The following is a 288,358-nucleotide window of genomic DNA, read 5'->3' on the forward strand; positions in this document are numbered from 1 at the left end:
TTAGTCTCGGTGAACGCACGGTCCCGCTCTGCTGTCCAGTCGACCGCCTGGTTGGGGGACATGCCTTTCAGCGCCTCGTACAGTGGCCGGATGATAAAGGCGGCTCGGGGAATGAAGCGGTGGTAGAATGTCACCATCCCGATGAACTCCCTGAGCGCACGAGCTGTTTGGGGGCGCGGAAAGGCCGCCACCGCTTCCACCTTTGAGGGCAGGGGGACTGCCCCGTCCCCAGTGATGCGATGCCCGAGGAAATCAATGGCTGTCAGCCCGAACCGGCACTTCGCCGGGTTGACGATCAGCCCATGCTGGCTGAGGCGTGTGAAGAGGGCATGAAGATGGGACAGGTGTTCTTCCTTGGAGGCGCTGGCGATGAGTATGTCGTCCAAATAGACGAAGAGGAAAGGAAGGCCACGGAGCACTGAATCCATCAGCCGCTGAAAGGACTGGGCCGCGTTTTTGAGTCCAAATGGCATTCGTAGGAATTCAAATAGGCCGAATGGGGTAGTCACCGCTGTCTTGGGGATGTCTGAGGGGTGCACGGGAACTTGATGATAACCACGGACCAGGTCGACTTTTGAGAAGACGCATTTGCCAGACAGGTTTGCAGAAAAGTCCTGGATATGCGGGACAGGATAGCGGTCGGGCGTGGTGGCGTCATTTAGTCGGCGGTAGTCCCCGCATGGGCGCCAACCTCCATCAGGCTTAGCGACGATGTGGAGTGGGGACGCCCACGGGCTGTCAGAGCGGCGGATGATCCCCATGCGTTCCAGGTGCTCGAACTCAGACTTGGCAATGGCGAGTTTGGCGGGGTCGAGACGCCTGGCTCTGGCGTAGACCGGGGGCCCCTTCGTAGCAATGTGATGCTCCACCCCATGCTTAGCGGTGGGTGCAGAGAAGGTAGGCTGGGTGAGGTCAGGGAACTCAGCGAGGAGGCGGGTGAACTTGTCTGCCTCTGAGAGAGAGTTGGCTAGACCTGCATAGGCCGCTTCCCTCCGCGTACATGCGAAGGAGGAGAAGGTTAAGGCATCGACCAGACGGCTGTTCTGAATGTCCACTAGCAAACCGTAAGCGCACAAAAAATCAGCTCCGAGGAGGGGAAGCGTTACATTGGCCATGACGAACTCCCACGTGAAACGTTGTCCACCAAAACACAGTTCTACAGACCGCACGCCGTAGGTGTGGATAGGGCTGCCGTCAGCCGTCGCCAACTGGGGGCCCCGCTCCCCGCCCATGATGTCGACGTCAGTAGCAGGGAGCACGCTTCTCTGTGCGCCCGTGTCACAAAGAAATCGCCGACCGGAGATGGTGTCGAGGATGAAGAGTAGCCTGCTCGTATCGCCAACACTCATGGCCACTACTGAGTGTTGGCCCTCTCGTTTCCCGTCGGCCTGTAGTTGCAGGGGGAACGGCACCGTTTAGCTTTCGCACCAAATCGAGCGTGGTACATACAGAGTCCAGAGGGCTTGTAGCGGTCTGATGCTGTGGCGCCACCGTCGGGCCACGCCCGCGATGTCGGCGGGGGGCCAGTGAAGGTAGGAGCCAGCACCCCGGCATGGGAGGAACGTTGTGTAGCGACGAAGAATCGGTCAGCCTCCTTTGCCAGCTCACGGGGATCAGTGATGGTGGAGTTAGCGAGCGCAGTCTGGACGTGGGGCGGCATGTTGCGCAGAAACAGCTCCATAAACAGGAAACATGGCTTTTCTTGACCCAGTAGGTTTAACATCCTGCTCATTAGCTCCGATGGTTTGCCATCTCCCAAGCCCTGAATTGCGAAGAGGCGACGTGCTCTCTCCGTTGTTGACAGTTCAAAAGTTTCAAGGAGGAGATGTTTAAGTGCGGCGTATTTACCATCGGCCGGTGGGTTGGTTATGAAACCGCTTATCCTGGAAGCCGTAGCGCACCCCAGCGCTGCCAATACGTAGTAGTACCTGGTCTCGTCTGCTGTTATGTCTCTGAGCGCGAACTGTGCCTCAGCCTGCGCGAACCATGTAGCCGCGGAAGACTCCCAAAACTCCGGCAGTTTAATTGCAACGGCGTTCGTAGCCATAATGTGTGTGGTTTCAGAAAACTTATCCGAAAACCGACGTCGGGGTCACCAGTGTAGAGCCCAAGGAACGGAGAAGACCGTAGGTTCACACTTTAGCCGTGTAGGCAACTTTCTTTAATCCACGGTAAATCAGAGAGCAACCAAACCACAGCTCGACTGAGCGGAGGTGGCAAGAATAATCAGAAAACTGGCTGGACAACCATAACTTAACCCTGCGTTAACCTGCCAGGGCAACCATGACTTAACCCTTAGTTCCTGGGTTGAATTCTGTCCCCAATACGTGTCCACCACACTTACACACTTTCACCGGTAGCCATATTCCCCGTTAGGCTATCTCTGTTCGCAAAGCATTCTGGGACTTTTCTTCTACTACTCCGTTTGGAGTGTGCATCTGAAAACGCTGTTTGGGGGGCCATTTGGAGGGCAAGATGACCGCTACCCCCTCTGCTCGATCCCTAAAAGAAACGGGGCCGTGCGCAAAACGGAGGGGTAGGAAGGGGGGCGGAGGAGAGGTTGGGACTATACTCTCAGTTGACAAGAAAATGGGTAAGGCTGGATTCAGACAGAATCAGGCAATGGTCAAAAGTGCAAGTCATCCCATTCATTTTGACAGCCGAAAGCAGTACTAGTAGGTCGTGCGTTTACGCTGCTTGTCGCAGGGGGTTCCGCAAATAAGAAGAAGGGGGGGGGGAACAAATAATCAAACAAACAAAACGCAGCGGCATCCAGCAAGCAAGTTGAGCCAGATTCAATTTATCCCGCAACGCAACTTGACATCACGCTGCGGTGGCCAATCGCGTAAACCGGCGACCAGACGAAGATGCGCACGTGGTCCATGATGGCCAACCACTGCTACGGCCAGGCACCGAATTGTCTTATTTTATGTGAGTCCAGTCTGGGTAACGATAGAGCGGAGAAGGGTTCGGGTTTTTCAGATTTCCATCTGTGAAGAGTAAACATGCATTTTTCACGATATTATCGCACGTAGACAGATGTGATGTAGTTAGATGAGATGTCGATTTGGTTTATCAAAGACACTAGCAAAGCATAAAATAAGTACAGCAGAAACGTCAGATAGGTCGTACCACCGTGTTTAACTATATCTTTAAACGTTACAGTTACGGTTTAAAATGACAACAGAAATAAACAACTTTGCCGAGTTCAATTATCTCCGCATTTCAAATCAACCGCCAGGTGGCTACCCGGAAGTGACTGTTGTTAGCGCGACGTCACGGTGATTCGGTCTATCGTTGTTACGCAACTGTGTTTCTTAAGGTTATGTAAATTACGCCGATTCACGTTTCAACAACGACACAATGTTACTGTGGAACCCAGTGTCGAGACAGACTTGAGAGGAAACTCACAAGGTTAGCAGCAGGTCTATGACTTAAATGAATCCGCGTTTTAGCAGACGGTTTTGAGACTCACGTTAGCCACAAGCTGGAATGCAGTAATACTTGACGCCTACAACATGCCTGTCGTCTGACTTTCAGTTGTGCACGATTCTGTTGTGTGTTAAGTGTGGGCGACGAGACACAGTGTGTCATTTCGTGTTTGTTTGTGTTTTTGTTTCTACAGCACATCTAGTTTACCTTCCCGTCTCTTACTGTTTTGCCACTTCAAATTTCTTCTTTTTTTGTCTGTCAGCCTCTCTCGTTGGCTCCTCACCTTTCTTTTTCTATCTCTGCCCCCTCTTTTTTTTTCTTAAAACCTCCCCCTTCCCTGTAACGTTTTGATGTTTGTTGTTGGGTCATACTGATTTTCTCTCTTCCCTCCCTGTTGGTCTGTTTCGCTCTCTCTCTCCAAGTCTGTCATCATGAGTCCGTGACACCGATCCGCTCATATCAGTCATCCACTCGTATCAGTCATCGTGATGAGCGGTGCTGCGTTGGCCGTGGTGATCATAACGGTCTTCTTCTTGGCCCTCTACCTCCTCCACCGCTATGGAGATTTCCAGAAGCAGCAGCGAATGGTGCTGTTAGGAACCCTGCTGTCCTGGTATCTCTGCTTCCTCATCGTCCTTATCCTGCCGCTTGATGTTAGCACGGTATGGAAAGTTATTGCAACACTGGAACTATTTGTGTGTGTGTGTGTGTGTGTGTGTGTGTGTGTGTGTGTGTGTGTGTGTGTGTGTGTGTGTGTGTGTGTGTGTGTGTGAAAGAGCGAGCATGCAGCACCCACAAGGATATGTGCATATACTATGTGTGCCTCTGTACACTTGAGGTGTACAGAGGCACACATATGGGGGGGATTTGTGTGTCTGTGAGATGGTCTGTCTTGACATCTCTTTTTGCCACTTGTGCATGTGTGTACATGGACCTCTATAGACTTACCTGTATAATCTTGATGTGACAAACACATGCTTGATCTTTTATTTCACTCAGAGTGTGTGTGTGTGTGTGTGTGTGTGTGTGTGTGTGTGTGTGTGTGTGTGTGTGTGTGTGTGTGTGTGTGTGTGTGTGTGTCTTCTAGACTATTTACAACCAGTGTAAGCTTGATAATCTAGAGCATCCTATTCCAGTGACTCAAGCAAGGCCCACAAATCAGACATGGTCCAGTTTATCTATTCATCCAACCGTGAGGTAAAAGGGACACATTTTTCCATTGTTGTCATGTGAACGGCATCTTCCAGAGAATTCCTGCTGCCAGGATGTTGTCTCTAATGTGTCTAATGTTGTCTCTAACATGGTTGATAAACATTGTAGCATTTTTAGCCAAAAAATGCACGAAACTGAATATCTATATTACAAAATAAACGTAGCACAATGATCTATGTGTTATGAACAAACACAGTTACATATAAGTACACCTTCAAACTAGCTGTGTCCCCTGTGGGATAAAGTTTTTGGTGTCTAAAGACTGACTGATGATAATTTCTAGATATATTTCAATGCTTGGAATCTCACAATCTGCAGCTTTCTTGATATAACAGTAAAATACTTTACTAATACAGGTAATTTCTTTGGAAACCAATGTTTGAATACTTTCTTTACATAATACAGGACTGAGCCAGAGCAAGAAAATCTTTGTGAAGAGTGACGTTTTGTCTGTCTTATCTGATAAAAGGACCTCTGACACACTTTTCTTTTTGTTGTCTATCTCTCCCGTTGGTACTTTACAGCTTCATGTAAAATATCTTGTGCTGCTGGTGACAATAACAAATATATCACCTAACCAGTTTGATTTTAAACTCATGCATTTAGTACCAGGGTTCTTGAAGGGAGTCTGCCTTAAACAGGAGCTTGAGATATAACTGTTCCCCCATTTTCATTCTACAGACAAAATGTTGTGTTTTGAAGTTGTTTTTGCATGATGTTGGGTTAGATTATCAAGTAAAATTGATTTGGGCTGAAACCAACAGGTCTGCATTATTTTAGGGAACTTACCATAAACTGTAACTACATCAGAAGTCTATGGAGTTGTTGGTAGCTTTGGAATTCAATTTCTTAAGGAGTGATTTGACATCTTCATAATGCTCTTCAATGATATCAATGGGACAGTAAGCCCAACTTAACTTGTAAATCAACAGCTATAGGTTTGCCAGGTGAATAATGCATGCATTGTATGCACATAAAGGACGTATCTTCTATTTATTTTTTTATTTTCTGTCTGCAAATGTACCTTTATTTTCATATTTATCTTTACCTTATAATTTTAACCTTTGCAATGCTTTGAGCAGAGGGTGGCACGGTGGCGCAGTGCGGTCGCCTCACAGCAAGAAGGTCCTGGGTTTGAACCCCAGGGTTGTCCAACCTTGGGGGTTGTTCCGGGTTGTCCTTTGTGTGGAGTTTGCATGTTCTCCCCATGTCTGTGTGGGTTTTCTCTCCAGGTGCTCCGGTTTCCTCCCACAGTCCAAAGACATATAGGTCAGGTGAATCAGCCATACTAAATTGTCCCTAGGTGTGAGTGTCTGTGTGTGTCGGCCCTGTGATGGCCTGGCGGCCTGTCCAGGGTGTCTCCCTGCCTGCTGCCCAATGACTGCTGGGATAGGCTCCAGCATCCCACAACCCCGATTGGGATAAGCGGCTTGGATAATGGATGGATGGATGCTTTGATCAGTCTCCCTTTTTCGTCATTGTCAAGAGAAGAGCATGAATTGCGTCTTGCTGAAAGCATTCATTGTACTGCTACACCCAATGTGACTTGTCCTAAATTGGGTTTTACAGCCAGCTAAACTCTCCCTTGCATCATATCCTCCAAGGAACAGACCAGTGTTGTATATCGACGGGATTTAATAACATGGAAGTGGGAAAAGATATTGCCACTCAAAGGGGTAGAAACTAGGTGATGGCTAATGATGGAGCATGAATATTGCTGTGTTGTCACTCCATTTCTTGTTTTCACAGGAAAAGGAAGTAGCTGAAACTGCGGTACTTATCTATGCCACTAGAGGGCAAAAGACTCAAGATAATGGAACTATGCCCCTAGTGGCAGGGCGGCTCTAAAAATAAAGGAAACTGTTTCATTACATTAATTGTAGTGGCTGCTCTGTGTACCTACTGCAAATGAAGTGTAAACTCGAAACTTGAGTTTACTTCTACGTTCTAACAGTGTGTTAATCCATCTTTTTTACCTCTATAGACTGTCCAAATTGTGTCTTTGCTCTGTGTTTACTGTGTCACCTTCACAACTGTCAGTAAAACTTTGCAGTACGTCATTTAATGTAATAAGGCCTGCTTGTTTGCTTCACTTGATAAAAACATATGTATAGACCAAAGTACATGCTGTATGCTTGCACACATATGAACACATTTATCTCTATGTCCTCATGTGTATGTGTGTGTATTTCAGTGTACCTGAGGTGTGTAAGGAGCCATGGAGTTACATCCCAAACGGCATCCTACCAGTTTTCTGGAGGGTGGTCTATTGGACCTCCCAGTTTCTTACCTGGTAAGATTCTCTCTGCCTTTGTCTATGTCCTCTCCTACCCTCTCTCTCTCTCTCTCTCTCTCTCTCTCTCTCTCTCTCTCTCTCTCTCTCTCTCTCTCTCTCTCTCTCTCTCTCTCTCTCTCTCTCTCTCTCTCTCTCTCTCTTTTACTCACACTCTGGCACTCTCTCTCTTTCATTACTTTCTCTCTAACTTTTTCTCTAACTCAGTGAGCTATCACACAAATACCTCTGGTCAAGAGGTATTTTTATCACCGTCTATAATCTCGTGTGTGTGTGTGTGTGTGTGTGTGTGTGTGTGTGTGTGTGTGTGTGTGTGTGTGTGTGTGTTTGCATGACTACAGGCTGATGCTGCCCTTCATGCAGTCCTATGCACGGTCTGGGGCTTTTTCCAGAGTTGGGAAGATAAAAACAGCTCTGATCGAAAATGCCATCTACTATGGCACCTACCTCCTCATCTTCATCTTTCTGCTCATTTATGTGGCTGCTCACCCACAGTGGCATCTTAAGTGGTCAGTAAAGTATACTATTGTCATCATAGGAACTATAAGTAATCATTGTGGAATTCTCCATATTTGCATTTATACTACATTCACAAAGCATGGTTTTCCAAATAGTTCTTCTTAAGGTTTGAAAAAATGTAACAATGCGACAACAGTACTGTAAGCGAATCAAAACAGTGATACCAATGGTGGCTCTATAGCTGCTCAAGATAAGGTATGCACTCTTGACTGTTGCTGCTGCTTGGCTCAGATTTGACGTTTTTGCGCTCACTAGATTCTCAAAACATTTTGTTCTGCTTTCTGTTTATATTAGAGCGATGATTTCATCCTTCATTTCATCCTAAGATGTATACTGTAGATTTACAGTTTATTTATTCAGTTGACACTAATCCACTGTGACGTACAATGAATTATTATGTGGATGTTCTGTGTCTGTGTGGGTTTCCTCCGGATGCTCTGGTTTCCTCCCACAGTCCAAAGACATGTAGGTCAGGTGAATTGGCCATACTAAGTTGTCCCTAGGTGTGAATGTGTAGGCCCTGTGATGGACTGGTGGCCTGTCCAGGATGTCTCCCCGCCTGCCACCCAATGACTGCTGGGATAGGCTCTAGCATCCCGCGACCCTAATTCGGATAAGCGGCTTGGATAATGGATGGTGGATTTCATCCTTATTGCCTGTTGCTTATCCTGGCAAAAGTCATCAAAGGCAATAAGGATGAAATTGTCACACAGACAGGCTTTTGTAAATTCAAAAATGCCCTGAATTGATCTGTCTGGTTTAACTAATCAGTGTTGATTTTCTTTGCACATATAAAACAAAGTGGCAAAAACACAACAACAACAAGAGAAATTAAGCAAGATGTGCAGATCAGATTTAAAAAAAAAACAAAAACAACCCTAGGGGCTTATGTTATGTCCAGAAGCCTTTTCTAACCTGGTGACATCAAACTCAAGAGTCTCATTTCCTGTCTCAGTATACATTCTGGGACATGTGTCTCTGTAGCCAAGATGCTGCTGTTATCAGAAAGGATGGCTGCACACTGAGCTGCAACTTAAATCATTTGCCAAATATTGTCCTCTAAAAGAGCTGTTTTGGCTCTAACAGGTCCAGAATGTTTTGAGAAGTGCCTGAAAACACCTTCCGTTACAAAAACACAATCCCAGTACAGTTAGTCAGCACAGTAATAGACCTTTTTTGCATTTTCTTTTTTTGCACTTTTGACCAACACTCACACTTCCACCCTCGTCTTCCTGCAGCAACTCACTCCTTGCTGGACTACACAGCAAGACTTCTGCTCCAGCTTAGAAATGGATGGATATCTAAATAATCCTGTGATTGATATCACAGCTAAGGCTCTTATTGACTCTCCTCAAAACATTCTGAGCCTGTTGGTGCCAAAAAGAGCTCTTTAAGTTGACATTGTTTGGCAAGCGCTATTGGTCCAAAGGATTACAGCACAGCTTGGTGTGTGGCGGGCTTGCTCAATAATGAATCAGTTTCACAGATTCTGCTGCCCACCAGTTGCTTTGACTATTAACGATAGGAAAATAGGGCTTAGATTGGGAAATACTAGAGTTTTCCTTTATCAGCAAATAAATGGAACAGAAAGGAAAAAATAATACAGCTAATAAGTTTACCTGAACGAGACGATCCAGAGCAAAACTTGCTACCTACGGTTTGAGATATAGTAGTGTTTTTCTCCACCACCTCCCTCCACGGGGCATTAATATGTTTGCACCTTGTAAAACTTGATCAGGATGGACCTCCAGACTATTGGCATTACAAGTGCCAACACATGGGGCCTCTTCTTACTTGTGCTTCTGCTGGGTTACGGTCTGGTGGAAATCCCACGCTCCTTTTGGCTCTCGTCCTCTCATGGCTACCTGCTTGCCAAGGCCTACTTCAAAGTTGCTAAAATGGCCACAGAGAAGATAGAGGCAGAAGAGAACTTAGCAGACGTTATGGAGGTAAGAGGACTGAAAAAAAAAGTTTTCAGTCATACCCTCACAAGAGTATGTTTATATCAGTGGCTGATGATTGTGGTATTTCTAGATGGTTCTCCATCCTGTATCCTTCCTGCATTGGTGTTGTAAAGTTTTTTTCAAGGGCTTACTCTTGGTGGGATAAAAGTGCACCGATGCTTCTTTAAGAAGGTAAAAACTGAGGTTTCAGTGAGAAAGAGCACAATGAAGTCATGATTTGATACAACTATAAATAAACGGCATTAGTATTAATATTAAACCATGGTTATCTTAACTATAAAAATGATCTATAACTTAAAAATATTGTGAAATCGTTTTTTTCTCTCTCAGGAGGTGGCAAGTGCCCATGAATCGGTCAGTTGCTATAATAATCTAAGGAAGTGTGTGGATACCATTTTGAAAAAGGTGAGAAACTTTAAAAAAAAACTGCTTTAACTTTGTTCCATGTTCGTACATACTTTGATAAAACACAGCGGTTATTAAATTGTGGAAAAACTGTGGAAAAATACAGTAATGACAATCTACACAAAGAGCACATTGAGATGAAAATCTGCAATTTGTGATTCATGCAAATGAATCAAATAAACAGGACATGTATAAATGTCTCAGTACAAACGTACAAACATGAATGAGAATTCAAAATGATGAACTATCGCACAACTGTATTGTATAGCAGAATCCAGATGCCTACAGAGACAATAAAGTGACAAATGTTAGAGCAGCATTAAGGTCCATAGAAAGTTGTTCTAGCTATATCTTTTTCAACGTGTCATTTTATTGCACTTTCCTGAGGGGTTTTACTCAGTGTATCATCTCATTTTAGTGTCCCACTGAGTACCAAGAAAGGCTGGAGAGAGATGTGGAGAGCAATGGTGATGATGTTGACAACCAACAGAATGACCCACCAACCAAGAGGAGTCTAGTGAAGCTTCATAAACAAGTAACCATCATCCATAGTAAAAAAAAAAAAAGTAGTCTGATTTAAGGAAAACAACACAAATTACAAATAAAAGCAAATGTGGCAGCGCATGCTCTTTTAATAATTGTGTGTGTGTGTGTGTCAGGTGATCACTGCAGTGCAGCGGCAGAATCAGATTCAGGTCCAGTGGTCCATCTTGCTTGACCAGGCCTTCCATCTAGAAGACGTTGCCAAGTGCCAGAGCAGCCCAACACACCAGTTTATGCACAGCTTCCCCTCAACACTGCACCACAGCTGGCTCCGCAGGTTTATTTACACTCGGACTGCAGGTTAGCTCGGATCAGTACTGGATGATGATGAAAATATTATCATGCTAATCATTGGGATTTTTTACTTGATATCAATATACACCGAGGAGCCAAAACATTATGACCACTCACAGGTGAACTGAATAACGTTGCTCATCTCCAAACAAGGGCACATGTCTAGATTAGATGGTAAACGAACAATCAGTTCTTTTAGTCAATGTATTGGATTTAGGAGAAATGGGAAGGAGTTAAGACCTGAGCAACTTTGACAAGGGCCAAATTGTTATGGCCAGACAACTGGGTCAGAGCATCTCTGAAACGGCAAGGTTTGTGGGGTGCTCCCAGTCAGCAGTGGTGAATACCTACCGACAGTGGTCCAAGGAGGGACAAACCACAAACCGTGACAGGGTGCTGGGCACCCAAGGCTCATCAATGCGCAAGGGCAATGAAGGCTATCCCATCTGGTCCAAACCGACAGAAGGTCTACTGTGGCACAAGTCACAGAATATTTTTCTGGTGGTTAATGGGAGGAATGTGTCACGACACACATTGCATCGCATCCTGCATATGGGGCTGTGTAGCCACAGACCAGTCAGAGTGCCCATGATGACCCCTGTCAGCTGTTGAAAGCACCTGCAATGGGCATGCGAGTCTCAGAACTGGACCTTGGAGCAGTGGAAGAAGGTGGCCTGGTCCGATGAGTCCCATTTTCTTTCAGGTCACATGGATGGCTGTGTACATGTACGCCGTTTACCTGGGGAAGTGATGGAACCAGAATGCACTCTGGGAGGACGACAAGCTGTGGAGGGAGTGTGATGCTCTGGGCAGTCTTCTGCTGGGAAACCCTGGGTCTGGCCATTCATATGGATGTCAATTTGAAACGTAACACCTACCTAAACATTGTTGCAGACCAGGTAAACCCCTTCATGGCAATGGTATTCCCTGATGGCAATGGCCTCTTTCAGCAGGATAATGCATCCTGCCACACTGCACACATGGTTCGGGAATAGTTTAAGGAACATGATGAAATGTTCAAGGTGTTGCGCTGGCCTCCAAATTCTCCAGATCTCAATCCAATTGAGCATCTGTGGGATGTGCTGGACTGACAAGTCCGATCCACAGAAGCTCCACTTCGCAATTTACAGGACTTGAAGGATCTACTGCTAATGTTTTGGTGCCAGATACCGCAGGACACCTTCAGGGGTCTTGTAGAGTCCATGCCTCTGCGGGTCGGTGCTGTTTTGGTGGCACACAGAGGACCAACAGCATGTTAGGCAGCATATTGGGTCACAATGTTTTGGCTCATCAGTGTACATCAAGATTACCTGTGGAAAAATACCGTGCTTTAGAAGCCAACTGAGATTCATCGCATTGAACTGTTGGGCAATCCAAAGGAGTTGAATCAAGTGCAACTGGACTTGGTATATATCTTGGTATATATCACGGATATATATCAAGTCCAGTTGCACTTGATTCAACTCCTTTGGATAACCATGACCTGGATGAATGAGAACATTCACAGACATGTTGGGCAATGTAAAACGTTATATTAAACCAAATGTAGTTTTGAATAATACTACCTTGAATATGTCACCTCATTTTGCGAGAAATTTTTGGCAATAGATTCTCATAAACATTGATTTAGATGGCTAAATTGTGTATCACTATATATATGGCAATATCTGAATTTCATCCTGATGAAATACCATTAAAAGACTATATATGATAATATTGAATTATTGCTCAATCCTAGTTAAGATACCACCTTAATATCAAAAATGCTGTTTTACACCAAGGACATGATGTCCTTTTTTATCAATCAGTCACAGCAGTGGGTCAAATCAGAATTTTACAAGGTAAGGAAAGTAGTCTTGGAGAAATGACAAATTCAGCACAAGTTATCTACCTACAAGAGTGGTTAGTCAGTTTGTCTAACCTGTAAGCTACCATTTACAACCATTTGACTTACAGTTAAATATTAATTTAAATCCCTGCTTGCTTTCCAAACAACTACATTTCGCATCAGATAGTATCAAAATACACCTATGTAGCAACCTAACTTTAATGAGTTTTCCACTCTTGTCTAATTACTAATTTTGTTCTACTGGTACATTGAAATGTTCATGAAGCCATCACGTGTAGAATGGACACTTCCCGGTGCTTCAGTTTGTGCACCAATATATGCACATGTGTATGTGAGAGTTAATAGTGGAGAACACTATGGAAAAAGAGTAATATTTCAGTGGTGGTGTAAATGAGTCTCACAACTGAAGTTGTGCAGCAGCAGAACAATTCTCCACAGCTGCCTCTGCCTCTTTCTTTTCAAAGGGGTACATATTTGTTGTTGTCTCTCCCTAATGTGTGTGTGTGTGTGTGTGTGTGTGTGTGTGTGTGTGTGTGTTTGCCCTCTCCAGAATGGTACTGGGAGTGCGTATTGAGACAGGGTTTCTACAGGATACTAGCTGTGCTCCTGGGTCTGCTCTCTGCAGCAGTGGTCTGGTCAGAATGTACTTTCTTCAGCACACAACCCGTCCTTTCCCTCTTTGCCATCTTCGTTCAGATGGCTGAGAAGCAGTACAACTACATTTGCATTGAGGTAGGTGTGCACACATTGACAAACAAACATGCTACCTAGCTACAAGACATGCACAAATCAACACGTTCAGACACTTGCTGCGTGTAAGCGGTCATTGCCGTTTTGTTTACCGGGCTTTATCCAAGGCGATATATATTAAAAAAAAAAAAAAAAAAAACAAGAAACGCAGCATTTGATTTTGCTGGGGCTTTAGCACACCGTTTTGGTGATTACAGTTGGTAAAAAATCTAGATACACAACCTGATCCCTCGTGTCTGCATGAGTGAAAACAAAACAACAAAAAACTTTGATTAGAGACCTTTTCAAAGTCAAATGTGAAAAGACAATTTTTTATTACCAGCCCAAATTACCCTGTTAAAACACCCATGTCTTGAATGATTTGAATTAATCTGGCTAACCTGTCCCATCCACGTATATGTTGTGTCCTAACCTGTTGTGTTGTCTCTTTCCCACCAGATGGCGTGTTTTGTCAGTATATTCTTCCTCTGCGTGTGCGTCTACTCCACAGTGTTCAGGATACGTGTGTTCAACTACTATTACCTGGTGCCACACCACCAAACTGATGCTTACAGCCTACAGTTCAGTGGCATGTACGTTGGGAAGTCTATCCACAATTGTTTCATTTTATGATGTTTTTACTACGTGATTTATTTCACATTTTGGGTGTAACAGTGCCAAGTCTTGGTAACATGACTATGAGTCATTCAGTCATGGGATCAACTTGTGACAAAACTTATTCAAAGTACATAAAAATGAAATACTCTGAAATATACAGAAAAACACATAGTGGCACATGTTCATTACTATTTCTAGCCTGAGACGTTCAAGCTGTGCAGAGTCCTTAGGAAGCAGGCCTCTTCTGTAGCAGCGGCCTTCCAGTGACCAGTTTGACAAATGAAAGGGAAATGGTGTTATAGCACACAATTAGTGGGAAAGTACTATCTAGATATGGTGTGTTTTTAGCCCTTTTTAGGAATATGCAGAACTCAGGCCAGGGTCACCTACCAGGGGCATGACAAACTGGTTTAAACCTGATTTTATATGTTCAGGTTGTTTTGTCGCCTGACTCCCCCTCTTTGCCTCAACTTCCTGGGTCTGATTCACATGGACTCTGCCATCTCACACCAAGACAAAATCCAGACCTCCTATACTTCAGTGGGTTCCACAAATACATGCATGCATACATACATTCATATTATCACAGAAAGTTGAATCAGTTCATCTGGACACAACGTTTATTGAGAGAAACGTTTCATCACTCATCTAAGTGACCTCTTCAGTCTCAACTGACTGCAGGTATCTCCACCCTTATAAACAATACAGTGGTGTAACGACCAAAACCAACGATCGGTTTCATATGCAAATTGACTTGACCATTAACTAGCGTTACAATGGCAATTTGTACTGTTCACAGAGGATTGGGGAATAGTTGCAATCACATCGTTGTAAGATGGTGACAGATGTATTCTTAGACACCCCCCCCCCCCCATCGGTTCAGGGACGGTCGTTCCCTCTTCCCATAGTTGGCCTCTTTGACTCCCTGTTCAATCCAGCGTTCCTCCCTATCAAAGATGTGCATATCCTCATCCTTGTAAGAATTTGTCTATAAGGGTGGGGATACCTGCAGTCAGTTGAGACTGAAGAGGTCACTTATGCCCCTTTTCGACTACATGGTACAGGCTCAACTCGACTCGCAGAGTGTCGTTTTCCATTACCGTAACAGTACCCCCCTCAGTGTAGCTGGTCTGTATTGATTTTGGTACCCGCTACAGTTTTTTTGGAACCTCAGCAAAGGTGGTACCAGAAAAGTGGTAACAGTTACCAAAATGCCGGTACTTTCCAGTAATGGAAAACGAAAAAGCCGAGTCGAGTTGAGCCGGTACCATGTAGTGGAAAAGGGGCATTAGATGAGTGATGAAATGTTTCTCTCAATAAACATTGTGTCCAGATGAAGTGATTCAATATTCTGTGCTTTCCTTACCTGGATTATTGAGCATGCATAAATACATTCAAATTGGATATTTCTGTAGATCTAAATGGTACACCTCCCTTCCCCTTTTTCTCCTGCCAGATCATGGGCTCTTTGCGCCTGCTGTCCTTCATATCTGATGGTTTCTACATCTACTACCCCATGCTGATATTGTTGCTGTGCTTTGCCACTTATTTCAAGTATGTATTTCAAGATATCTGGAATTCAATGCAGATGTTACATTTTAGCATACCATCAATTATCAAACAGAACATTATCATTAATTTCCTAGTGAAAATAATTAGATTATTATAATAATGTGATTGGCTCTATGTTTGTGGTCAGACTTATGCAAGCAATACTATCATATATTGTGTGTTTGTCAATTAGCAACAAGTGGTGAACAGTCAGTTTTGTTTCTCTTGAGTATGTACAAATGATAACACTAGAAAACTTGATTAGTTGAGTTACATGGTTTAACCCTGTTTCTGTCTTCCCAGACTTTATCTTTGCACTGTTATACATGAACATTTAAGTTTAAAATTCTTTTAATGAACCACAGTTTTGTTTGTTTGTGTTCTCAGTCTGGGTTCTCGCTGTTTGAACCTGCTGGGTTTCCAGCAGTACATTACAGATGATGACTTGGCCTCTGACCTGGTAGATGAGGGCAGGGAGCTCATCAGAAGAGGTAATATCACGCGCTACTGAAATCATTCACTTTTAGTTACTACGGTTCAAAAGTACGATGATAAGTTGGTTCGCTTACTCTTATTCATTGTTTTGTTGAGCTTTCTCAGTTTTTTGACTGTAGTTAATTGTAAGAAGTGATACAAAGTAGGTTCTTTGTGCCGCTAACAAATTCATACTCATGCATTGCAATGACATCGCAACTCAAGTTCTGCCCAGTTGGTTTGTTAATTACTGTGTCACTGGAATCTCATACAGGTTGAATAACTTTAATTTTTTTCCCTCCTTCCTGTGTAGAGAGAAGAAAACAACAGCGGGTAGAGGATAGTGAGAATCGCAAACGGGTTAGCATCAGAAATTGTTCTTTTTCATCCTGGGCATTTTTTCATAAAGTATGACCTTTTGTTTAACCTGTTGTCTTTGGTTGTGTGTGTGTGTGTGTCTCAGGGCTGGAGGGAGCGGTACGGGGACCAGCGGGCTGTACGGTTGGCCAGGAATGGTTACACAGACTTGAAAAACGATGACAGCTGGTCAGCAGCAGAGAACAAGGAAAACGGTAATGTTAAAAAAGAAAAATCATCTATCAAAAGTACAATTTTGAAAATGTACATGCAAACAAATGTCATTTTTGATTCTTTCTATTCTTAACCTATCTAAAACAATAGCTAATCCATGAATATTGAAATCATAAAATTGCTAATTTTAATGGTTACTGTCTGTTGTGTTGCTGTAAAGCCCACTGAGGCAAATTTGTAATTTGTGATATTGGGCTTTACAAATAAAATTGACTTGACTTGACTTGATACACCTGGCCCAGACAAGAATGATGGGCTGCGTGGCATTTAACATCTTCCCTATAGTAGCCAAATGTGGAAGAATAAAGCAGGAAGCTAACGTTTTGTGGCTATCGAGCAGATATGCCAAACTATGCCGACCAAGCTTGTAGAAGACCTTTACCAACAGATACTGCAGTGTCAGTAGCTACAGGTCAGTCACTGTCACCATATGTCAGTAAGTTAAACAAAACAATTTTTAGGGTTGTAGCTTTAAACAAATGAATTAATTTAATTTGTATTTCAAATATATCACATTTGTAGGAGATGGTTAGCTTTTAGTGTTTTGTTGAAGCTGCACATCAGTGGTCCTTTGGTATAATCTAGTGAAACCCAGTGTGAGTCATACTCAGCACCACTGTGTTATTTTGTGTTATGCAAGTTAGGCTGATGGACAGCTTGAATATCACACTATACACCTACAAAAGTTTTAGGAGTCTTTAGAGAAATGGCAGATTTGAACAACTGATTTTAAAAAATACCCCAGAGAGCAGAATTAGTTTAACTGATTAGACTGCATCATTTATGGGGCAACACAAACATCAGCTAGTCAGCCAGCTGTAAAACCTAAATGTCTACAGAGGATTTTAAGGGTAACGGTTTTTCAGGTTGGATTGCTTTGACACATTCATCACCCTTTGATACTCTGCCTTGTTACAGACTAATTTCTAAACCAGCTCTCCCTATATTGGTAATCAAACATCTGCTTGACATGAATGGTGTCCTTCCTGACTAAAATAGATATTTACTATTCCACTCTGCTATAGTGGACACTCATCTTAATGTGTGGGCGGCATGGTCGCCCAGTGGTTAGTACTGTTGCCTCAAAGAAAGAAGGTCCTAAGTTCGAACCCCAGGCCATCCCAGGTCCTTTCTGTGTGGCGTTTGCATGTTCTCCCTGTGTCTGTGTGGGTTTCCTCCGGGTGCTGCAGTTTCCTCCAACGATCAAAAAGACATGCATGTTAGGGTTAGTACTCCTGTCGGTGCCCCTGACCAAGACAATGGAAAGAAGAACTGCAGTTGGTCCTAGGGTGCTGCAGCTGCCCACTGCTCCTATACAATAGGATGGGTTAAATGCAGAGAACAAGTGCATTGTAACCTGTACAATGACAAAATAAAGTGGCTTTCTTCTTCACTCTATGTATACTGTGGCTTTGAGCACTGTGAATAAAATAAACTATGAAGTAACTACAATAAAGAATGTATTACAAAGTATTTGTGATTAAGCAAGACTCCAGGCCCTCTCCTAATTCAAACAGCCAAAGATCACAGTGTGTGTGTGTGTGGGGGGGGTGTGCGCGTGCGTGGGCACTTGTGTTTACACTGTTATCTACTTGTCTTGACAGCCCAGTTCTCTTGGAGAGACAGTGAGAAGAGAGAACAGCTGACCAGTCTACTGAAGGACCATCAGTCACTTGACTACAGTGAAGAGGACTTGACAAGCTCACCTACTAAAAGGTACGGTTTCACTTCACTCGTTCATTATCTCTGTCCAGTTAAATGAAACAAATGCTTTCTAGGAAGATGTCAAAATGTCATCCATAGAATGACACACTGGAGAGTGGTGGTCTGGTAATTGCAAAGTTTGCTGGTGTTATTCGTTGTAGTTACTAGACCATATTTAAGGCCTGTAGAGCTCCATTGATTAAATATGGAGGATTTTCCTCAGTCTTTAACATTACATTTGTCTGTCTCTGTAGGTACACAGGAGGGCGTTACCTGTCCCTGTCGCCTTCTTCTACAGGCATCTTTGATGATGTCTGACAGAAGATGCACATAAGATATTTGATTTCCCAGAGGAAGCTGGGAAATTAAGAAAAAGAACAGAGGTCATATCTCTGATAGAAGTTCAGATGAATAAGGGATAGTTATTCAGGAAACAAAAAAGAGGACTCTATATCTTAGAAATATGCCAAAAAAAAAAGAGTGGGAAAGACAAACAGGAAATGATGGAAGTTCAAAAATCCCTCAAGGATTAGACTTACATTGTGAGTTACTGCTCGTACTACAGAGTAGAAGCATATCCAAAGAGTTCAGTAATTGTAACGGGATTACAATTTTATCCAGAGTTTTGTCTTGCCTCGTTTGTTCTTGGCCAACTCCTCAAAGAGCATTTTGTAGCATTTTCACAAAAAAACGTTTAGCGTTCACATGTATTGGTGAACTGGAAGAGAGAGGATGGCATTTGCTCCATGCTGCATTGTGAAGAAAATGTGCAGACTATAACTATGATGATGTATGAGATCAGTCGTTACCGCCTGGTGGAAAGAAAATAAAAGCAGTAAACTTTTTGAAAAATAAACTTTTCACCCTAGAATCATATACAGTTCCTAATTTACCAACAAATTTGCCCCAAAGGGAAAATGTTCAATTCAGTCTTATTTGTCTTTGTTTCACATTTACTGCACATCATTTGTTTGCCGTTAGAGTACAAGACCATTGCTTATATCTAATGTATGCCACGGGCCACAACCACATTTTTCTGTATGACATTCTGCACAGAAAATGAAGTAATAATAACACACCAAGTTCTCTGTAGGATTAGTATATATTTTCTTAGATTATGCATTGGTAAAAGTTCAGTTGTAACGAGACAGGGTTTTCAGACAAGCAACTATGCTGACAGCCTATTAGGTTGATGAACATTTAAGTCGATGAACCTTTAGTCTTTTACAATATTTTTACTGTCTCAAAGAATGCACAACATGTAAGGAAACATGTCTCGAACAGCAAGACATGAAAGGAATTTTTTTTGTTTGAACTTGCAATGAAAAGGGATCAAGTTATTTTTATTTTTTGTGTGATTATAGTTGGCCTATGAGGTTAATTTATTCTTAGTTCAATTTTTAATCCAAACTTCTGGTGACAAAAAGGTGCTGGGCTCAGTCAACGGAAAAAATGAAAAAGACTGAAACTTGACGTCCTTTAGGACAGTGTTTCCCACCCAGTCGTGTCCTGTGTAGGTAGGCCTGCCTGTAGTTACTCACTCACTCAAATTTAATCAAAATAACCATACAACAAATTAATAACAACATATCAAAATCTCACTCTAGTTACAAGTATGCTGTGTTATAACATATTTTTAATATTTTTATGTCCTTGTCCCTTTTAAGTCCTTTAAAATTCTAAGAGTGCAACGCCGTATAGCGCACAAGCTCACCCAATGGGAAGGGTAGGCTCAGCGTTTTTCAGGAGTGCCTTTAACGTTATGAATCTCGTGGTTTGCGCATGTGTATTGCGTAGTTTAAGGCGAAATCAACGGACGAGAAAAGGCACTGCTTATGGCGGGAGTGCGAGCCGAAGGTGCTAAATTGCTACTAATGTCATAGATATTTGTGCTATCAATAAAGCAAGCTAGCTCATTTGAATTTGAGCAGCTTAGCAACACTTCAGAGTGAAATCAGTAATGTCGACCGTTGTATGTCTTTAGAGTTTTAATGAACTGGATTACCAGCAAAAATTACTTGCCAGCAAGCAACGCAGGCCTACACCAGCTCCCCCTGACCTCCATTAGCGTAAAGGGCAGAAAATCATCCGATCATTCCCGCCGGAGTAGCACATAAGGAAGGAGTGGCTATGCGGCTCCGATGCTACCACCAGCAGGCTGTACTGCTTGCCTTGTTAGCTTTTTGCAGAGAGCGGGACAGTGTATGGGTGGGTGCTGTGACCTGATCAACCTGCCGGCAGCGCTAGTCAAGCACGAACGGTCGAGTTCACACATTCAACGTCAAACGGCATTGAACACCTTTGGAAACTGCACTCCAACTTGCGACGTGCTAGGCTAGGCTACGTGCTACTTAGGGAACTGAATTGTTCATTATTTTACTTTATTTTTTACAAATCTATACAAATGTCGAGTTCACGAAGATATGCAACTTTGTGTAGTTGAACTGAAGTGTTTAGTAATGGATTTTACAAATCTATACAACATTTGAATTGATATTTATTGTTCCCTTTTAGACCTCTAGTTTGCATTGATATTTATTGTTCGTTTTTACAAACCTATATAAATGTAGAATCCACAAAAGTATGCCACTGTTCTTACATTCATGCGCTTTTGCAATTGTGTAGGTGAACTCAAGTGTTTAGCTGCAGGGGACGCTTGCATGCATGCTTTGCAGCCAGTGTAATTTATTATGCTTTTGTCACTGTTTTCTAAGATACTGGCTAAATGTGAAATTGAGTACTGTGAATGACGTGTACATGGGTCGTATGACTTTCCAAGTCACACTTTTTTTTTTTACTTGTAGTTTTGCCGTGTTTTTTTCAGGCTGGCTCAAGGCATCATTATTGTATTTAGAAATCACGTCAGGACACAGCGCTGTCGCTCGACACAACCTCTCCGTGGCATTCTTTATTTAGACTGACACAGCATCAAAGGCAGACCCGATCAAACAACCCAGAGCCCGCAGGCATCACCAATCGATCCCAGCACAATAGAACAGCACCAAATCAAATGCAGCACTGTCGATGTGTGCATACATAACATTTCCCCCCCCCCCCCCCGGCAGGATTTCAAACATGAAAGGTTGACACAAAGTCCTCTAGGTGGCCAGGGCGTAAACGTGTGCGAACAGGTCGCGGGGCGGCCTGAGGCTGGTCAGGCCGAGGTGGGGAGGGAGATGGCAGGGGAAGCTGAGGCCCAGAAATGTCTGGGGCCCGTGTAGGAGCTGCATGAAGCCCCGGGGCGTCTCGCCATGCTGAGGGAATGGCTATGGTTGTGTCACCAGCTGTGTGTGGCGGAGCTGACACCTTCCGTAGACGACTGGAGTGCCACCGAGTGCCATCGCTGAGGAGGTAAGTGGCTGGGCCCAGCTGACGGGTGACTTGGAGAGGAGAGGACCAGTATGAAGCCATTTTATTGTCCCTGTGGGGCCTGCGGACCCTGACCCAGTCTGACACATTGATGTCTGGCACCCTGGTTCGTTTTGACTGGTCAAACCGTTGCTTCATCCGCGTCTGCTGACGAGTGACTGAGGCTCTGACCCCAGAGGGAGGTGCCTGAGGTGTGGAGGGGCGGAGCCTGTCAAGGGGCATGCACAGTTCCCGGCCTAGCATGAGAGAGGCTGGGGAGACGCCTGTGGTCGAGTGCTGTGTGGCCCGATAGTGCAGCAGAGTGTGACGGATGGCCTGCGTGAAAGAGCACCCTTGGGCCATGTGTGCTCTGAGGCCGTTCTTCAGTGACTGGTGAAAACGTTCAACGCCGCCATTGGCCTGGGGGTGGTAGTACGCAGTGCGTATATGACTGATGCCCTTGCTGTCGAGATAAGCAGTGAACTCAGCAGAGACCAGCTGAGGGCCGTTGTCAGTGGTGATGGCCTTTGGGAGGCCCCAGCGAGAGAAAAGAGAGTCCAGGAAGTCGATGATGATCTGTGAGGTCACAGTGCCGGAAGTGGTGAGTTCAGGCCATTTTGAGTGTAGATCGTAGGCGACCACCATGAAGCGTTGGTGGTGGGGAACTCCATGGATCTCACCACAAATGTCCAACTGCAGGTGTTCCCAGGGCTGAGAGGGCCAGGCGAGAGGTTGCAGGGGTGGGGGAGCCTGGTGGCCAGTCTTGCCACTCACAAGGCAGGCAGAACAGTCCTTCACCAGAGCCTCAATATCTCTGTCTATCCCCGGCCACCACACCAGGTCTCGGCAGCGCTGTTTCAGTTTCACAATGCCCAGGTGGCCTTCATGCGCCGTATTCAAAACACGTGCACGGAGAGCAGCTGGGACCACTGTGCAAAACCCACGTGCCACGCAGGTGTCGTTCCAGCAGGAGAGCTCCTGTCTGACTCGGGCGAACGCAGCCAGCTCCTCTGGGACCTTGTGAGGCCAGCCGTTCTGGATGTAGGTGCGGAGCTGGGAGAGGACAGGGTCCTGTTCGGAGGCTGCCCTCAGCTCCTGCAGAGAGACAGTGGCCTGGAGGGGTGTGTGTAGCATTTGGACAATGTCCTTTTCCACACAGTCAGTGTCCGTCTGTGGAGCTGGGGTGGAGACAGAGCGAGAGAGCAGGTCGGCGACAACATTGTCTCTGCCTGGGGTGAACTGCAGGCTGAAGTTGTACTGGCGGAGGCGGTCAGACCAGCGGTGCAGCCTCAGGGGTTTGTGGCCTGTCCCAGATGTGGACAGCAGCGCTGTCAGGGCCTGGTGATCTGTCCTGAGGGTGAAGGAGCGGCCATAGAGGTAGAGGTGCCACCTTTCACAAGCCCAGATACAGGCTAATGCCTCACGCTCACCCACGGAGTACCGCTGCTCGGTCAGGTTGAGGGCACGGGAGGCGAAGGCAATGGGCTTCTCCACACCGTTCTGGGTTTGAGACAGCACGGCCCCTATCGCTGTGGCTGATGCGTCACAGGTCACAAAGGTGGAGCTGGAGATGTCGAAGTGAGCCAACACTGGTGAAGTCAGTTGAGTCTTAAGATCACGCACAGCGTCACTGCATGCCTTTGACCACACCCATGGCTCGTCCTTACGCAGCAGCTGGCGCAGGGGGGCTGTGGTCGCAGAGTACTGGGGAAGAAACCTCAGGTAGTAACTTGTCATACCCAGGAAGGAGGCGACCTGGGCGGCCGAGCTGGGCTCAGGGATGGCCTGAATGGCGTCCACGTTGGATTGTAGTGGAGTTACACCGCTCGCTGACAGCCGGAACCCAACGAAGTCGATGGCTGGTACAGAGAGGACACATTTCTCAGCACTGAGAGTTAGCTTGTGCTTGGACAGGGCTGCGAAGACCATGTTAAGGCGCTTGTCGTGGATTTCACTGGTGGGCCCGTGTACCACTATATCGTCCAGATAAATGGCCACGCCCAGTATGCCAGCCAGCACGGAGACCATGATTTTCTGGAAGCAGCTAGGGGCGGAGCTGAGACCGAAAGGCATCCTGGTGTAGCGAAACACTCCTGCATGTGTCACAAAGGCTGTGAGGTTTCGGCTGCTGGGGTGGAGGGGCACCTGTAAGTACCCCTGTCTGAGGTCGAGCTTGGAGAACACCTCAGAGCCATAGAACTGAGCAGTGAGTTCTTCTGAGGTGGGCAGTGGATACTTATCAGGGACCACTGCCTTATTTACTGCACGTAGATCGACGCAGACACGCAGGCCCCCCGACTTCTTCTTAGCCACCACGAGGTTTGAGACCCAAGGTGACGCATCCACCGGTTCAATGATGCCAGCTTCCAGTAGTTGTTGCAGCTCGGCGGAGACCCCATCACGGAGAGCCAACGGGATGCGGCGCAGTGGTTGGATGACAGATTTCACAGCAGGGTTGAGGAGAGGTTGATGGGTGAAGGCAGAGAGGCAGCCCAGCCCCATAAACAGCGATGGCCACTTCTGCTGCCAAGGTGTGGCGACAGTCAGGATTGCTGCCCCCCTTGTGTCTAAGAGGGAAAACCCCAGAGCGGAGAACAGGTCCAGGCCCATCAGGTTGGCCCCACGGCGTGCCACATGAAAAACTGCATTGGGCACCAGCTTGGTTCCATAGCGGACAGTCAGTTGGAGAGAGCCAACCAGATCGATTTTGGAGTCACCATACCCACAGAGGACAGCTGAGGGTGCGGACAGTGGCAGTGAACCGAAAAATTGACTGTAGGTATCAACATTCAGGAGAGACACACTTGCACCGGTGTCCAACAGCAGGGGGATGCACACATCATTAATGTTGACTGTGCATGATTTGAATGACACTGGCCCAGAGCTCACCTTGTGAATGACGGCGGTTGAAGACTGGGGGGTGTGGCCCTCTGACCCAGCCGGGGAAGATCGACAGACGTTGGCAAAGTGATTGTGCTTACGGCAGCTACGGCATGTCTGGCCACGGGCAGGGCAGTTCTGAGCCCTTGAAACATGAGACCGAGACCCACAGTTACCACAGGACTGTTGAGGGCGGGGCCGAGAACGCCGTCGTTGCAGTTGCAAGACGTCCCCAGGGCGGGGCCGAGAACGCCGTCGTTGCAGTTGCAAGACGTCCCCAGTGGAGTCGGCGCCCGCCTCGCTCTGGCTGGGTTGCGTCCCGAGGGGCAGCCGTGAGTAGAGGGAGGAGTCGTTGGCAGCTTGACTGGAGGTAGCCACTTGCTGTGTATTTAGCATAGCAGCATACTCAGCTGCTCCCTCAACCTGTAGTGCGATGGTAATTGCTCTGGACAGCAGCAGATCATCTTTTTCCAGCAGGAGAGTCTCACGCACCTTTGCGTTGTTGGTGTGTTCGATTAGCTGGCCCCATTTTCTTTTCATTGACTGACCATGCATCTCCCACTAATACATCAAAAACAGCCCTGAAAGTTGTCAACCATTTTGAAGTTTACAGATTTGTGCAAGTCATACCAGTTTGTCTTCCATTTCTACAAATCAGTGCAATTAATCATAAATAATATTTACTGTTCACTTTCACGATACAATTCTTGTGATTAAGTTTATTCACTTTTTAAAATGTTTACAAGTTGCTTTGTAGTTGAACTGGACTGGGATCTAACTGCACAGGAGAAGCATCAATGATGGGATACATGCTATTATATGTTTACCTTCTCACCTTTTGTTAACTAATATGCTGATGTCACTTTGTATCGTATAAGTTTGCTTCTAAATTGTTTTGCGTAAAAGCATTCCCTAGGTGACTAACTGCTATTTGCACATTTATTGCCCAAAAATTAGTGTTTTAATTGATCTATAGGTGATCTCAATACATATGATCTCAATGTTCTGTCATCTCAGCACCCGGTTTATTTGCATGAATTTACTCTCAGGTTCTGCTATCAGTCATTTTATTATACAACATAATACTGGACATCAATCAATGAAATGGTACGTAATTTAAATGTATTGTATATTTTATTAATATTAATCTACTTTTTATATATCACAAATGTTTCTTTGTGTTGGGTTTGTTCTTTTCAGGTAATGTTTCAACGGTATTTACAAATAGTATCTCATAACTGCTGTTTGCAGTGGCTGCAATGAAATCCACAATGGTTTGGGAGCTCTAAGAAAAGGCAATTGTGTTACTTAGTCATTTATTTCAAAGCTATAAAAACCATATAAAACAAGAAGAAAGTACTTCATTTATTCTTTGGCAATATTGTTGTTTAGGTTTTCATTTGGAATGTAGTTCAACCAAGGGAGCACAATATTCTAGAAGTCTGTGGCAGTTGGAAGAATGAAGGATCAGATTGTTATAAAACATTGGAGAGCACAAAAGGATGTAATTTGGATTTGTGAATGCCTACTGCCTACCCAGCCACTGACCTCACCACACGTCACTGCAGTGGACAAAGGAGAGAGGAAACTGTTGACTAGGTTAAGGTTGGGGCACTGTGCACTTAAAAAAAGAACCCAAAACACCGAAAACGGTAGGGAAACACTAGATAGGCTTGTGTTAGGGATGTCAAGAATATGAGTCAGTGGAGCACGTAGTTCTGAGTTTGTAAGAGGTATGGGACAGAGAGATGAATAATCTGAGGGAATCGGGTGCAGGAATTCCCATTAAAAGGTTTACTGAGCATGGGTGAGAGCACAGGTCTGGATACTTTTAGCTTTCTTAAAGGAAACAGTTTTTTTTAATAGGATGGGATGGATAAGCAGGGATAGGGTGCTAGGGTGGCTGACACGGGTAGGGGTTTTATAGTAGGACTAGGTTGTAAAGCATGGAGGATAAAATGTAGTGTGTGTGTGTGTGTGTGCGTGCGTGTGCGTGTGTTTAGGTTTTTTTGGAAGGGGTTTAGAATTGTAAATCTATGATCCACCCTCCGGAGCAGAAGGCGGCGGTAATACACCAATAAACTGGATGCCAACCGCCGAAAAACATCAGGCAGAAGAATGAGAAGAAGCCCGTAAGGCTTTATTACGACAATGGACACAAGGTAATCACCCGACTTGTCCGGTTAATGATTGTTGGAGAAACGCGGCAAGATCGTCAGTTGTCATCATACCATCGACTCGACGACATCCGGCTGCTGCTTCCATTATCAGCCGGTAAGTGTTGTGACTGGCATACCATTGCTTGTAGGGGACGGAGACGCCGATGTTAAGCCAGCGCGGTTAGCCTGTTAGCTGAGTCCGAGGCTCGACTCGGGTCGAGAAAGAGGAGGATGAGGGTCGACTGGTGGTGTTCAGATGGTTATAAGGTCAAATGCCTTTGGGTGTTCTGCGATGTAAATATGCACTCCCTCGTCAATTTTCTTTTTTGTTCGTTTGTTTGTTTGTTTGTTTGTGTTGTGAGTGAATGACGTGATTGTCTTACCTTTTTTTCCAGCCGAGGGCATCGTTAAGATTCCGCGGATAGTGCTTCCTGATGTTGGGTGCAAACTTTTGCCCACAGCTGCCGTAGCAACCGACGCAGTGATTGATACTCACCTTAAACATTTCTTATACATTTTTTAAGTAAAAGATACCAGATCTTGGGTTGTTTTGCATGCTAGCTAGTGTAATGGGGGCGTGAACGCTGACAGGGAAGGAAGGGATATGTTTCACTTGGTTTCACATCTAACGGGCATCAACCACTTCTTTATATGTACGCAAAATAACACGATTCAAATTATTTACCTTCTTAAAGGGTAGTTGATTCATAGCCGTGGTTTTTTTTACCTGTGCACCCAACTTCACTTGCATGTCATGGGAATTTAATACGATGCTGCTTACAAACAGTCGAAGCAATGTGTTTCCCGCAGGGGTTTTCCCTTGCTTCTGTCGTGTGCCGATTGGAAATAAGAGAAGGTTGGGCAGTTAAATAGCCACTACCATGCTGCTTGAAATATGGCAAAACTTGTGTTAAGATTTGGCAGTAGAAACATTAACTGCTACTGCAGATATCTTAAAGTCTAAAAGGTCTTTTATTTTGGTGTTTGGTGTTGTCCCCGCTAGGGAAAATTTGTTTGGTGCAGCCTGTTGTACACAAAACACAGTAACATGCAAACAAATAACACAATAAATAATAACACTCCAGTGAACTAAATGTGGAGTAAGGTCTATAAGTAATTGATAATATTGATAGGCTAGATAAACTTGGTAAACACAATAAAACGAATAGGTTAAAAAAAACTACGGAGAATTTCGTAGGCGAATTGCAGAGGGAACAAATGATTTAGAATAATGGCAACAGAGAAAATTCCTTGCAAGAAAATGTCCAGAAGAAGCCAAAATACGTGCTGCGTTCTAGAGGATTTGTTGTTTGCAGAAATAATTCAGATGTTTGTTTCACTCCGTTGATCTTACAACAGATTTTATCAATGTTGTTCAGACTGTGTTTGTCTTTTACTGTGAGGCTGTGAAACCAGCATATAAAGAAAAACTCAAAATACTCAAAGATTGATAAAAGCGACCGGATGATGGGACTGACAGAAAAGTAATTTAGTTTGCGGAGAAGGTGAATTCTCTGTTGCTCCCGCTTCACAATAGCCTCAGTGTTCACATCAAATTTAAAGTGATCATCATAATAATAATAATAGTACCCAAATATTTGTATGATGTAACCATTTCCACACTTTCATTATGTATGATAAACTCTTTGGCTGCATCTCTGTTACATGTTAATAATCAGTTTGTGGTTATAGAAACATTTAAGTCCAAGAAGTTATCACACAAAGAAATAAAATCAGTGAGAGCATGCTCATGGACTGATTCTGAACCTTGGAGAAGGGTCGGCAACACGGTGTCATTAGAAAATTTGACCGAATAGCTGCCCTCCTGAGTGCTCCTGTACCCATCAGTGTACATAATAAACAGTAAGAGCAAAAGGAGGCATCATTGTGCTGAGCCTGTGGACATAGCTACAGAGTTTGAGAGATGGCCATTTACAGACACCCTCTGCTCTGTCAGTCAAGAAGTCCACAATCCATAATACAAACTGGTGAGGCAAATTAAAATCACACGTGGCTGCATCGTATTGAATGCCGATGAAAAGTCAGCAAACACAAAAGCCTGGCATGGGCTTGTGACTTTTCTAAGTGCTTATTAAGTATAAAAAACTGTGCATCGTCCATACTTCTCCCTGCCATGGTAAGCAACTTGTATTGGATCAAGTTTTCCTTCCACAGTTAACAAAACAAGCCATTTAACAAATTTTTCAAACTACTACTACTTTTGGCTGCTCCTGTTAGGGGTCACCACAATGGATCATCCGTTTCCATTTCTTCCTGTCCTCTGCATCTTTCTGTGTCACACCAGCCACCTGCATGTCCTCTCTCACCACATCCATAAACCTCCTCTTTGGCCTTGCTCTTTTCCTCTTCGCTGGCAGCTCCATATTCAGCATCCTTCTCCCAATATACCCAGCATACAAATTTCTCAAATATTTTCATTATTAATGATATTAGCCCGACTGGTCTAAAATCATAAAGTTGCCTAGGATAGCAGGGATTTGGTTACAGTCAAGTGACATCTGGAAGATATAGCAGAGGACACTGCTGAGCTGGTTGGCACAGTATTGCAATGTGCGTCCACAAATGGGATCTGGACCACGGGCCTTCCTGATGTTTACTCGTTTTAAAAGATCTCAAACATATTCCTGACTGATGACAATATCAGTCAGAAGAGAGAGAGACTAAGGAGAGAGATATCTTCAGAAGTCGTGTTTTTCAAAGCGGGAATAAAAGTTGTTAAAAATATTTGGGAGATTGGTATCATTTCGCGGGGATGCTGGAGCCTATTCCAGCAGTCATTGGGTGGCAGGCGGGGAGACAACCTGGACAGGCCGCCAGGCCATCACAGCCCCCCCCTCCCAACACACACCCCGCGACCCTGAGAGCAGGATAAGCAGTTCAGATAATGGATGGATGGAAGATTGGTATAATTTTTTCCCCTCAATTTGAGAAGTTTCCTGTCACTGTTTCTTTGAGTGATTGAGGACATAGATTTAATTTTGCTCCAAGCTGTCCACAGATCACTGCTGCTGTACTTATATTCCATCCTATCCTTATACATTCTTTTAGCTTTTCTTATCACATTCCTTACTTTGGTAATTTTCTTCTTTTCCTGGCTATTCCCTGTATAAAAAATGCGTTAAATAGCATATGCTAGACCGGCAGGGGCAGTGGGACTGGGAAGCAGTAGGTAGAGATTGACAGGTGGCAAAAAAAGAGAGAAAATGGGTAAATGTAAATTCAATCGGAATTGGTTGGAGGACGACAAATATCGTGGGCGGCTTGAACAATCCAGCAATTCTTACGAGGCACGATATGAACTTTGTCACAAACATTCAAACTGGTGACAATAGGTTTTAAAGCACTAGATTCTAATATGAAATCCGTAAAGCGCAAGTGTTTTGCTAGCGCTCAATAAAGCACTGTGGCCATCAAGTCATATGTTGTGCCCGTTGCTAGCTTGGCTGCTTGTGGTAATGTTAAAGCTAATTTGTCTGCTGCTTATGCGTCTGCCTGAGCTACAGGCTTCATAACTACCACTGCTGAGCTGAGTAGTCAACAGACAGCATTCACCTGTTTTTCGCCGACAGCCATGTTGAAGGCAGAAATACTGTGGGTACTGAATCTCCAAAAGAAAGCAGACAGCTTCACAGGACTATTAGAGAATACTGCAGGGACAAAAATGTCATGCTGATAACAAAATTCAACACACTGAGGAGACGAGCAAAGGAAATGAGAGAGCAGTTGCTAGTGCTAGATTGTGAAATTGATTAGACGGCTGATGAGCTGCGACACATGTCATGAGAAACATGGCGTCTATTCACAAACGGGGTCAAAGAAACTTCAGATAGTTTGTGCCCGACAGGGTCTGAAAAGGAAATAGACTTAAACGTTTGGTTGAGATTAACTTTTGACCCACTTCATAGTGCCCTCTTGTGTATTTGATACTAGTGTCTGCCTTGACTGGATCTACCTCCATAGCTTTATTTTGATTAACAAGAAGGCTGTTGTCAGCTAATCTTACTCATATTCAATAAAACAAAATAGCAATGTATACAGTCTAGTTTGTTGATATTTTTTTCCATGTTAATGGGTTTTTTTTCATTTAGAGGTATTAAAAAGGTCTTAAAAGTTATAAAATCTGTACTTTGAAAGTGTGCAGATATCCTGAAAATGCCAAACATCCCCAACAGTGGTTTTAGGCAACAAGCACTTTATTTGATGGTGGAAGAATGTAATAAATGGGCAAATATAGTTGTGAGGAGGCACAAGCCAGTGCATTCTTAGTGCCGGTCCCAAGCCCAGACAAATGGGGAGGGTTGCATCAGGAAGGGCATCCGGTGTAAAATCTTTGCCAAATCAAATATACGGATCATAAATAAGATTTCCATACCTGATCGGTCGAGGCCCAGGTTACCAACGACCACCACCGGTACTGTTAACCAGCAGGGTGCCGGTGGAAACTATGCTACTGTTGGGAGAAGGAGAGGGGGAAGGCTTGTCCAGAGGCAGCTAGAGAGGAGGAAGGTAAGGAATGTGGAGGTGAGAGTCAGAACTTTGAATGTTGGCACTATGACTGGTAAAGGGAGAGAGCTGGCTGATATGATCGGAAGAAGAAAGGTAGACATACTGTGTGTGCAAGAGACCAAATGGAATGGGAGTAAGGCCAGGAGTATCGGAGGTGGGTTCAAACTCTTCTACCATGGTGCGAATGGGAGGAGAAATGGGGTAGGGGTAATTCTGAAGGAAGAGTATGTCAAGATTGTGCTGGAGGTGAAGAGAGTGGAGTGGCAGACAGAGTGATGAGTATGAAGCTGGAAATCAGAGGTGTATTGCTGATGTTATCAGCGCATATGCCCCGCAAGTTGGGTGTGTGATGGAAGAGAAAGAAGAATTCTGGAGTGAGTTGGATGACTTGGTGGAGAGGGTACCTAAGGAGGAGAGAGTGGTGATTGGAGCGGACTTCAATGGACATGTTGGTGAAGGGAACAGAGGTGATGAGGAGGTGATGGGTCAGTATGGTGTCAAGGAGAGAAATGTGGAAGGACAGATGGTGGGGGATTTTGCGAAAAGGAAGGAAATGGCTGTGGTGAATACATATTTCAAGAAGAGGGAGGAACACAGGGTGACGTACAAGAGTGGAGGAAAGTGCACACAGGTGGACTATATCGTATTTAGAAGGTGCAAACTAAAAGGGATTGGAGACTGCAAGGTGGTGACAGGGGAGAATGTAGCTAGGCAGCATCAGATGGTGGTCTGTAGAATGACTTTGGAGACCAAGAAGAGGAAGCGAGTGAAGGCAGAGCCGAAGATCAAATGGTGGAAGTTGAAGAAGGAAGATTGTTGTGTGGAGTTCAGGCAGGAGTTAAGACAGGCACTGGGTGGTAGTGAAGATTTGCCGGATGGCTGGGCAAGCACTACAGAAATAGTGAGGGAGACAGCTAGGAAGGTACTTGGTGTGTCATCAGGACAGAGGAAGGAAGACAAGGAGACTTGGTGGTGGAATGAGGAAGTACAGCAAATTATACAGAGGAAGAGGTTGGCAAAGAAGTGGGATAGTCAGAGATGAAGAAAGTAGAAAGGAGTACAAGGACACACAGCGTAAAGCGAAGAGAGAGGTGGCAAAGGAAAAGGTGTATGGTGAGTTGTATGACAGGTTAGACACTAAGGAAGGAGAAAAGGACTTGTAATGATTGGTTAGACATAGGGACCGAGCTGCGAAGGATGTGCAGCAAGTTAGGGTGATCAAGGATAGAGATGGAAATATGTTGACAAGCGAGGAGAGTGTACTGAGAAGGTGGAAGGAGGAGGAGTTGACAGCTTCCAGAGCCTTTTTCCAGAAAGCATCTGAAAAAGTGGTCTGCAGTTCTTTTTCCCAACACTCTAATCTTATTAATGACCGACTCATCCGCTGGGGATAAAAGGTCGTAGAAATAGGAGACATGGCCCTTGGATAAGGTTCCCACCTTGAGTAATAAGTCTATGCCAATAGGAGGGAGGATTTGAGGGAAGAGGGGGGAGTGAGTGCTACCTAAATTTCGTAGCTGAAGGTATCTGAAGAAATCAGAAGTTAAAGGCCGCACGCAGTTGATCGAAACTGGCAAATAGACCATCTATATACATTACATTACAGTCATTTAGCCGACGCTTTTATCCAAAGTGACTTACAGTAAGTGCATTTAATGTAGGAAATCAGGAGAACTACTAGTCATAAGTGCATCTTCTCTCTAAACAAGCATCTAAGAGCCAAACCAGTGCTAAAGTAAAAGCGCAAGAAAGATATTTTTGTTTTGTTTTTTTAAATGAGTGAATACAATAAGTGCTAAGAGCAAGTAACAGGGTAGTAGTTCTTGAAGAGGTGAGTTTTCAACCTGCGCTGAAAGATGGGCAGCGACTCCGCTGCCCTGACATCAGTGAGGAGTTCATTCCACCACTGTGGGGCCAGGACAGAAAAGAGCCGTGACCAGGTCGATCGGCAGAAGGGGCCTCTGAGCGATGGGCCAACCAGGCGTCCCGAGGCAGCAGAGCGAAGTAGTCGGACAGGGGTGTAGGGCTTGACCATGGCCTGGAGATAGGAAGGAGCTGTTCCTTTCACTGCCCTGTAGGCTAGCACCACAGTCTCAAACTGGATGCGAGCAGCTACTGGGAGCCAGTGTAGGGACATGAGAAGGGGAGTTGTGTGGGAGAACTTAGGGCGGTTGAACACCAGACAAGCTGCAGCTTTCTGAACAAGCACCAGAGGTCTGATGGCCGACGCTGGGGTGCCAGCAAGAAGGGAGTTGCCGTAATCCAGCCGGGAGATGACCAGAGCCTGGATGACCACCTGTGTTGTATTGTCGGCGAGGAATGGGCAAATCCTCCTGATGTTATAGAGGAGAAATCTGCAGGAGTGAGCAACCGATGCAACGTTTGCAGCAAACGACAGTTGTTCGCCCATATGCAAATCGTATATGGATGACCAACTGTCAACATATGCAAATCGTATATTTGTTGTATATACAAATCGCCCAGGCAGCGGAGACCTCTCCTTTCTAGCAAAGAATACTGAGGCGCATTCACAGGCCACGGCCTCACTCCGTTTTGTGGCTTAGCGACATGTGTCCTGTGTGCTCAGTCCAGTTCCGGTGGTGACGAAAGAATCTGTTTGCCCAGTAGTTCAACCAGGAGTTGTGAGAAGAATTCAGTGGGTCTTGGCCCCTCAATGGACTTAAGGAGGCCAATGATTCTGATGTTTCTGTGGCTTTGTCCATCCAAAGCCACTGTTTTAGCCATTAGCCTAGCATTGCTTGTGGCTAGAGCCTCACATCGTTCCTCTAGTTTACTGATGCGCTGGTCCTGGAGGTTGGCGTTTGATTCCAAAGACTCAATGTGTTGACCGTGTTCCGTCACCGCAGGCTATTTTATCCAATTTTGCCTCCAGGACCGCGAAGCTCATCTTAATCTCTGCCCCGAGGTCTGGTAGTATGCTAACGATTGCTGCCTCGGAGGAGCCATTATTTGCAGGAATGTCATCTGGTTCGTCTTGTTTTGATAATTTATGATGTTTTTGCATCGTGCTGGAGTGTTATAAGACAGCCGTTCACGACTCTACTTCAAAACTATATGGGATGGTGAAAAAAGGAAGAATTGAAAGAAATTAGTGGGAGAGCCTGAGGTTATGCTTCCTCTCACATTTCCCCAAACCGGAAGTCAACATGGGGATTCTAACCGTCATCCCCATGTTGGTAGGCAACGGGCGCTACGCTACTTGAGAGCCTCTGGGGAAATTTTTTTTTTTAGAAAGGCTTGTGAAAATAACATTTTAATCCTAAAACATACATACTTTGGCCAAAATTAGAATTTTTCGGATTTGAATACATAGGGAACAATACTGGGAAGCCACAGAATGATATAAAAACTGCAAAAACACAAAACATGGACCCCCCCCCCTTTTTTTTAAAATGGAGAGTGATGATGGTGGCTCACAGGCTAAGAAAACCATTCAAAATCTGAAAGGCTATTGAGTGATTGACATGAAAGTGAAACATGAATTAACCCTGACCTTGGTGTTTGTTCTTAGTCTGTAGGCGGCCATGGTTGGGCTGGGCAATAGCCGCCGTAGTGGGAGGTCTCCTCCTCTGATGATTGGTGCCCTGATTGCTTGTATCCTGGTGTTAGGATTTAACTACTGGGTATCAAGCTCCCGCAACCTGGAGCTACAGGTAGGTAACTGTGTGTGTGTGTGTGTGTGTGTGTGTGTGTGTGTGTGTGTGTGTGTGTGTGTGTGTGTGTGTGTGTGCAGAAGTATACTAATAAGAAAGGAACAGTTCATACACAGGTTACTGCTCCCACATCGACGACTCTTGAGAGAAATGCGTTTTCAGTTGTTGTCCTGTATGTTGAAAAATGTAAATTTCTCTTGTGGGATTCTGTCAAAGACTGGGAGAGAACTTGAGTCAGTCTGTCAATTATTTTCTTTGAGAAATGTTTCTGTTTCAATTTTGTTTACTGTGTACCTCCTTCCTTCATTTCTGTGTGTGTGTGTGTGTGTGTGCGCACGCGCGCATGCGTGTGTGTGTGTGTTCATCTGCCCAGACAAAGCTTTATGAGTTAGAGGGCCAGGTGCGGCGGGGGGCAGTGGAGCGAGGAGCTGCAGAGATGAAGAAGAATGAATTCCAGGAGGAGATCCAGAGACAGAAGGAGCAGATCAGCCGCATAGAAAACCTGTACAAGAGACAGCTGGAAGGAACCCAGAACACCTGCAGCCAGGACAAAGTATACATATAACCTTTGGAGGATTAGCTGAATATGTAGTCCCTGGAAACTGAATTTTAGGAAATGTAGTGTCAGGTGTTGGGTGTTGGCATTTGGGTTTCCCACCGATTGTTGAGATTGGTTTAATCAAACCACCTGCTGGATTCACACAACCAGGCTGTTATGTATACATGCACTAACTTGGCATGCAGAAACTGAACCAGGGACTGATCAGTTGCTACAGGGACAACTGGAGGGTGCACTCACATTTATACACAGTCACTTATTTTGCCTTTTTGATATTGACACAGTAAAAAAAAAACCCAATAGCAACCAATTAGGTAGAAATGGACAAATGTAAGCTCTAGCTCTGAAGATGTCTGTTTTGATTCTGGCGTCTTTAAGATCATTGCTAATCCATGACTATCCAAGTCATGAATCCTTTTGTAGTTGCCTTTTTTTCCCCTCTTTTTTTTTTGGTAGTTTTTTTATACCTTTAATTAGACAGTGATAGTGGAGACTGACAGGAAATGGGGTGGTGGTGGTAAGATATGCAACAAAGGTCGCCAGCTGGATTCGAACCAGCGGCTGTTGCGACCATGTGGCCATTTGGTATGCACTTAAACCATTCGGCTACGGAGGTGCCTTGTAGTTGCTTGTTTTAATTGTTGCTATTTGCTAGGACTTTCACGGGAAAATTGATTTGCTATGTAGTGTTTTACATCCTCACCAAAGCAACCAAATATGGAAGAGGAAGACTGGTAGCAGCAAGTTTGAAGAAGCGAATTTGTTGTGCTTAAAAAGCAGATGTGGCAGATTTAGCATGTGAAGATATTTATCAACAGATACATCAATGGCTAAAACACAGTTCTAATAATGCTGCTGTGCTAGATTGGTGGTGGGGAAAATGCTGACACAACAGTACTAGCCACTGTTTTTCATTACAAATGGATCTCTGATTTGGAAAGGTCAAACACCTCTGCTGATATCAGGATCACAATAGCTGGGTATGTCCAACAAAAATTACTGTCTTCAGGATTGCATCTTTAAAGTGGCAGTAGACAACTTTTCAACTTTCCCCCCTAGCTTTTCCAAGTGGGATTATTGTTTGTGCCGCTGTTGCAAAGCTTTCCGTTTCCGTTTCGCTTTCCGTTTATTAGCAGCCGGGCTACTGTCCAAAGCAAGAAAGAACCATAAGAATCCCAATTTGAATTAGAAACCCTGATCTCAGTGCTATGATAAAGGCAGATTAGAACATCTGGTAGTATTTATAAGTAGGCAGGTTGTGTTACTTACTGATCCAGTAGAAAGAATGCCAACTGAATGTCGGTTTGGAACCCTCTCAAGTCCCGGTGTTGTATCCAACCCAGAGTTGGATACAACACCGGGAGGTTCGATTAACCTTTGCCTAACCCTAACCTATCCCTAAGCTTAACATAACGCTTACCTTAACCTAATTATAACTGATAGCTAACCTGTTTTCGTGCGAACACTTTTGTCTGGCTAGGGGGAAACGGATCTCGACGAGGAAACAGAGTTTGATACAACACCGGAGCTCTCTCCATCGATTGACTACCCATCTGAGGTTCACTCTTGTTTTACTTCTGTTTCTATCACTTGGTCTTCGCCTTCTTTGCCTCCTCCGTCAACGGGGTTATTTTCTCTTGCTTGGTAGAGTTTCTGCTGTCACTTTGGTTGTTCCACCATCCACCATTTCTGCTACTGGGGATAGCTCCGGGGAAAATAAAAGCGCTGTCCTCTTCCTATTTTTGTTGCACAATGGTTGAAGCACTTCCTTTGTGCCGTAACTTGAGCCTTCATTTTCCAGCGAGATCATATATGGTGGCAGACAGAATTGCATATTGAAAGCGAGGCTTATAGGGAACCAATCTAAATGCTGATGGTGTCATTATTCTATAGCCATTACACTGTGCAGTCAACATTTACTTAATGATAAGTTAAAGCAAAAAAAGTTGTCTACTGCCCCTTTAAGGATATTTTTCTCTCAAGTTCTAAAAGGGAGTGTAGTCTGTAGCCATATCGATATATTTACATTTCGGCAAACCAGTTCAAAAGATGAAGATGCATTTTTAATCGTAGCTTCTCATGGGGGAGCGAGTGACAAATCCACATTAGGAGGGGCAAGATCATAGCTGCAGGCACAATTGAGAAGGAAATTGCCTTCTGTTGAGTCCACTGTGTAACAGAAAACATACAAGCATACTGACAAATGTTTATTTGCTCTTAGGGGACACTGCAGCTGAACATTTCCTCCAATACCAAAACCATTCAGGAACTCAGAGGTAACAATCAATCTATTGTCACTTCTTATAAATTGAGGGAATGTGATTTTCAAACATTATTATGTTTTTACATCAGTTGTTAGAATAATCTCATTCAGACCCACGCGATAGAAAAAAGGAAATGGTAGAACCATTTTGTGTGTGTGTGTGTGTGTGTGTGTGTGTGTGTGTGTGTGTGTGTGTGTGTGTGTGTGTGTGTGTGTGTGTGTGTGTGTGTGTGTGTGTGTGTGTGTGTGTGTTAATATCATATGGGTGCATGCCTGCGAATGTTTTTTGTGTCCATTAATACTTGTGTGTTTTATTTGCATGTCCAGATCAACTGAACCAGCTGAAGGACGACTTGGGGAAGCTTCAGAAAGAGCTGCAGAGTTGCCAAGGAAACCTTAATACCCTCAACAAGAAACTCACTTATGACATGTATGAATCTACAATACATTTCTGTTACAAAACCCCAGCTGTTCCATTTAACAAAGGATTCCCCCACTAATTTGAAAATGTTTTAAAGTTTGGGCCGGTATGTTTAAAACTTGTAAGAAATACTCATGAGAATGGTTGTAAACTTTGTCTTACGAGTTAAGAATTTCTTACCAAAGAGTAGAACCTAAACACTAGATAGAAAGATGCTAAAAGCAACTTTCAACAAAGATTAATGTGATTCCTAGCTGCTGATTTAAAAAAAAAAAAAAAAAAAAAACCCTACAATGATGGCATCCCAAAATGCTCTCCATCAGGAACTAAATCAACCATGAGAGGCAAGTATAGGCGGGCATCAGTAGCTTTGCATCACGACTATGTTACATTACACATAATTTATATATTTACATATTGTTTTATTTAGATTATAACCTCACACAAAGTCAGGATTTATCCTCCTTTATATAGACCACTATTTGCTAAATTTTTTAGGTTAACCTACATATGCTGTATTCAAAATGACTGACTTGGAAATTCAGTAAATAATGATTAAATTAAGACTCATTAAGATTTCCAGAATGTCTGCCACACCAGCCCAAATCGACTAAGCTGTGTAAATCCAAAGGCTTAGGATCCAACATTGAGAATGAACTCGACACATAAAGCCCAAATGATCCAAAAAAGAAACTGCTTAAAATAAAATAATACAAGATATACTCCAAGGTGAGTCTCCCTTCCATATAATCTAAAAAGCCTTTACTTGAAAGTGCTTGCATAATGGTTGAAAAGGCACAGTGCTGATACATGTTGGTGCATATTTTAACTCATTTAACTATTTTTACTTATGTAGATGTAGCCCTTTTAACAAAGGCATTTCACATTTATCTAAAAGAGTCACCTCAGAATTTTTTTTTTTTTTGCATTGTGAGCTGACTGCTTTTTCACTCCTCCCTCCAAAGAGCACCTCTTCTCCTTATGTTAGTCAAAACCAGCATTCCTTAATTTTTTGGGATTGAGAAACTGTTTCTTGACACTTAAGCCTGTATCTTTTTATTGATGTGTAACCACTGTGCAGGTGCATTGTCTCTGCTTCTAAGCTCCTAATGCAGCTATCTGCTGGCAACTCCTAATGAGTCAAGATGCCTCCCGAGCTCTGACATCACTCAGGAGCTGAGACAAATTCTTAGCACGTATCAATATGCATCACATTTAGTCTTAATTCTAAGAATAAAAGGAAGTTTGTGTCATTCTTAGAATTTTTGTGCACTCCAGACCAAAATTTTACTCTGAGTGGCTTTACACATACTGGCCCAGGCCATTTCAAACTCTTAAAGTTTGGGTATTGCTCAAATATGCCTTGGGAAAAAGAAAGGGGGAAAATTTGTTATGTGTGTAGAAAGAGACTATATTGTCCCGCATAATGGTCTTTTTGGTGTTGTAGTCAGTAATTTATTAATTTCTTTAAAATTATTTTTTTTCTGAACTAATTTTTATTTAGTTTAAACAATATTACAATATATTTTTGTACAACGACACTTTTCCTTTTCCAGCTGTATCTATACATTCTTCACATTGACTTCAAATATTAAGTAGACAAACAACGAAAAAGATCCACTCCAAAGTGAAGTAATAGCCAAATAAACAAGGGATATGTTATAAACCAGAGAAACAACAAATGAAAGTGGAAAGTGAGAGAAGAGAATAAAGAAGAAAAGGAAAAAAAACACTCACTTTATTAGTAACTCCATGACATGGCCCCACCGCTTAGTAAATATACATTGGAGCCTTAATAAATATATTATTTGCTCCATATGGTAGACATCCCAACCTTTTGGATCCATAAGTTATATGTGGGGGGAGGGGGGGCGTCTGGTTTTGTCCATTTAATCATAATACATTGAAATTCTCTTTTTTATTGAGTTGTACCAAGGTCCATACCAACATTGTAAATAATTTTCATAGGACAAAAGACTTATCTATCCCAGTCCTCTGTAAAACACAGTTGTAACAGAAGGTAACTTAACTGAGTGAAAATAGATAAAACAGAAGCAAATAAGGACCAGTAAAGTAAGTAGAATACATGTATAAATATAGAAAATTAAATGCAAAATAGAAAATCAAACTTCATAAATAGAACCAGCTGGGATATACCTTCATGATACTCAAATCACTTTACAAAACAGGGTAAGAAAAAAAAAAGACAAAGAAATTCACCTCAAACAAATGATGGTGTAAAGTACACAATCCAACTTTCCCATCTTTCAAAATCTTGTCCAGTTGCAGTCTAACAGAGAAAGACGTTGCTTAACCCAATTTAATTGATTTCAGAGTTCATTTCCTCGTTTATCAGTTTAGGCTGAGTTATGTGTGCATTTGAGGAATCAAGTTTAGGATTTAATCTAATGTTAAAGTCCCCACTGCAAATCAGGACCCCCTGAGTTTCTGCTATTATCAGTTCAAATAGTTGAAAAAAAGTTCCATTCAGAGTGAGAAGGAGCATAAACGTTTAGTAAAGTTATCAATGAACCTCCCAAATTTCCTCTTATCAAAACTGGCCCCCCCATATGTATCTTTCTTTATTTCAAATATGAGTTCAAACCTACTTTTAGTAATCCTTTTCATTGGAGTGATGAGCCAACTGATGAAAATGATTACCCCAGCTATTATTAACATGCTTCCTGTTGACCAAAATTGATCCAAATGTTCAAATCCAGTCAAGAAAATAAGGTCTAGAAAATGTATGTGCAAAACGTGTAGGAAACTTACACTGAAATGTCTGTCTAAAGAGGAATGAATGTCTAAAAATGATCATTTTAAGAAATTGGTGCTTATTTGCCTCCACAAAGGGTTAAATATTAGAATTTCTGAGTAAAAAGAAAAGGTAATGATTACATTGCAAAATTAAAGTGGGTGAAAAGCACTTTTTTTACTTGATCATTATGCCCCTTGTTAAATTTCCACAAATGTGACTGCATGGAAAAAACTTGACACATGTCATTTCTCAAACCTACTACTATGTATGAACATGTCAGAGCTGCTCCAGCTCTGGTGAGATGCCATTAGGCAAAAAAAAGCAAACTTTACTATTACATCAGTTGTGTAGTATTTCACTAGTTGCCCTTCAGTTAAAGGCAGCTCCTGTGAATTGCACTTGGTCACACTGCAGGAACTGTTATTGTACCAAAAGCTGGTCCTTTTCTGCCTTAGGCAGCTAGATGTGTGTCTGCTGTTCTGAGTTGCATCATATTGGCTCATGTGACTTTGTGTCTGTAGGACACAGTGTAACACCCAGATCCTGTCCCAGAAGGAGTTGTGTGATGAGAGGGTGGCAGCCATAAAAATAGAAGTTAAGAAGAAGATGGAGAAACTCATACCTGCTGAAGTTGTCTCTTCACAGGTGAGTTGACCTGTTCCTTTCACAATGACCCACTGGGACTACATTCATATCCACTGTGATAGTACATTTTTAATTGACAAATGTGCCATTATCTAAAAGAAGAGACTGTGGTATGCTTTTGTAGGCAGCCTTTCATAGTATTTCTATGATGCTACATGCTTTTCACTTTAACACTGCATTGTCATCATGGCTGGATGATTATAGTAAAAATGACTATTCCCTTTGGCTGTTTAGAAAATTTCTCCAAATCCTGCCTCCCTTAGTTGCTATGGCTATGCTCAATAAACTTTCAAGATGAACTCTGCTGTTAACAGCTTCGATGTCACATCAACACAGTAATGAACTAAGATGACTGTAACTAGCTTTGAGCAAATGTATGTGTATGTTGGTGGCTTATTTATTAAGTTGAAGCTGTTGTCTTAAAGTTGAATCCATAGAACATGCTTATGAAGGTCTGTTTTGAGTTTGAGGAAAGGAGTAAAAAATGCATTGCCCTGTGGTCGCTCAGAACAACAGTTATTTGACAATTTCTCCAACAACACCTTTTCACCATTCCCCTGTGCCTTTTAATCTATCTTGCATTGTCTATCAGACATTGCAGTTAAGCTGAATAGTATGAGTTTCACTTGAACCAGTTTTTGAATCTGTAATTGTCGGTGTTAATTTACAGCCCTTGATAGGTTTGGTTAGTGGGACACTGCTGTTAGTGCAGTCGACTTGTTTTACCCTGTCGGGTTTTGTTCATGCTGTTTGTCTCGTGCTGCGGTAGTGCAGTATAGTTAGGGTGTTATGTGCACCACATGTGTTTATACATTTTGTTCTTATTTCTATTTCTTATTTTATCTTTTATTTCTATTTGTTTCTGTTTTTCTTGTTTCTATTTGTTTCTGTTTTTCTTGTTATCTTGTATCTTGTTAGTTTTTAGTTTTTCTGTACTAGAGCGTGAGTGTCTGTAATAGGACCCAATTTCCTCTCAGGGATGAATAAAGTATTCTGATTGATTCTGATTGTATCTCTTCAAGATGTGTGTGTGGTAATGTCACATAGTACTGTGAATATACTAATGTTGACTCCTTGGCAGGTGAATGCAGTTCCCACGCAGAAGTTAGAGGGGCCAGTAAAAAAGGAGGAGTTGGAGAAGACGGGGGTTGATGAGACCAAGATGACCCCTGTTCTAAGCCACAAGCCTGACCTAACCCACCCCAAAGCAAATGAGCCACCTGAACTACTGACCAATGAGATCATAGAAAAAGGTAAAAAATGTGCTGTTGTCATCATCTGCTGACAATATGCTGTATCTGAAGGACCACAATGACACCAAGAATTGAGTTTGTAATAGTACACTGGCAGTATGTCACATTTTGAAGGAAGTGTTTTGACTGGTGGATTTAAAAAGTTGACCTGAGCAACTTCAACGTTTCCCATTGAATCTGTCGGGCACTGCTAGTCTCAGGTTTGCATTATTGAAATCATCTGGTAAAGAAAACTTGCACAACAATTCAAAAATCAGGGTGTCTATTTGCATTGTGACCGCTGGGGTTTATTGTCAAGCTCAGTCCATTTATCACCCTCTTCTTCTCTCCTAAAATACTACTACCTCTCTTTAAAGGGGAAAAAAAAAAACAAATCATGAAAATCTCATCATTTCTCAGGTCAGGATGAACCAGTAGCTCCACTCTCCAAAGATCTTTTCAAGCATGAACCTCAGTCTGTTCCCTCGGCTGCTGCTGTGAAAGAAGAAACCCTGTTGCCACCAGAGGAAATAAAGACAGAGGGAGGGGCTGTAGTGGTTGATAAACTGCTCAAGAACCAGACGGAGGGTAAAGAGGTGGAAGTTATTGATGCTCATGGTAAAGGCACCCAGATAGAAGGTAAGAAAGACCTTGCCACTTTTAAACGCATTTATATATACATTTCAGTTGCCAAATGGAGGGAATTATGTATTACGTCATAACCCAAACATGGTGAACATATTAACACTTCTTGGTCTCACCGAAAAATGCATGTAGTTATTCGGTGTCTAATTTTTGAGGTAAATGACAGGGTAAACTATCCTCTCAAAGTGCAAAATTCATGGAGATGCACCAGTGTTCCTCAAGTTATTTTTGTGGAGGAAAACTCAAAAAAAAATATTTAAACTATAAATGCAAATGAATACCATTTAAACCAATAGCACACATTTCTTTTGACAGCATAGCATCCCATTAAGGTCCACTTGAGTCACTGAACTTTATGTTGAACTTTGCAGACATGTCTATTAAAGAAAAATTGGGACAATTTTCACACACAAATTATTAATTTCCAAACCTGTTTGTGTTTCCAGCAGCAGACCCTGGGGTGGAAGACATGCTGATTGACCAGGGGAAAACGGATGAAAGTCCTGTTGGTCACAAAGCTGAGGATCCAGAGGATTATGATGGAGATGAACAAATAGTGGGCGAGGCTGACTCTGAAAAAACAGAGAATCAGATGGCAGAAAATATAGGTGGGCATAGTTATGTTACAATTGAATTTTTATGTTTGTATATGAAAAGAGGTACGCAAGAGAGATGGCTCTTATTTTTCTCTGTCCTCAGCAGATGCTTGGTTTAAGAGTACAGGTTAACATTTTGTTTGCTATATCTAGTATTTATCCAAACCATCTACTTTCTAATTGGTTCTTAATTTGGAAAGGCATTGGTTTCAGTGCCCAGGATTATGATGTGTTGGGTATTAAATAAGTTAGTAAAGATAGTAAAGATACATGATATTGAACATTTCCATTGTCATTTTGGCTGAGGATATTTTCTTGTTTCACTGCAAGACCACCATGTATCTTCGTTTCCACCCATGGAGGGTACTTATTGATATTATTATTTATCATTATACCGTAACTGTGGTGCTTGGTGCCGATGCATACATCTAAAAACAAAACTGTTTTGTTACCTGTCCTGATTTATTGCTAAACACCACACTGTTTTCCATGTCTCCATTCATTGTAGGAGATGAACACAAATTATTTCAACTTAAATGGAGAAAACCTGTAACATTTATTTTGACATAATGTTTTCAAACTCTTGCATTTGTTCTACAACAACTTGATCCTTGGAAGCTTCCCTGTAAAATGCCGATCATTGTTGCTGCAAGTGAAAACAATTTTATATCAACATTAAAATGGGGAAATCTGCTCCCTTCAATCATCAAAATAAGTTCTTAGAAATGCACATAAAGTTAGATATTAACTTTATTTGTTAAAGAAAGGCTAGTAATTAATTGTCCCACTAAAACAGAAATAGGACAATAGGAAATATAATAGTAATAATAATATAATAATAATAATAATAATAATGGGAAATAAGACTGCAGACTCTTTGTTGGCTGTAGTGCAACCTTTATGGCCATCAACACTTGTCATTGATGGACGTTGGCACATGCATCATCATATTGATGCAACTTAGCGGGCATAATTTTGGAATTTGTCCTGATGCCGATAACACATTTTAAGCAATTATTGGCTAATAGGATAAACTGAATGATAGATAGTTTAAGGATGAATGTTCATCTGAATCCTCAGTTACCCAGTAATGCCAATGAGTGAGTATTTTTTTAACAACCAAGTTCTACCCTGTTGAGTAAAAAAGTGTTTGTACGTTGGTACTGTAAATGGGTAATATTAATATCTGTATGGCACTGTATGAAAAATAAGATGGTGTTTGTGAGATGCGGTAAACAGCCACAATAACTACAATGTGGTGCTTGACAGACAAAGCCATGGAGGAGGAGCTGGCTGACTACAACGGAGATGACGATAATGAAGGGGAGTATGAAGCAGACAAACAGGCAGAGCTTGCTCAAAACTAAGGTACATGCATGAATTTTGCTAACAAAAAATTCCCAACTTTTCCCCTCAAAAATCTCTTAGTCTCTATCTATTAGCTTAATACTTTATTTTATGTGACACTAATGCAATATTTCATTTGCCATGTAGGACGTTTAAAGAGCTGGAGATGGGCCCCATAATCCACATTCACAAAGGCATACTGATGCTGAACCAGGAAACTTGTAGACTTCAGCACAACAAAACAGAACTTAAGACAGCCATAAACATAATAGATGACAACACATATGAATGCAGAGTTTCATCTTTGGAACAATTCTGGCATTAAGTAGCGTGGGTCAGTTTCAAAGGGATTCACTTCTTGCAGCCCTTCGTTTTATCCCTTTTTTTTCTTCTTTTTTTTTTAGTAAACTGTTCTGTGCCGTCAGTGTTTGTAACGTATACATAAATTCTACAAAGAAAGATCTCGTGTCCTGTCCACAGTTTCCAAAATAAACCCAGTTATAAGCTTAAGTATACACTTAACACATATACACGATGGGCCTCTTCCAAGAACAGTCTCATAACTTTCTCCTTAAAGTTCTCTTAGCTTTGTCCTTAGGAAAATTGCTAAAGAGAATTCGATGTGGGATTCACGAAACAGTCTTACACTCGTGCGTCGATTGCCAGTAATTGAATCCATGTACCAGTGAACGTTTAATTCCTGTAGTTCATGCCTTAAAAAGACCATGTAAGGATGGTTAGTTTTGAGCATTAATGGCAAAAAAGAAGAAAAAATAAGATTCAGAGGCTGAGCAGCCGATCAGGTGCTGTCTTTACGTCAAGATTTGCTGTAAAAAAAGAAGTTCTAAATAGAAAAGAGAACATTACATGTTCAGAAATCAAAGTGCTACCGTCAGAACTGACATTAAGGAATAATACCGAAATGTTAAATATGTTTCACCAGTTCCAGTTAATTGAGAGCACAGTGTGCAGGAGTTTCATCTTAGATGGGTTTGCTTTTCACTTAATCCTTTCCGTTTTTCCTGCACTAATGATTAAACGTACATAAAAGGCTATATTTATTTCAAAATGCAGTATATCCTAAAATACGCTAAACCTTATGACTTTCTTTAAAGACGTCTGTGTCATGAGACGAAGACGTATTAAAATCAGTAGTATCCTCACCAGTTCTTGTAATACATTTTTGTGTTCATTCTCACACCTCTACTTAATTTTAATATTGGCTGGCTGTTTTGGAATTGTCTTTCTTGGGAGAGAGAGATCCCTCTTCTGCTGCTCTCCCTGAGGTTTCTTCCTATTTTTTCTCCCTGTTAAAGGATTTTTTTTTAGGGAGTTTTTCCTTGTCCAATGAGAGAGTCTAAGGACAGGATGTTGTGTTGTTGTTAAACCCACTGAGGCAAATTTGTGATTTTGGGCTATACAAATAAAATTGATTTGATTTGAGCAGGATATCAAGAAATGCATCGCCACCCCGCTCCACCCAAAGAAAACAAAAATTTGACCTTGGATATGTTGCCCAGAAAGACTTCTCTGTAGATTAAGGGACATTGGTGGTTTTAATGACTGTATTTTTCCATGATGTGACTCTGTGACACCAGCCTCGTGTGCTCCAACGGTACAACAGCATCTCACAGTTTGCCTTAAGCTAATAGCCACAGCAAAGACAGTGATCTTAGGTCGGTCAGTGGCTAGGCCTTTTATTTTATTTTTGGTCATGAAGACCCTTATTCACCATCATTGTATGATGGTGAATAAGGGTCTTGGATATACTCGCACCAAGTGAAATGCATGTGTGGAGTAACTCTTGACATTTCTTAACTGATTCACTGGGTGGAATTACATATGTGCATATATTATATGCATTGTCCCCTTGTTACTACAGCCACCTTTATTGATGCTAAAAGATGGTTTAGCTAAATATATACAATATAAGACAAGTCACTTAACTTGGTCAGTGATTAAAGCAAAGAGTATTTTTGCTGTCAAAAAGGAAAATGTTATAATCATTTTCTAGTCAATTCTAAGATGCTATTTCCTCAATGTTTAAGCTTATTTTTTGCAGCATGAAACTGATGACTGCATTTGATGTGTGACACAGTATATTTCAGAGTAGACAGTGTTGAAGGTTGATTATGTGCATGTGTGAAACATCACATCTCAGCTTTTTCCCCAAAAACAATGGGGCCCATTCATTGATCATTCGTGCGTACAATTTTGTTCTTAAACATGCATGGAATTTTGTAGCCCTGAACTTTGTCTCAGAGACCAGTGTAGAACCTGGATAACCCCTGAATTTAGACACTAGTTGGTAAATACTGATGTCTTTGCAAGCCTGAGTGATGGCTTGTTGCAAGAAGTAGAAAATAGATGTTAGGGGGAAGGAATTGCAAATAATCATCAGGCTTTGCTTTTGACCTTCGGACAATTTTGAGAACCAAAAAATCCCATGCATGGGTGTGTACGAACATATTTGTACATATGAACGATTGATGAATGAGGCCCATTGAATTTACGTCTCTACTCCTAATTTAAAGAATTGATGTTGATCCAGAATTGGTAATATAATTTGAAATTATGTCCGATATGTTTGTATTTACAAATAGAATAAGATGCTTTTGAAACAGGTGTTTCTTGTAATGCAGATGTTGGATACAGACTGTAGGGATCTGGTTGGTTATCGTCAATCAGTTCTCCCACTCAGAGGTTTGGGAATTCATTTTGTGAATACTGTCCCCAGTCTGCTGAGTTGAATACACTGTATAGTAAATCGAGAAACTGCTTGGCAAAGGGACTGGGGTTTCTGAGAACTGCTGTAACATTATGGAAAAAGGACACTTTTGCACCGGTAGGAGACTCGTAAACTCGAGGCACCTGCAAATCAGTTGAACGATCGATTAGCTGTACTTTTTTTCACTTTTATTTTATTTTGTCTCTTCCAAATGGTGAGCCCGCATACACCGAAGGTCACTTGGCATAAAGACAATTGCAAACCATGTGTACAAATATTCATGTCAGACAACAGAAATGTTAGCTTTAGATTTTGTGGCGGGATCCTAAATGTTTCGTTGCCTTGTGTTTTTTACACTTGCCTAACAACTCTTGTTTCTGGATACTGTTATTTAGTTAGAAATGTCTGGTCTATCTAAGTGTACTCACTCACTTCTCTACACCATTATGTCTGTCACATCATCCCATTGATTTGAAGTCCTAACAACTGCTAGATTAGCACTCTTTTTTTCTTTTATTAATTTATTTTTTTCAAGTACAGAATCTTGTAATTTTACCTACAGTGCTGTGTGAAATGACCTGTAGCCTATTAATCTAACACACACACACACAAAATATCATAAAAGAGGGCGTTTAATGATTTTGAAATCATTTTTGGGAACCGTTCATCATTCTGAATCAAATCTTGGTTACTTTACTGTTGAATAATATTGGGTCTGTTTTTGTTTATGCCTCGAGTTAAATTGAAAGAACAGGATGAATGGTTGTGAATTACTGGTCAGTTCACAAGGTCATGTCAGTCTTACCATGATTTAGGATCCATGATACAATGGGGACTTCTAATCACAGAGGGCATGGATGGGTGAGATTGCTTTAAGTTTCAGTGGTGATTGCTGCACATTGGGTAAAATCAGTGCCAGAGTAGGATTATATGAACAAAATGTATCTGGGAAATAGTAACCTCAGTCATAAATGTCAGCAGAAGTGCCTGATGATTTTGCATCCAAAATGTGGTTCATGTCTGATGTAGTAAATCATCACTCCCTGATTCACGTAGAAGGCTCGTTTAGGTTGATAAAAAGTGACATGTCTTCCTCTTTGGTCTACCTCTTGGTAAAGCCCAAAGGAAAATTCCACATTTGTAAAATTTCGTTAATATTTTCTGGCATACTTTTCAAGGTGTGATGTGTACTTGTGTCATCCTGTAGATGATGATATTCTTTCGGCTTATTCACCGTGGCGTCTCAAAGCTTGTCTTGTCAGAAAATGATTTTTTTTTTTTTGAGGTGTTTTATAAACGATATCCATCCTCTCAGCTGGAATTTGTACCTGGAGAGAACATTTCTCATGATTTTTGTACTTTCGATTCACTTTGTTGTTTTAATTTGTAAAATGTTTTTGCTGTACTCTGAAGCATCAATGAAAGTAAATTGTCATGTCTGAATGATCATAGGATGTAATGAGGACATGAGTGACTGAATGACAACAGAATAATAAAAAAGTTAACACTGTCGGCGCAAGTTTTGTTTTGTAACTTATATTTATTGGATTTTGCATTTTACAAATCACAGAATCAACATGAAATAAATCCAGTATAATTCCCATCTCTTCCCTGCTCCCTAACATGTCTCCAACCCCCTCCCCCCACCATCCTCTGAAATGACATCAAGTACAAATAAACGTATGACAGATATACAATGACCTCATTCACATACACAGACAGAGAAAAAAAATTAATAATAAAAAACTCATTTTTATCTTTTTAAACTAATTCTTAGACTGCTACAGTTCTGTTCCAACCAAGAAATGATTAGGGTTATGAACTATCCCAGTCTGTTATTTGGGTTAGGTTATCATAGTAGGTAAGAAAAGGCCTCCAGAATCTTTCAAATGTATTTGCATTCCCCTTCCATGTAAATTTGATTTTTTTTCAGGCTTCAGGTAAAACATAATCCCTATAAGCCATCTTGTATGGGATGGTGGCACTGCTCTCTTCCAATTGAGGATGAGACGTCGAGCTAACTGAGTAGTAAAGGCAACCACATTGCACATTTCAGTTGACCACACTGCATCCTCTGGCCTAAATCCAAACAGGGCAATAATGGGCTGAGGTACAGTAGTCATATTATACATGTCACTAAGGGATTCAAAGACCTTTTCCCAAAAAGTCTGAAGGCTTAAGCAAGACCAAAACGTGCAACCAGTTTGCAGTGGTAGTCTTACATCGATCATAGGTGGGATCAATGTTTGGGTATATCCTTGCCAGTTTCTCCTTAGTGAGATGAAGACGATGAACTATCTTGAATTGTATTAGACTGTGTCTAGCACAAGGAGATGAGTATACTAGGTCAAGAATTGGAGTCCACTGGTCCTCTGCAAAAAACAGGCCTCAAATTGTTCTTAGGTTGTTTAGAGATTGTGGCTTAATAGTGTTAATTACATCATATATCCAGGAGATGGCCCCTTTGAGACTAGTATTAAATCCTAAAAGAGCATTTAAGGGGGGTGCTTGGAGGTTGGTCTGGGAAAGGTTGATAGCCTTTTTGTACAAAGTGCCTAGCCTGAAGGTATTGCAAAAATGGGAGTGTGGCAGGGCATACTTTGCTGACATTTGTTCAAATGATGCAAATACTCCATTTATATATAAATCTTTAACAACTCTGCCATTCCCATGCCAGGCCAAAAAAGCCAGGTCTGACATGTAGATGGGGTGAAAAGATGATTTGCAAAAATAGGAGCCCGAAGTGAAGCGTTTTGCAACCCAAAATGTTTGAGAAACTGTACCCAGATCTTTAATGTATGGGTAACTAACAGGATTTTCAAAAGAGCCAGCACTAATTGGTAAAGGGGCTGAGATTAAGGATGGGAGTTCCAATTTAAAAGATTCCAATTTTACCCAAACTGGAGCTTCTGCACCATCCCTGACCCACATTATAATGTTTTTGGTATTTCTAGCCCAATAATAGTAAAGAAAGTGAGGCATGGCCATACCTCCTAATCTTTCGGCCTTTGTAGAAATGACTTACAAATACTTGCGGTTTTGCTATCCCATATAAATCCAGTAAGGATTTGGTCGTGATAAAAAACGTTTTTTTTTTTTAGCAATAAAACTACTCTTGATAATACCTTTAAAATTAATTGGATATAGCAATTTCTAAACAACCCTACATCTACTTGGAACTTTATACCTAATTATATTTTTTTCTAAGATTGGAGGCCTTGGAATTTGTACTTTTGTGTGATTATAAGATAGATAAACTTCCCTTAAATGTATCTAAATTCCACAGACAAGTGCTTCTAGCATGGTCTTTAATTTACAAACAACTTCTCCCCCCATAATTGTTTCATTTGGAATATTCGGCGTATTATGTTCAAAAATATATCCCTATTCTATCAAAACTGGTTTGACAGTAATATAATTCTAGTAACCCAATTAATTAATGTTAATGGACTGCCATTGAACTACTCTGAATTCCTTAATACCTTTGGCATTCCTGTTACCCCAAAGGAGTTTACCACAGTCATGGATGCTATTCCCTCTGGAATTCTAATTCTCCTAAAAGGGGCAGAAAGACCAGTTTGCTTACCAACACTTGACCCTAAGGTAACTCCAGTGGGTAGTGTGTGCCTGACTACTACTGTAAGAAATAATTGCAACATATGGTCATTATTTCAAAAAGATATTACTAGTACCCCTTCCGTTGTACCCTATTGGTCTAGATTTGTTGATAACTTGAACTGGAAAAGTATCGAATCTTCCATGCAAATATCTCCTTACCAGTAAAATAAGGGAAGTTTCTTTCAAAGTCATACATAGGTATTATCCCACAAGTCATTATCTTCTTAAGTTTAAGAAAGACATTTGTGTTGACTGTTCATTGTGTGAAATGTACCCAGAAACAATGCGGCACCTGTTCTGGCAATGTCCCTACACTAACAGATTTTGGAAAGCCGTATCAATGGTATATTGTTGATAACATTGACTCTGACTGTTCTCTTTATTAGGAAAATGTGCTGTTGGGTTTCCATAATCACAATGGTAATAAACTTAAAAAATTCTATGGAATCAATTTGATGATTATTTTAGCAAAGTATTATATTCATAAATCAAAATTTAGCCATTCTAAACCGTTATTTATAGTATTTGAGAATGAAACCAAACAGTACATTAAAACCGTGGTTAACTCTAAAAATAAGGAAGCTGCAAAAACTGTCTATTTATGTTCTTTGTTTAATGTTTTCACTTAAAAGATTCCCCCTGGCTCTGATGCTTTGTCTGTATTAATAACTTGTTTGTATGTAAATTTTATTGTCAATAAAGATGTAAAAAAAAAAACAACCTGTAATATAGATGATATAGACTTCCCATAGATTTGCACTGAATTGATCCTCAAAAATGCAAAATAAAGCGTGTTCAATACGCAACATGTCTTTTAGTTTCCAATTACGGGATAATTACATAATAATAATAATAATAATGAGTTTTTTTGGGGGGGATTGCAGCTGCAGATAGTGGTGCTATCAGCGGCTGCAATCCATTCTGTGTGAATTCGCCTGTCAATACAGAGTGAGTCTTAAAAAATGAGAGACATCCGCAGATAGAAAAAGATGGAAGAGGAGAGGGAGTTAACAAATAGAATAGTACTTTCAATTAAATTAAGTTCTCTTTCAAGTCAAACATCCCAAGATGGAAAGTATTGTTCTTGCAACTGCATTTATAACCTTTTATTAACTTGAATTTAGCTTAACCATGTCATGTGATAGTCTACTTCAGTACACTTTAACGACAACTATTACTGAGACCACGACAGAAAATTGCAGATGAGTATTCAATATCCAAAAATTCACATTGTCGACACTACCACTGACTATCCCTCTAACAAACTGGCCACAATTTGGAACAATGACCACACACGGTCCAGCCATAGATTATGATCTAGTCTTGTTTACAAATCTGAGATATTTGACTCAGGAAAACTATCCAGTCGAATAGGAAATGACAAAAGGAAGTAATCTCATCCGGTTTTTAAGCATTCCTACTGAAAATATGGTGTAGCTGCTGCAGAGTGTACAAAAAATTACCACAAGAGTACAACTAAAACTTAACCAAAACTTTATACAGTTATGGAAACCATGATTTAAATTCAGTTCATTTGAATCACCAATTTCTGTGCAGGTGTGCATTTGTTTGACTTTTTCTGTACCTTCTGGTTATATCTTGGTCCAATTTAACCAATTTACAATTTTTTTCATTCATAAATTTGGCTTCTTTCATCTAATTACCATAAGACTTTGTGACATTCTCCACAGTTGGCATCAGAACAGAAAATTAAGGATCACAATTTTAATTTTGCTGCATCTCTGGTCAAACATGACCACTGGAAAGTAATGGATGAAATTATAATAAAGAGGAAAGACTATTAATATGAAAATTGAGTTTTGAATTAGGGTGGCAGTTATAACACACACACACACACACACACACACACACACACACACACACAAAGAGGAGAGTAGTGGTGGAGCACAAGCTACTGAAATAGTCCTGTTCATATCTTTTAACCTGTTTGGAGTTTAATTCAGTAAAATTATATCCCTTTTCTCATTTAGCACACTTATCAAAAACAACCTACAAGAGACTCAGAAACGAGCAACCATATATGTGTCAACCTAAAAGCATTTTAGAGCAGTGAATTGTAATCAGTTAATTTAATTGCAATCACTTAAAGCGTGTAATAAATAAATCACTGATGGTGATGCAAATAAAAAAGAATTCAAATGACCAATTATTAGTTGGACAATGCTACAAGTCTGTATCAGACATATGGCCAACAGCGCATGTCGTGTCAAGTTAAACCAGTGTAAGTGCGCAGAAGATAGATCACCAATAGAGGTCTTTGTTTTAAAAAAAAATCTACCATCATCCCGGTCCCTAAGTCAGCCAAAACAACATGCCTCAATGACTTCAAACCAGTTGCCCACACTTCAGTGGCTATGAAAGTGTTTGAACACTTAGTCCTTTCCTACCATGAGTCCTGTATATCCCCACTGATGTATGTATCCATATCAGTCATATCAGTTTACTTGTTGGGCTAATAGATCCATTGAGGATGCGATAAACCTGGTTCTTCACTTCATTCAGCAATACCTGGAATCAACCAACACCTATGCACGCATCCTGTTTATAGACTTCAGCCCAGCTTTCAACACCATTAATTCTCTCACACTCTTCACCAGGCTTAAAGACATGAACATCAAACCAGTTCTGTATTACTGGATACTGAACTTTCGTAGAAACAGAATTAAATTTGTCAAGGTCAACAACACTACATCACACCCTCTGACCCTCAGTACTGGTGCACCAAAAGGCTGTGCGTTATCTCCTCTGCTTTTCTCCATCTCCACCAATGAGTTTACATCTCACCACAGCTCGGTCAAAATATTCAAGTATGTGGACGACACTACTATCATTGGACTTATCAATAACAATGACGAGACTCAGTACTGCCAAGGGGTGAATTGGGCTGTACATTGGTGCAGCAACAAACAACTTCTTACTCAATACCTCAAAAACAACGGAAATAGCTGTAGACCCCAGGAAAAGGAAAAACATCAAGGCCCCGGTTCATATCTCTGACCAACCCATCCCTGATAGACTCCTTCAAATTCGCCGCCATCTACATCAGTAACACTCTGAAAAGAAACATCAACACCAACCACATCATCAAAAAGGCTAAGCAAAGACTGTACTTAATCAGGCAACTGAAGAAGTATCCTGTCAAAAAACACCTGTGGGTCCACTTCTATAAAGCCATCTGAGAGCATCCTCACATCATCTCTGGTATGGGAGCTCAGACTGTCAACACCAAGAGGAAACTGGAGCGGATTGTCACTAAAGCCTGCAACATAATTGGTTGTGACCATCCCCCAGTCAGCTCACTGTAAATAAAGTACACCTTCAACTGAGCAGCTAAAATAACCAGTGACCCCTCCTACCACCTTTTCCAGCTTCCCCCCTCTGGGAGGCGCTACAAGTTCATGTTAACCAAAACCACTCGCTTCATCTATCCATCCATTAGTCAAACTGCTTATCCTGTTCTTAGGGTTGTGGGAGGCAGGTGGGGAGACACCCTGAACAGGCTGCCAGGCCATCACAGGGCCCACACACACACACATTTACACCTAGGGACAATTTAGTATGGCCGATTTACCTGACCTACATGTCTTTGGACTGTGGGAAGAAACCGGAGTACCCGGAGGAAACCCACATAGACCCGGGGAGAACATGCAGTCTCCCACAAAGGACCCGGAATGACCCCCAAGGTTGGACTACCCCAGGGCTCGAACCCAGGACATTCTTTCTGTGAGGCGACCATGCTCACTCAATTAAAAAACAGCTTATTTCCTATAGCAGTCAGAACAATTAACATCCCTTGCTAGCCTCGTGTCAGGAATGGGGCCTCGAACCTCCTGACCTATTTGAGCTCCAGCACTGTTTGTTGACTGTGTGTGTTTTTTGTTGTTGCTTTGTTCTCTCCGTTTTTGGAGGTGTCATTTTCTTTTGGATGTGTGTTTTTTGTCTTTTGTGTTATACTGCTGTGGGCTGGGAGAGAAGAAATTTCATCTCTTTTGTGTATTAAAGTACATGACTGAGATGACAATAAATTGTTTCTGACTTCTGATAGCCTCCCTTGCTACAAGATCCCATATACATATGCACTAGACTCAGCTCAGACTGGACTTGCTTGCACTGGTACATCAATTATTGTACTCTCTGCCTGTTGGGCTACTTGATATACTGGGGAACTGAACTGTACATATACATGTTCACTGTACATATTCTCACATTCATATGTTTCCTTTTTGCGTGTGTTGTAATGGTTTATGGTGCTGCTTGTTTTTCTCTCTTTTTGCACTGGAACTGAGCTACCATGCTGCACCAAAACAATTACCACCAACACTGTTGCGTGGCAATAAAGTATCTATCTATTTATTAATGTTAGTAGGGGGATTCAAATTACAAAGCAGCTGGATAGTTCCACAAATGGGTTTATGCATCATTCTTAGAGACCCTCTATGGAATAAGGTAGACCTGGAAAACGAGTTTTAGGGCTTTCTTAAATGACGTGAGTCTGCAGCTCTTAAGTTATCCCTTTATTTAGGTGCCGAATGACAAAAAACTTAAAATATCGCAGTCAAGGCAAGTAGTTATTTTGTCCAGGAGATATGAGGGTAGTTGTTTTTCAGTCCTTTGAGGTTGCTGGCTTTAGAAGTTGTGTGCAGATGCTCATCCTAAAGATAGCGTGTGCCTGACCTGGGCAGAGAAACCTCTAACACTGCTGTTGGATGCAACTCTGAAATGTCATTTGAGGAATGAGGAAAAGGCCTTATTTTCAATATAAGGCCAAACACAGGTGAATAAAAAATGCAAAATGAAGACTTAATTGGCCCATGGACAAGCGCTTTAGGAAAGGAATATGTTTTTCAGACTATATTCCAATCCAGGGCATAAACATGTACATACAAAAGGGTAATATGTGTTATCTATTTACACGCATTATACTGTCCCTTAGATAATCTAAAACTACAACACAGGTGTATCACTTAAGAGTAGTTTTGGACATACTTGACAACATCTTCCTCTGACCAGTTCATTACACTTCCTTCTTGCACAACAGGCCATTCGCTGGAATCTTTAATTTACCTTTGCATGCGTACAGACACACAAACGCACTTTTACAAATGTAGATGTAAATATTGTCACAAAGGTTAGGTCCAGTTTTCAGGTTCTCTTGTCTGGGTTCATATGCCACACTTTTATTCTGGCAAGGAAGGGGTGTTTTAATACCTCCTTTGGCTGATGCTTGAGTCCAGCACATCACACCTTTGTTGGAACGAGGATAAGATCAAGGACATCACATTTTTTCTCAGGTGAGGGAAGGGCAGCTTTTTACAGTTATTGGGTATTTAATAGCCAAGTCAGCCTGCGATGTACCACAGAATCAGATGATTTTGACCACAGGGAAGTATTTGTGAGCCGAGAAGTCGAACTCTGGGAGTACCTATGGAAGGAGAAAGTTTTTTTTGAAGGACACAATTCACTTTTTGTGCCATACATAATAACATTTACAGAAGTAAGACATTGATGCTAAAATAAACCCATCAAATGCAGTAGATAGTTTATTTATTGTCTTCAATGCAAAGGTACAGCAGTTCAATAAAAAAAATATCTGCAACAAAAACACATAATGACTGGCCACAAGGCAGAAAGAATGTCATCTTTGTTTGGAACCTCTGGAAAACCAACAACGGAGACCACCTCACCAAAAAAAACCAACTCAACATTTAAAGAGATAAGCACTCCTATGAACCCACACATCAAAATATATATACACTACCGTTCAAAAGTTTGGGATCACCCAAACAATTTCGTGTTTTCCATGAAAAGTCACACTTATTCACCACCATATGTTGTGAAATGAATAGAAAATAGAGTCAAGACATTGACAAGGTTAGAAATAATGATTTGTATTTGAAATAAGATTTTTTTTACATCAAACTTTGCTTTCGTCAAAGAATCCTCCATTTGCAGCAATTACAGCATTGCAGACCTTTGGCATTCTAGCTGTTAATTTGTTGAGGTAATCTGGAGAAATTGCACCCCACGCTTCCAGAAGCAGCTCCCACAAGTTGGATTGGTTGGATGGGCACTTCTTTGAGCAGATTGAGTTTCTGGAGCATCACATTTGTGGGGTCAATTAAACGCTCAAAATGGCCAGAAAAAGAGAACTTTCATCTGAAACTCGACAGTCTATTCTTGTTCTTAGAAATGAAGGCTATTCCATGCGAGAAATTGCTAAGAAATTGAAGATTTCCGACACCGGTGTGTACTACTCCCTTCAGAGGACAGCACAAACAGGCTCTAACAGGTACTATTTAATGAAGATGCCAGTTGGGGACCTGTGAGGCGTCTGTTTCTCAAACTAGAGACTCTAATGTACTTATCTCCTTGCTCAGTTGTGCAACGCGGCCTCCCACTTCTTTTTCTACTCTGGTTAGAGCCTGTTTTTGCTGTCCTCTGAAGGGAGTAGTACACACCGGTATAGGAAATCTTCAATTTCTTAGCAATTTCTCGCATGGAATAGCCTTCATTTCTAAGAACAAGAATAGACTGTCGAGTTTCAGATGAAAGTTCTCTTTTTCTGGCCATTTTGAGCGTTTAATTGACCCCACAAATGTGATGCTCCAGAAACTCAATCTGCTCAAAGAAGTGCCCATCCAACCAATCCAACTTGTGGGAGCTGCTTCTGGAAGCGTGGGGTGCAATTTCTCCAGATTACCTCAACAAATTAACAGCTAGAATGCCAAAGGTCTGCAATGCTGTAATTGCTGCAAATGGAGGATTCTTTGACGAAAGCAAAGTTTGATGTAAAAAAAATCTTATTTCAAATACAAATCATTATTTCTAACCTTGTCAATGTCTTGACTCTATTTTCTATTCATTTCACAACATATGGTGGTGAATAAGTGTGACTTTTCATGGAAAACACAAAATTGTTTGGGTGATCCCAAACTTTTGAACGGTAGTGTAAATTTTTTGGGATTAAGAATTGGGAGTCTGGTAGCCCCCTGTTGAGGTACTGGCAACTCACTAGTTTTGTCTACATTTCATTACAAGTTCTTTGTTGCTGTTGATACAATAACTTGTGTGAAATTTCAAGTCAACGGCTTGTTCACATCTGAACAAGCTGTAAACATGGAAAATTGAATACATCACAATGTCGCTAATAAGAACTAGCAATACGGAAAATGGTGGCTTAGTGGTTAGCACTGTTGCCTTTACAACCCCAGCCCATCTGTGTGGGCTTTGCATGTTCTCTTTGTGTCCACATGGGTTTCCTCTGGCTACTCTGGTTGTTCTCCTGCAGTCCAAAGCCATGGAATGCATGTTGTGAATTGTAAACTTTCAGTTGCTCATAGGTGTAATCAGTGTGTGAGTGACTGTGTGTGTGTGTGATCCCTCCAATGGGGCCATAGACCCCAGCCCCCTCCAACCCTGAACTGATTTAAGTGTGTACATGTGGATGGATTATAATAATTGGGCATCTATGAAAAGTGTAAACTATGTAAAGTGTGTTACCTTAGTGTCCTTTTTGTGTCCTCCAGCCAGTAGTTTCATCACAACAATATTGGGCTTGGCTACTTTCAGGATCCGATTCACCTGTTACCACCCAACATGAAGAAGTGCGATAAATGAGAAATTTCTTGTCAGCCATAAACCCAGTAAAACCAATTAATTAGATTGACATAAAAACAGCTGTGGTATATCAAGAACATCGTCAAATATCCACACTGCTATTCATAGTCCCAAGAATTGGTGTAATACAATTATAAAGTAACATGGACCGCAGAACCGGTAGGGCCGGGGCCCTACCTACTTTTGAACATCAAACATGTAAAAAAATTGGAATCCACCTGTAGCCACATATGTCATACACTGCTTCCCTGTGTGCCCCCACACAGCTTATCAGAAAGCAATACATTCTGTTATCTAAAAAATGTACTGGCCCAACCAATTCAAAATGCGTTCTGCAGTCCATGTATACACTATATTGTGTATATAATAATATAGTTTTTTCACAATATAATCAAGACCAAAAGGTGATTCTATAAGTATGGGCAGATTCCCCAAGCTTTCCCACATATATTATCATACCATAACAATTTTAATCAACCTAATTTAACAACCTAAATTCTGTGGCGAGTTTTAACAGATATATCTTGTAACAAGTGTATGACTATAGTACATGTTCACCCTGATTCATGGCTATTACCAAAGAGCTTACAGTATTATTATGTTAACCTCATACTCAATGATTTTGGCAAGTTAATATTTGCTGACCTCGGGGTCTGGGCTGGGCACATTCTCCAAGATGAGCTTCGCCTGCTGAAAATGTTTGCTGGCTGCTAGGTAGAGGTCTGCAGAGCCTGGTGGGGGATTGTACTTCTTCAGGTCTGACATCTCCTGGATGAGTTTGCAAAAGATGGAGGGAGAGGTAGAGGTAGAGAGGGAGGTGGAGAGAGAAAGAAAGAGAGGGAGCGAGAGAGAGATTGAGAGTATACAGAATAAAAGGAGATGGAAGGCAATACAGAGCGAGGGAGATGAGAGACGGAAACGAAGTAGGGCTTAAGGGAGAAGGGAGAAAGAGAATGGGAGGAATAGGTAAAGGAAGAGGGAACAGGAACAGAAAGAGTGACTGAAGGGTATCTGACTGGATGTAGTAAAACTTATGATAGAATCAGGTGATACAATACACACACACACACACACACACTACCTTGAATTGGATGTAGTGTACAGGCGGAGGAGTGACCACACTGTTGAAGGGGGCGAAGCGATGCTCATAACGAACTTGCTCGCTGTCCAACTCAAACTGAGGCTTACGCACCTTTCCATCCATATCTAATGCTACCATTGTCTGAGGAGAGATGAGTGAAAGATACTACAGGTATAGAAAGAGACAAAAAGGTAGCTGTGTAACAAGTAGAGAATGAGAAGGGATCAAAGTGTCCAGGTGCAGTGTGTGTTCATGTTTGTTTGTGTATTTATTTTTATATGTATATTCTACCTTGTACATGCCAGCGCACATGTTCTGGTAGGCTTGACTCATGGTTATCTCCTTGCTAAGAGGGCGGACTGCCAAGGAAATTCAGACATGAAATTAATATCCAAGTGAAGCCCCTGCAGCTACAGCACAATCTTCACACATAACGGTGGAGCGCCTCCCTGTGGACTTCGGCTAGTATAGTGTAGTGACACAGAGAATCTAAAAATAAGCACGGTACCTAAGCAAGGTACAAAAAAGGTGTACCTTTCTTCTTCTTCTTGGTCTTCTTGCTGCTGCGTCCTTTTAGCAGCTCCTCCAGAATCCTCTCCTCTGCTATCTGTGAGGAGTCTGCTCTGCTCAGGGTGGACATAAGCCATGCATACAGGAACTCTGACAGATACCTGAAAAGACAAATGACAACACATAGGTGCATGCAAAATTACAAGATACAAAGCAGATATTGCATTGAGACATTCAGAGAGCGTGTGTGAGTATCTATGTATGTATGTGTGTGTGTGTGTGTGTGTGTGTGTGTGTGTGTGTGTGTGTGTGTGTGTGTGTGTGTGTGTGTGTGTGCGCGCGCACAAATAGGTGACTGAGCACCTTAGTCAAAGCGTCTACTGTTTACCATACAAAATTTAAATGTTTGACGTGATTTGAAAAATAAAGAATGAGTACAGGTCAATGTTTTTTTTTCATCTGTTTTTTAGGGGCTGGGAAGGCAGACATGGCAAAGACAATAAAGCCCCAACAACTCATGTCCTCCTTAGCTGTTCATGGCAGGATGGTGCTAGCTGGTTCTTTCTGGTTCAGCTAGCTAGCCTTGTTATCACTCTTGATGATGTAAAAACGCTTAAAATACAGTTGTAAGATGGCCCCACACACACACACAAAATTGGACAATTGGAGATCATTTCAAGTGGATGCCAGTGTGTGTGTGTGTGTGTGTGTGTGTGTACATATTTACCAGTAGATGTAGTAGTACTCATGCATGCTGTACAACTCAAGTTCAAAGCCACTTAGCAGGTACTGGATCATGATCCTTAAGTTGTGGTAGAGGATCCAGGTGCCCAGGCAGGCCAGATGTTGTCTCTGAGGTTCCAGCTTCATCAGCAGGCTGTGCAGTGCCGCATCCACCTTCTCTGCCTGCAGAGGGTGCAAAGAGAGAGAGAAAGCATTTTGTTTAGTAATTCTGTAGAGGTTGACTAATGCATTTAGCAAGGGAGCAAAACTAAGCCAAAAGCTATACTGAATTCGTGATATGAAGTCTTTGCTTCATGTTCTGCAGTTTTTTGCATTTTCATATGCATTTAAACTGTGTGATTGTAATTCTCAGCATGAGTTTTTTTCTTTTTCCATCTTCCTTTCTTTGACATTCACCAATCACCGAACAGGTTGTTTTGGGCTTGGAAATAATTTGATTAGATGTAGGGAAAGCCTACTGCTCTCACTTTGTCTTTTATTTTTCCTGTTTCCTGTTCCATTACATTTCAATTTTATCTAAACCCAGTCCATGTTAACCCATCTCTTACTCTGGCTGTGTGGTTTCTGGTTCATCAAAAGAAAGTATGGAGACCCATCTGTCCTCAGTGCCAACAGAATTGATTTGAGTTAGATTCACAATAGAAATAATGCTTTACGAGTTACTGGGAATGGTAGGTGAGAAACACTTAAAGTTTTGAATTGCTACCTCAATTGACCTTCAACAGTTCTCCAACAGCTCACATAAAGCTGAGTGCAAGCTTTCTTGTACATGCACACACACAAATACCTGTTCAATTGCATTGGGTAAGATGTTATAAATTCAGACTGCTTTTGACACAAAAAGAGAAGGAAATAAGTGATGACAAAAGAGACAACAGAATTATGTTAAAGCAGACCTCATCCTGAAGAGTAGCAAACTCCTCAAGGATGTGTCCCAGCTTGTCTCTCTGCCGCGCTCGGTTGTGTCCATGGATCTGGATCAGACTGCAGAATGGCTAAAGGTTGAAAGAACACAAAACACACAATCACACACATGGACATGCACAATCATAGAAGAGATGTCAAGTGATGCAATATCATAGCATCCCAAAGTGGCAGTTTCCCAGCTATTCTTAGCTTTCACTTCATGTCACATATGATCTTGGTTGCTCTCCCATTGTGCAGTTTCATTTAAATAAGGATTCAAATTAGCACTAAAGTAAAAGCCAAAATATCATAAACTATACATCCATCTCTACAGGGCTGTAATTTTGTACAATATGATGCAATTGGTCAATATCTACCCTTGAACAGTGCGTGACAAAGGAGTCAATGTAGTCCTTGGCTTGGTGGTTGTTGGACAGGCAGCACCTAGAGAACAACATGCAGTTACAAACACAAATACAGACCTTAAAATTACTGATCAAGAAAGAACTTGCACCTTAAACCGCTCACTTATACACAGACAAACAAACCCTTGGAGATTCCAATGACTGACTTACTTGAAGGAGAGGACAGGTGGGCTGACGAAGTATCTGAGAGCATCTTTAATCATGTCCTGCATCAGGTGCGTCCCAAACACCTTTTTATTATCGATCAGAAAGGTTGTCTTGACGGTATGGAAAAAAAGATATTCAATAATCATGAGTAGTGTACACTTTAATTATCAACTGAGGAGGAACCCTTAATGTTAACACCAATCAGATTAGGTCAACGAAGGTTGAATCAGTTCATTTGGATACGGTTATTGACAGATACGTTTCATCACTCATGTAAGTGACCTCTTCAGTCTAAACTGAAAGGTGGGGATACTGCAGTCATTTTTTTTTTGTCATTTAAATTTTTATTGAATTTTTCAAAAAGAACAGTAACAGGAAGGCTAGTGGTACACTGTTTCAACAAACTTCACCCCTTCAGGGTCCTGACTTCATTAGACATGGCATAAAAAAGAAGTAAAATATAAAATAAGTAAAATCAAGTATGCATATGGAAGTAAGAAACTCAGTCTGTAATGAGAAGCAAAGTGAGCATGCCACAGTCACTGAGGGTTCTTGGTTATTAAGATCTAAGCAAGACCTCCATCAGGCTTTATATGAGTCCAAAAAAGATTCCAAGGGGTAGTTCCATCTTCCATGTTGCCTTTTAACCTGTTGAGCATAGACTCGTAGGATGCAGTCTCAATCATTGCATTTACCCAATCTTTCAGATCTGGAGATTTAGCTATTTTCCAATGTCTCAAGATAATTCTGGAAGCTGTGACCAAACCCACCATAATAATAGAAAAAACACCTTTTCATACATATGGTGTTTGAGATCTGTCTCCCAATTGACATAAAGCAGGAGTCAGGGGGATTACAGAGCCAGACCAGCTACTCAGAATCTCCACCACTTTAACCCAGAATGGCTTCACTAATGTACATTCCCATATACAGTATAGGAAAGTTCCTACCTCCGTTTTACATTTCCAACACAGACTGTCCATCAGTTTCATTCTAGTCTTGTTGGAGTGTGGTAATATCTATGTATTATCTTATATTGTGTAAACTTCCCTCTTGCTTCCTTTACATATTTTCCACAATCTGCCAAAAAAAATATTGAGCCAATTCCCTTGTTCTAAGACTATATTCAGGTCCCTCTGCCATACCAGCTTCACATTTGATGATTCACCATTGACAAAATTGTTTGTTAGTTTATAAAAATGTGAAACTGTGTGGCATTTCTGTGGCATATTCATATAATCCAAAATGTGATTTTCTGTACCCCCACTGAATCTAGCTAATACTACTACTACTACTACTACTACTTTCGGCTGCTCCCGTTAGGGGTCGCCACAGCGGATCATCCGTTTCCATTTCTTCCTGTCTTCTGCGTCTTCCTCTGTCACACCAGCCACCTGCATGTCTTCCCTCACCACATCCATAAACCTCCTCTTTGGCCTTCCTCTTCTCCTCTTCCCTGGCAGCTCCATATTCAGCATCCTTCTCCCAATATACTCAGCATCTCTCCTCCACACATGTCCAAGCCATCTCAATCTTGCCTCTCTTGCTTTGTCTCCAAACCGTCCAACCTGAGCGGTCCCTCTAATATAATCGTTCCTAATCCTGTCCTTCTTCGTTACTCCCAGTGAAAATCTTAGCATCTTCAACTCTGCCACCTCCAGCTCCGCCTCCTGTCTTTTCGTCAGTGCCAATGTCTCCAAACCATATAACATAGCTGGTCTCACAACCATCTTGTAAACTTTCCCTTTAACTCTTGCTGGTACCCTTCTGTCGCAAATCACTCCTGACACTCTTCTCCACCCACTCCAACCTGCCTGCACTCTCTTTTTCACCTCTCTACTGCACTCCCCGTTACTTTGGACAGTTGACCCCAAGTATTTAAACTCAGATGTCTTTGTCACCTCCACTCCTTGCATCCTGACCATTCCACTGTCCTCTCTCTCATTCACGCATAGGTATTCCGTCTTGCTCCTACTGACTTTCATTCCTCTTCTCTCCAGTGCATACCTCCACCTCTCCAGGCTCTCCTCAACCTGCACCCTACTCTCACTACAGATCACAATGTCATCCGCGAACATCATCGTCCATGGAGACTCCTGCCTGATCTTGTCCGTCAACCTGTCCATCACCATTGCAAACAAGAAAGGGCTAAGAGCCGATCCTTGATGTAATCCCACCTCCACCTTGAACCCATCCGTCATTCCAACCGCACACCTCACCATTGTCACACTTCCCTCATACGTATCCTGCACCACTCCTACATACTTCTCTGCAACTCCTGACTTCCTCATACAATACCACACCTCCTCTCTCGGTACTCTGTCATAAGCTTTCTCTAAATCTACAAAGACACAGTGCAACTCTTTCTGGCCTTCTCTATACTTCTCAATCAACATTCTCAAAGCAAACATCGCATCTGTGGTGCTCTTTCGTGGCATGAAACCATACTGCTACTCGCTGATCGTCACCTCTCCTCTTAACCTAGCTTCTATTACTCTTTCCCAAATCTTCATGCTGTGGCTGATCAACTTTATACCTCTGTAGTTGTTACAGTTCTGCACATCGCCCTTGTTCTTGAAAATCGGTACCAGTATGCTTCTTCTCCACTCCTCAGGCATCCTCTCACTTTCCAGGATTGTGTTAAACAATCTAGTTAGAAACTCCACTGCCATCTCTCCTAAACATCTCCATGCCTCCACAGGTATGTCATCAGGACCAACTGCCTTTCCATTCTTCATCCTCTTCATAGCTGCCCTCACTTCCTCCTTGCTAATCCGCTGAACTTCCTGATTCACTATCCCTACATCATCCAACCTTCTCTCTCTCTCATTTTCTTCATTCATCAGCCCCTCAAAGTATTCCTTCCACCTTCTTAGCACACTCTCCTCGCTTGTCAGCACATTTCCATCTCTATCCTTGATCGCCCTAACTTGCTGCACATCCTTTGCAGCTTGGTCCCTCTGTCTAGCCAATCGGTACAAGTCCTTTTCTCCTTCCTTAGTGTCTAATCTGTCATACAACTCACCATACGCCTTTTCCTTTGCCTTTGCCACCTCTCTCTTTGCTTTACGCTGCATCTCCTTGTACTCCTGTCTACTTTCTTCATCTCTCTGACTATCCCACTTCTTCTTTGCCAACCTTTTCCTCTGTATAATTTGCTGTACTTCCTCATTCCACCACCAAGTCTCCTTGTCTTCCTTCCTCTGTCCTGATGACACACCAAGTACCTTCCTAGCTGTCTCCCTCACTATTTCTGCAGTGGTTTTCCAGCCATCTGGCAACTCTTCACTACCACCCAGTGCCTGTCTTAACTCCTGCCTGAACTCCACACAACAGTCTTCCTTCTTCAACTTCCACCATTTGATCTTCGGCTGTGTCTTCACTCGCTTCCTCTTCTTGGTCTCCAAAGTCATCCTACAGACCACCATCCGATGCTGCCTGGCTACGCTCTCCCCTGTCACCACCTTGCAGTCTCCAATCCCTTTTAGATGGTGCCTTCTACATAAGATATAGTCCACCTGTGTGCACTTTCCTCCACTCTTGTACGTCACCCTGTGTTCCTCCCTCTTCTTGAAATATGTATTCACCACAGCCATTTCCATCCTTTTCGCAAAATCGACCACCATCTGTCCTTCCACATTTCTCTTCTTGACTCCATACTTTCCCATCACCTCCTCATCACCTCTGTTCCCTTCACCAACATGTCCATTGAAGTCCGCTCCAATCACCACTCTCTCCTCCTTGGGTACCCTCTCCACCATGTCGTCCAACTCATTCCAGAATTCTTCTTTTTCATCCATCTCACACCCAACTTGCGGGGCATATGCGCTGATAACATTCAGCAATAAACCTTCAATTTCCAGCTTCATACTCATCACTCTGTCTGACACTCTCTTCACCTCCAGCACGCTCTTGACATACTCTTCCTTCAGAATTACCCCTACCCCATTTCTCCTCCCATTCACACCATGGTAGAAGAGTTTGAACCCACCTCCGATACTCCTGGCCTTACTCCCCTTCCACCTGGTCTCTTGCACACACAGTATGCCTACCTTTCTTCTTTCCATCATGTCAGCCAGCTCTCTCCCTTTACCAGTCATAGTGCCAACATTCAAAGTTCCAACTCTCACCTCCACATGCCTACCCTTCCTCCTCTCTAGCTGCCTCTGGACATGTGAATCTAGCTAATACACAGTTCCTAATTTGTAAGTATTTCCAAAAAATTTGTTTGCCTTTAAGATTAAAGTGGCAAGTTAACTCCCCATAAGACATACATTTACCATCTTTATATAGATCTCCTAGTGTGTATGCCATTTAAATGCCACTGCTTCCAATATATAGATGTTTTTCCGATACAGATAGCAGGATTGTGCCACAGTGAAGCATATTTCTGTACATAGTGTGGCAGCTAATACATTTGGTGTACTTTGATCTTGTTCCCTAGAGTGAACAAGAATTGGATTTGTTGTGTTGCCTTGCTGAGACAATCTCTATTTCGGATTAAATAGTGGGCATAACTTTGTCTCAATGTCTATCCAGTCTACTCTATTTTCTGTCATTTTTCAAATATTTGGCTAATTTAGCAATTTCAAATGATAGACCATGTAGTCTCGGGTCTAGTAGACCCAATCCTCCCTTCTCCTTAGGGGCACATAGTTTTGCTTAATTTAATCCTGGCTTTCTTTCCATCCCATAGAAACTGTTTAACTATATCATCATACCTCTTAAAGATAGCAGGTGGTATCATGATTGGCAACATCATAACTATGTAATTGAATTGAGGGGCTATTATCATTTTTATAGTATTAACTTTTCCCCACAGTGGAAGTTTAATCTTCTCCCACTTCTCTAAATTTGTATTAATTTTTTGTAATACTGGGTTAGATTCAGTACAGGCAGCTCTCCCAAATCTTGACAGAGCCTGATTTCAAGATATTTCATGCCTTTAGGAACCCACTTAAATTTGAAAATTTCCACCATACAGTGCATCCAGAAAGTATTCACACCCCTTCACTTTTCCCACATTTTGTTATGTTACAGCCTTATTCCAAAATTGATTAAATTTCTTTTTTCTCTCTCATCAATCTACACACAATACCCCATAATGACAAAGTGAAAAAAGTTTTGTAGAAAATTTTGCAAATTTATTAAAAATAAAAAACTGAAATATTGCATGTAAAGCGATCCAGAGTGTCTTCACACCTTAAGGGGCTTACCACTGACATCGCCTTTCTTCAACAGACTCATCTGCATGTAAGTGATCATAACAGAATGCGTAAACCCTGGATTGAGCAAATATTCCATTCAGCTCTTATCAGCAAATCCAGGGGCGCTGCTATTTTGATTAACAAACGTGTCCAGTTCTCCCCACACAGATTATTTCTGACCCCGGAGGGCGTTATGTCATAGTAAGTGGTACATTATATCAGACTTCAGTGGTGTTGGTCAGCGTTTGCATGAATTTAGTGATAGATCTCAAATTTGACCACTCACCCTAGAACACTCGCACCCTCCACCATGTCAAACACTGTCATCCCTCATGAGTCAGTTGGGCTGCATAGATCCCTGGCGCTTTTTTCACCCGGTCACAAAGGAATTCTCCCATTTCTCAAAGGTACACCTAGCTTATTCTCATATTGACTGTTTTTATGTAGACAGGGCTCTTCTCTCTGCTGTGAAATCTACTGAGTATTCTGCTATTATTTCCGATCATGCTCCACTTATTTTGGATTTAGCCTTGCGCCCAACTCTAAGAGCCAATGGAGATTCGATACAGGACTACTAGCTAATGAGGAGTTCTGTGATTTTATCGCAAAAAGAATCAGTGCCTTCCTTGAGATTAACAAGATTGAGGGGAGAAATTATCTCGTACAGCACACACCTAGCCAGGAAAAACAAACAAAAACATCAGGAGCTAATTGATGCAATTCTCAGCATAGATAAGAGTATTCCAACTCTCCCAGCCCAGACCTGTATATCAAAAGGGTTAAACTACAGTCTGAATTTGATTTGCTCTCTACAAGCAAAGCAGAGTACCTCTTGAGATGTACTAAAGGGACATATTATGAATATGGCGACAAGGCTAGCTGCCTTTTAGCTCTCTAACTTAAACGTCAGTCAGCCTCCCACTTCATATCTCAAGTCTATGACTCCTCCCATTCCCTAACTGCCAATCCACCTGAAATAAAATCTGTCTTCACTTCTTTTTACTCCAGTCTCTATAAATCAGAACCCCCTTTAAACAAGACTATAATGGATAATTTTTTAAATAGTTTAGATAGCCCTACTATAGATGCCAATAATAAGAGGGATCTGGGCAATCCTATACAGCTAGAGGAAATAGTCACTTGTCTTAGATTAATGCAAAATAACAAAGCACCAGGTCCAGACAGATTTCCAACTGACTTTTACAAGAAGTTTCCCCACCTTATTGCCCCTTTACTATTAGACATGTTCAATGATTTGATGGAAAGAGGATCCTTCCCCCTACCTTAAACCAAGCTTCAATTTAGCTTATTCTTAAGAAAGACAAGAACCCTGAAGAATGTAGCAGCTGGAGACCAACAAGTTTGTTAACTTCAGATGTAAAGCTTCTAGCCAAGGTCTTGGCATATGCCGGTTGGATCCTTGCTTGGCAAGTCACAATTTCTGAAAACCAAACAGGGTTTGTTAGAGGTCGGTGACTTTCTTCTAACATTAGAAGACTTTTAAATATTGTGCTTTCGCCTGGTGCTTCTCAAGCTGCTGAAATGGTTATATCATTGGACGCGGAGAAGGCCTTTGATCGGGTTGAGTGAGTGGGCTTACTTGTTTTCTGTTCTGGGGAAATTTGATTTTGGGTCTAAATTTATTTCTTGGATATGACTTTTATACTCTGCCCCTACTGCTTACGTGATGACTAACTCTCAAAGGTCTGACTACTTCCCTCTAACAAGAGGTACGCGTCAAGGTTGCCCAATCTCTTCCCGCAGTAGCTATAGAACCTCTCCATTGCTCTCAAATCCTCCCCACTCTTTACTGCTATTTGCAGGGCTGGACTGGAACATCGCATTTCTCGCTATGCTGATGACCTTTTGCTCTATGTCACAGAACCGGATAACTGTATGGATGATATTTTACAAATCTTGATGATCCATGGATCATTTTCGGGCTACAAGTTAAACATTAGCAAAAGCGAGTATTTCCCTATTAATGAGGGAGCGAAGCAAATCTCACCAGGTACCCTACAATTCTGACTGGCCCACACCAGTTTCCGTTATCTGGGTGTCAACATTGCTCACTCCTTCCCCTCTCTCCATAAACATAACTTCATGAAGTTGGTTATGGAAATTAAAGCTGATTTGAAGTATTCTCCCAGTTTTCCCCCCACCTTCATAAAAGTTGGTTTTTAATCTATACAAAGCAAATTCCACTTTTTTTTATTATAGATTTCAATGAAACTGAAATTTGAGCCTACAAAGTTCCTGATATTGTGATTCAGAAAAATATTCAGATAATTCATTTTCCTTTAATTTAATTCCCCTCTCTAAGTTTTTGATCTTGTTTAGGCTTTTCCTTTTCTTTTGAACAGCATGTGCTATCAGTTTCCCCCTTATGTTTGCTTTAGAAGCATCCCAACCTGTTGTGATTTCCTCCATGCTGCCAATGTTTAATTCAAAAATGTATTTCAAATCTTCACCTAATGATGTTCTGAAGAATTTATCCTGTAATAATGAATTATTCAGTCTCCATCTAGTCCTCCAGCCCATATCCATTTCTGCATTTATACATAGTTACACTACTGCATGGTCTGTTAAAGCAACAGTTCTTATATTGCAGCTAATTACACTATTTATTAAGGGGTTTGCAAATAAAAAGAAGTCAATTCTAGAATGGGATTTGTGACAGTGGGAGAAAAACTTATATTCCCTCTCATGTGGGTTAGTGAGTCTCCATATATGTGTAAGACCCACATCTTAACATAAGAATTGCTTCCCAGTCTTAGATTGTCAACGGACCCTTAGGTCTGCTTTTGTCTAGAATGGGACCTACCACTTGGTTAAAATCACCTGCCAGTTTTATTTGCCCATCCATAACTCCTAGAACTTTATTTATCTCATGGAAGAAGTGTGGGTCCCCCTTGGTAGGTGCATAAATGTTACATAGTATTACCTGTAGTCCTTCTATTAATACTTGTACACATACCATCTGTCTTTCTGCATCTTTAACCTCTTTTAAAAACACAAAATGTATGATGCAGGGCCCAAAGCTACAAAGTCTCTATTGATGCGGGGGCCCTAAGCTACAGTCTCTACTGAGGCAAGACCACAAGCTACAAAGTCTCTGTTGATGCTGTGAGCTGCTATTCTCATCTCTGTTTGTTTTGTGATTCAAAATTGTGTTGTACTTTGTCGTCACCATCTGAATCCCATGCAGATTGGCATAGCGTCGACTACCATGTTAGGTATTTGCATTAGTTTTACATTTAACAATGTTTAGTATTGTTTGCGTAGCCTAGCTGACGGGGCGGGGGTTGGGGGGGCAATGGACGTGCATGCCCCGGGGACCCCTGGTGGGTTAATCGGACCATGCATTCGTGCCAAACGTCTCTTTGAGGCCTATCAGTCTCACATTATTCCTTTTACTATGATTTTCTAGAGCTTGAATGCGGTCCCACATCGCTTCCATTTGTTTTCCTTTCTTGCCTTCATCAATGTGTAGCTGCTCCGAGGTCTCTTCGAGGTGGACAATGCGTGTTTCAGTTTCCGTCGATCTCTCTTGCGTGGCCGCCACTGTTGTTTTCAACTCGGTTGTCGTCTCTTTGATAGTAGAAACATCTGTCGCAATGCTGTGTAATGTGGTGTTCATTTGAATAATTTCTGCAAATAAACCTTCAAAAGAAAATGTGTTGCTGAAGGCATCATCCTCTTCATGTGGAGGTCTTCTCCGTGTGGACAAGTGGTCTGTACTTTTGAAATATTTGGATGTCGACATCTGGATTTTAATTGTCTCAAAACGACAATGACCTACTCAACAAAACGGATATACCTTAACATAGATCATAACATTACATGTCGGAGAGTAAAGATTCCCTAACAAGCTGCCATCTTGTTTGTCGTACCCACGTGACTCTACCTGCAGTCATTTTATACTGAAGAGGTCACTTAGATGAGTGATGAAACGTATCTGTCAATAAACGTTACATCCAGATGAACTGATCCAACCTTCTCTGATTTTCTTACCTGGATTATTGAGCATGCATGAAGACAATCAGATTAGGGTACATCCAGAAAAGCTTTTACGTACCTGTAGCAGAGATCTGGAGAGGACACAGGGAGACTGCTCACTGAACTCACAGAAGAAGTCCTAAAAAGCCATGAACACAATATTCACATCCTTTTGTAAGCTGTTTAATTATATCATAAGCAATGCACATGCATACACTCTTGGCTTTGATATGATTATTTAGCGCTCTATGATGCCTGTTGGTAACATTCAAATTTATCTGCTAATTGCTGTCTCTCTTATAAGTTGCTTTGAATAAAAACATCTGCTAAATGAATAAATGCAAGTGTAAATGTCTAATTTTTTTAAATTTATTTTCTAATTTTTGTATGTGACATAAAGGGGAAAATCCTGGAAACCTTGACATTTTTTAGATAAGAATGAAAACTATGTACTGTTTATTACCAAAATAAAAAATATGATTGCAAACACAATTTTATGTTAAATAATTCTAAAAATTCTACAGCAAAGCTTGAGGTGTTTTTCCATCTCCAGGTTGAGAACCAAGGACTAAATAACAAATACTTTGGCATTGACTATTTCTAGCATTTGTGCAGATGGTGTTCATTTTACCCCACTGAAGTACCACTTTTTTTTATGGGAACAAATTTCCAGCAATTTGTTTACTTTATTTATTTATTTATTACAGCTGTTTCATGGGTTTTGCCATTTTTTTTAACATAACACAAACAAACAATCAATCATATGCACCCCCCCTTTCCTCCCTCCTGCCCCCAGAGCAGAGAGAAACAGGAAAAAAGAAGGGGGGGTGTTGGCATTAAAAGAGCATCAAGTACAGAATAGGTAGTGGGAAAGGTCAGAATACAAAGCAAAACAAACAAAAATGTAGCTGCAAGCACCAATACACAGAATCCATATATGTTGTATGTAGCACAGGTGACAATCAGATCAAAGACAAAATTACCATTATGTGAAGATGATGTCTAGCATCATGTGTAAATCCCCAAGGCATACCATTATAATAACAATAGGATTCCTGCAGTACATACATGGACCCCTAAAGAAAAAAAAACTGTGCATGTGTGTGTATGTATGCAGAACATTTTATCTAACCTTCTGTGGCTTTAGCTATCCTCATCCTCTGGATTAACTGTTAAGGTTTTTACATGGTCCAGAAAAGGTGACCATGTATTTTCAAAGTTTCCCAGTAATCTTTCAGGGAAAATCTAATCTTCTCTAACTTGATGTAGTCTAACACAACTTTGATCCATCTACAGTAGGTAGGTGGTGATACATGTTTCAATTTAAGAAGTATTAAACGTCTAGCTAAAAGAGAGGTAAAAGACCTAATTCTATTAAGATACAGGGGAGTGTTAGTCCTGAGGAGAATGCCAAACAGAGTGAATGAGGCATTCTTGTGGCAACTGGGTTTATAGAAAAAAGTTCGCTATTCTGAATATTCAGTTTATACCCTGAAAATCTGTCAAACTGCTCCCGTACAGACATAATAATAGGAATGGATGGATAGATGGAAAAGGCTGGATTAGATACATACAAAAGTAAGTAATCCGCATACAAGGACACTTTGTGGGTGATCCCACCTCCTGTAATACCCTCAAACCCCGCTTCACTTTGAAGCCAAATAGCTAAGGGTTCAACGGCAATCACAAATAGCAGTGGGGATAGATGAATGGCAATCTTATTTCATGCCACGTTTGAGAGGAAAGAAAGGTGAGTGTAAGTCATTGGTGATGACTGAAGCTACAGGGGCTGAATATAAAAGTTTAATCCACAAAATAAAATCTTCACAAAACCCAATTTTTCCCAGAAAAAAAAAAAAAAAAAAAAAGTAAGTCTATTCCACCCTATCGAAGGCCTTTTTTTTCGTCCAATGAAAGGACAAATTTGGGGGATTCTGAGCTTGGTGTATGAATTACGTCAAGCAATTGCCTTGTGTTAAAGAAAGAATGCCTTCCCTGGATAAAGCCTGTTTGGTCAGTCGATATCAGGCCTGGGACCACTTTTCAGAGATAGTTATAAAGGACTTCGGCTAAAATCTTTTGGTCTACATTCGGAAGTGAGACTGGTCTCCTGCTGCTACAAAGAAGCGGGTCCTTATCCTTCTTAAGCAACAAGGAAATAGAAGCTTGATCTCGTGTTTCTGGCAGCCAACCATTCAAAAATGATTAATCATACATTCTTTGTAATTCAGGGCAGATAAGGTGAGAAAATGCTTTATAAAATTCCACTGCGTATACATCAAGCCCAGAGAATTTGCCATTTTGCATGGATTTTATGACTTCTTGGATCCCAAGAAGTGAAATTGGTCTGCCAAGGCTGCTGGAAAGCTTTTTATCTATACAGGGTAATATATACTGTCGTGGTCCCAAATATCTGGGGACATTCAGAAGAGTAAAGATTGGAATTGAAGTTTAAAAAGGTTTTGTTTATGTCTCTTGTGTCCGAAAGAACAACATCAGTGGGTGATTTTATTTTAGTGATTAGCCTAGAAGCTGCAGCTGAACGAGCTTGGTAAGCAAGAAATTTACTCGCTTTGTCCCCCGACTCAAAAATATGTTGTCTAGATTTAAGAAGACGTAATTCAATGGCTGGCAAGCCATTTACAGAGGGACAGTTTTTGAGAGACTGCACGCTGCAGGTAGCGAATATCGTTTGCACGGAGAAGGCATCTTTATTCGGAAACGTCAATCTCAGCCCAAATACAATAGCAGAATGGATCAGCAAGTTGTCAGGTGTCATTTACAGACAGTTTTGCATTAAAGCAAACGATTTCACGCATTGAAACCATTCACGCATTTTTCAGGCTACACTATGTACATAGTTACCTATTCATGTGAAAACTCTGAAAAAATGTGATATAACAATAAAAAACGATGTGAAGTTGTACAGTCGAACAGTTTTTTCCTCATCCCTATTGCACCGGCCATCCTCCATAAGACCACCTGTCAAGTCGCCCCCAGGTAATTTGAGTTTGAGACCCCTGGTTTACATCATTGTGATTATAAAATTGATGTGATCATAAATAAATAATTTGTTTTCCAATGATTCATATGTATCATTGCATTACTGCACTGTTAAATCTAAATATAACCAGAAAGTGCAACACTGGGGGGCCACAGTTAAGGATTGAGTTGGATTTAATTTACAAAGGGCGGGGCGGTGTACAAGCAACGAACCTTATGTTCTTGCGGAACTGATACAGAACTTTCCCCTGCTCCAGGCTTCAAGAAAGGCCCTGCATCCCTATTAGCTCCAAGGGCATTATTCTGTTGCTGAGCCTGCACCCTGACCTCCTGAGGACCTCACAGAATTAGTTTCCTGTATAGTTGTGAGGGTTTTAACGTTGGGTGTTAGGGAATAAGTAGAGGTCAACAGCATGTGTGTGGTTCACGTGTCTAGGTCTGTGTTTATGGCCTCACCAGTATGCCATGTAGATTAGTGGTGTTGATGACATCACAGACGGTCTTGATACGTTCGATGAGCTTGCTAAAGTAGGCCACCATATCTTCCCGCTTGATGATCTTGGCGTAGCGAGGGAAGGTTGGGGGCAGTAGTCTCTGGTTAACCAGGGGCTCAAAGCCCATCATGATGGGGTGGTCTGCATGATACAGAGGTAAAAACATGGAAAAGGGTTGATTATGCAAACAAATTCTGGCCAGATTCTGTTTCGATTTGTTTTAGAAATCAGAGTGAGGTGAAAACTGTGTCTCAGTTTTTTTTCTTTAGCTCTATAGAAAACAGTTTCAGAAGTTAAAACTTTTAATTTATCTCTGTATGTTTTCTTCATTGTGCTGAGCAAAAAAAGCTCGGCAGCACATATCCTGCCCTTCAGCAGGATATGTGCTGCCGAGCTATCCAGCTGATGTATTCAATTCAATTCTATTCAATTCAATTTTATTGTCATTAAAAACAATGTGCAGGCACATGTTAAAAATGAAATGAGGGCTGTGGCTTCACCAAACAGTGCAAGACAGACACAGACAAACACAGCAAACACAATATAAGATATACACACATGAAGACCAATGGATGAAATGCAAGCGTGTGTGTTGTAGTTTGTGTGTATGATAGCTATTTTGGTGGAGATGTTCCGTGACTGAATGTCTGGCTGTGTTGAATACCTAACTGGATCATCAATAATAATAATAATAAATTAAACTTATATAGCGCTTTTCTAACATTCAATGTCGCTTTACAATAAACGGGGTGAAACAAGACAACAGATAAACATAACACAGACATCCAATAGGCAATTGTGTGTGTGTGTGTGTGTGTTTATATACATGTTACCTCCTTTACTGGTGTCATTCTGAGACTGGATGCCGTAATGAATACTGGAGTGGATGGCTGATAACAGGTCAGCTGCCTGAGCCATCAGCTTTTGGGCTTCACCGACTGAGCTGGTCTGACAGGGATACACAAATGTGGGCGTTTGTACGCATCTACGCCCTCATGGAGTGATTTTTATAATTTTTCGAGTAAAGTGACTCAATCCATAAAGGACCATCTCCATATTTGTGTATTCTGTGATGCTTTTACTCAGAGCTCTGTGTTTATAAGGCAGCATAGGCAATGCAAGACTTTACTTGTGAATGTTACAGTATACATTTCTAAGTGTGTGTTTGTATTACCTCTTTCTTTGTGAAGGCAATCAGTGCGGTCAGTAGAAGGCGTGTGAACTTGATTCTGTTGAAAAGTGCCAAACACTGCTGGTGCTGGTGAAACAAAGCATATGAAGGAGTTGCTTAAGCAAACACTCACAAGTTATACCATACTAAAAGGATGTTGCCAGCAAGCCTCTGATGTTCTACGAGATGCCCTGAATTAAAAATAGGACTTTTTGTTTGTGTTTAGACCACCCAGGCAAAGACTTTATTTATGGACAAGCAATTTTTCCATTATTATTTTTATCACTATCACCATAGTTAAACAGCTGGGAATTTAAGCCTGCTTAAAAGCCATGTCAGTCCCAAACTTTGTTTCTCTTTCCAAGTATGAACATATACAAGCACAAGCACATATACGTGCACACACATACTTGTTACCAGACACAACTGCCCCACGTTTTCATCTTTATTTTCCCAGTCAGTTTATGGAACTTGTTACTCTGCTGTTTCCCTCATATAATTTTGTCAGTGAAAGTCAGTTATCCTGCTGTGTATTTGCTTTTCATCATCTGGATTTTCAGTGGTGTTGTTGTTATTGTAGTAAGGTTTTTTTTGTTTTGTTTCCATTTTGAGATATTTTCACAAGCCTCTTGGGTTTGTCTTATCATCTGTATCACTTCCATTTCAATGTCAAAGTATTTTATTAGCTTGTAAAAAATCATATCACAAATCTAAAGTGATAGTGAGGCAGAAGGGTATAGATGAAGACAAAGGCCAAGGTAGAAGAATAGTGCGATTTGTCCTGTTTCATATCATGTAGGTTCATACACCGAGAATATGCAGCTGTGTGCATCTGTACAACACTCTGTACCTGCCAAAACTGCCATCAAACCTATATTTACACAAAACAATACACTTGTTTGCATTAGTGATATTTCATAAACTAAAGCTTGATGTAAAAATACAAGATCTTTCAGATGATCAGATGAACTGATTGATTTTTTTTTTGACCACCCCCCTTTTTTTTCTCCCCAATTTTACCTGGCCAATCACGCCACTCTTCTGAGCAGCCCTGTACTGGTCATTGCGCCATCTCCTCTGCCGAGCTGGGGAGTGCTGCAGACTACCACATGCTTCCTCCGATACATGTGGAGTCACCAGCCACTTCTTTTCACATGACAGTGAGGAGTTTCGCCAGGGGGACGTAGCACGTGGGAGGATCACACTATTCCCCTGAGTTCCCCATCGCCCCTAACAGGCGTCCTGACCGACCAGAGGAGGTGGTAGTGCAGTGACCAGGACACATACCCACAGCTGGCTTCCCACCCGCAGACACGGCCAACTGTGTCTGCCGGGACACCCAACCAAGCTGGAGGTAACGCGGGGATTCGAACTGGCGATCCCCGTGTTGGTAGGCAATGGAATAAACTACTACGTTACCCGGACGCCCATCAAACTGGTTGATTTCTAGCTGTTACCAGCCATTACTGTAAATAAACAGGAAAAAAAAATCTACAAACACAAAATTCACAAACCTTACACAGGTGTTATTTACCATAAAACTGAATGGACATGTTGATTGTAATTCAATTTGTAATGGTTTTGATAGAAGTTTTGATTCCTGGTGGTCCCGATCCTGTTAGAAATGGAGGCCTTTTTCTTTCAACAAATCAATGAAAAACTGCTCCAGATGCTGCAATACATGGCTCAGTGGACCGACTTACCTCGAACTCTACCTCTGGGTTGCGTTGCTCACCCTGTCGACTACGCGTGCTCTGAAGGAGACATGGAGGATGAGAGACGGTCAAAAATAAGAACACATGCAGGGGCAAGGTTTGCTTCACAAACTATCAGATGGAAAATGAAACTAAGGGGAGCTTTTCTTATGAAATCTTATGAAGTATTCAAGAGCACTTACCTTCACTTTCCTCTGCAGCTCATCCTCTACATCCTTCAGCATACCTAATAGAACAGAGACAGGCATGAGCCCACCGATAAACATGAGCTAGACATTATTGTTTTCATGGTGTCAGGAAAGTGTTTGCAGGTTGCAAGTTGAAAAAATACTTCATCTTTCTATCTTTGCTGATTTCAGTGTTCAGAGTATGTACAAAGCTGAATACGAGTCCATCAAAATAAAGTACCTGTAACGCGCAGGTCTGTAACATTGTTTGCCATTTTGAAGCCATACGTCATGGCCTGAAAGTCCTCCTACAGATGGGTTTAAGAGAATTATTCAGATTTTATCAAAACTCTCCTTAAAGAAACGGATTACTGACTACATGGGGAAACACAAGTCATAAAACAGCAAAGTAATCTGCTCTATAAGAAATACAAAGGCCTGATAGTGAGCAAATAAAATCCAGACAAAAAGAGGTTTGACTACTGATGCTTTTAAAAAAGGCAACTCTCTCAAAATGACTGAAAATGTATTTTCTAATTCAAATTTAGAAATACTTATTAATTCTTATTCTCTATATTCAGAGACTGAGGCGAACCCGCAACACTGACAGCAGGATAAGTGGTTCAGATTATGGATGGATGATAATTTCTTTTTCCATTTTCTCAAAACAAGAGAGAACTAGCAATTGGGAGAAACCAAGTAGCTTACCTCTTCAAACACAGCAGCTTTGTTGACCTTCTCACGGGCGATATCGCACACCTTGAGGATGCCCAGGGCAAAGGCTTTCAGGGCTGGATCTTCAATGAGGTCTGGGTTGTGGACGTAAAGACAAGTGAACACCGTCTGGGCCAGGGAGTGACCTTCCAACCATGTGATCTACAAACACAATTGTGCACGCACACATGCACAAAAAGAAAGACACAAACAAGTACGCGAGGTCACACGGACACATACTTGCACGCAAACATACACTGACCCATTTGAACCCACACTAAGAAATAAGGGAACCTCCAGAACAACAATTTACAATTGATTCAGTGGCCATGCCGTGTGTGTATCCACAAACATTTTTGAATTCACGCTGTTTTGTCTATTAATTTTTAGGGTTGGAAAATTTTCATTGTTCAAGCAAGCAAAGGTACCAAGCAGCAGAAACAGGTGTCGATGATCCCTATCAGTTCTGGGAGACTCAGGTCCTTCACCTTAATGGCACCATCCTATAACACAGAGACAAAAAGAGAGCTGCAAAGGCAGAGAACCAGATATAGAATAACAAAGTTCAGTGAAGTTTTGTTGATATTAGTGTTGTGCTGAAATGAAATAAGCTGTCCTGAATGTTAGTTTGATAGTTTAATTTGCACTTGAGCTGGCCAAAAGAGAACACTAAGTCCAAACACTGGTGTTACAGATGTCAAACCTCCAAGTTGTTGCCAATAAAACTTGAATTCTGTGGCATCAAATTATTGTCTTGACTTAGTTAACACATGCTCTTAGTAGAGAAAATAAGTTTGAAGTATTCTTTTTGTCAAATTGCCAATTTTCAAATCTTAATAGAACAGAGTCCTTACCAAAATAAAGTGATGCATGTAGTCTTTGGGGTTTCACAATACCATGACAACACATCACATCATAGTGTGGAAGTTAGTAGTAAATCATACTGCACCTTGACAGCCTGTTCAAAGTTGAGCACCTTCCTGTTGACCTGGTTCCCAATCATTCCAGCATCCATTTTCGGATCCATCATCTCAATGGCTGACATGGCCTCAAACAGACCAAATCTGATGACCCCGAAAAAACTTTAGCGGGTGCATGGTAAAATTTACATTACATTTAAATATAAGACATTTAGAGTGAGTTATGCAGAAGTAAGTAATTTATCAGGGTTAACATTATGACCACAGGAAAAAAGTTATACAATTTATCCTCAACAAGTATGGTGATTAGTGTTTATGTGTGATTGCAGTAAACAATCTACAATGTCTAATCTTTGTGGTAAACACAGAAACTTCATTAAAATCTCTCATGATATGTCCATACAGAGTAAGCTTGAACACAAATATTTGGTCATACTTACAGTTTGTCATGAAGCAACTCCCCAAGGTTCAGCTCTGTATAAATTAGGGACAATGACAAATGAGTTAATACTCATAAAATCACACTTCCTTTCCAAAATTTTTTGTCTCTTTTTCCACCAACTTTGGTCTCTTTCACAAACAGACTGACACACATGCATTCCATACCTCTGCAAGCCCCTTTGAAATCAGCTGTAATATCAACCCAGTTGGCATTATTCTTCATCTTCTCTGGGATGCCTAGTCCCCAACCAGCCTCATCATCATCAACTGATGACTTTAGCACCATGGTGTCAGCTGTAAGCATACAAAGATTACCAGAACAGATTATTTAAAATTTTACAAAATACATACACTGGCGTTGTACTAAGAATTCTAAACAATTTTAGCCATGGAGCCAAAACTGAATAAATTAAGCCCCAGTATGGGGATAGGGCTGCCGCAAAAACATAACAGAACTCATGTCATTAGGGTTTCCACCAGACAATTCAGCAACTTACTTTGCATGTAAGTAAGTACATACAATTTTATTTAGATAGCACTTTTAAAAACATGGTTACAAAGTGCTTTACACTCAATACAGAAAATACGAACAAATACGTAAAACAAATGAATGAATATAAAACATGGCATAGGGAGTAACAAACCAAGCTAAAAATGAACCGAAACAGAAGGCAGGGATCGGGATCTATAAAAACGCTTGCCTGAAAAGATGGGTTTTTAGAAGCCACTTAAAACAGTCCAAAGATTCAGCAAATCTAATGGATTGGGGAGGATTATTCCAGAGGCTTGGGGCTAAAACTGCAAAGTCATGGTCACCTTTTGTTTTGTAGTTGGAGTGAGGGATGGATAAAACACCAAGGTTTGAGGATCGGAGTGGTCAGGAAGTTGAATGAGGAATGAGAAGATCAGAAATGTAACTGGGGGCAAGATCATGCAGTGCTTTAAATGTAATCAATAAGATCTTATAGATTATTCTGAATTTTATGGGAAGCCAATGGAGGGATGCAAGAATAGGGGTAATATGGGACCTATGGCTAGTTCTAGTTAGTAGTCTAGCAGCTGCATTCTGAACCAGCTACAGATGATTTAAAGTAGCTTGGCTGAGGCCAGAGTAAAGGGAGTTACACTAATCTAGATGGGAAAAAAATGAAAGTGTGAATTAATATTTTGATATCCTTAAAAGACAAAATATTTCTGATTTTTGCAATATTTCTTAGCTGAAGAAAACAGGATTGGACAAGCTTAGTAACATGGTGATCAAAAGACATATTCCGGTCAAAGATGATACCAAGATTTTTAGCAGCAGGTTTGATGTTTAAATGAAGTGGACCAATAAACTGATCAATTGCAATAGCAAAATTCTCAGGGCAAATTAAGAGAACTTCAGTTTTGTCTGGGTTTAGAAGGAGGAAATTAAGGGACATCCAGTCTTTGGTGGCAGCTAAGCAATCGTGGAGGGAGGACCGTTGCTTCAGGTTATTGGGTTTGGCAGAGAAATAGAACCGAGTATCATCAGCATAAAAGTGGTATGACATGTCTTGAAAGTGACTAAACAAATGACCCAGAGGAAACATGTATAAAGAGAAGATGATTGGCCCAAGGACAGATCCCTGAGGGACTCCACGGGAGCTGAAAAGGATACAAGATTGTTAATGTTGACATTGAATTGAGCTCAGAGTCTGGGAGCCGTTCTGTAAAGTCTTTTTAGTGTGATCTTATTTAGGCTATTCGTTGTCTCGACAAGGAAAAATCTCTGCATAAAGATGTGTTTTGGAGTGAAAAGTCACCTGTGAAGACTTCCGGTTGGGTCAATGGAGGAGAAGGCATAATTCAGGAGCGCTGCGCTAAATTTAATCATTTTGCACCTCTAACTTCACCTAAGACAGCCAAGGTAACCTTCCTTAACAAAAATAAACACTACACCAACTTCTGAACCAGCATCACGCCTAATACCAAGCAAAGTGATAAACTCCGAGACAAATCTACAACATACAGCACTACAGAGGAGGATGAGGCTAGCTCTGCTAACAATGCTAGTAGCAGCCCATGGAGTTAACGAAGGGACAAACATGGACTCCCAACGTAACAACTTTACTCTGGCCGACATCGAAGCCCTACTAAAAAGGCCTGGAAGAACATATCACCTCCAAATTATTTGGGCAGATTGCTGAAATAATGCCACCATTCATGAACATGACCAGAATAGCCTTGAAACCTTCCTCACTGACGTGCATGAGAAGCTAGCCTCTGGAAAAAAATGTGTACTATGCTCTCCACAAAAAACTCCTTCATAAAAGTGAAATTAGATGACTTAGAGAACACGTCAAGGAGGAATAATATATGCATCATAGGGGTAGCAGAAGGCTCAGAAGGTGGACACGCAATAGATTTTGTATTTACTGCACCGGTAGAAATTTTTGGGGCTGAATCGGTTCATCTGGATACAACGTTTATTGAAAGAAAAAAAAAAGAGGAACAATTCATGAATTTGTGTGTCATCCTTGCGCAGGGGCCATGCTTATCTTCTCTGTATTGTTGCAATTTTTAGTATATGTATTTTCATAACAAAGTCCCTTCTCTTTAATTTTTTTCTCCCATTATTAGAAGAATGCAAAGTAGATCTAGCACACTGGTCTACTCTTCCCTTGTTGTTGGCAGGTCGCATTAACTTAGTCAAAATAGTTGTCATGCTCAAATTGCTCTACCTTTTCCAAAATATTCCAGTTTTCATTAAGAAAACCTTTTTCACCACATTTGACGAGAACATAACAGCCTTTCTTTGGGGCAACAAAGCACAACAAATTAAGAAATCATTCCTTCAACTTCCTAAAATATCAAGTGGCATGGCCCTTCCAAACTTCCAGTAATAATCAAAAATTAACGATATAATATACATAATAATATATAATATAATTAACAATATAACCCAAGAGGACTTGCCGGTATGGGCTCATTTGGAGATCTCTCTTCCCCCTTATCCTTGAATTCCTTGATCTGCTCTCAACTTCCACTCAGTCAAAATGTTAGTCCAATTCATACTGTCACTCATACACTAAAAATTTGGCCCCAATTTAGAAAACATTATGGCTCGCATAAATCCTCTACCCCATTGCTTGTCGCTCATAATCATCGATTCGCTCCATCGTGTACCAATCCCACTTTTGAGGCATGGTCCAATAAAGGAATCCAATCTCAAAGAGACCTCAATTCAGATGGATTTTTTTTTCTTTTTCAGATATGTCAAGGAAATTTGATTTACCTAAATCCCACCTCTTTTGTTATTTTCATATTTGTCACTTCGTACAGAATCAGTTTCCACAATTTCCAAACTGTCCCCCTAATTCACACATTGATTTAATTTTTGGAATTGATCCTAAGGTCAAAAGCTTGATTTCAGTATTATATGAGAAGATTGGATGCATTAATCCTGAATCCCTCATTAATCCAAAGACTGAATGAGAACAAGAACTGGGAATAGACATTTCTGAGGAGCAATGGGAAATCACTTTCAAACAGGTTCATTCATCTTCCATCTGCACACGCCATGGTCTGCAGCAATTCAAGACAATACACTGTGCTTACTAAACAAGCGCTAGCTAGACTTGCAAAAATGTTCTCAGAGCAATGCTTGCAATATGTGCAGACAGTCCCCTTCTGTCATGACCCACATGTTTTGGCCAAACTGCATGACTATTGGACTAATATATTTAAATCATTTGAGGTACTAGCTGGCACACAGATTGCTCCCAACCCACTTACAGCTCCATTTGGCATTCCCCCAATGCTAATTTACCTACTTCACTCCAAAGAATGATAAGTTTCACAACACTCCTAGCTAAATGTCTTATACTCCTCAAATGGAAACATTTCTCCCCCAACCTATAACAAATGGATCAAAGAAGTCTTGAGTAATATCAAATTAGAAAAAAATCCGATTCTCATTGAAGGATTCTTTAAAAACCTTGGAAAAAACCTGAAGACCATTTATTGACCACACAAAGACCCTCTCCATTGTACCAGACGTTGATGACAATTAGGATTAGCCATAATATGACACACACACACACACATAATTCCACCATACCTTTATCTATAAATTTGTTTATTCTTTTTCCCTTTTTTATTATTATCATTATTATTATTATATATCATTTTAGATTATATATAATTTTTATATTATATATCATTATATATATATATATATATATATATATATATAATAATATACACTCACCGGCCACTTTATTAGGCACACCTGTCCAACTGCTCGTTAACGCAAATTTCTAATCAGCCAATCACATGGCAGCAACTCAATGCATTTAGGCATGTAGACATGGTCAAGACGATCTGCTGCAGTTCAAACCGAGCATCAGAATGGGGAAGAAAGGTGATTTAAGTGACTTTGAACGTGGCATGGTTGTTGGTGCCAGACGGGCTGGTCTGACTATTTCAGAAACTGCTGATCTACTGGGATTTTCACGCACAACCATCTCTAGGGTTTACAGAGAATGGTCCGAAAAAGAGAAAATATCCAGTGAGCGGCAGTTCTGTGGGCGAAAACGCCTTGTTGATGCCAGAGGTCAGAGGAGAATGGCCAGACTGGTTCGAGCTGATAGAAAGGCAACAGTAACTCAAATAACTACTCATTACAACCGAGGTATGCAGAAGAGCATCTCTGAACGCACAACACGTCGAACCTTGAGGCAGATGGGCTACAGCAGCAGAAGACCACACCGGGTGCCACTCCTGTCAGCTAAGAAGAGGAAACTGAGGCTACAATTCGCACAGGCTCACCAAAATTGGACAATAGAAGATTGGAAAAACGTTGCCTGGTCTGATGAGTCTCGATTTCTGCTGCGACATTCAGATGGTAGGGTCAGAATTTGGCGTCAACAACATGAAAGCATGGATCCATCCTGCCTTGTATCAACGGTTCAGGCTGGTGGTGGTGGTGTAATGGTGTGGGGGATATTTTCTTGGCACACTTTGGGCCCCTTAGTACCAATTGAGCATCGTGTCAACGCCACAGCCTACCTGAGTATTGTTGCTGACCATGTCCATCCCTTTATGACCACAGTGTTCCCATCTTCTGATGGCTACTTCCAGCAGGATGATGTGCCATGTCATAAAGCTCGAATCATCTCAGACTGGTTTCTTGAACATGACAATGAGTTCACTGTACTCAAATGGCCTCCACAGTCACCAGATCTCAATCCAATAGAGCACCTTTGGGATGTGGTGGACCAGGAGATTCGCATCATGGATGTGCAGCCGACAAATCTGCAGCAACTGCGTGATGCTATCATGTCAATATGGACCAAACTCTCTTGAGGAATGTCTCCAGTACCTTGTTGAATCTATGCCACGAAGGATTAAGGCAGTTCTGAAGGCAAAAGGGGGTCCAACCCGGTACTAGCAAGGTGTACCTAATAAAGTGGCCAGTGAGTGTATGTTATATATATTATTATATATAATTTTTATTATTATTATTTTATTGTTTGTTCTTTCCTCAGGATCGGGGGTTGGAAGGGGAGACTTGTATCAGGAGGGTCTGCTGGGGGATTGAGGGGCTGGGTTAAGAATAATTATATACATACATGATGTCAACATTTGCAATTCTATATAACTGAAAACTCGAATGAATTATATATATATAAAAAAGGGCGCAATATGGCAACAACCACTACCAGGATCAGGTTATTGATTTTTCTGCTCAATTTAAGCAAATCTTTGTTTGTCTGAATGGTTCAAGTGGTAAAGTCGATTACAAATCATGCTAGGAAGCATCAGAGTCAAAAAGATTACAATGGCTGTATTAATGTGTGTGTGTGTGTGTGTGTGTGTGTGTGTGTGTGTGTGTGTGTGTGTGTGAGAAAGAGAGAGAACCTTCAGCCTGTGTGGACTACATAAGCCACTGGATGGCTTCTTTACATGTAGCAATAGAAAACAATCATTTTATAGTATTAATGTTTAAAAGCTTTTTAGTTTTGAAGCTAGAGTTTATGGATGCCAAAGATTTATTCATATATAATGGTGTTCCTGAAAAGTGTTTTTTTCCATTTTTGAAAAGAAGGCTTTATTATTTGTTTAGATGACAAATAAAATATCTTTACCAAAAAAAAAGAAAAAAAAAAAGATGTGTTTTGAGAGCCCAGTACAGAAACTTGGTAGATGTCAATATGCTCATAATCATGCTCTTGGTATGAGGCTACATATAGACATTGCATGCGACACCAACCTATGTTTCTACCTTGGAGCCCTTTGTTAGGTCTTACCAAATGAATTTGCTCTCACACTTTAGAACTGCTGCTATTAGAAAACTTCCAGTATGGCACAGGAGCAAACGGCAGCATAAAACGGAGGCTCCTGGACGATCTTACTCCCCCCATAAAAAGGCACTGGATAATCAAGTAGAAAAGTTGATATTATAGCATTAAAGGGGGAAACAAAAGACATTACATTCTATGGTCTTTCCTTGTTTCCCCAAGTTTAATCATCAGTTGATCTCTGTAATTTTATACTTTGCTTCCCCAAGTTTAACTGTTTGTAATCAATAGCGTCGGTGTTGAGATGTGTTTTGATTAGGGGTGGGAATCACAGAGTAACTCGCGATACGATACTATCACGATATGTTGCCCACGATAATGATATTATCACGATACAGCGAGTTTGTGATAAATCACAATATCTGTGTAACTGAAGAAGATACCCCTAAAAAGGCAAAAAGTAGGAATTATATATTTCTTCACTGCATTGTGGTGTCAGCTTCACAGAATTTGACAACTGAAATGAAACAATGTACAACAAAGTGCATAGTCTTAGCTTAGTGTCTCTTTAACACACACACACACACACACACACACACACACACACACACACACACACACACACACACACACACACACACACACACACACACACACATCTATACTTGTGGGGCCCCCTCATTGACTACATTCATTTCCTAGCCCTTAACCCTAACCTTGACCACGCAAACTACATGCCTAACCCTAACCTTAACCCAACCCTAATTCTAACCTTAATCCTACAACCAAGTCCTAACCCTAAAATAGACCTTTTTCCTTGTGGGGCCCCATAAAATGGCCCCACAAGGTAAGTGGTTTCTGCTTTTTCTATTTTAATGGGGTCATTTGGGCCCCATTGGGTAAGAAAAACGAGTATACACACACACACACACACACACACACACACACAAAGACTGCAATTTGGCCATGTCCACGTGTACCATCATTCCAATGTAAAATAGCCATAAGCTGGTAAAAGGCCTAACTGCCAGAAAGCAGAGCAGTTCTGGGGTTAAAATGTTTAAAGGAAGGACTCAACTATGCCTCACTATTTTCTTTTTTTTTCTGGAGATTTTTCACTATTTTTCTCCCCAATTGTACTTGGCCAATTACCCCACTCTTCTTCTGAGCTGTCCCGGTCGCTGCTCAACCCCCTCTGCTGATCTGGGGGGGGGGGGGGGGCGGCGGCTGTAGACTACCACATGTCTCCTCTAATACATGTGGAGTCGCCAGCCGCTTCTTTTCACCTGACAGTGAGGAGTTTCGCCAGGGGGACGTAGTGCGTGGGAGGATCATGCTATTCCCCTCAGTTCCCCCTCCCCCCCAAAACAGGCACTCCGACTGACCAGAGGAGGCACTAATGCAGCGACCAGGACACATACCCACATCCGGCTTCCCAACCGCAGACACGGCCAATTGTGTCTGTAGATACGCCCAACCAAGCCAGAGGTAACACAGAGATTCGAGCCGGGGATCCCCGTGTTGGTAGGCAACGGAATAGACCACTATGCCACCCGGATGCCCAACTCACTATTTTCAATCTTTGTAAATTAACTTTACAGGAAAAAAAAGCGCAAAATACACATTTCTCTCTCAAAAAAATAATAAACACATACTGAAAAATATACACTTCAGTCCTTAACAAGCATAACTTGTTTTATGTAAACCTGGACACATTTCAGAGCTTATGCTGCTTAACAAGCATAACTAACTTGTCTTGTGTAAAACTAGGACAATTTCAGTGCTTTCCAACTTGATTTATACAAACCTGGACACATTTCAGTGCTTACTAATACCAACTTGTTTTATGTAAACCTGGGCACATTTCAATTCTCAAATATGCATGTTTTTCTTCAGGAAAAGCAACTGATCAGCATGCTCAGAGGTGAGTGCACTCCTCTGAGCAGTGATTATATCACCAGCAGTCGAAATAATTCTTTCTGAAGATACACTAGTCCCCGGGAAACACAGATACACTATATGGACAAATGTATTGGGACACCTGGCCATTACACCTACAGGAGCTTTTATGACATCCCATTCTAAATCCACAGGCATTAATATGGAGCTATAACAGCTTCCACTCTTCTGGGAAGGCTTTCCACAAGATTTTGGAATGTGTCTGTGGGAATTTTTGCCCATTCATCCAGAAGAGCATTTGTGAGGTCAGGCACTGATACTGATGTTGGACGAGAAGACCTGGCTTGCAATCTCCATTCTAGTTCATTCCAAAGGTGTTCGATGGGGTTGAGGTCAGGGCTCTGTGCGTGCTAGTCAAGTTCTTCCACATCAAACTCACCCAACCATGTCTTAATGGACCTTACTTTGTGCACTGGGGCAGTCATACTGGAAAAGAAAAGGGCCCTCCCCAAACTGTTCCCACAAAGTTGGAAGCATAGAATTGTCCAACATGTCTTGGTATGCTGAAGCATTAAGATTTCCCTTCACTGGAACTAGGGGCCTAGCCCAACCCCTGAAAAACACTCCCATACCATCATCCCTCCTCCACCAAACTTTGTAGTTGGCACAATGCAGTCAGGCAGGTAAGTTCTCCTGGTATCTGCCAAACCCAGACTCATCCATCAGACTGCCAGACAGAGAACCGTGATTCGTCACTCCACAGAACACGTTTCCACTGCTCCAGAGTCCAGTGGCAGCCTGCTTTACACCACTCCATCCGATGCTTGGCATTGTGCTTGGTGATGTAAAGCTTGCATGCAGCTGCTCGGCTATGGGGACCCATTCCATGAAGCTCCCGGTGCACAGTTTTTGTGCTGATGTTAATGCCAGAGGAAGTTTGGAACTCTGCAGTTATTGAGTCAGCAGCGCGTTGGCGACTTTTACGCACTTTGCACCTCAGCACTTGTTGACCCCGCTGTGTGACTTTACGTGGTCTGCCACTTCATGGCTGAGTTGCTGTTGTTCCTAAATGTTTCCACTTTTCAATAATATCACTTACAGTTGACCGTAGAATATCTAGCAGGGAAGAAATTTCATGAACTGACTTATTGCAAAGGTGGCATCCTATGACAGTACCACGCTTGGATTCACTGAGCTCTTCAGAACGACCCATTCTTTCACAAATGCTTGTAAATGCAGACTGTATGGCTAGCTGCTTGATTTTATACACCTGTAGCAATGGGTCTGAATGAAACACCTGAATTCAATGATTAAGAGGTGTGTCCCAATACTTTTGTCCATATAGTGTACCTTTGTGCCAGCTTGGCAAGGAGTGGGTACCCTTGTGCCTGAGATTTCCACCAATCCAATGGGTCCATGGTGTCTGTAGGGATGCCCGACGAAGCCGCAGGTAGCACAGGGATTTGAACGGTGATCCCCGTGTTGGGAGGCAATGGAATAGACTGCTACACTACCTGGATGCCCATCCATTTCCATCTCTTCCTGTCCTCTGCATCTTCATCTGTCACGCCAGCCACCTGCATGTCCTCCCTCACCACATACATAAATCTCCTCTTTGTCCTTCCTCTTTTCCTCTTGCCTGGGAGCTCCATTTTCAGCATCCTTCTCCCAATATACCCAGCATCTCTCCTCCACAAAAACCATCTCAATCTTGCCTCTCTTGCTTTGTCTCTAAACCATCCAACCTGAGCTGTCCCTCTAATATACTCATTCCTAATGCTGTCTTTCTTCATCACTCCCAATGAAAATCTTAGTATCTAGCCACCTCCAGCTCTGCCTCCTGTCTTTTTGTCAGTGCCACTGTCTACAAACCATACAACATAGCTGTTCTCACTACCATCTTGTAAAGCTTCCTTTTCACTTGCTGGTACCCTTCTGTCGCGAATCACTCCTGACACCCTTCTCCAACCACTCCACCCTGCCTGCACTGTCTTCTTCACCTCTCTTCTACACTCCACGTTTCTTTGAACAGTTGAACCCAAGTATTTAAACTTATCCACCTTCGTCACCTCTACTCTTTGAATCCCGACCATTCCACTGTCCTCGCTCTCATTCAGGCATATCTATTTCCTCTTGCTCCTACTGACTTTCATTTCTCTTCTTCCCAGTGCATACCTCCATCTCTCCTCAACCTGCTCCCTACTCTCACTACAGATCACAATGTCATCTGCGAACATCATAGTCCATGGAGATTCCTGCCTGATCTCGTCCGTCAACCTGTCTATCACCATTGCAAACAAGAAAGGGCTCAAAGCCGATCCTTGATGTAATCCCACCTCCACCTTGAACTCATCCGTCATTTCTACCGCACACCTCACCACTGTCTCACTGCCCTCACACATATCCTGCACCACTCTTACATACTTCTCTGCCACTCCTGACTTCCTCATACAAAACCACACTTCCTCTCTTGGCAGCCTGTCATATGCTTTCGCTAAATCCACAGACACAACGTAACTCCTTCCGACCTTCTCTATACTTCTCCATCAACATTCTGAGCAAACATTGTACCTGTAGTGCTCTTTTGTGGCATGAAACCATACTGCTGCTTGTTAATCATCACCTCGTCTCTTAACCTAGCTTACACTATTATTTCCCATGTCTTCATGCTGTGGCTGATCAACTTTATACCTCTGTAGTTACTACAGTTCTGCACATCACAGGCTTTATGGCACATAGATTCTAAACTGAAAAATATAACATTTGAAAAATGGAATATATCCTAAAGACCTTAATTTTTCTTCTGGACAATACAAATTATATTTGACCAACTTTCTCTTGGCAGATCAAACTCTGATCATATAACACGAATGGCATAATCAGGACAAAGCCCTAGCTTAATCTATAACTCCATATCTGAAAATGAAGTGAATGAAAATGAAGGCCACTTTATTCGACATTGTATTCTTAATATGAGTTGTATTCTTACAACAAATTTGTTCTTGGGCTATACAAATAAAACTGACTTGACTCTGCATTTAACCCATCCTATTGTGTAGGAGCAGTGGGCAGCTGCAGCCTCCGGGGACCAACTCCAGTTCTTCTTTCTATTGCTTTGGTCAGGGGCACAGACAATATTAACCCCAACATGCATGTCTTTTTGATGGTGGGAGGAAACCGGAACACCCAGAGGAAATCCACGCAGGCATGAGGAGAACATGCAAACTCCACACAGAAAAGACCTGGGATGGCCTGGAGTTCGAACCCAGGACCTTCTTGCTATGAGGTAACAGTGCTAACCACTGGGCCACTCAGCTGCTCCTAATCTGAACAACAACTATAGAGCAGCCTTGGATATTATAATAGTTACCAACAGCATGAAAGTCCAGTCACACCATTCCTCTCAGGAACAAGAAATCGATGTGAATTATTTGATGCCATGCATAGTGAGGATTTTCCCTGCATTATAACTGTTTAAATACTAAACCTGTTTGTTCCAAATGATCTAAACGCTAATTAGGAATGTTAAATACAACACGTGCAATGCAACTTTTTTTCGTTGTTGCTTGTATTACCTAGGACTAGGGCTGGGCGATATGGCCTTTTACTAATATCCCGATATTTTTAGGCCATGTCACGATACACGATATATATCTAGACATTTTGCCTTAGCCTTGAATTAACACTTTGATGCACACAATCATGCCAGTATGATGATTCCATGTGTCTACAATAAAACATTCTTGTTCATACTCCAATAATATATGCTGATTTTAAACATTCATTACTTACAACGTTACTGCGGACGTTATCTCCTTCTGTGTTTGACTATTTTTGTCGTATGGTGTTGTTCTGGAAAAAGAAGACGCCAGACTCAATTGCGTCGGTGCTGGTTACTTCGGCACTTTCTTCGATATGGCACCGGCCGGAGATGCGCTCGTACGGAGTTTCAAGCACTCTGTTTTCTAGCGGGTGGGTTCTCAAATGGTGATATAAATTCGTTGTACTACCACCTTTTGTGGCGACGCTTTTGCGACATACTTTACATATTACGTTTATTTGTTCAACGTCCTCCCTCTTGTACCCAAACCACCGCAAGACGATGGATCCTGCGTTGTTTTTCTTGGGAATTAATTCTCCCTCCTCCATTTGTCATAGCACGTGCTGCTGCCGCTACCTGAGATCTCTGCTGCTACATGCTGCCGGGCGTATGACGTTGCACGCACGACAGAATGTGACGTACGTAACTAGGTGCGCTTGCTTTATCTCTCTGTGCGGAGAGATGAGAAAGAGTGAGAAAAACCTGTAGTTCAATGCCCGCGACTAAAAGCAACTGCGTGACAATTGAACGTATACTCGAATATTCGCGATATAATCATTTTCTACATCCCACAGAGAACAATCCACGATACATCGAGTATATTCGATATATCGCCCAGCCCTACCGAGGACTACAAATGAGTTATTTGAATAGTATTCATGTATAGTGCTTCAAGATGGATACCAATTTCTCCTCAGGCTTCCCCACCCCCCCCCCCCAAAAAAAAGAAAAGAAAAGTAAGAAGTAAAAAGCAGGAAAAACAACAATGTTTGAGGTACTCGTTCAAAAGCCAGGGAGACTCCAGAATAGCTATATAAGCACATTTGGGATCTATGTTTTCACAAGAAAAAAAAGTTAATCCTGAGGTCAGCTAGAACAATAGTAAAGGATTACCCATCAGACTGTGGAGTGGCTTCAGGAGCTCAAGATGAAGCCTAAAAAGGTGTTAATTGCAGGCCTGGCTGCACTGGAAATTCGCTGAGACAGCAGCCCTGGAGTTCAGGTTAACACGCAGATTTGAAACGAATGTGATTCCTAGTCATACTTTACCATACTGTTTAACTGCCTGACTGAAGAAAAAACAGCAGTGTTGATACATTTTATATCCACAGTTGGCAATGAATAACGGTTGTAAACATCGACGCATTTCAGTTTGATGTTGACCCTTATGATGAACCCACACATATCTGAGCAACAGCCTATATAATGATAATTAGGTAAGATTAATGACAATACGTCAAATCAAATGCTGAAAATCCCATTGGAAACGAGTAAGCCACTTTCTCTGAAATTTACAAATAAGCGTAGCAATTACTAGCAGGTATTACTAGGTAGTACTTTTTATGTAAAATAAGTATTCAGTGTGAGGTTATAAAGATATACTCTTTAACATAGTATAATCTAATAATGCTGACGAGTCTTAAGCAATACTGTTAGAACAATAAGGCATAACGTCAACAATTTTGCTAATAATCATAGCAACTAAAACTATATGGTATGCTAACAAGCTAATGTTGACCATTTCGGACAATATTGGCATGTGAGCCAAACCCGAGTTTCATTGTTTGAATATATCACTCAGCTGGAGAGGTCAATGAAACCTCTAATGCATGTATGGTGCTATTACAATGTAAAAATTTCCTTATGAACAGAGGACATACCTTGACGCTTTTTTTTGCACCGTATTGTAAATAAAAATCCCTCGAAGGCTAGGTAGTCAAAGACGCTTGAATATGACGTCATCCGTCAATAGCGACATAGGATATGTAGTCTTCTATGAGAACACTTTGTGCCCTCACTGGAGAGCCGTCATGCTATTTCGAAACTTTTACCCGAACACCTGGCTCACTTAGAACATTATAAGTGATTTTGATGAACGTTATAGTTTTGTAGACTGTACCAAGGTTTTCCCAATGCGTAACCTGTTTCCAAAAAAACTACCATCCGCAGCTGGAGGAATTCTCGCGAGGTTTGCTGGTCTGCTTGACAGCGCCTCCAGACGGTACTAAAAAAAAAAGAAAAGAAAAAAAAGCGAAACGGGTAAGGGGCACCGGGGCGTTTCAGGCAACACCCACCAGGCACAGCTGTGCCTTACTGTGGGAATTGGTTCGCCCTAAATGGGACAACAATTCCTTTCGATATAGGTTCGTAAATCATAGTTGCCGAAGTATTTTACTGTCCTCTCGTTCGGAGTAATGTAACTCGACGTTCTATTATTTCGCATTAGCTGTCTGCCGTTAACAAGTACATTAGAGCTAGCTAGTTAGCTAGCACAGGGATACTGGTGGGTAGGTTAATTGAGTGACTACTTGGGCAGGTGTTACGGTGTCACGCCAGAAGTTTAGCAAGTCATCTTGTGAAACATCGTTGTTAAAAAAAGGCCGTTTCGATAATGGCCTAGTGTTAGTGACTGACCCAATTTTCCTGGTCATCCTGGCGTATTGATTAGATGCAACGCTACGGTGGATAATAAGCTGACTGAATACCCTTGCCTGCGGAACAGGACAGTTTTAAGTATACCGAATCAGGTTAGATAATCCAGCATTTATTTCTCATGTGTAGATGCTATTGTTTGTTCGTTCATTACCATGTAGTAACTAGTTACTGCTGGTGGCGGAGGGCATCAGCTGTATGCTTGCATATATTGATAAACGGGCTGTGTCACCAGGCAGTCGTCTTCGCCTTGTTTCATGCTAGGTAGTTAATGTTACGACGGTTTTTATGACTCATCTCGTTTTATCTCACCCAGTTTGTGTATCGTTGTCCGTTCTATAATTTATGCGAATTGGATGTGTAACCATGCAGAAACGGTAGATTGCCGCTATTTTTGCTTAATTAAACGAATGTACTAAATACTAATAACTCATTCATGACTCGCAGTGGATTTAGCTGTCCACCATGCAACACTTCACACATGCATAAACATGCACGGACACACCCGACGACCTCTGGTGTTTTCATTACTGTGTCAACAGCTCTTTTCTTTTCAGACATCCGAGACCTGCAGTGGGCACTGTAACCCAACTTTAATTTAAACTATATCTTGGGAAAGTCTGCTGGCAGGTCTGGCCTGTCAGTGCAGATGCAGTCCATTTAAGGGCCCTCCCCCATTTGATTTTGGTATCTGTTGGCATCACGTGATTACAAGAGAGGGATTAGATTTTGATTTCTTTAGGGCACAGTAAGAATTCATTCTCTAAAAGGTTACTGGTTGTTTTCAAACTCAAATTTTTTTTTTATAGGGGAGCTGTCCTGCAAGTAAGTAAATTCTACTATTTTTAATCCATGCTTCTTTTTTTTCTTTATTTTGCAGGTGGTATGACATGTTGATGCAGTGAAAATGAATAAACCCAGAATGACTACTGAGAAAGGGTGAGTAGCCCTGTTACTGTGAGACACTTTCTGATTTTTTTTATTTAATTGTGTGTATTGTATATGAGAGATCTGCTGTCATGACCATCTGGCGAAGTGTTGTCTCTCTTTGTGTTTTACTGGCTACTGACCACCATTATTTCTGCTCTGGTATTTCTTAACCCTTCCAACTTCTTTGCACTACTGTTTGTTCTTTTGATACCAGCAGAGTAAAAAGCTAATTAAGGATGGTTGCCCTACTGGTAAGATTCAGTCTGGTGATGTCATCTTCATATCCAAGCTTGATACAACCTCAGGCACCAGTCAGTTGTCTGGGATATTTTTTGACCTGCATTTCCTCTTGTTCCAAATTAGTTTATTTCATTCATTTCATCTCATCAGCACATTTGTTTCCATGTAATTTAAGATCCCTATAAGATGAAAACCTTATATGTTTGTGTTTGTGGCCTTGCAGCTGAGTAAGTTTACATCTTGCAAAAATTTGCTTGGACCAGCCATCGTTATTTATTATAATAACAGGACTTGGCCTATCATAAGCCTGTGACCATATTTGACCTATAAGTTGTGGATAGCATTTAGTTAGCCTGTGTATATGATCGTATGGCTCTAGCAATGAGTCTCACTATATTTTGGGGCTGTTGTTATTTATATCCCTGTTTTCCATCTTTCTGCCCACTTCTTTTTGGTCTAGCACCCTCTACTTTCCTTTTCTCTCTCACTCTGTCTTTGTCTTTATAAGGACATTGAGAGAACCTGCTCTGCTGGGTTGAATTTTAGAGTTTTGATTTGGTCTCCCACGGTAGTTGTTGCCATGCCAACAGCTGATCTTTCACCTTGCTACTTACTCCACATGAACTTATTTATCCATAGAAAGAGAAATCATGAGACTGTGTTTGTAATCTTATGCCTGGTTGATTCAGCATGCAGATATTTTTTCAATGTATCTTTTCATTTCACACAGTGTGTTTTTGCTGCTGCAGGATCTTTTTATATTGGATTTCAACTTCAGCAACCACCCACAGAAAGTTGTGCTATACAAGGACTTTATGCATACAATGATTGATAAATAAGGATCAGTGAGTTCTATATTCACTGAATATCTAAGAGGCTTTGGTGCACACATTGTTAAGCTGTGAACTGATTGAATATTTTATCACAGCCAATAAAATGAGGGGGCGGTGTGTCTCTATCTATATAGTATTTCACATTTTTGGAATATTTAATGTTTAAGAATTTTTTCTATGATCTGAACTGGGTACACTCCTCACCTTTTGGGAACATCAGAATTGCATCTCTGCTCTTCGCAGATGATGTGGTTTTGTTGGGTTCATCAGAACGTGACCTTCGGTGCACACTGGGGCTGTTTGCAGCTGAGTGGGAAATGGCTGGGATGAGAGTCAGCCCCTCCAAGTCTGAGGCCATGGTTCTCTACTGGAAAATGGTGGATTGCTCCCTCCAGGTTGGGGATGAGATGTTGCCTCAAGTGAAGGAGTTCAAGTATCTCGGGGTCTTGTTCACGAGTGAGGGTAGGATGGAGCGGGAGATTGACAGGTGGATTGGTGCAGCATCAGCAGTAATGCGGACGTTGTACTGGACCGTTGTGGCGAAGAAGGAGCTGAGCCAGAAGGCAAAACTCTCAATTTACCAGTCAATCTTCATTCCAATCCTCACCTATGGTCATGAGCTTTGGGTAGTGACCGAACAGGTGAGATCGTGGATACAAGCGGCTGAAATGAGTTTCCTCCGTAGGGTGTCTGGGCTCAGCCTTAGAGATAGGGTGAGGAGCTCGGACATCCGGAGGGAGCTTGGAGTAGAGCCGCTGCTCCTTCGCATCAAAAGGAGACAGTTGAGATGGTTCGGGCATCTGATTAGGATGCCTCCTGGGTGACTTCCTTTGGAGGTTTACCGGGCATGGCCAACTGGAAGGAGACCCTGGGGTAGACCCAGAACTCGCTGGAGGGACTACATGTCCAATCTGGCCTGGGAATGCCTTGAGATCCCCCAGGAGGAGCTGGAGGGCATTGCTGGGGAGAGGGACGTCTGGAGTTCCCTACTTAGCTTGCTGCCACCGCTACGTGACCCAACCCTGGAAAAACAGCTGAATATGAGATGAGATGGGATGAGATCTGAATTGGAATCTACGACTATGGAAAAAAAATCAGCGTTGTGGTATTTTTTATGACATGTATTGCAATATTAAAGACTATAAAGGGATTGAATAATTACTAGATACAGTGCCTTGCAAAAGTATTCAACTCCATTGACTGTCATCACTAATTTCTGGATTATAAAAGATACTCACAGATCTGTTTCTGAACAAGTGTGTGACATTCTTGTGTAAGAAGTGGGGTTGTTGTGAAGCGTCTTGTGTGTTGGTGTAGTATTCTGTGCCTGTCACGTCTTACTCTCAACCTTCACCGCTGGCTAGCCGAAATGCGAACAGGAGAGCAGAGCATGCAAGTCTCTCTCTGCCAGTACATAACCTTTCCAACAGCAAGCCCTATGTAGTGCCTCCTTGTGGTGACACACAGTAACTGGGTACACCATGAACTCTGGCTGAACTACAAGGGACTCGGAGGAGGTCTGGCCCCTAGACATGCGGTATGCAGGCCCACCGGTGTGTGAATATTCCCTGATGCCCACGAACCAACCCCCAGCTATGGGTTAAATAGTGCCACTACCTAGTGGATACCTCGGGAGAGGAATAGGCTACGGGAGTAAACCCCTACAGAAAATTAACGTCTACAGTGCGGTTGTTTTTTGTTTTTCTTGCCTTTTTGTATCTGTTTTAAGTCAGAGAGTACTGCTGGTATCCTGTTCTGGCTCCCGCTTCTCCCTCTTGTAGCCCCCACTTTCCCATCCACCTCTGTGTGTCTGTGTTATGTGTATCTGTTGTCTTGTTTTACCGCTGTTTATTGTAAAGCAACTTTGAGTGTTAGAAAAGCACTATATAAGTTTGATTTATTATTATTATTATCATTACTTTTGTGAACCCGTAAACTTTAACAGCATGTTCCCAAAGCCAAAATAAGTTATGTTTCGCTGACTTTTTATTAATGAATTAAAACTAAAATGTAGTCTACTACTACTACAGCTATTACCTTGATTGACTAAAACTGCATGAATCAACAATAGCAATTGATTACTTTTACTCTTGTGGGCCCACTACTACTACTACTGCTATTATATTCAGCTGCTCCCGTTAGGGGTCGCCACAGCGGATCATCCATTTCCATTTCTTCCTGTTTTCTGCATCTTCCTCTGTCACACCAGCCACCTGCATGTCTTCCCTCACCACATCCATAAACCTCCTCTTTGGCCTTCTTCTTTCCCTCTTCCCTGGCAGCTCCATATTCAGCATCCTTCTCCCAATATACCCAGCATCTCTCCTCCACACATGTCCAAGCCATCTCAATCTTGCCTCTCTTGCTTTGTCTCCAAACCGTCCAACTTGTGCGGTCCCTCTAATATAATCATTCCTAATCCTGTCCTTCTTCGTCACTCCCAGTGATAATATTAGCATCTTCAACTCTGCCACCTCCAGCTCCGCCTCCTGTCTTTTCGTCAGTGCCACTGTCTCCAAACCATATAACATAGCTGGTCTCACAACCATCTTGTAAACCTTCCCTTTAACTCTTGCTGGTACCCTTCTGTCGCAAATCACTCCTGACACTCTTCTCTACCCACTCCACTCTGCCTGCACTCTCTTCTTCACCTCTTTAAACTAAAATATAGTGCTTGCATAAAAGTATTCAACCCCTTGTGCTCTGAAAAGTCCAAATTTACACAAATGACAAATAATTCCTAAAATAAACTGAGGTAAACACAATTGGATATAATTAGTGTGCACGTGTTAGATATTAATGTAATGGTCTCGTTTATGGGTATAAAAAGCACTCTGTGTAAAGTTCATTAGCCAGGTGTGAACTCCATCAGAAAATGAAGAAAAGGAGCATAATACTGAAGTAAGAGACACAGTGATTAAAGTACAGAAGGCGGGAAAGGGATACAAAACAATATCCAAGTATTTGGATGTCCCATGGAACACTGTTGTATCCATTGTCAGAAAGTGGAATCTGTATCACACCACCCAGACACTTTGGAGAGCTGGCCGTCCCTCAAAGCTAAGTGTCTGTGCAAAACATGGGCTGGTGAGGAAAGCCACAGATGATCCTGGAATCGCTTTGAAGGAGCTCCAGAGGTCAGTGACTGAAACTGCAGTAAATGTGCATGAGTCAACGATATCATGGGCTCTCCATAAATCTAGCCTATATGGGAGGGTGGCAAGAAAGAAGCCGTTGCTCAAAACTAGTTAACTTATTTTGGCTTTGGGAACATGCTGTTAGAGGTTATGGGTTCACAAAAATAATATTGTTCAGGAACAGATAGTATGTGAGTATATTTTATAATCCAGAAATTAGTGATGACTGTCAACGGGGTTGAATACTTGTGCAAGGCACTGTACATATACAGCTTTTAACTTTCAAAGCTCCATTTGCAAAGATTTTAACACTATCAATGATTAGGGTGATTTTTTTTTTAGACAAGGAAATATGCTGTCATAAATGTTATGTTATGTCCAAGAAGTTCAATCATACTAAATTATATTATTTGTCCGATGCACTAAAATATTTTCTTCAAGATCAGTCGTAATCATTGCTAGATTTCATTTTCTGTCAAGCAAGAAGCCCAAGAGTTTTAGCCTAACTTGACTGATGGGTCCAATTTGCCCTATATTGCATCCTTTGCAATGTAACTATTGCACATGCTTATATTATATGAAACAATAGATTGTTCAGCCTAATCTGAATTGTGTGTGTTTCCAGTGTTCCCAGTAACTCCAGGGTGCTGATGCTCCTGGGCCAGCTGGAGAGAATGAATGGGGAGTCCATGATGACAGAGGCTGAAATTGCACGACAGCTGACTGCAAAGATCCTGCATCTCATACAGACACAGGGTGAGGGCACACACATCCACACATACATGTGTACACACAGTGAAAATCATATGTTAAGAAACACACACATGGTATGTATTCGTGTATTCAAGTGATGTTCCCCTCACCACAAATGCATGTCTGTCAGACACATATATTACATCACCATTGCATTACCTTTGTGTTATCATTGCAATGCATCTGTGTGATATTTTTATTTAGTAATATTAACTCTGTGGCAGGAAGTAGCAAGATGACATGAATGGATTTTAGGACAGTTTTGGAGAAGAGGGAATACTGCTTCATTTGTCAAGAGAAAAAGAAATGTTTAAAGAAGTATTCTTAATTCCAATCTACAATTTATGTACAGCATCTGCCACCAGAAGCAGATGTGTTCCAGCATTTTCTTTTGATTCTCTCTGGGAAGAGGAGTTATCTGCATATTAAATCAGAATTCCCATTTAGTGTGACAACATTAGCAATGGGCAGTGAGAATGCTGCTTCCTCTGTAGTTGCCAACTATACTGATAGATTTGCCCTGTAACTTCGGTTGGACAAAAGAACATCTGCAATTTTAAGTAATTTTTTAGTGTCTCGTATTTATGTTATCAATGTTTATTAATTACTAAAAGATGAATACACTGAATATGATTGCTTATAATGTCAGTGATAGCAACAGACATATGGATTAAGTGTAAAGAAATCAGCTATCAACATGTTTTTTCGTCACACATGGAGTATTCTTTTTGAGAGGATAGATTTAGGCGAGTAATCATCAGTGAGAATCATCACTGTTGCATTATGAAAATAAAATTATTGCCAGTGCCATAGAATTGGTACAACTCTGGTGTCACTGAGTGTTCAAGGTCAGGGTGGAGGCTGTGACGCATTTGACCACGTCAGGAGACGCAGATTTCACTTATAAGAACTGGAGTTGCAGCATTATTTATGAAGATAACAAGGCACTGGGTGGATGTTTGGGCTAGTTGTTCCAAGATAGTATATCTACTGTGGCGGAACAAGTTCAGTGGCAAAAGTAAATATATTTTACTAACTGACGTACATTCATATTCATTCATTGACATTCAGATGCATTGACATATACTACTGCCAACATACAGAAACAGAACTCAGCTTTTTTTTTCTCAGTGGCAGACCTACTGATAAGATTCAGTCCGGTGATATCATGTTCAGACCCAAGCTTGATACAACTTCGGGCACTCAGTCAGTTGTCAGCTATATCTTCTGACCTGTTTACATGCATTCTATTTATTTATTTTTCTTTCTTTTTTGGACCCCCCCCCCTTTTCTCCCCAATTGTACTTGGCCAATTACCCAATTTTCCGAGCCTTCCCGGTCACTGCTCCACCCCCTTCTGCCGATCTGGGGAGGGCTGCAGACTACCACATGCCTCCTCCGATCCATGTGGAGTCACCAGCTGCTTCTTTTCACCTGACGGTGAGGAGTCTTGCCAGGGGGACGTAGCACATGGGAGGATCACGCTATTCCACCGTGTCCCCCCCCCCCCCAAACAGGTGCCCCGACTGACCAGAGGAGTCGCTAGTGCAGCAACCAGGGCAGTGTTGTAGTACTCGAGTCCAGGACTCAGACTCGAGTCCCGGTTTTCAGGACTTGTGACTCGACTTGGACTTGAGCACTGATGACTCGGACTTGGACTCGAGCATTGACTGCGTTCGGACTTGGAAGTTGGAGATGTGGACTTGGGCTTGTTAATCGATAAATACTTTTTTGTTTTTGTTATTTTTTTTTGTTTGGCTATTGTGTCACAAAGTAAATAAACTCCCCTTGAAATGGTGACAGCTGTGTCATTTTTGTTTAATGCAGACCTTTTTTATTTGTATGTCAGTTTTTTTACGGTGCCAGAGTGGAGCACTGGAGCCCATCTTGGAACTCAACTCAGACTCAACCTTGATGACTTGGACTCGGACTCAGGTAATGGGGACTTGACTTGGACTCGACGTGGACTCTTCTTTGGGGACTCAGACTCAAACACTGGGGACTCGAGACTTGACTCGGACTAGAGGTTTAGTGACTCGACTACAACACTGAACCAGGGCACATACCCACATTTAGCTTCCCACCCACAGTCACGGCCAACTGTGTCTGTAGGGACACCTGACCAAGCCGGAGGTAACATGGGGATTTGAACCGGCAATCCCCATGTTGGTAGGGAACGAAATAGACCACTTCACTACCTGGACCATGCATTCTATTTATCTGTAGTAAGAAGTGATTCACTCCTCCAAATGAGTTTACGTCATTCCTTTCATCGCATCAGAGCCTTATTTAAAGGTTTGCCCACCCCACACGACAAGATAATTCAGCCGATTTTGGGCCCAGTCCCCCCCCCCCCAACTATTTCCAATATGTTTGATGGTTCTAAAGATTATCTTGCCAGATTCTGCTGTGGTGGGAGGCATGTTAAGAGTGTATTTTACTTCCCCCCCGATCTGCTCAGAAGCTCAACATGGCTGCACCGATTTCAAGTAGCAAATATTAAACATGTTAAATATTTCCGATCTGATGTCCTGCATTTTAATTTTTTCTTATCATGGATAAATTATAGATTTACATAAATGCTCATTATAGTAGGCTCTGAATCTGAGCTGGCCCCTGAGAAAGTGCTGTGAAACAAAAGTGCAGAAAAAGCATACTAGCACCGACAAAATTAAGATTTGAGATTTATATTTATAAGATTTATATTTATTTATAATTTCTTGATTGTCGTTTCTCAGTACTCCCATACGTTGAAATTAAATTTGTCCTCCGCCCCCTACCCTAGGAGCAGTGGGCGAGACCAACCCCAGTTCCACATTCCGTCAGCTATTAACCTAAGTCTATAACATTTTCAACCTGAACCCAACAAAAATCAAATGGATACAAAACACATTTATTTCTGTTATAACAACAATACGTTTAATGAGATAGCCGTAACGGTAGGCTTAGCAGTGTATTACTCCGACATTTATCTGACGATGAACAAACTGTAATAAGTAGAACAAGGTAGCGCAATTGCAATAACAGCAGCACACATTTAAATAAACAATTTAAATGAATAAAATAAAATGAACTGTAATAAACAGAACAAGATAGGTAGCGCAATTATTGCAGTTATAATGACAGCAGCACACATTTTAGTAAACAATTCTTTCCAAACATTCAAATATAAATAGATAAATAAACAAACAAACAGCTACTTGCTTAAAATTTGGAATGGTGACAGCGTCCGCCGCTTCTCCAAGCTGTTGTGCAATGTTGACTCCCGTATGGCACACAACTATTACTTTGGTTTCCAATACAAAGGCAGAGTTCCCACTCCTGAGTTATAAAGTGACAGGTGACAACCATGTATGCCTCCATACTCACCGAGGTCCTAAATGTCCGTTTGTGAAACTTAAGGCAGTTGAGTTTTCAACAAGAGTTTAAGGTCCTTGGTTTGAGCCCCGGAGTAGTGCAACCTTGGTGGGTCGTCCCGGGTCGTCCTCTGTGTGGAGTTTGCATGTGCTACTGACATGTAAGTCAGTTGAATTGGCCATACTAAATTGTGTGAGTGTGTGTGTGTGTGTGTGTGAGAGAGAGAGAGAGAGAGAGAGAGAGAGAGAGAGAGAGAGAGAGAGAGAGAGAGAGAGAGAGAGAGAGAGAGAGAGAGAGAGAGAGAGAGAGAGAGAGAGAGAGAGAGAGAGAGAGAGAGAGAGAGAGAGAGAGAGAGAGAGAGAGAGAGAGAGAGAGAGAGAGAGAGAGAGAGAGAGAGAGAGAGAGAGAGAGAGAGAGAGAGAGAGAGCATGCGAGAGTGCGACTCCAGCATCCCCGCCACCCTCAGAGCAGGATAAGCAGTTCAGCTAATGGATGGATGGATATTGCTGTACTTCAGAGACAGGTCGTGTGAAATACTGGCGCATTTGGGTACAGAGTAGTTGGTCAATTTAGTGTCGCCATGCAACTGAGGTCTTCGGCATTTTGTCTTCCCTTTAATGGCCAAGGTGAACTGAAGCGTGATGTCACTGCTGTGAGTGAGAGGGATGCCAGGTGCTGCAGCTGAGACAGTATATATTTCCACATTTTAACAGTGCAATTAAAAAGTGTAAATATAGTACAAGAATAGGTTGACAAATGTATTTTGCATTTCACCTTCATTGATAGCCTACATTTAGCAAAAAGAAAAAAAACACGACTATCCGAATCCCAAAATTGAAACTGAATACCTAACCAACAAATGAATAGTTGGATATTTGGGTTCAGCCTACTGTTCAGTCAGGTTGTCAAACCACACCAGTATGCTTCCACTAAGGATGTTCTGTATGTTAATGTGATAGAAATTGACCAGGGTTTTTATGGACATTCTGAAAATTTTCAAGACATCTCAGATAGAATAGTCTCTGTTGTATCTTCTTAATGACACAAGTGGTGTTTAGAGACCAGGAGAAAGGGAGTCAGAGAGCTGAATACCTAAGAATGTGAAGTTCTTCACCATTTCAACAGGGACATCATTGTTGTAAACTGGTGTCTGAACTGTTTTGGACTCCCTAAAATCAACAATTATCTCCTACATTTTCTCAACATTTATGGAGAGGTTGTTATCTTGACACCATATGGATAGGTCCCTCACCTCCTTGCTGTAAGCATCTTCATTTTTGTCATTTATCAGTCCATTTACTGAGGTGTCACCTGCGCACTGGCCCATGTAGTTTATGGCTTGATGTTAAAGCTAAATCCAGCTTTACTACTCATTTGGGGTTTGTATTGCTGGTGGCTCAACATTGTCTCTGAGTACAGGTGATTTCACTTTTAGCCAGTAGAGGACAGTCCAATATCTAGACGGGTTTGTAGTGTAGCTGGTGGCTGCCCTAAAAAGTTGATGTGGTCTCAGCTTAGGCAGTTCTTGTCCAGTTTATAAGACTTGTGAAGTAGGGGAAGCCAAACACTTGGTTGTGTCCCAGAGCGACTTCAACTCTACGTAGAGAGTAAGATGTAAAATTGACTATTTGCTGAAAATGTCGTCACTGCAGTGGTTGTGTAACCAGAGATGACACGAGTAGACCAGTAGTCAATGTAGATGGAGGGATGAAATGTTTCCTGGTGTGGTTTCTTTGATATCTTCTCTTTTGCTCATCTTTCAAAAGGGTAATAACAGCAAGAGGAATAGCAGGGGGGCACTTTGCTCTGCAGAGTTGGCTAAAATATGTGTCTCTTTCAGGGGGAAATCTCTGCTTACTGGCTCGTGGTCTGGGAAGAATATTAATTTCTGCTGTCAGCCACATAACCAGATATCAAAGTCTATTCAGTCTTTCTTTCTTACTGGGAAGACACATGAGTAGTGGACCCAGTATTGTCAGTTGGGCACTGAGAAGTGGGGTGACACATCTGTAGTTTTGCCCATTGTTAGTATAAAAAAGAACAACTACCTTTCAAGAATTTTTCACTTGGGATTTTTCATTCAAGTATTGTGGTTGAGTTGTGATTTCGTTACATTTAACTTCAATGCTGGGGTGGGTGGAGAATAGCAACAGTCATCATAAGCTAAATTGAGAAAGATTTTGGCCTCAGCTGTTAGGTTGATCTACTTGCTTAGTCTTTTTGAAAAAAAAATTTATGATGCCACTTGCTTTTGCTAAAACGGTAAGGTTTTCGTTCTTTCTTAGACTGTTTCCATTCTCTCAATTTAAAAGCGTAAATGGGATCTATGATTTAGGTACATTATGGGGAAGAGCATACTATAGATTTATGACATGGCACTAAATATCAACCATACTGGCTAATTGACAAGTTATCCAAAGGAGTTGAATCAAGTGCAACTGGACTTGGTATATATCCGTGAAGACGTTTTGCCTCTCATCCAAGAGGCTTCCTCAGTTCGTGCCTTTCTGACTAGACGAAGCTAGTCTGACTGGTTGGTGATGAAACTCAGAATTTATCCTCTTGGAGTTGTTGTCAGAGCTATAGATGTCCATGGCTCTTTGTGTCCCGATGTTTACCAATGGCTGTCGCTAACAGAGCCATAGATATGAGTGGCTCTTTTGTGTACCGATGTTTGGCCGCACCCATCGTTATTGGAGCTATTGATATGCATGGGTCTCCTGTGCTCCAATGTCCAGCCGCGCCCGTCGCCATCGGAGCTATTGATTTGCATTTGTTTAGCAGCGACGGTCTTTGGGGGTGTTAGTTTCGACTTCATTATTCAGTGGTCATGAGAGTTGTTGGAGCCGTTAGTGACCGACTGTTGTTCTTGGAGGCTAGGCTTCTTGAGTCTCCTGGGTAGAGATGAAAGGACGGCATTGTAAGTGGGAGATTGGTGGTGTCGCAGACCTCTTCTTCTGTTGAGGGATGGTTTTTCAAGTTTCGCATAGATGGCTTCCTTCACCCCTCTTTCAAACCATCTATCTTCTCTGTCCAAAATGTGTACGTTGCTGTCCTCGAAGGAGTGTGTCTTCTCCTTTAGGTGTAGATAGACTCCTGAGTCTTGTCCTGAGGAGTTTGGCCTTCTGTGTTGGGCCATCCGTTTGTGTAGTGGTTGTTTGGTTTCTCCTATGTATAGGTCAGTGCAATCCTCATTGCATTGTACAGCATACACCAGATTGCTTTTTTGGGTGTGTGGTACACGGTCTTTGGGATGAACCAGTCTTTGTCAGAGTGTGTTGCTGGGTTTGAAGTATACCGGGATGCGGTGTTTGTTGAAAATTCTCCTGAGTTTCTCGGAGACCCTAGAAACATACAGGATGACTGTGCTATTCCTTTTCTCCTCGTCGCTGACCTGGTTGGTCTTTTTGGAACATGTTGCAGTTTTCACAAAGGTCCAACTGGGATAGCCGCAGGTTTTTTAAAGCTCCCCTCGGGTGTTTGTGTTCTTCTCGTTGGGCCTGAGTGCTGCTCGGCACATATTCAGCTCTGTGTTGCAAAGTTCTGATGACGCTCAGTTTATGTTCCAGAGGGTGGTGTGAGTCGAAAAGTAGATACTGGTCTGTGTGTGTAGGTTTCCTGTAAACCCCAATGTGGAGGCTCCTGTCTTCCCCAATGGACGTCACAGTCCAAGAAGGGCAAACTGTTGTTCTTTACGTCTTCCCTTGTGAACTTAATGTTGTTGTCCACTGAGTTGATGTGTTTGGTAAACGCTTGCACCTCTTGTGTTTGGATTTTGACCCATGTGTCGTCCACATATCTGAACCAGTGGCTCGGAGGTGTTCCTCTGAACAGTGTTGTAGTACTCGAGTCCAGGACTCGGACTCGAGTCTGACTCGAGTCCTGATTTTCATGACTCGTGACTCGACTTGGACTTGAGCACTGATGACTCGGACTTGGACTTGGACTCGCGAATTTACTGCATTCGGACTCGGAAGTTGGAGACCCGGACTCTGACTTTTTAATTGATAAAGACTGTTTTTGTTAGATTTAAAAAAAAATAATAGGCCCTATTAAAATATATTGATAGCTATATTAATACTGTAACATTATTCAATTTCGTGTAAGGGCAGGCACGTGTGTTCCACCTACATGCGGATTGACGTGGCATGCATACCGTCATGTTCAGTAGCGCGAAGATGCCTAAAGAGACGCCCCGAATTGTGCGCTTTGCTTACACAGATTTTACAACAAATTCCAGCAAGATCACTGCTAGATGTTCGATATGTAAACGAACTATTGAGGAGAAGACCGGGACAACTTCAAACTTCAACAGACATCTGTCAAGGATGCACCCAGAAAAGTAAGTGATATGCAGTCAGTTGATGATATGGTTGGTGATCAGTTAACGTTAGCTAGCTAGCTATCTAGCTACGGTAACAATAGCCTCTGAAGTAACTCAACCACTGGTCCAAGATGTTCGGTTAGGTCGTGTGGGTATATCATATCACTAGAACCAAGTGAAATTGTATAGGTAAGTTAAGTAACGTTACTGTTAGAATGCTAATGCAGCATTGCACAGAAAAGTCACAGTACGGTTCGCTTTCAGTACGAGCGTGCCATCGATCTCACTAATGAATTGGTAAGTAACACGCAGCGTCTTCGTGTTATAGGGAGATTAAAACTGATTTTTCTTATTTATCATTTAGCTAATTACCAAGTAGCATACACTTAACGGAAAAAACACACCACTCTGAACTACCGTGTTAGCATTAATCTTAACTAGCAATAACAAATCCGCACATTGCAGATCTCCGCCATGAATATTCTCCAAGTGCGGAGAAGGAAGAAGTCTAGCCTATATGCATCCACAAATAATGTTGATAAAATGTGCACAACTTTACAATGCAAATAAAAATAATTGTAGGCTATTACTCGCTAAATGGACTAATTGAACAAAGCTAATGTGGATGCCGCCACTGGTTTTCTTGAGAGCTGGAGACGGTACGAGATTTGACGGATGTGGCATTTCCCCCCCGATGTACCGAAAACTACCGAACTGTATCGTGATTCGTGACACCGCATAGGCTACTGTAAATATGTGGATATTTTTCTTTGCATATATGCAGCATTGGGTGTGCCAAATTCTAAAAATAGACACGCGCGACGTAGCTTTTGAACAGTACTATGAACTGGCTCTGTCTTCTAACAAAATCACACCCTCCCTGACCCATACAGAATAAACATACAGACTCACGGAGGATAGAGAGTTAAAGCTCAGCTAGGTTGCATTTAACATACTTAAATCAATAATTAAATGACGGGGTTTTGCTAATTAATCCCTGTCCTGTTAGTCTCATAAATTATGTATCTTTTCTCATACTTTTCATTTATCCAGCTAGCTTACATTAGTTAATCTACTAATATGGTAATGTTAGTTATATAGATAACTAAATATGTAACTTAACTGGTTATGGTTCAAAGAACTATGTGTATAATGTGTAACATGTGTATTGTTATTGCATATTGTTATAGCTATAACGTTACACATTTTTTTGCTGTGAGAAAGATTACTTGAAACAGTTTGGCATCAGCAAGCTAAAGTGTGTATCCTATCTTCCCCTAGGTTCCAAGAATACCGTGCCTCCACTGTTTCAGATGTAATGCCAGCTGCTTCAGGTCAGAAGACTATCACATCATTTTTAAATGATGGACAGCAAAGGATGTACGACCTCAAACATCCACGTCAGAAGGCTATAAGTGATGCCCTTGTAAAATATCTTAATCATTAAGTGCTGCTTGCCACTCTCCATCGTTGACAACGAGGACTTCAAGCACTTCCTGCATGTCCTGGACCCTCAGTACCGGCCCATAGCAAGATCCACAATTTCCTCTGTGACCATTCCAGGAACGGTGGAAGTCAAGAAAGAACAGATAAAGAGCCAGCTGGCAGAAGCATCGAGTGTTGCTGTTACCACAGACATTTGGAGTGATCGAAAGATGCGGTCATTCCTTGGAGTGACAGCACACACAGTGGCAATGGATGAAAAAAAAAAAAAACAGGAACTCAGCCTTCAGTCATATCTTCTTTCCTGCAAAAGAGTGCATGGGAAACACTCAGGAGAGAAGATTGCAATGATGTTTGAATGCTGTGCTGAAGAATACCTGATTAAGGACAAGATCAACTTTGTCATAACTGACAATGCATCCAACATGAGAAAAGCTTTCCAGGCCAGCTTTCCCCTAGAGGATCCTTGTGATGCTGAAGCTCATGATCCCAGCACATTTGAGGAGGATGATGAAATATGGCAAGACCTGATGCCAGAAGATCAACAGACAGTCAATGACACTTTGGCTGAGAACTGCAAGATGCAGAGACTATCATGCTTCACACATTCACTGCAGTTGGTCATAAAAGACGGTCTGAAAGACACCAGTGGGCTGTCAAGCACCCTAGCAAAGCTATCCTGTGCAGCCAACCTCCTCCACAGTGGCACCTCGTTTAAAGACTGCTTTGAAGCGTGTTTTGGTGATGCAACAATTCCAACAGCGAATGCCACACGATGGAATTCCACTCTGAAGCAGGTGAAGGCTTATGTGCATTTAGACATGCAAAAGCTGTCCAGTGTGTTGGAATCAGAGGGGCACAAAAGCCTTATCTTATCCCCGCGAGAGTATGCTCAGCTTAAAGAACTGATCGAAGTTCTTGATCCGTTCTTATGCTACGTTCAGACCAAAGGTGGCGCGAATGCATGCAAAGTCAATGGGAGGAGGCGAATGGGCGGAATAATTCGCGGCGAAATTACGGGCGGCGCGAATTGGGCGAATCGAGCGACGAACGCGCCTTCGCGGGAGTTCAAAAATGTCCAACTCGGGCGAATATTTCGCCAGGCGATAACCAATCACCTTCAAGTAGGGTTAGAACCCGCTTTCGTGTTGGGAAAGAATACACGCCCCCTACCCAGAATTCTTTTCGGACGCCATCCAAACGCAACTCCTGAACGAGCCGGTGAAATTCGCCAAGCTGGGCACGTCTCCGGTTTATGCTATGAACCCAAACAGAACGCTGACGCCAGTTTCGGCGGTGCAAGTTGATATAAAGCAGAGCCACCGCAACTGATCTCTGTCGCTCATCCATGATGATCACAAGTAAACACAAACTGCTCGTGTGTGGTATTTGTTGTGTGCGGTCTAGCAAACTTGCTAGCAGCGTTGGTGTAACTAGGCTGCTTGTTGTGATGTCAACACAGCGAATTCGCGTTCTGTTCGAACACACCTGGCGGAGCTGGTGGCCAAACACGGGCGAACAAAGTGGCGCGAACTCTCTCGCCGCCTTTGGTCTGAACGTAGCATTAGAGGCAACCAACCTAACTCAGGGTGAAACTACTGTCACCGTCAGTGTGATTGTGCCCTGTGTCCTCACTCTGCGCTGTCACCTGCAGGAAATAAGAGGAAAAGCCAGATACTGTGGGCCTCTGGTGAGAGCTCTGGAGAGCTCCTTGAAAACAAGGTTTGTAGAGGTTTTTAGTGCAGTCAAGATACCAGGATGTGAGCCAGCTGAAGGAAGAGGCCCCACCAAATTTCCTTTCACCAATGCCTACTTCATAGCATCTGTGTTGGACCCAGCATTTGGCTTCCAGTGGCTAGAACATGATGTGCAGCTGGACAGTCGACATCAAAGATGTGCTGAAGACTGAGATCAAAGGTGAGAAATGTTTTGATTAACGTTAGTTAAGTGATTAACTATTTGATTGTTGTGACGTTTATATCATTGAAGGTGTTACAATAAAGCACATAGGCATGTCATTTGTCATGTAGGCCTAGTCAATAACATATTTGTAATGAGTCCCCCATGCCCCCTCTCATTTCAGAGTATATAAAGGCAGAGGGTGACAAGCAAGCGGTATCAACAGCAGATGCAGCGGAAGCAACAGGACCAGGGGAAGGTGAACTTTCAGAGTCTCCTCCTGAGAAGCAGTTGAGAATGTTCTCCCACTATAGGAGGACTCCCTCCTCCACCGAGAAGAAGCCGTCTGGCCAGGCTCAGTTGACTGCATACCTCGACTTGATCGCTGAGCAGGACTCTGACTCAGTCCCGTGCCTCAGGTTTTGGCAGCAAAACAAATCCAAATTCCCTACCCTCTATCAGATTGCCACACAGGTATTCTCTATCCCTGCCTCCAGTGCGCTCATTGAAAGGGTATTTAGTCATGGAGGCATTTTGATGAGGCCTCACCGTGCAAGGTTGAGTAGTTCCATGTTGTCAGATCTTATGTTTTTGAAATGCAACGTGTATGCTTAAAACTAGTGCCACCAGCCTTTTGTTCCTAACTATTCCTGAGAGACAATGTCTTTTGACTAGTTTTTATGAATGTATTGTATGCTGTGGAACTTACTTCTGTATACTGTTTCCACCATTTGCTAATATCATGCTATTCACAGCTATCAATGTGTTTTGAAGCACATCCAATGTTCAGAATGTCAAAGAAATTCAGACTGTTCTAAAAATGTGTGTGTGCGTGCATGCTTGCGCGTGCATGTGTGTGGGTGTGCATTTGTTTGGCTATCGTGTCACAAAGTAAATAAACTCCCTTTGAAATGTTGACAGCTGTGTCATTTTTGTTTAATGTAGACCTTTTTTATTTGTATGTCAGATCTTTGACTGTGCCTGAGTGGATCACTGGAGCCATCTTGGAACTCGACTCAGACTCAACCTTGATGACTCGGACTCGGACTAGGGCAATAGGGACTCGACTCGACTTTTCTTTGGTGACTCGGACTTGGACTCGAACACTGGGGACTCGAGACTCGACTCGGACTCGAGGTTTAGTGACTCGACTACAACACTGCCTCTGAAGGAGTTCAGGGCCCTGTGTTCTACCTCTTCCATAAGTTGGCCACAATGGGCGATACTGGTGAGCCCATTGCACAGCCGTGTTTCTGTCTGTAAAACTGGCCCCTGAATTGGAAATATGTAGTGTTCAGGCAAAGGTCCAGTAGTTGGCAAATCTGGTCTGGGCTGAGGTTGGTCCTATTGTGGAGGGTGTCGTCCTGTAGCAAACGTTGCCTCACAATTTCCAAAGCCTCCATGGTTGGGATGCAGGTGAATAACGAGGTCACGTCGTAGGATACCATGGTTTCATCCGGTTCCAGTTTTACACCTTGGACCTTGTACATGAAATCAATGGAGTTTTGGATATGGTGAGGTGTTTCGCCCACTAAAGGAGTCAAGATGTTGGCTATATGTTTGGCAATGTTGTATGTGTCCGAGTTTATGCTGCTGACGATGGGCCTAAGGGGGGTTCCATCTTTATGGATCTTAGGGAGTCCATATATGCATGGAATGTTATCTTATGTGTAGAGACAGTGGTATTGTATCCTATCAATGGTTCCTCCTTTCTGTAGTTTCTGTAGGTACTATATTATTCTCCTCTTGTAACCACTAGTAGGATCGCATCTCAGAGGTTCATAGGTGTCAGTGTCGCTGAGTAATGATGTGATCTTGGCAAGGTAGTCTGTTGTGTTGAGGATAACCATGCATCTCCCCTTATCTGCTGGAAGGATAGTGATGTTTTCATCCTTGCTCAGGGCTGTCACGGCTTTCCTTTCCTCCATGGTTAGGTTGGAAGGAGGGAGTTTTGCATTGGACAGAGCTGCTGATACCTTTAACCTAAGCTGTTCCGCCTCGGTTTCCGTTAGATTGTTTTTCCTTATGGCTGATTCTGTGGATGTGATGAGGTCAACTATAGGTAGTTGTTTGGGTGTCATGGCGAAGTTCAGTCCTTTGGCTAAGACCTCCTTCTCTGATTGGGAAAGTACCTTGTCCGACAGATTCTTGATCCATCTGTTCTGTGTTCCGTTTTGTGTGGAATGTTCTGTCTTTTGTCTCCAGGTAAGTATATCTGCTTGGCTAGTGTTGTTGGTTCGTCGTTGTAAGTTTTGAAACTTCCTTGTCTGCCTTTCTTTGGTTTTGTGGTGTTGAGATAGTTGGGCTTTCTTGGTGAAATCAGTGATCCTCTCCAAGACTGCACCAGGCAAGTGGGATGTTATTTGCTGGAGTAGTTGGTCAGATTTCTCCTTCAGCCCTTCAATAGTGAAATGGACCTGTCTCACTCTTTCATTCAGGAGTTGATTCTGTGCCTTCTCTATGATTCTGTCTGCTCTATGTCCTTTCATTGTGGTACACAGGCGCAGGCTAGTGGGCATGAGCCTGTGTTGTCTGCATCTCAGATTGAATCGCAAGTGGTTTCTGTAGTCTGCAATCTTTCGAGCCATCCTTTCATATTCCCTCACCATTTTAAGGGTGTCAGACCCAAATTGTTCCGCAACATCTGTGAATGTTGTCATTCATCCAGGTCATGGTTATCCAAAGGAGTTGAATCAAGTGCAACTGGACTTGGTATATATCTGTAAAGACGTTTCGCCTCTCATCCAAGAGGCTTCCTCAGTTCGTGCCTTTCTGACTAGACGAAGCTAGTCTGACTGGCTGGTGATAAGACTCAGAATTTATCCTCTTAGAGTCGTTATCAGAGCTATAGATGTCCATGGCTCTTTGTGTCCCGATGTTTACCAACGCCCATCGCTAATAGAGCCATAGATATGAGTGGCTCTTTTGTGTACCGATGTTTGGCTGCGCCCGTCGTTATCGGAGCTATTGATATGCGTGGCTCTCCTGTGCTCCGATGTCTGATGTGTAATTGACAAGTTACTTTGAACTGTTTCCTTCACTCCTTCATTCCATCTTTCTTTCCCTCCTTTCTTTGTTTCTTTCTCTTTCTGTTTGTCTGTCTTTTTCTTTCTTTCTTTCTTTCTTTTTACTTTTTTGTCTATTCTTCTTTATCTTTTTCTTTTTTCTTTTTTCCTCTTATATTTTTCTCTCATTTTTTTCTCTATTTTTCCTTTCTTTCTCATTTGCTGTCTTCCCTTGTCCCTTGAAGAAATGAGGGCTAGGCTGGCAACTAATCCGTCATGACTGATGAGCACAGTGGAAAAGCTGCTGTCTTTGACCCATTCAATCATGGTACATCAGCTGTTCCACTCCTCTCTGCTTGGCTGGCTGTCAAGCACTGGCCACAGCCTTGACTTGAGATTCAAACTGGGAGAAGAAACCGTGACGCTCTTCACAGTAATTGTACACCTGCCGAGGCTTTGCTGTGCTCTCTGCAGTGTCTTGTGTTCAGTATTTAAGGGTTTTTGGGAACGGAGTGGGAGGATTGATGGTAGATAAAACTGAATTGCCCAATTCCAAAGTGGGTGTCTGCTATGCAACCTCATTGGTATGGCTTGAATTATGTCACACCTGTAGGGTTGACTTGAATTAAGCATTCGTAATCGGATGATAATCTCTTTCTGTCTTTCAAACAAATTGATTTAAAGTCTACTTCCAATGCAGAAGTGCTTTGACGCTCACCTCTCTATCTTTTGTGCTGAGTGTGGAAAAAAGGCGGAGGCAACGGATATGGGAGAAGAGTTGTAATGAGTGGTAACCTATACAGTTCTCTATAGGAGTGGCCAAGAGTGGTCAAATTGCTACAGCGTGTAGAGGGAGGTGCTGAGGGCTAAGTTCTTGGTGTAATGTCAAGTGAAACTAGTGCGTGAGTTTTGTACTTCCATGTCGGAATGGTGCAGATATACCAACCTCTATGTTGTGGAAGAAATCTGTATGTCATCTTTATGTAGAGAATCAAATTCTGGAGTTTTTAAGAGTTGGTTGAGGTGGGCCTGCAAGGGAAGCTTTCAGGTGTCTTAAGACAGTGGGCGTGGGGCAGATTTTCCTAGGAAAGATTTTCAACAAAAGCTGGTTTTTGAGGAGGTTTTGGTGTCTTCCTGCTGTTATGATATGGATTATGCTGAGAGATGCAGTCGATCTGTGCGCTACCAAGACTCACCAGGTAAGGGCCATAATTATGAAAGGATAAACAGTGTAGATTTTTCATCTACTTGAGATGTGCTGGACATAGCTGTCAAGACATGAACATCCCCAAAGAATGTAATAATGCATTATTAGCTCAAAAGGTGCAGTAAATAGAGTAACATTTTGTTTTTAAATGTTTGAAATAAATAATTTTGCCCAGGTCAGATGAGGACTAGGACAGCACTTAAAACAGCCTGTACACTTTGCTATACTTTTGGGTGTCCACCTCAGTTGACAAATAATTGCAAACAGTTGTTATTAATCAGGGGGACTGAGCAGAATAGGACAGACTATAGCTGTGGGCAGATTATACATTTACTTTAGCTACCAAGCTGTCATATTTCAATGGTATAGCTAGACTGCAAATTCTATGTGGACTTCGAAATTGGTCAGAGAAGATGAAATCATTGTGAATAATTTCTAATACAGGCTAGTAGTATTCAGGCTAATAGAGTAGAAGAGCACATTTGGCACTATATGGTGCCAGTGATTTAGATTGCAATCCAATGCATTTCAGTGGATTTTTGTGTTTTTATGCAAAAGTTCATTCTGCCTTGGCGTTGCTGAGCTTAATCTAGTTTAGTGCTAGATTGTGTATTACAGAATTGTCATTCTTGCAGCATTGGGGCTTGTGTAAAACACCAGTTAATCCTTGCCCAAGTACTGGGAGGGTTAATCCTAAATTAAATTTCAGATTATTGGAGCCCCTACCAGTTAGACATTTCAAATATTAAGCTTATAGTGTTCTATACATGCTCTTTTTTTAATATCAGACTGTTAAAAGCCTATTGCTTTTTAATTCTCATAGTTAAAAAACTATTCCTCCTTTTTCTAGTCAATACAGTTGTATTGCTCTCCCTGGGACTTCTTTATTGACTAGCTACTCGCACTTACATTTTAAGCCCAAGCTAAATTATAAAATGCAAATCGAATTGAAATTAGAGAAACTTTGTGTTTGTGAATTCTGTGAGCTGTTCTTACTTTTTGTTTTGTTTTCCTGAAATGCATCTGTCTCTAGACTCCTGTGATTTTGTCTTTGAGGATTAGTGTGGAAATGACATTTTGTTTTGAAGAGCTTTAAAAAGTTTGGTATGTCAGAAATGTTTTCAGAGGTCACAACTCTCCCAGCCACTGAGCGGTGTGTGTGTGTGTGTGTGTGTGTGTGTGTGTGTGTGTGTGTGTGTGTGTGTGTGTGTGTGTGTGTGTGTGTGTGTGTGTGTGTGTGTGTGTGTGTGTGTGTGTGTGTGTGTGTGTGTGTGTGTGTGTGCGTGCATATATGTATACATATACAAAGATACTTGTGTGCATGTTTCAGCTGCCTCATGATCCTTCTCTGGCCTAGTGTGGCACAGCATGGTGCAGCTCAGCTCAGTTTGATTTACTACATCATAAATCAACAACTGCTTGACACTTTCCATCTCCATATTGCCCATCTCCAATGTGTCTCAAACTACCACTAATGCATCCACCATGGTGTGCAACTCTGTCCAGGTTGGGTCCCTGTGATATGAGCTGAACAGTTCTGACACACAGCCAAATTTTTTTTGGGATCCAGCACTGACTCTCAGTTTTAAATTTGCTTGACCACAGGGCAGCAGGCTAAGTCTGCAGCCTGATTTCTTCCAATTGGCACGTCTTTAGGTGTTAATTCAGTTTGTGATGTGTCATAACAGTTGCCTGAAATGGCAGGCCAACAGCAGGTTATAGTACAATATATCCACAGTTTTTTGTTTTTTTTGGTTAACCATTGTATGACTTATTGACTCATATAGTATGTGTTTTATGGCTTTGTTTAAGGGCTAGCATCTTAGGACATATACTTATAACCTTTGTTTTTGGGTTGATGAACTTGTTGAATGTGAAATCTCTACTCCCCATCGCGCGCGCGCGCGCGTGTGTGTGTGTGTGTATGTGTGTGTGGGTGATCTCACACACGTGCATGTGTTTTAGTGTCCCAGTCTATCCTGCACTGTCAGACAACCCTCTCCATTTCTTGTTGAGTCCACTTCAAAGGGAGAGGAATCTGTCAGTTCCTCTACCATGGGGTCTCAGTCAAAGGTGGTGAGAAGCGAGGAAAGGGGATTGGTGTGCAGAGGAGCGATAAGAGGTTGCGTGAGTTGGGAGGTGACACAAACCTCTTAGCCGCACCCACCTCTCTGAGGAAGATGGATTTCAGTTTCTGTAAAAAGAGATGTCTGACGCTGTTTACATACAGCCTGCAAAATGAAATGCAGTAGAACGTTTCCAACTCTATGTAGCCTTGGACTGTAGTTTCCAAACATTTAGAGTGACTGTATCTCCTGACATGTTGAGTTATCTGTCAGAAGCTGCCACATGCCGATACTATCTTAAAAGAAAAGTCCTCATTTTGCTCAAGAGGTCCCTTAATTGAATTCTGCAAACGTGATGCTGTCTGTCTTCATATTTCTGTTTTTTGTTTGTCCATGTGTGCATTCCAGAGAAGACCAGGAAGGAGGTGATGTCCAAAGGCTCCAGTGGTATGGAGGTCATCCTGACTTCATTGGAGGTCAGCCTATTCAACAGCACAATTTTACGCATAGATGAACACTTAAGTTTGAGTTACCTTGTCTTTTTGTATTTTACTCTTTTGTCTACTTTGCTGCATGAAAAAGTGAAGCCAGCTAACGGAATCTGCCAGTAATGTAGTAATACTGAAGAGAGGTGTGTCAAGGTCAAGTTGGCATCTAAACTGGAAGTGGACCTACATTTCTTTAAGGAAGTGTGGTTCTTATTTTCCTGTAGTTAGAATTAGTTTGTTTTGTTTTTGTTCCAAACTTACCTTTTTAATCTTTTGCCAAGATGATATACTGACCTGAAAATGTTGCAATTTGGATTTCTCCATAAATATATTTGATAATTGTTGCAGAATGCATTTGAAATCATGGTTCATATTTTGAATAGGAAATGACCAAAGAAGTTCAGATAAAGTAGCTCCCAACCCAGGCACACCTTTTCCTGGTAGAGTACAAACAATGAAGAGAATCGCTGTGATCTTTGAAAATGCCCAATACCCGTTACACTTCTTTTTTCGTGGACAGTGCTGGGTTTGAGTGAAAGAGACATTTAGATGGCTGTCTACATTTCTGTGGCCTACTGCTTTTAGGTGTGTGCACGTGTACGTGCATGTGTGCGTGTGTATCTGTGTGTGCATCCATGCATGCATGCACTGGTTCAGCTATATTTGTGAGGACTGACTTGAGTTTTAACCGTAAGAGTGAGGAAGGATATTTTGGCTGGTCCTCACTCCTTCAAGAGGCTCTTCAAGAGGCTATTTTAGGGTTAGTACTTGGTTTTAGGGTTGAGTTGAGAGTTAGGATTAGTGTAAAGTTAGATTAAGGGTTGAAGTTAGGCATGTAGATTTGATGGTGAAGTTTAGAGGTTAGGGGCTAGTGAATGAATGTAGTCAGTGAGGTTCCTTGCAAGTATAGAACACAAACATGTACCCTCCTGCATGGATGATTGCCGAAACTGTTTCTGTGACTTTCACAGAATACCCGGGATCCCCAGACCACCCTCAACATTCTTTACATTCTCAGTGAGCTGCTTACTGTGGGTGAGTAAATTTTGCTGTTTTGTGAAAGAACCAATGAGCAGTTCATTCCCTGATTTTAGAAATGATGGGGAAATGTACTCCCTCGCTGGATGATTACTCAGAGAACAATTTAACTGTCATTTTTGATTAGTCGGTGTATGTGGGCTAATGTGCTTTGGTTCATGTGTCCGCATTTGAGATTAAGATACAAATGGAGGGTAGGGCTGGGCGATATGACTTCAAACCAATATCACGGTTATTTCAGATTTTTACCTCAATTACGATTAATGAATGATTATTTGTTTTTTGTGCTTTTTTTTTTCTTTTACACTGCCCTCATAGTTCTCTGGTAAGGTCTGTACTGAAAATATGCTGAACTACTGGGATATTTTTTTCTAATGAAGCATATCTTATGTTTGTGATTTTCAAATAATTTAAGGAAACACACAGATGAACTATTTATGGATATTTATTGAATATTTTGAACAGTTGAAATCAAAATCAGTTGAAATTGCAGGTTCCATTCATCGTCAATGTAGTGCAACGTAAGGCTGTAACGTAACGTAAGTTTGGCTCCATCGTTCTACCTGACCAGAGATCAGACATGGCTGCAAAGTACCGAACAGATTTTAGTTCAGCACTTACCTTATCACCACATGTTTTGTACATGTTGGGCACCGTTGTTTGGGAAAAATATTTTCGTGATGGCACAGCATGTCTTTTGTCGATGGTTTTAACAAAATGTTTAAACCCACTGTGTTCCACAGTAGCTATGGGAGCCATATCCTCCATGATGTAATATGCAGTAGCATCAGTTATTTCTTTCCATCTTCTTGAATCCTTTGCATATTGTGTGGCATTTGTAAATTCTTGTGTTAGCGACAGCTGCTTTGTGGAAGCACTTTGGCGTTTGTTGGTCTCTCTTTTTTTTGAGTCATGCACTCTTCATATTCGGTAATGTGATTGTGTCCCAAGCGATTAAACAAATTGGTGTAGTTAACTTTGGTCACTGAAATTATTTTTCCGCAGTGTTTACATTTGACTTTTTGTTCTGTGTTGTCTTCACTGAAGCCAAAATGTGTCCAAACGATGGACATGACATTCTTTTTAGGTATAAGCTGCTCAGGTTGAGGCCCATTTGTTGGCTCGGTCTTAGCGCTTGTGTCATCCATGCCACCAGCTTTCTTTGAGTGAACTCTGACTAACGTTAGTTGGACTAGGCGGAGGCATGTGACTGAACACGACGTAGTATTTTTCTAAAGGGACAGTTTGTGAACACAGTCATTGGGGAAATTATTAACCGTATTAACTGACATGAGCAAGATTAAGTCCGTCAGAGGTTCTTAATGTCGGTTTCGATACATTTTCGGTTAATTGCCCAGCCCTAATGGAGGGCTTTTTATGACTGCAGTAATTATTGTCAAGGGACAAGTGATCCTGCTTGGACTGTGATAATCATTGGCTTCATGGATTTAAGAGTTTGCGATTTACCTCCTTTTTTTTGCTAGAATTGATTATCTTAAGACAATCTCACTTGATGTCTATCAGAATATGAAACTTCTTGTAAAGAGAAATTAAGTGCATTGCTGTTGATTATCAAATTTATGACCTTTCTTCACTGCTGTGTCTTGATCCTATGCCTGACTAGAATATTTTTACATTGACCTCTCTTTTTTTAGGTGGAGGTCGTAGGGTGGGAGTGTTTGTGTCTAAAGGAGGGACAGGCATTTTGCTCAAGCTGCTGATCACTGCCAGTAAAGAGTCCCCACCCAGCGAGGAACTCATGCTGCAGCTCCACTCACTGCTGGCCAAAGTTGGACCAAAAGGTTAGCTGTAGGGATGCACTGATATCACTTTTTAATACTGTTACTGATTCCAAGTACAAATCTTTAAGTATTGACTGATACCGACTAATGATCCGATTCAATACTTTTGGTGAGCAGTGCAAACTTGGACCATTAGTTTGAGGTAAATGGGCAAAATAAATTAGATAGAATTTTTCCATGTGCCATTAAAGAAAAATGTGCCAAAAATTAAGCAAGTCAAGCCTTAGCTTCTATTTATGACATATTACTCATGGCTTTTGGTATCAGATTTTATTTGGTCTTGGGTAAAATCTCTGATACCGATACTCCATTTTAGCCTGGTATCGGATATTGGGCTGATACCAGGCTGAAATGGAGTACCAATATCGCTGCATCTCTATTTGTCTGAAGATCACCCAATGACAGACATACAGTGCATCCGGAAAGTATTCACACCCCTTCACTTTCCCCACATTTTGTTATGTTACAGCCTTATTCCAAAATAGATTAAATTCCTATTTTTTCTCATCAATCTACACACATTACCCCATAATGACAAAGTGAAAAAGGTTTTGTAAAAATTTTTGCAAATTTATTAAAAATAAAAAACTGAAATATTGCATGTACATAAGTATTCACACCCTTTGCTATGACACCCAAAATTGAGCTCAGGTTTCATCCTGTTTCCACTGATCATCCTTGAGATGTTTCCACATCTTGATTGGAGTCCACCTGTAGTAAATTCAATGGATTGGACATGATTTGGAAAGGCACACACCTGTCTATATAAGGTCCCACTGTTTACAGTGCATGTCAGAGCAGAAACCAAGCCATGAAGTCAAAGGAATTGTCTGTGGACCCCCGAGACAGGATTGTATCGAGGCACAGATCTGGGGAAGGGTACAAAAAAAATTCTACAGCTTTGAAGGTCCCGAAGAGCACAGTGGTCTCCACCATTTGTAAATGGAAGAAGTTTGGATCCACCAGAACTCTTCCTAGAGCTGGCCGCCAAGCCAAACTGAGCAATCGGAAGAGAAGGGCCTTGGTCAGAGAGGTGACCAAGAACCCGATGGTCACTCTGACAGAGCTCCAGTGTTCCTCTGTGGAGATGGGAGAACCTTCCAGAAGGACAACCATCTCTGCAGCACTCCACCAATCAGGCCTTTATCGTAGAGTGGGCAGACGGAAGCCTCTGCTCAGTAAAAGGCACATGACAGCCTGCTTGGAGTTTGCCAGAAAGCACCTAAAGGACTCTCAGACCATGAGAAACAAGATTCTCTGGTCTGATGAAACCAAGATTGAACTCTTTGGCCTGAATGCCAAACGTCATGTCTGGAGGAAACCAGGCACCTCTCATCACCTTGCTAATACCATCCCTACAGTGAAGCATGGTGGTGGCAGCATCATGCTGTGGGGATGTTTTTCAGTGGCGGGAACTGGGAGACTAGTCAGGATCGAGGGAAAGATGAATGGAGCAAAGTACAGAGAGATCCTTGATGAAAACCTGCTCCAGAGCACTCAGGACCTCAGACTGAGGCGAAGGTTTACCTTTCAATACTACAACGACCCTAAGCACACAGCCAAGACAACGAAGGAGTAGCTTTGGGACAAGTCTGTGAGTGTCCTTGAGTGGCCCAGCCAGAGCCCAGACTTGAACCCCATTGAACATCTCTGGAAAGACCTGAAAATAGCTATGCAGCGACGCTCCCCATCTAACCTTACAGAGCTCGAGAGGATCTGCAGAGAAGAATGGGAGAAATACGCCAAATATAGGTGTGCCAAGCTTGTAGCTTCATACCCAAGAAGACTTGAGGCTGTAATCGCTGCCAAGGGTGCCTCAACCAAGTACTGAGTAAAGGGTGTGAATACTTATGTACATGCAATATTTCAGTTTTTCATTTTTAATAAATTTGCAAAAATTTCTACAAAACCTTTTTCACTTTGTCATTAGGGGGTATTGTATGTAGATTGATGAGAAAAAAAGGAATTTAATTCATTTTGGAATAAGGCTGTAACATAACAAAATGTGGGGAAAGTGAAGGGGTGTGAATACTTTCCGGATGCACTGTATGCGCACACACATAAACATCCTGTATTAACTAGGGGTCGACCCATATGGTTTTTTCAGGGCCGATATCGATTATTGGTAAGTAATGGCAGCCGATAACCAATATTTAGGGCTGATATTCAGTTGCAGTAAACGTAAAAAAAATGTGTGCCAGCATTTACAGCAACACAAACCCCGACACAAGGCTGCTTTTAAATGAGCATACAAGTTTGGTTGAATTTTGTGTAAAACAGAAAATATTTGAAAAAATAAAGTGCATGATGTTCAGGGCACTAGATAAGAATCTGAGTGGAATTTTTTTTTTAATTAAAAATGAATTAACTTCCAAAACATGAAAATGGAATGAATTAAACTGCATGGACAGCAGGAAGTAAACTTTGATCAAACTGAATAATTATAATATTAAAATAATTCCACATAAATTGGTTAAAGTGCTCCAAGCAGGCTTTGACTGAACTGAGCGGAAAGGTGTACATTAGTGTCATTATGTTCCATTTCTCTTATCTTTAAAGTGATAGTTTGGGTTTTTTGAAGTGGGGTTGCATGAGGTACTTATCAATAGTGGAGATTCAGCAGGATTAGCCAGCATGGAAGTTGAGGAATGGGACACGGACAAAACCCTCCCATGTGGAACTACATTCTCTCAACTGCAGAATGTCCGTATTCCTTTGCATAAGTGCACCCATGCAGTGCACGTTATTACGCTGCACATCGGCAGAACCAGATGGATGTTCTGCAGTTGAGAGAGTGTAATTATGGAGTTAGTTTTATGGAGGCCGATAGCTGATATTTGGGGCCAATATTCAGTTGCAGTAAATGTAAAAAATGTGCCAAAAATTACAGCAACACAAACCCCAGCACAAGGCTGCCTTTAAATGAACATATGTTTAATAGAACATATTTTAAAAAGATAAAAATGAAGCACATGATGTTCAAGGCACTATCTGGCAACAATCTAACAATCTAATGTTCAGTGAAATTTTATTGCTGCATTTATTGGAGTTTTTACTAGATTTACTCCTGATAATGCTGTAGTTATGCTTTTGAACAGACACCCTGACCATTCTTGCTTGCCATTTTTCTACAAGTTTCCCCTTTCTCCTCTTTTCACATCTCTCCTCTTCATGTGATTGTTTCAAAACATTTTTTTCTGTATGTAAGGAAATAAACATCTTCAATATGCAATTAAAAAAAATCGGCTGGCCGATAAAAATATGCCAATAATGATAATGTGAAAAATGACAAATATCTAAGCCAATAGTCGGCCAGGCCAATAATCAGTCGATCCCTAGTATTAACACAATATCCCTTCCTGCTTCACACAGGATAAGATGGTTTTGAATTAGTCCTGTTTTTTTTCCACTTCTGTTATTTTATATAAGAACGGTCCCTTATGTTAAGTCTGGGTGAATGTATTTGTAAGTGCTTTCAGTGAACACATTCAGACAGAAACCAAGGACTTGAAGCACAAGCAAATGCAAGAGATAATGCATCAAGGGATTCACATGCAAACAGCTGTATCACCTGCAAACACACATGCACAACTAGCTTACAGCCTATGTCTCCACAGACAGAAAGTTTGGAGTGAAGGCACGTTTGAATGGAGCACTGAACTTCACTGTCAGCTTGGTGAAACAGAATCTGCAGAATGCCAAACTGCTACTGCCCTGCCTGCAGGTCCTCAGGGTCTATTCTACTAATTGTAAGTCAACTTCAACACAACACTGCACTCCTCAATGTGCAACCCTGTAAAAGGCTCAATCAGATCAGTGACCAAGAAGACTTAGAGTAACTGTGCAATTAAATAATTTCTGAGTGGAAAAACACATCTTGATTTAAAAAGACGACATCAGTCATGGATGAAATCTTAACATTTCTGTACAAATGTCATAGTAGTCCTATTTCCTGTATTAAATTTGCCAACATACTCTTTTTTTGCCTGCATTTTTTAAAGATGAGAAAGGGGCAGAGCACTGCTCATATACTGGGGCGTGATGTTACTTTACACGTTTCAAAACACAGTAGGCTAATTTAAATATTGCAGGTCTGTTGCTGCTGCTGACTGTCTGGTGATATTTGATGTCCATCTGTCTGTCTGTCTGTCTGTCTCCAGCGGTCAATGCTATTTCTCTCGGAAAGAATGGGGTGGTGGAACTCTTGTTTAAAATTGTCGGGCCATACAGCAAGAAAAACACCAGCCTGCTCAAGTATGGGGACATCTGTGTTAATTGGCTAACATAAGTATTGCCTTTTGCATCTAAATACTGTAACATAATGTCAGCTTAACAACTTGTATCTCATTTTGGCCGTGAATGATTCTGACAAATTTTTAAACATTTGTAATGTCTTTGCATCAACAGGGTGGCTCTGGACACACTAGGAGCTCTGCTCAAATCCAGTAAGTAATTTGTGTTCTACTCCCAGTTTCAATTATTGGTGTTTTCCACTCCCTTGCATTTCCCTCATTATCTTTCTTCGATTCTACATTCCATCTTCCCTCTCTAAATACTTTCCCTGTTTGTTGTTCCCTCCAATCAAACTAATCACTTAACTCAGTCTCACCAAAACCACGTTTTTAGTTTTCCACACAATTCAGGGACTGTTTTGTTGAACAGACATTATTACAGCTGCTATTATATCCTCAGCTACCTCCACTACTAATAGTACGAATACTATTAAAATCCATATGACCCCTAAAAGTTTTGACTTGAAGACAAAAACTTGTTTTAGCCATATTAGAATCAAACTACAGGTAGTCTCTGGGTTACGAACACCCGGCATACCAACACCCATACTTACAAACTGGCCTCTGAAAAGCCTATTTTAAAAAATCGAGTTACACACAATGATTCGTACTAACGAACGGATGGACTGCTTCGCGTGACGCTCAAAATACTGCACGTTTAGGCCGTTCGTCGGCTCAAGGGAGAACAACGCCACGCTGTCGTCGCCTTTCTTTTGTGGATTTTCCCCCCTTTTTCTCCCCAATTGTACCCGTCCAATTACCCCACTCTTCTGAGCCATCCTGGTCATTGCTCCACCCCCTCTGCCGATCCAGGGAGGGCTGCAGACTACCACATGTCTCCTCCAATACATGTGGAGTCACCAGCCGCTTCTTTTCACCTGACAATGAGGCATTTCACCAGGGGGACGTAGCACATGGTAGGATCATGCTATTCCCCCCAGTTACCCCTCCCTCTCGAACAGGCGCCCCAACTGACCACTGGAGGCGCTAGCTAGTGGGATTCGAACTGGCGATCCCCATGTTGGTAGGCAACGGAATAGACCGCCACACTACCTGGATGCCCCATCATCGCTATTTTAAGTTGGATCGCATAAACATTGTTGCGTGCGTTGTGTTTTCATTTAAATTTTTCATATGTTTACCCTAATAATTGTGACTTCAAAGCGTAAATCTGATGCAAGGGATGGTGATGCTCCAAAGAGAAGGAAAATTATCACAATTGAAACGAAAGTGGAAATAATAGTGTTCAGAGGGAGGTGAAACACTCTTGTTTTTTCACTTACCGGGGGAGGCGGGGAGGTAAGCCCTGAGCAGGCTGTCGTTTCTGGCGTCAAACAGCTGGCGTCTGCTGGTCGCGACCCGCTCCCGGGCAGTGGCAGGTGGGGAGTTTGAAATGTAAGAAATGTTTCTTTAAAGGTTTTTATACGTATACACACATTCTTTCAATTATGAATACTGTACTGTAGTTAGATTTATTATTATTACTGTGTGGAAGTTCGGAGAAAACGGAGATGGACAACATCTCTCTTTGACCACTACCCTGCGTGTATCACTTATTTCCTTATACAGTGCATCTGGAAAGTATTCACACCCCTTCACTTTCCCCACATTTTGTTATGTTACAGCCTTATTCCAAAATGGATTAAATTCCTTTTTTTTTTCTCATCAATCTACACACAATACCCCATAATGACAATGTGAAAAAGGTTTTTTAGAAATTTTTGCAAATTTATTAAAAATAAAAAACTGAAATATTGCATGTACATAAGTATTCACACCCTTTGCTATGACACTCAAAATTGAGCTCAGGTTCATCCTGTTTCCACTGATCATCCTTGAGATGTTTCTACATCTTGATTGGAGTCCACCTGTAGTAAATTCAATGGATTGGACATGATTTGGAAAGGCACATACCTGTCCATATAAGGTCCCACTGTTGACAGTGCATGTCAGAGCAGAAACCAAGCCATGAAGTCAAAGGAATTGTCTGTGAACCTCCGAGACAGGATTGTATTGAGGCACAGATCTGGGGAAGGGTACAAAAAAATGTCTACAGCTTTGAAGGTCCTGAAGAGCACAGTGGTCTCCATCATTCATAAATGGAAGAAGTTTGGATCCACCAGGACTCTTCCTAGAGCTGGCTGCCCAGCCAAAATGAGCAATCGGGGGAGAAGGACCTTGATCAGGGAGGTGACCAAGAACCTGATGGTCACTCTGACAGAGCTCCAGCGTTCCTCTGTGGAGATGGGAGAACCTTCCAGAAGGACAACCATTTCTGCAGCACTCCACCAATCAGGCCTTTATGGTAGAGTGGCCAGACGGAAGCCTCTGCTCAGTAAAAGGCACATGACAGCCCGCTTGGAGTTTGCCAGAAAGTACTTAAAGGACTCTCAGACCATGAGAAACAAGATTCTCTGTTCTGATGAAACCAAGATTGAACTCTTTGGCCTGAATGCCAAACGTCATGTCTGGAGGAAACCAGGCACCTCTCATCACCTTGCTAATACCATCCCTACAGTGAAGCATGGTGGTGGAAGCATCATGCTGTGGGGATGTTTTTCAGCGGCAGGAACTTGGAGACTAGTCAGGATCGAGGGAAAGATGAATGGAGCAAAGTACAGAGAGATCCTTGATGAAAACCTGCTCCAGAGCGCTCAGGACCTCAGACTGGGGCGAAGGTTTACCTTTCAACACAACAACGACCCTAAGCACACAGCCAAGACAATGAAGGAGTGGCTTTGGGACAAGTCTGTGAATGTCCTTGAGTGGCCCAGCCAGAGCCCAGACTTGAACCCCATTGAACATCTCTGGAAAGACCTGAAAATAGTTGTGCAGCGGCGCTCCCCATCTAACTTTACAGAGCTCGAGAGGATCTGCAGAGAAGAATGGGAGAAATACCCCAAATATAGGTGTGCCAAGCTTGTAGCTTCATACCCAAGAAGACTTGTGGCTGTAATTGCTGCCAAGGGTGCCTCAACCAAGTACTGAGTAAGGGTGTGAATACTTATGTACATGCAAAATTTCAGTTTTTTATTTTTAATAAATTTGCAAAAATTTCTACAAAACTTTTTTCACTTTGTCATTATGGGGTATTGTATGTAGATTGATGAGAAAAAAAAGGAATTTAATCCATTTTGGAATAAGGCTGTAACATAACAAAATGTGGGGAAAGTGAAGGGGTGTGAATACTTTCCGGATGCACTGTATGCACTACCCTGCCCAACCACCTGGTGCTGCGTCACCAAGGCCACACCCTGAGCCCTTAAAGTGAGAAAGTCAACTTCATACTAACCACAAGCTATGGTGAGTTATGTCCATAAGTCCACTACAACTGCATTATTGTATTTATGATGTTTTAGGTAAAATATATACTCTTTACTTAGACAAACATTTGACTAATTGATGCTAGATGTGGACTCTACGCAACTGTTCCGACTTACATACAAATTCGATATAAGAACAGACTCAAAATAGAACTCGTTCGTAACCCGGGGACTACCTGTATTTTGTAACTAAAATATTCTGTAACAAAATATTACAAGGACAGTTGTTTAATCCTCTCTCTCCATCTCCCTTCATTCACCTGTCCAGAAACCAATGCTCGCCGTGCGGTCGACCGTGCCCAGGTGCCCGTCCTACTGGCATGCTACCAGGACTGGCACCGCAACGACACTAGACAGCGCCACATGCTGATCCGCAAAGGCCTGCTTGCCTGCCTTAGAAATATCACCAACATCAAAGTTGGCAGGAAGGCTTTTATTGAGGCTGATGGCATGAGGGTACTCTACAACACTTCCACAGTGAGTGACAAAATTTTATTTTACACGATCATGAGAAACAGGGTGTTTTTTGAATGAGAGAGGGATGGCTGCTTTATACGTATTTGTTTAGTTACACACATTCACACCTGGGGCCTTCCCAATACAGTGTCAAATCGGTAACCTTCAACATACTCGTTCACTTCTCTAACCTCAAGGCTTCCACTGCCTAGGATGTTGTCACTCTGTGATTGTATTATATTAGATGATGCAATTTTCACCTGAGTGGATGACTCCACAGTGAGTAGATTCTGTTTTTCCCTTATCTCTTGCATTTTTGTCTAACTCCCAATAAGAAGCCTGTGCTTGGAGCAGTATCTTTGTGGGAAAATGGTATACAGTTTGACGAGACTTTTTAAGGTGTAACAATACATCATAGTAAATAACTACCACTCTCTCTCTCTATGCATGTTCATCAACCTTTTCACATATGGATTCCAATAAGTCTACAACACTAACATTTATGGCAGCAAGGAAAGTGCAAACACACATGCATTCTTGTTCTCTACTACCTGTTTTGCTGTCTCTCTAGGAGTGTCTTCCAGTGCGAACTCTGGATCCTCTGGTCAACACCTCCAGCCTCATCATGAGAAAGTGTTTTCCAAAGAACCGGCTTCCTCTGCCCACCATTAAATCAGCTTTCCACTGTCAGCTGCCCAATGTCCCAGCTGGAGGGCCTGTGGCACAGCTGTACAACCAGCCACCTGGGGGTGAGAACCTACACGCTCCATTAGGATATACCAACCCACGGCATGTCAGACAAATGTTTCGTCTTCATGTAAATTTCATCACAGAGTATACACACATACACACAACAGACTTACACACTTTCTCTTTCTCATCAACCCCCCCCCCCCACACACACACACACGCACTGAGTCTATCTCTGTCTCCCTCCTTCTGATTTAGACACACAAATATGTTGTGCTTTTACTGCTGAACCTCCAAATATAATTAGTGGTGACACCTTACTGATACTGCAACACACAATGTGCCTTACAGGAAGAACAAGTAACCAGAACCTCATCAAGCCCTTAAAGTGGGGTAAGGTGACGTTCCATACCCAGAAAATGGAGACTAACTCAATATTACTCTCTCACTCACTCTCATACCCCTAATTTCACTATAGACTAACACCTGTCATTGTACGTACTAGCCCACTCCATAGTACTTACTTGCACACTTGTAGTCTTGTGTACATATTACTCATTTTATTGGGCTTCAAAATTATTTTCACAGGCTGCCCAAGTAACATATCTCAGCTTCACTGTTCTTCATAAAAATTTTTGTCAGTAACCATGTTATCATCCAGAAGTCAATCAAATTTTGGTTAAGATTTGCAACATTAGGCTCTAAAACATTTCAGAATACCCAAGGCTCTTTATAAGCATTGGATCTTTATTTTTCAACAAATGGGTTTAGCTCACTATTGATTACTGTATTTCCCGGACTACAAGTTTCACCGGAGTATAAGTTGCACTCAGCAAAAAATGCGTTGGGGGGGACATATATAAAGGGTAAAAAACACAATTCGCTTCTGTCTATAAGTCGCATTTACATGATGGTGCCATAGAAATTGAATGAGTAGAACAGACATTCCAATTCAAATCAACATGGCAGGATGGTCAGCGCAGCGGCCATTTTTCCTTGAACCACAGCCATTGCAAAGAACTGTGACCATTGTAGTGGCTAACTTCCGTATGAACCTCCGTATTAACCAACTTGTGGCAAGTTGCGGGCTTCTTTTCTTTTTTTTTAAGTCACAGACTCACTAAATTGAGGATTTGCAGTAACGACCAAATGAACAGTGGAATATTATGAACATTTACGGTGCCACTGATGTGTGCTGGCATTATAACAACTAACAACAACCGCCATTTTCTTTTGAACTACTCAAATGACCACAGCAAACAGTTCAACGTCCATTCTACTCTCATTCGATTTCTATGGGTGGTACAGTATTTTCAGTTAAGTCACAAGATTAAACAGTGTCTTCTAGTGGCATTAGTTGAATGCAGTGTATCGTCTGACAAAGTTACATTGCTTAAGTTGGTTTGCAAGAAGGGTGACCAGATCCCAACAAAACAAATGTGGGACAAAGAGTATATCATCACCTTCTTAAAATAATGGCCTAAGTCATATTTTCAAGTTTTTCAAAAAACAGAATAAACTGACAAATTTTGTTTCAGTTTCAGTTTATTCTGTTTTTTGAAAAACTTGAAAATATGCCTTAGGCCATTATTTTAAGAAGGTGACGATATTTGTGTGGGACACGTTACCAATGCTGAGAGGTAGTCTAAAATTTTTATATAATGACTATCTAAATTAAAAAAATAAAAATTTATATTCTGCCCTTTAGCTCATAAAACATCTCTATGCTTTGCCCTCTGGTTGATTCAGTAGCACACAATAGACTATGTAGGTTACAGGTTAGGCCTTTAGCATGTGAAGGACTTAAGTATATATTTTTTTTGAATGCAACTTTCCCAACTCCCACACTAAGTAAATGCAGTAAGCATAAAAGGACGCTAAAGTCTCACAGTCCTTATAGTCTTATGTGATAGTCTGCTTGCACTCATGTATTCCCTTTTTCTATCCCAATAACTTAAAAGTACAGTGCTTCTTCTCATCAACACTGAATCTGACTGAACTGTGTACAGTAAAATGGAACAGACAGGTTGCTGACATGGGATGCAAGTCATGGCTTCTGTTCTTTTGAGTATACTACTGGTGCTTTAAAAAGGGTATATGACATATAAAATTAAGGGTGAGCCCAGGGTAGTCTATCCAAAAAAGAAAAGTAATACATTTAGATCAAGGAACTTTACTATGCATTAAAAGTGTTCGTATACACTTTGTCCATCCTTAAATTAAACAGAATTTCACTCAGTGGTTTTCCTGCTGTTATACGTTAAGCAACCCTGCCTATATTTTCTCCAATAACAGATATGAACACATGGCATAATTGCCTTCCAAACACCATAATATTAGTTATTCAGACTTTTCTAGTAGAACCATATACTTTTTTATTCACTTCTAAAGTCACTTCAAGTCTTTCAATTCAAATCCAAATACTGCATTTCATTAAAAATAAGCACAAAATAAAATATTAGACAAAATAAAATTGGATTAATACAAATCAAAACCCATCAGGAGGGAACAATAATTAAAATCTAAATAAATATTTTCCGTTTTGTCCATCACTGCAACAACTGCAGGCAGGCCCACACAGGCTATGCACTTCCAGCACCATGGAAAGCACCTGGCTGAAACACAAGAATAGCACCTTGTTAAAATCTGCCACCACACTGGAGGCCCATAATATTCTATTCTCTATTCTAAACAAAGTTAATCTTACCTTAGATGTTCTTCTTGACTTCATAGTTTTTGTTTGAGCATGCGGCTTCCAATAAAGCCTTCTCCTTTAGTGCATAGGTGTAGAATTCCTTACAACTGTATCCAACGTTGTTCTTGACTTGAATTTCACACTTGATAAGCTCCATAGAGCACCAGTTTCGTTGGTTGGTCCATGCTGCTGTCACGAGGGAAAACACTCTCTCTACAGATGCATTAGTAGCGGGAATGCTGAAGAGAAAGGATGCAACAGCAGTCATATTTGGTGTCTTTGTGCCTTGAAGCAAGGTTGACCAATTCTCCACAACAGGAACGCTTCTCTCTACTATTTCCTGCTGGCGCAGCAAAGTCACACAGTAGTCTTCATACAGTTCATCCATGTCCAGTTTCCCCCTTATCTGAAGGACCTCCACCGCATCATAGAGATGGGAGAATGTGAACTTGCTCTTCAGTACCAAGCTTGCAACATTCGTCTGGTAGTTGTTGTCTGAGAAGTCATACCACTTTTCAAGGTAGTTGAGTGCAGCCTTGCAGAAACTGGAAAGATCATGTTTGATTGCTGCTGCCTTTTGGTCAGGAAACTGTTGGAGGATAGCACTGGTCTCTCCATTCCAGAGAAGGAATCCATCTGTTGTTGTTGGAGCTTTGTCTTGAGTGAACATAAGCTCATATAGCTCACAGACGGTCCTGTCCTCCCCCTCCAACAGCAGCATAACGTCATGGAAGATCTTCAACACATTATTGAGGACAGACAGGTAGACCTGTAGCTCAAGGGGTTGCCCGTCACCGTCCTGATCCTTTTTGAATAGCTGCCACAGTGACTTTGGGCACTGATCCTGTCTCCCAGTGACAAGAAATAGCTCTTGATAGCTGTCCAGCTGTCATGTAGCCTCTTGACAACAGGCAATAAACTTAACCATCTTGTGGGTATGTGTCTCAGTACAACCTGATAATCTTCTTCCAAAAATGTGAACACTGCTTTCAACTTTTATGTACGTTTTGAGGATGCTGAAAAGTGACTGAATGTTTTGTTCACCATGGACTCAATGTCAATGTCCAACCTGTCTCCAGCATGATTTACACAGTTGTGCACTATGTGGGCCATACAGTTTGCCTTTATGATACTTCTGGAACAGAATTGCTTTCGCCCTAAATCACACTTGCATTATCAACAGTGTATGCCGAAATCATCTCCAGTTGCAGGTCATTTTCTTTTAACTTGTTCATAATCTGGCGGTGTATGTTAGCTAGTGACTCATTGCAATCCTCATAAAAGCCAAGGATCTTGCTTTTCAAACCCAACTCTGGTGTCCAATATCTAACAGACAGTGGGAAAAGTTTTGTAGTGCCATAATTAGAAGCATCTGAAGCCACTGAAAAAAATGGCATGTGTGCGTTTTTGTCACTTTGGAGTTGAACCATTGGTGTTTTTAATCCTCTCAAACAAGTCTCCACAGAGGCAGGTGCAAGCACATCTGTAACTATGGACACTGCTTTTGCACAACCACATGACATTTTTTGCAATGTCCGAGTCTGGGGAAAAATGACCGGTGTTAGCTTACTACCACAGTCTGCTGACCAGTATGAGTGGGAGTGCTGTACAATGTGGTAAACGCTAGTTATTTCAGCTGCTGTTACCTTATCTGTCTGGCAATCATCTTTGGGTTTCAGTAGGAAAGAGTCCATAGATCAGCACATATTTTTGAGTCACATGTTTCTTGTGAGACTCGCATGTCCCATGTCACTTAATGTCTTATTCGCCTCCGTGTGAAACTGAAAAATAACTGGCAAATTTCACAAAAAAAAAAAAAAACCCAAAACAAATAAACCTCTCTGGGACTTACCTTTCACTGGCTTCAATCAGTCATAAGTTGTTTCTCGGTCTTTGTTGTAACAGCATTTCCTTTTGTTTGTGTTACTCTCCATCATATTCCACCTAAATCTGCTGTGATTTTGTGGTGACTCGCAATTTTCCTCATTGGGTATAGCCTGTGGCAGCAAATACAGTGACAGGTTAACCTGCACTTGACCCACGTGTGCCCAGTTTGATTGACATCAAACACAGCCCTGTGATGAAAGCCTTCTGTACTTTCTTCACAGTAATTGGATAAAAGCCAGATTTTAGAAACGCATCTGTTCTGCAGTGGTTTGACTTTTGAAAACTAGAGCCAATCAAAATGCGGGACATCGTCTCAATATGTGGGACTTGGGATAAAAATGCTGTGCAGTCCCGCACCAAGCAGGACACCTGGTCACCCTATTTGCAAGTTAAGTCACAGGACCAGCTAAACGAGTAAAAAAAAGTACAAACCAGCGACTTATATTCCGGGAAATACGGTACATGTTTTATCACCAAAAACCTTCTGTCTCAAAAGGATTAACATGAACCTTTTTTTGTGATATTAACTGAATCTTATCTGCCATCTCCATCCAACTTCTTATTCAGTACACTACAAAAATGTTGTTAGAGACCCAAATATGTGTATTTAATGATGTATAATGAAAAATGTTTTTAAATTCTTGTTCTTCATATAAACACAATATACTTGATTAAAACTGCCTGATATTATAATAAATGTGAACATTTTAAATTTCGTCCTCTTTGAATGGTCATGCCTTGAGTTAACTTTTTCAAAGTGTAAAACATATCAAGTCTGCAGCAGAGATCTCTGTAAAGACAGTGAAATATAAGGCAGTGCTTCGGGCAGCTCTTCGGCAGTGTTCAGAGTTATCTTGTTCTTGCCCTTGCTGCTCAATTCACATTTGTCCTGAATATTGTCTGGCGTATTAGCAACCCAGCTACAGAGAATAATTGAAAATCAATTTTTACTGCCATCACTTTAACGTCCAGTGTGATTGCCACCTAGTTTATGAAGAAAAAAATCAGATTAGGTCTCCCTTCTGATTCTTTCACTCCTCTCTGTTATGGCTGCTCACACCACACCTCCTGTCACCTTTCTCTTCCCCTGTCATAGCACGGTGAATTAATAACCTAATATAGAAACTGCTGTCAGCTAGACTACACTTCTGTTATTACAGCTTAGTCTTATACGTTATTTACATTTTCTCTATAAAATGTGTTTGTACTCTGAAAATGAATATTGGAGAGATCCTATGCTGTATTTACATGCACTGGATCGTTATATGGTATATATTTGTAGAAATATGTACTTATGAGGTCTTGCATAGAGGTACTCTATATACATTAGTGAAGTGTGGGTCAGCTGTGCAGCCAGATGAACCCACCTGCAGTTTTCATGGTCCTGCCTGCAATCCAACCCGCAGTTGGCACACTGATGTCAGCAGATCTCTACCCCACAACCCACTATTTCAAACCCCCGTTTTTATTTATTTATTTTTTCCTTGCTCATAAATTTGGCCAGTTTCATAGTCTAACATAAACTATACCTTACACTTAAGCTACCAGATATATTTGCTTAGTATTTAATCACATTGTTGAAAGACAAAATACCTATTCAGGCATACTGTGTGTGTATGTGTGTGTGTGTTACAGATTGAACAGATCAGAAGCTCATTTGATAGGTGTTCGGGCTATGAAGAAACTAGCCATACGATGAAAACAAGAATTTTCTAAGTTTGGAGAAATATTAATGGAAATCACTTGTTTGTTGTTGCTCTAAGCTACAGCGCAGTGTGTGCTCCGCACGTAATGGGATTGAAATAAAATGCATCTGATCAGTACATCTAAATCAAGTTGACTAAAAAAATTTTGTCGACTGCAAGGTTGTTCTGAAATCCTAAACGTAGGCCTATTGTGGGACTGTGAATTACTGTGTAATTAAAACAGCTGAAATAATGGTCTCAGGGTGCATGTGTTGTGCATGTATAGGCTTCTTAGGCAGATCTAGACGAGTCAGGATAAATTATCCAAATGGAAACAGCTTAGGGATATTAATTGAAGATTTATTGATACTGATAATCAAAAACCACATGTTTTTCTCTGCATAAACCTGACTCGCCTGGAACCGGCACTAACTTCACCAGGATTGTAATTTTTGACCCGCATCCTCCAGTGCCGCAGCTAAAACCACAACTCTGCAAACTTCGTGACTACTCACACATCATGAATGTACATATATCTACGATATGAAGTTTATACTATGAGAAGATCTTAGAAAGTTGATAGGAAAAAAATTTAATTTATTAGTAGGACAGATGTGATGATGGTGTGTGTGTGTGTGTGTGTGTGTGTGTGTGTGTGTGTGTGTGTGTGTGTGTGTGTGTGTGTGTGTGTGTGTGTGTGTGTGTGTGTGTGTGTGCGTGCGCGCGCGTGCGCGTGTGTGCGTGTGCGCTCCCAGTGGATGACGTGGTGGATGAAAGTGATGATAACGAAGAGACTGAGGCAGATACAGAGAATGACACAGAGAATGAAGAGGATGAGAAGAATCATCACACCATGGTATTTTTACACACACACACACACACACACACACACACACACACACACACACACACACACACACACACACACACACTCAATCACATATGTTAAATTGTTTTTTAAAAATGTTTCATAATATTTTCACACCTAGGATAAATTCTGTACGGACTTGAATAGAACACAGATATAGATTCATAACTTGCATAGTCTTGGTTTATTAATGCTTGTTTTCTTTTCACCTTCCTGTCTGGAAATAATGGTATAAAAACAGACCTGTACAATCTGCAGCACAAAGGGATGGGTAAGACACACTGGCACATGCCAGAATTGAGATAAAGGAGGAGCTTGGATGGCACAGCCGACTAATATTCCAGCTTCCAACAGCTGAGGTTCATAGTTTAATCCATCCACTATCCAAGCTGCTTATCCTGCTCTCAAGGTTGCGGGGATGCTGGAGCCTATTTCAGCAGTCATTGGGCGGCAGGCGGGGAGACACCCTGGACATCACAGGGTCCACACACACACACACACACACACACATTCATACCTCAGGACAATTTAGTATGGCCGATTCACCTGACTTACAACCGGAGCCCCCGGAGGAAACCCACGCAGACACGGGGAGAACATGCAAACTCCACACAGAGGACAACCCGGGATGACTGGCTTGCCAGATGTGCAGGGGGCACAATTGGTAGTGCTCCTTTAAATATGTCCCGCCATTACAATTAGCGACTCCTACAGGTGGTGGGTTGCCTGTGCAGCTGCAGGTGAATCTGAGGAAAATAGAGTGAGCATTATGCATTATGTTTCCACTGTGGTCGGTTGTTTGGAGAAAAGGGAATTGGATATGCCAAATTGGGGTAAAATAGTAGAGCAGAGAAAGTCCAAAGGCAAAATTCAGATGAAGAATCTTTACCTTCCTTCCCCGTCCTCTCTTGTATCTCAATCTTTTGTGTCTACAAAACCCACTATGTCACCGCCAGCATTTGAACTCACTTCCATCACCCTCTCTTTCCTCACTCTCTCAGAATGATGACATAGAGACAGACTTGAACAAGCTGCGTCCCAATGAGTACCACAGTCGTCCATTTGAGGAGCTGAGGGTCTATGAGAGGTTCTTCCTGGAGCTATCTGAAGACTTCCAGGTCGCTGATACATTCTGGTTTTGGACAGTTAAAGCTATGGTGTATAGGCAGCTACCCATAGGCGATGTAGTCATTTAATTCCCTTTTAGCATCAGATATTTTTTGACATATTTGTTCCTAGTGTGGGACACAAATTCTTTATCGCAAATTATTGAATTGCTAATAACCCTAGTATATGGGTATTTGAAACAAAACCTTTCTTTCAGTATTGCATTACTCTGAAAGGAACAAATAGAATTGTGCAAAAAATAATTGAACTATTAGTTGTACAAATTCCATTTGCATTGCACTTGAAGTACAGTATCAATAGTGTTAACAGTATTACAAATTTGCTTTACATTTACCAAATCAACCACAGGTGAAATAATCCAAGAAACAAAAAACAAATGTGCTAAGATAAAAGGGTTTCGCAAAATAAAGTTTATTAACATGAGGATTTTACTCATTCCTACAGGGTTATAACTTTGACAGTCCAAAGACTGGCTCCACCACATCATCATCATTCTCTTCTTCATCCACCAAAACCCCTCGGCCAATAATAGTGCCCACTGCTCAAGCTTTGCCGCCTAAATGCAGCCCTGTACCCACCTCTGAGCTGGACTGCCACCTCTCCAAAGGACAACAAACCCACCCTCCTTCCTCTGTTTCTCCCACCACACCCCTTCCCTCTAGCCCTGCTCCCATTCCACCTCTACAACTGGAAAACATCCACCTCTCCACGGACCAAGAAAAAAGAGATGATGCACACATGCCATCCCCGAACAGGCACACAACCCCATCCTCCCAGGCCATGCTACCCACTGAAGGTGCAGCACTTGAGCAGGAGCTGGTGCGTGTGCTTGAGTGTGTCGCTCTAGATGGGAAGGAGCCTCTGAATGGAGGAGGACAAGGAGTCGAAGGGGGAGGATCCCCCGTCAATGCTACGAGGCACATCCAGTCTCCTCTGGTAGTGGGGGGCATTGCTGCACGCCGTGTTGGAGGGGGAAGCGCAGGAGGTTCAGACTGTGGTTCAGAGGGTCCGGAAGAGGACGGAAGTGAAGGAGCAGTTCTGGAGGTCCCAGACACGGCCCTGCTCCTCCCACTTCATGACCCTGACTTATACGTGGAAATGGTGAAGGGAACACATTCGGTGCCCCAGTACTCCGAAGTAGCTTATCCAGACTACTTTGGACATGTAGCCCCAACTTTTAGGGAACCCCATCTGGAGAGGGTTTACGGTGTTCAGAGGTAAGATATCTGGTATGAGGTAGGTGAAATTTGAGGAAAAAAATGAGGTAATGCACATATTGAAGAGTATATACAGAGAGTACAGATGGAATATACAGTATATGAGCCAGGCAGAAGTAAGAAAAATCAGAAAAACTGAATCAAGGTACAAATGCTGGAGTCACTGGGATACAGAGCTGAGATATGAAATAAGACAAACAATACTGTCTTAACATTTGTAAAAGGCCTTTGTTGTGGATTCATTTGAAAAGATAGATTTAGTGTCATGGTAGTTTAGCAGGCGTGTCTATGAAATGTAAAGGGGAGACAGAATGATGTCAAACCATATCAATCTTACAACTGTAATTGATTTTCCGATGCCAGGAGGCAGTATATTTGGAGTGTTTTGTATTAAACTGATGTCAAGTTGCTTATCATGGCACTAGTTTCCTGCCTTATTAAGACTGCGCACTTTAAAGTAGCTTAACTTCTCAGTGACAATCTGAAAAGTGGCAAAGAATATGGAAAATTATTTTCATGTGTTGAAAAGTTAAAGAATTTGACAGTAGGTCCAGACCAGTGGCTCTCGATGCAGTCCTTGAGTACCACCGATACTGCTAGGTAGTTAACCTGTTGTGTCAGGTCTTCTAGCAAAGATGGCTTAACTGAAGGAGATTTGGCCACTTTCTATTCCTTCGATTGTTATTAATTTTAGACTCATTTTAGACACATTTGTCTACATGAAATGTGTCTAAAATGGATGGGTGAGATAGGGTTGAGACACTACATGGCTAAAAACCATGTTTCAAGGTTCTTGTGTGACAAATTGATGTCACTCATGGAATAAGAGACTACAGCTCTATTTTCTAAAATTGTCATGTCAGCTTCATTTGATCTATTTCTAGTATGGACACAGTCTTCATAGAAATGAACAAATATAGAAGGACAGCTCCCTAAAATTGCAATGGTGTGTGATTTTGTGAAATTCGCCCAATATCCCTCATTCGCTTTATGCTTACTGTGCTTTGAGTGCCCCTATTGACCATTTTCAGAGTGGCATACCTTTCGTTCAGGCATTTTATTTTCATTTCATTTCATTCATACCTTTTGATTCCACCTCCAATTACCTAGATTACCCGGAACAACAAGTGAATGTAGTTAACTATCTTACAGAATAGAAAACCAACAGTACTCATGGTACCTAAGGATTGGATTAAGAACCACTGGTTTAGAAAAGTCTGGGAAATGTACATTACTAATACACAGTGCATTTTAAGCTGTAAAGTGATATGACTGAGCTGACAGTATTATTTTCTTGTCACTGTCAGCATACATCATCATAAGCATAAATCTGAACAATAAGGCTTTTTTTTTTCAGAAAGTCAGAGATTTGCTAAATGTATGCAATTTTCATGTAGAAAGTGTGTGACACTCTAGACATCCATCTATCCATCCATTATCCAAACCGCTATCCTGCTCTCAGGGTCACGGGGATGCTGGAGCCTATTCTCTTTTTAATTCCCACTGGTTGTTAAAATCCCTAGTGGGATTTTAACAACCAGTCCTTTGTTGAATCAAATAAGGTTCATCCCTCTGAACTATCAGCATATCTTAGGAGAAAAGTTGAAGGGGAAAAGTATTTTGTCAATCACCCTTTTATTTAGAATATACAATAAAAATATATAGAATATTTTTGAATAATAATTTTATGTTGGACTGATGTGTTTATCTGTGCTCCTTCAGATCTAAGATATTTCAAGACATTGAGAGGTTGATTCATCCCAATGACATCTTGGATAAAGTAGTTTATGACCTGGACATTACCAGGTGAGTTTTCCTCCTGAACACATCTCATGTAAGTCATAAATTAACACTCGGATAAACAGACCATTAGTTTGTCACCACTGTGTCACATTATTTACTCTTATTATAACCTAAATGACAAAAGCTACAGTGTTGCTAGCCATTGTTTTTTCATGAGAGAGCTAATATTAAAGATGGTTATAGTGCATTTTTCAATTATATTATGCAGTATTTTTTTTAAAGGTCACTGACTTATCAAAAGCATAATTTATCACCACTCTAAATACAACTGTTGTGTTTTAGTTGTCCTGTGATCAACGATAATGGTGAGTCGCTGAAGTTCAACTCTAAATTTGAGTCTGGCAACCTCAGGAAGGCTGTTCAAGTCAGGAAGTAAGAATTTACAGTGGCATGAATTAAATATGAATCAAGTTCAGTGATTCGGCCTACAGCATTACATAAAACTATTTTTTTTTCACTGTCTTGTTTGAAAATTAACAGGAATTATATATGAAATAAAGGGAAGATGTGTTGCATATGTATTGTTTGGAGAATGTAATGGAGCAGCACGGTTAATGATGCTTTATGTGCGTGTGTTTGTGCATGTTTTCTGTGTGTTCTGCTCGTGTGTGTGTGTGTCTGTCTGTGTGTGTGTGCAGGCATGAGTATGACCTGGTGCTTAACTCGGACATCAACAGTAACCACTACCACCAGTGGTTCTACTTTGAGGTGAGCGGCATGCGTGTTGGAACGTCCTACCGTTTCAACATCATCAACTGTGAGAAGTCTAACAGCCAGTTCAACTATGGTGAGATGCAAAACAGCACATGAGAGTTCAAAAGCATTTTCTTTTATCTGGATGAAAAATAATGCATTTCAAAGATTTTACACAACCTAGCTTTGGTAAATTTGTAAATATTAATGTACAGCAAAGTAAAATGTACATTCTTTGAGTTTTTAGAGATTAAGAAAGTTGAAAAAACTGCAACTGCAGGGCAAAATCTTAAAAAATATATGTCTGTATACCTACAAGATGTCTGTAATAGAAATTTCTATATCAGAGCTTTAGAGATGGGGATAGGCAACTTTGGAGAAGTGAACAATTTTGACATTTTGAATTCGCTACATTGGTGTCAGAAGTGGGATGGTGAGACCGTGAGGCCATTGGAAACATGTGCGCCCAGAGGCATGGGAGAGCTGATATGCTGAAGTGTGGGGACGTGCTTCCGGGGGGGGGGGGGGTAGTGTAACGATCACGGATGACTAGACTCGCTAACCTTTGGCTAACAGATCGGACCCTTTAGTTGACTGGTTAGCGCAGTCACCCGTTGACTGGTTAGCGCAGTCGCTATCCGGGTTCAGTTCCCGGCTGCAACAGTTCCCAGCTGCCCCTGAATTCGCTACATTGGTAGCGAACATCATCTACATTGCCCCACAGAACCCCCCCCCCTTGCTATGCTTCCTCCCTGCCTCCTATAACCCCTCCTTCAAACTAGGTGCATGTGCACGCCTGGGTTTGGATGTTGTAACGGACAAAACTCGTATTTTAGTTGATGATCTATGTGTGAACAAATCATTTTTTAAAATTAATCTCTTACCCAAACACTGATGTTGCAAAGCTCTTTTATACTTATAGGTGAAGTATTTGAGTGGCGACAGGCATGGACGCAAGTCCATCTATACTGGGATGGCATCCAGCGCTTTACCTGTGTCCCCGTCCATAGGGTTAGTGGTTGTCAGGAAGGGTATCCAATGTAAAATTTTGCCAAATCAGTGTGCGGATTGACAAGACCATACCGGATCAGTCAAAGCCTGGGTTAACAATGGCCGCCATTAGTGCTGTGCCCTCACAGGATACCGATGGAAACTATAAAATCCACTGTGGCGACCCCTGAAAAACAGGGAACAAGCTGAAAGAAGAAGAAGGTGAAGTATTTATGAATATCAGAAGGTCCAAAGCGCCAGCATGGTGTGTGACGACTACTATCCAACATCTTTATTGCTGTGGAGAGTAAAATGTATAGATGTTGTCAATCTATGCATGTAAAAAAAAATTCACCAAATCTAAGTTATCCCATCACTGATGTTTTGAAGCCACAGGTGAAGTATTTATAAAGATGAACATTATTTAGTCTATCCATCTCTACAGGATTGATTGTGACAAGAAAACTGACAGAAAGACTGTGAATGATTGATAGGTAGTAGGACTGCCCTGTAACAGTGAGCTACCCTAATTGGTTGTGGGCTACCAGGGACAGTAAAGCGTCAACCAATCAGGGCAGCTCAGGGTAGATTTAAGCTTTAAGAGGCATATCTTGGAGACTTACATGAATTCTGTGGAATTAATTAACGTGTCCAAATGAGTGCAACTTAAAAGACTTAAACTTTAAATGAGTCGACCATTTTGGAATAAACCCTTAGTGATTCCATGTGGACATATTTAATAATTTGTGGACAAATATATTATCAACTTAACGATGCTGTGACCATATATATATTTAATCATACATCTGTGCTTCTGTTTCCATTTAGCAAATTTCACCTGATTTTTAAGTTTTTTTTCTGCTATTTATAATTGTCTTCAGCGATCTATAATTTTTCAAGCTTGTTTAATGTGGTCTAATTTAATACGACCTGTTGTCTTATGTATACTTGTGTGTGTGTCTGTGTGCATGTGTGTATGTATGTGTGTTTGCAGGTATGCAAGTCTTGATGTATTCTGTGCAGGAGGCAATCAATGGCAGGCCTTGTTGGGTCAGAACAGGAGCAGATATTTGTTACTACAAGTAGGTGCACCTACCAGTTCTTTGAATGTACCGTTCCTCATGTGCACTAAAGGGCTAAAAAAAGGATTTGCACAAGCTGTTGTAGTTTGAATCTCAAACACATTGTTACCTCTTTTTTTTTTTTTGAACTGATTTTTTTATTCAACACATTTATTCAACACAACACAAAGAACTTACAACTTGGAGATACATATACACCAGATACTGAAAGCAAAGGTTGACATACTTTTGCCACTCACAGATATGTAATTGTAATATTGGATCATTTTCCTCAATAAATAAATGACCAAGTATAATATTTTTGTCTCATTTGTTTAATTGGGTTCTCTTTATCTACTTTTAGGACTTGTGTGAAAATCTGACTATGTTTTAGGTCATTTATGCAGAAATATAGAAAATTCTAACGTGTTCACAAACTTTCAAGCACCACTATATATATGTTAATATGTCATCCACGAATAGAGATATTTTGTGTTCTACCCCTCCTTCTTCCCTTTATGTCTTTATTTTGTCTTATTTACTCCACTAACGGTTCAATACTTGCAGCAAATAATAACGGACTCAGGCAATCTCCTTGTCTGACTCCCTTTTTGAGGTAGAAAATATCTGAGCAGCAACCATTAACTTTGATTGGTGATTTTGGGTTTTTATACACAATTTTCACCCAGTCTATGAAAGTTGACTGAAACTTAAAGACTGCCAATGTATGGAATAGGAAGCTCCATTTTACCTGGTCAAATGCCTTTTGTGCATCTAAGCTGAGCTTCACGGTAGGCAGGGGACTATTTTTGGTACATGTTATGAGATTTAATGTTCTCCTAATATTCTTGATCTGGTTTGATTAATTTGGTTATGCATCGTTGCATTCTCTGTGCCAATGTGTTTGTTAATATTTTTAAGTCATTACAGATCAAGCTAACAGGTCTGTATCCCTCACATGAGGTTGGATCTTTGCCCTCTTTCTGTAAAAACGAGATGATGGCTTCTGACCAAGTTTTTGGTGGGTCACCTAATGATAGCATAGTTAAAGACTGGATAATACTGGTGTGATTTCTTCTGCAAAATGTTTATAAAACTCTCCCAGAAACCCATCCATACCAACGGATTTGTTATTTTTAAGAGTTTTTATAGTATCAGGTATTTCCTGTGATGAAATTGGTTGTATCATTTCAGATGCCTCTTCTGCTGATAAGAATGGTAAATGTAGTCTTTTAAGAAATGCCTGTGTTTTTCCTTCTATGAAATTAGACTCTGAATCAATATATAGATTTTTATAATATTCTGCGAAAGCTTCTGCTATTTCTGTTGGCTTAACCATAATTTGTTTGGAATTAGGATGTCTTATTTTTGAGATTATCCTATTTGTTTGGGCTTTTCGAAGTTGGAATGCTAATAACCGGCTTGCCCTGTTGCCCATCTCATAATATCGTTGATTCGTAAAACATAGAGCTCCTTCTGCTTCAAATGCTAGAAGTTCATCTAATCTATGCCTGATTTTTTTTTTTCAGTTCGAGGAGTATGGAGTTGTCTGATGTTCTTTTATGTTATAATTCCATGTCTCTGATTTTACTCTCTAACACTCTTTGTTGTTCTAGCCCGAGCTTTTGTCAACCGGGATGTTATTTCTATCATTTCCCCTCTTGTAACTGCCCCCCCACAAGATTGATGGTGATACCTAACCATTATCATTTATTTGAAATTATTCCTTTGAATTTTATTTTGGTTCCTTTACCACCCTCTCATCTGATAGGATTGACACATTGAGTCTCCAGTATTTAAAAAAAAGATTCTTTACCCATATCTACAGTTAGTGTGATAGGGGCGTGATCACTTATAGTTATGGTCTCTATGCCACAGTTCAAGACTTTGTGTATATGTTGTTGTGACACCAAAAAAAAATCTTATCATCCTTCCCTCTAGGGTTATTATATCTCCATGGATCAGTAAGACCTAACGCTTTAATAACATTATTTAATATTCTGGATTTGTTTTGGTGATTGGTCCCTGTTCTGGTGGCAACCTGTCTAATTTGCCATTCTGTACCGTACTGAAATTCCCCTCCCCCATTAATATCATCCCCTTGCCATTACTGGTAATTACATTGGCTATGTTTTTAAAGAATGTATCTTTCCCCTCATTTGGGGCATAGATATTTAGTACAGAGATAGTCAGATCTCCTATGGACCCAACAGCCATTACATATTTTCCCATGTTATCCTTTATCGCTTTCTCTGCAGAGAATGGTAGAGATTTATTAATTAATATATGTAGCTATGCCCCTTTTCTTGCCATGTGAAGCATGAAATACTTGATTTAGCCACTCCCTTTTCAGTTTTTTACATTCATCCTCAACCAAATGTGTTTCTTGTATTAATGCAATTTAACATTGTAGATTCTTCAGTTGGCTCAGTATCTTCTTCCTCTTAATGGGATGATTTAAACTGTGAAAATGATAAAATACAAGTTTTACCAGTCGTTAAAAGTACCAGTCATTAATGGCATTTGAAATGACAGGGGTGAGAGTGACTGGTCGATAGTCACTGGAACAGGTTACCACTGGTTTTTTGGGAATGGGCACAGTGGTGCTGGATTTGAGGTATGTGGGGACTGAATAAGGATAGAGAGAGGTTGAAAATGTGTGTGAATACCCCTGCTAGCTGGTCAGCAAAGATCTGGAGTACATGTCTTTGTACATCATCAGGCCCTGCTGCTTTCCATGCGTTGATGTTGTGGAGGGTCCGCCGCACCTCTGGTTATTTGTCTGTCGCAGCGACAAGGACCATCTAGTCATCCTGTGATGGATGACTGATGACTTGCGCAATGATTAAATTGAGGAAGAGTTGCGCATCATCAACCCCACCCTCTCGTCCGAGACCACCTACTACCAGTGGCAAGACTAGTGAGATGACTGGCAATGGAGACGGATGCAGATTTTTCCTCAGGGTTTCTTCCCGAAGCCTTTCCCATAGACGAGTATACTTGCAAGGCAGCGGAGGTTTTAAATCAGGGTTTGCCTTCTCCTTGATAAACTGGCTGACAAGGCTAACGAGCTTCATCTACCCGGGTTTGAAATCAGAGTTGTCCTAGATTGGCTGCCAACCAAGGTTAACGAGTCCCATCGACCCACCTGGTTATACCGCCAGGAACCCGGTCGCCCCCGCAGCAGACTTTGTGAAAACAGGAGGTACCATGAGAAGGTACTGCTGCGGACACATTTGCGTAGGAGTGGACATATACTAAGGTCCTGATGGACCCGCGGCGATCGCTACACCAGGAAGCGAGAGGCCACCACACCACTTCGCATTCCTTTTAGCAAGTAGGACGTCTGGCCCAATACTTGCCACCTCCCGCTGCACCTCAGGAGTGCGTAGAACAAGGGTCTGTGGGCAGCAGCAGCAATAACAACAACATAAACATAGTTTTGTATAGCGCCTTTCAAGGAACCCAAGGACGCTTTACACTAGATTAAAAAAAGGAACAGTTTGAAACTGACTGGAGGTTGGTTATTGTCTTTGTTAAACCGAGCAAAGAAGTTAAGTTCCACCGCTAGGTTGGCAGCGTTGTTGGCTGGTGTATTCTGTGTGTTATTTACCCTTTTGCAATCTGTGATGGCCTGGATGCCTTGCCACATCCTCCATGGGTTGGAGTTACTGTTGAAGCCCTATATTCATAGTTTGTAGTTGTAGATCTGATACCTCTCTTAAGGTTCGCTTTGGCAACGCCGTAGGCTGAAGTGTCTACTGATTTAAAAGCCATGTCTCTTGCCCTGAGCAGCCGTTTGACTTCGCTGTTCATCCATGGTTTCTCATTTGGGTACACTTGGATCTTTTTGCTAACAGTAACATTATTAAGAAATTTCATTTGCCAAAATAGTCCAAAATACAGTAGTTACATCACGCAAAAATGTGGCGTATTCGTATTTCATCATATTCTAACTTTTGTGACGTACCCATACACACACACATATGCACATACTCAACCACTGAGAGTTTTCAACAGCTCTGAGATTGATATAACAACTGTACTTAAGGGGCTAGTTTCTATAACATTTGCTAAATTAAACTCTTTCTCCCTAGGAACCATTTCTCAAGGAGTTCCATTGCAGCGGGAGGTCAGAAAGGGAAGTCCTACTATACAATGACCTTCACCACATCCTTCAGCCACAAAGACGATGTTTGCTACTTTGCCTATCACTATCCTTATACATACTCTTCTCTAAAGGTAGTATGACAATAACAGGACTGATAGTTCTTTACAGATCTTCCTAATATTGGCAGTATTGGTATTATTGATGTTCAATGCCTGACAAACCTTGTCTTACAGCTATTCATTTTCCTGTGAACTATTTTCTACCACCTGCTGGCCTTAAATCACACTCATCACACTGTCTGGCACTGACACTGTTTACTTAAATTGTTTCACTCTAAACCTTTTGTTACAATCAGAAAAAGAACTAAGAGGTGTCATTATGTTGGTATTAAAGGATGTCTGTTTTCATGAGTAAATATATTTTCCTTTTAATACACCCTTCCTGTTGTACTATTATTACTGTCTCATTAGTAAAGCCCTCCCTTGCATTGGCAGTATCTTAGCTCTTGTAGATCTTGTTGCCCTCTAAAAGTACTATATACCCTCATCTTGTCAATGATTAAAATAACACAAATCTATGACTTTTTAGTGAACAGTTAGCGCAACAGTAGAAAAGATTACTGTGCCAGTTACATGATTACAAGAGATCCAGTAACCAAAACAGCAAACAAGCTTTAACGTACAGTAATACAGTATTAAGAACTAGAGTGGAGGTTGTTTTAAATGACGTGCAAACTATAATGTTAATAATTAAACTTGAAATATTTCTGTCATGCAGCTTTTTGTCTTTCTTCCCCTTATTGTTTTCCCAGATGCACCTGTCTAAGCTGGAGGCGTTGAGGACTCCTCACATCTACCTGAGACAGGATGTCCTGTGTGAAACTCTGGGAGGAAACAGCTGCCCCCTCCTCACCATAACTGCCATGCCTGAGTCAACCTCCAATGACCACATCTGTCAGTTTCGTAAGTCGCTCGCTCTCCATCTCTCTCCCTGTGTGTGTGTGGTTCTGTCAGTAACTGTTGGTCTGTTTGTGTTAATCCTCACCATAATGCCCAGTGACCTCACCTGCCAGTGTAATTCAGAGCTTCCCGTAAGATTTATATTTTAACCCCTTGCCTTCCGGGAAAGATTCTCTAGGGTATAGTGCACAAGATGGCTAATATTATGCATTTTAGAAACTAAAAATAAATAGTAAGCTTAATGTAACAACTCAGTGATCTGTTCTCATAGCCATGCAAGAGGGTTGGGGTGAATAGTACATGTGAGGAGAGTCATGGAATCAGGACCTTCTAATATACATTACATCAGTTACTTGGGTTTTAGCAGTCAACTGTAGTTCAGACTTAAGTTTAAATCCCATTTGTTGAATATCTTTAAATTGGCAATTCTAGTTTTGTTTTTTCTTCCTTGGCACTTTTTTAAATTGTATTTGCGATGTGCCCCACTTTGCAGGAAACCGTCCATTCATCTTCCTGTCTGCTAGGGTTCACCCTGGAGAGACCAATGCTAGCTGGGTGATGAAGGGCACACTGGAATTCTTAATGGGCACCAGCCCATTGGCACATAGCCTGAGAGAGGCTTACATCTTCAAGATAGTCCCTATGCTCAACCCTGATGGAGTTGTCAATGGAAAGTGAGTAGAAATGTGGGTGGGTAGCTTAGAGATTGGTATGAGCAAGGTCTTAAATTGGATAGTAGATCTTCTGTATGGAGTTTTCATAGTTTCCCCATGTTTGTGTGGGTTTCACTCCCATAGTCCAATGACATGTGCATTAAACAGATAGCTATGGTAAGTACGACATGTGAATGGCAGGTGGCATACCTTTCAGTCTCTGTCTGGGCATTTTAGGCAGCAAATTAAGAAATTACCATTGCGACAAATGGATCAATAAAGTATGGCTAAACTAATTTGTGAACATAGTCATACACATTCTTTCAGATTGACAAACATGCTGACACATGAACCCAAACACCCTCTTTGATTATTGCTCGTGAAACTCTTTTGTTTATAGGGAGGCCCTTGTGTTGGTATTAATGGAAATAGGCTGAAGAATCAGATTTTCCAAGTAATGTGATGAGAAACAAAATAAAATGGGTTAAAGGCTACTTCTGTTGCAACAATACTTTAAAATAAAAATGTGTTTCAATTCACTTAGGACCCATCGCAAGTTGTACTCCTTAGTTAGGTTAAAGAATGGGTTATGTAGAATATAAACATGACATGGACACATTGCGTAAGTGCTCCCAAAGGTTGTTTCTTTTCTGGTACAGACAAAACCACGCACTGACTGATGTTTGACAAATGTTTTATTGTCTTCTTTCTAACAGGTAAACACTGTGAAAAACGTAAATAGATGTTACATTTTTATAAACACAAGCAGATTATCAGTGCAAATTTCACTAAGAAGTGGGCTAATAACCATTTCTTAGTGAAATCCTTTTAGTCAAGTCAGTTTGATTTATATAGCCCAATATCACAAATTACAAATTTGCCTCAGGGGGCTTTACAGCAACACAATATCCTGTCCTTAGACCCTCACATTGGATAAGGAGCAACTCCCTAATAAAAACCCCTTTAACAGGGAGAAAAAATAGGAAGAAACCTCAGGGAGAGCAACAGAGGAGGGAGCTCTCTCCCAAGACAGACAACATGCAGTAGATGTTGTGTGTACACAATTTACAGAATGAATACAGTCCAGTCCAGTTTATACCCCGGGGTATTATTTGGGCTAGGCTATTTCATATCCCTCTAGACCAGATTATACCCCCTACACTCAGACCTGGGGTTAAAGTGTGCTAGCCTGTTTTATACCCCAGGTATATTCTGGGCTAGTCCAGTTTATACCCCTGGATATTATTTGGGCTAGGCTATTTCGTGCCCTTCTAAGCCAGATTATACCCAATTAATTACCCAGATTAATAATAATTATCCAGATTAATACAACATATTCCGTTGCGTCACTGATCTTGTCTAGCTCCTCCATTTGGGTTTGTCCTCAATGGTTGGGTGCTCAAGGTCATGGGGAAAACCTGATGATGATGTGGCATTTGTGTAGATCTTGAGGTTGCTGGTGTGGTAGGTGTTACTTAGGATCTTGTCAGTTTTTACATTTTTTAGCTTGACTCGGCCTTTGCTGAGTGACTCAACAACAGAATATTGGCCAGTCCAGCGAGGCTCCAGCTTGGATCCCATCCTGTGGATACGTTGACTGTTTTTGATGTAGACTATGGACCCTGTAATAATCTCTTTGCTGCTTTCATGGTGACGATCATCATTCTCCTTCTGATGAGACTGTGCACTGACGTTATTGCTGGAGACTGTGGAACAGAGGTATTTACAAATGGTGTTAAGTGTCTGCAGAACATCAGGGCTTGGAAGTGGTGCTTCATCACTCTCGTTGGCAGACTTCAGGTCGGTGGGCAGCTTGGCAGTGCGGCTGTACATCACTTCGAAGGGCATGCACTTTGTTGAGGCATGGATAGATGTATGATAAGCAAACAAAATGCCTGGAAAGTATTTATCCCAATCATCGGCTTAGTTGCTGACAAGCTTACTCAATGCAGCCTTGAATGTCCTGTTGTCACGTTCCCTTTGACCATTTGACCGTGGGTGGTATGCAGAGGCTGATCTGTCAGGAAACAGTCCATGAGCAAGTCAATAACTTTGTTTACAAATTCATGATCCTGGTCACTGATAAGGGTGTCCATGCAGCCTAGTCGACATACAACAGAGTAAAGGGGCTCTGCCACTGACTTTGCCCTCTTGTCCAGGATAGCTGCGGCTTCAGAGCACTTGGAGAAATGGTCAGTTATGGCGACAATGTACTTAATACCACTTGTAGTTTCTTGAAGAAGGCCGATAATGTCAATCCCAACCAGACTCCAGATCTTGGCAGGTACAGGTATGGGGTTGAGTGACAGAGCCTTTTTGCTGACTTTGGGATTACTGATGAAACACTTCGGAGATGCCTTCACGTATTCTTGTACGTAATTCTTCATGCCTGTCCAGTAATATCACTGAGATATTTTTTATCTTTGGCAGAGTGCCCTCCTGTAGCTGGATTGTCATGACAGTCCTTCAGAATGTTGGGCACACAGGTTTTGTAAAGAGCCTCATCTCCATGGAAGAGAGTTCCCACATCAGCATGAAATGGCTTTGCTGTTTGACAAAACTGAGACTTTGCATTCACATGCTTGGCAGGATCCAGGTCATAGATATGCTGAGGATATTTTCAGACAGAGCTGAGAAGTTAGAAGTTCAAAATCTGGTCGTACAGGTTATCATCCATGATGGATTTTTGTTTGGAAAAAAAAAAAGAATAAAATTGAATAATACACATGTAGACACCCAACACTTCACACTTCCCCTTGTCCTTCCGTCCTTCTTTATTTTCTTCCTTCTGTTTATTATTCCTACAAAGACATAATTTATCATTGCAATTATTTAATTACACGTATAACAGTTACTGGGACAAATTGTCACATGGCCACTCCTATCTATAGTTATTAAAAATATAAAATTAAAGTATTCACTGTAGTATCACCTAGTTGTGCAGTTCCATGAGTACTGAGGTGCATGATCAAGCGGAGGTGTACTACATACATGTAAACTTTCAAATCTCTATCACCTTCCTAGCCCATTACCTTTTGGCTAACTAGCAACTGTTTTTAGCCCTTTTAGCTAAGCTAATAAATATTTTAGCTTAAAAACATCAGAAATGACAGCAAAAACTTTTTTTACTTAGTTTTTATTTCAATTTCAACAACTTATACAACCAAATTCACAATTTTTTCAGCTGTACCTATATGGTTTAATTTAACAAAAGGGAATTAATAAATAAAAGGAAAATAATATAAATAAATAATAAAAAACAAAACTTTACTTTAGCTTGAAGTGTTAGTTGTAATGGCGGTATAAATTAAAGACATGAATAATTTCAAAAGGAAAGGAGGGGTCAGGGTCGGAGAGGGGGAGCTGTGTATGAATGTGTGTAGTGGTATGGGTGCATGTATATGCATAAAACAGTTAAGGTGAATTGAGAAGTTAGAGATGTATGTATGATACAAAATGTATACAAGTGTCTAGAACACTTCAGTGTCTCAATATAGCCATGGCCGGGCTCTACCTTTTTAATAAATATATCGCTCTGAAGTCTCAAAGAGTTATTTGTTCCATCTGATATATTTCCCATACTTTCTCAATCTATATATTGTATTTTGGGGGGTCAGGTTTTAACCACTTAATTGTGATGCATTTAATTGCTGCTGTTAGTAATATTTGTAAAAGGTATTTTTTAGCTCTTCCATCAATTCCTTCCAGCATTAATCCCAATAATGCCATCTTTGGATCTTCTGTGAAGTGTTGGTGAAATACTTCCTTTAAGTGCCTCAAACACCTCTTCCCAAAATGTTCTTAATTTAGGGCATGTCCAAAATATGTGGGTATGATTGTCAATTTGTGTTCCACAATTTCTCCAGCATTTATTTGAGTGTGTTGGGCCCATTTTAGCCACTATTTCTGGTGTCTGAAATAATCTCATGGTTACCTTCCATTTGAATTCCCTCCATGTATTTGAATTGGTTACTAGATTTGCTTCAGTGCATATTTCTTCCCACATGTCCTGTGGTATATCTGTATTCATTTCAGTTTTCCATCTTCCTTTTATCTGCAGTGTATTATTCATATTCAAGCCTAAAAATATTTGGTTAACATGATTTATGACTTTCTTATCCCCGATCCCTGTTTGTAATTTTATCAAGAACTCTTCAATTGGAGTGGGCACCAATAAGCTATCCCACTCTTGATGTGTTGTTAAAAAGTCCCTTAATTGTAAATACCTGAAAAAAAATCTGTGTTAGGAAGCATAAATTCCTTTCTTAGCTGTTCAAATGATTTAAGGATGCCATCCTTATGAAGTTGGTATAGATTACTGAGTCCATGTTCTGACCATTTTCTAAAACCTGCATCTATATAGGAGGAAAAACTTATTTTTTTAACACATAGTATATGTTCACTAGGAACCTTCCTAACCTTGATCTACCAATCTGAAGGACATTTGTATGCAATAACTGTGGGGGGGTATAATCTGGACTAGAGGGGTATAGTCTGGGCTAGTCCAAAAATATACCCCAGGGTATAAACCAGCCTAGGCTATTTTATACCCCGGGGTATATTTTAGGCTAGCCCAGACTATACCCAGGTATACTTGGCGGGGGGTTAATCTGGCCTGCTACACCGGGTTACCAATGACCACCACCGGTACTGTTGGCCAGCAGGGTGCCATTGGAAATTATGCTACTGTTGGGCGAAAGAGAAGGAGAGTGGGAAGGCATGTCCAGAGGCAGCGGGAGAGAAGGATGGGTAGTAGTGTGGAGGTGATAGTTGGAACTTTGAATGTTGGCACTATGACTGGTAAAGGGAGAGTCCTGGCTGATATGATGGAAAGAAGAAAGGTAGGCATACTGTGTGCAAGAGACCGGGTGGAAGGGGAGTAAGGTCAGGAGCATCAGGACAGAGAAAGGAAGACAAGGAGACTTGGTGGTGGAATGAAGAAGTACAGCAAAGTATACAGAGAAAGAGGTTGGCAAAGAAGTGAGATAGTCAGAGAGATTAAGAAAGTAGACAGGAGTACAAGGAAATGCAGCATAAAGCAAAGAGAGAGGTGGCAAAGGAAAGGCGTATGGTGAGTTGTATGAGGGGTTAGACACTAAGGAAGGAGAAAAGAACTTGTACCGATTGGCTAGACAGAGGGACCGAGCTGGGAAGAATGTGTAGCAAGTAAGGGCGATCAAGGATAGAGATGGAAATGTGCTGACAAGTGAGGAGACTGTGTTGAGAAGGTGGAAGGAGTACTTTGAGGGGCTGATGAATGAAGAAAATGAGAGAGAGAGAAGGTTGGATGATGTAGGGATAGTGAATCAGGAAGTTCAGTGGATTAACAAGGAGGAAGTGAGGGAAGCTATGAAGAGGACGAAGAGTGGAAAGGCAGTTGGTCCTGATGACATACCTGTGGAGGCATGGAGATGTTTAGGAGAGATGGCAGTGGAGTTTTTAACTAGATTGTTTAACACAATCCTGGAAAGTGAGAGGATGCCTGAGGAGTGGAGAAGAAGCATACTGGTACCGATTTTCAAGAACAAGGGCGATGTGCAGAACTGTAACAACTACAGAGGTATAAAGTGGATCAGCCACAGCATGAAGATTTGGGAAAGAGTAATAGAAGCTAGGTTAAGAGGAGAGGTGACGATCAGCGAGCAGCAGTATGGTTTCATGCCACGAAAGAGCACCACAGATGCGATGTTTGCTTTGAGAATGTTGATTGAGAAGTATAGAGAAGGCCAGAAAGAGTTGCATTGTGTCTTTGTAGATTTAGAGAAAGCTTATGACAGAGTGCCGAGAGAGGAGGTGTGGTATTGTATGAGGAAGTCAGGAGTTGCAGAGAAGTATGTAGGAGTGGTGCAGGATATGCATGAGGGAAGTGTGACAATGGTGAGGTGTGCGGTTGGAATGACAGATGGGTTCGAGGTGGAGGTCGGATTACATCAAGGATCGGCTCTGAGCCCTTTCTTGTTTGCAATGGTGATGGACAGGTTGACGGACAATATCAGGCAGGAGTCTCCATGGACGATGATGTTCGCGGATGACATGACCTCCACATGCCTACCCTTCCTCCTCTCTAGCTGCCTCTGGACATGCTTTCCCCCTCTCCTTCTCCCAACAGTAGCATAGTTTCCACCGACACCCTGCTGGTTAACAGTACCGGTGACAGTCGTTGGTAACCCGGGCCTCGACCGATCCGGTATGTAAGTCTTATTTATGATCCACATATTTGACTTGGCAAAGATTTTACGCCGGATGCCCTTCCTGACGCAACCCTCCCCATTTGTCCGGGCTTGGGACCGGCACTAAGGATGCACTGGCTTGTGTATCCTCAGTGGCTGGGTTGAATGAATAACCTAAATAAATAAATAAAAATTAAAAAAATTAAAAATAATTTTAAAAAAATCACATACCGTGTGCCCCTTCTGACCAGAAATTTAGGAGTCATTACAGTCTTTTAATGTCACACTGATAGTCTTCATTGGCGAAAACACTTAAGAATCAGAATCATGTTTATTGGCCATGTAGGTTTGCACATATATGGAATTTGACTCCGGTTTCATGGCTCTCTCAGTGTACTTAACATAGAATAACAACACTACAACACAAGATTAAATCAGATACACAAGGATTGACTATATACAGGCTAAATAAGAGTCGATAAACTGCAATGGTGCAGAGAATATAGCTGCGGGAAGAAACTTTTTATAGCTGGTATTTTTGCTGTACAGCGCTCTGTAGTGCATACTGTCTGTAGGGGAGGAGTTGGAACAGGTTGTGACCAGGGTGTGATGGGTCTGTAGTGATGTTGCCTGCCTGTTTCCTGACTCTGGAGGTGTCCTGAATTGAGGGCAAGTTGGCACCAAGTATTTTCTCTGCAGACTTTTTTTTAAACTTATATTTATTGGATTTTGCATTTTACAAATCACAGAATCAGCATATGAAATAAATCCAGTGTTATTCCCATCCCTCCCTTACTCCCTAACATGTCTCCAACCCACAGCATCCTCCGAAATGACATCAAGTACAAATAAATATACGACATTACAATGACTTCATTAACATAAACACAGACAAGGGAGAGAAAAAATAATTAATAATAATAAAAATACACTCATTTTTATCTATTTAAAGTAATTCTTATTTAGACTGCTACAGTTCTGCTCCAACCAAGAAACAATTAGGTGATGTCCCAGTCTGTTATTTGGGTTAGGTTATCATAGTAGGTAAGAAAAGTCCTCCAGACCTTTTCAAATTTATTTGGATTCCCCTTCAATGTAAATTTGATTTTTTTCAAGCTTCAGGTAAAACGTAATCTCTTTAAGCCATCTTGTATGGGATGGTGGCACCGCTCTCTTCCAACTGAGAAGCATGAGACGTCAAGCTAACAGAGTAGTAAAGGCAACCACATTGCACATTTCAGTCGACCACACTGCATCCTCTGGCTTCAATCCAAACAGGGTAGTAATGGACTGAGGTACAATGTCATATTTTACATGTCACTAAGGGATTCAAAGACCTTTTCCTAAAATATCTGAAGCTCTTAAGCATGACCAAAACATGTGCAACCAGTTTGCAGTGGTAGTTTTACATCGATCACAGGTGGGATCAATGTTTGGATATATCCTTGCCAGTTTGTCCTTAGTGAGATGAAGACGATGAACTATCTTGAATTGTATTAGACCGTGTCTAGCACAAGGAGATGAGGAGTTTACTAGGTCAAGAATTAAAGTCCACTGGCCCTATGCAAAAGACAGGCCTAGGTCTTGTTCCCAAATTATCCTTAGGTTGTTTAGAGATTGTGGATTAAGTGTTAATTACATCATATATCCAGGAGATGGCCCCTTTGAGACTAATATTAAATCCTAAAAGAGCATTTAAGGGGGGGTGCTTGGAGGTTGGTCTGGGAAAGGGTGATCACCTTTTTGTACAAAGTGTCTAATCTGAAGGTACCGAAAAAAATGGGAGCGTGGTAGGGCATACTTTTCTGACAATTGTTCAAATGATGCACATACTCTGTTTATATATAAATCTTTAACAACTCTGCCATTCCCATGCCAGGCCAGAAAAGCCAGGTCTGACATAGAGGGGGTGAAAAGATGATTTGCAAAACAGGAGCCCGAAGTGAAGCGTTTTGCAACCCAAAATGTTTGAGAAACTACCCAGATCTTTAATATATGGTTAACTACAGGATTTTCAAAAGCGCCAGCACTAAGTAGTAAAGTGGCCGAGATTAAGGACGGGAGTTTCAATTTAAAAGATTCAAATTTTACCCAAACTGGAGCTTCTGCAACATCCCTGACCCACATTATAATGTTTTTGATATTGCTAGCCCAATAATAGTGAAGAAAGTGAGGCATGGCCATACCTCCTAACCTTTTCGGCCTTTGTAGAAATGACTTACGAATACATGGGGTTTTGCCATCCCATATAAATCCAGTGAGGAATTGGTCCAGTGATAAAAAATGTTTTTTAGGAATAAAAATGGGAATACTTGGGAACAAATGGAGAAATCTAGGAAAAATATTCATCTTAATTAGGTTAATCCGGCCAGCTGTTGATAGAGATAAGGAGCACCAGTGTTGTATGTCCTGCTTGCACTGCTCATTCAGAGGTGTGAAATTTAATTTAAATAGCATGTGAAAGGAGCGAGGTACCACCACCCCAAGATATTTAAAGCAAGATGCCACTCTCTTGAATGGAAATGCTGTAGCTGGGATATTGAGGGCCACTGGGTTTACAGGATCACGTTAACTTTTTTTCTAAGTTCAACTTGTCACCTGAGAACCTTCCAAATTGTTCCAATAGACAGGGCATGTGGTAGCGAAGATGATGGGTTGGCGATATATAAAAGGAGGTCATCAGCATAAAGAGATAATTTATGTGTGGTATCTCCTCGGGTTATCCCTTCTAAGGCCTGGCAGTGACGTAAAGAAGCAGCAAGTGGTTCAATGGCAAGCACGAACAGCAGGGGACTCATAGGGCAACCCTGTCTGGTGGATCTATGTAATGGGAAATATCTTGAATATAATAAGTCATTTGTATGGACAGAAGCTAAGGGGGATACGTATAATAGTTTAACCCATGATATATAGTCATTACCAAATCCAAAATTTATCGTAGTCCTAAATAAATGTTCCCATTCCACCGATCAAAAGCCTTCTCAGTGTCTAAGGATATCACAAGCTCAGGAACATTCGACCGAGTGTGAGTGTAGATAATATCAAAGAGCCTATGAATATTAAAGTAGGAATGCCTGTTTCTAATAAAGCTGGTTTGGTAAGGCAGTACCAGATCAGGAAGAACATTCTCAAGCTGCCCAGCAAGGGATTTAGCAAGGACTTTATAATCCACATTTAGAAGAGAAATTGGTCTATACAATTCACCCAGCAGAGGGTCCTTGCCTTTTTTATGCAGGGGACAAATAGAGGCCTGATTCAGGGTTTCGGGGAGTTTCCTATTTGAAAAGGATTCAGTAAACATAGACAATAATATTAGAGATAGCTCCTTTGCGAATTTCTTGAAAAATTCCAGCGGGAATCCATCGGGTCCTGGGGATTTACCAGATTGCATATTTTTGATGGCTTCAGAGACCTCCTCCAACATCAAGGGGCTACCAACATCAAGGGGCTATCAAGATCACCTTTCTGAGAGTCATTATTTATTCATTTATTTTGCTACTTATTGTTCCCCGTAGGGAAATTCTTCCTCTGCATTTAACCCATCCTAGTTGTGTAGCTAGGAGCAGTGGGCAACTGCCATGTAGCACCCGGGGACCAACTCAGTTCATCGTGCCATGCCTTGGTCAGGGGGCACAGACAGGAGTATTTACCCTAACATGCTTGTCTTTTTGATTGATTAAGGGTTGGTAAAATTGAATTCTCAAAAAAAGAGTCTGATTTAGAAACATCATTGTCATATTCAGATGAATATAAATTAGCAGAGAATGCCACAAAGGAATCATTAATCCCCTTGTGGTCTGTGGTCACAGAGCCCGAGGCAGTCTTAATTTGGGATATTTGGCACAAAACCATTTGGTGGGCTTGGTGAGCAAGAAACCTGCCTGCTTTGTCACCGAATTCATAAAATGTATGCTTAGAATTTAATCGCAGTTGTTCCGCTGTTGAGGTAGAGGCCAAATCAAATTCTGTCTGCAGACGAATTCGCTTTTGGTATAATTGTGGGGAAGGAGTCAAAGCATATTGGCTGTCTAGTTGCGAAATTTCAGCTGTGAGCCTTTTAATTTGGCCTCCCTGTTTGTTTGTTTTTTGGGTATTTAACGCATAGCCAATAATCTGTCCACTTAAGTATGCTTTTCACACCTCCCATCTGGTGCTATGGGATATTTCTGGAGATGCATTGGTCTCTATAAAAAGTGATATTTGCGTTTGGATGTATTTCACAAAAGTACCATCAGAAAGAAGGAGAGGGTTCAGGCACCATATTTTGCATGGGGCGGGTACATCAGGGAAGTCTAATTCAAAGGACAGAGAGCTGTGGTCAGAAATCACTATGCTATGATAGGTGGGATGAATAGAAGAAGGTAGAAGTTTTACATCTAAAATAAAGTAGTCAATTCTAGAGAAAGTATGGTGAACAGGTGAAAAGAAGGAAAAAGCCTGACCTGTAGGGAAATGTAAATGCCATGGCTCTGCCATTTCGTATTCCATCAATCCATTATCCAAACCGCTTATCCTGCACTCAGGGTCGCGGGGATGCTGGAGCCTATCCCAGCAGCTGTCAGAGAGCTTTCAAGATCCGCAATTTTTTCGACATTGGCAGAGACAGAAGTTTGGAGGACAGATACAGAAGAACGTAACTCTGCTGATATTTCCTCCTTCACTACCACCACATCAGCTTTGATACCCTCTCTCAATTCCCTCAGTATCTGTGTCAGATCTAAGGTAGCCATGTCAGCTGTTAGCCCACTTGTACATGGTTTAGGTGGCGAGGTCTGCTTGGTCTTGTTGGTGTTTTTAACCCTTCTGCTTTTGTTAGACATTGTTACAGGTCAAACAATGATCGTAACAATAATGATGCTGATAGTTATAAAACGGTGCAGGTTTAAGTAAAAAAAGTGTGTTTTAAAGGAATAAATTATACAGAAGATGAGAGGAGCTTTGGAAAGACGTCCTCACTCTGCCATGACCCGGAAGTCCTGTTCTCTGCAGACTTAACTGTCTGTTGTAGTCTGCCTCTGTCCTGTTGGTGGCTGATCTAAACCAGAAAGAGATGGCTGTGCGGAGGACTGACTGGATTATTGCAGTGTAGAAGTGAATCAGTAGTTCTTGAAGCAGGTTGAACTTCCTGAGCTGGCAGAGAAAGTACATCCGCTGCTGGGCCTTTTTGATGATTGTGTCTATGTTGGATGCCCACCTTAGGTCCTGGGAGACTGGAACCCAGAAATCTGTAGGTTTTCACTGCAGGCTCCATGCTGTTGAGTATGGTGAGGGGGAGCAGTTTTTGGGTCTCTCCTTAAGTCCACTGTCATCTCCACAGTTTTGAGGGTGTTCAGCTCAAGGTTGTTATGGCTGCACCAGAGAGTCAGCTGTTCAACCTCCCGTCTATATGCAGACTCATCACCATACCGGATAAGGCCAATGATGGTTGTCGTCCGCAAACTTCAGGAGTTTAACAGATAGGTCACCTGAGGTGCAGTCTTTTGTGTAGAGGGGAGCGCACACATCCCTGGGTGGCGCCACTGCTGATTGTCTGGGTCCTGGATGTGGTTGTCCCCAGCCTCACCAGCTGCCTCCTGTCTGTCAGGAAGTTTTTAATCCACTGGCAGGTGGGAACTGGTACAGTGAGCCAGGTGAGTTTGGAGTGGAGGATATCTTGGAGGATGGTGTTGAACTGATGTCCATAAACAGGACCCTTGCGTATGTCCCTGGGAAGTCAAGGTGTTGGAAGATGTAGTGCAATCCCATGTTGACTGCATCCTCCACTGACCTGTTTGCTCGGTAGGCAAACTGCAGGGGGTCAAGCAGTGGGCCTGTGATTTTCTTCAGGTGGGCCAACACTAGTCTCAAAGGTTTTCATGACCACAGACATTAGAGCAATGGGCATGTAGTCATTTAATCCTGTGATCCTGGGTTTCTTGGGGACCGGGGGTGGTAGTGGAGCTCTTGAAGCAGGAGGGGACTTCACACGGCTCCAGTGATCTGTTGAAGATCAGTGTGAAAATGGCGGCCAGCTGGTCAGCACAGACTTTTTAGACAGGAGGGTGACACACCATCTGGGCCTGGTGCCTTCCTGGTCTTCTTTCTCTGGAAGAGTTGGTGCATGTCCTCAACCCAGATCTTGAGTGCGGGTGGGGGTTTGGTGGGGAGGGGAGAGGGGCTGGCAGGGGGTGCAGTTGGTGCTGGAAAGGGTGAGGGGTGTGAAAGTTTTCTTTTTAAAGCTGCAGTAAAACCCATTTAGGTCATCAGCCAGTTGATGGTTCCCTGCAGTGTGGGGGGATGGTCTCCTGTAGTTGGTAATGTCTTTAAAACCTCTCTAGACTGATGCTGGGTCATTGGCAGAAAACCTGTTTTTCAACTTTTCAGAGTAGCGTGAGTGTATTTCTGGCTTTGTTGTACTGGATCCTATCTCTACTCCTGTATTCTTCCTCTTTGGCCTGACAAAGCTGCCTGAGTTTTGCTGTGAACCAGGGCTTATTGTTGTGGAAGGTACAGAAAGTTTTAGTGGGCACACGTCCTCACAAAAGGTGATGTAAGATGTCAGTGTCAGTTATGCCCAAATCAGATTATACGATATTTTTTGTCTTTCACGATGGCACCATGTCAGACTACTGCTATAAATTCGTGTCCTGTCTTGAACGCCAGACTGGCCACACTACAAGTATGATCCTGACCCATCATCGTATGCTGCCGTCATTGTCATCATAACCGTACACGAATTCATAGGTCGTTGGGGAGGAGGGTCAAGAAGTGTCGATCATGCAAGAAGCGCTATCTGTGATGCGAGCGGTCTTGTGCTCGGAAAAGAAAACAAAGAAAAAGCGATTGTGGACCCGTCCCTGGGTGTCTCGAAGAGGACAATATAGGCTGTCTATTCTTCAAAGAGAACTTCTCGCCAACATTTCTCTCTTGGGATTGTCATGGTGTACTCCCTTGAAGAAAGGTCATAAAGGCAAGGGTTTAGTCTCCATAGCTCAATGAACTTTTCCTCAGTTTCGCCGTACCATCTCTCTGATCTCACAGCCACAGCCTTTCTCTTCACCATCTTTGTTCCCCTATACATGCCAGAGAGCATTCTGTTATCCTATTGGTCAGCATCAGGAACACGTCTTTGAGCTTCAGTCAGGGGTGTCAAACTAGACGGAAAATGCAAAAACATTCTGACATGCTAGACTTGTCGAGTTGGGGTCGTGGGGTGTCTGACGCTGGTCTTGGATTATGTCACACTACAAGAGCATTTGTCGTTCCCGACATATTCCAGCCCGACACTGAACGATGGTTGGCAGTGACGCAATCAGGTCAAAATCAGCCTAAATTTGTGTAGTTTAAGTTAAGCATAAGTTTGTCCAGGTCTGTAGATGCAGCCTCAAAAACACTCCAGTCAGTGCAGTCGAGGCAGGCCTGGAGTTCCAGCTTTGACTCATTGGTCCATTTCCTCACAGTTTTAACCACAGGCTTTGCAGATTTTAGTTTCTGCCCGTAGGTTGGGATAAGATGAATCAGACAGTGATCAGAGAGGCCCAGGGCTGCACGGTGGACAGAGCGATAGGCGTCCTTTAATATTGTGTAGCAATGATCTAGTGTTTTTGTCTCTGGTGGGACATTTAACATGCGGTCTGTATTTTGGCAATTCGTGGCTGAGGTTTGCTCTGTTAAAATCCACAGGGATAATGAGTACACTGTAAGTTCTAAAAGTTAAGTTTACTTAAAAAAAATTAGGAAACCGATTACAGCTGGTAAATGTAAGTAAATGAACTTAATTGTGTCAAGTTCATTTCACATAAAATCATTTCACGTAACTTGACACAATTAAGATCATTTACTTACTTTTCCCAAATGTAATCGGTTTCCAGATGTTTTTAAGTAAACTTAACTTTTAGAATTTATAGTGTAGCTCCTGGTGGTTCTGGCAGTATAGTATGCATTTCCTCTTCTATTAGTTAGCTTGGTCACGTGATCACGGTATGTCATCCATTCAACGTAATTCACTAGTTTGAGCAGTAGGTATCGGTATTGCCAAAGATATGGAGATACCAAAAGTTATATTTGCAAAATATTATTTACGATTTGATTGCCCAACAACATCTGTTATAATAAACAAGGTATTTTCTCTGGAAAGGTATTTTAAAATATTTGAAAAGTAGCACATTTTCCTGCAACAGCTACACCACTTTTCCTGATCTGAGGACTGGGGGTGTGGGTGGGAGAAGTTGAGCAGGTTGTCTGTATATCTGTGTATTTGCAGTGTGTGCGTGTTATGTTAGGCTGTTTTTGTTTGTATGTTTTATAATTTTGAATTCGTCTATAGGACCCCCTTGAAAATGAGATGCTATATCTCAAGGGACTATCTTTAAATAAATTCAAACATTTGGCACATAGAAACATTCTCAGAAACAGACAATTGTAGGGTTGTCACGATCTAAAAAGTTTTTTAACTTAAATACACATTTGTCAGTATCTGATACAAACATTTTGCTATTAGATGCCATTTTCAATGTGGCAAAAGAGAATAAACAAATTCCATAATTTGAAAAAAAAAGTTATTTCCAATTTCCAAAACAGAAAAAAACTTATAGAACTATAAAGAGAAGAAAGAAAAAAATTCTATTCAGTTGAAAATTAAATGGTGAAATGGTAACAGTTATAAGGACAGTAATATGGTACAGTGTATTTGGAAGAGAGTTTTTTTTTCTCTTTCTGTCTCTACCTGTGCCCGAGTATCTAAGTCATATTGGCAAACTTTTTTTCCCTTGCAGCATAGCGAGGAATATATATATACAGCGTTTTTTTCTGAAACCGTCAATGGTGTTGAGTGCTCGACTCATATATACGTATATATTTACTATATATATACAAACCCCAATTCCAATGAAGTTGGGACGTTTGTGTAAAATGTAAATAAAAACAGAATACAATGATTTGCAAATCCTTTTCTACCTTTATTCAATTGAATACACTACAAAGACAAGATATTTAATGTTCAAACTGATAAACTTTATTGTTTTTTTGCAAATATTCACTCATTTTGAATTTGATGCCTGTAACACGTTTCAAAAAAGCTGGGACAGGGGCATGTTCACCACTGTGTTACATCACCTTTCCTTTTAACAACACTCAATAAGCATTTGGGAACTGAGGACACTAATTGTTGAAGCTTTGTAGGTGGAATTCTTTCCCATTCTTGCTTGATGTACGACTTCAGTTGCTCAACAGTCCGGGGTCTCCGTTGTCGTATTTTGTGCTTCATAATGCGCCACACATTTTCAATGGGAGACAGGTCTGGACTGCAGGCAGGCCAGTCTAGTATCCGCACTCTTTTACTACAAAGCCATGCTGTTGTAACACGTGCAGAATGTGGCTTGGCATTGTCTTGCTGAAATAAGCAGGGACGTCCCTGAAAAAGACGTCGCTTGGATGGCAGCATATGTTGCTCCAAAACCTGTATGTACCTTTCAGCATTAATGGTGCCTTCACAGATGTACAAGTTACCCATGCCATGGGCACTAACACCCCCCCATACCATCACAGATGCTGGCTTTTGAACTTTGCGTTGATAACAATCTGGATGGTCCTTTTCCTCTTTAGCCCGGAGGACACGACGTCCATGATTTCCAAAAACAATTTGAAATGTGGACTCGTCAGACCACAGCGCACTTTTCGACTTTGCTTCAGTTCATCTCAGATGAGCTCGGGCCCAGAGAAGCCGGCGGCATATCTGGCTGTTGTTGATATATGGCTTTCGCTTTGCATGGTAGAGTTTTAACTTGCACTTGTAGATGTAGCGACGAACTGTGTTAACTGACAATGGTTTTTCCAAGTGTTCCTGAGCCCATGTGGTAATATCCTTTACAGAATGATGTCGGTTTTTAATGTAGTGCCGCCTGAGGGATCGAAGGTCACGGGCATTCAATGTTGGTTTTCGGCCTTGCCGCTTATGTGCAGGGATTTCTCCAGATTCTCTGAATCTTTTGATGATATTATGGACTGTAGATGATGAAATCCCTAAATTCTTTGCAATTGTACGTTGAGAAACGTTGTTCTTAAACTGTTGCACTATTTGCTCACGCAGTTGTTCACAACATGGTGAACCTCACCCCATCCTTGCTTGTGAACGACTGAGCCTTTCGGGGATGCTCCTTGTATACCCAATCATGACACTCGCCTCCTTCCAATTAACCTGTTCACCTGTGGAATGTTCCAAACAGGTGTTTTTTGAGCATTCCTCAACTTTCCCAGTCTTTTGTTGCCCCTGTCCCAGCTTCTTTGGAACGTGTTGCAGGCATCAACTTCAAAATGAGTGAATATTTGCAAAAAACAATAAAGTTTATCAGTTTGAACATTAAGTATCTTGTCTTTGTAGTGTATTCAATTGAATATAGGTCGAAAAGGATTTGCAAATCATTGTATTCTGTTTTTATTCACATTTTACACAACATCCCAACTTCATTGGAATTAGGGTTTGTATATACTATGAGCAGTCTATTCTCAGGCAAGCCCAGAGAATATTGTCTGATCCATCTCACATTCTCCATGCGGAGTATGAGCAATTACCCTCTGACACACGGTATAGAGTACCCCAATATAAACTCACCCGTTTGAAAAACTCATTTGTGCCTACCTCAATTAAAATTTTGAATTATGCTGCTTGAGCTACAGAGTTGTGCAATATCTTTTTATGAAGACTTTTATGTGAGAGGTGTGTGATAGATTTTTTTTAACTTAGTTTTTATTTCAACTTCAACAACTTATACAACCAAATTCACAATTTTGCCTGCTGTTTTTTTTTTCTCCCATTTTTTCAGCTGTACCTGTATGGTTTACAGTTTTTTTGATATGATGCGAGAGGTTGTGCAATATGTCCCATGTTCTTACCACTGGTTGTGTACTATGTGCAACACTATGTGTAATTTGTGGTTGTGATGTGCTACAGTATGTGTTGTTATGTTGTTTGTTTGGGTTTGTTTTGGTAATCATTATTACTACTATGGAGGCAGCTACATGACGTGCAGCACTTGAGTCAAAGACAAATTTTCCTCAGAAGACAATAAAGTATATTGCATCGAATAGTGAGGCTGGTCCAGTCAGAGCAGTCAGTCCAATCTCAATGAAGTGAAAACTAGTGAGCAGTCATTTGAATAGCAGCCTGGCTGAAGACACACTGGAAGTAACAAAACTGCCTACTACTGTTTGCTGTCTGTGGGTGTGTCATCTTACTGATGGATGTATTGGTTGGATATTTTTATGCTCAGTAAAGTTAAATCATATGAAAATAAGCCAGATAAAATCAACAACTAACTAAGATAGGATGGATATCCATGGTCTCTTGAGAAGATAGCTCTGTACATTATTTTATACACCAGAAATGCCGACAATTTCTGGCACTTCACCAAAGGTGTTTCTTTTGTCAGTGTCAGTGTACATCGGCAGAGCAGAAACAACGAAACGGTAAATCAGCTTCTCCTCTATGATGTTGTAAAAAGGCAAACTAGTATTTGCAAGTGGGAGAATTTTCACAGCGGACATTTCTCTGAAATCTGATCGGTTGCTGCTATGCACATTTCTCACACAGCAGGATCAAGTTTAAACTTTTGATATTGATTTCAGCTTTTTTCACCATGCCACAAGTTATTCCATCATGTTCTGTGCAAGTGATCGGCCACCTCTCATTCAAAGTCAATGGAGGCGGTGGTGAAAAGCACATTTGTGATGCTGCTTCCAATGTGACTTCAGCCAGGCTGGTATCGAATGTGTGGTGCACTGCAGATTGATATCATTATAAAACTTCAGAATCAATAGTTATCAATAAATTGATATTTTTGGCAACCCTATGCACTGGATACACAACATCCACATATTAACAGCACTTAGGAGTGCGCAGTACTCTTAGATATGTGGATATTCACATACAAGCTGTTATCCTACGATTCTTCACTTTTAACTTTACGTATATTACTTGTCCTCTGCCCCACCCATCTTTTTTTCTCTCTCTAGTCATCGTTGTTCTCTTAGTGGAGAGGATTTGAATCGACAGTGGCAGAACCCCAACCTTGAGCTCCACCCAACCATCTTCCACACCAAGAGCTTGCTGCAGTACCTCAAACATATACAGAGGACACCACTGGTATGAGTACTTTTTACATGCAGGCTTAGCGATTAAAATTACTGAGGGATTTTACATTTTACTACAGCATGTATTAACCTGCCCCACATTTAAAGTGCCAGTTTTAGTTGCTAAGGTCAATCATGCCTGGGTCTGCTTTCCCCCAGCGGGCATTGCTTCAGAACCCTTTCCCAATCCTTGCAGGCAGTGAACCCATAAGGCAGCAGCTCCATGTGGTTTGCTCAGGCCACATCCAGCTACAGGACGTAGGTCAACCAGCCATCAGAAGGTTATGAGCCCAAGTCTCAGGCTTGGCCCCAGAATTGGGACCTGGTATCCCTGTCAAGGGCAAGGTTCTCTCTGCTGTCTTTAATAGGTCTTTGCACATCTCTTTTTGTGTAGCTCCTTACCAGAGACCAATTTGATTTGTTCGACCAAACCAGAAGAACCAACACCTTGTGCCTAACAACATTACTTTGTGTCACTGGGGCATGCAAACCACATACAATAAGGTTATAATTTGTCCATACTCTTAAAATGGTATACATTCTCACTGGATGCTCCACTATATCAGTTGGTGGTTCAGTGTCTTGTTCACTGGCACCCGAAGAGAAAGTGATACAAGCTAAAACATTTTTTTTTCTGTGTTCGTTTGTCTGTGTGCAGGTCTACTGTGACTACCATGGCCATTCCCGTAAGAAAAATGTTTTTATGTACGGCTGCAGTGTGAAGGAGACCGTCTGGCAGTCGAATGTCAGTACCACCTCCTGTGACCTGCATGAGGATCTTGGATACAGGGTGATCACACACGTTCAAACACATGCACAGACACAAACAAACGCGCATTTTCCTGTCACCTGCACCTAGAACTTTGGTTAAGTATTCCAACACATATTCACACTCACCCCCAGGCAAACAGAACCACACATGAAACTGACAGTGATACAGAGATGAAGACACATGCATACTCTATCCTTTACTGTATCCTATGCACAACCTGAACAGTGACATTGTGAGTTAGGCACTCATACTGAAACGAACACTCAGATAGCCACTAAACCATTCAGTCATACAAATGCATACACATATTCAAATAAACATTACAACATTTTCTCCTGTTTCAAATTCGTTAACTGTTTTTACAAGTGAATATTAATTACATTCAGCTTAATGAAATCAACTCTATTCAATTATACTTCTATTATATTTCATCGGATAAGACATTTCTATTGGCGCAGTCAATGGGAGATATCATCAGACAGACAGGTTGTCCTAAGAATTCAAATCAGTTTGTCATGGCTTTTGAATACTAATTCAGGTTGTCGACACAAGTATTATGTACTGGGACATATTCCCTTCTCTCTAGGTCTTAAAATTCTTAATTGGCTCTCCTGTGTGTAAATGGGTAAATTATTTTTCATCGATTGCTGTCATTTTGAAATTTGTTCACAACACAACAGGAAGAATCTGGTTCATTTTTTGCCTAAATTTTTCAATGCTCTCATCAATCATTAGCAAAATCAAAGCAAAATCCTCTACTTTTTTTGGGATTGAAGAAAAAGTTTTAATAAAAGTTATCAATTGACTGTCAAGTAAAATTGAATCTTAAAAGCGTTTTGAAAAAATTAAGTATAAAGACAATAAAATCTGAAATGAGGCCTTAAAGAGATGAAGCTACATTTCCACTGCAAACCTGCATGTCTGTAAAGTGTAAAAAAAAAAATTAAAAAAAGAGAATTATGCAAAAACATCAAGAACACTTTCAATGAAGCTGCTGCTATCTACTAATAGAGGTGCAATTGGTTGACACAATGTATTATCCCAACCAGTATATAACTCATCTCTGTAATAGCACCTCACACAAATACACACATAAGCACAGACCCTCTCTTCATCTTAATCTTTCTCTCCTTAGACCCTGCCAAAGGTCCTATCCCAGATGGCCCCAGCCTTCAGCATGTCCAGCTGCAGTTTCGTGGTAGAGCGCTCCAAAGAGTCCACTGCACGTGTGGTTGTATGGAGGGAGATAGGAGTACAACGTAGTTATACCATGGAAAGCACACTCTGTGGCTGTGACCAGGGCAAGTACAAGGTAAGGATATGTGTGTATTTGCTGTGTGTGCGTGTGTCTCTTAAGAGTGAGTTAGAGGCAGCTAGCACAATTAAACTTGAAATGACCACCAGATGGAGCCCTAGTCTTAATATGTAAACCTTGAAAGGCACATACTATGCCTTGTGCATGTACATGTGTTAATAGTGTTCCATGACTCAATTCAACCAATCCGCACCTTGACATGTTTCTTATCTTCAGTGGCTCCACTTGCGTTTTCAGTCAACCACATCTCTTTATCTCTTCTCACTTTTTTTTTAAACTGGTCCCTTCCTATCATTTCTGCTTTCTTATCACTTTCTGTTCTTACATCTCTGTCTCTCTCTCTCTCCTTCCCCCTTGCTCTCTTTGGTTCCTTCCTCATCCATCTCCAGGCTCCTTTCTGCTAGAAGTTGCCAATATCAACATCTATTGAGCCCATGGGCGGTAATGGGTAGCCGCTTTGGCACCAGTTAACCCCCCCCCCCCACACACACACACACACATCCCCACTGGCTAGTATTAAAGTATTTGTCCAGATGTGCATACTGACTTGTGAGATGTTGTTGTGCATAACTTTAGCCAGGTCAACGTAAGATGTTTCCTTTTGGCTTCACTCTTGGAAGAAAAGATGCATGGCAGTTTGTGGGATGGGTTGTGAATGAGCTGCGTGTGTTTGACTGTGTATTTCTATGGAAAGATGAAATTTACTATCATGTATCATGTTTCATGTTCAAAAAGCTACCACTGTGAGTTGCATCCCAGTGTTCCACTGTTGGGAATTGGAAAGTTTCAGATGACTGTTGAGATAATTCACATCTTTCATCTTCATCTCGGATATGTGCATATTTTTGTTTGCGTGAATCTGTTGCGTGGAAATACATGTGTGGATGTGTCTACCAACATCTAAGTATTTTCTCTCTTGTGTGTGTGTGTGTGTGTGTGTGTGTGTGTGTGTGTGTGTGTGTGTGTGTGTGTGTATGCATGTATGTATGTGTGTCTCATCTCCAGGGTCTTCAGATTGGCACCAGGGAGCTAGAAGAGATGGGAGCCCAATTCTGTGTGGCCCTGCTCAGGTTGAAGAGGCTGACCTCTCCCCTGGGGCTCCGCAACCACCAGCACCTGCTGGATGTAGAGAGTGATCTCATGGAGACACGCTGTAAAGTGGCCAGGTAAAATTGTTATAATACTCACTTGAACATGGAGAGTTCCTTTTTGGCTGGCCAGCCCTACTAGCGTGAATGTCCTTGACTGAGCAACCACTTTAGCATGATGAATGATCATGTTTGGCACGATTGGACAGCTGGATCAGGTGAACAACAACATAGCTGAAGTTACATGATTGGTTGGCCAAGTGCTGAGGAGCATGAGGGAAAATGCACAGTTAAAGCAATCATTCTGCAGCACGGTGGCCCAGTGGTTGACACTGTTGCCTCACAGCAAGGAGCTCCTGGGTTCGAACCCCAGGCCGTCCCAGGTCCTTTCTGTGTGGAGTTTGCATGTTCTCCCTGTGTCTGCGTGACTTTCCTCTGGGTGCTCTGGTTCCTCGCACCATCAGAAAGACATGCACGAGCATCCGGGTGGCATGACAGTCAATTCCATTGCCTACCAACCTGGGGATCGCTGGTTCGAATCCCCGTGTTACCTCTAGCTTCGTCGGGCATCCCTACAGACACAATTGGCTGTGTCTGCGGGTGGAAAGCCAGATGTGGGTATGTGTCCTGGTCACTGCACTAGTGCCTCCTGGTCGTTCGGGGTGCCTGTTCGGGTGGAGGGGGGAACTAGGGAGAATAGCGTGATCCTCCCATGTGCTACGTCCCCCTGGTGGAACTCCTTCCTGTCAGGTGGAAAGAAGCGGCTGGCAACTCCACATGTATCGGAGTAGGCATGTGGTAGTCTGCAGCCCTCCCCAGATCGGCAGAGGGGGTGGAGCAATGACCGGAAAGGCTCAGAAGAGTGGGATAATTGGCCAAGTACAATTCGGAGAAAAAAGGGGAAAAAGTCCAAAAAAATAATAAAATGTCAAAGAAAGTGGCTTTCAAAACACTCACTGGTGAATTTATAAGAGTATTGCACGGCTTTTGTGGCCGCTAAACCTGCACAACTAAGACAAAAAGAAACCGTGTAATTCTCAGAGCACCCACAAAGGGTGAAAAGCACCCCTCACTGCGCTGCAAAGCAAATAGTGTCTCAGTGCCCCTTTGCTATTTGCATGTATTTAAATTAGGTAATATGCATACATCTGCCGCAAAATTGGCCCCTTTCTATGCAAGTGAGCACCATTGCAAAAAGGTCCAGTTCACAAACACCATGGCTAATAGCCACACTTAGAGTGAAAATTATTAGCGTCTCCAGAGAGTTGCTGGTCACTGAAGTGCATTCATTCATTCATTCATTCATTCATTCATTCATTCATTCATTCATTCATTCATTCATTCATTCATTTATTTTTAGTCATGCATAACTTCTTCAACAACCAGGTTTGTAATACCTTCAATGTGGAATATCAAAAGTTTGCATGGTACATTTTTATACCCCCCCTCCCAAAAAAAAAGACAGCTTGTACAGAAATAAAATGAAAAATTTAAACTTACATAAATGGCAAAATAAATCAAACTATAAACACAAATACACATACAAAAAAATAGATGTATATATTAGTCATGGTTGTCTATAGCTAATCTACATTGTAATTTGATTGAATAAGAATCCGTTATGGAAGAATATACAGTTTTAGTGTTTTCTTATATGTCAGAAATGGTTGCCATATCTTATAAAATTTACCTGTAGAGCCACCCAATGTAAACTTTATTTTCTCCATGTGTAAAAACCTCATAAGTTCTCCAGCCCACGTGACACATGTGGGAGAGGCCTCCTGCTTCCACTTCGTCAGTATAAGGCACGTAGCAGTGAAGGAAGCAAAAGCAATTCAAGTAAGTCTGGGAAGGATTATGTCCTCTGGTACTACTCCGAAATTTGCAATCAAAGGGGAAGGGGTAAATTTGACTCCAAAAACCCCTGAAAATGTATCAGATATAGATGTCCAATAATTATGAAGATTTGGACAAGTCCAAAAAGTGTGAATGAGGAATCGTGTTACTGTCTTGCATCTGTTGCATAAGGGATCTGCCCCTGGAAAAATCTTAGCCAACTTTTCTTTGGATAGATGAAGACAGTGTATGACCTTGAATTGTATGAGCCCATGCCTAGCACAAATTGAGGAAGAACGTTCTCTTTGAAGAATGGACTGCCAATTGTGATCGGTTATTTCAGATGCCAAATCATCCCCCCACTGGGATCTAATAGTGGAAAGAGAGGGGGGAATGCAAAGTCTCAATATGTTAGACTATATATCACTTTGATTACTCTGCTGTTGTGCATGTTTATGTTGAGAATTCTATCTAAAGTTGTTTCAGCTGGTATATTGGGGAACTGGGGCTATCTGCTGTGCATGAAATTTCAAATTTGTAAATAATGGAAGAAATGGGTCTGTGGGATGTTACATTTTTGAGTCAATTGAGTAAATTAGATTAGATTAGATTGTTTTACTAGCCACACAACCAAGGTTGGTGGAATTTGTTTTTGGTACACATTAAACTCTGCAGCACAATACATACATGGACAATAACAGACACTCCACATATTATCATGAACAATACATTTACCCAATAACAGAAATAAGCGTATCGCGCATAACAATTTTAGGTGAATGGTGGTATTTATGCCAATGTTGTGTGAGGAGGGAACTATATTTGTTTGCATATGACGTCACGTCACTCTGTTGCTGTGGCGCGAACTACAGATGGAGGGCAGGAAGTGATTTTCTACATAGGAAGCACTGTCACAAACTTTCGAAATGCCTATGTTTGGCGTCATTAACTGAGAAACCACAAGGAGTTTTTATTGAGTACCAAAAGTTGTTGTTCATGAGGGGGAAAAAATGCAAGAAATTGACCAAAAAACACCAGAGAAAATGGCTCGCAAACCTTGGTCTGCAGTTGGCAGGAGTGGAGTCAGTAACGTAACTTATGTCGCTATGTTTATGTAGCTAACTGTTGGTCCATAACATGGAACATTTTAAGATATGACATTGCAACTACACTTTGTGTTGTTTGTCTTAGTCTAAGACAAACCTTAGAAATTATAGTTGCCATGTTGGATCTTAGTTTTCCTGTGTTGGGATCTGCAGAAGTGTGTTTTAGAAACTGACAGTTACTGTCATTTCCCTTCATTGGGTAGGGTAGGCTACAATTACATGTACATACATCTTATACAAAAACAAAAGCAATTAAGTTAGCAGTGTTTCACCGGAATTTTGAGAGTGGTTAGTCTAGAAACGTTAAGTAAACAACCATAACGTTAACATCGAGAGGTGCCACGGCATTTACTGTTTGTTGCTAGGTTAATCCACAGGACAATAAAAGACAAGCCACTCACCCTGGCGAAAACCAAACGACAGCTATTGTGGAGCACCTTGGTACCAAGGTCATGGACCCAAACGCTAACAAAAAACAGTTGCATGCCTTCATACTTTTGTATGCTTCATTTGTTTTCTTGAGTAGAAGGATGTCTGGAGAACAAGGTAGTTACTTATATCTACTGCCTCAGGCAAATCTTTTAATTCAGTTGAAAAATCGCTCCTTTTCATAACATAAGGATCACGTCCTTCTGTTTATACATACCTCTTGTAATATCATCTAAACTAGCACAGTATGGGTTTTCCTCCATCTCATCCATTCTGCTTTGCACTTCCTGCCCTCCATCTGAATTTCACGCATCATTGGAATCACATGACTGCAAACAACTTATAGGGAGAAATTCAGAGTCCTGATGGCTAGGGGAAAAAAACTGTTTGTGAAGCGTTTAGTCTTCGTGGACAGTGACCTGTAGCGCCTCCCTGAGGGAAGGAGCTGGAAGAGGTGATGAGCAGCATGTGAGGGGTCAGAGATGCTGTTCTTTGCTCGCTTTACAGTCCGGTTAGTATGTAGAGATTCAACCGAGGGGAGTGGGTTCCCTATGATTTTGGATGCCTTGATGACAATCCGCTGCAGTTTTTTCCGTGTTTGACTGTCCGTGCCACCGTACCATACTGTAATAGAAGATGTTATGATGGATTCGATAATGGCTGAGAAACAGAACGAGCAGTTGATGTTTGATACAGTATTTTTTAAGATGCCTGAGAAAGTAAAGTCGTTGTTGAGCTTTTGCAATGATGTGTTCTGTGTTAATTTTCTACTTCAGGTTATTGCTGATGTATGTTCCAAGGAATTTAAAAGAGTCGCTGGTGGTGATGTTGTATTAAGCAGAAGGTTGTTTGCACACCAAGTGACAGCTTGGTCTACTGCAGTGCGGTACTGGGTTTCATCATTTTTGGAGATGAGGCCTACAATGGTTGTGTCGTCTGCATATTTTATTATTTTCACAGAGCTATCCGTGGGTGTAAAGTGGGTGGTGTAAAGTGAAAAGAGCCAAGGGGAGAGAACACAGCCCTGAGGACCACCTGTACTGAGGGTAAGAGGGAATGAGGTTAAGTTATTAACCTTTACCCTCTGTGGCCTGTTCCACAGGAAGCTCCGAATCCAGTGGCATATGACTGGGTCAATGTTCATATCCAAGAGTATAGTAAAGAGTTTGAGTGGGTTGATGGAGTTGAAGGTGGAACTAAAGTCTATGAACAGGATGCATGCGTAGGTGTTTGGTGATTCCAGGTGTTGAAGGGCATGATAGAGGGCTATGCTAACTGCATCCTCAACAGACTGGTTGGCTTGATATGAGTCCATCGTTGGGGAAGTGCAAGATTTCAAGTGTGACAGAATGATGCGCTCAAATGCTTTCATGGCTACAAATGTTAGGGCAACTGGTCTGAAGTCATTGAGGCAAGTGATCTTTGAGGACTTTGGTACAGGAATGATGGTAGAGAGCTTGAAGCACTGTGGGACTGTACATTGGCTTAGAGAGGTGTTACATATGGTGGAAAATGTTGGAGCCAATTGTGCTGTACAGTGGCTCAACAAAGCAGGACTGATGCCGTCTGGCCCTGCTGCTTTCTTAATGTTCAGCTTCTTGAAAGTTGCTCTCACCTAATCCTCCTGGATAGAGAAGGGTGGCATTGGAGTGGGAGTAGGGGGGATGGCTGGTGGAATAGGTTTTTCAAACCTTGCATAAAACTTATTTAATTTATCTGGGAGGTTATGGTCATTATCTGGAGGGGAGCAGGGACATTTTTTTGTAATCTGTCATTTCCTTAAGATTTTTCCATATTGATCTGGAGTTACTGGAAGAGAACTGTTGTTCGAGTTTTGTTGCGTAGCTAGACTTTGCTTTTCTTATTGCAGCATGCAACTTATACTTGGCTGCTCTGTACTGATCCCTGTTTCCGTTTTTGTATGCCCAGTTCTTTGTGTAGGAGGTGCAATTCTTTGGAGAACCAGGGTTTTTTTATTGCCATACAATGTCACTAAAATGAGGGAAATATATACAGGTCCTTAAAATTTTGTATACCATTACTGTTCCAGATCTTAAAAGCAGAATCAATCATAGAGGGTGGGAACATATGATTAGAATAAATTGGTGCCCGAATCGACATTGAATGGAATCCAAACCTTTTCCTACACTGTACCCAGATTCTGAGAGAATGATTTACCAAAGGCTTACACTTGTAGGTATGGAATTCTAATGGAAGAGCTGAACCAAGCAAAGCCTGGTAGTGAGGTTTTACCACAGTGTGACGAATCAATATAAAGCCATGCTGGTGTTTCCATGGATGGCACACTCAGCCAAAAAAATGTATTTCGTATATTCACTACCCAATGATAGAACTGAAAATTTGGTAAGCCTGGCCCTCCCAATTGTTTTGTTCTTTGCATGAAATCTTTACAAATCCTTCGGAGTTTACTATTCCAAATAAATGCAGAAATATTTTTGCCCAGTGTGTTGAAATATTTTTTTGGTATACAAGTTGGGACATTGAAATAAATATAAGAATTTAGGTAAAGTGTTCATTTTTACGACAATAATGCATCAGTTAATGATAATGGGAGATTATCCCATCTCTGAAAATTTGTCTTGGTGTGTTCAAGAGGTGGGGTAAAATTTTCCTCAAATAACTTTATATAAATGTGTAACCTTGATGCCCAAATAAGTCAAGTGATCCGTCTTTACCTTAAATTGAAAAGCTTTAAATGAAATCTCCCTGGCTTTAGAGTTGATAGCGAGTAGTTCACTCTTGTGCATATTTGATTTATAACCTAAAATATTAAAAGCCGGGGGTAGTCCAACCTTGGGGGTCGTCCTGGGTCGTCCTCTGTGTGGAGTTTGCCATATTCTCCCTGTGTTTGCCTGGGTTTCCTCCAGGTGCTCTGGTTTCCTCCCACAGTCCAAAAACATGTAAGTCAGGTGAATCAGCCATACTAAATTGCCCCTAGGTATGAATGTGTGTGTGTGTGTGTGTGTATGTCAGCCCTGTGTGATGGCCTTGCGGCCTGTCCAGGGTGTCTCCCTGCCTGCCACCCAGTGACTGCTGGGATAGGCTCCAGAATCCCTGCAACCGAGAGCTGGATAAGCGGTTTGGATTTTTTTTTTTTTAAGGGAGTTGTTCCTTATCCAAAGAGAGGGTCTGAGGACAGAATGTTGTGTTGCTGTAAAGCCCACTGAGGCAAATTTGTAATTTGTGATATTGGGCTATACAAATAAAATTGACTTGACTTGACTTGACTTGATGGATGGATATTACCAAAGTTTTGAAAAATGGTAAGTGCATAGGGAAGAGGGCTTATAGGGTCAGAAATGTAGAGTAAATGATCATCAGCATATGTTCTTGGCTTGCCCGTTGGATTCTCCTGACCTTATTAACAGTTCGTAGCTTAATTGCTAATGGTTTGATAGATATCGTAAATAGGAGAGGAGAGAGGGGACATCCCTGTCTGGTTCAACGATGGAATGGGAAATAGGAGGAGTGAATATTTGTTCTAACACGAGCTATGGGTGAACTGTATAGGAGAGTTTTATCCACAAAAGGAAATTTGACGAAAACCGAATTTGTTGAGGGTGTAACACAAATAATCCCACTCCACCCGGTCGAAAGCTTTTTCAGCATCAAGCAAGAAAAGCAATCTCAGGCAGTGGAGAAGATGTCGTGTGTATATATATAATATTAAAAAGCCGCGTAAATTGAAGATGCCATGCCTACCCTGCACGAATCCCATTTGATCTGAAGAAATCATGGAAGGCAAACACTGTTCTAGTCTAAGGGCAAGCGTTTTAGATAATATTTTGAAATCTACATTTAAAAGGGATATTGGGCGTTATTAGGAACACTCTAATGGGTCTTTATTTGATTTCAATAGAAGTGAGATTATTGCTTGTTTTGGATTTTTAATTAAAGGACTCAATGTACATTTCTCGTAAAAGTGGAGATAAGTTGTCACTAAATACTTTGAAATTCAACTGGAAAGCTGTCCGGGCCCGGAGATTTTCCACTCTGCATTGATTTAATGGCTGTTTTAATTTCTTTTAAGGCAATTTGCACTTCTCGTTTACTTATAAAATGTGGGTCTAAAGTTGGAACTGGTAATTTATCAAAAAATGTGTTAAATCGGGTTTGTTAACCAGTCATATTTATAAAGATTAGAATAAAAATATTGAAAACTCTCACTTGTTAGGATCTGTGGTAATATGTCCACATTGGGCTTTGATTTCAAGAATTATATGGATAGATTCTGATTTACATAGCTGGTGGGCTAAAATCTTGGAAGCCTTTTGTCCATGCTCATACCATGATCATCTAGACCTAAACAGCATCTGTTCAGAGTCTTTAGTTGAGAGTAGATTGAATTCTGTTTGTAAATTTAGACTTTGCTTGTAGCAATCTGGAGAAGGAGTGTCTTGATGAGTGTTGCTGATCCAATTTCGTTATGAGATCTGTTAATTCAGTTAAACATTTCTGTTTTTATTTATTAATGAATGAACAGTATGAAATTGTATGGCCCCGTAGGAATGCCTTTAAACTTTCCCAGATAGTACTGTAAATTACATCAGTAGTTGTAATTGTTTTCAGAAAAAATATCAGTCTGTTTTGAAATGTGCTAGACAAGCCTTAATCAGATAGTAAGAGAAGGTTAAGCCGCCATGAGTAAACTGAATGTTGATTTGGGAAGCTGAGCTCTAAAACCGGAGGACTATGATTGGATATTACAATATTATTATATGTGCACACTTTGACAATTGATGGTAGCTTTTTATCAATGAAAAGCAATCAATACATGAGTATGTTTGATGCATCAGAGAAAAATGAGTATTGTCTGATCAACAGAAAAAGAAATCACCAAGTGTCAACCCCCCCATATGTCTTCAGATATGACTGTAAAACCAGAGGACTTTGAGGGTGGTGAGGGTCTTATTGAGGAGAGGGGTCTAATGCTGGATCCATAATAGTATTTATATTTCCCCCAAGTATTAATTGGTGAGTGTCAATACCAGGTAAAGAGTGAAGAACATTTCTGAAAAAAATACTATCCTCCCAACTGGGGGCATACACATTTGCTAAAATTAAAGGGGTGTTAAATAATGAGCCAATCACAACTACAATAATGACCATTTGGGTCAGCTGTTACATCAGAAACAATAAATGGAGAATATTTATGGATAAGGATTGCAGTGCCCCTAGCTTTACTATTGAATTTAAATGGAACATTTGTCCGACCCCTATTTTTCCCCTAATTTTAGGGTGGTCTGTATTTTTTAGATACGTTTCTTGAAAGAAAGGCGATGTTTACTTTGAGGTGTAAAAGATGAGAGAATACTTAATAAGCTTGATAGGGCGGTTAAGTCCCCTAACATTCCAGCTGAGAAAAGGAGTGCTGGAAGAGAGCTGTTTTCTACATCACTCTTCAAAGGCAACCCAAGAGGGAGTCTCGGTGAAGATTTCCATTCTGTAACCTTCCTGCCATAGACAAGGGCCCTCACATTTGCTGCCCAGTAATAATACGGGAAGTACAGTAGTTCTAGTCCACCCCTCTCTCCTGGTTTATGTAAACAGTTTGATATTTTGTGAGCGTTAAAGCCCCAGACAAAAGGCCTGACCTTATTATCAGTTCGTAGCTTAATTGCTAATGGTTCAATAGATATCGTAAATAGGAGAGGAGAGAGGGGACATCCCTGTCTGGTTCAGCCCCAGACAAAAGGCATACCTATTGAGTCTGATGATTTGAAAAAAAGACTGTTAAAAAAATGGGTAGATTTTGAACGCGATACAAGAATCTTGGCGGAGAGAACATTTAAAAAAAAATCCCCCTTTTTCTCCCCAATTGTACCCAGCCAAATACCTCACTCTTCCGAGCCATCCCAGTCACTGCTCCACCCCCTCTGCTAATCCGGGAAGGGCTACAGACTACCATGTCTCCTCCGATATACGTGGAGTCATCAGCTGCTTCTTTTCACCTGACAGTGAGGAGTTTCACCAGGGGGCGTAGCACATGGGAGGATCAAGCTATTTCCCCCAGTTCCCCCTCTCTCCTGAACAGGCGCCCTAGCCGACCAGAAGATGCACTAGTGCAGCAACCAGTTGGTAGGCAACGGAAAAGACCGCTATTATGCTACCCGGACGCCCAGAGAGACCATTTTGATGGCATTTATACGACCCACATAGAAAGAGGGAGGTTTGTCCATTTTTCAATGTCTTCCCTCAGTTTCCCACTTTTTCAAGAAAGTTCATCTTAGAAATTAGGGTCTTTTGGCAGAACTACTCCAAGATACTTCAGTTTATCTGTAATTTTGAAAGAGACATGCAGAAATTCAGTGTTAAGATCAGCACCCAGTGCCAATTAATTGTATATTCTGGAACATCACCAAATGACCTTACAAGATCTAGCAAAATGGGAACAGACTTCTCAAGGTGTGATAGGAAGAGGACAACATCATCTGCATATAGGGAATTGTGATGAGTCACATTCCCCAATCGGATGGGTTCAATAGAAGGGTGATTCCTAATACTAATGGCAGGGGTCTCAATAGCAACTGCAAAGAGCAACGTGCTGATGGGACAGCCCTGGCGTGTCGCGCGATGTAATAAGAATGGCACTGATCTTTCTTGGTTTGTCAGGATGGAGGACGATGGGTGAGCGTACAATGTTGTAATCCACAAGACAAATTGGCTACCAAACCAAAATTCCTCCAATACCTTCACCATATAGGCCCATTCTACCTGATCAAATGTCTTCTGTGTCTAGGCAAAGGACAGCCACCTTAGAACTCTTCCTATACCTATGGTACATTATGTTCATTTGTCTTCTAATGTCAAAAAATTAAAATCTATTGGGGACAAAGCCAGTTTGATCAGCATGGATGATGGATGGAATGTTTATTTAACCTGTTTGTTAATAACTTCATAAAAATTTTCATGTCTGAGTTCAATAATGCAATAGGACAAGAAGACAAAGGCTCAGTCCCATCCTTACCCTCTTTTAGTAATAAGGAAAATATTGGCTTCATATAGTTTGCAGGGGAATTTCAGATGAATGGGTGAACATCCTCAAAAGACGGGGAGCCACCTTACATTAATTTTTTTGGGGGGGGGGGTTTCCCCCTTTTTCTCCCCAATTGTATCTGGCCAACTACCCCCATTCTTCCGAGCTGTCCCGGTCGCTGCTCCATCTCCACCCCCTCTCCCAATCCGGGGAGGGCTGCACACTACCACATGTCTCCTCTGATACATGTGGAGTCACCAGCTGCTTCTTTTCACCTGACAGTGAGGAGTTTCGCCAGGGGGACATAGCGCGTGGGAGAATCACACCGTTCCCCCCAGTTCCCCCTCCCCCCGAACAGGCACCCCGACCGACCAGAGGGGGCGCCAGTGCAGTGACCAGGACACATAGCCACATTCGGCTTCCCTCACACAGACACGGACAATTGTGTCTGCAGGGATGCCCAACCAAGCCGGAGGTAACACAGGGATTCGAACCAATGATCCCCATGTTGGTAGGCAACGGAATAGACCGCTATGCTACCAGGACACGCAGAATATTTCTTATACAGTTAAATGCCAAAACCATCTGGGCCAGCGGCCTTGGCATTGGAGAATGGTTTTATAGCATCCAAAATCTCTTGAGTGGTGATATCAGAATTTAAAACCTCTCAAGCAGCATCGCTCAACTTAGGGAGAGTCAGACACCCCAGCCAATCAGAAATGTCCCCTTTTGCTTTTGACATGTATAACTGTTCATAATATTCCTTAAAGCAATAATTTAGACCTTTAGGATCAATAACCATTTTGCCAGATTTTGATCTGATTTTGTGTATGGCTCTTCTAGCTTGTAAACCTCTTAGCTGTCAGGTCAATAATTTATGGGGCTTATCCCCAACTCCAAATGTTTCTGTCTAATCTTAAACAGTTGTTCACACACCTGACGAGATAGGACGATATTATATTCATATTTAAATTTAAGAATATTTTGTCAAGTGGATGGGCTGGAGGAAGCGCTATAAATAAGTTCCAATTGTGATAGTTCAGTTTCAATTTCAAAGAGGTGTTTTCATCTTTCCTTTTTCAGTGAAGATTCAAAGGAAATTATATGGCCCCTAATCACAAGTTTCCCATAAAGTAGAGTCTGTGACATCCAAGTTGTCATTAGTTTCCAGGAATTCTGAAATCTTAGTAGATATGAATTTTGAGAATGATGGATCAGAGAGCAGTGATATGTGAAGGCACCAGTTATACTACTGCTTTTTACGATTAAGGTAAAAAACTAATGAAGTTGGAGATTGGTCAAAAATTAAAATATTGTGATGTTTTGAAGCAATCACATTTGATATCAATTTCGAATCAAGTAAGAAATAATCTATTCTTGAAAAAGACTAGTGCATATGTGGAAAAAAAGGAATAATCTCTGTCTTTATGGTGTCCCAGTCTCCAAATATCAACTAAATTCATGGAAGTCATTAAGTTATTTAAAACCCTGGAGGAGGTAGGCGGTTGACTTGTTTGGGCTGACCTGTCCAAGCAATTATCAGGCAAGCAGTTGAAATTGCCACCTATAATCACATGTGTATCAGAGAGATTGGGCAGTAAATTAAATATCTTACGGAAGAAGGCTGGATCATCAAAATTCAGACCATATACATTAAGGAATGTAACATGAAATGAATAAATGTAGCCAGTTACCAAAATATATTGGTCGTTTGGATCACTCACAGTAGAGACATGTCTAAATGGAACAGTCTTATGAATCAAAATTGCCACTCCCCGGGCTTTACTGGAGAACGTGGACAGAAAAATCCGGTTGGCCCAGCTACATCTAAGCAACTTTAATTTTGTGGGTCTAATATGTGTTTCTTGTAAATATGACATCAGCGGACAGAGATTTTAAATGAGGAAACACTTTAGCTTAGGGATGTCCCAATCCGATCTCAAGGATTGGGATCAGGGCCGACCCAGGCATTTTTTAAGAGATCGGATTGAGCGGAAAATAAGTCCGATCTTTTGTTTTGTTTTGCAACACCTCCGCTCAGTCCGCTGTCACACAGCTGTCGTAAACGGGAAGCACAATTTGCGGCAGAATCAAGCACGACCAGGACGCAGCTAAAATGTCTGAAGTGTGGCGTTGTGGTGGACACGTATTGGGGATAGAATTCACCCCAGGAACTAAGGGTTAAGTCAGGGTTGCCCTGGCAGGTTAACGCAGGGTTAAGTTATGGTTGTTCAGCCAGTTTTCTGATCATTCTTGCCGCCTCCGCTCAGTCGAGCTGTGGTTTTGTTGTCTCTCTGATTTACCGTTAATTAAAGAAAGTTGCCTACACGGCTAAAGTGTGAACCTACGGTCTTCTCCGTTCCTTCGGCTCTACACTGGTGACCCCGACGTCGGTTTTCGGATAAGTTTTCTGAAACCACACACATTATGGCTACGAACGCCGTTGCAATTAAACTGCCGAAGTTTTGGGAGTCTTCCGCGGCTACATGGTTCGCGCAGGCTGAGGCACAGTTCGCGCTCAGAGACATAACAGCAGACGAGACCAGGTACTACTACGTAGTGGCGGCGCTGGGGTGCGCTACGGCTTCCAGGATAAGCGGTTTCATAACCAGCCCACCGGCCGATGGTAAATACGCCGCACTTAAAAATCTCCTCCTTGAAACTTCTGAACTGTCAACAACGGAGAGAGCACGTCGCCTCTTCGCAATTCAGGGCTTGGGAGATGGCAAACCATCGGAGCTAATGAGCAGGATGTTAAATCTACTGGGTCAAGAAAAGCCATGTTTCCTGTTTATGGAGCTGTTTCTGCGCAACATGCCGCCCAACGTCCAGACTGCGCTCGCTAACTCCACCATCACTGATCCCCGTGAGCTGGCAAAGGAGGCTGACCGATTCTTCGTCGCTACACAACGTTCCTCCCATGCCAGGGTGCTGGCTCCTACCTTCACTGGCCCCCCGCCGACATCGCGGGCGTGGCCCGACGGTGGCGCCACAGCGTCAGACCGTTACAAGCCCTCTGGACTCTGTATGTACCACGCTCGATTTGGTGCGAAGGCTAAATGGTGCCGTTCCCCCTGCAACTGCAGGCCGACGGGAAACGAGAGGGCCAACACTCAGTAGTGGCCATGAGTGTTGGCGATACGAGCAGGCTACTCTTCATCCTCGACACCATCTCCGGTCGGCGATTTCTCTGTGACACGGGCGCACAGAGAAGCGTGCTCCCTGCTACTGACATCGACATCATGGGTGGGGAGCAGGGCCCCCAGTTGGCGACGGCTGACGACAGCCCTATCCACACCTACGGCGTGCGGTCTGTAGAACTGTGTTTTGGTGGACAACGTTCCACGTGGGAGTTCGTCATGGCCAATGTAACGCTTCCCCTCCTCGGAGCTGATTTTTTGTGCGCTTACGGTTTGCTAGTGGACATTCAGAACAGCCGTCTGGTCGACGCCTTAACCTTCTCCTCCTTCTCATGTACGCGGGGGGAAGCGGCCTATGCAGGTCTAGCCAACTCTCTCTCAGAGGCAGATAAGTTCAACCGCCTCCTCGCTGAGTTCCCTGACCTCATCCAGCCTATCTTCTCTGCACCCACCGCTAAGCATGGGGTGGAGCATCACATTGCTACGAAGGGGCCCCCGGTCTACGCCAGAGCCAGGCGTCTCGACCCCGCCAAACTCGCCATTGCCAAGTCTGAGTTCGAGCACCTGGAACGCATGGGGATCATCCGCCGCTCTGACAGCCCGTGGGCGTCCCCACTCCACATCGTCGCTAAGCCTGATGGAGGTTGGCGCCAATGCGGGGACTACCGCCGACTAAATGACGCCACCACGCCCGACCGCTGTCCTGTCCCGCATATCCAGGACTTTTCTGCAAACCTGTCAGGCAAACGCGTCTTCTCAAAAGTCGACCTGGTCCATGGTTATCATCAAGTTCCCGTGCACCCCTCGGACATCCCCAAGACAGCGGTGACTACCCCATTCGGCCTATTTTAATTCCTACGAATGCCATTTGGACTCAAAAACGCGGCCCAGTCCTTTCAGCGGCTGATGGATTCAGTGCTCCGTGGCCTTCCTTTCATCTTCGTCTATTTGGACGACATACTCATCACCAGCGCCTCCGAGGAAGAACACCTGTCCCATCTTCACGCCCTCTTCACACGCCTCAGCCAGCATGGGCTGATCGTCAACCCGGCGAAGTGCCGGTTTGGGCTGACGGCCATTGATTTCCTCAGGCACCGCATCACTGGGGACGGGGCGGTCCCCCTGCCCTCAAAGGTGGAAGCGGTGGTGGCCTTTCCGCGCCCCCAAACAGCTCGTGTGCTCAGGGAGTTCATCGGGATGGTGACATTCTACCACCGCTTCATTCCCCGAGCCGCCTTTATCATCCGGCCACTGTACGAGGCACTGAAAGGCAAGTCCCCCAACCAGGTGGTCGACTGGACAGCAGAGCGGGACCGTGCGTTCACCGAGACTAAAGCTGCGCTCTCCCAGGCTACCCTTCTAGCGCATCCTTCACCTACAGCGCCTATTTCCATAACCACAGATGCATCGGACTATGCTGTTGGTGCGGTTCACGAGCAGTGGGTGGGGGGGGGGGCTTGGCAGCCTTTGGCCTTTTTCAGTCGCCAGCTTACACCCCGAGAGCGCAAGTATAGTACTTTTGACAGGGAACTCCTCGGTCTCTGGCTCGCCGTCCGGCATTTCCGGTTCCTGCTAGAGGGCCGCGAGTTTACTGCGTACGTGGACTACAAGCCCCTCACGTTTGCCATGTCCAAGATGGCCAAGCCATGGTCCGCTCGCCAGCAGCGACAACTCTCCTACATTTCGGAGTTCACTACCGACATCCAGCACGTCGCTGGTAAGTCTAACCAGGTAGCTGACTGCCTCTCTAGGGCAGTGATTGGAGCGGTCCACCTAGGCCTGGACTATGCACAGATGGCCGCTGACCAGGCCACGGACCCGAGCATCCTCCGTCTCCGGACCTCCGACACGGGGCTCCGCCTGCAGGACGTTCCTTTCAGCGACACAGGTGTCACCCTCCTGTGTGACGTCTCCACAGGACAGCCCAGGCCCATCATCCCGGACAGCTGGAGACGCCCCGTGTTTGAAGCTGTGCACGGCCTCTCTCATCCAGGCGGTAAGCCATCCGTGCGCCTGACCTCTGCTAAGTTTGTGTGGGAGGGACTTAAGAGAGACGTGAAAGCGTGGGCCGACTCGTGTGTTGCCTGTCAGCGGGCTAAGATACACCGCCACATTAAGGTGCCCCTGGAACGCTTCGCAGTGCCGGAGAGACGATTTGACCATGTCCACGTCGACCTGGTTGGTCCCCTACCCCCCTCCCATGGGTTCACCTACCTCTTCACTGTGGTGGACAGGACTACGCGCTGGCCTGAAGCTGTTCCCCTGGCATCCACGACGTCTGCTGATGTGGCTCGGGCTTTTATTGGGTCGTGGGTCTCACGTTTCAGTACGCCTTCCGACCTTTCATCTGACCGCGGGCCACAGTTTACCTCAGAGCTATGGAATGCTGTGGGTGAGGCTCTGGGCATCAAGCTTCACCGCACTACCGCCTACCGCCCTCAGGCGAACAGCCTATGTGAGCGCTTCCACCGGTCCATGAAGGCTGCGCTTCGGGCTACTCTCAAGGACTGCAACTGGGTCGACAAGCTCCCATGGGTCATGCTGGGCCTGCGGACCGCCCCGAAGGAAGACCTACAAGCCTCCTCTGCGGAGCTGGTGTACGGCATGCCGCTGTGAGTCCCAGGCAATTTCATGCCCAACGCAACGCGTCCCTGGTCAGCTGTGGCAACGAGCCTCCTTGCTGGACGGGGTCAGAGCTTTCACACCCGTCCCTACCGCCCAACACGGCGCTCCGGTGTCCCAGGTGCCCCCAGGTCTGCAGTCAGCGGACTACGTGTTCATCCGTCACGACGCACACTGCCTCCCTCTGCAACCCCCTTATGACGGCCCCTTCCGCGTCCTGGAACAGGGAACTAAGCACCTGGTGGTGGATTTTGGGGGCACGGCCGAGCATGTTTCAGTGGACCGAGTTAAACCCGCACACCTGGACTTGACGCAGCCGTTGGAGTTAGCCCAACCTCCTCGTCGCGGTCGTCCCCCGGCTCCGCCTCCTCCCCCCGTGGAGGCCCGCGCTGCCTCTTCTACTCCTCAGGCCGACCTCCACAGGCCCGCGTCAATGCATCCCAGAGACACTCCGGCCCCTGTTACCCGGAGCCGCCGCGGACGGCCTGTCGTCCCCCCGCGCCTGCCAGACTTCGATTACTAGGGCGAATTCTGGGGGGGCTCATGTGGTGGACACGTATTGGGGATAGAATTCACCCCAGGAACTAAGGATTAAGTCAGGGTTGCCCTGGCAGGTTAACGCAGGGTTAAGTTATGGTTGTTCAGCCTGTTTTCTGATCATTCTTGCCGCCTCCGTTCAGTCGAGCTGTGGTTTTGTTGTCTCTCTGATTTACCGTTGATTAAAGAAAGTTGCCTACACGGCTAAAGTGTGAACCTACGGTCTTCTCCGTTCCTTCGGCTCTACAGCGTTATTTTAAAATAGAAACTGAAAACAGCCCAACAGCCACGTGCAATGCTTGCAATGCAAGCATTTCGCGGGGCGGTTTTTGTAGAGCTGTGTACAATACCACTAACTTGATTAGGCACCTAAAAAACACGAAACAGAATTTAACGAGTTCACTCAGCTAACCAAGGCGAAGGCTGCACCGAAGCAACTCACACTGGAGGGTACTTTTAAAAAGGGAGAAATTTCCTCCCGGCAGCGACAAGGCCAAAAAGATAACTGAAAAAGTCGCTGAATTCATTGCTTTGGATGACCAGCCCATCGCTGTGGTAGAGGACACTGGTTTTTGCCGTCTTTTGGAGCTGTTGGAGCCACATTATGTCCTACCCTCCCGACACTACATGTCATGCACAGCCCTGTCGGAGCTGTACAACAAGGTTCGTCACCACCTACGAGGTCTTTTATCAGATGTGAAGGCTATTGCATTTACTAGACATTTGGAGTTCTGATGTTTGCCTTATGTCACTGATTAGCCTCACTGCACACTGGATGGACTCCGCTTTTGAGTTGAAGCCTGCGGTATTGCATGCACATCAGTTCCGCGAGTCTCATACAGCAGAGCATGTCAAACAGGCAATCGAGGAGATGCTGAACATGTGGAAAATAGACAAGCAACGGGTCCATGTGATACTGCGTGATAATGCAAGAAATATGAAATAGGCAAGAAATATGAAAAAGGCAAAATATGAGATGGAGGTACCAAGGCATATTTATACTGTTTATTTTGAAAATAAATAAAAACCCATTAAGGAACAGCTTGGATGCAGGCATTATCTTTCTTAATGCATTACAGAGCTATTCAGTTGTCAAGCATATACATTGGATTGGTTTTTCTAGGAAAAGAGGAAATTAAAAGAACGTTTTTCTGAACACAAATATGCAATAAGGATCAACAATGAAGATTATCCAATGGCCAGACACTGTAGAGAAATGCACCATAGCGACCCTTCATCCTTAAGAGTCCAGGGTATTGAGATGATAAAGAAATCTGTACGTGGGGGGGATAGATTGAAAAAGTTGCTGCAGCAGGAAACTTTTTGGATCTGGAATTTTAAGCTAATGGAATATCCAGGTTTGAACGAGGAGATAGACTATAGGCCTTTTTTGTAAAAATGTCTAATTTATAGTCTACTGTTTCTCTGAGTCACTGTGAACATGTACCTTTATTGTGATATAGTTGTGGGTGTGTGTACACTTAATCTGTGTTTTTGTTTTTACAATGAACTGTGTTTGGCATGTGATTGCTCTCTAGGATCTATGTGAGGGGCGGGTCTTAGTAATTGGTTGCTTCAGATCTAATCAAGCAACTAACACCTGTGCTCTGTGCCTGCACAAAAACCATTCACTCCTGTTTTGTCTCACTATGCCCTGAAGAAGGCCCAAGCCGCTGCACGTAGGCATTTTTAGGTCCTTTTTGGATATGCCCAAGTTTCAATAAAGACATTTTTAATTACACGGAGTGCCTTGGTCAGAGAGATTTGTTCTCTTTTTCTCATCTGAAACTACTAACCTTGGACCAAAGAGCACCCAACAAATATATTACTTAACTACAGAGAGGACTGAGCACGCCACTGACTCCAAACATATATATTAAATGATTGGAATTGGATCAGGGCCCAAAAAAATTGATCGGGACATCCCTACTTTAGCTCATTTGAGCACATGTCTCCGTCCACACACATTCCAGCTAATAAAAGTAATGCCACCACCTTGCGAAAGTAAACTAGGATGCATATTGAGTTTGAATAGTAGCAGCATACAACCATAAAGCCCTTGTAAAACACTGATAAGAATAAAAAGAATAAGAACATTACCCCCCTCCCCCGTCCCACTTTCCCCAAACAAAGTGAGAGGGAAAGCCCCATATACTCAATTATAGATTGCTGGACCATATATGAACAACTAAATGGCAGCTAAGTTGACACAAGGGCCCCTCTGCTCCCTCTCCAATAATGTGGAGGAATGATTGTGGGGGGAAAAAACGGTCATGAAAATGCCCCTGTTGGATTTATTACAAAATGAAATCACATATTAAAATACACTATGTTAATGAATGGGTGATAAATGTTCAAACCAAAGGCTCTGCAAAAGCATCAGTATCCCACGGGGAAGAAAACACCTTGTCTGAGGTGCCATGGGTGACATGCAACTATGCCAGGTAGATGAAACCATTTCTCACGCCAACCTCTTGGAGTATCTTTCAGATATCATCAAAGCCTGGCATGGCTTAATCACATCCGCTGGATAGTTGGGAAAGAAGTGAATTGCTCTGCCTTTGTAGCACAGAGGAAACTGCTGGCAGGCCAGTTGTAATATTTTTCCTTCGTTTGGAAACGATGAAGCCGTGCTATCATTACGCGCGGCCTCTTCAGGGATCTGCCCTCCGAACAATGTGCGCGATCCACTTCCAGCGGCTTGGAGAAATTGCCAGTGCCCAGCAGCTTAGGGATAAATTTTGTCAAGAAGTTTGTTGGAGAGGATGTGTGACCTGCGCGATGAGCTTGTGTCATTTTTATCGGGACCGCAGAGCCAAAAAGCCCAAGAATATCAGAGGTTTTTAAGTGCCAATAAGGTGATTACAAGGGAAGAACCACACTGTTGCAGACTGAACCTTTTTGAGAGAGACATTCATGGGAAAAAGTTGCACTTTCCATGTCTGTGGGAGCATTGCGAAAACAACGAAATGAGGAAGGATCCAGGGGAAGGATTTTGTGATGAGCCTGGCAGAAAAATTCAAGGAATGATTTGAAAGCTCCCCTAAACTCTCGGATGACATCCTCCTCTTCCTGAGACAGCTGCTATCCATTTCAGCTGACGGGGACTGCGGAAACCAAAAGGCTAGTACCTTCCATAGATGAAACTCTTCAGGTGGAGGTCTTGGAGATAGGAACATCTGATTTGCTCAAAGCACAACACAAGGACGTTGGGGTTAGTGACTTTTGGATCAACATTCCCCAAGCTTGATTCAAAAACATTAGCTATTGCAATCCTCTTACTCACAATTTTCCCGTCATAATTTTCTTCAATGAATTCTTATCAAGAACCAGGAAAGAAACAGACTCTCCAATGCGCATCTTGGCTGGTGCCTCAGGCTTGTCACAACAGAACACAGGCCCGACAGAAAGATTGCCTCATCCCGGTACTCTCACTTCTTGTACTGATTGGTGAATGAACATCCATTTCTTTTTGTCCGTAATTAAATGGTTAGTTTTGGACTTTAGTTTCAAGAGTGCATTTTTTTACTTGTGTGACCCTCAACACAGGCTTTGAGAATCCCAGGCCTAAATTATTACTACTACTACTATCATTACCACTACTACTACACTCATCATCATCATCGTCATTTGCAATCACTCGGGGTCAAGTACGACCGTTCTCCCTCTGGGTCCTCAGGTGGATGTAGAGGCCGATCTTGGAGCCGCATAATGGAAGGATGCGTGCACGTGACAGCTTTTTATATGGAGTGGCTGATGCGCCTGCAACATCCACATGGTCTTGGGCAGGGGGTGGCCAAAGTCCAATGGCATGGAGAACCAAGATGATTGTGGACCACCCTCTGTGGTCTGTGGAATACTACTACTACTACTACTAAATAATAATAATGATATTAAAAATATAATGATAGGGTGTCTGGGTGGCATGGTGGTCCATTCCATTGTCTACCAACACAGTGATCGCCGTTTCGAATCCCTGTTACCTCCGGCTTGGTCGGGTGTCCCTACAGACACAATTGGCAGTGTCTGCGGGTGGGAAGCCGGATGTAGGTATGTGTCCTGGTCACTGCACTAGTGCCTCCTATGGTTGGTAGGGGCGCCTGGTGCTTTTTCGGGGGGGAGGGGGAACTGGGGGGAATAGCGTGATCCTCCCACATGCTACATCCCCCTGGCGAGACACCTCATTGTCAGGTGAAAACAAGCAGCTGGCGACTCCATATCGGAGAAGGCATGTGGTAGTCTGCGGCCCTCCCTGGATCGGCAGAGGGGGGTGGAGCAGTGACTGGGATGGCTCGGAATATTGGGGTAGTTGGCCAAGTACAATTGGGGAGAAAAAGGGGGAATAATAATAAAAAAAGAAATGTGTGTGTGTGTGTGTGTGTGTGTGTGTAAAGATAGCAATAATCATAATAGCAGCAACAAAAATAGCTGTACATAAAACAACTTTTACTGGCACAATGGGAGGGGGGGACATTTTGGCCCTTGGCTTGGCATGCATGACATAATTTGGCCCTTGGGGAAAACTTATTGGGTAACCCTTCAATAGACTATGCCTTGCGATCAGTGTATTATGCTGGGCGAACAGCCCAAAAATGAAATGGTGCAACACTGCCCACTTTGCTGTAGCCTAGGCTAAATTTGGACATTTGCAGGTTGAGTCGGGTTCAGATGGTTAATTAATGCATATTTTAGCGGGTCGTGCAGTGCGGCTTGGCTCTCATAATGGGTGGGTGTGGGTATTAAAAAACCCTGACCCGAGCATCACTAGTAGACAGTCATTTCATAGGAGCAAGATGTTAAGTAGCCAGCTAACACTAGAAGTGTTGTAAGCCTTCACTGTCAGGCGATGAGGTTTGAAAATAGTTAAATCCTTTACCTGCCATGATGCACGCTAAATATCTGCGTGTTAATGGCATGTTATTACTAATAGGTGCACAAAATGTACTAATCATCATCATTACTGTCAGACAGTAGGCCCTTGGGTGTTGATAACCAGAGATGTGCCCATCTCTCCTCTAGTGCACCACTCGAGCAACAATTGAAGACCTGTATTTATGCACTGCCTGTATGAGTACCATCAAAATTCTGCTGACGATGATGGTGTGTGTCAATGATAATCAAAATTCTAGACTGGAATGATGACAGAATGGTGATTTAGGACACTTGAAAAAGCAATACAGGTTTCTGATAGCTCCCCTATACCCTACACAGTGCCACTATTCATAATCAGAATCACCTTTATTTGGCCATGTATGTTTGCACATACATGGAATTTGACTCTGGCGTTGTGGCTCTCAATATACTTACATAGAATAACTGCAAAACAATCTTAAGGAATATATACAAGGTATGGCTATATACAGGTAAAACAGGAAGGCAATGGTACAGAGTGCAAAGATCTTGGAATAAATATGTTAGCAGGTTACTTGTATACATGAGGTAGGTGGACATAACAGAATATGCATATATACTTACAACATACAGTATTTACAGTGTGCTTAGATTTATCATGACAATGTTAAGTGTTAATCAGAGTGGCAGCCTGCGGAAAGAAAGTGTTCTTGTGTCTGGTTGTTTTGGCGTGCAGTGCTCTGTGGTGCCTACCAGAGGGCAGGAGTTGGAACAGGTTGTGACCAGGGTGTGATGGGTCTGCAGTGATGTTGTCTGCCCCACTTCCTGACTCTGGAGATGTATAAGTCCTGAATGGAGGGCAGGTTGTCACCAATGATTTTCTCTGCAGACTTAACTGCCCATTGTAGTCTGTCCTTGTCCTGTTTGGTGGCTGATCCAAACCAGACAGTAATGGCTTTGCACAGAACAGACTGGATTATTGCAGTGTAGAACTGAATCAGCAGTTCCTCAGGCAGTTTTGAACTTCCTGAGCTGGCGGAGAACGTACATCCTCTGCTAGGCCTTTTTTATGACTGTGTGTATGTTTGAAGCCTACCTTAGGTCCTGGGAGACTGTGGATCCCAGAAACCTGAAGGATTCCACAGCAGGCAACAGTACTGTTGAGTATGGTGGGGGGGGCAGTGTTGGGGGCTCCTCCTGAAGTCCACTGTCATCTCCACAGTTTTGATCGTGTTCAGTTTCAGGTTATGACTGCACCAGAGGGCCAGCTGTTCAGCAACCCGTCTGTATGCATACTCATCACTATCCAGATGAGGACAATAATCCTTGTGTTGTCTACAAACTTCAAGAGTTTAACAAACGGGTCTCCTGAGAAGCAGTCATTTGTGTAGAGGGAGAAAAGCAGAGGGGAGATCACACATCCCTGGGGGCACCACTGCTGACTGTTCGGGTGCTGGGTGTGATTTTCCCCAGCCTACTGTCCCCTGTCTGTCTGGAAGTTTTTGATCCAATGACAGATGGGGGCTGGTATAATGAACTGGGTGAGTTTGGAGTGGAGGATGTCTGGGACTATGGTGTTGATCACTGAGCTGAATTCCACAAACAGGATCTTGTGTATGTCCCTGGGGAGTTGAGGTGTTGCAAGATGTAGTGCATTCCCATGATGACTGCATCATCCACTTACCTGTTTGTCTGGTAGGCGAACTGCAGAGGGTCTACTAGGAGTCTGTGATGTCCTTCAGGTGGGCCGACACCAGTCTCTCAAAGGATTTCATGACCACAGATGTAGGGCAACAGGCTTGTAGTAATTTAATCCTGAGAGACAGGGTTTCTTGGGGACCAAGATGAGAGTGATGAACCCTCAGGGAGTGTGTATCGTGTCTTTATATCATATTGTCACAGAGGCAGCAGGTCTTGATTCAAAATGTAAAAAATGCAAGTTGCCAACTAATAATGTGTGTATTTTTTATTCATTCATTTATTTTGTAAACACTATTGAACATATTCAAACACTGCTTCATTTGGGCTTAGATCTTTGATACACTGACATCTCTGTCTACTCTTTCTTATGCCACACGCCAAGATCATTAAGACATACATCTTTTAATATCAAGGCTAACATGTTTAATCCAATTAACACCATCTAATTTTCATGGTACTGCCTCCTATTTTTATCAGTTTAAAAGAGAAAGTTGGTCCCACCATATTTAATAAAGTAATCCTTTGAATTAAGGTTTCCATTGAGGGTCCAAATTTAGTGTCTTACTTTAGGATGCAGACACATGAAAACAGATTAGGCCCCTTGTCAAGAAGGAACTAAAAAAAAGAAAAAGGGCAATTTTGCATCCCTGGTCTTAGGACCAAATATAGTTAATCTAAACCTATCTATCAAATCTCTTGTATTAAAATCTGTGGCAAGTCTTGTGCCATGAGAGAGTTTAGAGATGGAGGACAGACACGGATTGGTGAAAACACAACACTTCTTTATTTACAATAGTTCACTGTTCTTGCTCGCATGCTCCACGGGCTGGTGCTTAGCATTGCTGGAGCCTTCTGTGTTTGATTTCGTCACCCTTTTTCTCTTGTCCGCTGTGTTTGCTCATATGGTTGTCCAGGACCTAGCCTTACTGCACAATATAAAGCATAGCATAGCAACGGCGTACACCTGAGGCTGATCACTAATCAACCACTTTTGTATCTGCTCTCCCGCGAACCACGCCCCTCTCTCACCGCTTGCAGCCAATTCTACCCCACTACCACATACCCCCACCGCATACTCCCTTAGGCCGGGGCTACATCCAGCCGACAGCCGACCCCCTACCCCTTCTGAGCAAGAGAGGAAGTCAGCCACGACCATCTGCATCCCCAGCCTGTTGACCACCTTGAACTTAAACAGCTGTAAGTCTGGATACCAACGGGTGATCTGCATGTTAGAGTCCTTCAAACTGTGGAGCCATTGGAGTGATGGTAGAAGGCGAGGGGGCACCTACTGCCCATCTGATGGCTACACACTCCTTTTCAACAGTGCTGTACCTCCGCTCTCTCTCTCAGCCAGCTTGCAGCTTGTGTACAGCACCAGGCAATTGAATCCCTCCACCTCCTGGGACAAAACAGCCCCCAGCCCTCTGTCTGATGCATTGGTCTCCAAGACAAAAAAGAGAGCAGTTAGGATTGTGGAGTAGCGACTCCCCACAGAGGGCTTGTTTAACCCTCTTGAATGCCACCTGACACAGCTTCATCCACTGGACTGGATCTGAGGCAGCCTTTCCGGTGAGGTCAGTCAGGGGACTGGTCAGCTCCGCAAAGGCATGATGAACCACCGGTAATAGCCGGCCAGTCTTCGAAATGCCCTAACCTGCTTTTTTGTCTTATGCCTTGGGCTGGCTGCAGTCGCTGTGATCTTACCTATCTGGGGGCACACCAGCCAGCCACCTAAGGGGTACCCCAGATACCATACCTCCCGCTGCCTAACCACACACGTCTTCGGGTTTGCTGTGAGCCCCGCATCCTTAGGGACTTGAGCACTGCTGCCACCTGCCTCATACTCTGGTCCAAGCTGCTACTGTGGACGATCACATAATCCAAGTAGGTGGCAGCATACACAGCATATGGCCGCAGCTCCCAGTCCATGAGGCGCTGAAATATGGCTGGCGCTCTGAACAGCCCGAACACAAGTGTCACGAACTAGTAAAAATTGTCTGGTGTACAGAAAGCCATTATTTCCTTAGACTCTGGAGACAAGGGAATCTGCCAATAGCCCTTGGTTAAATCCAGTGTCGTAAAAAAGTGAGTAGAGCCGAGCTGGTCCAGAGGTTCGTCAACCCACGGCATTGGATAGGCATCAAACTTGGACACGTCATTCACCTTGCGATAGTCAACGCAGAACCGTATAGACCCATTGGACACGCACAAGTACAGTGGGGCTGTGCCAGTCACTGGTAGACTTCTCTATTACAGGTAGTCCCCGGTTTACGAACGCCCAACTTACGAACTCCCATACTTACGAACCAACCTTCATAAAGCCCATTATTTTAAAACAAAAATCAACTGCTGGGATAGGCTCCAGCATCCCCGCAGCCCTGAGAGCAGGATAAGCGGTTCGGATACTGGATAGATGGCGTTACACACAATGGTTTGTACAAATGAATGGATGGACTCCTTTGCGCGACGCTCAAAACACTGCACGTTTTAGGCAGTTCTTTGGCCCGAGGGAGAACAACACCACGCTGTCGTCGCCATTTTAAGTCGGATCGCATAAATATTGTTGTGTATATTGTTTTCACTTAAATTTTTCGTGTGTTTACCCTCGTAATCATGGCTTCCAAGCGTAAATCTGATGCAAGTGATAGTGATGCATTGAAGAAAAGGAAAACGATCACGATTGAAACGAAAGTGGAAATAACGCGTTCAGAGAGAAGTGAAATGTTCTTATGGTTTTTTTTCACTTACCCGGTGAGGCAAGGAAGCGAGCCCCGAGCGGGCTGTCGTTTCTGGCGTCAAACGGCCGGTGAAAACGAAGGGTCCTTGCCATTTGGTGAGTAATTTGGAGCTCGACAGTGGACATAATATGAGAACTTTATCTCCCGGTGCAAATTAACACAGTCACACTCCTCTGTTACACAGGCATTGCTGACGTGTCTGGGCCTGAAGCAAATTCTCTCGTGATAACTGCCCAAGTGTGTGGAGTTTTGCTGTCAGGTCAAGGACATACTGTACCTCGTTTTTACTGGTGCCTGGACCACTCTTCAAGCTTACTTTAATTAGGTCAAACACACTGTGATGTTCAGTATTAGGGGAATACACCTTTAAGGACACAGGGAGTTATGAGATAGTAAACAGAGCAGCCACGGGAGCGGGAAAGTAGACGAGGGTCAGTCGGATTATGTGCACGTTATGCATGGAGCGAAATAAACATGCCGAAGTTCCACGGCTAATTCAGAAACGGTGTTATCATCTGTGAGAGTGAAAAGTAGGTCATTACAATGGCGACGAGGACTTTGTGGATTGACGGAACCTGCACTGCGGAATTGAATTATGAACTCTAATCAGTAGTAACAAAAGGGTAGTAACGTTCAGCTAACACGAATCAACAAGTTCACCCAAGTCATCCGCCATCTCATCATGGCAAAGTTTTTCACGTCGAGCGACGCATTCCCGGCGTTTGATATCCATGGAGGTGCCCTGGGGACGTTGGGACCTAGATGGGAGAAATGGAAGGCTCGTTTCCAAAATTTCTTGTTGGCCATGGACATCAAAGACAATACTAGGAAACGTGCCATGCTACTTCATTATGCGGGCGAACAGGTATATGACATTTTTGTGACGCTGCCGGATAAGGGAGACGCTAAAGACTTTGATAAAGCCGTTAAGGCACTTGAGACTTATTTTTCACCAAAGAGGAATGTGGATTTTGAGGTGTACAAGTTTAGGCAATCTACACAGTCAGAAAATGAAACCGTTGGGGAATACTATGTCCGCTTATGCACACTTGCAGTATCCTGTGAGTTCTCTGATGTTGACGCAGAAATAAGACGCCACATTGTGCAAACCTGCGTATCGCACAAGCTTAGGAGAAAAGCTCTCACTGATCCCACGGTGGATCTGACAAAACTCCTGGAACTAGCCAGGCTGGAAGAAGCATCTGAACAACAAGTACGTGAAATGGAGAAACGATCAGACACCGTTTCGGATGGTATTTTGGCTCTGCGCCACCGAGCGCAGGAATCAGCGGGCTAGGCAACCTGCTCATTCTGCCCGGCAGCCTGCACATACGGCCCCAGGCGCGCACAGACGTGAGTGCTTCAACTGCGGTGGCTCATTCCCTCATCAAGGTGACTGCCCAGCACGTGGGCTTGCATGTCGCAATTGTGGCAAACAAAATCATTTCTCAAAAATGTGCCGGTCATGCCCAAGACAAAGTATGAACTATGTACAATGTCAACAGTCAGATGACACCTCAAAATCAAATGCCCACACACCGCGTCCCAATGAAGACAGCACAGACCACTCCCCCAGATATTTTTTTACACTGAAAGACCCAGCTATCACAGTGCCAAAACAGACCATTCAGATAAATGGGTCGCCTCTCGAAGTGCTGGTAGATACAGGAGCCTCAGTCAATGTAATGGACTATTGCACATTTCAATCACTCCCAGCCCACCCAGTACTGCAGAACACATCAGTCCAGATTTTTGCTTATGGCTCCCGCACGCCTCTGCCAATGCGCGGGCAATTCTGCTCAGAACTCAGCTTCCGAGACAGAATTGTCAGAGAAACATTCTTCGTGGTCGACAAGCCAGCGATTCCTGAAGTAAGCTGCCAGACAGCAGTTGCCCTCGACCTAGTCCGCCTGGTCAACAATGTATGTGTGCCGCTCATGCTCCAAAAAAAATTCCCCACCGTTTTTCAAGGCATTGGAAAGCTCAAGGATCACCAAGTGAAAATCCACATTGACACTACAGTGCAACCAGTGGCTCAACAACACAGGCGCATCCCCTTCCACATGAGACAGCTAGTGGAACAGGAGCTGGAGAAATTAAAGGCGCTAGACATCATCGAATGTGTTGAAGGCCCCACGCCATGGGTCTCTCTGGTGGTAGTAGCTCCAAAGCCCAAACAACCAGGAAAAATCAGACTGTGTGTTGACATGAGACGCCCAAACGAAGCCATCAAGCGTGGGAGGCACCTCACTCCCACAGTGGACGACATTCTAGCAGACCTCAATGGGGAAAAAGTGTTTTCCACACTTGACCTGACAGCTGGCTACCACCAGATTGAACTCCATCCTGATTCCTGCTACATAACAACCTTCACAACACATGTGGGCCTAAGGCGCTACAAACGACTCAACTTTGGGATATCGTCAGCGGCAAGAGATTTTCCAAAACGCCATTAGAGAGACACTGTCTGACATCCCGGGTGTTCTGAAAGTCAGTGATGACATGCTGGTGTATGGCACTAGCCAAGAAGAACATGACAAGAGCCTAGAGGCGGTCCTTACGCGTCTCAATGAATGTAACCTCTCACTCAATGCTGACAAATGTGACTTCAACAAGACCAAGGTGGAGTTTTTCGGATATGTATTCTCAGATCAAGGCATCTCAGTGGACCCCAAGAAGGTGGCTGCAGTCAAGGAGACCCCAGCCCCACAGAACCCAGGAGAGGTCAGAAGTTTCCTTGGCCTTGTCACATACTGTGGTCGTTTCATTCCAGGTTTAGTCACCCTGACACAGCCTCTTAGAGAGCTCACAAAGAAAGACCAGCTGTGGGACTGGTCCCCAACCCACCAGACAGCTTTTGACAAACTTAAAAATGCACTGAGCAGTGACACAGTCATGGCCTATTTTGACCAATCGAAACACACAGAAGTTGTTGTGGACGCAAGCCCTGTAGGCGTAGGGGCTGTTCTTACCCAAAGTGACTCTGATGGTACACTGTACACACTTGCCTATGCCAGCAAAACACTGTAACCTGTAGAACAGCGATACTCACAGACTGAGAGGGAGGCTTAAGCTATAATCTGGGGCTGCCTTCACTTCCAGCTATATCTACTCGGATGCCCATTCACAGTGGTTACTGACCACAAGCCACTGGTGCCCATGTTTAACAAGCCATCTTCCTCTCCCCCTCCCAGAATTGAACGCTGGCTACTAAAGCTACAGAACTTCAACTTCTCTGTGACCTACAAGGCAGGTGTTGGTAACCCAGCAGACTACTTCTCTACTTCGCGCCCCAGTCTCGTCAGCACTGTCTTCAGGAGGGGGGCGGACTCGGCTTGTGTTCGTCACGTGAATACGTCTCCGTGTGTGTCGGAAAAAGCAGTGGTTCGGCCCGGATTCCCCTTGTCACGAAAGTGGGGAGGCGTCTCCTTCGAGACTGCCGGCCGGAGAGATGCAATTGGCGAATGCATGCAGTATGAGGGTGGGTGTTTGAACTAAAATAGGGATCGATTGGCCACTAAATTGGGAGAAAAAGGGAAAAATTAGAAATAAATTTAAAGGAATTCCTTTTGAGATTCTGACGTGGGAAATTACATGAAACAGTGCATTGCGTAATCCACTGTGACTAACACAAAGTGATATCCCCGTACGCGCCAATCTAATGACCTGATGAGGTCCGTGCCTATACACTCAAAACAGAACCTCAATTAATGGTAATGGGCGCAATGACGTTTTTTGCTTGGCTGTTAGATATATCAATTTAAATTCCCAGCAAGACACACACCACTGCCGCACGTCCCCGTGAATGCCAGGCCAGTAAAATTGAGCCATTATTCAGTAGAGTGTTTCATCGTAACCGAGGTGACCTGCCATGGGGTTGTGATGGGCAACCTGGAAGATCAGTTCCTGGCGGCCTTTCACTACTAACCATTGAGTGATTTCCTGTCCGGTTTGAATGTTGCAACTTGCTTGATATAACTGGTCTTTAATCATTGCCAGGTATATGGATGAGTTAGCTAGCGCGGTGTTTGGGTGCACCTCTTGACCATCGATGGTCATCAATAGTCAAAGGTGAAGCGCAGTGTGTCATCCTGAGTCTGCTCAATGGGGAAGTCCTCCGCTGGGCAGACCACTGAAGCCATGGTCGACTCCCCTTAGCCTGACTCAGATGAGCGCGCGTCACAACTCACACTGCCCTGGCTGTTGCTCTTGCTACCCCACTGTCCCTCTAACCACTTTAACAAGCTCCAGCCAATCCAAGCCTAATAAAAGGGACCGTGACAGGTGTGAACCAACCGAGGCCTGGACTTTTTGCTTTCCCCTCCCGATATTTTATTTCGATAGCCACTGCTGGATACGTGTTAATATCCCCATGCCTACACCGAATTTCACCCACAATGCCTTTCCCAATGCCCGAGGTTGAGCCAGGCTTTGGTGGATCAGCGTCTGTTTGTAGCCTGTGTTCACCAAAGCCTGATATATATACTCAGGGATTAAAGCACAAAACAAAAAATTTTCTGACTGATTTTTTTTTTCAGGCCAAGTCATTTTAATCTCTCATTTGAACACGTATTCATTAGTTCATGTACATTTTAGAATGTAAACAAGATATTTTATGAAATAAGTCAAAAGTCTGGCATGGGCTTAATTGGTACTGTGGCACCATTTAAGCCCGCGTGTCTTCCAAATAAGCCCACATCATGATTTATTGACAAAATATAAAAATGTATTATTTTCAAAGAATTAAAAACAGCAACATATTTATTCAGTAACATGTTAAGCATTAAAAAAAACTATTTTCCCCCTTTCTAATGCTTGTTGACTCTCTTCCACCACTTGAACCAATAACCCCCAACATCAAACATTTTTAATGCAGAACAACTCATGAACAAGGGATCTATTGTAATTCCATTTCATGCAATAATTTTATTAGTTGATTGCATTGCTTATAGTTGGTTTTTGTAGAGGGTCTCTATTTCCTTATGATTGATGAGCTCAAAAGGGCCAGCACCCTCCAGATTAGCCTGGCAAAGGATGAACCTGTGTTCAACATCTTAAACCTTCTCCCACAAAAGTAGAATGTAAGTGTTGTTTGGGCCTCTGTCAAGGAACTTAAGTACGTATCTCTCCATCAGGTGGTGTTGATGCATTAGGGATCGCACAATGTAATAGGCTGCCAGCTGGGTAAACATCACCGCGTAATACACATCCTTCTCTATTGAAAATTCCTCATCGTTTGTTATGACAATGGCTCTTTCTTCCTCCTCGTGTATCTCGTCTTCCTCCTTGTCAGTACTGGCTGTTTTCGTTTTCTTACTTTTTTCATTTCAGTTTGGTCTAGTCTCTCCAGAGCCTGCTCTGAGGTAAGTGATTCTCCATATTTCATGTTTGCAGTTCTCTTTGTTTGCAGGCATTTTTTGTTTTGGCAGGATGCACTGTAGGAAATCTTATTTATGATCCGCATATTTGATTTGGCAAAGATTTTACACCGGATGCCCTTCCTGACACAACCCTCCCCATTTATCCAGGCTTGGGACCGACACTAAGAATGCACTGAATTGTGCATCCTCAGTGGCTGGGTTGGATCTGTAGCGAGAACAGGGTGCAGGTTGAGGAGAGCCTGGAGAGGTGGAATGAAAGGAATGAAAGTCAGTGGGAGCAAGACGGAATACCTATGCGTGAATGAGAGGGAGGACAGTGGAATGGTCAGGATGCAAGGAGTAGGGGTGACGAAGGCGTATGAGTTTAAATACTTGGGGTCAACTGTCCAAAGTAATAGGGAGTGCAGAAGAGAGCTGAAGAGGAGAGTGCAGGCAGGATGGAGTGGGTGGAGAAGAGTGTCAGGAGTGATTTGCGACAGAAGGTTACCAGCAAGCATTAAAGGGAAGGTTTACAGGATGGTTGTGAGACCAGCTATGTTATATGGTTTGGAGACAGTGGCACTGACGACAGACAGGAGGCAGAGCTGGAGGTGGAAGAGTTGAAGATGCTAAGATTTTCATTGGGAGTGATGAAGAAGGACGAGATTAGGAATGAGAGGGACCGCTCAAGTTGGACGGTCTGGAGACAAAGCAAGAGAGGCAAGATTGAGATGGCTTGGACATGTGTGGAGGAGAGATGCTGGGTATATTGGGAGAAGGATGCTGAATATGGAGCTGCCAGTCAAGAGGAAAAGAAGAAGGCCAAATAGCAGGTTTATGGATGTGGTGAGGGAGGACATGCAGGTGGCTGGTGTGACAGAGGAAGACATAGAGGACAGGAAGACATGGAAATGGATGATCCGCTGTGGTGACCCCTAACGGGAGTAGCCAAAAGTAGTAGTAGTAGTTGTAGGATGCACTGTAAGAAAAAATCCTTCACCTCAGTGTTTGAGGTAAAGGAAGTATTTTAAGGTTGCTTTGGAAAGAGGATGATGTTGGCTGGGGTCTGGAAACATCAATGTTGGTAATGTTCAGTATGTTGAAGTCTCAATACTAAGGATGATTTGAGAGGCTGATTCATCATCACCCGCTGTCAGATATGGAGACATGGCTGCTGTTGATGGGCTCATGGATGCGACTGGAGGCATAGCAAATTGCACAACTGGATGTATGGTGAATTGCATGGCTGGGGGCATGGTGAATAGTTATTCACTAGGCCTATGATCTATGGCAAACGGTGTGTTGGTTTCTGTCCCCATTATAACACAATGTGGGTTGAATGAACCTGTGCTTTCAAATCCACTTTTAAGGCTTTAAGGCAATGTCCAACATGTCTTTCAGCTCATGTGAAAAATCCTCCTCCCTGATTTTGTCTCTGCTGACCCTTGCACAGTAATGGAGTTTCTTTTGACACTTTTTGTTTATTTCCCTGAACACTGCCTTATCCAAAGGTTGCAGCACATGTGTCCAGGTGAGAGGGGAGATGAAGGTGCACTACGTTATTTTCTTTTCCATTCACTGTAAGGCTTAGGGACACACTGGAGGTATGGCCATCAAACATTAAAATCTTGAGCGATGTCCGGTCTTGCTAATCCACCACTCTTCCTGATTCACTATCCCCACATCATCCAACCTTCTCTCTCATTTTTTTCATTCATCAACCCCTCCAAGTACTCCTTCCACCTGCTCAACCCACACTCCTCATTTGTCAGCACATTTCCATCTATATCTTTGAGCGCCCTAACCTGCTGCACATCTTTCCCAGCTCATTCCCTCTGTCTAGCCAATTGGTACAAGTCCTTTTCACCTTCTTTAGTGTCCAAACTCTCATACAACTCACCATACACCTTTTCCTTTGCCTTTGCACTGCATCTACTTTTTTCCATCTCTCTGACTATCCCACTTCTTCTTTGCCAACTTCTTCATACTTTGCTGTACTTCCTCATTCTACCACCAAGTCTCTTTGTCTTTCTTCCTCTGTCTAGGTGACACACCAAGTACTTCCCTAGCTGTCTCCCTCACTATTTCTGCAGTGCGTGCTCAGCCATCCGGCAACTCTTCATTACCACCCAGTGCCTTTCTTAATTCCTTCCTGAATTCCACACAACAGTCTTCCTTCTTCAACTTCCACCATTTGATCCTTGGCTCTGCCTTCATCTCTTCCTCTTCTTGATCTCCAAAGTCATCCTACAGACCACATCTGATGCTGCCTAGCTACATTCTCCCTGTCACCACCTTGCAGTTTCCAATCCCTTTTAGATAGCACCTCCTGGACAAGATATAGTCCACCTGTGTGTACTTTCTTCCACTCTGTCACCCTGCGTTTCTCCCTCTTCTTGAAATATGTATTCACCACAGCCATGTTCATCCTTTTCACAAAATCCACCACCATCTGTCTCTCCACATTCCTCTCCTTGGCACCATATCTGCCCATCATCTCCTCATGTCACCAACATGGCCGTTGAAGTCTGCTCCAATCACCACTCTCTCCTCCTTGGGTACACTCTCCACCACTTCATCCAACTCACTCCAGAATTCTTATTTCTCTTCTATCTCACACCCAACTTGCGGGGCATATGCGCTGATAACATTCATCAATACACCTTCGATTTCCAGCTTCATCATTCTGTCCAACACTCTCATCACCTCCAACATACTCTGGACATACTCTTCCTTCACAATTACCCCTACCCAATTTCTCCTCATATCCACACCATGGTAGAAGAGATTGAACCCACCTCAGATGCTCCAGACCTTACTCCCCTTTTACCTGGTCTCTTGCACACACACAATATACCTACCTTCCTTCTCTCCATCATATTAGCCAGCTCTCTCCCTTTACCAGTCATAGTGCCAACATTCAAAGTTCTGACTCTCAACTCTACACTCCTACCCTTCTTTCTCTCCCACTGGCTCTGGACATGCCTTCCCCCCCTTGTTCTCCTTTACCCAACAGTAGCATAGTTTTCACTGGCACCCTGCTGGCCAACAGTAATGGTGGCGGTCGTTGGTAACCCCGGCCTCGACTGTTCCAGTATGGAAATCTGATTTATGATCCGCATATTTGATTTAGCAAAGGTTTTACACCGGATGCCCTTCCTGACGAAATCCTCCCCATATATCCAGACTTGGGACTGGCACTAAGCATGCACTGGCTTGTGCATCTTCAGTGACTGGGTTGTCTCAGGATTACACATACTCCAGTAAAACTAGTCAGACTATTTGTTTTAAAAGTATAGGATGCCCCTTTTGCCACAGCTTAACCTAAATGCAGGAAGTTTAAGGGCATGGTATAGGGCAGAGGCTATCTGTGCTTCTGTCTGTAGATTTGGCGCAAAGGCTAACGTTTTCATAGAGCTGCGCATGCGTAGTTGGTTCTCACACTGTGTTGAATGATCAATGATGAGGCAAAGACTGACCCTGCCTCAGCTCTTCCATGTCATGTGACATCTACTCCTTCTCGCTCCGCGCCCTTCCCCTAGCACCTAGCACGGATAATGGTGGCAGTCAACATGGATATTTCTTATTTAAAAGGAACCCCGACTATCAAGACTTGTAGCCCTTATTAGAGTAATGTTGGGATCAGCTATATAAATGTGATGCTGCTGGGATAGGCTCCAGCATCCCACAACCCTGAGAGCAGGATAAGTGGTTTGGATTATGGATGTATAAAAAAAAAACTCTAGATGTCTTAGTTTTTATAAAATCTGAAAAAATCTTTTCACTCGTAGGCTGCTATTGTTGTTAACGTTGCAATGTAGTCTAGGTAGTGATGTCAAATGATTGCACTGGTCTTGGTCCCTTTCTCTTGACACTACAGTGAGATAACCATGTCTTCTGTTCAGCCTTTTCAATTTGAACCCAAGCACAATGTTAGCAAAGAGGACAAAAAAGAAGACATTACTCAAAATTTTAATCAAAATGAAGACGTTTAAAGAGGTGAGGAGATGAGTGGGGCAAAATCGGTGGTGCCTGTGCAGCAACTGCTTGTCTATGCCAACCGAGAGGCAGTGTTTGTTGTAAAGACAAACATATGGATCAAACTATCGTTGTATAATAAAACATATTCCAATATCAATGATTTCAGTGATTAGCATCCACCGCTGTTGCATGCTTTATACATTATGCGAATATACAATAAAACGCACTAACAGGATGCTAAAGGATTTGATTATATTTACAGATGTCCCTTGCATCACAGCACATGAGAATTTTGAGGCAGTTTGCCTTAATTGAATTGTTTTTATGGGCTTCTCCCGTCAGCTTCCATGACCAGGAGAGTGCTTGTTTACCAAATGGGAACCAGGTCACCAATAGGCAAGCCATAACATCAGCCCATGTTCACCATTAAATTCTCTACATATATTTTACATAGAATAAAATGTATTTCATAATAGCTAAAGGTATATACAATGGCATATTAGGGCCATTGTAGATTAAAAAAATTGAGCCGGGGGAGGGGGGATAATATTCTGAGAAAAATCTCCTGAGATTTTTCTCAACTATTACCCCCCCTCCCCCAGCTCCATACCTTTTTTATTTATCTACAACAGCCCCAATATGCAGTCGTAGGTATCTTTTATAAAGTATCATATTAAATTCAGTTTGAGTCATGGTTGTTGTATATTTTGTATGTGTATATTGTAATCTTTTCTGACCAACAAGACTAAAATGCATGAAATTACACCAAATACAGTGCCTTGCAAAAGTATTCAACTCCTTGACAGTCATCACTAATTTCTGGATTATAAAAGATACTCACACATCTAACAGCATGTTCCCAAAGCCAAAATAAGATGTTTTGCTGACTTTTTATTAATAAATTAAAAACTAAAATATAGTGCTTACATATTCAACCCCTTGTGCTCTGAAAGCTCCAAGTTTACACAAATAAAAAATTATTCCTAAAACAAACACAGGTAAACACAACTGGACATAGTGTGCACCTGTAAGATATTAAAGTAATGGTCTCATTTATGGGTATAAAATCAGGAACAATTTATTGTCATTTCTTTCATGTACTTGAGTACCCAAAAGAAACAAAATTCCGTTTCCCCCAGCCCAGAGCAGTGCAACAAAAACACACAAAAACAGAACAAAGACAAAAAACAAAAACAAAAAAAACAACAACAACACACAGTCCAAAAATTCCACTGTCCAGAGAACAAACGCCAGCCAGGATGACTGTCAGAACTGCCGGTCTGCATGGCTAGCAGTTAGCTTAGCCTGCCCCACTTCCACATTCGGACGCAGCAGACCAGGCTCTCCCAGCCAGACCCTTCGACACACCTCCCCGTACTCCACAAGACGACACTAAAACACAGTCAACACTAGGTGAGGCCACCACCAGACTGCCTTCGGTGTTATTGGAACTGCCGGTCTGCAATTGCTAGCAGTTAGCTTAGTCTGCCCCGCTTCCGTATCCTGTCAGACCGCCCTTGGTGTTACCTCCTCGGGCGCAGCTCCCATCAGGGCCGTAGTCCCGGGGTCCAGAGGACGCAGCAGACCAAGCTCTCCCAGCTATCAAACTAAGACAAAACAAACTTAGATGAGAATCTATGCATGGGTTATTCTTCAATTTGGGGCACTTTTGGCTTTTGAAAAAATGAAAAATAAATGTCTTTAAAATCTGTTTTTTTCTTTTCTTCCAAAAGCTCTATTAAGTGGTCTGGAACAAATAGCATATCTTTGATTGTCCTTTGTTTGGTATTATGGTGCTTTTTTCAGAGTTGTAACAGCAAAATGTAATGGTAATGACAATTTTCACTTTTTGGAGAAGAAGTTGGCTAAGTCTTAGACTTGCTAACCTAACTTGTTAGCTAGCATATTATGAGAAAATGCAAAGTAAAGCTTTACTGAATGTAATCCATTTTTATTACTTTATTATAGAGGGGAAGTTAAGTTTGGGTTGGGGACAAGCCCAAAACTGAAATTCTGGCACATTTGAATTTTCAACATACTGAAAAGGTATTAAAATGTTATCATCCATCCATCCATTATCCAAACCGCTTATCCTGCTCTCAGGGTCGCGAGGATGCTGGAGTCTATCCCAGCAGTCACTGGGCGGCAGGCGGAGAGACACCCTGGACAGGCCACCAGGCCATCACAGGGCACACATCTTTTTTTTCATAGCTAACACTACCTAACCCTAAAAAATACAATAACTTTTTTTTTCTTGAAAAACTCCCTTAATTGAAGAATCACACACATATAAAAGCACACTTGGAGTTTGCTACCAAGCATGAGAGAGACCCAGTTAGGATGTGGGTAAAAGGTTTTGTAGTCAGATGAGATGAAATTTTAGCTTTTTGGTCAAAACTCAAAGCATTATGTGTGGCGTAAACCTAACACTGCTCATGCCCTAAAAAACACCCTCCCTACAGTGAAGCATGGCGGCGGCAGCATAATGCGGGTTGCTTTTCATCTGCAAACACTGGGAACCTTGTTCAAAGTGAGGGAAGAATGGATGGAGCTAAATACAGGAAGAAAACCTGTTGCAGTCTGCCATAAAACTGAAGCTTGGGAGAAGGTTCACCTTCCAGCAGGACAATGATCCTAAGCGCAAGGCTAAAGCAACCATGGCATGGCTCAGCAACAAAAAGGTGAACGTTTTGGAGTGGCCAAGTCAAAGTCCGGACCTTAACCCCATTGAGAATCTGTGGCAGACGGAAAATCGCAGTCCAGAGGCACCATGACACCACCCTGCAAGACCTGTACAAATACTGCCAAGAAGAATGGGCAAAAATTACTCCAGAAGAATGTGCAAAGCTTGTACATACTTACCCCAAGAATCATTGCTGTTATTGCAGCAAAAGGGTACTCTACAAAGTATTGATATGTGGGGGTTGAATACTAATGCAAGCACTATATTTTAGTTGTTAATTTATTTAAATTAAAAAAAAGTCAGCGAAACAACTTATTTTGGCATTGGGAACATGCTGTTAGAGCTTATGGGTTCACAAAAATAATATTGTTTAGGAACAGATGTGTGAGTATATAGTCCAGAAATTAGTGATGACTGTCAAGGGGGTTGAATACTTCTGCAAGGAACTGTAGCATCCTTGCATTATTTTGCATATTTGTTTAGAACGCCTTATCTGGATGGAGTTAAACTTCCTGAAACTAAATCAAAATAAGGCTGAAATTATTGTATATGGACAACCTGATCTGGATGGTTATGATAGCACTGTTGGCCCTTTAGCTTCCTACAGTCACTCTTCTGTTAGGAATCTTGGTGTGATTTTTGACAGCTCTTTTAACTTTGATAAACAAATAAGGTCAGTAGTCAAAACAAGTTTTTTTCAATTACGACTTCTGGGAAAAGTAAAGGCCTATCTCCCGCCAAAAGATCTTGAAAGGGTAATTCATGCATTTATTACCTCTCATTTGGATTATTGCAATTCATTATATGTTGGTGTAGCTCAGTTGTCACTTCATCACCTGCAGCTTGTACAAAATGCAGCTGCTCGCCTTCTGACAGGAAAGAAATGACGTGATCACATAATACCTGTACTGGCCTCCCTTCATTGGCTTCCTGTCTGTTTTAGGATCCAGTTTAAGATTTTATTACTTGTTTTTAAGTCTTTAAATGGGCTGGCACCCTCTTATTTATCTGAGCTAATACATCATCATACACCAGTCAGAGCACTCAGGTCGACAAACCAGATGCTCTTACATGTTCCAAGAGCCAGGCTTAAGAATATGGGCGACAGAGCCTTTGCAGTAGCTGCCCTTGATCTCTGGAACAACTTACCAGTACAGATAAGATCTGCTCATACCCTAGAGACTTTTAAATCTTTGTTAAAGACCTACCTCTTCTCGCTGGCAATTTAATTCAAGTTGAGCTTGACACCGTGACTTTATTGTGCAAATATACTTTTACTCTCGTGTTTTATTGTTTACATTTTATATTCTTTATTTTATTATGTCGTCTTTACATATATTTTTATATTCATATGTGTCACTTATTTTAAGCTTGTGCAGCACTTTGGTTCAACTGTGGTTGTTTTAAATGTGCTATAAAAACAAACTTGACCTGACTTGACTTAACTGCAGAACTAAGCAATGTTTCTACATCAGTAGCATTTTGTATTTGCCACAATCGGTAACTGAAGTCCTCAGATTACACTAACTTCTATGAATTTTTTTATAATATTCACATGCATTTTTCTTTCCTACTTAAGGTGGCATGTTTGTAATTCAAGACAGTGGAGGGCTGAGGATTGTGTAGTTTCAGCTGCAACAGTTGACTTGTGCACACAGTACACTCTACAAATGATGAAAAAAAATCTGACTGCACTGTGCCCATCGTGTGAAGGCTTTAGTAATTTTACAGGTCATATCGTTCTTTCATAACTTAACAGTGTATTTGTTTAAAAAAATCTGGTTTTAGGTCTTACAGATATGCCTCATTTTGTCAGTTTACATGGTGAATGCATGGCAGGCTGGATAGAAGATTCAGCAGTCATTTCATCATGTGCAGTTAACAAAATAAGAAATGTCTTTTCTCTGAACAAAGTGCAATCTATACAGGGTTTGAAGATGTATATATTGATCATGCAGAAGTAGATGAAGCATGGAGATTTTAACGATATTTAAACTGTATAGTTCATATTTGAATGCATTTCATCAGGATCATGATTTATTCATAGCTCAACAAAATAGGGTGTCATACAAAAATGTTAATCGTTTAAATAAAAATGTTTTACAAAATATAAAGTATCATTGAAAACACTGACCTCTTGATTAGAATTTAAAATTAAAGTTAATGTGGATTTCAACAGTGCTGGTGTTTACATCATGTGTTTGTAATGATGCAACCACTTGAAACATGAAAGCTGTTGCGTTGCCTCTGGCTTGGTCAGGCGTCCCTACAGACACAATTGGCCATGTCTGCAGGTGGGAAGCCGGATGTGGGCATGTGTCCTGGTTGCTACACTAGCGCCTCCTCTGGTCGGTTTGGGCTACTGTTCGGGGGGGAGGGGGAACTGGGGGGAATAGCGTGATCCTCCCATGTGCTACGTCCCCCTGGCGAAACTCCTCACTGTCAGGTGAAAAGAAGAGGCTGGCAACTCCACATGTATCGGAGGCATGTGGTAATCTGCAGCCCTTCCCGGCTCGACAGAGGGAGTGGAGCAGTGACCGGGACAGTTCAGAAGAGTGGGGTAATTGGACGGGTACAATTGAAATTTGGGGGGGAGAAAGGGGGGACCCCCCCCCAAAAAAAGAAACTTGAGAACTGCTGTTTGAAAAATTATCTGTGATCTGGATGGTCTCTCTTGTGGAGTCATATGTGTTTGAGTAACGCTCATGTCCATGCCCCGGTTTGAATCTGACACAGGAGAGAACATCTGCCACCAAAGCCATCATGTTGCCATAGTCCTTCTCAACAGCCACTGATCTTACTCTGAATGACTTGTGGACTTTGCTCCTTGAGATTTTGGACTTGGGTTTACCAACACACTCCCCATCTTGAAAACAGCCTGTTCAAAAACAGAAATATAAAAAAAAAGTTGAACATTTAAAAAAAATAAAATAATGGATTACATTTATGTAGCGCTTTACATTGAAGGGGAGAAAGTCACCTCAACCACCACCTATATGTCATGGCAGCCATTTTGTGCCAGAATGCTCACCACACAACAGCTTGAGGTGGAGAGGGAGGAATCATTCAGCGAATTACACGGGGGATGATTAGGTGGCCAGATGGAGAGAGCCAGTTTGGGAATTTTGCCAGACACTGGAGGACCCGATACTCTTTACGATAAGTGTCATGAGATATCTCTTTTTTCTGTCTGTCCGTCTTTCTTCCTCCCTACCTTTGCCAGTATGAATAGTTTTGATGTGAAACATTAGCAGGTAAGTATTTTGCATTTTTGTCATGTTCAGTTCAGCGGTGTACTATAAAGGCAATTAACTCCACATCTGACTGACTGCAGTTGGCATATTTGTTGATTGATAGCCTAACTAATGTAGACTATATTGTGGCAAGCTTGCGTGGAAGAATTGGTGACAGAGATAAGCTTTCTTTTTAATGCCAAACCTGCGTCCCATACGCCACACAACAACACTTAGCATTTGAGAGAAACATTACAACAGGCCAGTAGAACTGCTTCCTAAGGTAGCAGAGGGTCTTAGCGTTCCCATAGCGCCCTGCCCCCATGGACCATCTGGAGAACCTGGGGATGGAGCACATGGGGCACCAATAGCCGCAGGAGGTCGTTCCCTTGTCCAGGCGCTTGCCACCTCCAGTACGCCAACCCATCGTGGAGCTGAGAGTGGTAGGATTTTACCTTTGGCTTCTGTGCCAACACTTATGTCCACTCGAGGCGCTGCCCTGTCTCCAGCCAGCCCTTCACCAGCACTAGGGTACCATTTGCCTCCTGCTGCTGCCTCAGTCGCTGCGTGGTCAACGGGAACCACCTCTCCTCATTACTGGTGGTCTGGACACTGCCACCATTGGCATCATCTGGCCCCGTTCCTCTGGCCGTAGCGGCACTCCAATGCCACACAGGGGCTCTGTGCCTACAGGGTGGTGGCTGCTTGGCGACTGGCTCGTTGGTCTTTGGGCCTGTTCTTCCCCTGACCGGACTAGAGTGCCACGGTCTTCGTGCTGAGAATGATGGTTGTCCCTGACATGTTAACGTGGGCCCCCCCATCAAGTCCAGGCCGATAATGCATGGGTCTTGGATGTTGGCGAGCCAGGACTTGTGTGCCAGCTCCTGGTCTTCAGCAGGGACATCTTCCCTCTCATGCCAGCCTTTTCTCCTGTCACCGTCATCAGCTGGGTGTTGATTGGTGACCATGTCACTGAGAGTGGGCTGGTGGTGCCCGGGAGGATGCCAGGTCACACCAGGGAAATGATAGACCCCATGTCTACCAGGACCCGGCCAGGTTGACTGTTGAGTTGGCAGTTCAGACACAGTCCTTTGGTGTGACCTTGGCGGACAACCAGCATCGGCCTTGAATGGAGGCTGGAGACTGGCGTGGTAGTCCCCTCACTAAGCCTCTCCACTGTCATTTCCCCGCCGGCCAGTTGACTCTGGCTTTCAGTGCTGGTGCTGGACAGTTGTGAGCTATGTGACAAGTGTCATCACAACTGTAACAGCGGTCAGTTGGCCGGGGTGGACATTGCCTGGATGTTGGAGGCCATCGCCGAGACTCCTTTGGTGGAGGCCGACCTCGGTAGATCTGTTCTGCCTCCTCCTCCTCATCGTAGTCGGCCAACGTGACGGGCAGTTGGAGAGCGGGGGCCTTCTGCTGGGTAGGCCATGTGGAGAGTACCACCTCAGCCTGTTCAGCTTCGGAGAGAGCCTCACTAAGTGATTGGGCATGGCGAGGCGAACATGCTGGCGCAACCACTCTGGCATGAGCCCCTGCAGGAACATGTGGGGGGCCAGCTCCTCTTGGATGGCTGAATTTAACTGCGGGTAACCATGTTGGGCATGCAGCCGCACATCTGCGTCGAAGGGGCCCAGGCTCTCTCCGTCTTGGTGGCGGCGGCTGGCTAGCTGCTCCCTGCTCTGGTCAGTGGAGGGTCACAGCCCAAATCACCTCTCCAGCATTATGGTCAGGGCCTGGAGGTCCCGCTGCGGCTAGGTTGAGGAGCACCTGCAACACCTTTCCCTCCAACACCAGGACCAGGTGAATGGCAGCTTCTTCATTGCTCTTTCAATTGTGCGATGCCGCTAGTTGGATTTGCAAGCGGTACGGCTGTAGCCGTGTCATCCCTACAGTTGTGCATAGAACACCAGTCAGGCTGGGCGTGGGGACCAGTAGTGGTGGTTTGTTGGCAGCAGCCCTCCTGGTCACTAGGGGGCGGTCGGTGGCGGCGGGCAGCAGGCATTCCCCTGTATTAACATTTCTGGCCTGTAGAGGGATTTGGGGCCACAGTGCACTGGAGCCATCAGGGTAGAAAACTACCATCTCTGGTGGGCTCCGTCTTTTGCCATGCCAGGTTTTCCAAGCGCCGATGGGTCCGCTTAATGTCTCATTCCAATCTCTGGATCTATTTCTCCATTCTTGAGCCCAAATCCCACTTCTGACACCAATGTGATAAGCTTTCATGGAAGAATTGGTGGCAGAGATGAGCTTTCTTTTTAATGCCAAACCTGTCCCGTACACCACACAGCCAAGAAGAGTGGCTTTTATTTATAAAAACACGACAAAGATTCCCCCTCCCCGAGGTCACAACCAGTGAATTCAGTCTAAGTCACGGTCCTAAGGTCAGTCAGTAAACAGTCCTCTACCCAGTCCCAGTCAAACCCCCAACAAACAACATGAACACCACAATACTAAAACAAAAATTTTAACAAACATTAACAGTCCCATGAGCCCTTGCGCTCCACCAGCGCAAAACTGCTGACAGTCAGAACAACCACCTTTTCGGGTTGCGACAGTATTTTATCTATCCATCCATAATATGAGATTGGACTGCTGTGTTGAATGTAGACATATGCCATATTGATAGGTCACTGCATGTTACTGAATCTAGGTCACGCTAAATGAACAGCAACTAACGGATACAACCTAATACCATATGGCTAACCTTACAAATTACATATGAACAAAAAAATGTGTTAAGTAAATTAACAAAAAGTTCCTTACCATCTATCACACATTTATTTGTGTCCGCCATGTTTCTGCATATATAATGTCACGAGTTGGCAAGTCGTGTACAAAATTTTCACCGACTTTGAGTTGTTGTTCCAACTTAAGGGGCGTTGATGTGAATTTTCTCAGAGGGTAACGTAATTTTTCCGATTATTCTGACACCACGTGAATGCGCTAATATATTTACAAAATCATGCATGGAGCCTAAAGACTGTACTGTGGATTAATCATCATATTATTTTGCCTACATACAGAAATATTAAATTATTCTCATTCGAAGTTAGCTTGTGTTGGCTCTAGTTAACATGCTTTTGTAGTGCTGTACCAGTTAAGCCTACCTAAAAATAAAGCTAATTTTTGAAAACATTCAGCTGTCCAAAGCAATTTGTAATGTATTTATTTGTAGACTAATGTAAAATGAATTGGAAAACATTCATTGTATATATTTCATATGCTTAATGCTTTGGCAGTGTAGCTCTCAGTGAAAACAATGGTTTGACCTTGATATTGGCTCTGTGTGCTAGCTCATAAAACTAATCTTTACATATGAAAGAAAATAGCATAAATTGACAAAGTACCATTTCGTAATACACAAATCTATCATTTTACATAATGTTAATGTACTTACCAAAAAAGTGGCTGAAAGACCAAAGTTTTTCTGTGACTTCGTGTGAGGTCCCCAAAGACTGGATGCACACGGGCAGGGCTAACTCAACAAAATGCAAATGTGATTGGTATGCAATAAAAAATGACATGTAAATAAAAAAAAAATTACTGAATTGGTTAAAATAATGAGTTGCACAAAATATTATTCTCTTTTTTTTATTTGATTTCGAAGTTGAAAGTGGGCTTACCGGTCACACGGGCTTAATAGGCACACTTATGTCCTGAAGTAACCCTCACATTTTTATGGGTGATTGCACAGTGCACCATACAAAATAACATTGGTAAAACAAGGCTTACAGTGAATGGATTGAACTGCTATTTTCTCAGTCTCCCATAGCCATTTGACAATGTAACAGTGTTTGGCTGCTTACCAAAGTTTCTGTTCATGTGACGGATGGGTTGAGTCTCAAGATTCAAGATTATTTATTTGTTACGTCTCATTATACAAGTACAAGAGAGTAAAATTTTTGTGTTTCCGCTCCTCAGCACCACAGCAACAATAGTGATAACAACAAAACAGAACAAAAAAGCAGTAATAATAATAAATAGTGTGCGGTGTATGTAAGGTGCTGTGTGTGTGTGCGTCCAGCCTTAATAAATATGCATATGTGTGTAGTTGTAAACTGATGATCCACTGAAGACCATAGGTCAGTACCAGTCAGTCTGGCACCAGGCTTAGTGTCTTTAATGTTCGTTGTTCAAAAAGCCTGGTTGCTTGGTGGGAAAAGCTGTTCTGGAGCCTATTGGTCCGGGCTTTGAGGCTGCTGTACCGCTTGCCTGATGGTAGCAGCTGGAACAGTCCAAAGTTGGGGTGGCTGGGGTCTTTGATAATCCTATGGGCTTTGCTGACACAACGTCCATTGTATATGTCCTGGATGGAGGGAAACTCGCATCCACCGATGTCCTGGGCTGTCCACACAACCCTCTGCAGTGTTTTGCGGTTGTGGGCGGTATAGTTCCCATGCCAGGTGGTGATGCATCCAGTCAGGATGCTCTCGGTTTTGCCTCTGTAGAAGGCCTGTAGAATCTTGGGCCCCGTGCCGAACTTCTTCAGTCACCTCAGGTGAAAGAGGCGTTGCTATGCCTTTTTCACCACATGGCTGGTGTGTTCATCCTAGGTGAGGTCCTCGGTAATGTGGACACCAAGGAACTTGAAGCTCTTGACCCTCTCTACAGCAGTCCCGTTGACAGTAATGGGGTCCAGCCAACCCCCTCTCTTCCTGTAGTCCACAATCAGCTCCTTGGTTTTGTCGACATTGAGAGGTTATTCTCCTGGCACCACTTTGTTAGATTGTTGACCTCTCTCCTGTATGCTGTCTCGTCATCGTCGATGATCAGGCCCATCACAGTCGTGTCGTCAGCAAACTTTATCACCAAGTTGGAGCTATGTGTGGCCATGTAGTCGTGGGTGTACAGCAGTGCTTAACTTGTAAATGAGGAGGTCCCAGAGCACTGAGAGGGTGCTGCTCCAGCAGGTTAGGGGTGAGAAAAAAGTCACAGAACGCATTTTAAAAATGCACAAAACAGGGCTTTTCATGATGCTGAAACAGCTATGCAATAGTCACGTGCGTTTCGACCAATAATTTTATCATTGCTTTTATTAAATAGACGGGCCTAGCCTAATCTGACGTGAAAACGAGGCAGTAGACACATGCATAGTAGCAAAGGTCGCCAAGTTAATGCCGAGCTAAAGAAACTTTTAAATGTTTAGACAAAAAATATCAAACAACTTGCCAGCATAAAATGCATATAGGCTATGGCGCTTGAATTACGCAATTTGACCAGATACATTGATCACCATCACAAAACTATAAGGCTGAATTAACACTGCGGAAAATAGTTTCTAAAAAGTACCTTTTATTTATTTGTCCAAAACAGCCCACAAAACATCAATAGAGCCTTCAGCCTCCTTCTCCCTGCTTCTTACTTTACTCCTAGTGTCCTGTGCAGTTCTATGTCCTTTAGTAATCCATGACCTCACATATGGAATGGGGTTGAACTAGGTGAGCGGTGGTCCAACGAAGAGTAGCATGGAGATGGTGGATGTGCGAAGAGATGACCTGTTGGCGGTGCAGAGTAGGTTCATCTGGAAAAAGCCCCTCTCACACTCTGCACTTGAGATGGGGACAGTGTTGACTGCTGCCAAGAGGTCTTTCAGTCCATCTGGGACAAATTGCCCACCATTGTCCCTACATTCTCTATATGCCCGAATGACATTCCGCACGTCATCGATTCTAAACTGCTGGCAGAGTCTTTCGACTTCATCTTCCCCAAACAGTGCCCCAGGGTTGTCCGACCAACATTGTGGGTAGAGTACTTTTAAATCATCAATTAACTTGTATCCTGTTTGGTATTTCCCTTGTGTTAGCATAATGTAACGATCATAGATGAATAGGCTCGGTGGCCCTTGGCTAGCGGGTCGGATCCTTTAGTTGACTGGTTAACGTAGTCGCCCGCGGTGCCGGAGATCCGAGTTCACGTACTCGTGTATTCCACACAGCGAGCGACAACGTTGGTCTTCCAAAATTACCATGGCTTTCTTGGGGTTTGGCTGGCCTGCTGGTCTGAAAAAACTAAAACAATTTGACTGTCTTTTTGACATTTTTTTAATCTCGCTTTTGATAGATATCCAAAGGAGTTGAATCAAGTGCAACTGGACTTGGTATATATCCGTGAAGACGTTTCGCCTCTCATCCAAGAGGCTTCCTCAGTTCGTGCCTTTCTGACTAGACCAAGCTAGTCTGATTGGCTGGTGATGAGACTCAGTATTTATCCTCTAGGAGCTGTTGTCAGAGAGGATGCCTAGAGGATAAATACTGAGTCTCATCACCAGCCAGTCAGACTAGCTTGGTCTAGTCAGAAAGGCATGAACTGAGGAAGCGTCTTGGATGAGAGGCGAAACGTCTTCACAGATATATACCAAGTCCAGTTGCACTTGATTCAACTCCTTTGGATAACCATGACCTGGATGAATGAGAACATTCACAGACAGCTTTTGATAGAGTAGGCGACTAGTTGTTGTGAGTCTAATATCGCGGTAACGATAGCTCCCGTGATGTGGCGTGCACTGTATGACCTGAGCGATCGATGTCTTTCTCTCTCTCTCTCTTAAAAAAAATAGGCAAACAAGCGATTTACGAGAACAGTCAATGGGAAATAATGGAGTGACAGAACAGATAAAACTAAATGTAAGAGAAAATGTTTTTACAGATTTTTATAGTGACGAAAGAGGTGGCGGAGCCAATCAAATAGGTGCCGGTCCAAATCTGGGAGGTCCCAGAGCACGCTCCGGCTCGCTCCGGCACAAATTAAGCCCTGGTGTACAGAGAGTAGAGGAGGGGACTCAGGATGCAGCCCTAGGGGGCTCCTGTGTTGAGGGGCAAAGGTGTTGGAGCCAATCCTCACCACCTGGCGTCAGCTCGACAGGAAGTTCAGTATCCAGCTGCACAGGCTGGGGTTGAGTCCTAAGTCCCTGAGCTTGGTGTAGAGTCTGGGGAGGCCTGTGGTGTTGAATGCTGAGCTGTAGTCTACAAACGGCATTCTCACATAGAGTTCCTTTTCTCCAGGTGGGTGAGGGTGGTATAGAGTGTAGTGGCTATTGCGTCATCAGTGGATCGATTTTGTTGGTAGGCAAATTGGTGAGGGTCAAGTGTGGGCGGTACCATGCTACAGATTAGTGCCCTTAACAAGCTTCTCAAACCATTTACTCACAATGGGAGCGAGAGCAACAGGACGCCAAGCATTCAAGCATGTTACTTTGGTCTTCTTCAGTACTGGCATAATGACTGATGATTTAAAGCAGGAGGGGACTACACACAGGGAAAGGTTGGAAATATCCGTGAAGACACCCGTTAGCTGCGCTGCGCACGCTCTGCGGGTGTTCATGCGCATGAATGACCCGCGCACATCGGACTCGGCAATAGCCAGCGCGCTGTTTATATCGGCAGCGGTGGGGGCTTCTCCCAGGAGGTTGGTGTCAAAAACAACTACTACTGCTACTACTACTACTACGACTTTCGGCTGCTCCCGTTAGGGGTAGCCACAGCGGAGCATCCGTTTCCATTTCTTGCTGTCTTCTGCATCTTTCTCTGTCACACCAGCCACCTGCATGTCTTCCCTCACCACATCCATAAACCTCCTCTTTGGCCTTCCTCTTTTCCTCTTCCCTGGCAGCTCCATATTCAGCATCCTTCACCCAATATACCCAGCATCTCTCCTCCACACATGTCCAAGCCATCTCAATCTTGCCTCTCTTGCTTTGTCTCCAAACCGCCCAACTTGAGCAGTCCCTCTAATATAATCATTCCTAATCCTGTCCTCCTTCGTCACTCCAAGTGAAAATCTTTGTATGTGGTCCTCCATTGCTGGGTCTGCCCACTGTGTTTGGGCATCATGAAAAATCTTTGAAATAGGACCTGGCACCTCAGAAACCTCCATCTCACCAGACTCGTCTGCAGGTAGCACAATAAAGTGCATATTTAGGTCACAACATTTTTTTTTATTTAACCTTTATTTATACAGATAATCCCATTGAGACAACAAGGTCTCATTTTCAAGAGAGACCTGTCCTGGAACAAACATAAACAATACAACGCTGAGTTACAGACAGACGGTTTTATCAGTACAAAACACAAGACACACAACAACAAAAAAACGAGACGTATTGCTTCAGTAGTTATCAATTTAAGCAGATGGAAAAGTACACAAAGATTGACAGAAATTAAATGTACACAAATTTAAAGTACAATGTTCAGATAATATGAATTAATGATAAGTTCATGATATTATTTGTGAAGGACCTGGAAAAGCAAATAATAATAGCAAATTAGGGCTACTTTAAACAAACAATTTTAAACACTGTGCCTTACTTGTAGCTGTTGTCAGACTATTCTGTACTGCAAATAAGTACTAAACCAAGTGGTGTTGTATGGGGACAGGGGTTGGCTAATCAGAATCTAACTTGCACACAGACATCAGGCTACATAGCCCAGCTTTAATATTTTAAAAATAAATATTCTGTATCTGTTGGTTAAAACAGAATGAAATTAGCACCTGCCAAATAAAGGGTAACGTTACATGTCCGTGGCAGGTAAAAATTTCAGGTCAACTGCCTGTCACCATGTCAGACAGGTTTTTCTTATACTAATAATATTTTCAAAAACAATGCTTAAGTTAAGAATAGTCAGGGATAGTCAGCTTCTGAAAACTGAAAAAACGTGGTGTAAACAAAGCTAGCAAACTAGTCGACATCACATTAACTTACAGTGCATCCGGAAAGTATTCGCACCCCTTCACTTTCCACACATTTTGTTATGTTAAAGCCTTATTCCAAAATGGATTAAATTCCTTTTTTTTCACATCAATCTACATACAATACCCCATAATGACAACGTGAAAAAGGTTTTGTAGAAATTTTTGCAAATGTATGAAAAATAAAAAACTGAAATATTGCATGTACATAACTATTCACACCCTTTACTCAGTACTTGGTTGAGGCACCCTTGGCAGCGATTACAGCCTCAAGCCTTCTTGGATATGAAGCTACAAGCTTGGCACACCTATATTTGGGGTATTTCTCCCATTCTTCTCTGCAGATCCTCTCGAGCTCTGTAAGGTTAGATGGGGAGCGTCACTGCACAGCTATTTTCAGGTCTTTCCAGAGATGTTCAATGGGGTTCAAGTCTGGGCTCTGGCTGGGCCACTCAAGGACATTCACAGACTTGTCCCAAAGCCACTCCTTCGTTGTCTTGGCTGTGTGCTTAGGGTCATTGTCGTGTTGAAAGGTAAACCTTCGCCCCAGTCTGAGGTCCTGAGCACTCTGGAGCAGGTTTTCATCAAGGATCTCTCTGTACTTTGCTCCATTCATCTTTCCCTCGATCCTGACTAGTCTCCCAGTTCCTGCTGCTGAAGAACATCCCCACAGCATGATACTGCCACCACCATGCTTCACTGTAGGGATGGTATTAGCAAGGTGATGAGAGGTGCCTGGTTTCCTCCAGACGTGACGTTTGGCATTCAGGCCAAAGAGTTCAATCTTGGTTTCATTAGACCAGAGAATCTTGTTTCTCATGGTCTGAGAGTCCTTTAGGTGCTTTCTGGCAAACTCTAAGCGGGCTGTCATGTGCCTTTTACTGAGCAGAAGCTTCCGTCTGGCCACTCTACCATAAAGGCCTGATTGGTGGAGTGCTGCAGAGATGGTTGTCCTTCTGGAAGGTTCTCCCATCTCCACAGAGGAACACTGGAGCTCTGTCAGAGTGACCATCAGGTTCTTGGTCACCTCCCTGACCAAGGCCCTTCTCCCCCGATTGCTCAGTTTGGCTTGGCGGCCAGCTCTAGGAAGAGTCCTGGTGGATCCAAACTTCTTCCATTTACGAATGATGGAGACCACTGTGCTCTTCGGGACCTTCAAAGCTGTAGAATTTTTTTTGTACCCTTCCCCAGATCTGTGCCTCAATATAATCCTGTCTCGGAGGTCCACAGACAATTCCTTTGACTTCATGGCTTGGTTTCTGCTCTGACATGCACTGTCAACAGTGGGACCTTATATAGACAGGTGTGTGCCTTTCCAAATCATGTCCAATCAATTGAATTTACTACAGGTGGACTCCAATCAAGATGTAGAAACATCTCAAGGATGATCAATGGAAACAGGATGAACCTTAGCTCAATTTTGAGTGTCATAGCAAAGGCTGTGAATACTTATGTACATGCAATATTTCAGTTTTTAATTTTTAATAAATTTGCACAAATTTCTACAAAACCTTTTTCACTTTGTCATTATGGGGTATTGTGTGTAGATTGATGAGAACAAATAGGAATTTAATCCATTTTGGAATAAGGCTGTAACATAACAAAATGTGGGGAAAGTGAAGGGGTGTGAATACTTTCCGGATGCACTGTACCTGTTGTGACATGAGTCCTGATGAGTCGGCGTCTCTTCTTCTGAGGTGGCCTCGTAACCCAGAAAAAAAGTGTTGGGTAAGGGTTATCCAGCTTTGGCTTCTTATCAACAAAGTCAAACGAGCAAACAAAGAGTTTGAGAGGCCTTTTTTTTAATTTAAGTTCTTAAGCCGATTTCGTTTTGCCTCGTCAGCTGGTGGGAGGCGATGGAAAGTGTACCATCGCTGACAGGAACAGTCTGATTTAGTTTTAGGCTTAAGATCGACGCACTTCCATTTAAGCCACTCTAAATTTTGTCTGGTTGTACATACAACCATGAACAGCACATGTTGTCCCCGAGCTCCGTAACGACATTTTATATGTAGGTTAGCAACTTTTATCGTCTTTTTTTTTTAAACACGAACAGCAATAGCTAACACTTCTTCAACCAAATCTGCCGCTGGTCTGTGATACTGCTTCCAGCGAACACTGGAAGTATTACCTACAATCATTTCCCCAGCGCTATTCTTCATGAGGCTATTCTTTTAATTGATCTCAAGTCTGCCTCATTTGCATATGCATGGTAAGAGGGAATCTCATAGGAGGAGTGGTAGGAATAGAGATGGATTGAAAAACTGGCGAGAGGGAGCATTTTATAAAGGCAAGAGGCTAAAAGGAGGAATGAATGAACAAACAAGTGAATAACAGACGAATAACAAATGACGAATAACAAACTTCTATCGCATCTGCTCTCCCATGATCCCTCTCTCTCCGCTTGCAGTTGAAGCTAAACCACACTCCACTACCACAAAATCCTCAGTCCAGTAATTTGAGGTTTAGATAGATGAGGTTACACTTGAGTTTAACACCGCAAACAAATCATTAAACTTTGCAGAACTCAAAACCACATACATTATCTACAGTTCCATTTCAAATCCTCTTTGATCTTTCCACCAAATGGGCCTTCACTAAAACGCTTGATTTAGGATAATGCCCCTATGCTCAAAACACTTATGTATTGCTCTCTCTCTCTTTGGCTCTCCCCTACTCTCTGCTCATAATGATTTATTCATTCATCATTTATGTGTCCGATCATCATAGGGGCTAGAAAGTGGTTTGGGGGCTTTGTGTTTCTGTGTTGAATTGCAGAGGTGTGTGTTTGTATCTGCATCCTTTGGGATTAACTGCCTTCATTCCAAGTTTACCATTTTATGGTTTGATGTGGTACCACTTATCATTTAACAGGTCATCACAGCAATGATATCATGGTGGCTGTAGAGAGGCTGCTGCAGATGGCTGGTTGTGTAAGTGGCTGGATGGAAGGGCGTGTGTGTGAGAGTGAGTGAGAGATGGCAGGTGAGGTGAATTTCAGGCAGCTGCTTCTGTATATATGGGAGGGTATAGATGTGAATGAGGAATGTGAATGCATCACCTGAAGATGTATGTGTATGTATATAAATGGGAGCATGTATATACTCTTGAAAGTTTATTCTGTGTGTGTGTGTGTGTGTGTGTGTGTGTGTGTGTGTGTGTGTGTGTGTGTGTGTGTGTGTGTGTGTGTGGCTAATGGTTGAGGATTCTCACAGGGATGACAAATCTTTCTCTAGCTATCTGTCCACCCTGACCATTATGCCATTACACAAACACACAACTGCACAAAGAAATACACATACTACATCTCTCTCTCTCTCTCTCTCCCTCTCAAGGCGAGGGTTGAGAGGTCAGAGTCTAAGCCCCCTGATAGACTGTCTCTTTGGAATCACATTTCAGACCATTAACACCATTAAAAACCCACTAAACCACTAAAACCTCAGAACCAGCAACCATTTAACCATTAGGATGCACAACGACAAGAAACAGTCACTCCAGTGACCAACACACAATCAGCATTTGTTAGCGTCTCGTATTCCTTTTAGTGTCTTTACTGTTTGTGTTGTGTTATTTTACTCTCTCTCTTTAACTCACTGTTCAAACGAAATAAATTATTTTCTTTGATTATTTAATTCTTTCACTTAACTGCATTGAAATGATTGGACATTGTGGAAAGCGTAAGATTGTCTGAGGATGGAAACATTGTCTGGGTATGAATGTGTTGAGATGGGGTTTAGCATGGTTTAAGCAGAGTAATTCATAGCTATCCACCTCACAACAAAAAAAAACATCAATGGAGGAAACACATTCAAATAAATTGGTTCTTCTCAGTATGTTTGAATCTCACTGGAATGGAGTTTGTGTATGCTTTGGTTTGTATTTATTCAGCTACTGTATACCAGAACAATCACCTGAGGATTAACCTCCTATGGTTTTGAAAGTAATTTGTGAAATATAAAACATGCATAGGTGTCAATGGGGGGGGGGCAGCTAGTATTTCTTAACTCCTGAAAAAGCTGACTTTACAGAGATGCCTCTGACAGTAGTAATAAATCCTGTCTGCATTATCAGTCCATAGGGATCCATCTGTCACACACTGCTCCAGCATCACTAATATTCTGTTTTGTTGTTGCCTAGCAGCAGCCCAACCACATATGTGATGGAGGAGGATGAGCCTTCCTTCCTGGAGGATGTGGACTATAGCGCAGAGAGCAATGACGAAGATCCCGATCCTGAAAATGACCTCCAGGAAAACCCTGTCCGCCTCGACCAGCTGTCTGACACAGAGACCAACCACAGGGAATAACCTTGACCCCTGGGCTAGGGTGGGAAATTAACACCACACAAATTATTGTACATTTTCTTACTGTGGCTGGTGTGTTTAGCCATACTACTATAGCTGCTTTGGCATATAACCAGTCATTGAATGGCTCAGCATTTTCTAATCTTAATCAATTTGACTAGTCAAACAGTAACTGTGGCTAGTAAATAATTGGAATCTGCTTGTTACAATGGCTGGTTTTGCAATGTTAGTTTCCCTCCTTGCCTCCCTACCACCACGCTTCTGACCCTACTTCCGGTACTGTAGCGATAAAGGGCACTACTTTGCAATAGTTCTGGGTTAAACATTGCTTTGTTACTTTCTGAAAAGGATTCATTTGCCTTTTCCTGACAAAGGTTTAATCTTGTCTGGCACATTGGAGCCAACTGGCTCAATGAAGATGCAAACCCTGCCTACCTTTCAATCTGAAAAAAGCAAAAATTAACTGCTGAATAAGAAGCTTAAAGGGTTTCAATCAATGCTTGTTCCAGGAGTCACCCTGGCATTATAATGTTCTCACCTGAACTTTAACCCTTGACCCATAACCTTGACCTCAGACACCATTGAGCCTCTTAGATTCACATAGCTAGCCAGAACACCAAACAATGGGCACTCTGTCCAGTGATCTTTAACTTGAATCCTTGCCTGACTTACTAGACTGAAGCATGTAGACTTCACCCACAAGCTTCAGGTATTTTACACAACCTATCTTGCAATACAGGTATGGGACAATGTTGTGGTTTGTGGTAGCATCATATAACCAGTGGGTTCTATGGACTGATTCTTCCAATTACGTGACAGTTTATTATAATCTTTCTGGGAAGATCAAAAAGGAACCCCCCCCCGCCCCACATGCACGCACACACACAAATTGGGTACTGAGCCAGTCTTTGAAAATCACTCGAAGAGAATGCAGGAAACTGGAACTCTCCGAATGACTGACTTGACTGATTCACAGATCCAAACAACCTGTCTTTTATTTATTTCCCCTTCCTTCATTCACCATGCACTTTATCTTTTCTTGATACTCAATTCCTCTCCATTTGTGTTACTTCCTCCCTCCCTCTATCTTCTCTCTTCAAAGTCAAGGTAGTGGTGACTAGATGGTATTGTAATAATGACCACACAGAAGGTGTGGACAAGCCACATTGTATTTACTATAGGTAGCTGTATCCTGGAAGTTTTCCTTTTAGCAGTGTCATCCCACCTAGACCATGCTCAGGTTAGTTGTTCTTCACCCATGGCTATTCCCCTTACTCACTAGCTAACTGCTAGTTTCCACAACTCTGTAACACCTCTTTCTGATTGTGGTGCTCCATGCTCTGTATGCCTTGCTTATCCAAAACTGAAATATATTTTGAAAATGCACAACTATGGAATGTTCACGTCTTCAATAAAACAACGTGTTATATGGTACATTACATGAAGTGCACACAAATACATCTCAAATCCACAGAACTGGTCATTGTGTTTGCGTACTTTGGTTTATGACTTCTGAATCATTATCCATGCAATTAAACAACACACACACACTATGTCACATTTTCACAAGGAGAAACAATATAAAGATGAAACAGTAGTGTAGCAGTAATGCACAAATAGCACGAACTGCTGAGAGAAGAAAACTAGTTTGCACTGGATATAATGTATGTTACACATGTCAAACATTGACAGTAAACAGAACAAACAAAAGCAAACCATCACCTTACAGGAACAAAATGTTTGGTTTTGCACACCTCACCTAAAGTCACCTCACCAGGTCAATGTTCTGTTAGCCCAGCCCAAAGCTTGTATTATTGTTGTTATAATATTATTTCAAAAGTGGTACTGGAACCTGTTTTTCCCCTCCTGTCTGTATGTAAGCTTAATAGATTTGCTTGTGAAAGAGACCCATTTGAGACAAAAGGATGGTGCTTCTTGCTCAGAGTACACTTAATTTGTTGATGAAGGTAGTAAGAAAGCTTTTTTTCCCCCCATTTTGTTTGGGCATGGCTATTTTTTTTTTTGCTTCTTATTTTGTAATTTATACATATGTATTTAAGTGGACAACTTGTATGTATATTAAGTTAGTGTGTGCGTGCATTTCTGATCGGTTGTTTTTATCCTAAGTTATTGTTTCAGCTCATTGCAAAGAACACAGGACGCTGTGTGAGTTTGTGCACTTCCGTGACAAAGTATGAAGCGTAATATATATGATGAGTCAATGTCATATATAATGAGTCAAAGTCATATTGTAATACAAACTAGAAAGTCTTTTCCTGTGCTTGTGTGTTAGTTAGCAGGAGTTTAAAGTTTTTATTTGTTGTTGACCATAGTGCTGGGCAGCTAAAGGTATGCACATTTTCGGAGGGGTTATTTAACAAGCTAAAATAGCAAAGACTTAAGTTGATTGTAACACATGCATTGGAGCCTATTACAAAATTGTGAGTAATAAAATGTGAATGTAAAAAATTAAAAACCATCTGCTCAAATTCTTTGTCCCCCTGCACTGTATAGTATGGTGTGTGTGCGCGTGCAAGCAAGCAAGCACGTGTTTCACATTAGCAAGAGTTCATTTTTGATACAATGAACAGTTATTGTTTTTTTTTTCCTGCATCATAAGCTCATCTTGTTCAAATTTGTATTAAATATTTGCTTGTGGCTTTACGTTTGTGCAAGCATTCAATATCTTTGCAGTGTTAAAAACTGTGAACCTGATCAAAGTAAAGTAACTCCGAGGACCATCTCTGTGTCCACAGTCAATCTCCTCCCATTATGAATACAGTTCACATCTGTAGCTTCAGGAGAGACTGCTTCTCAAATATTGACTCGGCTCTGTAAGACCAAAGGCAGAATTTGTTTACCGGTCATAACCTGAACATTTAGGGTGGATGAGACTTGTCCACTTTAAAACCCACACCCCCTCTCCTGCCTTCGTTTATGACCTCATCGAAACTTTCTAACTTTCAGTCGATGCAGGCAAAGAACCCACTTGTAGATATAATCTGCACGAATGTCCCTCCTGTCTACTGATGTAAAGTCATTAATTTCTGAACAATTTAAAACTGGTTAAAGATGGCCCATGGCTTGCATGGATTGAACGGCATGACATGTTTCCGGATTTGAACAAGTTTGTTGTCATCTTACTTTCTTTTCCCTAAAAGTGCTGTCATAGGTTTTCATCCAGGTAGCATAGCGGTCTATTCCGTTGCCTACCAACGCGCGGCTCGCCAGTTTGAATCCCCATGTTACCTCTGGCTTGGTCTGGCATCCCTACAGATACAATTGGCCGTGTCTGAGGGTGGGAAGCCGGATGTGGGTATGTGTCCTGGTCGCTGCATTAGCACCTCCTCTGGTCAGTCCAGGCACCTGTTTGGGGGGGGGGGTAGCGTGATCCCCCACGTGCTACATCCCCCTGGTGAAACTCCTCACTGTCAGGTGAAAAGAAGCGGCTGGCAACTCCACATGTATCGGAGGAGGAATGTGGTAGTCTGCAGCCCTCCCGGGATTGGCAGAGAGGTTGGAGCAGCTACCAGGATGGCTTGGAAGAGTGGGGTAATTGGACAAGTACAATTGGGGAGAAAAAAGGGGGAAAAAAGTGCTCTCATAGCAAATGTGTAGTCGCTTCCTCATCATATTTGTGAGGTCATCGACACTTTAAACTACGTACAAGTGGAAATTTGTTTTCATCAAGGACTATGCTGAGGATTTTTTAAACTAGTAATGACCGATAAACTGGGTCACCTCACACTGGCCACTCATACATCCTGGGGTGTTCTAAACAGGTTTGCTTTTATGATATTTTGTTTTCAAATCAGCTCTCATGTCTTTTGAGAGCTGATTTGAAACTCTTTTGTAACTCTTTTAGACATTGATCTAAAATTTACATGCTTGTAGAAACCATGTTTTATCCCCTTTAGACTAGTTAAAATACTGAGATATGTACCTCACTGTGAAAACACTCAGATCCTGAGCGGAGGACGTCTTGGTTGTAAGGCACTATCCTCACCTGACCCCGTGGAGGCCAGAATGGCCCCGAATCCATTCAGTCCAGAAAATGGTTGTATTCTTGTCGCAGAGTCCATCAATAGTGAAGTCCTCCCCAGGGAGGCTTTACAACTAATTAGTCCGTGGACCTTGTAGCAACATCCCAGGTACCAGCGCTGCTTCCTGGTCAAGACTGAAAAGTGAAGAGTCAATATGATCATTTTGAAACGGAATTTCAATAATAAATTTACTTATTTTAAGGCTGATGAAACATGATTAGCAGCTGAATTATGTCATGAGTCAGTGGCACATTTGTACTTTGCCTTTGTTTATCAATGCAACACTGCCAGTTACTGGAGTGCTTCCTAGACCAATGTTCCATCCATTCATTATCTAAGCCGCTTATCCCAATTGGGGTCGCGGGATGCTGGAGCCTATCCCAGCAGTCACTGGGCAGCAGACAGGGAGACACCCTGGACAGGCCACCAGGCCATCATAGGGCTGACACATTCACACCTAGGGACAATTTAGTAAGGCTGATTCGACTGACCTACACGTCTTTGGACTGTGGAAGGAAACCAGAGCACCCAGAGGAAACCCACTGAAACTGGGAGAGTGGCAATAACAATAACCACTGATAATAAGGCAAAGCATTCAAAATAACCATGTGAACTGTGCACTCTTGGTTAGGCCAATGTTGCTATCAGGAAATGAAAGAGGCCGGAGGAGGTATCAAAAAGCCCACACCCCTTGGAAACAAGTTGAAATGGACAAAGGGATGCAGAGGAGTATCCATCCATTATCTGAACCGCTTGTCCTGCTCTCAGGGTCGCGGGGATGCTGGAGCCTATTGCAGCATTAGCAAAGCAGACAAAAGGAAGACACAAGGGAAGGACTGCATGCAAGAGCAGGAGAAAGACAGGAGTAGATGGAGAAGAATGTTAATCTGAGAAAGTAAGCAGTTAAATTAAAACCTCTTTTTCTCTTTTAAGCCCCATGCTCTCACTTCTTGTATCTGCTGCCAATCAAAGCAGCTGAAGTACACAAGACAAAGAAACCCCACCAGCAAGAGCAACAACCAATTTACTGCACTGGCTGAAAGAGAGAGAGAGAGAGAGAGAGTGTGTGTGTGTGTGTGTGTGTGTGTGTGTGTGTGTGTGTGTGTGTGTGTGTGTGTATACGTGCATGAGAGAGACTACTGAATGTATGCTTCTGGGCGGATGGAGAGCATTCAACTGCTTCTGTAGGTTGCCCATGTTCATCAGAGACCCCCTAATTAGAATCTCTCTCTTCCTCTTCCTCCCTGTCTCTCGCTTTGACTCACACAGGCACTATGCCCAGACTCCATCTTCACACTGACTAGCCCATTTCTGTAGTCTAAGTGCGGCCTGTGCTCTCTAATAGCGTGGCTAATTAGTGCCAGAGTCTGACTTGGCTGCTCCGCTAACTCACTGGTGGTCCCACTGTGAGAGAGAAAGGCTGTTCTGAAAAGGTACAAGTCCACAAAGAACAAACAGACAAAGACGTGTGTGTATAAGCTGCATGTCACAGCAGCACACAGAGCTGGAATCATCATGTTTGTGTGTGTGCGTGTGTGTGTGTGTGTGTGTGCATGCAGTGTTAGCGTTGTAATTTAGTATAATTAGCCTGAATGAAGAACTGAGCAGTAAAGGATGTTAACACGGTATAAGGACCTTAGGGGATGATAGAACGGTTAGAGAGATGATGATAATCTGAAAGCACCAAAATTCACACCTCAATCAAAGCAATTCCTTGTCTAAACCTTTGTCCAGAGCTATTATTGCAGATCATAAAGTCCTAGATTAATCACTAGGGGGAGCTGCTGGTAATTATCTTTCTGTAAACATTCGACTGAGGCATGTGCAAAGCTTTTCGATTTTCCTGAACAGTATACAAAGACTGTGTGCACCTACACAGGAGCAGAATACGATGTTGGTAATCAGTTTAGGTCAGATACAATATGACACACATTTCGCAATATAGCAGGCACACAAACAAGATTTAATGAGAATACACAGCAAAAGAATTTTACCAAAGAGTGAGGCTCACATGTACCCACTATTTCTTTTTGCCTTTGGAAAGACCAACATACACATGAGCACACTGCACACACACACACCCCAGCATAATTGGTTATGTAGAGAGCAGAGCCAACTTGCACCTCTCATTGCCATGGCAACCGGAGACTGATTTTTCTAGAAGCACTTACTCACATCCCGTCTGTTATTCACTTGTTTGTTCATTCATTCCTCCTTTTAGCCTCTTGCCTTTATAAAATGCTCCCTCTCGCCAGTTTTTCAATCCATCTCTATTCCTACCAGTCCTCCGATGAGATTCTCTCTTACTATGCATATGCAAATGAGGCAGACTTGAGACCAATTAAAAGAATAGCCTTGTGAAGAATAGCGCTGTGTCCTCGGCTGTGGGAGACAGAGATAGAGAGACAGAGCAACCAACCAACCGACCCACCCAAGGTCAAAATAATGATGAGACACCAAATTGGCCCAAAAAAAATCGCATCTTAATAATGTCTTTATAATTGACTTCCAACAGCAAAGCAGAGAAACTGAAAATGAGATTTTTTTTTCAATGCAGAAATTAATTGGAAGAGCGATTTCTTAATGTCCGGGGGTTTATCGGTGGGACGGTGACAGTTTGGTTTGTCACAGCTGGCTCCTTTCTGAACTTAAAGACAAAATGTTGTCTTTCTCCCTGATTTCTTTCTTTCTCTCTTCCCCTCTCTCTTCCCCCTCTCACCTTCTCTCCAACGTCCCCCTTTTCCCTCTTTTCCAAACCCTTTGACCATTCTGTCTCTCCCCAGGGTATATCGGGTTTTCACTGGCCAAGTAGAAAGGAAGTACATTTTGTCCAGGAGATGGAAATATGTGTGCACAAAAAAAAAACAACCTCAAATCAAATAACCTGCCTGGGTTCACCTCTTTTATCATAACAGCTTTAGCAGAGAGCCTCACAGGAGGCACAGTTAGTAGGAATGTCGTCTTGCTGAAATACGTGGGGGTTTGCAGTGCAATTTACAGACAACAGACTTCAACAAAAATGCAGAGGCAACAGGCAAAATCTCCATTCCGCTACATCAAGCAGGACATACATGTGATAGAAAGATAAATCAGAGGATAAGAGAATGAAAAGCAAACTCTTAATGTCCTTCAGTTCTCTTCTGAAGTCAGACTGCACATTCATTTTGATTAACTTATGCAAATGTAAAAACGAAGTCCACATACTTTGAGAAATTCAAGATTAATTTTCACCTGCAGGTAATCTCAACAGCAATTTTGATAGTGTAGTGAGTGTATTTGATTTGCGAATAGAAATAGAAGGTACAATATTTAGAAGGTATCGAGTAATTCAGAATCCACATTGTGCCCCGACATCCAAGTGCAGTACTTTAAAATGACGGATAACCTCCCATCGTGCACTGTACCTGCTACAGAGCCGTGCTGGAAATACAATTTACACAAGAGCAGAATCACTTGTTTATTAGGGAGACGGGGAGAGAGAGAGAGAGAGAGAGAGAGAACAATAAATGAAAAAGAGTAAGAAAGAAAATGAAAAAGTTGGAACGGGGAAGAAAGGGGAAACAAGTGGTCAGCTGGGGCAAAACATCTGCTGTGCTGAGAGAGAGAAGAGAGAGAGAGAGAGAGAGAGAGAGAGAGAGAGAGAGAGAGAGAGAGAGAGTGCTCCATTGTCCTGTGTCAGCATCCAGCAAAGTAAGGAGGCATATATTTCAGGTTAACATAGGCCTAATAGAAACTGTGTACTTACATCCATGTATTGTGCATAATTGCACATACTTAGAAATAACTCCTACACACACACCTATATTTTTTTCTCATACATACAAGCAGTGCATTTAAATATAGGATAGATTAAGGGATGCCAGTGTAGAGACAGTCTTATGCAGATGCTCTCTCGTGACCCTGGTAAAAGACAGTTAAAGTAGTGCTGATTCACAGAGAGAGAGAGAGAGAGAGAGAGAGAGAGAGAGAGAGAGAGAGAGAGAGAGAGAGAGAGAGAGAGAAGTCCAGACAAACTGGAACACACATTGTCTCAGGAGTACAGTAAATATGCAGGTTAAAGTACATCTGTTATAGAAAGGTATGCATTTTCTCTTCTTTCTCTCTCTCAATCTATCTATCTAATTGATAGATCTGTCTGTCCATCCATCCATTTTGGGTTAGGAACCGTGCTATGTGCAGAATTGCAAAGAACATAGCAGAAATGCACATCTCTTTGACTGTCCATGTTTACAGTGGACTAAGTGACTGAGGAGACTGCTGAAGGAAAGACCAGCCGACATGTGGGATTGAAGGGACACCTGAAGGGGGTACAGCCACAGAGGTGCGTCAGGAATATGGCCATGTGACAGGTGGCTGATTCAGCGTTGGCTAACAACTTAACATCCCTGACCTGACGGATCAATCTTTGGAGAGCAAACTACATTTGAGAAAGATCTTCACTATTTAAAAAAAAATGCTTATGGAAAACCTCGAGAACAACCCCATTAGAGCCAGTCTCTGCTTTAGCCAGACAGCAACAATATTATTTTTTACCCTGCATCTTAAAGTGGGAGTAAGAGATCCTGGGCAGACATTAGCAAGTCAAGTCAAGTCCATTTTATTTGTATAGCCCAATATCACAAATTACAAATTTGCCTCAAGGGGCTTTACAGCAACACAACATCCTGTCCTTAGACCCTCACATCAGACAACAAACAACTCCAAAAAAAATAATTAAAAAAAAACCTTTAACAGGGAGACGAAATTGGAAGAGACCTCAGGGAGAGCAACAAAGGGATCTCTCTCCCAAGATGAACAGACGTGCAATGGATGTTGTGTTTACACAATTTACAGAATACAACATTGAAAGAGGATAACAGAACTATAATGGAATTATAAAATATATGAAGAATGTGATGAGGAGGATGCCAAGCAGTGTCCAGATGCCACCAGGACAGCCCAGGACCTGAGCCACGTGACCACCATCACCATGTAGACCTGGTAGGAGGACAGACTACACATGCACACAGGGGAGACTCACATCACACCATTCACATACACAGAAGAGACAAGAAAAAAAAAGTAGTGCTAGCTATATTTTGAAAACATATGAGATGACAAGGAACAACATGAAATATTACAGTACTCAATATACTTGTATTCACAAATAAATGTTTGCAAGTAACTTCAACAACCAAGTTTGTTGTATTGCATTTCAACAATAACAGCATTGGAATTGTGGCTAGTAAATTGGAACCATTTATCCATTTAACTTTTGCCTTGCTGTTGAGGGGAACGCCAGACGAGTAGCATGACTGAAGTTACTGAAGTCTCTAAGTGGATTGTTTTAGATTATTATGCATCCGACAAGAAATATGTAAAAAACGTTTTATAAATAATCAACAGTGCTTGGAACCTCAAAAGATAATTTATACCAAATGTACCATTATAAACTCTGCAGGCTATTTCTGTTTCAGCATCTCTGATATATTCTCTCCACCATTCACCTTATCACCTCTTATTTCCCCTGTATAAGTCAATCCTTGTATATATATATATATATATATCTGAAGATTGTTGTGTCGTAGTGTTGTTAGTCTATGTTACGTACACTGAGAGAGCCACGAAACCGGAGTCAAATTCCATGTTTGTGCAAACCTACATGGCCAATAAACATGATTGTGATGCTGATTCTGAGACAGTGTCTGTACCTGTGTGTCTGTCTGTCTGAGGGCATCTCTCTGTGTCTACGACCAACACAACTGACTTAAATAATATAATGTGCTTGTAACAAAATAAAATTATATCTATACTATTTCAAAACTCTAATGTATAATAAATACTATACTGTATCACATGCTGTTTTAAGGTAACCAGCGATTCTACAAGTCAACCAAAAGAATTTAGTCAAACCATAGATTATATTTATCTATTTGACCCCCCCCCCTTTCTCTCCCCAATTGTATCTGACCAATTACCCCACTCTTCCACGCTATTCCGGTCGCTGCTCCACCCCCTCTGCCGATCCGGGGAGGGCTGCAGACTGCCACATGCCTCCTCCGATATATGTGGAGTCGCCAGCTGCTTCCTTCACCTGACACTGAGGAGTTTCACCAGGGGGACATAGAGCATGGGAGGATCACGCTATTCGCGCCCCCCCTCCAGTTCCCCCTCCCCCTGCCCCTGCCCCTCAAACAGGCACCTCGACCAACCAGAGGAGGCGCTAATGCAGTGACCAGGACACATACCCACATCCAGCTTCCCACCCGCAGACACGACCAATTGTGTCTGTAGGGACGCCCGACCAAGCCGGAGGTAACAAGGGGATTCGAACCGCTGATTCCCATGTTGGTAGGCAACGTAATAGACCGCCATGCCACCCGCATGCTCCCATAGATGATATTAAAGATTTAGCAAGGGGTAATACTAATATAGCCCACCTGTCAGTCAAATTACCCTTTTAATTCTTTTAATTAGTTCTAAAACAAGCAAAGTAAAACACAAACAAATCTGAAAACACATGCATGGCCTTGGCTGTTGAAGTTACTTGACATCAGAATGTCACCATCCATAGTATCTGGGGTTATTTTTGTGGACTTAACCAAGGGCATGGAAAATGGGTACATGATTGCTTCTTCTATTTGCCCATATTCTCTGTAAAATAGCAGGGATGCGTGACTTAATTTGTATTAATGTGAAATCATCCCTCACCTGTTGATGTAAACACCTCTAATCCCCCAAAGTCTTAAATATGTGACCGCCAGTTTGACCTTAAAAGTTTAACTGACAGATCAGCTAGCCTCATGTCAAAGTAATAGGTAGCTTCCAATCCCATCAGCAAAGGAAAACGGCTTTCTGGCTCTCTTCCTAGATTTAGGAGGTAATTTAAGGATTGAGACAGGCAGTCGGTATCGGGCTGCCTCTATTGACAAGAGGGTTGTTATCGATTCAAGAGGGCGGAGATGGACGAGGGGTGAATTCCTGACTGAAAGGGCTCCACTTCAGAGGGTTTAGACTAGGAATGTCTAACAAGGACCTCACATCGGAGCCCTTACAGGAGCCAAAAAAACATGAGACTGCACACAGTGAGCTCCATGAGAAACTGAAAATGATGCATAAAGAGACCGGAAAGTTAACCTGATATGGAAATATCCAGACTGATATTTAGAGGTTGCATTACATACCACTCTACATTTATGAAAGTGTCATATTTTGTTTTTCTTAGAAACTTAATTTATTGTTAACACAATCAAATGTCTGTGATGAGAAATGTCCCCTAAGAAACCTGGTGCCATACACACATCCACCCATCTTCTCTCTCCTCTGATAGCCAACTGTGTTCCCACTATGGGTGCACATGCAAAATAGTGCAAAGTCTATATATGCCATAGTCTGTGCAAAGGTAAATTTTAATGTTATTGCTCCTAATAAAAATGATAGAAAGCAATGATAGTTATGCTCAAAATCAAGGTTTTACATAGATATAACCATAAAGGCAGATAGAAGACATAAATGTAAAGGTAGAGAAGAGATAAAGACATAACGATTTGATGTTTTGGTGGGCTAATATTGTAAAATATACAATGTACAGGGGTTTGACAGTCCAAAACAGGGATTTACAGATCTAGAAATGTTTTTTTTACCCCCCCCCCTTTTCTCCCTAATTGTATTTGGCCAATTATCCCACTCTTCCGAGCCATCCCAGTCGCTGCTCCACCCCCTCTGCCGATCTGGGGAGGGCTGCAGACTACTACATGCCTCCCCCGATACATACCAGCCGCTTCTTTTCACCTGACAGTGAGGAGTTTCGCCAGGGGGACGTAGCGCGTGGGAGGATCACGCTATTCCCCCTAGTTTGCCCTCCCCCCTGAACAGGCGCCCCAACCAACCAGAGGAGGTGCTAGTGCAGCAACCAGGACACATACCCACATCCGGCTCTGTGCATAACTGTAGTCCACTGACTTCCGGTTTCTACTGCAGCAGTCATACCAGTTTCCGGTTTATTGGCATGTGCTATTGACAACGGCATATTTTTCGTGATGCCTGCAAGATTTGCCATGGATAAATGTCAACAACATGCACTGCTGTTGACAAACTTTCACCCACACCTACCAGCAAAAGGATGAAAAGTTTCAAGTTGTACTTGCTCCATCCTACCTTCACTTGTGAACAAGACCCTGATATACCTGAACTCCTTAACTTGAGGCAACAACTCATCCCCAACCCGGAAGGAGCAATCCACCATTTTCCATTAGAGAACCATGGTCTCAGACTTGGAGGTGCTGAGTCTCATCCCAGCCATTTCACACTCAGCTGCAAACCGCCCCAGTGTACGCAGGAGGTCACGTTCTGATGAAGCCAACAAAACCACATCATCTGCAAAGAGCAGAGATGCAATTCTGAGGTTCCCAAAATGCACACACTCCTCACCTTGGCTGCGGCTTGAGATCCTGTCCATGAATATCACAAACCGAATCGGAGACAAGGGACAATCTTGGCGAATTCCAACACCCACCGAAAACGTGTTTGACTTTGTGCTGAGAATGCAGATACGGCTCTCACTTTGGTTATACAAGGACTGGATGGCTTGTAACAACTGCCCAGGTACCCTGTGGCGGAGCCAGAGCGGGGGCATGGGGGCGGTCGCCCCAGGGCCCACAAGGTTGGGGGGCCCCGTTTGGAGCTCTGTTGCCGAATTTATGAGCGTCCGTGAACGCACCGGGTCTCGGGACTCCGACGCATTCAGTGACACACTCGTAAAGTCGGCTAATGATAAAAAATACAGTGCAGTATGGGGGCCCTATACATAGATATTAACGGCCCCTATAAAGGCTACAGCCTTTTTTACGACTATTCATGAATGCATCGGAGCTGTGATCCAGCTGTGATTGGTTGTGAGGTATAACTGCATCACACTGCCAGAAGGGGGAGTGAGTAAGCATTTTTACACTCGACAGAACTGGACAGTTTTATGAATGAATTTGAGGGAACTTCAAAATGGAGAAGAAAAAATATGAATCAGGCTCATTCAAACGCAAGAAAGTATGAAGAAGCTAATTGCGTCATGTCATCCTCTTACAAATTATTTTTCATCTCAGTCAGCCGCGACCTCTCAGGACAACCGCGAAGGTTGGGTGGATCTGACGACTGACGACAAGGCTAGCAATAGCAGTAACGTTAGCACAAGGGCTCATTGAGAAGCTCCGCCCCCTTTGTGCTGAGACCCACGCTCCGCCTCTGCCGGTAACCCATACTCTTGCAGTACCCCCCACAGAGTGCCCCAGGTTACACGGTCGTAAGCCTTCTCCAAGTCCACAAAACACATGCAGACTGGCTGGTCAAACTCGCATTCCCCCCTCAGCACTTCCACAAGGGTAAAGAGTTGGTCTGTTTTTCCATGGTCAGGACGGAATCCGCATTGTTTCTCCTGAATCCAAGGTTCAACAATCGGTCAGAGCCTCCTTTGCAGCACCCTAGACTAGACTTTCCCAAGGAGGCTAAGCAATGTGATGCCCTGATAATTGGAGCACACCCTCCGGTACCCCTTTTTAAATATGGGAACTACCACCCCAGTCTGCCACTCCACAGGTACTGTCCCCGACCTCCACGTGACACTGAAGAGACGTGTCAATCAAGACTGCCCAACAATGTCCAGAGCCTTCAGCATCTCAGGGCAAATCTCATCCACACCCGGCGCCTTGCCATCAAGGAGCTTTTTAACTACCTCAGAGACCTCCATCAGGGATATGGGTGGGGCTTCCTCTGAGTCTTCAGACTCTACCTCCTCTACTGAGGACGTGTTAGCCAGGTTCAGGAGCTCCTCAAAGTGTTCTTTCCACCGCTCGACAACATCCCCAGTTCAGGTCAACAGTTCCCCTCCCCAGCTGAACACAGCCTGAGTCAAGCCCTGCTTCCCCTTCCTGAGTTGCCGGATGGTTTGCCAGAACTTCCTTGAGGTCAACTGAAAGTCCTCCTCCACTGCCTCGCCGAACTCCTCCCTCACCCAAGTTTTTGCTTCCGCGACTGACGAAGCCGCAACCCTTCTGGCCTCCCAGTACCTGTCTGCTGCTTCAGGAGACCCCTGGGCTAACCAAGCCCGAAAGGCCTCCTTCTTCAGCCTGACGGCTTTCCTCACCACCGGTGTCCACCAGTGGGTTCTTAGGTTGCTGTCTCGACAGGTACCGATGATCTTATGACCACAGCTCCTGCCTGCCGCATCTGCAATAGAGGCTTTGAGCATGGCCCACTCAGACTCAATGTCCCCAGCCTCCCTCGGGATAAATGAGAACTACTTCCGGAGGTGGGAGTTGAAGACCTCACAGACAGAGGCCTCTGCCAGACGTTCCCAGTTCACCCTCACTACACGTTTGGGTTTGCCAGGTCTGTTCGAAAGCCTTCCCCAACATCTGATCCAACTCACCACCAGGTAGTGATCAGTTGACAGCTCTGCTCCTCTCTTCACCCAAGTGTCCAAAACATATGGCCACAGATCTGATGACATGACCACAAAGTCTATCATTGATCTTCGGCCTAAGGTGTTTTGATACCAAGTACACTTATGAACCACCTTATGTTCGAACATGGTGTTTGTTATGGCCAATCCATATCATCAGTAATATATTTGTCTAAATCCATTCAAGTTTATCTTTAGATGTGCTACGGCATGTAAGTTAAAATGTCCTAAAACTCTTAAATTTAAGATGCTTGTGACCTAAAGGTTTTCAATTTTTTTGTAAAGGCCACATTAACAGCTGAGATTCAAGAGGTTTAGACTTGATTTTTATGGACGGGCTGTGCCGCTGCCTGCTTCAAACTGAAAGAAGTGACATGCGCAGCAAAGGGAACTCTTCAAATGCTACAACGAACAGCATTAAAATCCCCATCTCTGAAATTTGGTGGCAGTGATGAATTTGTAGCTTTGAGACATCCATGGGGCTAAAAGACTTGTGTCCCAGGCAATATCACAGACAAAAGTTGGAGTATCCCCATAGCTCACATGTCACATATAAGCACATAACTGGCACAGGCACACTCCAAAGGCAACGGTTCCATAGTGGCTTGTTTCGTTCACTCGCTCTCTGTTGTTCCTCTCTTTGTTTTCTTTCTTTGTTGTAAGTGAGGTGCCTCTGGTGCCATGTCCCTCACACTTTCTTTCTTGAATGGAATTGACATTTTACATCCCATCCTCTTCACCTGACTCCATCAGCTGATGTCTGAACTGTCTAGAGACAAAATAGTCTGTTGTAGCCTGCTGGGAAAACTCTGGTGAGTACAAAGACTGATGAGGTCATGGACATAACACATTTCAGGAAAGCGGAGGTTTAAGTAATGGAAATAACAGGAGTTTGTCCCCATTGAGTTGGTGTCACTAAGAAATTGGATTATCCTCCATTTTGTGTGTGCGAGTGAGCGCGCACACACACACACACACACACACACACACAAGTGCATGTGCATGAATATATGCACACAGGTAGGTCACAGATAGGTCATACATATGCATGAATATATGCACACAGGTAGGTCACAGTAACGTCCAAAGTCAAAGTTTATTCCAGGTACACCTAACCCCAACAACGGTCTCGACACACCTCTCACCCAACAAAAAAGGGCCAAAAAGCAAGGTTGAAGGGATACATATCACCCGTATATTTTCGGAATGTGTGTGTGTGTGGTGTTAGTGTGTGTGTGTGTGTTAGTTAGTGTAGATAGCGGGACCGAAAACTAAAGCACTTATGATCCTAATTCTTTTTGGAGGTGGTAGGTATTGTCTCAGAGAGTAAGGGAAAAATCCCAGAAAATTAAATGTATGCATAATTATGCATAAATATGCAAATTATGCATTTTTATAAAAATGGCTAAAAACCACCTTTCTCGGCATTTCAGATGATTCTGAGCATCTTTGATTTTTTCACCTATATAAAAAAAAATTTCTGGGACAGAAATGTTTTGGCATTATGCAAAATATATGCATTTTTGCAAAAATTCACTTATGATCCTAATTTTTTTGGAGGTGGTAGGTATTGTTCCAGAGAGGACCAGAAAAATAGCAGAAAATTAAAATAATTATAATAATTATGCATAATTATGCAAAATATGCATTTTCTAAAAGGCGGTTAGCTGGCAGGATGAAGAGAAGGGAGCTTTAGACGGGTGGATAAGCAAACCGCTACATTGTAGCGGGGTTCTTCTAGTATTAATATATACAGAAAAAAGCAAAATATATGAAGAAGAAAGCCACTTTATTCTTTTTTTTTTCTTTTGGATTTTTCCCCCTTTTTCTACCCAATTGTACTTTGGCCAATTACCCAACTCTTCCGAGCCGTCCCGGTCACTGCTCCATCCCCTCTGCTGATCCAGGGAGGGCTGCAGACTACCACATGCCTCCTCTGATACATGTGGAGTCGCCAGCCGCTTCTTTTCACCCGACAGTGATGACTTTCGCCAGGGAGACATAGCATGTAGGAGGATCACGCTATTCCCCCCAGTTTCCCCTCCCCCCTGAACAGGCACCCCGACCGACTAAAGGAGGCGCTAGTACAGCGACCAGGACACGTACCCACATCCGGCTTCCCACCCGCATACAAAGCCAATTGTGTCTGTAGGGACGCCAGATCAAGCTGGAGGTAACACGGGGATTCGAACCAGCAATCCCCATGTTGGTAGGCAACGGAATAGACTGCTATGCTACCCAGACACCCAAGCCACTTTATTCTTGTCATTGTACAGTTTGTGGGTTACAATGAAATTTGTCTTCTGCATTTAACCCATCCCATTGTATAGGAGCAGTGGCCAGCTGTGGTGCAGCTTCTTGCTGTGAGGCAACAGTGCTAACCACTGAGCCACTGTGCCACAGAAGCTGCCGTGCCACAATAACAACATCCATCCATCCATTATCCAAGCCGCTTATCCCAATTGGGGTCACAGGATGATGGAGCCTATCCCGGCAGTCATTGGGTGACAGACGGGGATACACCCTGGACATGCCGCCAGGCCATCACAGGGCTGACACATTCACACCTAGGGAGTATTTAGTATGGCTGATTCACCTGACCTACATGTCTTTGGACTGTGGGAGGAAACCGGAGCACCCAGAGGAAACCCACTGAAATTGGGAGAGTGGCAATAACAACAACCAATGATAATAAGGCAAAGCAGTCAAAATAACCATGTGAACTGTGCACTCTTGGTTAGATATACTCTCAGAACAGATAGAGCAGATTTGTACCTTTTGTAGTACAGCTATTGTCACTGAGGCTGTACCCTATACAGGTACAATATAGGAACAATACAGTGCCGTTTGTTGGAAATCCCTTTTTATCCCCCTAACATTTGAGACTTCAAAAGTACAGTTATGTACCCCAAGTGATCAAATTGTACCTGTGATGGTACATCTACTGAATGTATCTTTGAATTTTTGTTGCAATGGCACTTTGCACAAATGTACAAAATGCAAAGACAAATTTTCCACAGATGGACCATCCCAGATACATTTTGGTCACTTAGGGTACATTGATTGTACTTTTGAAGGTATGAATGGTAGTGTTATGAAAATGGACTTGAAGTAAATATACCTGGCACAAAAAGTAAGGAAATTTGTGTTTGGTAGATTATTTCTTTGTTGTAACAATGCTTCTTGGCAATAAATCTTATACCGTTGGAAAGCCTGTTTATTTCCCTTTTAAATGGTGCCACATTTGTAAGGAACATGCATTTGTGGGATGAGCAGCAGAGCTGAGTATGTGGGTTGCACCCATGAAAAATTTGCCAAATCTTCTCTGCCAATGCCAAACAGCTTATTTTGCTGTTGCTATTGACTCTTGTTTTGAGCTTCTGGTACGCCAGGTGCTGACAATCAGGTTCCTGATATAAGATTTATTGCCAAGAAGCATTGTTACAACAAAGAAATAATCTACCAAACACAAATTTCCTTACTTTTGTGCTAAGTTTATATTGTATCTGTAAAGGGTAGGAACCCAGCCACTGAGGATCCACAAGCCAGTCCATACTTAGTGCCAGTCCCAAGCCCAGATAAATGGGGAGGGCTGCTTCAGGAAGGGCATCTGGCATAAAATCTTTGCCAAATCAAATATGCGGATCATAAATCAGATTTCCATACTGGATCAGTCGAGGCCCAGGTTACCAACGACCACCACCGTTACTGTTGGCTAGCAGGGTGCCGGTGGAAACTATGCTACTGTTAGGATAGTTTAGATTCTGTATGTGCCATAAAACCTGTGATGTGCAGAGCTGTAGTGATCAACTTAATACGGAGGTATTAAGTTGATCAGCCACAACATGAAGATATGGGAAAGAGTAGTAGAAGCTAGGTTAAGAGGAGAGGTGATGATTAGCGAGCAGCAGTATGGTTTCGTGCCACGAAAGAGCACTACAGGTATGATGTTTGCTTTCAGAATGTTGATGGAGAAGTATAGAGAAGGTCAGAGGGGGTTACATTGTGTCTGTGGATTTAGAGAAAGCATATGACAGGGTGCCAAGAAAGGAGGTGTGGTATTGTATGAGGAAGTCAGGAGTGGCAGAGAGGTATGAAGAGTGGTGCATGATATGTATGAGGGCAGTGTGACAGTGGTGAGGTGTGCAGTAGGATTGACAGATGGGTTCAAGGTGGAGGTGGGATTACATCATGGATCAGCTCTAAGCCCTTTCTTGTTTGCAATGGTGATAGACAGTTGATGGACGACCTCAGGCAGGAGTCTCTGTGGACTATGATGTTCGCGGATGACATTGTGATCTAAAGTGAGAGTAGGGAGCGGGTTGAGGAGAATCTGGAGAGTTGGAGGTATGCGCTGGAGAGAAGAGGAATGAAAGTCAGTGGGAGCAAGACGGAATGCATATGCATGAATGAGAGGGAGGACAGCGGAATGGTGAGGATGCAAAGAGTAGAGGTGATGAAGGTAGATGAGTTTAGATACTTGGGGTCAACTGTTTAAAGTAACGGGGAGTGCTGAAGAGAGGTGAAGAAGAGAGTGCAGGCAAGGTGGAGTGGGTGGAGAAGAGTGTCAGGAGTGATTTGCGACAGAAGGGTACTGTGTTACTTTCTATGGGGTGGTTGGATTTGAGTTGTGTTTAGCCAATTCGTAGACAGCCAGACTATCCTGGGAGCAATCCAGAGGGAGAGTTACGGGTATCAGACGTTATTCGCGAACAGGGTCGGGGAGTTTCAGAAGGCTGGGCCAGTAGCTGACTGGTGGTGGATCTCAGGAGATCTGAACGTCGCCGACCTTATCACCCGAGGAGGTCCTCTAGAAGACCTGGGTGAGGGCTCCATTTGGCAAAAGGGTCCTGAGTTCCAAGAGAGGCCGGTAGAAGAGTGTCCCATGAAGTCCGCGGCGGAGGTGGCGGCCAGCACCAAAGAGGCTGTGAGTAAGCTCCAGCGGAGGGCATTCACAGTGGCTTTACTAGAGCCCAGTGGAAGAAGACGGCAAATCCTGTCCAGGGGCCTCTGGATGGGACTGACGAGGCTCCTGTGCACACGGTGAAGGAGGAAGAGTCGACCTCCGCTGAGATTGAAAACAAGGAGAGGCTCTGGGGCGCGGCTATCGTGGATCTGGTTGAGCCTGAAAAGTTCAGTAGCTTGGCCAAGCTCTGTGGGGTGATCGGTTGGGTTCGCCGAGCTGTTAAGAGACGGATGATTCGCGGGAGAGCCATGGAGAGAGCAGAGTGGGAGGCTAAGCACTCGAGAGAGAAGGTGGGCAAGCCAGTTCTCGATGTGGGGGAGGTCAGAGCTGCCTTTTGGGACCTATGCTTGGCAGCCCAAGAGGGGGTAGCTTTCCCTGAGTCTACATTGAACAGGCTTGTAGTCATCGGAGAAGAGATGTCAGGACTACTGTTGTGCTATGGAAGGGTCCAGACCACAGGAGAGACAGGAGTGCCGCTGGTTCCGTATGGAGCATGGATAAGCACCCTGCTGGCAGCGAGCGACCCTGTGATGCTGGCCGTGCCTCTTCGGGGGGACCTGGCTCCGGGGTCGTTAAAGACTTAAAGAAGAAATTAAAGAGTTGACCGAAGAAACACCACCAAAGAGAAAGCGGTGATTATTAGTGTGGTCTCCTTAGGTCTAGAGTCCAGTAGACCAAGTGGGAGGTGTGTTACTTTCTATGGGGTGGTTGGATTTAAGTTGTGTTTAGTCAGAGATTTTTGTTTAGTTTAAGTACAAACTTGTGAAAGTTATTTCGTTTACATGTAGTTAAATTGTAACATTGTTTGAATTGTTAGTTACATAAGTGAATCTGAGTATTGATAATAATAATGAGATTTATTCCAGTTCCGATTGTATGTGATTTCTGTGCGCTTGATAAGGACCTTTATTGCGAAATTCTATTGGCGAGAAATGCGTGCATCCGGGGTCTCAGTTAGGGAGCTGCTGTGATTGGCTGATTTACGTTCTGGGGGTGACGTCAAGAAAGTTAATACAGCTTCAGAGCGGGGACTCTTTAGTATGACTGGACGAGGACGGACTGGTGAGTGATTGCAAGAGTGAGTGAGTTATATTGTGTGTTAGCTTTGAGTTGAGGGTACTTGAATGATGTACACTCACTGGCCACTTTATTAGGTACACCTTGCTAGTACTGGGTTGGACCCCCTTTTGCCTTCAGAACTGCCTTAATCCTTCGTGGCGTAGATTCAACAAGGTACTGGAAACATTCCTCAAGAGAGTTTGGTCCATATTGACATGATAGCATCACGCAGTTGCTGCAGATTTGTCGGCTGCACATCCATGATGCGAATCTCCCGGTCCACCACATCCCAAAGGTGCTCTATTGGATTGAGATCTGGTGACTGTGGAGGCCATTTGAGTACAGTGAACTCACTGTCATGTTCAAGAAACCAGTCTGAGATGATTCGAGCTTTATGACATGGCGCGTTATCCTGCTGGAAGTAGCCATCAGAAGATGGGAACACTGTGGTCATAAAGGGATGGACATGGTCAGCAACAATACTCAGGTAGGCTGTGGCGTTGACACGATGTTCAATTGGTACTAAGGGGCCCAAAGTGTGCCAAGAAAATATCCCCCACACCATTACACCACCACCACCAGCCTGAACCGTTGATACAAGACAGGATGGATCCATGCTTTCATGTTGTTGACGCCAAATTCTGACCCTACCATCCGAATGTCGCAGCAGAAATCGAGACTCATCAGACCAGGCAACGTTTTTCCAATCTTCTATTGTCCAATTTTGGTGAGCCTGTGCGAATTGTAGCCTCAGTTTCCTGTTCTTAGCTGACAGGAGTGGCACCCGGTGTGGTCTTCTGCTGCTGTAGCCCATTTGCCTCAAGGTTCGACGTGTTGTGCGTTCAGAGATGCTCTTCTGCATACCTCAGTTGTAATGAGTGGTTATTTGAGTTACTGTTGCCTTTCTATCAGCTCGAACCAGTCTGGCCATTCTCCTCTGACCTCTGGTATCAACAAGGCATTTTCGCCCACAGAACTGCCGCTCACTGGATATTTTCTCTTTTTCGGACCATTCTCTGTAAACCCTAGAGATGGTTGTGCGTGAAAATCCCAGTAGATCAGCAGCAACCATGCCAAGTTCAAAGTCACTTAAATCACCTTTCTTCCCCATTCTGATGCTCGGTTTGAACTGCAGCAGATCGTCTTGACCATGTCTACATGCCTAAATGCATTGAGTTGCTGCCATGTGATTGGCTGATTAGAAATTTGCGTTAACGAGCAGTTGGACAGGTGTGCCTAATAAAGTGGCCGGTGAGTGTATTTTTGTATTTTGTGCGTTTTCTTTTTCAAGGTTCGTAACCTGTTGGTTAAAAATAAAGAAATTTTCGACCATTGAGTGACGTCCTGTTCATCCTCGCCTCAGCTGCGGGGCTTGTTTGAGAGTTAGCAGCACAGGTACCAGCAAGAGTTAAAGGGAAGGTTTACGAGATGGTAGTGAAACCAGCTACGTTGTATGGTTTGGAGACAGTGGCACTGACGAAAACACAGGAAGCAGAGCAGGAGGTCGCAGAGTTGAAGATGCTAAGATTTTTGTTGGGAGTGACAAAGAATGACAGGATTAGGAACGAGTATATTAAAGGGGGCTAAAGCTAGAAATGGAAATGTGCTGACAAGTGAGGAGAGTGTGGAAGAAGCGGATGAATGAAGAAAATGAGAACGAGCGAAGGTTGGATGATGTTGGGATAGTGAATCAGGAAGTGAGGTGGATTAGCAAGGAGGAAGTAAAGGTAACTATGAAGAGGATGAAGAGTGGAAAGGCAGTTGGATAGTGAGAGGATGCCTGAGGAGTGGAGAAGTATACTGGTACCGATTTTCAAGAATATGGGCGATGTGCTGAACTGTAGCAACTACAGAGGTATAAAGTTGATCAGCCACACTGCCATCACTTCCCCAGGTAAACAGAGCACACGTACATGGCCATCCACATGATCTAAAAGAAAATGGGACTCATCGAACTAGGTGACCTTCCACGGCTCCAAGGTCCAGTTCTGATGCTCACATGCCCATTGTAGGCACTTTCGATGGTGGACAGGGGTAATCGTGGGCACCCTTGACGGGTCTGTGGCTACGCAGCCCCATATGCAGGATGCGATGACCTTTGTGTTGTGGAACATTCCTCTCATCACCATCATTAATATTTTCTGTGCTACAGTAGACCTTCTGTCAGTTTGGACTAGATGGGATAGCCTTTGTTGCCCTCACGCATCAATGAGCCTTGGGCGCCCAACGCCCTGTCACCGGTTTGTGGTTTGTCCTTCCTCAGACCATTGTTGGTAGGTACTCACCACTGTTGACCAGGAGCACGCCACAAGCCTTGCTGTTTCAGAGATGCTCTGACCCAGTCATCTGGCCATAACAATTTGGCCCTTGTCAAAGTCGCTCAGGTTTTTACTCCTGCCCATTTCTCCTGAATTCAACACACTGATTATGAGAACTGAATGTTTGCTTACCATCTAATCTACCCAGATCTTGACATGTGCCCTTGTTTGGAGATGATCAATGTTAACCAATTCAACTGTGAGTGGTCATCATGTTTTGGCTCATCAGCATATATATCAGTCTCTATCATGCATTGACCAAATCATATGATGGATTCCACATCTGGGGATATCACAGATCATGGCTACGAGTGAATTTAAGAGGTTAATGAACTGTTTTGCTTATATGTGTGATTGCATAAAGAAAATAAAATGTTTTTGAAGCTATGGGAATTTGTATTCACATTTATCTGTGGTAAATTTGGTTTCTAAAAACTGGCACAAATGTATATCTACCAGAAACATTTGAAATTCATTACGACCATCCTAAAAATAACCTACTATAAGAAGCCTAACAAAGTGTTTTGATGACACAAAAGTGTGTTATATCCCTGCTGCTGCTGCGGCCTAGATGCAGCAGCACTATTGTTATAGCTCCACTTTAGCTGTAAAACAATATGCTTCCCTTTGCAAGAAAGTAATGTCATATTGAAATTGTACATTATATTAAGACACTCTCAATGTCAAAGGGAAATTATTTTACTTTGAGATCAGTTAACATTTATCTTCTTTCTCTTCAGACATCTTTGATAATCAGACAGCTCTCTCCACTCAACTGACTGCAGGGAGGAAAAGACTGACATCCAAAGAAGAGGCGAGCTATGCCCAAAAAAAAAAACAAGCCTTTGAATTGGAGGTGGAGGTTTTGAAAAGATCTGTGGGATGAGGGGAGAAAGAAAAAATGGGGCCACATATTTATTATTAAGGATTGAAAGTAATTGAATATGAATGCAGAGATGCATGGAAATGGATCGGACGAGATGGAAAAGGTGGGAAAGGAGGATTGAGAGAAATTAAGCCCAAGACTTATAAGACTGAACTGACAGAAAAAAAATTAAAAGGGGAGAGGAGCAGACGAGACCAGAACAAGTTAAGACTGAGAGCCCTGAGCGGCAGCAGCATCAGTTGCAAGATAAACAGGATGACTGAAAAGGATAACGCGACTAGGTTAAGACCTCAGAAGGAAGGAGCCTTTCTGGTCGTCCACGGGTGATTTATTATACTTAAAGTTGTATGAAACCCTAAACTCTCTCTTTTCAGCTGTTAATCAATGTTGATGACAATTTGGTTACACGACACACACATCTATGTTGTAATGTTGACTATAAATTGGATAATGTAGTTTTCCTCGATTTTCTGTGAAAAGCCCATCTACTTGTTGCCAAGTAGCAGTTAAAAACCTCTTGTCTAGGGTCGTACAGATGGTGTGGTGGTCTATTCCGTTGCCTACCAACATGGGGATCGCCGGTTCGAATCCCTGTGTTACCTCCGGCTTGGCCAGGCGTCCTTATAGACACCATTGGCCATGTCTGCGGGTGGGAAGCCGGATGTGGGTATGTGTCCTTGTCGCTACACTAGCGCCTCCTCTGGTTTGTCAGGGCGCTGTCAGGGGGGGAGGGGGAACTAGGGGGAATGGCATGATCCTCCCACATGCTACGTCCCCCTGGTGAAACTCCCCGCTGTCAGGTGAAAAGAAGCGGCTCTCGACTCCACATATATGTTCGCCTATCTTTACAAACTGCTGCCCGTTACTTAAACAGCTTCTTAGCCAATTTTGTACCACCCCTCTGATACCATACCTTTCCAATTTGTCTATTAATCTATTGTGATCAATAGTGGCTATCCCATAGTGAGGAAAAAGCAATAAAAATATAAATCAAAAATAAAAGTTAACAAGTTATACAAAGAATATTCTTCATATATATATATATATATATATATATATATATATGGACTGAAACAAGTGGATTGTCAATAAAAGAATACAGCATTTAGCAATAAATTACAAGAGTAAACAAATTATATATGTAAACGAACAAGGTACACAAAATTCAGAGGGAACAAAAAGGCTGATTATTGAGACATTAGTGGTTACAATTTGGATTCAGAAGGAGAATATGTAAATGTTTAATTTTAAAAAGGATGGAGAATTTCTGATATGATGTAGGATTTTGTTCCAATTTTTAGTGTAAGTACAGAAAAGTATCTTAAACTATAATTGTTATTAAAAGCGGTTATGGGGTTCTATTCCTTTGTGATAGTTCTAGTTGTTCTTCCAAGTCTTATGGAGTTATGCCTTGGCAAAATAGAACAAAGTGAAGAAGGGAGCAGGCGATAATACAGTTGATAGTACAAATTAATACCATTAAGTACTATATAATTGTGAAAATTTCATTATTTCGATTATGAAAGTAGCATACAACGATGTATCCAAGGAGAAAGTTCAAGATTAATTTCATGAGCTCTATTGTAGTCTAGCTATTGATTCTATAAGATCTGAAGTAGCTAGAGACCAAATTGGAAGACAGCAAGACATTTTCTAAAGTATGGCCACATGAAGATATGTATTAGAAACAGAAAGTGTAAGACATGGCCTGATCTGAGTGTAAATATATATTCTCTTTTTCAACTCTTATTAGTCTCTGGATATGCTCTTCAAATGTGAGGTGAGTGGCAAGGTAAACACCAAGGTATTTAAAGTTCTGCACTATAGTGAGGGTGCTGGTTGGCCAGAACTACAGGATGACATATAGAAATAGGTTTCCTAGGGGAATGGAAATATATATATATATATCAATACAGATGCAGGGAAAACAGTTTTAATACAGATGCAGGAAAAACGTTTTAATACATAGCAGTGGATGTGGTGAGAGAGGACTATATATATATATATATATATATATTCCGTTTTTGTTTTTTCTACATTTATAGTCAAGTGAAGCTCCTGGACCGAATTGTATAAGGAATTAATATCAGAAGAGAGTTTAGTGTTTATCACATAAGTATTTTGCCCAGAAAAGAACAGTATCCAATATCATCTGCATTTAAAAGACAAATGGAATGTTCACAGAGAGTAGGCAAATCATTAATGTAAAGGAGAAATAGTAATGGACCAAGAATACTACCCTGAGGTACCCCAATATCACAGACAGGGATGAAGTTACTTGACCAATTTTAACTACCTGAGGTCTGTCTGATAAATAGAAAGAGAATATTTTCAAGCCAGAGGGAGAAAATTGAAAAGGGGTTAATTTATTGAGTAATAATTGATTTACAGTGTTGAATGCTTTACGCAGGTCAATATATATCGCTCCAGTGACATCACCTTGGTTAAGGGAAGAATGCATCTGCTCAGTAAAATATAATAAAGCTGATGTAGTTTAGCAGTTAGAGCAGAAACCATACTGAGATTCACTGAGAAGATTATTTATTTCAAGCTATTATGTTACTTGATTAGTGAGGGTTTTGAGTATCTTTGACATAACTTGTAAAATGGAAATTGGTCTGTAATAATAAACTATGGTTGAATCATCAGATTTGAAAACAAACAGAAAATTTCCAATAAGGTGAAAAAACTGATAGTCTAATGCAGAAATTGATAAGATGGAGAAAACGAGTAATAAAACTATCTGCATTTGTCTTGATATGCATATTAAGTCCATAAATATCTGTGGAATGAGAATGTTATTATCTCATTTCGTGTAAGCTCAGTGAAAGAGAACAGGTGATGTGGGGTATGGGAACAGGAAAAATTAGGACTAGTATTAAATGTATTGGCCAAATCTTCAAGTGAACAAATAAAGTAATCAATAAAAATTGATACCATTTTCTCAGCTTCACTTACTAAAACACCATGGTGACAAATTTGAATACTGGGATTTCGTTTGTTTTTTCTCCAGTAATTGTTCTTAGCACTTGCCATCAAGGTCTTGAGTTTGAAGCAGACTGAAGTATTTGGTTATGATAATATGATATTTTGGCCTTTGCAGTGCCACCACACATTTCTGATGCAGACAAAGCTTTTTCAATTTTTTTCTGTGGAACTTAAGGATGATTCCAAGATTGTTTTCAGTTTAGCAATTTAATGATAGTGTTTATCCATGGCAGCATGGACTGATGAGATTGAAAACTGTACTCCTCAATATAGCTGTTGCATACTGACTCAATCTTATGACTGATGCCACCCAGTATATGTTCTAGGTTAATTAGTAATAATTCATAGCGCCAATCAATTTGCCTTATTTGTGTATGAAATTTATGTGATTTAGATGTTGGAATTCTATGAGTTACTTGTAAGTTGTGTCTTTTAGGGGTCTTTATTGTTTTCCTGATAGCAAATACAACAGTGGTCAGCTAATGCTGTATGACTGACACCAGACAATCCATATTTTGTATGATTCATGAATATAAGATCCAAATTTGAACATTTATTCATTCATTATCCAAACGCTTATCCTGACTTGAGGTCACGGGGATGCTGGAGCCTTTCCCAGCACTCATTGGGCTGCAGGTGGGGAGATACCCTGGACAAGCCGCCAGGTCATCACAGGGCCAAGTCCGGCCAACACACACACACACACAGACACACACACACCCCTACGGACAATTTAGCATGGCCGATTCTCCTGACCTGCATGTCTTTGGACTGTGGGAGGAAACCGGAGCACCCGGAGGAAACCCACGCAGACACGGAGAGAACGTGCAAACTCCACATTGCACACCGGTACAAAATAAATACACACAATAAATGAATTGGTTAAGTACTTTGTTTTAAAATACGCTGCCGCCCTTGTAAGACACACACCTAACGGTACATTCATGTAGGGCAGCTAGGCAGCTATCAACAGGCTTGTATGAATGCTTAAAAGAGGAAGAATTGTCCATGATAATTACTACAAACTTGACAGACATAGGCCTTTTCCCCCCTCTGACTCAGAAGGCTGGAACAATTGAGCCAGAACAATGACACATGCAGGCTACTGTGCACAGCAAATGTCAAAAATGCTGTATTTCCTGTTTACATTGTATGGTGTTGTTGATTGGTTTGAAACGATAGAAACATCATTAAATGCGACAATATTTTGATTAATGGATGGACTTCACACCCGAATGTACGATTGACCTGACACTCTGCTGGTGCAACCGGCTGCTGTTGAGAAGAGTGATGATATACGCTATGTGGGATCACTCAGTGAGAAAGGTGGATGGCTGCTGCTCGAAAAAAGTGAGCACTGAGATAAAAATAGATCGGTAGGTACCTGGTTCACCTCTGCAATGTTCAGGAGGAGGTAGGCGAGGCTCCCGTTTGGGAGAACACCAGAGCAGACAGCGAGGGATCGCGCTAAGGTTGTGACAAGGCTTGTATCTAACGGACTCAAGTGGTGAGATCATCCACACAGCTGGCCAAGGTTTGGAATTGCTGAATCACAACTTGAATTGCGTTGTGCTGTCCAATATAGCGCATTGTCTCTTGATCGCGCCATGCAACTGTTGTGCGTCTGCCAAGTCCATGTTGGCCAGATCCTACTGTCAGGGCTCAAACTGGACTCACACACAGAGCACATCAGGCAGAGGATAAAGTAACAGTCTTTTTACTGGGCAAGCAAAGCAGAGTGGAAGACAGGCAGGGGTTCGGTACACAGTGGCAATCAGATCTGGACAACAGTACAAAGTCAGCAGGCTTACGGATCACAGCAGGGGCAGGGAGGTTGTTCAACACAAGGAGGCAGAATGTCAAAAGTACAGAATCAAAAGGCAAGAGGAGTCCAGGGGATAAATAGAGAGCAGGTAACCAGGAAATCGGGTAATTCAAACAGGACTGCTAGAAAAGACTTGGTAAAGACAAAAGGTGATCTGGCAAAGACTGAGGGGAAGACAACAGGTATATTAACATGCAAGGCGACGGATGACAAATATGGAACAACTGGTGAAGTGCAGGTGGAGAGAGTAAACTGGGTGGTGGATTACCCTGATGAAGGGCTGGAATGGCCGGTAGGCTTCCTGACATTTTTTTTAAATTTGCTTTTAAAGAAGACACTTTACAAAAAGGAATAAACTAAAAGAGACTAAACAAATTAAAATTAGGTTTAAAATGAATTAACAACACAGACATATAATATGTGTGCGATATGACATATACAACACACAACATGTGCATGCTACCAAGTTACTTCGGCAGTCCATCGAAACGATGATGACTGTGATGCAGTTTAAGCTCAGCAAGCATGCCTGTGGGCCATCAGGCCCGCATTAGAGCAACAATATCGTCCACATTTGTCACAGACGAATGTTGTTTGAGTTGGTCTGTTATGTCTTGCATAGTGGGGCTTATCATAGGCTTCTTGTCTCTTTTGTTCAACAGCTGTTCTTGATTGCCTTACTGTGGTGCGCCATCTCTGTCTGTCCAGGGCCACTGTCTCCCAGCTGGAGTCATCTATGCCACAGATCTTCATGTGGCGCTTGAGCACATCTTTGAAGCATAGCTTCTGGCCTCCCTGCTTCCTTTTTCCCTGGCACAGCTCTCCCTAGAAAACCTCTTTTGGTAGGCGGTTGTCTGTCTTTCTTCTCATGTGGCCGGCCCATTTGAGCTGGAAGGCTTCTATTAGGGCTTCAACACTGACAGTACCAGCACGTCTCAATAGTTCCATGTCGGGCACCTTGTCTTCCCATCTGAATCACAGCAGCTTTCGCAGATGACGAAGCTGTATGTTGGTGAGCTTCTTGATGTGCTTGCAATACAGGGTCATGCGTTCAGTGGAGTAAAGTAGAGATGGGAGAACAGCTGTGTTGTAGACCTTGATCTTTGTTGTCAGCCTGATGTCATGGTGGGACCAAAAGTTGTTTGTGGAGGGCACCAAAGGCTTTTGTGGCTGCTTGGATTCTTCTGTCCACTTCTAAGTCAGAGGAGTTTGTATCTGTCACAGCACTGCCCAGATAGGTAAAGCACTCAGTGGTCTTCAGAGTTGCTCCATTAACTAAAATACTGGGCTGACCTTCTTCGGGGCTTTTCTGAGGGAGAGGCTGGTACAGAAGCTCTGTTTTGGAGACGTTGATCTTCAGTCCAAAGAGTGTAGCCACTGAAGAGAAGTGGTCTACTATTTCTTGCATTTCTCCAGGAGCATTGGCAACCAGAGCTGAGTCATCTGCATAGAGAAGCTCTCGAACACAGAGTTCTCTTATTTTGGTAGACGCCTTGAGTCTCGCAAGATTGTAGAGCAGGGGTCAGGAACCTTTTTGACTGGGAGAGCCATAAAAGCCAAATATTTCTAAATATATTTCATTGAGAGCCATATAGTATTTTTAACGTATAATAAATTAAATATGTCTTACTTTTAATGCGACTTCTGGTGCTGCATGGTTTTGCTGATGGCCTTGTAGTCTGGTTCATACGTGGTGAGGTTGAGCTTCATGCAGGCGTTGAGGCTTCCATCAGTTAAACGTGAGCGTAGGTTGGTCTTAATATTCCTCATATGCAAGAATAACTGCTCACATGCATATGTAGAGCCAAACATGGTCAATACGGCAATACTCACACGCTGCATTGTGTGGTATGTCACACGAAGCTCGTTCCAAGTTTTAAGAATCAGCTTGTCTTCAGGTTGAAGATTTTTCCTTTCTGTCCACTTGTGTTCCCTCGCCTGCTCTGCTCGCTGTCGCGCAAGACTTTCCAACCCTCCATTAAGTGACTTGAACTTACTCATCCACATGTCTGATGCCTTCAGGTCAGCGACTTCCAGCTCAAAGTCTCCGATAGAGACCCCGGGGATGCATGTCAGGTCGATTTTGTCCACTGCGCACTCATGTAGATGAGTGATGAACTTGAAAAGACCAGTGCGCACACGAAATTCTCCATAACGTGCTTTGAATGACTGCAGGAGATTGGACGTAAAGCCAGCTAGCTGCTGGAGACCCAGATGTTGAGTGGAGTCACTTGCTAAGCATGCATCTCTAAATTGTTGCAGTTTTTCAAAGTGCAGAAGACGACCTGTTTCAATGTCCCTGAGAAAGACTTCCAGCTTGCTTTCAAATGCAAACACTGCTTGTTGAAGGGGTGAGATTGTATTTCCAATACCTTGCATTTTCACATTGAGCTGGTTCAGATGGCCAGTTATGTCCACGAGATAGTGAAACTGCAGGAGCCAGTCAGTGTTGTCTAGCTCAGGATGCTTGACGCCTTTCATTTCAAGAAAAGTCCGGATTTCACTAAGGCAAGCTGCAAAACGGCTGAGCACCTTCCCCCTTGACAACCAACGCACGTTGCTGTGTAAAAGCAGACCAGGATAATGATTCCCAACTTCTTCTAACAGAGCTTTAAACTGGCGATCATTTAAAGCTCGGGCAACAATAAAGTTGACCACTCGAATGACCAGCGACATCACCTCACCAAGCTCCTGGCCACACGTCTGAGCGCAAAGCGCCTCCTGGTGCAGGATGCAATGAAAACTTAGGATGGCTCTCTTTTCATGTTCACGGAGAAGCGCTACAAATCCTTTGTTCTTCCCCAACATACAGGGTGCACCATCAGTACAGACAGAAATAAGTTTATCCATCGGTAGTTTTTTTTCTTTAGCAAACTCCATGAAAGACGTGAATAAATCCTCTCCTCTTGTTGTCCCTTTCATTGGCAAAACAGCCAAGCTTTCCTCACGCAGTGTGTCACCTGCAGCATACCTGGCAATTATACTGCACTGAGATAGATGGCTAACGTCTGTTGACTCATCTAACGCGAGAGAAAAGTATGTCCCGGCGTTTATGTCCTTAATTTGTGTTTCCTCGACTTGATTTGCCATCATGATGCTACGATCGTGCACGGTTCTTGCTGACAGGGGCATGTCTTTTATTCGTTTGATTATCTTGTCTTTATTTGGGAAGTCATCAAACAGTTCATTGGCCACATCAAGCATGAATGTTTTGGCATACTCGCCATCTGTGAATGACTTTCCATTCCTTACTATTGCCAAAGCACCCGCAAAGCTAGCGGAATTCCCGTCACCTTGCTTGGTCCACACACGTAGTTGCTGCTGACTCGTCTGCACTCTCCGCTGTAGCTCCTCGCATGCCCTTTTGCTGCTGTCCCCCGCTGGAGATTTCCATGCAAATGAAGCATGATGGGTATTGAAGTGCCACTTTATATTTGACCGTTTCATCGATGCAATGTTATCATTGCATATTAGACATACCGCAGATCCTGCTCTCTCCACAAATGCAAATTCCTCTGTCCACGCAGCCTGGAATGCACGGTAATCATCGTCTTTTTTTCTTTTCGCCATCTTTTCCGTTACAAGGGTTGAAGCGGATAAACTAGTTGGCTATCTGATAAAATTTATTTCTTCACCTTTACAATGACCCGGACATGCTCGCGAGCCATTGGTTCCCGACCCGACCCACAGGTGACCCGTGACCCATGAAATTTATCTTCAAAACTAATTTCTGTTTACTTTAAAATGACACAGTATTATTAAGAAATATCACAAGTATTTTAAAATCAGTTCCAAACTGAGCCATATGCCGTCACCGGAAGAGCCATATATGGCTCGCGAGCCATAGGTTCCCGACCGCTGTTGTAGAGGTTTCCATCTGTTGGAGTCCTGCTGTACAAGCTACCTGTCAATTTGGCTGATGTTGTTTCTAGGACTGCAGCGAGATATAACATGAATAGGGTCAGTGCAAGCACATATCCCTGCTTCACTCCATGTTTGATGTTGAAAGCATCGCTGACGTCTCCTCCAATTGATACTTTCCCCGCCATATCACCGTGGAACGTCTGATGATACTGATCAGTTTCTGGGGGCAGCCATAAGTCTCTAGCACTTTCCACAGTGTCTCTCCATCGAGCGTCAAATGCTTTCGAAAAGTCCACAAAAACAATGTAAAGTGGTTGGTGCTGTTCAGTCGCTTTCTCTTGGAATTGTCTCAGGGTGAAGATCATGTCTGTGGTGAATCTACCAGATCTGAAATCACATTGGCTTTCAGGCAACACTTCTTTTCAAAGGATCTTTATCCGGTTCAGTATGATCTTAGCCAGGACCTTTCCAGCAGTCAACAGAAGTGAGATCCCACGGTGATTTCCACAATCACTTCGTTCACCCTTCTTCTTGTAGATGGTTACAATCAAAGCATCTTTGAAGTCTTGAGGAAGGCATAGGTTCTGCCAGCAGGCACTATAGAGCTTTAGTAGCTCTGACTTAAGTATTGAGCCGCCATGCTTCAGGATGTCTGATGGGATGCCCTCTTGTCCTGGTGTCTTCCCACTTCTGGTGTCTTTAAGTGCTTTCTCTACTTTAGCCATTGTGATCGGTTCACAGAGGTCTTCTCTTATCAGCCTTCTTGTAAGTCACTGGCATGCATTTGGATCTGCTGATCCTTCTTGATTCAAGAGGCTGCAGAAGTGCTCTTCCATCTTTCTGTGATTGCTTTCAGGTCAGTACACAGCTTACTTCCATCTCCTGTTTTTGCTACCATATTGCTTCTTGGGTTGTAGATGGCGCTCAGCGCAGAGAAGAGACCATGCATATAATTTTGATCTGCTAATAACTGCAGCTCTTCTGCTTTCTTGCTCCACCAGTTGTCCTTCATCACCCTAATCTGCTTCTGAACTTTGGCTTTAATTGCCTTGAAGGCCGATTGACTCCTCTCAGAGTTCTCTTTCAGGTGGGCATTGTGAAGCATTTGCTTTTCCTGTAGGAGTACTTGGATTGCTTCATCTTGATCCTGGAACCAGTCAGGTGATTTTCTTTTTGGATGACCAAGCACCTCTTTTGCTGAATTATAGATGGTCTCTTTCATTTGTGTCCAACATTCTTCAACGTTACTTGCGCCTGTTGAAACCCTTTCCTCATTTTGAAGAGCAGATGTGATTACTGCAGCAAGTCTCATTTGATGTTCTGTGCTCACTAGCTTGTCGGTATCCAGTTTCTTCAGTGCTTCCCAGGGTGTTTTTCGTGACTTCATCTTAAGTTTCATTCGCAACTGTGTTCAGACCAGGTTGATCAGTTGAGCATTCCGCTCCAACCATGACCTTTGTTGAGAGTACTTCTTTCAAGATTGCCCTGCAAGTCACAGCATAGTCTAACAAATGGAAAATAGTTATTTTCGGGCTGAGAGAAGAAGGTGTTTGTGATACACAGGTCACGCTCAGCACAGAAATTCAACATAAAGTTACCATTGGTATTCTTATTGCCCTTGCCAAACTTTCCAATGACACCCTCATAGGTTAAGTGGTCCTTGCCTACCCTTGCATTGAAGTCTTAAAATGAGAAGCTTGTCTGCGCTTGGTACACTGTCCGCTATTTCAGCCAATTTCTAGAAGAAAGATTCCTTGTCTTCATTTGGATACACTATGGTTGGAGCATACACATTGATGAGTGATAAGAAGCGTTCTCCCCTCACAGGGACTCGGAGACTCATAATCCTCTCAGAGATTCCTAAAGGTAGAATGGGCAATCTGAATGCAATTCTGTTGGTAATGGCAAAGGCTACTCCAGCATCTCTCCTTCCAACGGCTTTTCCAATCCAGAAGAAGGTGTAGTTGCTCTCTTGTATTTGTCCTTGGCCTTCAATCCTTGTTTCTTGGAGAGCAGCAATGTCAGTGCAGTATCTCTCTAGCTCCTTAGGAATCCATGCAGTTCTTCCCTCAGGACTGGTGTGGTTGTCCAACATGGTCCAAACGTTCCATGTAGCAACAGTCAGTTTCACTTTGCGCATGTGGGAGGAGAAAGAACAGACACAGATATCGGAATCAGGCTGCATTTCCCTTAAATGAGCAAGCCATTTCCATAGCTGAGTTATGGACAAGGTTGTTTACTCTTTTGTGGCTGTGTCTTAGTCACTTATAATCCAACTGCGGCCCTTTAACTTATATGGCTCTTCCGTAAATGAGACATTTATAAGTTGAATCATTCCTTTGTAGACCTAATTAGAGCAAGTCCACCTCAGTAGGCCTCATCTCACTCAAAGGAAAAGATACATCATGAGAGAGTGCACACGCATGTATGTACACACACATGCATGCAGACGCGCGCGCGTGCGCGCGTGCGCACGCACGCACACACACACACACACACACACTTGCGCGCTGAGGGCAGAGGTCCCCCTAGGATGAGTCAATTATTAAGCAGTCTAACCCTCTAAGAAAGAGAATTATTGATTGATTATCACTATAGGTTTTAATAATTTATTTGTGCTGATAGCAGGGATATGGAAAGTGGGTAGAGGATGAGGGGGAGCTGTGCCGGGACAGGGACAGGGAATGGAGAGGACAAAAGAGCGATGCATGGATAAAAGATGGCAGGATAGGTGGAAGAGTGGAGCCTGCTGACGAGGAGTGGGGGTGAAGTGGAGGTGAAAGCAAGCCATTGGCATCAGTGAGCTGACACAACCTGCACCTTTAGACCAGTGGCTAGGGACGCTGTAACCTAATTATTGAAGTAATTGTTAATTGTTGTAATTATTGTTACACTACGGAAGTGAACAAGAGCTATTCTCCCCTTCAGCAACAACTGTTAATGTTACTTTGAGCAAGGCTGCGTTCTCTAGAGGAGCGACTCGGTGGCCATGCATTGTCATAAAGGCCAGGCCTGAGTGTGTGTATACGTGCAGTGAAGCCTCCCCAAGCAACTACTTTGCCCTCAGCATACAGAGAAAATTAGCAATAGTTCCTGCCGACTGGATCAGAACAAATAACATTAGTTGTGCAGCATGAGCAACTGAAGGATATTACAGGTTTAAGGAAATGAAACAAATTATGTGAGAGGAATAATTTGAAAATAAATGAGTGTGGATTCATCATACATCCACAAGGTTTTTATTGTTACGAGAAATGTATTAAAGTATATACAATCAGATAAATAAAAACTTGTTGGTAGAAATTATTAATCACAATGAATATGATTGCCACCCATGCACATTTAAACTCTCAATATGCGACAAATGCTATCGTAGATTAGCCAAACTCAAACACACAAAGAATATTAATGTCAGTTATAGAAGCAACTGGAAAGTTTACTGGAAAGATTAACAGTCCTGTTGGTTGTTGATTTTGCCAAAAATAGTACCGGTTTAACTTGGCAGAAGCTGTTTGACTCTTACCTCAAACACAATTTCTCACATTATCTTTTTTTTTCTTTGTCTTACTTTTTTTTTTTTGTTGCCTCATCTCTTTTTTCTGCAGCCTTTTAGGAACTCGTTTCAATTCTTCCCATGATCCACCACTGGATTCTGAGTCGGGATGTTTGAAAGGTGTTGGCGTAAAGTGAGAGGGATTGACTGCAGTCTACCACATACCAGGTCATCCAACCCTTTGTACCTGGGCTTTAAATCTGTGGCAATTTGTCCTGTCTATTTCTCCCTGTTAAAAATGTATGAACCCACAGGAGAAGAGGCTCTCCAGCCGGCGAAGCACCTCTCCACTGAAATATTCATGGAAAGGGTTTTTATCCCGCACTGTTTCGGAGAGGTGGAGACGGAGATGAGCAAGATGTCATCAGTCAGTGTATTCAGTGATCTCGTTAGTCACAGCCAAAGAATCAAAGACCCCAAAACACACACACACACACACCCACACACACACATTTAGGCCACCATTCCCCGTCAGTGAGCACTGTTTTAAAAGCCTTGGCGGTTTTGGCCACGGCGCTGTGATCCAAATCAACTAACTGTTCCACTGAGGCCTCCAAGGTTCAAACCCCAAATACATGAATACTCTGGCCCATTTTCCCCTGACCACAACTCCCAGCTGCCCTGACACTACATGCTTGCACGCACACACACACACACACAGATTAATATGCAAACCAGCTGCAAAAACAACTTGCAAGTAGAAAATTGTTTGCTCGTCAGCACGCCTGTTCCACAAACTAGACACATGCACGCACAAAGGTGCTCACACAAACTCACAAACACACACACCAGAGCATCCTTCTTCCCTTTGCAGTACAGAAGAGTCGTTGGCGTGATTGCATTATTGATTGCCCTGGATATGTTTTTTTTCCCTGCTTCTTAAAAGCATTTAGCAATCTGGCAATTAGTTAGAGCTTAATGTAGGATGTCAAAACAGTGTTATTGATCCAGCGGGGCCAGGAGTAGAGATTGATCAGTCAGCTCATTATGTTGCTGGCGCTGCCTCGTCATAAACACTCCAAATGAGACTCCATCAAAGCCCCATCCCTCCTTCATTCACTCTTCCCCATTTCTTTCTCTCTCTCTCTTTCTCTCTCTCTCTCTCTCCCTCCCTCACCATTCTTCTCCACGTTCTTTTAGGCTATTCTCTTTTGATGATAGAAGATTTGGGGTGCCTTCTCTCTTTTTAGTCAGCTTGTGATGGCATTTGTGATGCTGTTGTTTGTCTCTTTTTAAAATGGCTCATCGTCTCTTTTCCTTTCTCACTGTCTTTGCATGTCTGCCTGTCTGGCTCTTTTTCTGGTATAACCCTCCTATCCACTATTTTTACCTTTCTGTCATCATGCCAGATCACATGTTTTCAGGAAGCCATTTGTAAAATATTGCAAAAATATGTTGTTCTGTCCTGTTGGTTATCTCTCTGTCCTCATACCGCACTCTTAACACTCTTAACACACACATACACATATTCAAATTCAGACAACTTTATTTATCTGAATCTGAACATGTGTTTGTGTGTGTTAAGAGTGTAGCATGTATACACATAAACACGCAAGCATGCACACACATGCGAACGTGCACATGCACACACAAACACACATCTCCAAACCTTTGCCCATGGAAAACACATAGAAAGTATAAGCAGTTATCAGTAAAATCTTAGTGAAAGTAAACTAAGCTGATTCAGTTTAATTTACTTTGATGGCATCAATTCAGTCAATCATATGACAACAAGATAGCTGCAGACACACTTGATTCAATTTGCCAAAGCAGTGCCTTGGAGACATTACTGAAACAAGACTGCTCAGGAGACGCTTCATGAAGATGCATATTGTCCAATTGACAGACATAAGCTCATTAAAGACAGCAAAAGCCGCAGAATAATGAGAGCTGGCATTTATCAGGCACATCACTGTTGGAATGCTGATTAGAATCGGCTTCACTGCTCACGTCAGAACAATAACACGGTCAATTGAACCTCGTGAAACGAGTCGCCAGGGGAAGACATGGTTTAAAGTAATGATACAAAGTCTACTTACTGAGGCAACAGAGACAATGGCATTTTTTCCCTTTAACATGGGTGAGGAGTTACAAATGGGAGAAAGTTACTGTGGTTGGGTAACTGGGCAATAATGAACAAATGTGAACACATATCTTTGTTATCTTTGAGTGACGGATGTGTACATTTTACAAGGAACAGTGTATTGTGCATTGTGCAGACTCTACTTTATCTGTCATCTACTGCTCTTGTGCAGCGCTTCTGTCGTTGTCTTTCTGTTATTACCGCTCTTTTCTGTCTCTTTCTCTCTGCTTCCCTATCTCACTTTCACACTCACTCATTATCTATCTCTCTGTCATTCTCTCTATCAATGTGCCAAGCAAGAAAACATCGATAGAGGCCCATGGTGCACTGATGTGGTAATTCAGCTAAAAGGAATAACTCTGTCTAAAGTAACCCATCTGGCTTAAATGTATTACCCAGTGCGAAAGATGATGTAGCTAGCTAAATTACTGTAATTCAAATGTACGATTTTTATCTCCTTTTAACGGAGGTTACTTAAGCTATATTAAACAACAGGTTTTGCCTATTTAAGGGTATACAACACAGATCACCCATCATTATATACTTTTTCTATTGAGAGTCTCACTTGTAAGAGCCAGGCATGCACTACCGGCCCAGCATCAAATGTACAGTGTCCCTGAGTGAGTAAATGGATGAGTGAATGACCTGAATTTCCCAGTTTAAGCCCACAGTTTTAGCCCATGACATTGTAATCTCAATCTTTGTAATCTCAGAGATATCTCAGATTCTCCTCCATCATGTTTGACAATCCACATAATATCAGATCTGGGCTGCATTGTTCTTGTTTTTTTTAGAAAGTGGTTTACAGTTGGTAACAGTTATTAAATATTTCAGCCGACAAATCTAGTTAGCAAAACTGTGACAACAACAGCGACAATAAAGAAGCTGATTGTTTGGATCAAATCTAGATATCTATTCCTACCAAAATTCTCTAGTCTCTCAGCATTTATGTCCATGCACGTGGGAACATATTTTCGCTAAAGGGTGCTGCACAGTATAAATATGCACACATGACTATGTATGTACACGCGCTTACACACTTTCCTTCAGCACAGATGCACGGGTCACAGTTATATCCACGGATCGGGCAGGCTGAGTCATTAAAATTAACATTCTGATTAATAGCAGATGGGTTAAAGGTGGTGAAATAATACACATAATTAATGAGGAAAATATTAACAGTATTCTCTAAAATATGATGGACAACTATTATTATTAGCTTTTGAATTTTAATTGCTTGTGTTTGAGAAGATGCAGTAAAGTTCAGAATTTTAGTTTGAAGGGATTAAAGATGTTCACCTGTGCTCAGGCTATGGTGGAAACCTGTTGCCATTTTCATTTTACCAAAAAAGAAGAACTTTCACTATAAATAAATGTTTATTTATCTAAAATCAGCCTACGTCAGTGTAATATGTAGCCATATCATCACGCTTATAGCCCACTGAGAAATAATGGTAGTGTGTGATTGAGTGCGGGTCTCTAAATTGGAGAAAATAATTCGTTCGGGTGGATTATTAATGCGTACCATATTTTCCGGACTGGAGGTGGCAGAGTTGAAGATGCTAAGATTTTCACTGGGAGTGACGAAGGAGGGCAGGATTAGGAACGATTATATTAGAGGGACAACTCAGGTTGGACAGTTTGGAGACAAAGCAAGAGAAGCAAGATTGAGATGGCTTGAACATGTGTGGAAGAGAGATGCTGGGTATACTGGGAGAAGGATGCTGAATATGGAGCTGCCAGGGAAGAGGAAAAGAGGAAGGCCAAAGAGGAGGTTTGTAGATGTGGTGAGGGAGGACATGCAGGTGGCTGGTGTGACAGAGGAAGATGCAGAGGACAGGAAGAAATGGGAATGGATGATCTGCTGTGGTGACCACTAACGGGAGCAGCCAAAAGCAGTGGTAGTAGTAGTAGTATTTTCCCGAACTATAAGTCCCTGTTTTTTTTACTCGCCTGGCTGGTCCTGCGACTCATATTGCATAGTGACCAATACAACGCAATTTTGTCGGACGAATACAGAGCATCTCAATTAAGGCCACTAGATGACACTGTTTAATCTCGTGTTTCAATTGAAAATACCGTACCACCCAAAGAAATTGAATGAGAGTAGAATGGACATTGAACTGTTTGCCGTGGTCTTTTTTTTTCTTTTTTTTTTTTGGAACAGTCATTATTTATTGTTTAAGCAATCTTTTATATCATCAATACTTCAGTCTATACAATCAAAACAGTAGAGTTACAGCTCATGATATAATTACATAGTATATATAGAGGCATTACAAGGTATAGATATTATATTCACATTTAACAGTTTCTTCATTGTCAATCAAGCATGGCATCACCATTCATAGGGAGGTCGACATGTTAACAAATATTATATGGCGCTGTATCTATTTCAGGAGAGGTAAGGTTGGTGGTCATACTCATGTACATCACATTTTCACAGTCATGGGAGTTTGGATATGACAGGGGCTCATTTGACATAAAATGTATCCGTTTTTAATTGTAATTTTCCAGTTATGCTTTCCATAATATATAATATTTTACTTTCATCCTCCAATCTTGTATTTTTGGAGGGTTTGTATTTTTCCAGTTAATAGTTATATTTTCTTTTTTTTTTGCAATTAGCAGTAGTACCCCAAGAAGATATTTTTGGTTTCTTACAAGCTCATCTGGAACAACACCTAAAATATAGCACACTGGGTTTAGTGGTAAATCAAATCCCATAATATTTTGAATTTCTATCTGGACATCTTTCCAGTATTTAGATGGTTTAGGGCAGTCCCAAAAAATGTGTGTGTGGTCTCCAATAAATCCACACTCCCACCAGCATACGTTTGATGCCCCACTATATCTTGCTATGACAAGGGAGTTTTGAAAAACCTCATTTTGACCTTCCAGTCAAACTCTTTCGAGATTGGACTATTTGTTAGTTTGTGTCCATCTCTACATGAATTTTCCCAGGTTTCATCTTCAATTATAATATTAATTTTTAGCTCCCATTTTTCTTTAATATCCAGAGTGGTACCTATTGATGTGTCTTGAAGTATATATATATATATATATATATATATATATATATATATATATATATATATATATAGTATGTGATATAAAATCATGTTTTATTGCTCCCTTTACTGTTGATATGAAAAATGCTTCAAGGTTAGATGGTACTTTACATATCTGTTGCCATTCAGAGTGTGTTTGTAAATAGTGTCTTATTTGTAGGAATCTGTAAAAGTCACTTCTAGTGAGATTAAATTCTTGTTGGAGTTGGTCAAATGATCGTAGGATTTCCCCCTCAAATAGCTGGTCTATAATAGACAGGCCACTGCCACTCTGTTTTTTAAAACCCATATCATTTTTAGCTGGCAAAAAAATACATCATGATGTCATCAGCAAAAAGTGAAATCTTGTTTTCTATGCCTCCATCTTTTATTCCTTTGATATTACCTTCTTGTCTTATAATTTCTGCTAATGATTCTATGGAAATTGCGAAGAGCAAAGGGCTCAAACAATCTCCTTGCCTGACCCCTCTTTTAATATTAAAGAAGTTAGAACAAGCATCCATTTACTCCCACTCTTGAATTTGGTTGTAAATACAAAACCTTCACCCAGCCTATCAAGGTGGGGTTAAACCCCATATTGATCAGTACCTGGTGGAGATAGTTCCAATCAACCATGTCGAAAGCTTTTTGTGCATCCCAGCTAAGCAGCGTGGACGTTACCATCTTTTTCTTTGCAAAGTTTTTTTTTTTAGGGAGTTGTTCCTTATCCGATGAGAGGGTCTAAGGACAGGATGTTGTGTTGCTGTTAAGCCCACTGAGGCAAATTTGTAATTTGTGATATTGGGCTGTACAAATAAAATTGACATGACTTGACTTGACATGATATCAGGTTTAGAACACATCTAATAATGTTTGCCCTCTGTATACCTAGTATGAACCCAGTTTCATCTGGTTTAATTAGCTTTCCTATATATTTTTGTATTCTAGCTAATATAGCACTAAGGATTATTTGGTCATTGCATAAGAGGCTTATAGGTCTGTATCCTTCACAATGGGTGGGATCCTTTCCCTCTTTGTGGATGACTGAAATTATGGCTCCTGCCCAGGACCTTGGTGGCTTTCCTTCCAACAGCGAATAGTTACGTATATAACTTGACTAGAAAGAGTGCCAACTCCTCCAGCAAACATTTATAAAATTCACCTGGCAAACTGCCAATTCACGGTGATTTGTTGTTTTTTAATTTTCTAATAATGGCCGATTTTTCCTCTTCTTGAATATGATTAACAATTTGTGTGGCCTCCTCCTGGGACAGTGTAGGAAGTTTTATTTTTAGAAAAACAAGTTCTAATTTTTTCCTTTTTAGAAGAATCATCAGGTGAATCATATAACCATAGGTAGAAGGATGCAAATACATCTGCTATGTCTTTTGGGTGAGAGACTACTTTTTTTGATTTTGGATGTGTGATTTTTGAGACTACTTGATTTGCCTGTTCTTTGCGTAGTTGGAAGGCAAGGAGATGGCTCGCCCTATTTCCCTTTTCATAATGTTGTTGGTTTGAGAATCTGAGGGCACCCTCAGCTTTATATGTTAATAATTCGTCCAAATTTTGTTTCGTCTGTTTTCATTCCTTGAAAATATCTTTGCCTCCCCCACACTTATGTTTTGTTTCCAATTCTTTTATTTTGTTCTCGAGCTCTAACTGTGACTTAATACATCCATCCACGCTCTTTTAATCCTAGCCTGTCTGGTGATACTTCACCATTATTGTTCAGATTAAAGTATTCATTTATACGATGCTTAATTTCTTGTACCACTGCAATAGTGAGACATTCAATTGCCAATATTTAAAATAGTTATCTTTTGTCAAATCAATGTCAATAACTACCGGAGCATGGTCGCTTAGTTTTATTGGTTCAATGTTGCAGTTTGTTACTTAATGTGTATGCTCTCTGGATATACAAAAATAGTCAATACATGAGTATCTTCCATGTACATTAGAAAAGAAACTAAAGTCCTTGCCTTTTGGATAGTTATGCTTCCATCTGTTAAACCTAATTCAGTTAGCATTCCATTTTGCATTTTTGTTTTTCTTGATCGAGGTCCTAGGTCTGCTGGGTTCTTATCTTGTTTTCCATTCATTACTGCGTTAAAGTCCCCTCCTAAAATCATCATTACCTTTGCATTGCTAGCAATTAAATTTGTAATGCTACTGTGAAAAGAAAGGCCATCTTCATTTGGTGCATATACACTCACTGGCCACTTTATTAGGTACACCTTGCTAGTACCGGGTTGGACCCCCTTTTGCCTTCAGAACTGCCTTAATCCTTCGTGGCATAGATTCAACAAGGTACTGGAAACATTCCTCAGAGAGTTTGGTCCATATTGACATGATAGCATCACGCAGTTGCTGCAGATTTGTCGGCTGCACATCCATGATGCGAATCTCCCGGTCCACCACATCCCAAAGGTGCTCTATTGGATTGAGATCTGGTGACTGTGGAGGCCATTTGAGTACAGTGAACTCATTGTCATGTTCAAGAAACCAGTCTGAGATGACTCGAGCTTTATGACATGGCGCGTTATCCTGCTGGAAGTAGCCATCAGAAGATGGGAACACTGTGGTCATAAAGGGATGGACATGGTAAGCAACAATACTCAGGTAGGCTGTGGCGTTGACACGATGCTCAATTGGTACTAAGGGGCCCAAAGTGTGCCAAGAAAATATCCCCCACACCAGCCTGAACCGTTGATACAAGGCAGGATGGATCCATGCTTTCATGTTGTTGACGCCAAATTCTGACTCTACCATCCGAATGTCGCAGCAGAAATCAAGACTCATCAGACCAGGCAACGTTTTTCCAATCTTCTATTGTCCAATTTTGGTGAGCCTGTGCGAATTGTAGCCTCAGTTTCCTGTTCTTAGCTGACAGGAGTGGCACCCGGTGTGGTCTTCTGCTGCTGTAGCCCATCTGCCTCAAGGTTCGACATGTTGTGCGTTCAGAGATGCTCTTCTGCATACCTCGGTTGTAGTGAGTGGTTATTTGAGTTACTGTTGCCTTTGTATCAGCTTGAACCAGTCTGGCCATTCTCCTCTGACCTCTGGCATCAACAAGGCATTTTCGCCCACAGAACTGCCGCTCACTGAATATTTTCTCTTTTTCGGACCATTCTCTGTAAACCCTAGAGATGGTTGTACGTGGAAATCCCAGTAGATCAGCAGTTTCTGAAATACTCATACCAGCCCGTCTGGCACCAACAACCATGCCACGTTCAAAGTCACTTAAATCACCTTTCTTCCCCATTCTGATGCTCGGTTTGAACTGCAGCAGATCGTCTTGACCATGTCTACATGCCTAAATGCATTGAGTTGCTGCCATGTGATTGGCTGATTAGAAATTTGCGTTAACAAGCAGTTGGACAGGTGTGCCTAATAAAGTGGCCGGTGAGTGTATATTTGTAATGAATACATAAAAGTCATCTATTGTGCCAATGATCATGATATAGCTCCCCATTTTATCTTGAATTACTTTTTCTAAAGAAAAGCAAACGTTTTTATGCAGTAGGGTAAGTTCTTAGTTTTGCACGTTCCTTTTTCTCTAAATGTGTTTCTTGTAGTAATGCTACTGAACAGTTAAGTGTTTTCAGTTGGTCCAGTATTTTTTTTCCTCTTTATTGGGTGGTTTAAGCCACGGACATTATAATTTATTAACCTCAGATTTTGCATTTAAATTACAGTTAACCTTTTTTTTATAATATTGTAGCGAAGAGGCTACCCCGTTAGAATTGTGCCCTCCTGCTTTACCTGAGCTAGGTATGGCTCCAAGGCCGAGATGCCAGTATATCGTGGGAGCTTGAAGATCACTGGTGGTGGCAGCATCGCATTAGCAGGGGGTGCTGGGGTTGTCGTGACGTTGGTCAGCGAAGTGGTGACGGTGCCCGGTGACAGAATGGCGGCGGCCGGCGGCGGAATAGCGGCTGTTCGCAGTGGATGGGCAACGGCTGGCGATGGGTCGGCGCGGGGAGCGCTGGCTCCGTCAGCCCTCTCTCCGCGGGACATCCTCCTCCGAACGTCAATGCTCTTCCCCCGGGAAAGATCTGTTTCAACACGCCGAATGAAATCCCCAATCTCGCGAAGCACCACGTGGAATGTACTTCTTGATGTTGCCATCTTCGGGTTGTGGGTATTATCTGCGATCAAACTTCTGACACCAGTGTGGCGAACGTAGAAGTAATGACAAAGGTAACATTTCAATCTCCTTTATTGAACTCACGCAGACACAAGAATTTAGGAGAAATGTGACGCAATACATGGTGGTTATCTACACGAACAACAAAGTTGATCAGGGTTTCAGTACCAAAGTTACACAACACAACAGAATGACAACTATAATTACACCACACCAAACAGTAATCACATAAACGCATAAAACCACATAAAACACTTACAAAACATTTAATAGTCAACTGACAATCGGAACGCAGTGCCTGATGGGTAAAACAGGAGGGTGTGGTGATACACATTTGAGGGTAGATTCACCAGGGTAGAGGCTAGTTCCCATCGATGCAGAGAACAGTCAACTGGAGTGTAATATTTGCTAGTAATATTTGATTTGCTAATGTCCCTTACGGCTTTCCATAGCGCCACAACAAAGTCACGTGATGTACGTAACAACGTCAGTCGGGATCCGGTCGGTGAATAAACACCCAGCACGAGAGAAGTCGTCCTTGCTTTATTAATGTTATAAGTTAACATAGCCAGAGGGCACAGAACATTACATGGTGTCAGAGTAGCGGAGTTTAAATACCCAATATGGATTCGTACGGCGTTCCAGCTCCACGGATGGACTGGGAATCGGCGAACTTACCTGAAGCATGGAGACGATTTCGACAAACAACGGAGCTAATGTTCAAGGGCCCCCTGCGCGGGAAGAACGAAGAGGAGAAATGCAGCTACCTCCTGCTCTGGATAGGGGAAAAAGGGCGCGATGTGCACAACACTTGGACACTCAGCGGAGAACAAGCCAAGAAGCTAGAAACGTACTACGATAAGTACACTGAGTACATCACCCCCAAAGCAAACCCGATTTATGCCAGATATAAATTTCATGAAAAGATGCAGGGAGAGAGTGAATCGAACAATTTGTAACTGAGCTAAAGCTCCTAGTCAAAGACTGTGGCTACCCAAATGCCGACGAGATGGTCAGGGACCGCATCGTGTTTGCCACCAACTCACCCAGAGTGAGAGAAAAGCTACTTAGCCAGGGAGCTGAGCTAACGCTAGAAAAAGCCATAGATGTAGCCCGCTCACACGAGCTAGCAAAGCAACAGCTAAAGTTTATGGGCCAGGGCAGCACACATGAAACGGTGCACGCAATAGGCAGAAAGACTTACAAACCGAACGCACCCAAAGCAGCTAACGCTAACTTCAGACAAAGGGAAGGTAACGTTAGCACCGCCGCTAGGGCGTGTAGCTATTGTGGAGGGCTACACGGTGCTAAAGCCACTTGCCCAGCTAAGGGTAAACAATGCATTAAATGCAAGAAGCTCAATCATTTTGCTAAAGTATGCAAGTCTAGCTCCCAGGGACAGACAAAGTACTACCGCGGCACAGTACATGCCGTTGGAGAGATCCCAGAAGAGTACACCACTGACAGAGAGCAGGAAGAACTGTACTTCGACAACATTACAGTGGAGAGCACCGCTGTGGGAGAACAGACAGAGCTGTACATAGACCGCATCTCAATAGAGAACAACGGAAAAAGCAACGAGCAGGCTTACGTAGAGGTTGGAATTGGCACACCTCCACAGAAGGTAAAGTTTAAACTAGACACTGTGGCACAGGCCAATACTATTCCCACCAACCTGTTCCAGGCGCTGTTCAAAAATGTGACACTGAAACCAGCAATACACAGACTCACTGAATATGGAGGAGGCGCGCTGAGCGTGAAAGGCACATGCAAACTCAAATGTAAGTACAGAGACAATGCAATGATGCTGGACTTTTACATCATTGACACAAACGCCCCACCAGTCATGGCAATGAAAACATGCCGTGACCTAAACTTGGTAAAAATAGTGATGGCTGTGAGCGAGGAAAACAATGTCACATCATAGAGCATAATGGATGAGTATGCAGATATTTTCCAAGGAATAGGAGAGTTCCCAGGCGAGTGCACCTTCCGCGTCACACCAGATGCAACGCCGGTCGTCTGCCCGCCACGCAGAATCCCCATCGCCCTACGCAGCAAACTGAGGGACGAGCTTGACAGCATGGAGAAAGGCGGCATAATCTGTAAGGTAACAGAACCCACAGAATGGGTGAACGCACTCGTCATTGTTGAGAAGCCAAAGACAGGCAAACTTAGAGTGTGTTTAGACCCCAGAGCTCTTAACAAAGTGATACAACGACCTCACTACCCCCTCCCCACGCTGGAGGACGCCACCACAAAGCTCGCTGGAGCTGAGTACTTTAGCGTGTTAGACGCGCGGTCAGGCTATTGGGCCATCAAACTGAGCACTGAATCCTCAATGTTGACGACATTTAACACAGTGTTTGGCAGGTATCGTTTCCTCAGACTGCCATTCGGAATAGTGTCCGCTCAAGACGAGTTCCAGAGACGCGTGGATGAAACATATGAAGGATTGGACGGTGTGACGGCCATAGTGGACGACATACTAGTGTTCGGCAAGACTAAAGAGGAACATGACCAGCGTCTCAGAGCGATGCTGAAGCACACAAGGGAGTGAGGGGTGAGGCTCAACCCCGACAAGTGTCACATATGTGTGTCCGAGGTAAGCTACTTCGGCCACACGCTCTCACACAAAGGCATCAAACCAGACCCACACAAGGTGAAGGCGGTCAAGGACATGCAACCCCCACAGAACGAAGCAGAGCTGGAGACAGTCCTCGGCATGATCAACTACCTCGCCAGATTCGCTCCACACCTCTCACAGATAAACTCACCCCTCAGACAGCTTCTGAAACAGGACAGTGAGTTTGTGTGGGATGCAGTCCACGACAAGGCGTTCCAAGAGATGAAGAATCTCATTACACAGCACCCAGGTCCAGTACTGTCATATTTCGACCCGCAGAAAGAGCTGCGACTCCAAGTGGATGCATCCAAAAGTGGCCTTGGGGCTGTCATGCTCCAAGATGGCAAACCAATTGCCTATGCATCCAAGTCACTCAACAGCACTGAAGAAAACTACGCACAGATAGAGAAGGAGCTCTACGCTGTGGTCTTCAGCTGCAAGAGGTTCCACGAGTACATGTACGGACGAAAAGTGATTGTGGAGTCAGACCACAAGCCTCTGGAGGCAATACTAAAAAAGCCACTGGCAGCAGCACCACCCCGGCTGCAACGGATGATCCTGGCGCTCCAAAAATACGACATCCAAATCATCCACCGCCCCGGTAAGGACATACCGGTGGCCGACACACTGTCACGCAAGTCAATAGAACACCACGACTGTGACCTACAGGAAGGGATGGAGGCCCAAGTGCACACAGTCCTCAGCAACATCCCTGTGAGCGACACAAGACTCACAGAAATCAAGCAGGAAACAGCGCAAGATCCACAGCTCACCGCACTCAGACGAGCCACACTCACTGGCTGGCCAGACACAAAGAAAAAGTGCCCGCCCAGCATCCAGGAATACTGGAACCACAGAGCAGAAATCTCAGAAATGGATGGTATCCTGTTCAAAGGTGAGAGAATCATTGTCCCCCAAAAGCTTCGCGAGGACATGATACAGCGCATCCATGCCAGCCACCTTGGCGTGGAAAAAAGCAAATGCCGAGCAAGAGACTTACTGTTCTGGCCTGGCATGGGGAAACAGATCGAGGATGCGGTAGCAGACTGCAGCATATGCCAAGAACGGCGCAGCGCAAATGCAAAGGAACCAATGATGTCACACGCCATACCCGAGCGGCCGTGGCAAGTGATAGGCACAGACCTATTCACATGGAACTCACAGGACTTCATAGTCACTGTGGACTACTACTCCAGATTCTTCGAGCTAGAAAGACTTTACAGCTGCACCTCATCTGCCGTCATCATGAAGCTGAAAGCAGCAATGGCTCGACACGGAATCCCCGAGACTATCATCAGCGACAACGGTCCGTGCTACAGCTCTGGTGAGTTCCGCAACTTCTCACAGACATGGGGTTTCTCACACACCACCACAAGCCCCCACTACCCACAGAGCAACGGCCTCTCCGAGAAGACTGTCCAGACGGCCAAACGCATCCTGGACAAAGCCAAAGCTGAGAACAAAGACCCCTACATGAGCTTACTGGAGTATCGCAACACACCGGTGGACAACCTGAAATCACCGGCACAGCTACTGATGAGTCAGAGGCTGCGGTCCATTCTCCCATCAACAGCAAAACACCTGCAGCCACAGATTGCCAGTCAGGAGGATGTTCACAAAAGGAGAGAGGTATGTCAACAGCGCCAGCAGGCATACTACAACCGAACAGCCAAACCTCTGCCCCACCTGCCCGCAGGCACACCAATCCGCTTCCGGCAGGAGGATGGATCCTGGAGACCTGCAACTGTGGAAAGACCAGCGAACACAGACAGGAGCTACCACATCCAAACCAAAGAAGGTCAGATCTACCAACGCAACCGTCAACACCTGCGACAAAGCAGAGTGAACACTCACACTACACACACACACACTTCACAGCAGACTGTTACCAGCGCTAACAACAACACACAAGCCCTCAGCAAGAGCATGCTGAACCTCCAGACACGAACAATCAGCGACAACCAGACACACAGCCTGGTTACACCACGAGGTCAGGTCGCACGATCAAACCAAGACAAATCCTTGACTTATGAATGTTAAAAAAAGAGAGAACTTTACACCAACCTGTACTATACCTGCTATGTTTTGAAAAGAAATATTTACAGCATTCACTTACCTTGTGTGCCTACCTGCTGTTTGCAGTTACCAGTAATGAAATGAAAAAAAAAAGATGAAATGTTATTACGGCGTCACATTTAGACAGTGAAGGAAATGTTTTACACTACTTTGTTGCAGTCCAGTTATATAAGAGTTCCACTTTCATATTCCTTCTTATTAAGATTGTATTCGCTTATAAACGTGCTCAACGTGGTCTGTATCTCTGCAGAGAAAGCAGCACTTTTCAGAAAAAGGGAGATGTAATATTTGCTAGTAATATTTGATTTGCTAATGTCCCTTACGGCTTTCCGTAGCGCCACAACAAATTCACGTGATGTACGTAACAACGTCAGTCGGGATCCGGTCGGTGAATAAACACCCAGCACGAGAGAAGTCGTCCTTGCTTTATTAATGTTATAAGTTAACATAGCCAGAGGGCACAGAACATTACATGGAGCATGCGCAAGTACTCGTTGCCTCTGTTGTTTGGGTAGGTTAAGGCTAGGGCGGGGTTAGGGTTAAAGTTAGCTAATCAGACGAAGAGTAGGGGTGGGTCTTCCTAGAATCCTAGCGCCTGGATGCTACGCGGGGCGTGTGGAGGCATGGTAGAGGCATTACGCGCCTGCTCAGTTGACCGTTCTCTACTCCATTTCCGTTCTCTGCATCGATGGGAACCAGCCTCTACCGATTCACCAGGGGCTGCTTCTCCTTTAAGGCAGACATTTTAGAGTGCTGACGTAGGCACTGCTTGGGGTTTCCGGGGAGCCATGTTTGCAGCAGCCTAGCAGTCAGCTGGTTGCCACGAGAGATTGTGCTGTATCGACGTTGTTATGTGTGGCGAGTAAACGGAATTGACTTGACTCGATCTCTCCGTCTCCTCATTCCTGTACTCCCACAAGGGCACAATTCTAACGGGGTAGCCTCTTCGCTGCAATATAGTTTTGATACCCCTCTATATAGGATTGTTGTATTCTTATACTGTGTAAACATCCTCAAACCTGAAAAACATAAATGAACAAATAAACACATTAACCTTAACAAACTTTCAACCAAAAAGGTAAACCCTTGCTGGTCTCTGGAACCTCCAGCTCCCAGAAAGAAATGAGGGTGGAGAGCTGTGACTATCTCTCCAGGGTTAAGCACACAAAGTGTAGAGTGCAACCTGCATAGAACTGAACAGGTTGCGAGTGTTCCTTCATAAGGAGTTTTCTTTGTAGGCTACATCACTGCTGCCCAGAATAACCACACAATTCTTAAAATGATATTTCCTTCAGAACAAAACAAAACTAGCCAGTGCAAAGTACCAACCAAAATGATCAAGGAGTACTTGTTTTTTCATGTAAAATAATCTACTCATATATTTTCGTAATGTGTGTGTGTGTGTGTGTGTGTGTGTGTATGGTGTTAGTGTAGATAGCGGGACCGAAAACTAAAGCACTTATGATCCTAATTCTTTTTGGAGGTGGTAGGTATTGTCTCAGAGAGTAAGGGAAACATTCCAGAAAATTAAAATTATGCATAATTATGCATAAATATGCAAACTATGCATTTTTCTAAAAATGGCTAAAAACCACTTTTCTCTGCATTTCAGATGATTCTGAGCATCTTTGATTTTTTTCACCTATATAAAAAACCATTTCTGGGACTTGGAAATGTTTTGGCATTATGCAAAATACTAGAAGAACCCCGCTACAATGTAGCGGTTTGGTTATCCACCCACATCTAAATCTCCCTCCTCTTCATCCTGCCAGCTAACCGCATAATTATGCATAATTATTATAATTATATTTTAATGTTCTGCTATTTTCTGGTCCTCTCTGGAACAATACCTACCACCTCCAAAAAAAATTAGGATCATAAGTGCATTTTTGCAAAAATGCATATATGTTGCATAATGCCAAAACAGAAAAAATGTTTTATAGGTGAAAAAAATCAAAGATGCTCAGAATCATCTGAAATGCCGAGAAAAGTGATTTTTAGCCATTTTTTGAAAAATGCATATTTTGCATATTTATGCATAATTATGCATAATTTTAATTTTCTGGGATTTTTCCCTTACTCTCTGAGACAATACCTACCACCTCCAGAAAGAATTAGGATCATAAATGCTTTAGTTGTCGGTCCCGCTATCTACACTAACTAACACACACACACACACACACACACACACACACACACACACACACACACACACATTCCGAAAATATATGAGTAGATATGCATTTTTGCAAAAATGCCCTTATGATCCAAATTTTTTTTGGGAGGTGGTAGGTATTGTTCCAGAGAGGACCAGAAAAATAGCAGAAAATTAAAATATAATTATAATAATTATGCATAATTATGCAAAATATGCATTTTCTAAAAATGGCTAAAAACCACTTTTCTCGGCATTTCAGATGATTCTGAGCATTTGGGGGGAGGGAGTTGGAGTGGGGGGGGTTTAGGGGCAGGGGGAAGGCAGTTAGCTGGCAGGATGAAGAGGAGGGAGATTTAGACGGGTGGATAACCAAACCGCTACATTGTAGCGGGGTTCTTCTAGTAACTCTTATATTTACAGATCAAACAGGTCGTTAATTTTCTTTAACTTAATCCTATTAAGTTCCCACCTGTTGATTGTCATGTAGTAAGATGCGGAGATCAGCTTCAGACATTTTTCCTCTTCCAGCTCCCCTCCTGGCCACAGTCTGTGGCCTCTCTCTGCTAACCACCTTAACAGTAATCCCCATCTTTTCCAGTGTGGGTGCTGCCTCGGCAAGTCTTTGGAAAGTCTTTGCACCATTGTCCATAAAGATCTTGAGTCTAGCAGGATATGGAGACCTGGCTTTGATGTTCATTTCTCGGAGTTGTTTGATCACCTGTCGTACCTTTTTACGTTTCTTCTGGACTTCCAGGGATTAGTCCTGGTCGAAAAACACTGCCCCCTTGATACATGATTTGTTTCTGTTTCCAGGCCTGCTGTAGAATTAATTCGTTAGTGCGATAGTCTATGAATTTCATGACCACCGGTCTCAGAGGTGCTTGGGTCAATATTGGTTTATCAGTCAGAGATCTGTGCGCTCTCTCCAAACGGATATCTGTATCTTGCGGTAGTTGTAGTGACTTACGCATAAGTTCTGTGGCGTAGCCCAGCATATCCCTTTTCTCTTTCCCCTCCGTCACACCGTAAATTTGCACGTTATTTCGCCTTGCTCAGTTCTCTAGGTCAGAGCATTTTGCCGTTAGAGTAGCTTCCTTGTGTAAGAGGTAGCGTATAGCTTTCCTGTGGCAAGCGCCCATTTCTTCCCTTTAACTGATTATCCTCTGTCTCCTTTATTGTTTCTTCCAGTACTTCGGCTCGAGTCGTGATATCCTCAATCGTTTCTTCAAGTCTTTTCAGTTTTTGTTTAATGTCTCCCGCTGATCCTTTACGTTCTTTCCTAAATTTGCGAATCTCCGCGAGAATGATATTATCTTCTCCCTCGGACTCCATGTCTGTGTCGTATTTTTCTCCCTGGGAACTTTCTCGAGTTGACTCAATCGTGTGTTTTTGTCATTGACATCGTTATGCTTCGTTCGTCCCATTTTTACCTGGATTTTTAATTTGGTTGGTATTTCGATTACTTTCTTGATATTATTGTTTTGTTTTTGTTTTGGCTAGTTTTTAAGTGATTTTCCGAGTGTGCAATGTTTGTTTTTGTTTTTTTACAGAGATATATGTATAAATGACAATATTTCAATAAAAACAAAGAACAGACATACAACAAAACAAAACCGAGGTACATATGTACAAATCTAAAATAATCACACAGCGGTTTCAGGGAAAAAGTTTCATAATAATTCAACAGCTTATTACTTTTTTGTTGTTTACAAGGCTGATAGATTTAAGTGAAGAGTTCAGTTCTTAGAGAAAAGGGGCGATCTTAGGTAGTGATTTGGAGAATCGGTTTGTGAATAAAAAAAATTGCATATAAAATAACAAAATTAATCAGATATTCAAGAGCACCATCTTTTGGATTACCATAGTAACAAATAATACCTCTAATGTTAAAGGAGTAGATAGAGTTTGATATACCATATGTCCACTGTTTCAATCACCAGCTGCACTTGGTGGTCACCCATGCTTTGGCAGCAGAGCAACCCTTGGTGGACTTTTTCACTATGTGTAACATGCTCTACAAATTCTGTAGAAAACCTACAGTTACCATTCTCTATAAGGGAGAGACATTGAAGCGCCTCTTAGATCAACGCTGGACTTGTAATTTTGGCACAGTCGCCGTTATTTTAAGATCATTTGATGACCTAGCCACACTGTTCCGAGAGATCAACAGCACAACAGCCTATGGAGCAGATGCACGAGTTGAAGCAGCAGGTTTACTACAGGCCATGTCTGAACCCAGCTTTAGGTTCATCGCTGAGATGGTGCACAAAATCCGTCATATCTTGACCCCCCCTAACATGATGCTACAGGCAGAGGATATGGATCTGTTAACAGGAATGTGACCTGTAAATTCAGCATGTACGTGTATTGAAAACCTGCGCTCTGAGACAGAATTTGTGACACTCTTCCATCGCTGCAGGGATGCAACAGAGCCCGTGCCAAATAAGAGACGACGCACATTAAACACATCCTTTCCTATGTATGTAGTTGAGGAAGGAATTATACACGAAGATCCCAACACCGAAACGGAGCTGTGCAGGATATATTTCAGTATTGATGCAGTTTGTGGGGAAATGAAGGACCGTTTTGGGGAACGCAACTGTATGCGGATGGATCCGCTCTAGACCCGGAGGATTCTACTTTCTTGGATGTGTCCAAAGTGAAAGCTTTACTGGACCTTACTAATACACCCATTGTTGATTCAGAATATGCAGTGGCTCGCCGATTCCTAAGTGTGCAAATGAAGGACTCGTCTCCACCTGACGGGGGTAAATGGACAATGAAAAAAGTTCTAAAACACTTCCAGAAACCTATCGAAGCGATGCCAAGTGTGATGACGGTGCTAAAAAACGCCTTGACTTATGGTGCAAGCACGGCACTCTGTGAGAACTCTTTTTCCACACTTAAGAATGTTCTTACAGACCATCGTCTCAGCATGCTTCATCGACGAAAGGCCAATTTAATTATGTTGGCATTTGAAAAGGGCCGAATCAAAAAATTCAGGGAGGAGTGGAAGGACAGCGTTTTGAGAAGATTTCATTCTGCAGCACAGCGTCACCTATCATGAGTAGGCTTGTATTTTATGCAGGCTAGGCCTTGAGTAGGCATTGCGAAAAAATGTGAGAGACACTTAAAATAAAATATGCCAAAAACTTCCAAAATGCATTAAAAAGGTAAGCCTATAGCTATTAGGCTATAATGACAATTAAATTGTTTACATACATAGCGGCCTATAAAACGCGTGCTTAGGCTGCTTCTATGACGCTTTCATATGGCTCAAGGGGTAGGCCTACGTTAACGCAATTTTTCCTCATTTTATCCTCTGGTTCTGCGCAATTGTTGTTGTCCATAGGCTCTGTTTCAGATTTATCTGATTCAATAACAAATCAAATCTTAATATGTGGTCATTTGAAAGATAATCAATGTTATGCAATAAGATTGATTTCATTTATGCCCCCCTGAAAAAATGTAATGCCCGTCCGTGAATTTGTGTCTGGTGCCGGGTCTGAATTGGGGAGAAAAAGGGGGAAAAATTGGGGGGGGGGGTATAATGAATAATTCACTGAGCCTATTTGACTCCAGCCTTGATCTCATAACTGTACAAACAATCCAACTTTCTACTGGAGACATATGACAACATCAAGTTGAACATCTTTGTTCAACTTGATTTAAAAGTTTTCTTCATTTTTCAGGAGAGAGATCTGATGATCCAGAGCACGCAGAGTGGATTCCAAGTGTGTTTAAACACACAACTGCACAGAGCAAAGCTACAGTTGAGAGGAAGAGAAAAAGGCAGACATGATACCAAGTAATACAAGCAAAAATACAGAAGTCTTTGCAAGCTTCAAACTAAAATGACAATGAACCTGACAGTCCCTTCAGTAATGTCAAATTTTCTGAGGTAAGCAAAGAGGACATGCCGTGCCGAAGAGGACATACCGTGCAATGGTATTGGTGTACAGTGTGATAGTGACTTAAAAAAATTACACATTTGAAGAAAAAGATATCGCAACGATGCAGAATTGATGGAGAGAAACAGGGAAATTTATAAACTGAGGGAGGAAAATGCCAAACTGAAAGACATGATGTTTTGGTAAATAATCATAAATATATGACAGTTTATGAAGGTTTTTTCAAACCATACCTCTATTGGGACATTACTTAAATAATATCGACTAATAAAGTACAAGGACGGGTGAAAATATGCTCCGGATTTCTTAAACTAAATAAAAATGTTTCTTAAATAAAATTTTCCCTGAACTCAAGTTTCTTCTGAGCATTCAGTTTCCCTGTACTTAATTTTTGGGGTCTGAGTTTGGTTCCTTACAAAGAGTTTCTTATTGAAGACCATGATTATCCCAATATAAATTATTTGTTTGGCCTAAGATATTCTAAGGACAATTGGTGATATTTTTCTACCCTTTGTGCAAACTTACACATGTGGCTTAAAAGGACCGGTTAAACTATGAGGGCTTACCTTTGATCTGATGAAGAAAAACTTGTTTTCCTTCGATAACGGATGGTAAAAGCAGTCTTGGACATGTCCACCAACAAAGTAATTGTATGCTTCTAAAGACTTGTACGCTTTCATTGATTCTTTCGTAAATATACTTGATGTGTCTATGAGGTATTCAGTCACATCCCTCCAGCCAAAGTTTGGCATCTTCGTGACAGTGTTGTAGTACTCAAGTCCAGGACTCGAGTCCGACTCGAGTCCTGATTTTCAGAACTCGTGACTCGACTTGGAGTTGAGCACTGATGACTTGGACTTAGACTCGAGACTGCATTTGGACTCAGAAGTTCGAGATGAGGACTCGGACTTGCTAATTAATAAATACTGGGGTTTTTTTTTGTTTTTTTTGTTTTGTTTGGCTATTGTGTGACAAAGTAAATAAACTCTCTTTGAAATGGTGACAGCTGTGTCATTTTTGTTTAATGTAGACCTTTTTTTATTTGTATGTCAGCTTTTTTACGATGCCAGAGTGGAGCACTGGAGCCCATCTTGGAACTTCACTCAGACACAACCTTGATGAGTTGGACTCAGGTAATGGGGACTTGACTCGGACTCTTCTTTGGGGACTCGGACTTGAACACTGGGGACTTGAGACTCGACCTCGAGGTTTAGTGACTCGACTACAACACTGCTTCGTGATATCACTTGTCCACTGAGCTTCAGCATGCATAAACGGATCAGGAAGTTTTTCTCCAGTGCTTAGTGTAAATTTTGACTCATAATGCTTTCTGTCTTCCTTGCTTAGACCTTCAACATGTTCTGAGATTTCCATTTTCTCACATTTCTAACTTTTCGTTTAATTTTGAGTTTTATACGCTTTCCTCTGTGAGTTTCATAGATATGCACGTTGTTTCTCGGCCATGTTTTGCCACACGTTCTGCCCGCACATCTTGTTTACAATGCAGCTTTTACGTCACCCGATAAGAGGTCAATGAGCGCCAGAGATGTTGATCTGTTTGGTCGAAACCCATACTGGCTATATGGGTTTATACAATATTGAAAATCTATATTCTTTTTAACTCTGAGGCATCCAATAAACATGGTTTCAGCCATTTCGTCAGCATAATATAACGGCTGTTTTCCCATTGCTTACCCTTATAGGCTATAGCAGGGGTCAGGAACCTTTTTGACTGGGAGAGCCATAAAAGCCAAATATTTCTAAATATATTTCATTGAGAGCCATATAGTATTTTTAACGTATAATAAATTAAATATGTCTTACTTTTAATGCGACTTCTGGTGCTGCATGGTTTTGCTGATGGCCTTGTAGTCTGGTTCATACGTGGTGATGTTGAGCTTCATGCAGGCGTTGAGGCTTCCATCAGTTAAACGTGAGCGTAGGTTGGTCTTAATATTCCTCATATGCGAGAATAACTGCTCACATGCCAAACATGGTCAATACGGCAATACTCACACGCTGCATTGTGTGGTATGTCACAGGAAGCTCGTTCCAAGTTTTAAGAATCAGCTGGTCTTCAGGTTGAAGATTTTTCATTTCTGTCCACTTGTGTTCCCTCGCCAGCTCTGCTCGCTGTCACGCAAGACTTTCCAACTCTCCATTAAGTGACTTGAACTTACTCATCCACATGTCTGATGCCTTCAGGTCAGCAACTTCCAGCTCAAAGTCTCCGATAGAGACCCCGGGGATGCATGTCAGGTCGATTTTGTCCACTGCACACTCATGTGGATGGGTGATGAACTTGAAAAGACCAGTGCGCGCACGAAATTCTCCAAAACGTGCTTTGAATGACTGCAGAAGATTGGATGTAAAGCCAGCTAGCTGCTGGAGATCCAGATGTTGAGTGGAGTCACTTGCTAAGCATGCATCTCTAAATTGTTGCAGTCTTTCAAAGTGCAGAAGACGACCTGTTTCAATGTCCCTTAGAAAGACTTCCAGCTTGCTTTCAAATGCAAACACTGCTTGTTGAAGGGATGAGATTGTATTTCCAATACCTTGCATGTTCACATTGAACTGGTTCAGATGGCCAGTTATGTCCACGAGATAGTGAAACTGCAGGAGCCAGTCAGTGTTGTCTAGCTCAGGATGCTTGACGCCTTTCATTTCAAGAAAAGTCCGGATTTCACTCAGGCAAGCTGCAAAACGGCTGAGCACCTTCCCCCTTGACAACCAACGCACGTTGCTTTGTAAAAGCAGACCGGGATAATGATTCCCAACTTCTTCTCACAGAGCTTTAAACTGGCGATCATTTAAAGCTCGGGCAACAATAAAGTTGACCACTCGAATGACCAGCGACATCACCTCACCAAGCTCCTGGCCACACGTCTGAGCGCAAAGCGCCTCCTGGTGCAGGATGCAATGAAAACTTAGGATGGCTCTCTTTTCATGTTCACGGAGAAGCGCTACAAATCCTTTGTTCTTCCCCAACATACAGGGTGCACCATCAGTACAGACAGAAATAAGTTTATCCATCGGTAGTTTTTTTTCTTTAGCAAACTCCATGAAAGACGTGAATAAATCCTCTCCTCTTGTTGTCCCTTTCATTGGCAAAACAGCCAAGCTTTCCTCACGCAGTGTGTCACCTGCAGCATACCTGGCAATTATACTGCACTGAGATAGATGGCTAACGTCTGTTGACTCATCTAACGTGAGAGAAAAGTATGTCCCGGCGTTTATGTCCTTAATTTGTGTTTCCTCGACTTGATTTGCCATCATGATGCTACGATCGTGCACAGTTCTTGTTGACAGGGGCATGTCTTTTATTCGTTTGATTAGCTTGTCTTTATTTGGGAAGTCATCAAACAGTTCATTGGCCACATCAAGCATGAATGTTTTGGCATACTCGCCATCTGTGAATGACTTTCCATTCCTTACTATTGCCAAAGCCCCCGCAAAGCTAGCGGAATTCCCGTCACCTTGCTTGGTCCACACACGTAGTTGCTGCTGACTCGTCTGCACTCTCCGCTGTAGCTCCTCGCATGCCCTTTTGCTGCTGTCCCCCGCTGGAGATTTCCATGCAAATGAAGCATGGTGCGTATCGAAGTGCCGCTTTATATTTGACCGTTTCATCGATGCAATGTTATCATTGCATATTAGACATACCGCAGATCCTGCTCTCTCCACAAATGCAAATTCCTCTGTCCACGCAGCCTGGAATGCACGGTAATCATCGTCTTTTTTCTTTTCGCCATCTTTTCCGTTACAAGGGTTGAAGCGGATAAACTAGTTGGCTATCTGATAAAATTGATTTCTTCACCTTTACAATGACCCGGACATGCTCGCGAGCCTTTGGTTCCCGACCCACGGGTGACCCGTGACCCGTGAAATTTATCTTCAAAACTAATTTCTGTTTACTTTAAAATGACACAGTATTATTAAGAAATATCACAAGTATTTTAAAATCAGTTCCAAACTGATTTAAAAAAAAAAATTTTTTTTTCAACTCAAAATTGTCTGGGAGCCATATGCCGTCACCAGAAGAGCCATATATGGCTCGTGAGCCATATCACCAGAAGAGCCATATATGGCTCGTGAGCCATAGGTTCCCGACCACTGGGCTATAGCCTACAAACAGGGGTGGCTGCTCTGGCATCTTTCCGGCAGCTGGAGGTGCCACAGTAGTTCCATAACTACCTGCAGTAACGTGCAGTGAGGTCCATGGCTGGGTAAGCAGTGCCTCACCTAGGCTAATAAGAAAGGGAAAAAAAATAAATATGATAGCAACAAAAAATATTATTTATTTATTTATAGTATTAACTTTCATTTGTTAAGATTGTTGTAAAAAATGATTTAAAAAAATCATGTAAAACTTGTTTTATTAATAAAAGGCATGCCCTAGGCTTGCTCCCAAAGCTAGCATTCGTGAATACAGGCTGCTGAGGCAGAGTCTGCTTGTGCCTCTCTCTGGCGTGTGGGTAAGTACTTACTGCCTACCCAGCCATAGACCTCACTGCACGTTACTGGTAGGCATTGAACTATATTTATTTGTGCCAGAGAGAGGCACAAGCAGATTCTGCCTCATCAGCCTGCATTCGCTTTGGGAGCAAGCCATCCTGAATAGGGCATGGCTTTTATTGATTAAAACAACAAGTTTTACATGATTTTTTAAATTATTTTTACAACAATCTTAACAAATTTAAAAAAAATATATTTTTTTGTAACTATCATGATATTTCTTTTTTTTTCTATTATTAGCCTAGGTGAGGCACTGCCTACCCTGCCTCCCCTGCCTGCACATCACTGAGTCTACCTGCCGTCGATTGAGCAGGTGTAGCAGACAGTTGTACAGCAACTGGACCCCGCGTCCTCTTGTTCTGTTGCTAATGTTGGTTCCTTTTTGTGCTTTTAGAAGTGAAAAAATCCAATATTCTTTTCGGCACCAGCTCCCGCTACTGCCAAATCTAACCGCATGTTTAGCTGACCCTGACCCTTACACTTTGACCTGATGTGATGACGTTGCCATGTCAGATCAGTAAAATTAATTAAATTCGCATTTTAAACATTTTTTTTCGTATAATTTCTGACAGGCACTTTATCATATTCTGTTCAAAATTTAAAACAAATGTTCAGATATTTCATTAGTCATAGTAAAATAGCCAACTATTTACACGTGTGTTCCACTCCTTGTCAATAGGGAGTGCTACAGTACCCCTCTTCTTGCGCCCAGGGGTACTACCGCACCCTCAGCACCCACCTTCCTGCACCATGTTTATGTCCTTTCACTCTTTTTTACTCTCTCTGCACATGCTTGTTGCCTGTCAGTCTATCTCTATAAGTCTCTTTCTCTCCTTCCCTCTATTTATCTATCTATGTATCTTTTTCTCACTCACATTTTCCCGTCTTTTTCTTTTGCTCCAACTCTTTCCAACACCTTCCTCCTTGTTTCTGTCTCCTCCTCTATCTTTCTCTTCCTCCCTCCCTCTGACCTAACAAGTGTCTTATATTTCCAATGATAATTCAGCCCATAAATCTTGATAAAACCACAGGCTGTTCCGTTTGGGAGGCACCATACAGGAAATTCTTGCAGGAGCAGGGGGAGACAGGAGAAGATGAGGAATGGCTGCAGTTCACCAGGTTGCCCTGTTTTTCTCAATTTTTCCTTGCTATTGTCCTCTGGGAAAGTGCATTCCTTTGTGTTAAGAGCACCTCTTGAGACTGTAATGTGGATATGTGCATACACATGCTCTCACATAAGATTTGTACACATGCACACATTCAGAAAACATATACACACATGTACACGCATGCACACGCGTCTCCCTGACGTGGCAATGACGTCACCAACCAGGTGCAGCAATATGGGATTAACCCCAAATGAGTACCTGTCACTCCCTTAAAGAGCTATAATTGTTCCATGTCATTACAGCCATGTCTTAAACATAGCCTAAAAGGACCCATTGTTCCATTGCGTGTTTTCCTCTCTATGTTGCTGTTATTGCACTGACACATTTACCTCAAGCAACAGTTGTTTTTCCCACCAGCTATCAAGAAATTACTTTTTTTAGGTTAATAGTATAATATCAAGACTTTCTAAACAGAGCAAGGTTATACTTAGTGTTTCAGAAGCTTTGATGTACAGCATGGGTGGTATAGAGAGACCCAGCCTTGTCCACTGTTTTTTTTTTCTCTCTGTTTGGAAAAACAGTGAAAGATGTTGACATACTAGGCTCCAGACTGATATGATGGATGAAAAAGAGGATGTGAGTTTCAAAATTTCCAGCAGGGGAGTTGCTCTTCCAGCTGAGTTTATTTGTTTTTGATTCGTTTAATGAGGCAAATGTAACAATATTTTAACTTCCTGATATTTAAAAATGTAAATCTGGGATTTCCCGATCTGTCCC

At 42.5% G+C, this 288,358-nt stretch overlaps 4 protein-coding genes and 1 non-coding gene across 8 annotated transcripts; 3 read left to right on the forward strand and 2 right to left on the reverse strand.

Moving 5' to 3' along the window:
* The first annotated feature begins 3,293 nt into the window (after window positions 1-3,293).
* LOC130116354 (G-protein coupled receptor-associated protein LMBRD2B-like) lies at window positions 3,294-19,199 on the forward strand. 2 transcript variants are annotated; one of them, XM_056284274.1, is made up of 18 exons: window positions 3,294-3,414; window positions 3,855-4,094; window positions 4,520-4,629; window positions 6,839-6,937; window positions 7,279-7,446; window positions 9,195-9,405; window positions 9,751-9,825; window positions 10,244-10,360; window positions 10,485-10,668; window positions 13,062-13,243; window positions 13,700-13,833; window positions 14,293-14,398; window positions 15,315-15,412; window positions 15,797-15,900; window positions 16,197-16,243; window positions 16,347-16,455; window positions 18,079-18,190; window positions 18,433-19,199. In XM_056284274.1, the coding sequence occupies exons 2-18, from the start codon at window positions 3,921-3,923 to the stop codon at window positions 18,494-18,496; spliced, it is 2,094 nt and encodes a 697-aa protein (XP_056140249.1). In that variant the 5' UTR covers window positions 3,294-3,414; window positions 3,855-3,920; the 3' UTR covers window positions 18,497-19,199. The 2 variants fall into 2 exon arrangements, with proteins under 2 accessions (XP_056140249.1, XP_056140257.1); XM_056284282.1 differs by lacking the exons at window positions 18,079-18,190; window positions 18,433-19,199 and adding an exon at window positions 16,717-16,872.
* Window positions 19,200-26,559: 7,360 nt separating this feature from the next.
* On the forward strand, window positions 26,560-51,416 carry golm1 (golgi membrane protein 1). 3 transcript variants are annotated; one of them, XM_056281731.1, is made up of 12 exons: window positions 26,560-26,680; window positions 34,625-34,766; window positions 35,140-35,319; window positions 36,806-36,883; window positions 37,547-37,601; window positions 37,916-38,018; window positions 41,289-41,412; window positions 42,494-42,665; window positions 43,065-43,283; window positions 43,736-43,897; window positions 45,155-45,253; window positions 45,380-51,416. In XM_056281731.1, the coding sequence occupies exons 2-11, from the start codon at window positions 34,638-34,640 to the stop codon at window positions 45,250-45,252; spliced, it is 1,320 nt and encodes a 439-aa protein (XP_056137706.1). In that variant the 5' UTR covers window positions 26,560-26,680; window positions 34,625-34,637; the 3' UTR covers window position 45,253; window positions 45,380-51,416. The 3 variants fall into 3 exon arrangements, with proteins under 3 accessions (XP_056137706.1, XP_056137714.1, XP_056137722.1); XM_056281739.1 differs by having other exon boundaries at window positions 43,739-43,897; XM_056281747.1 differs by lacking the exon at window positions 36,806-36,883.
* Window positions 51,417-56,114: 4,698 nt separating this feature from the next.
* Window positions 56,115-94,514, reverse strand: naa35 (N-alpha-acetyltransferase 35, NatC auxiliary subunit). Its single transcript, XM_056285985.1, has 23 exons — window positions 94,507-94,514; window positions 81,026-81,154; window positions 80,860-80,893; window positions 80,449-80,563; window positions 79,928-80,002; window positions 79,494-79,661; window positions 79,027-79,093; window positions 78,801-78,844; window positions 78,607-78,657; window positions 76,907-76,990; window positions 76,566-76,680; window positions 75,695-75,873; window positions 72,315-72,374; window positions 63,033-63,139; window positions 62,835-62,901; window positions 62,448-62,546; window positions 61,535-61,713; window positions 60,832-60,968; window positions 60,589-60,656; window positions 60,298-60,438; window positions 59,862-59,984; window positions 59,100-59,180; window positions 56,115-57,021 (listed from the first exon to the last, which is right to left on the reverse strand). The coding sequence occupies exons 2-23, from the start codon at window positions 81,144-81,146 to the stop codon at window positions 56,962-56,964; spliced, it is 2,175 nt and encodes a 724-aa protein (XP_056141960.1). The 5' UTR covers window positions 81,147-81,154; window positions 94,507-94,514; the 3' UTR covers window positions 56,115-56,961.
* On the reverse strand, window positions 83,325-83,428 carry LOC130127637 (U6 spliceosomal RNA). Its single transcript, XR_008811838.1, has one exon. It is a non-coding gene; the product is annotated as a U6 spliceosomal RNA (small nuclear RNA).
* A 370-nt stretch (window positions 94,515-94,884) lies between the features above and the next one.
* agtpbp1 (ATP/GTP binding carboxypeptidase 1) lies at window positions 94,885-228,443 on the forward strand. The gene is made up of 26 exons (XM_056281479.1): window positions 94,885-94,989; window positions 96,159-96,217; window positions 101,044-101,174; window positions 118,881-118,948; window positions 119,932-119,995; window positions 121,654-121,800; window positions 125,418-125,549; window positions 125,961-126,054; window positions 126,208-126,245; window positions 129,684-129,892; window positions 130,443-130,620; window positions 137,584-137,684; window positions 138,698-138,814; window positions 139,269-140,041; window positions 141,764-141,847; window positions 142,127-142,216; window positions 142,483-142,631; window positions 144,522-144,609; window positions 148,686-148,830; window positions 149,511-149,661; window positions 150,152-150,332; window positions 168,470-168,599; window positions 169,245-169,376; window positions 170,494-170,670; window positions 171,679-171,839; window positions 225,807-228,443. The coding sequence occupies exons 2-26, from the start codon at window positions 96,186-96,188 to the stop codon at window positions 225,970-225,972; spliced, it is 3,738 nt and encodes a 1,245-aa protein (XP_056137454.1). The 5' UTR covers window positions 94,885-94,989; window positions 96,159-96,185; the 3' UTR covers window positions 225,973-228,443.
* Window positions 228,444-288,358: the final 59,915 nt, after the last annotated feature.

The sequence above is a fragment of the Lampris incognitus genome, chromosome 1, assembly GCF_029633865.1.
Source record: "Lampris incognitus isolate fLamInc1 chromosome 1, fLamInc1.hap2, whole genome shotgun sequence".
NCBI classification, from domain to species: Eukaryota; Metazoa; Chordata; class Actinopteri; order Lampriformes; family Lampridae; genus Lampris; species Lampris incognitus.

Excerpts from the sequence above, each read along its gene's own strand:
- golm1 (XM_056281731.1), top strand. The coding sequence starts at position 34,638 with ATGGTTGGGCTGGGCAATAGCCGCCGTAGTGGGAGGTCTCCTCCTCTG. Across the intron at positions 35,320-36,805 it reads ACACCTGCAGCCAGGACAAA|GGGGAAACGGATCTCGACGA; the intron begins GTATACATATAA and ends TTGTCTGGCTAG. Across the intron at positions 36,884-37,546 it reads CGATTGACTACCCATCTGAG|GGGACACTGCAGCTGAACAT; the intron begins GTTCACTCTTGT and ends ATTTGCTCTTAG.
- naa35 (XM_056285985.1), bottom strand. The coding sequence starts at position 81,146 with ATGGTGCTAAAGTCATCAGTTGATGATGATGAGGCTGGTTGGGGACTA. Across the intron at positions 59,181-59,861 it reads TGCCCAGCCCAGACCCCGAG|GTGAATCGGATCCTGAAAGT; the intron begins GTCAGCAAATAT and ends GGGTGGTAACAG. Across the intron at positions 57,022-59,099 it reads GACACAAAAAGGACACTAAG|GTACTCCCAGAGTTCGACTT; the intron begins GTAACACACTTT and ends CTCCTTCCATAG.
- agtpbp1 (XM_056281479.1), top strand. The coding sequence starts at position 96,186 with ATGAATAAACCCAGAATGACTACTGAGAAAGG. Across the intron at positions 144,610-148,685 it reads GCAGATATTTGTTACTACAA|GAACCATTTCTCAAGGAGTT; the intron begins GTAGGTGCACCT and ends CTTTCTCCCTAG. Across the intron at positions 148,831-149,510 it reads ATACATACTCTTCTCTAAAG|ATGCACCTGTCTAAGCTGGA; the intron begins GTAGTATGACAA and ends TTGTTTTCCCAG.
- LOC130116354 (XM_056284274.1), top strand. The coding sequence starts at position 3,921 with ATGAGCGGTGCTGCGTTGGCCGTGGTGATCATAACGGTCTTCTTCTTG. Across the intron at positions 4,630-6,838 it reads TCTATTCATCCAACCGTGAG|TGTACCTGAGGTGTGTAAGG; the intron begins GTAAAAGGGACA and ends TGTGTATTTCAG. Across the intron at positions 9,826-10,243 it reads TGGATACCATTTTGAAAAAG|TGTCCCACTGAGTACCAAGA; the intron begins GTGAGAAACTTT and ends ATCTCATTTTAG.